The following is a 288,358-nucleotide window of genomic DNA, read 5'->3' as shown; positions in this document are numbered from 1 at the left end:
CTCCTGCTCGAGCATCTTCTCCGAGCAGGTAAGGTGCGAAAGCGAAGCCCCGCTCCCAACAAGCGGAAGTGCTGAAGAGAACCTAGGAGGGACGGGAAGAAGATGTCTGCGCCCGACGGAGCTGTCGGAGGAATGGCGGTCGCAGCCGCCGCCGCACCCGTAGATTGAAACGGGATAGCCCACGCTCCGGCCGCAGGAGAGGGGGAGGCCGCGGACCCAGCGGTCGCCCAGGTGATGCCGTTCTCCCTGCCCTATGTGCCCGGTGCTACCTTGCTACCACAGTACGATGGGAAGCCTGATGCTCTGCAGGTGTTCCGGAAGAAGATTAGCCCAGTCCTCGATTTATATCCCTTGACTGATAAGCAATGGGCAGCGGTGGTGCTAGGGCAGCTAACCGTCGCGGCTGAGCAGGAGACGGAGACCTGGACCAACGCGGACCAGGCCTCAGTGACTACCATTTTCGAGAAGCTACAAATCGCTTTTGAGACTCGCACGGAGGCGGAGCTGCGGATGCAGTTTTACCAGTGTCGACAGCGGCCTGCGGACAATATAAGAAACTATGCCTTGCGTCTGCAAACAGCTCTCGATACGCTGAAGCAGGAGGACACTATTAATGATGCGGATAGCAATAAGATGCTAGTGGAGCAATTCCTGCAAGGGCTGGGGTCTGCGGAGGACCGCAAGCAGCTACAGCTGTGGGCACTCAAACACCCCAATCTGGACTTTGCAGTATTGAAAGAGCGAGCCATCAAGGCCCTGCAGGCCCCAACGCCAGACGCTCCTGAGGCGGCTTCATGGCCGGCTGAGACCGCTCCTATCACGGTGGCACCTCCACCCCCGGCTCTACCGGCCCCTGCAGCGCCCGTCGGGATGATGGAGGAGCTAGCTGCCCAGGTACGCCGCATAGATGGAGACCTAGCCAAGATCCTCACCGCACTCCAGCTGCCATCGAGAGTCAAGCCCCCAGGAGGGATCCAGCTCACCGACAGCCCGGAGGACATCCCCTGGATGCAGCGGAGAAGGACCAATGACTCACGGTATGGGCCTCCTATTTGTTACAGGTGCAGCAAGCCTGGTCATTACTCTAGGCCAGACCTGGGCAAGGGGCGGCCCGCGGGCTACATCCGGCCCGCCTACTCTCTGTGACCGGCCCGCCTGGCTCAGGGCGTCCTTGCTGGCCGGTCACTGATGAGGGCAATCTGACCTGTTGTCTGGAGCTCCAGGCTCTGGGAGGCCCGTGGTCAGATTGCCCTCATCACACGTTGCGTGCCGAGCAGAGAACAGAGAGCAGATCCTGCAGCACCGTGCAGGCAGCGGAACGCAGGAATCTCTCCTCTGTTCCTTGCGGCAGCTTTACTCTGTGACACACGCGTGCCCTGATATCGTCAGTACGGCGCGCATGTGTCATTTGAAAAGTTACCGCCCGGCAGGAGAAGACGCTGCAGCAGCCGGGGCCGCACGGAGAGAAGCAGCGGCTCCAGGAATACAGCATCGGTGCAGCCTGGGCATCTGAAAGAGAAGTCGCTCAGCGGGGGAAACGTACGGAGGAGCCTGAGCAGGGGACAATAAGAAGACAGGTGAGTGGTTACTAGTAACCTGCGGGGGCAATGGGGGGGTGTGTGTGTGTAAAAGTTGACAAATATTTGGGGTGTAGGAGTGCAGTATATGGGAATGTAGTTTTACAGGTGTGGTATATGGGGGGGTGTAGTGGTGTACTATATAGTGGTGTAGTGGTGTAGTATAATACAGGTGTATATAGGGATGTAGTGGTGTAGTATATTACAGGTGTATATAGTGGTGTAGTATATTACAGGTGTATATAGTGGTGTAGTGGTGTAGTATAATACAGGTGTGGTATATGGGGGGGGTGTAGTGGTGTACTATATAGTGGTGTAGTGGTGTAGTATATTACAGGTGTATATAGTGGTGTAGTATATTACAGGTGTATATAGTGGTGTAGTATATTACAGGTGTATATAGGGGTGTAGTGGTGTAGTATAATACAGGTGTATATAGGGGAGTAGTATAAAACAGGTGTATATAGGGGTGTAGGGGTGTAGTATAATACAGGTGTGGTATATGAGGGGGGTGTAGTGGTGTACTATATAGTGGTGTAGTGGTGTAGTAAAATACAGGTGTATATAGGGGTGTAGTGGTGTAGTATATTACAGGTGTATATAGTGGTGTAGTATAATACAGGTGTATAAAGGGGTGTAGTGGTGTAGTATAATGTATAATACAGGTGTATATAGGGGTGTAGTGATGTAGTATATAGTGGTGTAGTATATAGTGGTATAGTATATAGAGGTGTAGTTTATTACAGGTGTAGTGTATAGGGATGTATATTACAGGTGTAGTATGTGGCGGGTGTAGTGATGTAGTATATGGGGATTGTGTGTGTATGTATGTATACATTGTGTGTATGTGTATATATATATTATATACACACAGTATATATGCGTGTGTGTATATATATATATATATATATATATATATATATATATATATATATATATATTAGTAGAACCGAGTTAATTATAATTGTCCGGCCCTCTAAAACCATCCCAACTTCTAATTCGACCCCATGGGAAAATTAATTGCCCACCTCTGCTCTAGGCGATGCCCGTTAAACGAGCAACCCCTGGGGCCAAGGGCCAATTTTCAGGAATAGACACCAACGGCCCCCCGGACTGGCGAGACCGGTATGTCGGAGCTCGCCCCATCATCCCTCTGGCAGTGGATGGCATCCCGCTCATGGCCCTCTTGGACACAGGATCACAGGTAACCACATACCATATACACTGTACCAGTGGTATTGGGGTACTGACGAACTTGCCCACTCTGATGATAGCCTGACCCTGGTCACAGCCAATGGACTCCCTCTAACCCAAGTGGGATACAAACAAGTGACCCTGACCGTGGGACGTGCGGAGTTAAAGGACCAAGGAATGATTGTGGTGATGAATGAACCCAGTGACCATAACCCTAAAGTAATCCTAGGAACCAATGTGATGGAGCATTGTATGAGTGAGGTGCTGAGTCTGTTGCAGCAGTTGGCTGCCACAGCAGGAGGAGGCAGACAGAGGGCTGTGCAGTGTGAGATCCGGGCCCTTCTGTATCGGCAACAAGTGAACTCAACTGGTGGAGAGATTGGTGGAGTAGGGGTGATTGATGTGGCCCCCTTTGTAGTGCCACCCCAAAGTGAGATGATGATTTGGTGCAGGGCAGCAGTAGGCCACCAGGGGCGCGACTAACCGACGATGGTGGAACCCATGCCTTCTGAACACTGGCCCACGGTGATGGCGGCCAGAGGGGTGGTTGATGTTAAAAAGGGGAGAGTGCCTGTAAGAATGCTGAATTGTAGAGATGAGGAAGTCAGGCTTCCCCGTTACGCTACCCTCGCCAAGTTGCTCACCCTAGACCCTCACACCATTCATGAAGCCGCCCCTCCTACCTCAGCATCCCCGGCCAGTAACCATGCACCCCCTGAACAGTTAGAAGAGTGGTGCCAGGAACTACACGTAGGTACTGAAACCACACCCACGCATCACAAAGAGGGGGTATACAGGGTAGTGCAAGAGTATGAACAGGTTTTCAGCAAGCACCCATTAGAATTCGGGAGGATTAAGGGGGTTCAACACCATATCCCTACAGGACTACACCCACCCATCAAAGAGAGGTATAGGCCCATTCCGCCAGCACACTATCAATGCGCCAAAGACATGTTGAGGAACATGAAGGAGGCAGGGGTCATTCGGGATAGTTGTAGTCCCTGGGCAGCCCCACTGGTGCTTGTAAAGAAGAAGGACTGCACCATGAGAATGTGTGTGGATTACCAGAAGATCAACCAGATCACGCATAAAGATGCCGATCCTCTCCCCCATATCGAAGAGTCGCTAGCTGCGCTGAGAACTGCTAACTTCTTCACTACCCTTGACCTTACTAGCAGGTACTGGCAGGTAGCGGTCGCACCAGAGGACCGTGAGAAGACGGCATTCGCCACTCCCATGGGACTCTGCGAGTTTAACAGCATGCCGGGCTGTGCAATGCCCCTGGAACCTTCCAACGGCTCATGGAGTGCTGTCTGGGACATCTCAATTTCGAAACGGTTCTACTGTACCTGGACGATGTGATCGTGTATTCCCAGACGTACGAGGCCCATCTAGAACATCTGGCTAAAGTGTTCGCATCCCTAGCCAAATATGGGATGAAATTGAATCCCTCTAAGTGCCACCTACTGAAACCCAGGGTGCAGTACCTCGGACATGTGGTGGGCGCAGAAGGCGTCGCCCCAGATCCCGAAAAGATCACTGCCATTCAGGACTGGCCGAGGCCGACCACGGTGAGAGAGATGAGACAGTTCCTGGGCCTGGTGGGCTACTATCGCCGCTTCATTAAGGGATACACGAAGATGGCTGCCTCCATGCAAGACCTCCTAGTGGGACAGACCAAGGGTGGCAGGTCCCCTGGAACCCCGTCGGCATGGGAAGAAAAGCATGAAGAGTCCTTCCGCCAGCTGAAGACGGCCTTGACCAGGGAAGAAATCCTGGCGTACCCCGACTACAGTCTCCCATTCATCCTCTACACCGATGCCAGTAATGTAGGCCTGGGAGCAGTCCTGTCCCAGGTCCAGAACGGAAGGGAAAAAGTGATCGCCTACACCAGCAGAAAACTCCGGCCCACGGAAAGGAACCCTGACAATTACAGCTCCTTCAAGCTTGAGTTCCTAGCCCTGGTGTGGGCCATTACCGAGCGATTCCGCCATTACCTCGCAGCAGCTAAGTTCACAGCCTATACGGACAATAATCCGTTAACCCATCTGGACACGGCCAAGCTGGGCACGTTGGAGCAGCGGTAGGTGGCCAGGCTGTCTAATTATGACTTCACGATCAAGTACCGAGCCGGCCGCAAGAACACCAATGCGGACGCGCTATCCCGGATGCCCCACCTACTGGAAGAGGGGTCGGAAGGCAATGATCTCGAAGAAATCGAGTTGCCCGCATTTCACCGGCCCCCCGGTCGAGAAGTTGCATGTCAAACAGCAACAAGCGAACCTGGACCCGCTACCCAGTCAGGGATGGCAAGAAGCCCAAGACCAAGCGCCTGCTGTCCAAGTGGTCAAGACCATGATTGAACAAGGTTCTGGACCCTGCTGCTCCTCCCGAGGCCCAATGGCTGTGGAAGGAACGAGCCCGGCTGCATCTGGACCAGGGGAAACTGTATCGGGAACTGATCAACCCGAAGACTCATGAGAAGGTTCGGCAGCTGGTGGTTCCTCAGGCTAGTGTGCCCACAGTTCTACGGGCTTACCATGACGGTGCCGGGCACTTTGGGTGTAAGAAGCTGGAGATGCTGTTGAGAGAGCGGTTCTATTGGAGTGGGATGCGCGAGTCTGTGGAGGCCTGGTGCCGAAAGTGTGGTCCCTGTGCACTGAGAAGAAGGGACGAGGCCAGCCAGAAGGCCCCTCTACGCCCAATCATCACCCATCAGCCGCTGGAGTTGGTCGCCCTGGACCACGTCAAATTCACCCCTAGCCGAAGTGGGTACACCTACGCCCTGACCATCGTAGACCACTATTTGAGATTTATGGTGGTTGTCCCAGTCAAGGACCTGACCGGCCGTACCGCCGCTAGAGCATTCCAGGCCTATTTTTGCCGACCGCACGGGTACCCGGAGAGGGTGCTTACCGATCGGGGTCCGGCTTTTGAAGCGGAGGTGTTTCAAGAATTCTGCCAGTTATACGGCTGCAAGAAAATTCGTACCACGCCTTACCATGCCCAGACTAATTGCATGTGTGAGAAGATGAACCAACTGGTCCTGGGTCTCCTTAAGACGCTACCGTTAGAAGAGCGGAACCTGTGGCCAGAAAATCTGCCTGACCTGGTCGACATGTACAATAACATTCCCTTTAGCTCTACCAAACATACACCAGCGTATTTGATGAGAGCCCGGCCGGGCCGGTTGCCGGTGGACCTAGAAATGGACTTGGAAGCTCCAGAGGCCCTCCCTTCGACTGCTGGATGGGACACTCGGCGGAGAGCGCAGTACCAACAGGTCCAGGAGTACATAGCAAGGAACCTGTGTCGGAGCCGGGAACAGCAAGAACAGTACTTCAACAAGCGGGCTCCAGCTGGTTCCTTTAAACTTGGGGATGTAGTACTAAAACGGAAAAGAAGAACCCATAAGCTTGATGACCAGTGGGAGAAAACCCCGTATGTTGTACAGCCCACTGAATGGGAGAATGAGAAGGCCTACCAGATCAGTCGTGACCAGGGGAAGACTTTGGCCACAGTTTCCAGGGACCACCTGAAGAGATGCCCATCTCCATTGAAGGTGGCAGCCGAAGTTCCGGCCCCCAGAGCAACTGGGGAGAAAGAAAAAGAGGTGATCCACACACAGTAATGGGTGATTTCCCAGCGGACTGGCCTACGCAGAATGGCGCGGTAATTATTCCGGTAATAATGTTCCCACAACCCGTGGAGGAAAAGGAAACGGGAGTAACCGCCAGTGAACCAGTGCCCAGGGCTGCACCTGTACCTAGCCCCCTTGGGTCACCGCCTGCCGCACACGAAATACGGGAATTGGAACAGGTTGTCTCCTCTGTCCCCTCGCCTGTAACTACTGACATTGGGCCCCGAAGGTCCACCCGCTCCAACCTAGGTAGGCCCCCGCTTAGGTATAGGGAAACCGACATTTAGGGGTGCAACCTGTTGATTGTGTAAATATGTGAGTGAATGACCATAATCATCCGAAAGATCATCGGATTATCTACGTGATTATCCCGGCTGTTGCCGGCAAGTTGTCCCCGGAGGGACTCTGTATGTTTTTTACCACCCACATGAGAAACTGCTCATGAACATGGCCGAGAACTGGCAGGACACCCATGAACTGGTGGGTTTGTAAATAATGTTGTGGGATGGATACCGTTGCCGCCTCCGGAGAGGCAGGTTGGAGGAAGGGCCTGCAGCAGAGCATCCTCCGGGGGTCAGGGGTCCCCCTGGATCTGGGGTCCCCTGAAGTGACAGTCGGGTGCAAGTTACCGTACCCGTTCCCGCTCGAGCAGCCTGAACCTGGACTGGGGTCAAGGGGTGCTGCCCACTTTTTGGGGGCAGCATCAGGGCTAGGTTGCTTGGGTGGGAGAGCGGAAGACATCCATCCGTCCGTTGTTATTAAAAATGTTTTTATGTGTAAAGTTCAAGTGACCTGACAAAAATGCTTATGTTTGATATGTTGACATGTTATTTATATTTTACAGTTTTGAAAAAAAAAAATAACTAAATAAAACCGGTGATGGACGGGCAGCCCGCGGACGGTCTGCATTTCACCAAGGGGGAATGTGACGCCCTGGACTAGCCAGGTCATCACAGGTAACACACACACACCCCCACCCCCACTAGACAGTAACATTAGCCGAACACAAAACCCTTGTTGCCTTCCTCCAGGGTCTGATGTCCACACCAGGTGGGGCGGAGCCAAGCTGTTGGCCCCACCCACCGAGGAGTTCACAGGCCTGGAGGCAGGAAAAGTGACAGTTGAGTGGAGGAGGTTAAAGTGAGAGGAGTCAAGTGGAGAGTGTCTGGGTTTGTGGCCCAGGCACTAACAACAAGGTTGGCAGACGGTGGTGGCCGTCTGCAGGAGTAGTAAATCAACGCGGACCCGTAGGACTGGGGACGAGCGGTGGCCTGCCGGTACCAACCAGGGAGCGAAGTGAAGCCAGCACACACAGGCAGGGCCATCGGACCCCGACTAGGCTTGGAGTCGCCGTCAACAGTCAAATCCGAGTGTGACAGGAACCCCAGGGGTTTCCTAACAGCCAAAGACCCGTTAGAAGGCAACCGTCCACACGGTGAGGGTATACAGCTACCGCCTAAGGCTAGAGACCCAAGGGCCAGCGCCTGCGGGCAAACGGGCTCCCCCGGCATCCCTACACCGGGGAGCGAACTACCGTTGGGGACCCATCGTAGTCAAACAGTACACAAAGGTGGAGGGAAAGACAGCCGCCATCACCTGTCCAGGGAGAGACACTGCAGCCGGCTGCGGGACCCGTCCATCCAGCCGTTTGGTTTACCGAGGACTTTGTGCATCTCTTACTGAGTACACCCGTGTCATCCGGCACCGCGCCGCGCTGTCCCTGCAACCCTGCACCTCACCAACCCTGCCTCCCCGTCACACCACCGGGCCCCGGGACCACCGACCTCTATCCACGGAGGGGGGAAAACAGCATCCCAGCTGCTCCCTACCATCGCTCCCGGGATCCCCGTCACCAGCAGCGGTGGTGCCCATCTTCACCACAACCCGTGGGTGGCGTCACGGACTAAATCCCCAAAGAAACCAACCACCCTTTTCACTCATGGGCGAGGAGCGCCGCTCGCGTCCCCGAATCCGGCCCACCGCTTGAGCCACCGAGCAGTAGCCGCAGCAGCGTCGGACACGAGCGTTAGCGAGTGCAGCGGCGTCCCCTCCGCCTGTGACAGGACACCACCACTGCTGTTATGGGGCACCCGGGGGAGATGTAGTGGCAGCTGGATGTTAACCCCTCCGTGGGTAGGGATGGTTGCCCCGGGACCCAGTGTCTTTGTGCAGGGTATAGCGATGGCAAGGGCCGGCGCGCCCGGACGTGTGGGTGAATGTTTGGTTACTCACAGTAAATGAATCACACGAGTCTTTTGGTAAACCAAGGTGCTGGTGGCCAGCTGCCTCAGCTGGTTGGACTCAGGTCCCCCACCTGGGCTGGTGGTCACTGTCCTTTTCCTCTGCACTTGTTTTGTGTATGGTGGACTGCCTGGTCTGGAACTCAGGAGTCCGCTCCTGGCTGGATGTGGAATAGGAGCCGTGCCCGCAGACGCTGGCCCGTGGAATCTATGGGCCCTGGCGGTGGCCTCCTATCCCTATCGGTGGGCTGTTGTCTTCTCTTAGGGACTTTGTGTGGGGCAGGACCTATAATCCTGGCCTCAATCGGTTAATTAGCTAGGCCGCTGGTTTCGGTCCTGGCTTCAGGGTCCTAGTACCCCCTCTGTGCTACGGTTTCCGGGTTGGTTCCCCGTGTCGGTACCGGCGGGCTACAACCGTGTCCCGGTCCACCTCGGTTCTGCTGAGCTGTCTTTCTGTCTCCTGCTGATGGAGACCACCGTCTGCCTCCTAGCGAAGGCATCAGGGCTCCAACCCTGGCACCGTTCAACTTGAACTTCCTCTGCTGGAGCTACACCTAGCTCCGGCGCACACTCCTCTCCACTTGAACTACAAACTCTTTCTCCTTGTTTTCCCGCCTTGGGCTGTCTAAACCCCTGGGTGGGCGTGTCCAACCACCTGGTCCCACCCACTGGTGTGCCTATCTTTCCCTAAGGGGGGGTGACTAGCGTTTCAGGTTGGCTGTGTGTTACCTAAGTGAGGGATGGTGTTGTGCGGGGGCCTATCTGTGACTACCTGGTTTTGCCAGGGCGTCACACTCATACTCCGACTCACTTTTTTTTTTTTACCTTCTCAAGTAAGTATGGTAAGTCAGGGTGTTTTCATAAATTTCTGAACAACTAGGTTCAGCACGTGAGCCATGCATGGCACATGTACCAGCTTGCCGACCTTTAATACCACCACCAAGTTACACCCATTGTCGCAGACAACCAGACCGGGTTTGAGGTGCAGCGGGGAGAACCACTCATCAGTCTGTTCTTTTATACCTTGCCACAGCTCTGCTGCAATATGTGGTTTCTGACCTAAACAGATCAGCTTCAGCAGAGGGTGTTGCCGATGCACTGCTGCACAGCTCCCTGCTTGACAGTGATGGGGAGGGTAATTCAGCAGAGGATGAGGAGCAGGAGGGGGGATGGGAAGTGGCATATGATGAGGCGGAAATGTAGGATGGGTAGGATGTGTGACATTACAGTTTGCGACTTTGTCCCAGCCTCCACCAAGTTCACCAATTTGCCGTGACAGATATGTATTGTTCCTGTCCACAACATCTTGTCTACGTGTTTGTTGTTAGGTGGACCCTCCCGGTTACCGCATTGGTCAGAGCACAGTTGAGATTCTTTCAAACGTGTTTGTGTAACGAGGGGATAGGAAACCGGGCAAAATAGTGACAGCTGGGGACACTATTGTAGGGCAGCCACTGCCTAGAGATCGCGGAAATACTGTGTTCCCACAAGCCTAAATAGCAACATCTCCATGGCTAGCATTTTGGCAATATGTGAGTTTAGGTTTTGTACCTGTGGTTGCGTGGCTGGGTATTTATGCTTCCTTTCCGAACTCTCAGGCATGGACAATTAGACGCTTCGCTGGGACAAGGAAGTAGATGTGATTGATGTTTGCTGTGTTTGTGCAATCACAACTTGTGAGCAGGATGTATGAGCGCCTGCTTCCTGGACAGCAGATTGTGAAGGATGTAGCACTGGTGACATGGCAGTGGTTTGACCCACAGACACAAATTTGGTACCCTGGTGTTCTGCCTGAATACTGTCTGTCTGCAGTTTCCAATGTCATGTCTGCTCTCTATTTGAAACTTAACTTTCCAAAACTTAACTACTTCTATTCCCTCCATCTTCTAACCTCCCCTTTCTGTGTGTGGTACCACCACGATAATAGCTCCTAGGCAGCAGGCTCGCTGTCTGGGGGTTGTGCTCGACACCGATCTCTGCTTGACCTCCTATATGCAATCTTTTGCCCGGTCCTGTCACTTGCACCTCAAGAACATCTCTAGAAGCCGCCCCTTTTTTACCATGGAAACTACAAAAACTCTCAACGTGGCCCTCATCCACTCCCGTCTTGACTACTGCAATTCTCTATTAATTGGTCTCCCCCAAACTACACTCTCTCCTCTACAATCCATCCTTAATGCTGCAGCCAGGGTCACCTATCTGACTAACTGTTACTTGGATGCTTTTGCCCTGTGACAGTCATTGCACTGGCTGCCCATATATCACAGGATCCAATTCAAATTGCTTGTTGTCATCCACAAAGCTCTCCACACTGCGGCACCCCTCTACATCTCCACCCTCATCTCTTTCTATCACCTACCTTTCTCTATGCTCCGCAAATGACTTTCGACTAACATCCCCACTAATCCAAACCCTCCACTTCTGGATCCAAGACTTCTCCCGAACAGCACAAATCCTCTTGAATGCTCTGACCCAAGAAACCAGGATGAACTACAACTTACTCAGCGTCAGACACTCCCTAAAAACACATCTTTTTGGGGTGACCTATTACACTCCCTATCGAATTAAATTCACATAGTCCCTCCAAGACTTCTCACAACATAACTCTCCATCAAACTCCACCGCACCCAAATGGGTATGGCATGGAAAGAAAAGCATGAAGAGTCCTTCCGCCAGCTGAAGACGGCCTTGACCAGGGAAGAAATCCTGGCGTACCCCGACTACAGTCTCCCATTCATCCTCTACACCGATGCCAGTAATGTAGGCTTGGGAGCAGTCCTGTCCCAGGTCCAGAACGGAAGGGAAAAAGTGATCGCCTACACCAGCAGAAAACTCCGGCCCACGGAAAGGAACCCTGACAATTACAGCTCCTTCAAGCTTGAGTTCCTAGCCCTGGTGTGGGCCATTACCGAGCGATTCCGCCATTACCTCGCAGCAGCTAAGTTCACAGCCTATACGGACAATAATCCGTTAACCCATCTGGACACGGCCAAGCTGGGCACGTTGGAGCAGCGGTAGGTGGCCAGGCTGTCTAATTATGACTTCACGATCAAGTACCGAGCCGGCCGCAAGAACACCAACGCGGACGCGCTATCCCGGATGCCCCACCTACCGGATGAGGGGTCGGAAGGCAATGATCTCGAAGAAATCGAGTTGCCCGCATTTCACCGGCCCCCCGGTCGAGAAGTTGCATGTCAAACAGCAACAAGCGAACCTGGACCCGCTACCCAGTCAGGGATGGCAAGAAGCCCAAGACCAAGCGCCTGCTGTCCAAGTGGTCAAGACCATGATTGAACAAGGTTCTGGACCCTGCTGCTCCTCCCGAGGCCCAATGGCTGTGGAAGGAACGAGCCCGGCTGCATCTGGACCAGGGGAAACTGTATCGGGAACTGATCAACCCGAAGACTCATGAGAAGGTTCGGCAGCTGGTGGTTCCTCAGGCTAGTGTGCCCACAGTTCTACGGGCTTACCATGACGGTGCCGGGCACTTTGGGTGTAAGAAGCTGGAGATGCTGTTGAGAGAGCGGTTCTATTGGAGTGGGATGCGCGAGTCTGTGGAGGCCTGGTGCCGAAAGTGTGGTCCCTGTGCACTGAGAAGAAGGGACGAGGCCAGCCAGAAGGCCCCTCTACGACCAATCATCACCCATCAGCCGCTGGAGTTGGTCGCCCTGGACCACGTCAAATTCACCCCTAGCCGAAGTGGGTACACCTACGCCCTGACCATCGTAGACCACTATTCGAGATTCATGGTGGTTGTCCCAGTCAAGGACCTGACCGGCCGTACCGCCGCTAGAGCATTCCAGGCCTATTTTTGCCGACCGCACGGGTACCCGGAGAGGGTGCTTACCGATCGGGGTCCGGCTTTTGAAGCGGAGGTGTTTCAAGAATTCTGCCAGTTATACGGCTGCAAGAAAATTCGTACCACGCCTTACCATGCCCAGACTAATTGCATGTGTGAGAAGATGAACCAACTGGTCCTGGGTCTCCTTAAGACACTACCGTTAGAAGAGCGGAACCTGTGGCCAGAAAAGCTGCCTGACCTGGTCGACATGTACAATAACATTCTCTCTAGCTCTACCAAATATACACCAGCGTATTTGATGAGAGCCCGGCCGGGCCGGTTGCCGGTGGACCTAGAAATGGACTTGGAAGCTCCAGAGGCCCTCCCTTCGACTGCTGGATGGGACACTCGGCGGAGAGCGCAGTACCAACAGGTCCAGGAGTACATAGCAAGGAACCTGTGTCGGAGCCGGGAACAGAAAGAACAGTACTTCAACAAGCGGGCTCCAGCTGGTTCCTTTAAACCTGGGGATGTAGTACTAAAACGGAAAAGAAGAACCCATAAGCTTGATGACCAGTGGGAGAAAACCCCGTATGTTGTACAGCCCACTGAATGGGAGAATGAGAAGGCCTACCAGATCAGTCGTGACCAGGGGAAGACTTTGGCCACAGTTTCCAGGGACCACCTGAAGAGATGCCCATCTCCATTGAAGGTGGCAGCCGAAGTTCCGGCCCCCAGAGCAACCGGGGAGAAAGAAAAAGAGGTGATCCACACACAGTAATGGGTGATTTCCCAGTGGACTGGCCTACGCAGAATGGCGCGGTAATTATTCCGGTAATAATGTTCCCACAACCCGTGGAGGAAAAGGAAACGGGAGTAACCGCCAGTGAACCAGTGCCCAGGGCTGCACCTGTACCTAGCCCCCTTGGGTCACCGCCTGCCCCACACGAAATACGGGAAGAGGAACAGGTTGTCTCCTCTGTCCCCTCGCCTGTAACTACTGACATTGGGCCCCGAAGGTCCACCCGCTCCAACCTAGGTAGGCCCCCGCTTAGGTATAGGGAAACCGACATTTAGGGGTGCAACCTGCTGATTGTGTAAATATGTGAGTGAATGACCATAATCATCCGAAAGATCATCTGATTATCTACGTGATTATCCCGGCTGTTGCCGGCAAGTTGTCCCCGGAGGGACTCTGTATGTTTTTTACCACCCACATGAGAAACTGCTCATGAACATGGCCGAGAACTGGCAGGCCACCCATGAACTGGTGGGTTTGTAAATAATGTTGTGGGATGGATACCGTTGCCGCCTCCGGAGAGGCAGGTTGGAGGAAGGGCCCGCAGCAGAGCATCCTCCGGGGGTCAGGGGTCCCCCTGGATCTGGGGTCCCCTGAAGTGACAGTCGGGTGCAAGTTACCGTACCCGTTCCCGCTCGAGCAGCCTGAACCTGGACTGGGGTCAAGGGGTGCTGCCCACTTTTTGGGGGCAGCATCAGGGCTAGGTTGCTTGGGTGGGAGAGCGGAAGACATCCATCCGTCCGTTGTTATTAAAAATGTTTTTATGTGTAAAGTTCAAGTGACCTGACAAAAATGCTTATGTTTGATATGTTGACATGTTATTTATATTTTACAGTTTTGAAAAAAAAAAATAACTAAATAAAACCGGTGATGGACGGGCAGCCCGCGGACTGTCTGCATTTCACCAAGGGGGAATGTGGCGCCCTGGACTAGCCAGGTCATCACAGGTAACACACACACCCCCCCACCCCCACTAGACAGTAACATTAGCCGAACACAAAACCCTTGTTGCCTTCCTCCAGGGTCTGATGTCCACACCAGGTGGGGCGGAGCCAAGCTGTTGGCCCCACCCACCGAGGAGTTCACAGGCCTGGAGGCAGGAAAAGTGACAGTTGAGTGGAGGAGGTTGAAGTGAGAGGAGTCAAGTGGAGAGTGTCTGGGTTTGTGGCCCAGGCACTGACAACAAGGTTGGCAGACGGTGGTGGCCGTCTGCAGGAGTGGTAAATCAACGCGGACCCGTTGGACTGGGGACGGGCGGTGGCCTGCCGGTACCAACCAGGGAACAAAGTGAAGCCAGCACACACAGGCAGGGCCATCGGACCCCGACTAGGCTTGGAGTCGCCGTCAACAGTCAAATCCGAGTGTGACAGGAACCCCAGGGGTTTTCTAACAGCCAAAGACCCGTTAGAAGGCAACCGTCCACACCGTGAGGGTATACAGCTACCGCCTAAGGCTAGAGACCCAAGGGCCAGCGCCTGCGGGCAAACGGGCTCCCCCGGCATCCATACACCGGGGAGCGAACTACCGTTGGGGACCCATCGTAGTCAAACAGTACACAAAGGTGGAGGGAAAGACAGCCGCCATCACCTGTCCAGGGAGAGACACTGCAGCCGGCTGCGGGACCCGTCCATCCAGCCGTTTGGTTTACCGAGGACTTTGTGCATCTCTTACTGAGTACACCCGTGTCATCCGGCACCGCGCCGCGCTGTCCCTGCAACCCTGCACCTCACCAACCCTGCCTCCCCGTCACACCACCGGGCCCCGGGACCACCGACCTCTATCCACGGAGGGGGGAAAACAGCATCCCAGCTGCTCCCTACCATCGCTCCCGGGATCCCCGTCACCAGCAGCGGTGGTGCCCATCTTCACCACAACCCGTGGGTGGCGTCACGGACTAAATCCCCAAAGAAACCAACCACCCTTTTCACTCTTTCCGCTCACGTCCCCGGATCCGGCCCACCGCTCGAGCCACCGAGCAGTAGCCGCAGCAGCGCCGGACACGTGCGTTAGCGAGTGCAGCGGCGTCCCCTCCGCCTGTGACAGGACACCACCACTGCTGTTATGGGGCACCCGGGGGAGATGTAGTGGCAGCTGGATGTTAACCCCTCCGTGGGTAGGGATGGTTGCCCCGGGACCCAGTGTCTTTGTGCAGGGTATAGCGATGGCAAGGGCCGGCGCGCCCGGACGTGTGGGTGAATGTTTGGTTACTCACAGTAAATGAATCACACGAGTCTTTTGGTAAACCAAGGTGCTGGTGGCCAGCTGCCTCAGCTGGTTGCATTCAGGTCCCCCACCCGGGCTGGTGGTCACTGTCCTTTTCCTCTGCACTTGTTTTGTGTATGGTGGACTGCCTGGTCTGGAACTCAGGAGTCCGCTCCTGGCTGGATGTGGAATAGGAGCCGTGCCCGCAGACGCTGGCCCGTGGGATCTATGGGCCCTGGCGGTGGCCTCCTATCCCTATCGGTGGGCTGTTGTCTTCTCTTAGGGACTTTGTGTGGGACAGGACCTATAATCCTGGCCTCAATCGGTTAATTAGCTAGGCCGCTGGTTTCGGTCCTGGCTTCAGGGTCCTAGTACCCCCTCTGTGCTACGGTTTCCGGGTTGGTTCCCCGTGTCGCTACCGGCGGGCTACAACCGTGTCCCGGTCCACCTCGGTTCTGCCGAGCTGTCTTTCCATCTCCTGCTGATGGAGACCACCGTCTGCCTCCTAGCGAAGGCATCAGGGCTCCAACCCTGGCACCGTTCAACTTGAACTTCCTCTGCTGGAGCTACACCTAGCTCCGGCGCACACTCCTCTCCGCTTGAACTACAAACTCTTTCTCCTTGTTTTCCCGCCTTGGGCTGTCTAAACCCCTGGGTGGGCGTGTCCAACCGACTGGTCCCACCCACTGGTGTGCCTATCTTTCCTTAAGGGGGGGTGACTAGCGTTTCAGGTTGGCTGTGTGTTACCTAAGTGAGGGATGGTGTTGTGCGGGGGCCTATCTGTGACTACCTGGTTTTGCCAGGGCGTCACACTCATACTCCGACTCACTTTTTTTTTTTTACCTTCTCAAGTAAGTATGGTAAGTCAGGGTGTTTTCATAAATTTCTGAACAACTAGGTTCAGCACGTGAGCCATGCATGGCACATGTACCAGCTTGCCGACCTTTAATACCACCACCAAGTTACACCCATTGTCGCAGACAACCAGACCGGGTTTGAGGTGCAGCGGGGAGAACCACTCATCAGTCTGTTCTTTTATATCTTGCCACAGCTCTGCTGCAATATGTGGTTTCTGACCTAAACAGATCAGCTTCAGCAGAGGGTGTTGCCGATGCACTGCTGCACAGCTCCCTGCTTGACAGTGATGGGGAGGGTAATTCAGCAGAGGATGAGTAGCAGGAGGGGGGATGGGAAGTGGCATATGATGAGGCGGAAATGTAGGATGGGTAGGATGTGTGACATTACAGTTTGCGACTTTGTCCCAGCCTCCACCAAGTTCACCAATTTGCCGTGACAGATATGTATTGTTCCTGTCCACAACATCTTGTCTACGTGTTTGTTGTTAGGTGGACCCTCCCGGTTACGGCATTGGTCAGAGCACGGTTGAGATTCTTCAAACGTGTTTGTGTAACGAGGGGATAGGAAACCGGGCAAAATAGTGGCAGCTGGGGACACTATTGTAGGGCAGCCACTGCCTAGAGATCGCGGAAATACTGTGTTCCCACAAGCCTAAATAGCAACATCTCCATGGCTAGCATTTTGGCAATATGCGAGTTTAGGTTTTGTACCTGTGGTTGCGTGGCTGGGTATTTATGCTTCCTTTCCGAACTCTCAGGCATGGACAATTAGACGCTTCGCTGGGACAAGGAAGTAGATGTGATTGATGTTTGCTGTGTTTGTGCAATCACAACTTGTGAGCAGGATGTATGAGCGCCTGCTTCCTGGACAGCAGATTGTGAAGGATGTAGCACTGGTGACATGGCAGTGGTTTGACCCACAGACACAAATTTGGTACCCTGGTGTTCTGCCTGAATACTGTCTGTCTGCATTTTCCAACGTCATGTCTGCTCTCTATTTGAAACTTAACTTTCCAAAACTTAACTACTTCTATTCCCTCCATCTTCTAACCTCCCCTTTCTGTGTGTGGTACCACCACGATAATAGCTCCTAGGCAGCAGGTTCGCTGTCTGGGGATTGTGCTCGACACCGATCTCTGCTTCACCTCCTATATACAATCTTTTGCCCGGTCCTGTCACTTGCACCTCAAGAACATCTCTAGAAGCCGCCCCTTTTTTACCATGGAAACTACAAAAACTCTCAACGTGGCCCTCATCCACTCCCGTCTTGACTACTGCAATTCTCTATTAATTGGTCTCCCCCAAACTACACTCTCTCCTCTACAATCCATCCTTAATGCTGCAGCCAGGGCCACCTATCTGACTAACTGTTACTTGGATGCTTTTGCCCTGTGACAGTCAATGCACTGGCTGCCCATATATCACAGGATCCAATTCAAATTGCTTGTTGTCATCCACAAAGCTCTCCACACTGCGGCACCCCTCTACATCTCCACCCTCATCTCTTTCTATCACCTACCTTTCTCTATGTTCCGCAAATGACTTTCGACTAACATCCCCACTAATCCAAACTCTCCACTTCTGGATCCAAGACTTCTCCCGAACAGCACAAATCCTCTTGAATGCTCTGACCCAAGAAACCAGGATGAACTACAACTTACTCAGCTTCAGACACTCCCTAAAAACACATCTTTTTGGGGTGACCTATTACACTCCCTATCGAATTAAATTCACATAGTCCCTCCAAGACTTCTCACAACATAACTCTCCATCAAACTCCACCGCACCCAAAAGCATCTCAAATATTGGCTGACTGGTTCAGGGAGCCTTTATCCATCCTCCATTTCTTTGAGATTGCTGGATTGTCATTGGAAATGAGCTGTGCACCTGTACTTTCCTCCCCCACCTCATTGTAGATTTAAGCTCTCATGAGCAGGGTTGTCTTTTTTGCTATAATTATTGTATTTTCTATAACTGTTACATGCTTGTATAAGAGCAGTCCCTCCCAAACATACGTTGCTGGGCCACCTCAGGGTCCTCACCAAACTCAGCTTTCCTGACACCTGTAGGCCATTTGAAAACTTGAATTGAGGACTGCAGAATGACATGGAGGAGGGGGAGGAGGGTAAAGCCCAATGCCACAATGGGCACATTGTAAACTGATATGAATATGTATTCCATCATCTGAGTCTCTATGGGAGAGGAACTTCACAAATGTATAAGTAAGAGCAATCCCTCCCAAACGTATGTTACTGGGCCACCTCAGAGACCTCACCAAACTCAGCTGTCCTGATGCCTGCAGGCCCTCTGAAAACTTGAATTGAGAGCTGCAGAATGACATAGAGGAGGAGGAGAGTAAAGTCCAACGCTAAAATGGGTGCATTGTAAACTGCTATGGAATATGTATTCCGTCATCTGAGTCTCAATGAGGGAGTAAAAAAGCAGCAGAATGGTGGACATTATAATAGGAAGGTGCCCAGGATGTGGGGGTACTTCTTACAGGATGTAGCCCAGGATGTGGACATTATAATAGGATGGGCCAGGATAGGGGACATTTCTTATAGGTTGAGACCCAGGATGGGGACATTATTATAGGATTGGGTCAGGATGGGAGACATTTCTTAAAGGATGTGACCCAGGATAGGGATGTAATAGGGTGCCCTGGATAGGGAACATTTCTTATTGGATGTGTCCCAGGGTAGGGACATTAATGTATGATAGGGCCCAGGTTGCGGTAGGGACATTTCGAACTAGATGCAGCCCAGAATTGAGACATTATTTTTAGGAAGGGGCCCAGGATAGGGGACGTTTCTTATATTATGCAGACCAGAATAAGAAACTTTACTATAAGATGGGCCCAGGACTGAGAACATTATTACAGAAAATGTTTTAAGGAAGTGGATAAGATTGGGGAAATTATTATAGCAAGGGGCCAAGAATGGAGGACATTATTATAGGGAGGGGCCCAGGATGGAGGACATTATCATAGTAAGAGGCCAGGAAGAAAGACATAATGACAGGGCCCATGATAGGGGGCATGTTTCCAGGAAGGGGCCAGGATGTGGGACATGATTACAAGAAGGGGACAGGAAAAAGCACATTATACACATTTATACCAGAATGGGGTCAAAATGGGGAACATGATTACAGTAAGTGTCTAGGACAGAGGACATTATTATAAGAAGGAGCCCATGATGGGAAACATTATTACAGGATGGAGACCAGAATGAAGGACACTATTATAAGAAGGGCTCTATGATGGGGAATATAATTACAGGAAAAAGCACATAATGGGGGGCATAATTACAGGAAGGTACCAGGATGGAAGACATTATTAAATGGGGGTCAAACACATATGTCTTTATAGGATCTAGAATGCTGCATATGACCAACACACAGATGAGGGGCCCAGATCCAAACTTTGTACAGGGACCTTTGTACTGGAGCTCTAGTTACGCCCCTATGCTATGCAAAGAGTAAAGGCCACTTTACACACAGAGATAAATCTTTGGCAGATCTGTGGTTGCAGTGAAATCATGGACATATTGTTCCATTTGTACACAGCCACAAACCTGGCACTGGTAGTCCACAATTTCACTGCAACCACAGATCTGCCAAAGATTTATCTCTGTGTGTAATGTGGCCTTAAGAGTGTGCAAATGCATGTAGGGGATGAAAGAAATTCCATATATTTTGGATTATAAGACACACTTTTCCTCCCAAAAAATTGGAAGGAAAATGAGTAGTGCGTCTTAAAATCCGAATGCCCCTTACCAGGAGGTGGTGGAGACGGGTCGCGGGAGGCAGGTGCTGTGCTGGGGCCTGTGCGACAGCGGGCTGTGCTGGGGCCTGGCCGGTGATGGGCACTGAGGCAATGGCATCTTGAAAATTACAGTGCTGCAGGGTTCAAATAGTGGCGCGCGGAGGTGGCACGTGCACAGATGGAGCTCTTGGCTCAAGATCTCATCTGCACACGTGCCGCCTCTGGTCTATTGATCTCTCAGCAGCGGACTTAAGGAAAATGGCGCCCAGAGGTGGCCTGTGTGCACATGAGATCTCGGCTTGTCATTGAGCCAATGGCTCAATCTGTGCACGTGCCGACTCCAGGTGCCATTTCTTTGAAGCCCTCACCACTGACAGTTTCTAGAAGTTGCCTAACTGACAGCATCTGGGACACCCACCGCCCGCAGCATTGACCTGCTCCACCACCGCCCCTGCCTCCTGTGACCCCACTCCACCACCGCTGCCATTCCCCCAGTAAGAGACCACCAGATTGTAAGACGGACCCCCCTTTTTTTTACCTTTTTTTTCTTTAAGTTTGGGGTGTGTCTTATAATCCGGTGCGCCTTATAAACTGAAAAATACGGTAACTATTAGATGAAAAAGCATCCAGCTGACAACTATCTAATCATATGGCCATCCACATTATAAACTTTTCCATTATACTTTACTAAGCAATGGTTATATATTCTAGCAAGAAAGTATTTTCATTTAGTAGTGTGACTATTAATATATATTGTATTAAAAACAATCATGTCATATTTTCAACAGCTATTTCATTCCTTCTGTTGAAAGAAATTTGAGACTGCTTTATAAATTGTAAATTACAATACAATCCACATTGTATATATGATGAAAACACCACCCAGCCCTGCTGTCAGGGTCTCGTAAGGTTAGCATAGTATGGGCAGGGTAGGGATATAGTCTCCTTTAACTAAGCCGACACCTTCTGTATGCCTGGTGGAGACAAACATGAAATAACTATGCAATTTTTAAGAAGGAAATAATATTATAAACACGAGGCTTAACCATACATGCTCCTCTTATAAATCCCTAAAGCTACTAAAAGCTGGTCTTAGAAAAAGCTAGACACAGTAAGTGCTATCTCCATACAGATGGCGGGTCACAAATCCATCTAAACCTCTAAATCATAGCTTCAACTAACACTTTGTGAACAATTTATTCAAGTTGCTTCAAAATATGCTAGCATAAAGGGTTAGCATTTGCTGCCATTACACTTTACTAAATGCTGCGCATTCTATTTTTAATGCTCGAATTGTGGCTTTATTTATTTATGCATGTCCTGGATGTATTTTTTAATTGCAATAAAATAGCATATTAAAAAAGACTCATGGTATGCAGATTTCTGCTGGTGGCTCCAGGGGGGAACATATGGGTTGTGCAGCTTACTTAGCAGCATGTGGACCCAGAGGGAGAACACACAGGTATTCTGCTTCACTCTCCTCCCTACTCACACTTTTTGGATCTCTCATCGCATCATACCAAGCAGAAAAGTCTATGACTGACTTTGTGATTGACTTGTGGCTGAAGATGCAGAATCTCTGTGTCTGAGCAGTCAACCAACAGATAATGTCATAGACTGGTTGTACATTGGTGATTTTGTTCCTGAGGAAGGACTGATTGTACTCTGAAATGCATAGAACAACCAAGTCACTTATTGATCTTCATTGATCACTTCACTGTCTTCAGTTGGCAGCCCTTTCCTTCTTTGTGGCATACAACAGATAAGAAGCAAGAGGTAGCTTTAGTATAGGTAGTTTAAAAATAACTGTACTTTCCACAAACTTTGCACAAATCAATTGTACATTTTTTCAACAATTTAAAAAATGTAAACTAACATTTTTTTCATTAAAAAGCATCTTTTTTATTGTTACAAAATATGAAAAATTATTAGAACCTAGTGTAATGCTAGCTCACATTATGACTGCAGTAAAAGAGGGCAAGATCAGATCATATGTAAGATGTTTCTCCCCTTCTCGGCATTTGCAAAAGAATAAGGGAGATTGAAGTTTAGGATCACAGCATGGAGCAATTTTATTGGTGACTAAGTTCACATCTCATTATCACTTTGCAGTCACCGAGAATACGCCCCGATTTTGTTAGTTGCATAGACTGTATCCTATGCTGGCATTAGAAACGCAAACTGCATCCTGCGCTTGGTAATTCCGCATGTGCTGTTAGAGGAGGAGACTTTCTACATATGGTTGGCTTTTTGTGTGGGGGAGTTCTTTTTCACGTTGTCATTGGGCCAATCTATTGCATAACCCCACGTCAAACTCCATGGCACCCAAATGCATCTCACGGCTCTGGCCTATTGGTCCAGGAAGCCATTATCTATCCCCCATTTCCTTGAGATGGCTGGATTGTTATTGTAAATAAGCACTTGTACCTTGCCCCTCCCCCATCTCATTGTAGATTGTAAGCTCTCACGAGCAGGGTTGCCTTTTTTCCCTTTAAATATTGTATCTTCTATAATTGTTACTTGTTTGTATATGTTTATGTACAGTGCTGGCCAAAAGTATTGGCACCCCTGCAATTCTGTCAGATAATACTCAGTTTCTTCTTGAAAATGATTGCAATCACAAATTCTTTGGTATTATTAACTTAATTTAATTTGTCTTCAATGAAAAAAAATAAGAAAAAATTGTCATAAAGCCAAATTGTATATAATTTCACACAAAACATAAAAAAGGGGATGGACAAAAGTATTGGCAATGTTTGAAAAATCATGTGATGCTTCTCTAATTTGTGTAATTAACAGCACCTGTAACTTACCTGTGGCACCTAACAGGTGTTGGCAATAACGAAATCACACTTGCAGCCAGTTGACATGGATTAAAGTTGACTCTACCTCTGTCCTGTGTCCTTGTGTGTACCACATTGAGCATGGAGAAAAGAAAGAAGACCAAAGAACTGTCTGAGGACTTGAGAATCCAAATTGTGAGGAAGCATGAGCAATCTCAAGGCTACAAGTCCATCTCCAAAGACCTGAAAGTTCCTGTGTCTACGGTGCGCAGTGTCATCAAGAAGTTTAAAGCCCATGGCACTGTGGCTAATCTCCCTAGATGTGGAAGGAACAGAAAAATTGACGAGAGATTTCAATGCAAGATTGTGCAGATGGTGGATAAAGAACCTCGACTAACATCCAAACAAGTTCAAGCTGCCCTGCAGTCCGAGGGTACAACAGTGTCAACCCGTACTATCCATCGGCGTCTGAATGAAAAGGGACAGTATGGTAGGATACCCAGGAAGACCCCACTTCTTACCCCGAGACATAAAAAAAGCCAGGCTGGAGTTTGCCAAAACTTACCTGAGAAAGCCTAAAACATTTTGGAAGAATGTTCTCTGGTCAGATGAGACAAAAGTAGAGCTTTTTATGGAAAAGCCGTCAACATAGAGTTTACAGGAAAAAAAAGAGGCATTCAAAGAAAAGAACACGGTCCCTACAGTCAAACATGGCGGAGGTTCCCTGATGTTTTGGGGCTGCTTTGCTGCCTCTGGCACTGGACTGCTTGACCGTGTGCATGGCATTATAAAGTCTGGAGACTACCAACAAATTTTGCAGCATAATGTAGGGCCCAGTGTAAGAAAGCTGGGTCTCCCTCAGAGGTCATGGGTCTTCCAGCAGGACAATGACCCAAAACACACTTCAAAAAGCACTAGAAAATGGTTTGAGAGAAAGCACTGGAGACTACTAAAGTGGCCAGCAATGAGTCCAGACCTGAATCCCATAGAACACCTGTGGAGAGATCTCAAAATGGCAGTTTGGAGAAGGCCCCCTTCAAATCTCAGGGACCTGGAGCAGTTTGCCAAAGAAGAATGGTCTAAAATTCCAGCAGAGCATTGTAAAAAACTCATTGATGGTTACCGGAAGCGATTGTTCGCAGTTATTTTGGCTAAAGGTTGTGCAACCAAGAATTAGGCTAAGGGTGCCAATATTTTTGTCTGGCTCATTTTTGGAGTTTTGTGTGAAATGATCAATTATTTGATTTTTGTTTTATTCTCTTTTGTGTTTTTTCATTGCAAGCAAAATAAATGAAGATAATAATACCAAAGAATTTGTGATTGCAATCATTCTCAAGAAAAAACTGAGTATTATCTGGCAGAATTGCAGGGGTGCCAATACTTTTGGCCAGCACTGTATAAGATATGTATATGTATATGAGCCTCCTGAATTGTAAAGCACTGCGGAATATGTTGGCACTATAGAAATAAAGATTATTATTATTATTATTATTATTATATTGCAGGATGTGCTGTTGGAAAATAAGCTGGATGCATCTTGACACACATTGAATATGAAGTACAGTGGAACCCTGGTTTACAAGAACAATCCGTTCTGGGAGTGTGCTTGTAAACCAAGTTACTCGTCTAGCAAAGCAAAATTTCCCATAGGAAATAATGGAAGCTCAGACAATTCGTTCTACAACTTGTGCAATGTCCCCTATTTTGCCATTCCACACACGCACAAACACACACAAACACACATGCACACACACATATTATGCTCCCCTTATGTTCCGTTCCTTCGCCGGCCTCCGGGTTCTTTTAGTCCGTAGGTATGTGTATCCAGTAACCATCGCGACAATGCAGGAGCTTCCGCTGTCAGTGTCGCGGGCGGAGGAAGGGACGCCGCGCTCTCCCACTGCTACTCGGGTCCGGCTGCCGCGGCTTGCTGCTGCCGCTGCTCGGTGGCTCGAGCGATGGGCCGGATCCCGGGGACTCGAGTGGCGCTCCTCGCCCGTGAGTGAAAAGGGGGTTTTTGGGTGTGGGGATTGTTTATTGTCCGTGACGCCACCCACGGTTGTGGTGATTTGTTGGCACCACCGCTGCTCTGTATGGGGATCCCAGGAAGGATGGTATGGAGCAGCCAGTTGTTGTGTTGCCCCTCCGTGGGTAGGGGTTGGTGATCCCGGGGCCCAGTGATGAGGTGGGAGATGCAGGGCTTGGTGGGCGCAGGGACGCGGGGGCAGCGCTGTGCCTTGCGGCACTGTGGTACTCACTCAGCCTGAGACGATGACACAGTTCTCGGTAAAACACACGGCTGGAAAGACGGTTCCCACGGACGGCTGCACTTGCTTTCCCCAGTAGGTGACGGTGACGGGCCCTCTGTCCTGCACCTATGTTGATAATGGTTGCGATGGGTTCCCACCGGTAACCCGCTCCCCGGCTTGGATATGGGCCGGAGGAGCCCTACTTTGCCCGCAGAGGCTGGCCCTGAGAAACTGGTGCCCTGGCGGTGGCGGTGTCTCTCTGTAACGGTCGGACTGTTGCCTTCAATCGAGACTTGGTTGTTTGGAGACAGACGTCCCCTTCACTGACGGATTTGGCAAATTTACGGCGACCCCTAGCCTTGCCGGGGTCCGAGAGGCCCCTGCCCTGGTGCTGACTGTTCTTCGTATACTGCTCCAGACCACCGGGTCACTACCCGTCCGCGGTCCTTCCAGCAACCTCCGAGCAGTCCCCCTCCAGACTATCACCGCCGTCTGCTGACCTTGCTGCCACTGTCCGGGCACACAGCCGAACCAACTTCAGGCTTTACTACTCTTACTTTTTCTGTCACTTCAGCTTTTCTCCTTAGCTCCACTACTACTTCACTTCCCTCACTTAACTTCACTGTTTACTCCTTCACCTCCCTAACTGAACTGCCTGGTTCTCCCGCCTCCAGGGCTGTGAACTCCTCGGTGGGCGGAGCCAACCGCCTGGCCCACCCCCTGGTGTGAACATCAGCCCCTGGAGGAAGGCAACAAGGATTTTGGTAGCCTTGGTGTTCCTAACTGGGGTGTAGGGTGTGGTGGTGTGATGACCTGTGACCCCTGGCTTGCCCAGGGCGTCACATTCCCCCTTAGCAAAATGCAGATCGTCCGCGGGCTGCCCGTCCAACACCGGTTTTATTTTCTGAAAAAAGGTAAAAAGAATAACACACATACAACTGATGACAACATCCCACAACGGGAGGCACATTTCTTAAACGTTACTAACGGTTTACGGTTACGGTCTCCGCTCTCTCCCACCCAAGCAACCTGGCCCTGATGCTGCCCCTAAAACCCAGGCAGCACCCCTTGACCCAAGTCCAGCACAAGTTACCCGAGCGGGATCTGTCCTTCCCTCCAAAGGGTAGCCACCGGTTCCTGTGGTGGCTGGGCCCCAGCCTGCTCTGCTGAGGGCCCTTCCTCCAACCTGCCTCTCCGGAGGCGGCCATGCGGAAACGGTAACGGTAAAACAACTTATTTACAAGCCACTAACGTTTGTGGTTGCCCTGCAAGTTCACGGGCTTGTCCATGGAAAGTCCTCCATGCAAAACTTTTTAAACGGTCCCCACGGGGACAACGGTGCCGGCAACGGCCGGTTTTCTCACAATCACGGTAATCAGGTAAAGCTCCGGTAATCATTTTTGCTTATCATTTTCATTTTTAAACTCTGCAAACAAACACACAGGTGGTCCCAACGGGGACTGGACAACGGTGCTCCGCTGCCTTACTCAGATTCTTCTGCTGAGGCGGACCCATCCTCTGCCACCAGCATATCAAACATGCACTGACATGCCTGCTGTGACAGGGGTACCCGGTACCCATTTTCACCGGTACGCGGGGTATGGAAAACCACGGGGTCTCCTACATAGCGGGAACGCTCACTTGCCTCTTCAAACTCAGCAGCGGAACAGGGGCTGGGGCCGAAGTCATCATCTCTTGTTCCTGCGCCAGGCGGGTTACCGCCAGCTGCCGCAGCCTCCTGGCCTCCAGCATCCAGCACATCAGATCCCTCTGCAGCAGCACGGGGCAGCAGGTCAGGCAAGATTACACTGAGGCGCCCCAGAAGTAACGGCAAGGATGATGCATAGGTCGAGACTAGGCCGGGCCCCTCAGCCGCAGCGGCCGGTCCTGGTAGGACACAGGGACGTGGGTCACCAGTCGATTCTGCTACATCCGTTCCCCCTCCGTACATCGGGGCGGTTGCAATCAGCATCTCCACCTCGTTGGTCCACTGCTCCATCATTCTGAAGATCTGATCCTGCTGACGTTGATGGAATTGAATCACCCAGGCTTTCATCCATGCCACGGTCCCGGGCTCGGGGTCTGGCACAATCACTGCCGGGGCTTCTGGCACATTTTCATTACAGGGCCGCGGTTCCAGCGGTTCCCCCGGGAACGATTCGGGAACGTCCTGAGTGTCTGCAGCCGGTTGGTCCGCCGGGGCGGATTGGCAGGGTATCGCTACCAGTTGGGCAGGTAGCGGGCCTAGTGGTGGGGCGGCAGCAGCTAACGCGGGTAGCGGGGCGAGAGGCAGGGTGAGCGGAGGCAGGCCGGGCTCCTCAGCTTCAATGGCCGATCCCTCGGGAATACAGGGGCGTGGGTCTCTTACCCGCTCCTCCAAATCCTCTTCCACCTCGCGTCTCCGCATAGTTGCCACCACGTCCGCCATGTCGGTCTCCCACTCCTCCAGGAGGAGTTGCATGTGGGCCTGCAGACGGTTACTCAGCGGGACGGTCCGGTCCCTCAACCACGTCGCCGTGCCGAGCGCGGGGGCTTCCTCGTTGGGAGTTGGGTTGTACATCTTGGCAATCGTGCCTTCCAGGAACCCGGTATTGCTGCAGAGTCCTGGCGTCTCTGCTTTTATAGCTGCGTTCACATGCAGCCAGCCGCCATTGTGTCCCTCTTAGCTTCCTTTCGGCCCCTCCTCCCTTGGGGCGGGGTTTTGGCCTTCGCGCCTCTGCTACTCGAGAAGACGCTCGAGCGGGAACTTTTCGCGCTAAAGATGGCGACTTCCGAAATTTTTCAGCCGGATACCTCCGGCGGTCACAAGGCGCACCTCTACCCAACGGCAGAGCGGTAAGATCCTGTTCGTGAAGCCAAGTTGTCGCGGGCGGAGGAGGGGACGCCGCGCTCTCCCACTGCTACTCGGGTCCGGCTGCCGCGGCTTGCTGCTGCCGCTGCTCGGTGGCTCGAGCGATGGGCCGGATCCCGGGGACTCGAGCGGCGCTCCTCGCCCGTGAGTGAAAAGGGGGTTTTTGGGTGTGGGGATTGTTTATTGTCCGTGACGCCACCCACGGTTGTGGTGATTTGTTGGCACCACCGCTGCTCTGTATGGTGATCCCGGGAAGGATGGTATGGAGCAGCCAGTTGTTGTGTTGCCCCTCCGTGGGTAGGGGTTGGTGATCCCGGGGCCCAGTGATGAGTTGGGAGATGCAGGGCTTGGTGGGCGCAGGGACGCGGGGGCAGCGCTGTGCCTTGCGGCACTGTGGTACTCACTCAGCCTGAGACGATGACACAGTTCTCGGTAAAACACACGGCTGGAAAGACGGTTCCCACAGACGGCTGCACTTGCTTTCCCCAGTAGGTGACGGTCCCTCTGTCCTGCACCTATGTTGATAATGGTTGCGATGGGTTCCCACCGGTAACCCGCTCCCCGGCTTGGATATGGGCCGGAGGAGCCCTACTTTGCCCGCAGACGCTGGCCCTGAGAAACTGGTGCCCTGGCGGTGGCGGTGTCTCTCTGTAACGGTCGGACTGTTGCCTTCAATCGGGACTTGATTGTTTGGAGACAGACGTCCCCTTCACTGACGGATTTGGCAAATTCACGGCGACTCCTAGCCTTGCCGGGGTCCGAGAGGCCCCTGCCCTGGTGCTGACTGTTCTTCGTATACTGCTCCAGACCGCCGGGTCACTACCCGTCCGCGGTCCTTCCAGCAACCTCTGAGCAGTCCCCCTCCAGACTATCACCGCCGTCTGCTGACCTTGCTGCCACTGTCCGGGCACACAGCCGAACCAACTTCAGGCTTTACTACTCTTACTTTTTCTGTCACTTCAGCTTTTCTCCTTAGCTCCACTACTACTTCACTTCCCTCACTTAACTTCACTGTTTACACCTTCACCTCCCTAACTGAACTGCCTGGTTCTCCCGCCTCCAGGGCTGTGAACTCCTCGGTGGGCGTAGCTAACCGCCTGGCCCACCCCCTGGTGTGAACATCAGCCCCTGGAGGAAGGCAACAAGGATTTTGGTAGCCTTGGTGTTCCTAACTGGGGTGTAGGGTGTGGTGGTGTGATGACCTGTGACCCCTGGCTTGCCCAGGGCGTCACATCAGCATTAACGTCATACACAGGAGTAGCTTACCTCTGATTGGCTGACCGCTGCCTTTGAGACGCACTGACAGCAGAAATTCCTCCATCGCCGCAATGCTTACCCTATACACATACTGTACCTGCGGACTACAAGAACCAGGAGGCCAGTGAGGGAATGGAAGGTAAGGTGAGCAGAATATGTATGTGTTTGTGTGTGTTTGTGCAGACTGCAAGAGTAGGTCAGAGCGCGGTGAATGTGCTGTATTTGCTCATACAACAAAGATTGCTCGTAAACTGAGTTACAAATTTACAGCAAGCTTTGCTCGTATAACGAAATACTCGCACACCAAGTTACTCATAAACCGAGGTTCCACTGTCTGTACATCACTGTCAGCACACGAAAGCAAATTGACCAGCAAGATGAGAAAGGCTTATGCCTTCCTCTTCTTGGGATCATTCTTCTGGTAACCAGGCTGAACCTACAAATATTGCCTTTTCATTGTCATACACTTCCTCCTGTACCTCTATCGCATCATCAGTTATTTTGTGTGCCCAAGAAACATGGGTTCAGTTGCACAGTTCAGTGGAAATTATACTCCTATATGTCCAAGTTCACCACAATTAATGCCAGACCACCTAGATTGTTTTGCCTTTTGCGAAAGAATTGCATGTGCTTAGGCTCAGTGGAAGATACCTAACCAGTATTTTTTATTGTACCAAAAAGCAGTTCCTGCCATGTTTGGGCAAAAAATGCAACATTTTTTAAACAAAATTTATTGCATTTTGTGCATTAATTTTTTGATACAACCAACTCACCTTTGGATGAGATTAAATATTATTGTGACTGCATCTGGGTTGATTTTCCCCAGTAGACCAATAGACGCCTGATCATGGTTTCTAGAAAGGAAATAATTGCTGAAAATTATCCAACCAAAGTTTAAACTTAATAAGTAAATTTAAAAATAATAAAAAAAAATGTTTCCAATATTGTTCAGAAATTTTGGACAGATAGAATTGGCATATTAGCAGGAAAACCTGTGTTCTCTAATTGGGCAACTGTTGCAGTGACCAGTTGCCAACAGTATAGATGAGTAAGAGAACTATATGCAATCATTGGAAAGTCAACACTTCTTCATATATACGGCACCTTTGCAAAGCAGGGCAATGTGACAAAATACAATCCATTCTGTTCTTATAACTTAGGGCTCAGCTTACACTGATGGGCTGGGAAGTTTCACATTTCTATACACACCCCTGCGACTTTTATTGGTGGGTAGTACTGAGTTATTTCTTTGTTTGGGATACTATAAAAACTGGTCACATGATGTAATATAGTAGAAACTTTCAGTACACCACAAAGTGTGTGTGCTGCAATGATTTCCCAAGAGCTTGTAAAACAAATCTTACTAATTTGGATTTCCAATGACATAAAAGGAGTGTATTTCGCTCATACCAAAAAGGGAAAAATTGTTTTAATAGTTATTAAACCAAAGTTCTTTGAATTTCATATGAAATGAAAATTTCTGTAAAAAAAGATCAATCTTAATGCAGTTATGACAGGTAACCACTATGTGTTATCTGTAGGGTCACCACTTCCCCCGAGTACTTGGCCCCTTTGCAGGGCAGGGCAGAAAATCAAAGTTTATCAGAAATTACCAAATTGTTTAAAATTTTCAAAAACAAATCATTTTAATTCCATAACTGCAATTTTGTTTCACAAAATTAGAAATGTTACAAATATCCAAGCAGGCTTTCAATTACTGTCAACTGATGCTAATGATTCATTTGGCTGTACCATCTGTCTGCCTACCTGTCCATTGACTGTCATTTACATTATTTTGTTGCCACCAGGGCCAATCAACCACACTCTGTGTCGAACATCTTCATCCTATCTATCATGGCCTGTATACTGTTGTACTGTTGCTGCCAAGGCTGCCATTGTTGATGCTAAACTGCCAAGCATTTTATGGTCTGCCCCATCTTATCTGTCTACCATGTGGCTTCTGTCACAGCCACTACACAGTCATGCCACCCACACACCTCCTGGCTATCTACAGTGTTTCATAGTGCACAAACTCTTATGTTTTTATACTCTCAAGAAACAGCTATGAAAATAAGACTGATGTTTGAAAAGGCCTGATTACAAGACAGAACTTCTACCTGTTCAAAACAATGACATTTTTTTTCTCCAGTGATAAAGAGGATAAAGGGATAATTTTTTGATGGCTTGATAAAAAGCCTAATGATTTTGTGAACCACAAAAAAGAATAATCTGTTTCACTTCTGAATGAGAACCATTTACTTCTTCACATTCAAAACAATACAGTACACATGTTTTGTCTCCTTATTGAAGGGATCATTTTTGTGTAGCTTATAAAAACGTGGTTATTATCCAGACCTGGTCTGACATGTTATGATTGCAACCACTAGAGGTAATATGGGTAGCTAGCAAAGTTAGTGGATAGCCAGAGGCCAGTATACAAGAACAACAGTATAACAGCATAGTCAGTAGATAGCCAGAGGTCGTTATGCAGGAACAGCAGTATGGATTTAGGAGCAGCAGGTTTCATAGTCAGAGGTCGTTACACAGGAACAGCAGTAAGATTGGAGCAGCATCAGGCAGTGTAGTCAGTGGATAGGCAGAGATCGGTACACGGGAACAGCAGTATGGTTGAAGAGTAGCAGGTAGCGTGAGGGAGCTAGATTAGAGGCTGGGAGGTCAATAACCTCACAAGGAAGAATTGCAAGGTCAGGTTTAAATTGGTTGTTCAATTAAGAAATCACAGGGTGAAGACAATCAGGAACAACACAGGTGCTGGTATCTGAATTAGCAGGGAGCTGTGTAGTGAGCTGAAGTAAGCTCAAGGGGCAGAACTGTTGCATGGTGTACAGGAATGACTTGGTTCAAGTCCTGACATTATTGCTTCTTCATTTAGCAAAGTGAAAAGCATTTTATACCGCCAAACAGGGATAATTATTACACTCAAACGCTCTACCTAGTTCCTAATTCCTCGAAATGTGCGTTAGGGATGCAACTTTTTGGAGGATATCTGTAGAAAGTCCGATGGGCTCTTCTCCTAAAACGGGTATGTGATCCCATATCGATTGTTTTATTGTGCCTTTACCTCTTTTTCTGTGGCATGTATGCTGCATTTATTATATTCATACCACACTTTAAGCTTTTTTTTACTGTTATCTCAGGGACATTTAATTCTGCAGAATCATATTTGTTTGGGGCCGTACAGACTTTTCCTTGCTACAATACTACTATTTTCCTCAGTCCCTACGGGTACTTTTCCTCTTGTTTGTTTGTCTTTATATATGCACTGTGCACTTTGTATATTTATGTATAATACGATTTTGCTATATCTAAGCTATAACTCTTTGTCCTCCATATATTTTTTGTGTTCATAGAGTTGCTTAGACCAGCTGAGAGCATAACTTCAGCTCTGTTCTGGTATTTCTAATATAGTCCTGATGGACCTGTATAATTTAATGCTATCTGAATTAGCAGGGAGCTGTGGAGTGAGCTGTGTAGAGAAGTGAGCTCAAGTGGAAGAACTGTTGCATGGTGTACAGGAATTGCTAGGTTCATGTCCTGACATTATTGCTTCTTCATTTAGCAAAGTGCAAAGCACTTTATACCCCCATTGCATCACCTGTCTATAAACAACAGCAATATATTCGGTGGAGGATCAGTGATGATCTGGCGATGCTTCAGCAAGGCTGGAATTGGGCACATCAAACTTTGTGAAGGACTTATGAATCAAGCCGCATACAAGGTTATCCTGGAAAAACAGTTGCTTCCTTCTGCTCAGGCAATGTTCCCCAATTCTGAGGACTGTTTTTTTCCAGTAGGACAATGCGCCATGCCACACAACCAGGTTAATCAATGTGTGGATGAAGGACCACCACATCAAAACCCTATTATGGTCAGCCCAATCTCCAGACCTGAACCCCTTTGAAAACCTCTTGAATGTAATCAAGAGGAAGATGGATAGTCACAAGCCATCAAACAAAGAAGAACTGCTTACATTTTTGCACCAGGAGTGGCATAAGGTCACCCTCAAGCATTGTGAAAGACTGGTAGAAAGCATGCCAAGACACCTGAAAGCTGTGATTAAAAATCATGGTTATTCCACAAAATATTGATTTTTGAGTTTAAACATTAGTATCGCTGTTTCTAAATGATTATGAACTTGTTTTCTTTGCATTATTTGAGGTGTCTAAAAGCAATGCATTTTTTTGTTATTTTGACCATTTCTCATTTTCAGAAAATAAATACAAAATGTATTGCTTGGAAATTTGGAGACACGTTGTCAGTAGTTTATAAAATAAAAGAACACTTTACATTTTACTCAAAATATACCTATAAAGAGAAAAATCTGAAAAACTGACAATTTTGCAGTGGTCTCTTAATTTTTGCCAGAGCTGTATATATATATATATATATATATATATATATATATATATATATATAATTATAGCGCCATTTATGCCATGGCGCTTTACAAGTGAAAGAGGGTATACGTACAACAATCATTAACAGTACAAAACAGACTGGTATAGGAGGAGAGAGAACCCTGCTCGCGAGGGCTCACAGTCTACATGGAATGGTTGATGGTACAATAGGTGAGGACAGAGCTGGTTGCCTATTTGCTTCTCCTTCCCTTCTCCTACCCCTTCACTATTTCCTTCTCTTTCCCCCTTCCCTATTTCCTTCTCCTTCCCCTTTCCTTCTCCTTCCCTTTTCCCTATTTTCTTCTCCTTCCCCATTCCCTATTTCCTTTCTCTTCCCCATTCCTTCTCCTTCCCTTTTCCCTATTTTCTTCTCCTTCCCCTCCCCTATTTCCTTCTCCTTCCCTATTTCCTTTCCTTCCCCTTCTCTATTTCCTTTCCTTCCCCTTTCCTATTTCCTTTCCTTCCCCTTACCCTTCTCCTTCCCCTTCTCCTTCCCCCTTCCCTATTTCCTTCTCCTTCAACCTTCCCTATTTCCTTCCCCTTCCCCTTTCCTTCTCCTTCCCCTTCTCTATTTCCTTCTCCTTCCCCCTTCCCTATTTCCTTCTCCTTCCCCTTCCCCATTTCCTTCTCCTTCCCCTTCCCTATTTCCTTTCCTTCTCCTTTCCTCTCCCTCCCCTTCTCTATTTCCTTTCCTTACCCTTCTCTCTTTCCTTCCCTTTCCCTTTTTCCTTCTCCTTCCCCCTTCCCTTCTCCTTCCCCATCCCTATTTCCTTCTCCTTCCCCTTCCCTATTTCCTTCTCCTTCCCCTTCCCTATTTCCTTTCCTTCCCCTTCACTATTTCCTTCTCCTTCCCCCTTCCTTCTTTCCTTTCCTTCCCCTTCCCTCTCCTTCCCCTTCCCTCTCCTTCCCCTTCTCTCTTCCCTTCTCCTTCCCCTTCCCTCTTTTCTTTCCTCACCCTTCTCTCTTCTCTTTCCTTCTCCTTCCCTATTTCCTTCTTTCGTTCCCCTTCCCTATTTCCTTCTTCTTCCCCCTTCCCTATTTCCTTTTCCTTCCCTTTCCCTATTTTCTATCCCTTCCCTATTTCCTTCTCCTTTCTTCCCCCTTCCCTTTTACCTTCTTCCGTTTCCCTATTTTCTTCTTTACCTTCACTATTTCCTTCCCCTTTGCTATTTCCTTCTCCTTCCTTCCTGATTTCCCTCTCCTTCCCCCTTCCCTATTTCTTTCTCCTTCCCCTTTCCCTATTTCCTTCTTCTTCCACCTTCCCTATTTCCTTCTTCCTCCCCCTTCCCTATTTCCTTCTCTTTCCCCCTTACCTTTTTCCGTCTCCTTCCCCCTTCCCTATTTCCTTCTCCTTCCCTATTTCCTTCTCTCTTCCCCTTCCCTATTTCCTTTCCTTCCCCTTCTCTAATTCCTTCTCCTTCCCTTTCCCTATTTTCTTTCCCATCACTATTTCCTTCCCCTTCCCTATTTCCTTCCTTCCTTCCCTCTTCCCTATTTCCATTCCTTCCCCTTCCCTATTTCCTTTCCTTCCCTCTTCCCTATTTGCTTCTCCTTCCCCTTTCCCTATTTTCTTCTCCTTCTCCCTATCCTATTTCCTTTTCCTCCCCCCTTCCCTATTTCCTTCTCCTTCCCCCTTTACTATTTCCTTCTCCTTCCCCCTTTACTATTCTCTTCTCCTTCCCCCTTTACTATTTCCTTCTCCTTCCTCCTTCCCCCTTTACTATTTCCTTCTCCTTCCCCCTTTACTATTTCCTTCTCCTTCCCCCTTTACTATTCTCTTCTCCTTCCCCCTTTACTATTTCCTTCTCCTTCCTCCTTCCCCCTTTACTATTTCCTTCTCCTTCCCCCTTTACTATTTTCTTCTCCCTCCCCCTTCCCTATTTCCTTCTCCTTCCCCTTCCCTCTTTCCTTCTCCTTCCCCTTCCCTCTTTCCTTACCCTTCACTATTTCCTTGGTTTATGATGTTTATCACACATGTATTGTTATCCCCTTTCACCCCCCAAAGAAATCTATAAAATTTATATATTTATATACACATAACCTGTCTAGGTAGCCCTAAAAGTATGATATTGCAATGTGTTGTTAAATATGTTAAATAGGTGTTTTAATACCTAAAAACAAAGGACATATGCTACTGTAATAGTGTGGAAAGGGAAGAAACGCCCTCCTGAAGACATTACCCAGGGATCTTCTTCACTGATGTACAACTACACATCTTCGTCTTGGTAGGTAATCATATTTTTTCATACAAAACAAATAAACATTGTATTTGTGAGTAAAAAAAAGGTGACATGTTTCAACATATGCATGCCATATAACAAAAGTAGTCTCCACTTTGAGAGAATGAGAGGCCTACGGAGGCACCATACAGTAGCAAGTAATACAGCACCATAGGGGCTCCATAAGCAAGCTCACAGGTTTTAATTTGATTTTTCTATTAAATCATAAGATAAAAATTAGAAGCCTGCAGTACAATTGTGACATAATTTTGATAACCTCCTGAAATAAAAGTGCCAACAGCTGCCAGGTAACTAAAGTACAACAAATATTTCTGCTCATCTTGTTTTATCACATAAAACACAATCAATACGAAGAAAGGATAACATAATAGACACTTCAAGGGCCTTATTTCTGAATTAACATAAATATACTTTAGGTAGATTGCATGTCACGATGATGATGAGACGTATACGATGGTAATGAGACGTCACAGTTATATTTTAAATTATATATACAGTTAGGTCCAGAAATATTTGGACAGTGACACAAGTTTTGTTATTTTAGCTGTTTACAAAAACATGTTCAGAAATACAATTATATATATAATATGGGCTGAAAGTGCACACTCCCAGCTGCAATATGAGAGTTTTCACATCCAAATCGGAGAAAGGGTTTAGGAATCATAGCTCTGTAATGCATAGCCTCCTCTTTTTCAAGGGACCAAAAGTAATTGGACAAGGGACTCTAAGGGCTGCAATTAACTCTGAAGCCATCTCCCTTGTTAACCTGTAATCAATGAAGTAGTTAAAAGGTCTGGGGTTGATTACAGGTGTGTGGTTTTGCATTTGGAAGCTGTTGCTGTGACCAGACAACATGCGGTCTAAGGAACTCTCAATTGAGGTGAAGCAGAACATCCTGAGACTGAAAAAAAAGAAAAAATCCATCAGAGAGATAGCAAACATGCTTGGAGTAGCAAAATCAACAGTACATTCTGAGAAAAAAGGAATTGACTGGTGAGCTTGGGAACTCAAAAAGGCCTGGGCGTCCACGGATGACAACAGTGGTGGATGATCGCCGCATACTTTCTTTGGTGAAGAAGAACCCATTCACAACATCAACTGAAGTCCAGAACACTCTCAGTGAAGTAGGTGTATCTGTCTCTAAGTCAACAGTAAAGAGAAGACTCCATGAAAGTAAATACAAAGGGTTCACATCTAGATGCAAACCATTCATCAATTCCAAAAATAGACAGGCCACAGTTAAATTTGCTGAAAAACACCTCATGAAGCCAGCTCAGTTCTGGAAAAGTATTCAATGGACAGATGAGACAAAGATCAACCTGTACCAGAATGATGGGAAGAAAAAAGTTTGGAGAAGAAAGGGAATGGCACATGATCCAAGGCACACCACATCCTCTGTAAAACATGGTGGAGGCAACGTGATGGCATGGGCATGCATGGCTTTCAATGGCACTGGGTCACTTGTGTTTATTGATGACATAACAGCAGACAAGAGTAGCCGGATGAATTCTGAAGTGTACCGGGATATACTTTCAGCCCAGATTCAGCCAAATGCCGCAAAGTTGATCGGACGGCGCTTCATAGTACAGATGGACAATGACCCCAAGCATACAGCCAAAGCTACCCAGGAGTTCATGAGTGCAAAAAAGTGGAACATTCTGCAATGGCCAAGTCAATCACTAGATCTTAACCCAATTGAGCATGCATTTCACTTGCTCAAATCCAAACTTAAGACGGAAAGACCCACAAACAAGCAAGACCTGAAGGCTGCGGCTGTAAAGGCCTGGCAAAGCATTAAGAAGGAGGAAACCCAGCGTTTGGTGATGTCCATGGTTCCAGACTTAAGGCAGTGATTGCCTCCAAAGGATTCACAACAAAATATTGAAAATAAAAATATTTTGTTTGGGTTTGGTTTATTTGTCCAATTACTTTTGACCTCCTAAAATGTGGAGTGTTTGTAAAGAAATGTGTACAATTCCTACAATTTCTATCAGATATTTTTGTTCAAACCTTCAAATTAAACGTTACAATCTGCACTTGAATTCTGTTGTAGAGGTTTCATTTCAAATCCAATGTGGTCGCATGCAGAGCCCAACTCGCGAAAATTGTGTCACTGTCCAAATATTTCTGGACCTAACTGTATATATATATATATATATATATATATATATATATGTAGCGCCCCTGAAGCCATCACGGAGTTACAAGGTGCTGCATCCCCACCAGGATGCAGGGCCTACCCCAGGGACCCGGTAACAACCAAATAGTCCCGTTAATCCCTGTTTTCCCCAAATTCCCCATAGACTGGTACCAGGCTAGGCTTGGACCAATGGATGGCCGTCTAGAGGTGGAGCCAATCCAGTCCACTAGATGACCAGGTGGGGGGGGGCAGACAGTGGACAGTCAGTCAGGGAGTCGGTGACAGAAAGCGGAAGTGAGCAGATGCACTGACAGGAGTATGACAGTGACCTGAGGGCCCAGGCGGTTGGTTGCCAGTGGAGTACTCCCGGGACCACATCACCGACGGGTACAGAATCCTAGGTCAGGCAAACGCTCCAGGCAGACCTGATAAAATCTGCACAGTGAGGGGACCAACAATAACCTCACTGACCTTGAAGTTCGGGACACAGTAGCAACAGGAGAACCACGGAAAAGGATCAAAGACTCCAACCCCACAGGGTTCACGCTACCGTCATACGGACTACCATTAAAAAAAACTACCAGGAGGTGATCCCCAGCCGCTTCAAGCCACGGGGACCCACCAACACCAACCAAAGAGAGGTGCAGAGGAAAGAAGCCACCAGGTCACTAAACCGGCACTGGGACTAAGAAGACCTGCGGTCAGCACCAGCCTTCCTCAGGTGACCAGTTAACCTCTTGCCATGAGTAAAGGAACCAGTTACACTGCAACCCCTTGTGTGGCCTACCTTCTTTCAACCCCCATCTTCCTCACCTATCCTCTGGGGCCTGGCCCTGCTTATGGAGGGCATAACATCCAGGCTGCCACTAACACCAGCCCCAGTAGTCAGAACTGTGCCGCGGCGGCTCCATCCACATAGCCGCAAACCGCAAGTGGCATCATGTGATAAACTTTAATTTAATTCCCCTGTAAATATCCTCCTTATAAAAAGCACCCAGGGCACAGGATCGGGCAATGGCCACCAAGTGACATTCCCCAGTTACACATCGCCCGGGACCGAGTACCCATAACCATGGGCGACATATATATACACTACGGACCAAAAGTTTGGACACACCTTCTCATTCAAAGAGTTTTATCACTACCTGTGGAAGGCTGCAGTCCGATGAGAGTAGTCATCAGGCAGGGTCAAACCAGGAATAGCAGAACAGGGACAAAATCGGCAGGCAAGGACGTAATCAGAAAACGTAGCAGAGGTCAAATCCAGATCAGGCAGCGAGGTACAAAAACAGCAGGCAGAAGGGTAGTCAGAAAACACGCAGAATTCAGCACACAGGAATCACAAAACAGAATAGGGCGGATCAGGAGCCAGGAAATCAGAACTATCTCTGGCAGAGGTCAGCAGACAGGAGGGGAACTAAGAAGGGTGTGGTGTCTTCCCATTGGCTGTAGCTGAACGCTGGCAACTTCATCTGGAAGACACACGCCACCCACAGTCAGCCAGTGGTACTGCAGATCACAAGATAACCCAGCCCAGTGGATGATCGGAGCCTGCGCCCACCGGTGCCACTGGCATCGACTCCTCTCCCATCGCCAGCACCATCCATGGCAGGAACACATTATCGCCTGGCGATCGGAGCAGACGTCGCTGGAGCGGACTCCGGTGGTGACGTAACAGTACCCCCCTCCCCCCTCCATGAGGGGCCTCCGGACCCTCAAAACCCGGCTTGCCAGGAAACTAGAGGTGAAACCGCCGGACCAGACCCTTAGCATGAATATCGCTCGCAGGGACCCATGACCTCTCCTCAGGGCCGTAACCCCTCCTATGCACCAAATACTGTACCGCCCCCTGACAATACGGGAATCAAGTATTCTCTGTACTTCATACTCCAAGTTACCTTCAACCAAAACAGGAGGAGGGGGGTCACTGACTGGGTGAATGGGGACACGATATAACTTGAGGAGCGACTTATGGAACACATTCGAAATCTTAAAGGATGGGGGGAGTTGCAGGCGGAAAGCTGTGGAATTAATTACCTCAATTATCTAATAGGGTCCAATAAATCTCGGACCCAGCTTAGCAGAAGGGACCTTGAGTTTAATATTCCGTGTTGATAACCATATCTTGTCCCCAACTCCAAGGCTAGGGCCCTTAGAATGTCTCTTATTAGCAGAGAAGGCTTGACCAACCTTTACCTTCTTCAAGTTCTCCTTCACTTCAGACTAAATAGCCTTCAGTTTGTCCACAGTTGTTTCAGCCTCAGGAGTATCCACCACAGCGGAAGAAAAAGAACCAAAACGTGGATGCAACCCTAAATTGCAGAAAAAGGGGGTAGTCTTGATGTATTCCTGATACTGATTATTGATGGCGAACTCAGCTAGCGACAGATATTCCACCCAGTCAGACTGATGGTCAGACACATAACAATTGTTCAAGGGTTTGATTGGAACGTTCAGTCTGACCATTGGTCTCTGGGTGGTAGGCAGATGAAAAAGATAGCTCTATATTGATCTTTTTACAAAATGCCCTCCAGAATTTCGAGACGAACTGTGTTCTTCGGTCAGAAACAATATTTTCCGGAACCCCGTGTAACCGCACAATATGCCTAATAAACAACTTGCTAAGAGTTTCAGAATTGGGTAATCCGGACAGAGGAACAAAATGACACTGTTTGCTGAATCTATCCACTACTATCCAGATACAAGTCTTTCCTTCTGAGGGTGGAAGGTCAGTGATGAAGTCCATGGAGAGATGTGTCCAAGGGCTTACTGGAGTAGGTAGGGACTGGAGAAATCCGGCAGGGCGGGTACGGGGTGCCTTGGCTCGAGCACAAGTTTCACAAGCCAGTACATATTCCTTACAATATTTCGCTACAGTTGGCCACCAAAAATTCCTGGTTACTAGTTGGAGTGTATTGCCTATACCAGGGTGGCCTGCAAGCACAGAGTTGTGGTATTCCTGGAGTACCCATAGGCGAAGTGAGGGGGCGACAAACAGTTTATGGAACAGGAGTGGTTTCAGGAGCTTGGTCTTGGGTATTATGGACCTCTTCTATCAAATCTAAGGAAACAGATGACATAATAATGCCTTTAGCTAAAATATGCACTGGTTCAGAATTTTCAAACTGAGAGGGACAGAAGCTACGGGAAAGTGCATCAGCTTTTGTGTTCTTGGTACCGGGCCGAAATGTTACCACAAAATCAAATCTGGAGAAGAACAATGCCCACCTAGCTTGCCTAGGATTGAGTCTCTTAGCAGATTCCAGATAAGTGAGGTTCTTATGGTCTGTGATGACTGTGACCTTATGTTTGGCGCCTTCAAGGAAGTGGCGCCATTCCTCAAAGGCCCATTTAATTGCCAACAGCTCACAATTACCAATGACATAATTTCTCTCTGTGGAAGAAAACTTGCAGGAAAAGAAGGTACAAATATGAAGCTGAGTGAGAGACGGAGTACCTTGTGATAGCATCGCTCCCACTCCAACCTCGGATGCATCGACTTCTACAATAATCGGACGCATAAGGTCAGGCTGAACCAGAATCGGGTCTGAGGAGAAACATTCTTTTAATGTAGAGAAGGCATGGATCGCCTCTGGCTTCCAATTAACCACATCAGCCCCCCTTTTAGTCAAATTGGTGAGGGGTTTGGCAATTTTTGAAAAATCTCTAATAAATTTGTGATAATAATTAGCAAACCCAAGGAAACGCTGCAAGGCTTTCAGAGATTTGGGTTGCACCCACTCCTTAATCTCTTGAAACTTAGAGGGAAGCCTTCTGCAGACAATATATAACCCAGGAAATTAACCTCTGCCTAAAAAAAAACACATTTCTCATATTTAGCAAATAGGGAGTTCTCCCTGAGTCTCTGGAGTACAGTGCGTACATGTTGGACATGTGACGTAGCATCTGGAGAATAAATCAGAATGTCATCCAGATAGACCACCACATATTGACCACAAATATCTCTGAAAATGTCATTGACAAAGTTCTGAAAGACAGCCGGCGCATTACTTAACCCAAAAGGCATTACCAAGTACTCATAGTGTCCCTCTGGAGTGTTAAATGCCGTTTTTCCACTCATCTCCTTCTCTGATGCGGATTAGGTTATATGCTAACCTGAGATCCAGCTTGGTGAACCACCGGGCTCCTATGAGCTGGTTAAACAGATCGGGGATGAGTGGCAGAGGGTACTCATTCTTTACAGTAATGGCATTAAGTTCACGGTAGTCAATACAAGGTCTGTGGCCATCATCTTTTTTATCAACGCAAAAGAATCCAGCGCCGACTGGTAACCTGGATGGTCTGATAAACCCTCTCTGCAGACTGTCTGCTATATAATCTTTCATGGCCTGACGCTCCGGACCAGAAAGATTATACATTTTACCCTTGGGGAGTCGGGAATTGGGGACCAAAACTATGGAGCAGTCATAATCTCTGTGCGGAGGTAATTTTTCAGATTCAGAAAACACATCAGCAAATTGCCTGAATGCATAAGGTATGAAGATAGGTTCAGCTCTAGTCAGGTTAACAGATAAAGACATACACGTCTCCTGACACTCAGGGCTCCAGCGCACAATCTCACCCTAGTGCCAGTCTATGACCGGGTTATTTTTGCGCAGCCATGGCATGCCCAATACCACTGCTGACATCAGATTCTCAAGAACAAAAAATGACACAGATTCAACATGCAGAGCACCAACAAGCATGGAGATCTCTGGAGTTACAAAAGTAACCACACCCTGCGTGAGAGGTGTACTATCAATAGCAGATATTCTAATAGGTGCATTTAACCTTAGCAAAGTCAAACCCAGCTCTTTTGCTAGAATAGTGTCTATGAAATTAGCTGCAGAGCCACAATCAACAAAGGCCTGCAGCCATAAAGATTTTCCCTGGTGAGACAATGAAACAGGTAACATTAACCTCATAGGGTCTGCAGGGAGTACCTGGCCACCTGAGTGGGTATCCTGGGGCCCACTCAGGTGGTGCTGCTGCCTTGGAAGCGATTGCCTCTGAGATCCAGGCACTCCATGTTTGGCTCCACAACATGATCTGCTCCCTTGCAGTCGACGGGACTCTGGACACAATGAGGTAGGTGCTGCAGGGGCTTGAACTTGAGCAGACCTGAGATCCTGCACTTGCTGTGTAAGTCCATGTACAAGGCCAGAAAGGGTGTGCACCTGGTTTAGCACAGCATGGAGAGAAACCATTTTTGTTTTCTCCTTGTTAGATGGGCCAGAGATAATGTAACGCCTGCCTGGATCAACAGAATCAGATGGGATGTAATGGACAGGCTAGAGGGAAGCTACTCACCAAGCAGGACCCCCAGAACCCTGAAACCCTTTAACCCCTATACAGGGACTTGGAATTACACAGGGCCCTGGAGATCACTACCTGTGGAAGGCTGCAGTCCGATGAGAGTAGTCGTCAGGCAGGGTCAAACCAGGAATAGCAGAACAGAGACAGGATCGGCAGGCAAGGACGTAATCAGAAAACATAGTAAAGGTCAAATCCGGATCGGGTAGCGAGGTACAAAAACAGCAGGCAGAAGTGTAGTCAGAAAACACGCAGAAGTAAGCACACAGGAATCACAAAACAGAATAGGGCGGATCAGGAGCCAGGAAATCAGAACTATCTCTGGCAGAGGTCAGCAGACAGGAGGGGAACTAAGAAGGGTGTGGTGTCTTCCCATTGGCTGTAGCTGAACGATGGCAACTTCATCTGGAAGACACACGCCACCCAAAGTCAGCCAGTGGTACTGCAGATCCCAAGATAACCCAGACAAATGGATGATCGGAGCCAGCGCCCACCGGTGCCGCTGGCATCGACTCTTCTCCCATCACCAGCACCATCCACGGCAGGAACACGGCGTCGCCTGGCGATCGGAGCAGAAGTCGCTGGAGCGGACTTCGGTGATGTAATATTACTGCTTTGCACACTCTTGGTATTCTCTTGATGAACTTCAAGAGGTAGTCACCGGAAATGGTTTTCACTTCACAAGTGTGCCCTGTCAGGTTTCATAATTGGGATTTCTTGCTTTATAAATGGGGTTGGGTTCATCAGTGGTGTTGTGCAGAAGTCTGGTGGATATTCAGCTGATAGTCCTACTGAATAGTCTGTTAGAATTTGTATTATGGCAAGAAAAAGCAGCTAAATAAAGAAAAACGAGTGGCCATCATTACTTTAAGAAATGAAGGTCAGTCAGTCCGAAAAATTGTGAAAACTTTGAAAGTGTCCCCAAGTGCAGTGGCAAAAAACATCAAACGCTACAAAGAAACTGGCTCACATGAGGACCGCCCCAGGAAAAGAAGACCAAGAGTCACCTCTGCTGCGGAAGATAAGTTTATCTGAGTCACTAGCCTCAGAAATTGCAGATTAACAGCACCTCAGATTAGAGACCAGGTCAATGCCACACAGAGTTCTAGCAGCAGACACATCTCTAGAACAACTGTTAAGAGGAGACTTTGTGCAGCAGGCCTTCATGGTGAAATAGGAGGTGTGATGGTGTGGGGGTGCTTTGCTGGTGACACTCTTGGGGATTTATTCAAAATTGAAGGTATACTGAACCAGCATGGCTACCACAGTATCTTGCAGCGGCATGCTATTCCATCCGATTTGCGTTTAGTTGGACCATCATTTATTTTTCAACAGGACAATGACCCCAAACACACCTCCAGGCTGTGTAAGGGCTATTTGACTAAGAAGGAGAATGATGGGGTGCTACGCCAGATATCCTGGCCTCCACAGTCACCAGACCTGAACCCAATCAAGATGGTTTGGGGTGAGCTGGACCGCAGAGTGAAGGCAAAAGGGCCAACAAGTGCTAAGCATCTCTGGGAACTCCTTCAAGACAGTTGGAAAACCATTTCCGGTGACTACCTCTTGAAGCTCATCAAGAGAATGCCAAGAGTGTGCAAAGCAGTAATCAAAACAAAAGGTGGCTACTTGAAGAACCTAGAATAAAAGACATATTTTCAGTTGTTTCACACATTTTTGTTAAGTATTTCATTCCACATGTAATGATTCACAGTTTTGATGCCTTCAATGTGAATCTACAATTTTCAGAGTCATGAAAATAAAAGAAAACTCTTTGAATGAGAAGGTGTGTCCAAACTTTTGGTCCGTATTGTGTGTGTGTATATATATATACAAGTAAAATATATCTTTGTACCGTGTTAGCCAGTAGAGATAAAAAAAATTGTTTAAAAGAACAGAGAGTCCTCAGTGGTTGATACCTTTTAATGGCTAACTGAAAAGATGGTAATAATTGCAAGCTTTCGAGACTACTCAGGTCTCTTCATCAGGCATGGTATAACACAAAATCTGAAGAGTCACGTATTTATACACAACAGGACTTAGAATAGTGCAGTAAAAAAAAAAAAAAAAAAGAAGAAAGAACAAGTTATATGAAACAGAACTATCTCTATGGCAGGGGGACAAGCTGTTCTAGCCATAAATACTGATGCAGTTCAGTGTGAAAGTTTTATTGTCCTTTGATAAGGGTCTGGTCCAGGGCTGTGACTACTACCGTTACATTGATGATATTTTAATCATCTGGACAGAGTCTGAGGAGCAGCTGAAGACCTTCCATGAACAATTTAATCAGTTTCATCCCACCATCAACCTAACACTCAACTACTCCTGCACGGAAATCAACTTCTTGGACACCATGCAGGCCTCTGGCCTACTACCGTTACATTGATGATATTTTAATCATCTGGACAGAGTCTGAGGAGCAGCTGAAGACCTTCCATGAACAATTTAATCAGTTTCATCCCACCATCAACCTAACACTCAACTACTCCTGCACGGAAATCAACTTCTTGGACACCATGACAGGCCTCTGGCCTACTACCGTTACATTGATGATATTTTAATCATCTGGACAGAGTCTGAGGAGCAGCTGAAGACCTTCCATGAACAATTTAATCAGTTTCATCCCACCATCAACCTAACACTCAACTACTCCTGCACGGAAATCAACTTCTTGGACACCATGACCAGGCCTCTGGCCTACTACCGTTACATTGATGATATTTTAATCATCTGGACAGAGTCTGAGGAGCAGCTGAAGACCTTCCATGAACAATTTAATCAGTTTCATCCCACCATCAACCTAACACTCAACTACTCCTGCACGGAAATCAACTTCTTGGACACCATGATTAAACTACGGAACAGGCCTCTGGCCTACTACCGTTACATTGATGATATTTTAATCATCTGGACAGAGTCTGAGGAGCAGCTGAAGACCTTCCATGAACAATTTAATCAGTTTCATCCCACCATCAACCTAACACTCAACTACTCCTGCACGGAAATCAACTTCTTGGACACCATGATTAAACTACGGAACAATGAAATACAGACATCCCTGTACAAGAAGCCAATTGACCGTCCAACATACCTGAAATGGGACAGTTTTCATCCAAAACATATAAAAAACTCTATTGTATACAGCCAGGCTATCAGGTACAATCGGATATGTTCCAACAGTACAGATAGAGACAATCACCTTGAGGGCCTCAGAAAAACCTTTTTGAATCAAGGCTACCACCCAAGAACAATTGAAAACCAGATTATAAGAGCCACCAGAATATCAAGAAACCATCTTCTACATTATAAAACCAAAGAAGAGAACAACCGGGTCCCTCTTGTAGTCACCTACAATCCACATCTGGAGGTGTTTAGAGGAGCTGCACGGAAACTACAACCATTACTGCAAAAAGATGCCCGGTTAAAATCTATTTTTCCAGACCCCCCACTTCTGTGTTTTAGACAGCCCCCAAATCTAAGAAGCATCATTGTCAGAAGCTCCCTGTCCTCTCCAACACCAACAGGAACATTTCCCTGCAACCAGAAAAAATGCAAGACCTGTCCATTAATATTGACAACGGACAAGATAAAGATTCCCAGATCACATCAGGACTACAAGATCCCAGGTACGTTCAGCTGCACCACAACCAATGTGGTGTACTTAATTATATGTACCAAATGTCCAACTGGGGGTCTGTATGTAGGGGAGACAGGACAACAGCTCAGGACAAGGATGAATTCTCACCGCCACACAATTAGAGAAAAAAGGATGGATCTACCTGTGGCCAAACATTTTTGTAACCCAGACCACAGCATCATGGACATGAAATTGCTGGTATTGAAAGGAAACTTCAAGTCCCAGAGAGACAGGAGACTATGGGAGTACAAACTTATGATGACCTTTGACACATTCAGAGAAGGAATGAATGTGTCTCATGGATTCATGTCTTTTTACATCAGTTAAAAGATGTGCTCCTCTGACCATCCGAGCATGTCACAGCCCTGGACCAGACCCTTATCAAAGGACAATAAAACTTTCACACTGAACTGCATCAGTATTTATGGCTAGAACAGCTTGTCCCCCTGCCATAGAGATAGTTCTGTTTCATATAACTTGTTCTTTCTTCTTTTTTTTTTTTTTTTACTGCACTATTCTAAGTCCTGTTGTGTATAAATACGTGACTCTTCAGATTTTGTGTTATACCATGCCTGATGAAGAGACCTGAGTAGTCTCGAAAGCTTGCAATTATTACCATCTTTTCAGTTAGCCATTAAAAGGTATCAACCACTGAGGACTCTCTGTTCTTTTAAACAATTTTTTTTATATATATATATATATATGTATATATATATATATATGTATATATATATATATATGTATATATATATGTATATATATATATCTGTATATATATATACAGTTAGGTCCAGAAATATTTGGACAGTGACACAAGTTTTGTTATTTTAGCTGTTTACAAAAACATGTTCAGAAATACAATTCTATATATAATATGGGCTGAAAGTGCACACTCCCAGCTGCAATATGAGAGTTTTCACATCCAAATCGGAGAAAGGGTTTAGGAATCATAGCTCTGTAATGCATAGCCTCCTCTTTTTCAAGGGACCAAAAGTAATTGGACAAGGGACTCTAAGGGCTGTAATTAACTCTGAAGGCGTCTCCCTCGTTAACCTGTAATCAATGAAGTAGTTAAAAGGTCTGGGGTTGATTACAGGTGTGTGGTTTTGCATTTGGAAGCTGTTGCTGTGACCAGACAACATGCGGTCTAAGGAACTCTCAATTGAGGTGAAGCAGAACATCCTGAGGCTGAAAAAAAAGAAAAAATCCATCAGAGAGATAGCAGACATGCTTGGAGTAGCAAAATCAACAGTCGGGTACATTTTGAGAAAAAAGGAATTGACTGGTGAGCTTGGGAACTCAAAAAGGCCTGGGCGTCCACGGATGACAACAGTGGTGGATGATCGCCGCATACTTTCTTTGGTGAAGAAGAACCCATTCACAACATCAACTGAAGTCCAGAACACTCTCAGTGAAGTATGTGTATCTGTCTCTAAGTCAACAGTAAAGAGAAGACTCCATGAAAGTAAATACAAAGGGTTCACATCTAGATGCAAACTATTCATCAATTCCAAAAATAGACAGGCCAGAGTTAAATTTGCTGAAAAACACCTCATGAAGCCAGCTCAGTTCTGGAAAAGTATTCTATGGACAGATGAGACAAAGATCAACCTGTACCAGAATGATGGGAAGAAAAAAGTTTGGAGAAGAAAGGGAACGGCACATGATCCAAGGCACACCACATCCTCTGCAAAACATGGTGGAGGCAACGTGATGGCATGGGCATGCATGGCTTTCAATGGCACTGGGTCACTTGTGTTTATTGATGACATAACAGCAGACAAGAGTAGCCGGATGAATTCTGAAGTGTACCGGGATATACTTTCAGCCCAGATTCAGCCAAATGCCGCAAAGTTGATCGGACGGCGCTTCATAGTACAGATGGACAATGACCCCAAGCATACAGCCAAAGCTACCCAGGAGTTCATGAGTGCAAAAAAGTGGAACATTCTGCATTGGCCAAGTCAATCACCAGATCATAACCCAATTGAGCATGCATTTCACTTGCTCAAATCCAGACTTAAGACGGAAAGACCCACAAACAAGCAAGACCTGAAGGCTGCGGCTGTAAAGGCCTGGCAAAGCATTAAGAAGGAGGAAACCCAGCGTTTGGTGATGTCCATGGGTTCCAGACTTAAGGCAGTGATTGCCTCCAAAGGATTTGCAACAAAATATTGAAAATAAAAATATTTTGATTGGGTTTGGTTTATTTGTCCAATTACTTTTGACCTCCTAAAATGTGGAGTGTTTGTAAAGAAATGTGTACAATTCCTACAATTTCTATCAGATATTTTTGTTCAAACCTTCAAATTAAACGTTACAATCTGCACTTGAATTCTGTTGTAGAGATTTCATTTCAAATCCAATGTGGTGGCATGCAGAGCCCAACTCGCGAAAATTGTGTCACTGTCCAAATATTTCTGGACCTAACTGTATATATATATATATATATATATATATGTATATATACAGTCATATGAAAAAGTTTGGGCACCCCTATTAATGTTAACCTTTTTTCTTTATAACAATTTGGGTTTTTGCAACAGCTATTTCAGTTTCATATATCTAATAAGTGATGGACTGAGTATTTCTGGATTGAAATGAGGTTTATTGTACTAACAGAAAAAGTGCAATCCGCATTTAAACAAAATTTGACCGCTGCAAAATTATGGGCACCTCAACATAAAAGTGACATTAATATTTTGTAGATGCTCCTTTTGCAAAAATAACAGCCTCTAGTCGCTTCCTGTAGCTTTTAATGAGTTCCTGGATCCTGGATGAAGGTATATTTGACCATTCCTGTTTACAAAACAATGCCAGTTCAGTTAAGTTTGATGGTCGCCGAGCATGGACAGCACGCTTCAACTCATCCCACAGATGTTCAATGATATTCAGGTCTGGGAACTGGGATGGCCATTCCAGAACATTGTAATTGTTCCTCTGCATGAATGCCTGAGTAGATTTGGAGCAGTGTTTTGGATCATTGTCTTGCTGAAATATCCATCCCCTGCATAACTTCAACTTCGTCACTGATTCTTGCACATTATTGTCAAGAATCTGCTGATACTGAGTTGAATCCATGTGACCCTCAACTTTAGCAAGATTCCCGGGGCCGGCATTGGCCACACAGCCCCAAAGCATGATGGAACCTCCACCAAATTTTACTGTGGGTAGTAAGTGCTTTTCTTGGAATGCCGTGTTTTTTTCCCTGCATGCATAACACCTTTTTGTATGACCAAACAACTCAATCTTTGTTTCATCAGTCCACAGGACCTTCTTCCAAAATGTAACTGGCTTTTCCAAATGTGCTTTTGCATACCTCAGGTGACTCTGTTTGTGGCGTGCTTGCAGAAACGGCTTCTTTCACATCACTCTCCCATACAGCTTCTCCTTGTGCAACGTGCGCTGTATTGTTGACCGATGCACATTGACACCATCTGCAGCAAGATGAAGCTGCAGGTCTTTGGAGGTGGTCTGTGGATTGTCCTTGACTGTTCTCACCATTCTTCTTCTCTGCCTTTCTGATATTTTTCTTAGCCTGCCACTTCTGGGCTTAACAAGAACTGTACATGTGTTCTTCCATTTCCTTACTATGTTCCTCACAGTGGAAACTGACAGTTTAAATCTCTGAGACAACTTTTTGTATCCTCCCCTGATCAACTATGTTGAATAATCTTTGTTTTCAGATCATTTGAGAGTTGTTTTGAGGAGCCCATGATGCCACTCTTCATAGGAGATTCAAATAGGAGAACAACTTGCAAGTGGCCACCTTAAAGGGAACCAATCATCAGGATTTTCGTGTATAAGCTGCAGCCAGTGCAGTGCTGGCACTATCAGGCACAGTGTGTACATACTATTGGGGTGCAGCTCGGGTGTTTAGTCAGTGAAATTCATCTTTATAAAGTTTGAAATTTCGTGCACTTTTTGATTGATGTGTGCACCTCTGCAGATAATGTCCGGGCGTGTTATGCAGGAGTTCCCCGCCCCCCCTCCAGCCTGTTCCTCCCTCTCTCATGATGCCCGGGCGGGTTATGCACGTGTTCCCCGCCCCCCCGCGCTGCCTGTTCCTCCCTCCCTCCCTCCCTCTGGCTGTATGTAAATATCTAATCTTCAGAAACATGGCGCCGGAGTGGGCCTCTGCGCACAGCGCTTATCTCCGGCGCCGTGTTTCTGAAGCCCGCATCACACAGCTTGGTGTTAGAGGACGGCGCATGCGCCCTCGCTCCTTCAGATCCCGTTGTGACCGCAGGAGCGAGCGCGATCACAACAGGACTGCAGAACAGGTGATCGGAGGACACGATTACCTGCTGCTCTTGTATCGTGCCGCCCCAGGACACCGGGCCAACACACCAGTCGGTGTGACATCGCTGTGGCGCCGCCCTCTCAGACACCAAGTTGTGTAATGCGGGGGCTTCAGAAACATGGCGCCGGAGATAAGCGCTATGCGCCATGTTTCTGAAGATTAGATATTTACATACAGCCAGAGGGAGGGAGGGAGGAACAGGCGGCGCGGGGGGGCGGGGAACACGTGCATAACCCGCCCGGGCATCATGAGAGAGGGAGGAACAGGCTGGTGGGGGGGCGGGGAACTCCTGCATAACACGCCCGGACATTATCTGCAGAGGTGCACACGTCAATCAAAAAGTGCACGAAATTTCAAACTTTATAAAAATGAATTTCACTGCCTAAACACCCGAGCTGCCCCCTGATGGTATGTACACAACGTGCATGATAGTGCCAGTACTGCACTGGCTGCAGCTTATACACGAAAATCCTGATGATTGGTTCCCTTTAAATACCTTTTCTCATGATTGGATACACCTGCCTATGACGTTCAAAGCTCAATGAGGATATAAAACCAATTTAGTGCTTTAGTAAGTCAGTTAAAAAGTAGTTAGGAGTGTTCAAATCAAGAAATTGATAAGGGTGCCCATACTTTTGCAACGGTCAAATTTTGTATAAATGCGGATTGCACTTTTTCTGTTAGTACAATAAACCTCATTTTAATCCGGAAATATTACTCAGTCCATCAGTTATTAGATATATGAAACTGAAATAGCTGTTGCAAAAACCCAAATTGTTATAAAGATAAAAGGTTAACATTAATAGGGGTGCCCAAACTTTTTCATATGACTGTATCTGAGATGGTGAAGACCCAGGTTTACCATGGCAGCGATCGGGTCCCTGTGATCGCAGATCGAGAGAGGAGAGTGATCCTCTCCCTGCCAACTAAGTGCTGCGATCACTATTGATAACAGCATTTAGGGGGTTAAACTGCCTGGAACAGTGCAGCACCGCTGCTGGCAGTGAGAGCCGAGACTTGGTTATAACATAAGTCACAGACCCGGCAGCGATCATGAGGGCACAGCGCCTAAGCCCCCACAATCGCCATGGCATAATGGGTACGTCTTTAGTTGGAAACGCACAGAAAATCATGACGTACCTAGTACATTATGTGTCGCAAAGACATTAAACCACAAAGTTGTACAACACGGAAAAGGTAAACAAATTTTCTACTAATCTATATATATAATTGCCTTATTCTGTCTGTCTGTCTGTCTTGCTCCAAAATTGTGTCACCGTGACAGTGTCACCGTGACAGTGTCATAAAAGTGACAACTGTCGGCTTGGCCGCTGGGCTCGGCCTGGCCCCGCCCCTCCCCACGGATTGGCAGCTCGCCTCGGCCTGGCCCCGCCCCCCGCATGGATTAGCCGCTCTGGGCTCGGCCTGGCTCCGCCACCCCACAGATTGGCCGCTCGCCTCGGCCTGGCCCACCGCATGGATTGGCCGCTCGCCCCGACCCTCCGCACGCATCAACCACTTGGCCACGCCCGTTCCCCCGAATTCAAACGAAGCCCCAACTCCCCCAGCCCAGACATAACCTTGCGATGCTGGGATCATGACGGAGCCGGTGTACGCTGGTAACCATGATAAACATCGGGTAACTATAGGAAGCGCTTCCCTTAGTTACCCGATGTGTATCATGGTTACCAGCGAACACCGGCTCCCGGTACACATGTGCAGGGAGCCGGCATACGCTGCGGTCAATAATGAAGTGTCATGCAGCGGTGAAAGAGTTAAAGACACTGCAAGATACTTCATTATAGAATTGAAGAACCAAAGAAAAGAGTCAGTAACACTACCTTCATGCAAAGAACAATATTTTATTAGACAATTATATAACAAACACGATTAAAAAGGTTCAAGGTGTGCTGGTAAGGATACAAACAGTAGTGGAACATGCACACCATTTGGGGTCTGTGGAACTGCACCTCCCTTGCTGACTTGGCGACTATGGGTATGTGTCATCCTAACTATGTGTAATTTCAAGCCTCCTTTGGTTACCAGTTTGGGCAGGAGTGAAAGTGATGTTTTTTCACTCCTTTCATTTATCTTGTGAGCGATTTGCTCCACTTAATAGCGATCATTTACTGACTGTCTGCCTAATAGTAATTACATCTCTGCACTACGTTGCACTGTATGTATCTTTCTGGTTAACCATTGAGTGCTTCTTTTTTGTAAATTATTACTTATGACACATAGTCCCAGCTATAGGCTACTTTGCCTAATATATTTATAGCCAGCAATGGTGTGCATGTTCCACTACTGTTTGTATCCTTACCAGCACACCTTGAACCTTTTTAATCGTGTTTGTTATATAATTGTCTAATAAAATATTGTTCTTTGCATGAAGGTAGTGTTACTGACTCTTTTCTTTTGTTCTTCAATTGTATATATGGAGTCACTATCAGGGATTTTGTATCCTTTATGTCCTTTATAGGGGTTATGGTGATCATTGGTGACCACCAAAAATCTCCCCCACTTGGTTATGTTCAGATGTTGTTTATACTTCATTATAGGCAGCGGGCACCCCCAGAAGAAAGAAGACAGAAGAAAGAAGACCCCGCAGTCATACTCATCAGACGCCGACCGGGAGCAGGTGAGCGCATCAAGGTCCTGCAGCAGCGGAACACACACACACGCACACACATAAGAACAGACACACACACATCAGATCACACTCACTCACTCTCACACACACCTCACACACACCTCACACACACATCAGATCGCATTCACACACTCACAACATCCAGTGATATTGCTTACTTCTCGGCGGCGATACTGTGCGTGCAGTGACCTTCCAGGACCTGCCGGAGGATCACATGGCCGGAAGCATGTGGTATCTCCGGATGTTGTTAGTGTGTGAGCGTGTATGTGCGATATCGTCAGTGTGTGTGTGTGTGTATGCGATCAGATGTGTGCGTGTATGCGATCGGATGTGTGCGTGTATGCTATCGGATGTGTGAGTGTCGGCAGAAGGCAGAGGAGCACGGCGTGCAGCACAGCTGCTGGGACCATCCACCGGAGGGCACAGGGAGAAGTGGGGTGTGAGTGTATGCGATCAGATGTGTGCAAATATGTCTGATGTGTGACTGTGGAGCACGATGGGGAGTGCAGAGCATGGGGGATGGAGCACGATGGGGGGTGCGCAGCATGGGGGATGGAGCACGATGGGGGATGGAGCACGATGGGGGGTGCGCAGCATGGGGGGTGCACAGCATGGGGGATGGAGCACGATGGGGGGTGCGCAGCATGGGGATGGAGCACGATGGGGGGTGCGCAGCATGGGGGGTGCGCAGCATGAGGGATGGAGCACGATGGGGGGTGCGCAGCATGGGGGATGGAGCACGATGGGGGGTGCGCAGCATGTGGGATGGAGCACGATGGGGGGTGCGCAGCATGGGGGATGGAGCACGATGGGGAGAGTGCAGCATGGGGGATGGAGCACGATGGAGGGTGCGCAGCATGGGGGATGGACCACAATGGGGGGTGCGCAGCATGGGGGGTGTGCAGCATGGGGGATGGAGCACGATGGGGGGTGTGCAGCATTGGGAATGGAGCACGATGGGGAGTGTGAAGCATGGGGGATGGAGCACGATGGGGGTGCGCAGCATGGGGGATGGGGCATGATGGGGGGTGCGCAGCATGGGGGATGGAGCACGATGGGGGGTGCGCAGCATGGGTGATGGAGCACGATGGGGGTGCACAGCTCCCCCCAAAACACACACACACCGCCACACGCGCACCGCACAACACACCACACACACTGGGAACCACAAACACCGCCCTACACAGACACCCACACACAGACAACGCCGCACACACAACACCCAACACACAAACACCGCGGCATACATAAATATACGCACATACCGCGCAACACACACACTGCACAAAACATACCTCCCCCAAAACACACACACGCACTTCACACCCACACAAACCGCGCAACACACACAGCACCACACACACAGAACGCTGCAGACACACAGCGCTCCACAAACAACGCAACACACACAACGCAACACACAAACAACACCGCTCACACACACCCCCACACCCAGACAACACCCAGAACATTTACAGCGCCCTACACAAACACTGGCAACTACACACAAAAACATCGATATATATAACAAAAAACATACATTAACTACACAATACGTAAATTCTAGAATACCCGATGCGTTAGAATCGAGCCACCTTCTAGTGAGTAATATTTGTCTTAAATATCCATCATTTGTACATAACTTTCTGATTGTGCATTGGTGGAGTTCAAATCTTTAAATACCATTTGTAACCTTTTCCATTCTGAAGACCACCAATAACTCTTTGGAGATCTTTTTTGTGGACTTTTCCACAAAAATGAAGATCTGACTTTGAAAGAGCCCTGTTCTTAAATAATATAGGTCACCCACCTACAGCTCATTATCATCCCATTGATTGAAAATTTCAGCTTTAAATTTTCTGATAATCCTAAAAGTTCACATACTTTTGCTACGCTCACATTTGTGTTGAATCATTTTCTTCATTTAAAAAAAATGACAAAATCTAATATTTTTCATTGATTTGTTTGATGTGGTTTTCTTTATCTACTTTCAGGACTTGTATGAAAATACGATTTAGTTTAGGTCAAATTTATGCAAAATTGCAAAATTCTGAAAAGTTCAAAAACTTTCAAGCATCTGTGTATTCCATTTTGAAGTGACTTTGAGGGGGGCTAAATATTGAAAAATCCCTAAAAGTGATACATATCCCCTGTGCCACCGACTCTGTCCTCATCTGTTGAACCCTCACCCATTCCCTGTAGACTGTGAGCCCTCGCGGGCAGGGTCCTCTCTCCTCCTGTACCAGTCTGTTTTGTACTGTTAATGATTGTTGTTTTTATGTATACCCTTTTTCACTTGTAAAGCACCATAGAATTAATGGCGCTATAATAATTATTATTATTAAAAATAATAATAATAATAACAATTTAAAAACTACACCCAAAAATTATTTAAAACTGCTGTAATGAAATGTTTTAACTTACAGGGTTTTAACAGGTATTTAATGCCAAGTAGCATGAAAAAAATTAAAATTACATTTCTCCACTAAAATATTGATTTAGCCCAAAATGTTGAATGGTCACAGGGGTATTAGGAGAAAATGGACAGGTCAATTTGTTATGCAATTTGAACTGAACATAGCAATACTAAATGTGGTGAACATCACTGTTATTGCACTCGGAAAGGCTCTGTAAGGTTACAGGACTATTTGATCTTTGTAGCACAAATTTGGCTAGAATAATTATGGATTATATTTTGCATTTACAGAGCCCTTGAGGTGCCAAAACAGCTGAAACCCCCCAAAAGTGACCCCATTTTGTAAACTAAAACCATCAAGGAAATCATTTAGGGGTGTGTTAAACATCAGAACACCCTACACACAGGTGACTTCATTTTGAAAACTAAAGGTTTTATAGGGTTTTTCCAAATTGATTATGAAAGACTGGAGTCATTTTATGTGACTGCAGACTTGTGTGCAGTGATGGGTAAACCTGGACTGTAAATGTCCAGATCTGCACAGTTTCAAACTTACCCGAGTGCCAGACCCGGGCCCGGGATTCTGGGTGTTGATCCGGATCCGGCAACTCGGGAAATAGAAAAAAAAAGGAAAAATAAAGAAAATAAGAGTAAAGCAAGTGCTTTGTACTTACCGAGGCTCCATTGTGGCTGAACACTGCTCCCGCAGCCGCCTATTCACTTCTGGGGCTGCTTATTATTCTCATGCATATGCACTGCTTTCCCTGGGGTCTATAATTGGTTGCAGTCAGACGCACCCCCCCACCTGTGTCACAGTGAATGCCTGCAACTAATTACAGGCGCTGTCTGCGGGTCTATATCGTACATCAAAAATAAATAAATTTGCGGGTCTATATCATGGTATAAAAATAAATAATAAAAAAAATTGATGTAGGATCCCCCCAAATTATGATACGCAACACAGAAAAAGCATAAGGCCACAGGCTGCAGCCCCCAGCCCTGCACTTATCTTGGCTGTGTATAAAAATAAGACAAACTGCATGCCACTTTTTATTAAAATTATTTAAATAAATAATTTAAAAAAACAGCGTGCGGTCCCCCTAATTTTGATACCCAGCCATGATAAAGCCCGACAGCTGGCGGCTGGTATTCTCAGGCTGGGGAGATCCATGCTTATAGGGCAACCCCCAATCTAAAAATAGCAGCTTGCAACCGCCCAGGATTGTTGTATCCATTAGATGCGACAATCCCAGTACTTTACCCTGCTCTTCCCAATTGCCCTTTTGCGGAAATTAAGGTAATAAGGAGTTAACAACAGCCCACAGCTGCCACCAAGCCCTAGATTAGTAATGGGGAGGCTCTATGAGACCCCTCATTATTAATCTGTAAGTCAAAGTAAATAAACACAAGCACTTTATTTATTTGAAATAAAGTGGAATAAACACTCTCTTTTACCACTTTATTAACCCCCAAAACACCCCTGGAGGTCCGACGCAATCCACACAAGGTCCCATGACAATTTCAGCTCTGCTATATATCTGAAGTCATAGAGCGCAATCATAGAACATGACTACCCACTGTGGACTTCAAGTAGAGACTGAGCCTCCCGATCAGCAGTGACATCACTCAGCTTATTTGTGGTCACAGCTGGAGTTTCCCATGGTCCTTCACCTGTGACCACAGGTAAACTGACCTCAGGTGACTTTAGAAAAGTCAGTGACATCCCCTCAGGTGAGACCTGCATCTCCTGGCAAAAAAAAACGTGTTTGCTTTGCCAAGAGATGTAGATTTGGTAATAAAGAAAAGTCCAGCTCACCACCTGGTTCTGTCCTCAGAATGGAGCAAAGAATCCAGCCTCGTCAATGACCAGCCATCCAGTAAATAAAATAAAATTTCGGTGTCCAGCACCATTCCTCTCCTCCTGTCAGAAACATCATCGTTCTGCAGACTCTCCGGTTCACGCTGCACTATGCGTAACCCGGAAGTGACTTTTATAGTGTAAGTCTATGGAGCCTCAAATAAGGCTTCCAGCTTAGACAGAGAGTGTAAAATGAACTGGCAGGTCTAATATCCGGTGATGTCACTGAGAAGAGCAGAAGAACAGTGCTGGACATCAGAGAAAGGCAGTAGGTGAGTATATGTACACGCTCATACTATATTACATACACACATATTTAATCAGCAAAAATGTTAATGGGAGTCCTTTAACACAAGCCTGCCTGAGCTAGCCTTAAAAGACATTGCGTGGTAACGTCAAAGGTGTCTGAGGGTTTACCACAGTATACAGTAATCCAGCACGGATATGCACAAAAGGAACTAGCTATAAATGAAGGAATGCAGTGCCAGAGTCTTGAGGCAGGACAGGTAGCATTTCTGAGAGATATCATTTACCTATGCAAAACTCATGAATGTCTAAATTTTTCGAAATTAATCATTCAATTTTTACCTACATTTCTGCAAAACACTTAAATATCTACCATTCTTCCTAATCACATTGTAACTGCACAATAATAGGTTATTAGATACAAATACAAAATATTGTTGTACCTAGTAATCTGTTCCACTGTCATCTTCAAATTAGGATTTTTTCTGCTGTATCTCTTGCACACTTGCTTTTAATTTGTACCCATTAACACATAAAAGACAAGTTTCTCTTGTCATTTTTCTGTGCTCGTCCATCCCTGCTGTGCAGCATCAAGCACGTATTCAGCTGACTTAAAAATTGGAGATGTTACAGAGCCTCATTGATGTCTTGTTCACAAGAAGGTGAAGAATTTTATCGTCACTGGAGAAATTCTTGATCTGCTGATTGTCTGGATAGAATCTGCAAATAGCACTGACAGTTTTGAGAAAGGGAGCAACAATGCTGCTAAGGTTTTTCACTTAACTGTAGCCACCATGTGATTTCTAATGATCGACAAATCACAGCGTTTGTCACATGAAATCACCGCACTGTAAACCAGGGTGAGACAAGAGTGAAGTCTGATCTGGGCATGCATGCGCAGACTGCTGTCATTCACAAAGAGGTAGCCCCGCCCCCACCAGTGACGTCACTGTTCAGTGTATCCAATTCCAGTACTTATGCCGGAAGTAGCACAACAAGACCATCAACATAGGTATATAGGTGCCGCAGAGAGATGAGCTTCCAGGAGCAGGGTAGGTAGCAGATGTACATTAGGCAATTGTTACTTCGGAAAAGTTAGGACAAATAAAAGAGGGTGATATCAGTAGTGGAAAAACTCTAAGTAAACTTGTTGATTCACTTTTTCTAGCTTGTCCACCACTGAGCCCTTCTTCCCCTCTTATATAGTTTCCTTAATTCGGACACACTTTATATGATGCTCCCAACTGTGCAGATGGACTTGAAAGGTTTGTCCTGTCTAAAATGACAAGTCTGCAGTCATTCTATGTCACTGCAGACTTGTCAATCCTCACATTACATGCACTGTGCACTGTGAGGATTCTCCAGTGCCAAACCTAAAGAGGGCTTTACACACAGCGACATCGCTAGTGAAAGCACCCACCCCCACCGTTTGTGTGTCATGGGCAGATCGCTGCCCGTGGCGTACAAAATCACTAGTGTCCCGTCATACGTACTTACCTTCCTAGCGACGTCACTGTGGCCGACGAACTACCTCTTTTCTAAGGCGGCGGTTCATGCGGCGTCACAGCGACGTCACACGGCAGGCGTCCAATAGAAGCAGAGGAGCAGAGAGCAGCCGCAGAAAGTCACGCCAACCTTTTTGCAGGAGGATTCAGGTACGGTGTTGTTCGTCGTTGCTGGGGTGTCACACTTAGCGATATGTGCTGCCTCAGGAACGATGAACAACCTGCGTCCTGCACGAGCAACGACATTTGGGAAATGGACGACGTGTCAACAATCAACGATTTGGTGAGTATTTTACATCATTAGCGGTCGCTCGTATGTGTCACACGCAACGAAGTCGCTAACGAGGCCGGATGTGCGTCACGAATTCCGTGACCCCAACGACATCTCGTTAGCGGGCTTTAAGAATGGCTGTCATGTGGCCATAGGTATGCTATTTGCATACTCCCATAGCTAGAATCCGACTAGATGCATGCGTCCTGGATGACTTTGAAACGCATTGATATTAAACTGCACTGCTACGATCCTTGTTTCATTGCATCTTGGAGCCTCAGCAGCAGCCTGGAACACTCATTTTCCTTTATCTGTTTTATAAGATTCAGGCACTTTTGAGCAAAAAAAATGCTCTTTCACCACTATTTAGTTAAACTATAAAGCGATGTGTATGTCCACCTAAACAGCTTAGCTCGTGTAGCTGCTTAGTTCTTGTAGCAGAATGTGTCTGCATCTGCTCTTTACACTGTAGAGCAGCTAACAGAAATAACTTTCTGCCCTTTTTATTAGTGAAATAGCAGCATAACGGAGAAGAGTTTTTCTGCAAGGTAAGAAGGGATTATACTATCAGCTGCCAGCGGGGAAGGTGATTGATTCTTTTCAGTAAAAAATTATGATTTATTTTTTTTTACGCTAGAAGCAGCAAACTTTTAACACGTGAGAATAATCCATGGGGTGACCCTTTTAAGTTTATAACAGCTTCTAGTATAGGGAGACAGCAAACGTTTTGGAATTTAAATGTGCACAAGAATTTTCGCATTCTCGAAAGAAAAAAAATTGGTAAATATTAAATTTAATTTTTTAGAAAACAACTTCAAATGTAGATTTTTATTTTGTCTAGCATATAAACCATTTTGTAACACTAAATGCATCTTCCTACTTAACAGGGTTTTTTTAGTTATCCTAAGGATAGTTGATAAATTCATGATCACTAGGGTCTGATTGTTGGGATTCCCACTAATCATGATAACAGTGTCAAGGAACGGTCACGCCAGGTATGGGGAAATACCAAGCGCATGGCGAAAGGGAAGGTATACCATGTGTCTAGGGAGAGGGAAGATGGTGACCTCTGACCGAACCTACTGCTGGTCCCTGGGGTCCGTCACCACCCTAGATAGGTTCCGCATCTATGTGCCAAGCCGGATACCTGACCCTAGCTATCTCTAGTGCTGAGCCCTAAATAGGTAACGGATGGGATGAGCTCTTCGTCAAGCTCACTAAACATCTATAGAAGATACAAGGGGGAGACAGGGAGAAAAGCATGAACTACTTATTAGATAAGTAGAAGTTCAAAAGAGCTTTCAGCAACAAAAGAACAGAGGAGTACAAACCACCTGCTTGCAAACTCGGCTTGAAGGAATGGAAAATATCACCGACACAGTCCATAGTAAGGAAGGGGTATTTAAACACCAAGAGAATACTGATGATCAACAGCTTGGTGAAAGTCGAGGTGCTGCTGGATCCAAAAGGGAGAGAGATTAATCCATCAGGAAAGCTACCCATACGAATCAATACTGACAGCAAGAACAATGGAAAGTCAGGGAGCATTCTGCACAAACAGACGTTGTGACCTCCTATGGCCAGAAAGCACATGACTGTCTGTCACACGTGACACACCCATGACAGGGACCCTGTGTGAACAGAGCCCCAGAAAGCATTCACAACCACCACTTCACTCACTTGATGATACTGATGAAGATGGTCCAATGGAAGGAATTGGAGGGATGTTCATAAAAGTACACCTACGCACCATTCACACTGGAGAGTTTGGGACCCCAGAGATCATACATTACCATTTATCCTGTGGATAGATATGTATTTAGTGAACGGTCCTATTTAAATAAACTTTACTTTAAATATACTTTTATTTTAAAGCAATTCTGTTTTTTAAAGCCAAATCCCATGAAGCTTAATATCTCGAATACTATCCTGCCCCCACTGTGATTCATCTTCCTGTATATTGTCTGATAACACAATCTCCTTCCATCCATGATTAGTTTTCCTGATTTTATGTCTTTTATGCCCTACTTGAAATTGTCTATGTTTCTATAGATAGAAAGATTTAATGCTGGAAATACTTTAATTCATTGTTGAGGTAAATGCAGATGAATATGGGCTACTTCACAGTACTTCCAATAGTTCTTTTCTTTTATTATCAAATTCTTTGTAGATATTCCTATCATAATAGTCATTATTTTATTATTAGCTTTTGTCACATTTTACTGTTTTAAGAGGACTGTCAAAAAGATAGACTTAGAGTCAGACTCTAGTCAACTGTAAAAAGCCTTTCATTTTCCTGCATTTCATTTTTAATTTGAACTTGTCATCATCTAGGATTGATATAATAGTCTATAAAAGGCTGGCACAGCCGTGGGTCTTCACAGGTTACTGTCATACATTAGTGTACGTGACTGCACATGATTCTGTGACTTCACTATAAGCCTTTTCCTGAAGAGTTTTCTAAGTAACACAAAAAATATTGGGTCGTGACAGCTCCATGCAGCTCAATTATTTTGTAATGAGGAACAACTCACTGCAACTACAAAATTATTCAAACAGTGCTGTCAAGTCACAAATATATGCAAATTTTCTTCCTTCCTGCCCAAACTCCCCATTTTACAAGCTTGATAGAAAAGTAAGTGGTACTGCTGGAACTGCACAAACTCATTCTAAGAGCCCCTAATGGAAAGCAGCTCTGCAAAAGCAGTTTTGTTCTTGAAATCTTGAGTCATCCTTCGATTAGAAGGACTGCCATTTGTAATGCTGCATCCCCCCACTGTCCTGCCCCTTCCCCCGGTAAAGAAGTCGGCACAACAGCCTCCCACTCTGCGATGTCTGTCCCATCCCTGGTCTCTGCTGCCCGCTCCCAGGGTCTCCCAGGGAGAACGGTTAGGGCTTGTGACCTATTTTTAAAGGGCCAGCATGTCCTAACCCGGAAGTGACTCTTAGGGCGGCTTTGCACGTGTCAACAGCGCACGTGCGATGTCGTTGGGGTCAAATTGAAAATGACGTACTTCCGCCGTCGCATTCAACATTGGAGTGTGTAAATGCTTTTACATGCGATGATAGATCAAAAAATCGTCATCATCCCATGATCGCTGCAATCTCCGACTTTTCCATATTTTGTGTGATGCGATCATGCGATCATAGTTTTATCTGTCAAGTCTGTGCCCACATTGATGCGTGTCAAAGTCAATGATTGTTAAACTGTGATCATGTGTTGTAATTGCGCGGTTTAATTGTACGTTGCTTTCCTGACCTTATTTACGAATCAAAATAGGGTTGTGTCTTCTGCGAGGTAATTGGTTCATGCCTCAGCGTATTAGCTTACTTTGTCATGCTTTATAAGGCTGTGCATTTACCATTTAGGTTTTCTCCTGTTTATCGTTTGTCAAAAAGTTGCATATATATTTTGTTTAAAAATTGTTGTGCTCTTTTCGATTTTCAACTTTAAACAGCAAGCCTTTTGCATCGCGTGGAGCATCAAATTTGCTGCAGTGTCCAGTGTTGAGCGTCTCTGTGTCACTCTGCGGTTCGTTGCGACGGGACACACACTGACGGACTTACAATATTTGTCTGCAATATCATTATCTGCATTAAGCAGTATCATCCCAGACACTTGTCAAGCCATGATTGACAATCTAGGTGATTTTATGGCTATCCCTCAAACTCCTAGTGAATGGTTGCAAATAGCCTCTCAGTTTCAACTGCAGTGGCAATTCCCTAACTGTGGTGGCGCACTTGATGGAAAGCACATCAGGATAACCCAACCTCACCATAGTAGTTCATTTTTCCACAATTACAAAGGATTTTTCAGCATTATTTTGATGGCCGTCGCAAACGCAGATTATGATTTTGTGATGATTGATGTTGGTTTGAATGGCTGTATCTCGGATGGTGGCGCATTAGAACATACTGAATTTGGTAAACGACTAACAAGGTCGCAGTTGCGTTTACCCAATAATTCACAGACCACCAATAATCTAAATTTTGTCTTTGTGGGTGACGAGGCATTTCCTCTTAAAAAAAATTTACTAAGACTTTATCCACAAAATTCATTAAATGACCAACGTAGTGTCTTTAATTTCCGCCTTTCACGTGCAAGACGCGTTGTTGAAAGTGCGCTTGGCATTCTAGCAAGCCGGTTTCGTATTTTTCATACAGCTATTAATTTAAAAATTGAAACAATAGATAAAGTTGTACTTGCATGCTGTGTTCTCCACAATTTTTTGCGAAAACGGGAGGGCCGACACTATATTCCGGTTGGTTATGTGGACACAGTAAACGACATAACTGGTGAAGTAATTCCGGAAACATGGCGAGAAAATGATCCTCATTTGCCGTCACTAAATACACCTATAGGAATTGGATGCATTCCTGATGAAAGTATTTTAAATCGTGAAAAAAATTGTGAATTATTTAATCATTCGGGTACATTAGGTTTGCATGCGTTGCATTAATTATTTGAGTTGGCTGTGCTTGTATTTTTTTATTTACATATTATAATGTACATAATTATTGTAAACCTAAATTCATTAAGCTACATTGTTAATTATGACAATTTTTTATTTATCTCACATAATATTTGGTTATGTTAACCAAAATGATGTCAGTTTACATGATATTATCTATTAATGTCATAATAAATGTAATAACATTTTGTTGGACACTAAAAAATCATTCGTATTATTTTGAACAACAATAAATTAATATGTGTATAAAAATTGCGACTTAGGTTAAAAATGCCATTTTGAATATTGTTTTTCTTAAAAAAATGAATCTTGCTTAAACTGTCATTTTACTGTAATACAAACCAAATACATGTTAGCGTTACAAATTTTAAAAATTTTTTTTTTAAAAATATGTCAGATGTACAGACCTACTGACAGATAGCCGATAAAATAGATTTCAATAGCTTATATAAAGCAGAAACTGAAACCACATTCAGACAGTATGTGATGCTCATCCCATTGCAATTTGAAAAAAGGACAACAATGGCGCGTGCTGCTGTCTGGGGAGACAATGAGGTGAAATACCTCATTGAACAAATTGATTTACGTGGTTACGAAGGGACGGCTGATTTGAAGTTAAGTTTTAAGAGCCGCAGAAAAATAATGAAAAAGATACGTCACGGACTGAGACGGCAATTTGCTGTACACAGATCAATTCTGCAAATAAGAAGAAAGTGGTCAGACCTCAAATATCGATGTGTGACTAGAGTCCAGGCCGTGAGAACTGCATTAAGAAACGCAGTTGGTATGTATTTTTTTTTATTTGTTTTTTTTATTTAAAAAAGAAAAAAAAAAATTTTAATCATGTACATTACTTTTACTTTATGTGTAGCATAAACAACATGATATTTGTTGTTAATTCTGTTTTTCTAAATATATTCTTTTCCAATATTTTGTTTGTTTCTAAATTTGCAGATAACAGTTCAATGAATGTGGTCATAGATGAAAACGCAGCTGACACTCTGAGTAACCCTGATATCATGGACAACCAAAATGGCTCTCCCGCAGTGGATAGTCTGGTTTCTGAATCAGACGCAAGTATGATTATTTTTTTTTTAAATTTTTTTTTTGTTTTTAATTTTTTTTTTTTGTTAAAATTTTAAATTTATTTTCACAGATGTTGGATTCGGCTCTGGATGGGCAATAAGTCCTTCGAATTCTGACTATGGCACTTCCGAAATGTGTGAAATTGGTAATTTTTTTTTTAATTTTTATTAAAACAAATTAGTTTTTTAATTTTATTATGTTTATTTTAAAGAATAAAGCCTGATAACAGATGTATAAATATTAATGATTTTTTTTGTTTTTTTTGTTTAACATGTTATTCTTACCACCAATGCAGACAGAAACCATGTTAACGAACTTTATGAATGTGCTCGCCAAATTCATGTTGCTTTGGGGAAAATGTTAGCATTATTGCAGAGTCGTATGGCTAATTAATTTTTTTTTTTTTTCCTAATTGTGATTACCTAATGTTTTTTTGGTTATGTTTGTTCAAAAAATTATGCTAGTCTATTTTTTTTTTAAATTTCTAAAAACAATGTTGTTTTATGTAAAAATTATTAAAAGTTTAAAATTGTATTATATTATATTTAGATAAGCATTTATCAGTATTAAAAAATGTTTTTAAAGGAAATAATGGATATTTTTTCAAAAATTTAAATTTTACAATCATAAAGCAAACATTATTGTTTTTTTTTTCAAAACAATTATTAATTGCCCTTTGATGTTTTTTATTGGTAATTAAAAAAAAAATCATATCTACAAGTCCACATGGTAACTATTAAACACAAACTGAAGAATTTTTTGCAAACTTCAATATGCTTAAAGCAAAAAAAGTAAATTACTTAGGATTGAAAACAACCAAAAAATATATATATTTTTTTTAATTTAAACTTGAAAAACCAAAATTAAATAAAAATTTAATGACCAAAATAAATCAAAAAATTAAGTTTTGCCATAATTTATTAACGAAAAAAGTCATAGTAACAATCACAAATAAAAATAAGAACATTCATGTTATAAATTAAAATTAATACTTTAATTGGTTTAAATTTAATTAATATGTCATTAAATTTAAACAAATTCAGTACACAATAAACTTTATTTATGTAATGAGTTTACAAAAAAAAAATTAAATTCTGGACTATGTATGGGCTTTTTTCCCAGAACCTTTTTTAAAGGGGTGATGTCGAGATGTTTTTTGACGCAAATGACGGACAATGGGTATGTTTTCTGCCACAACAAGCTCATTGTCCGTCATTTCAGCTGTATTATCAAGTAATACATCTTGACTATTTTGGTTGGATGTATGGTCAACTGACACCTCATCAAATATTTTATGGTCTAAATTATGCAAGTTACCAGTTATTGCGGCATTCAAAACCAACAATATCAACTTCTCAGCAAGTAAACCAGAATCACGGTCTAGTTATTTCATTTTTTCATTTACCAAATTAGCAATACCACAAATAGGGGAAGTGTTGTTTCTTTATAATAACGTTTTAGCGATTGATACAAGTTGCGCCACACCACTCATTGGATCTGGTGTTGTAGTGGCCCGGTCCAGATTGTTTCTGTTTCTTTAAGTACATTTACTTATATGTAATATTATGCTATATGTTATAAGTAAAGCATTTTTCATTTGTTGTGTTCTAGCACCATCTACTGGTGAAAACTGTAAGAATCTGAAGTGTTCATTGGGTGTTATCCTATTGGCTAGTTCTTGGTCCCATGGCTCATTAGGTGGAGCTATTCCCCAGCCTCTGTCTAGGAACAATTGGAATGAGCTGGTTCTGGCTGAGTCTCCTCTGAGGGAAGACATTATGTGGAGAATCTCTTCACCACAAGACTCCTCCTAGGCCCGAGGCCTAGAATTTCATCATTTCATGATTTTTACAGCCAATATGCTGAAGGCTTCCTATCCTGACATTGTGCATCTCTTCAGACAGTAGGGCATACTGACTATATACCAGACCCTACTGCACGCAGATTGGGGAAGTTTGAGGGTCTCCCGCCCCACTGCAATATTAGTGGCTTTCATGCCATTGTCCACGCATCAGCCGTCCGCTCCCCGTAGCACGCTGGGCAACTGTCTTCATTTGCTTACAAGTACTGCACGTGTCTGAACTAGCAGTGAAATTAACCCCAGGACTCCAGGTCTGTACATACCCTCTAAACTCAAGAGACTCTGAACCTAAAGCATACCAGTATTAATTCTGAAACAAATCGTGCACTTAAAGCTCCAGTACCCTAATTGCACTTCAGCATTCAACTCCAAGCTATTTGCCATGGCCTACCCACGAGAGACTGTGAAACATATATTCCGTATTGATTTGCTTTGTTCCTGCTATATTAAAGCAACTGTTATCCCCAAGACCGTGTCTGTGGACTGTCCATCAGCTGTGGATACTGTGTGGAGGTGGATAGCAGGGAACATCTGGGCCCTTACAAAGGTCGAATTTGGCGTCACGAACAGGATCATTCCTCTGTGCCTATCTTCTCTTACTGCACTACAAGTCTCAGCATTGCTCATTATCCTCTATCTTGCCAGTGAATACTGCCAAAGACTGTTTCCTGTTTCATGCTGGGGTTAACAGCACCTGCACCAGCTCTTCTACTCTGCTGCCTTTCAAGTTACTCAAATGAGTGCAAATCCTCATGCACCGCAGTGCTATTTTCAAGAGGGGGAGCCTTACATCTCAGAGACTGTGTTGGTGCATAACAGTGCATCCCTTAAAGCTACAGTGTCATCATTATTCTTAAAGAGACAGTACTTGCATCATCACCAAAATGTCTGAACCTCTTCATAATGGCCAGGCCGAGTCTGTTAACTCTGTATCATCATCCTCATCAGCTAGTGCTCCAGTGGAACGGGCTAATGCCGCCAACCCAGTTCCAGCCCCTGTCATGGCTACCGGCATGCCATTCTTCATTGGAACCTCTAGACTCCCAAGCTACAGAGGAGATCCTCATACACTTGCTGGGTTCAAAGAAAAGATGATGCATACTCTTGACCTTTTCTCACTTTCTCCCCATTAGCAGGTACAACTTCTCCTGGGACAGCTTGATGGACCAGCTGCTGAGGAAGTCCGTTCCTGGCCATCTACTGAGAAAACCAATGTAGAACAGATCCTTACCCGCTTGAGAAAAGAATTTGAACGCCAATCACCCACCGAGGTTCGTCTCAAATTTTACTACAGACGTCAGGGACCAGGTGAGACTCTTAGGGACTACGCACTAGCCCTTCAGTCTGCATACAGGGCCTTACAGCAAATAGACACTATAGATCCTGCTTCTGCAGAAAACATAATCACCGACAGATTCATAGAAGGTGTAGACTCCAGGCTAGTACAAAGTCAACTCCACATGCTAGCAGCACAAAATCCAAACATGACTTTCTTAGACTTTAAAGCTCTAGCCCTGCGAGTATGGGGGTACTGACTCACCTTGTACCAGCTATGCTCTTGCGCCTCGTTCCTCAGACCTTGCTGCTGGAACTTCTACTGTATCTCCTCTTTCACCTGTTTCCCCTATGCAGGCCACACAGTCTGTGCAAGCCCCTACTCTCATTCATGCACCTCCTACCATGGATGCACTTGTCCAAGTCCTTGAATCCGTATGCCAAGCCTTAAAGGAGCTAAAAGGCCAACCCCCTGCATCATGTGAATCATCTGTAAATCGGACATTGTCCCAAGAGCCACATTTTAGTAGGTCAAGTCCTGATAGGCCCCCTCCTGGAAGGCCTCCATCTGGTGATTGTGTGTACTGTACTTATTGTGAGCGTCTTGGACACTACAAGTATCAATGTTATAAGTTAAACGGGACACCCCCGAGGCCAAGGGCCATCCCTCGGGAGGTGAATACAAGGGCCCAAAGGGACAATCACAATGGATTTCCCGGTTCATCTCCAAATGCCCGTATATAACCATATGGATCTATGGTGTACCTCTAGAAGCTTTAGTGGACATTGGTTCACAAGTCACCACAATTGAGCGACGAGCCTTTGAAAAGAATTGGGACTTTGATCTCCTGAAACCAGTGGGTAAAGCAAAGTTAGACTTAATTGCAAGTAATGGTCAACCTATTTCCCAGCTAGGCTACTGGGAACCCGCAATCCAAATTGGTGATCGCAAGTTACCAGGTCATGGTGTAATTGTTACTGAGGCTGAGGGAGATACAACAGCAGTAGTGTTAGGCATGAATGTCATTCGCCATGTGTTTACTGAATTGCTCGCTGCCTTGCATGCTTCTCTCCCTTCTGCTTCTTCCCCTTACAGGCAAGCTGTTCAGCGGACTATCAAAGTGCTCTGCGCCCAACAGAAGTTTGCCAACAGTAAAGGTGAGATCTGCCGTGTTCGAATCACCGACGCACGACCAGTTACCCTCTCAGCCAACAGCGAGACTCTAGTCTGATGTCGAGCTCGACCAGGAATTGACAATGAGGACTATGTAGCTCTTCTTGACTTCATCCAGATTGAAGGACAGCCCCTGGTAAAAGCTGCCAGAAGTATTGTCACCGTCTCAAACGGTAGAGTACCAGTACGGCTAGTCAACCTAAGTGATATTCCTATCGAGATATACAAGTTTAATTCAGTTGCTCAACTGTATAGTCTTGATCCAGAAGACATCATAGATGAAGAGACACTTGCTCATCAAAAGTCATTAAAAGCCACTCCCAAAGGCTCTAATACACCCACTACCTTCTGGTGGAATGAACTTAATGTTGGAGATGCTAACACTCCTATCGAATACATCAATGGTGTAACTAAACTTGCTAAGCGACACAGCCAAGCTTTCAGCAAACACCCCCTTGACTTCGGCAAGACTACTCTGATCCAGCACAAGATCAACACAGGTGATCATCCTCCTATCAAAGAAAGACATCGTCCAGTACCTCCTGCTAACTATCAACAAGTAAAGAAGCTGTTAAAAGAGATGAAAAATTCTGAAGTCATCCGAGAAAGTCAAAGCCCATGGGCTGCACCCATCGTCCTGGTGAAAAAAAAGGATGGTAACATCAGATTTTGTGTCGACTACTGAAAGTTGAATAATGTTACACACAAAGATGCCTATCCTCTTCCACGGATTGAAGAATCCATCACCGCTCTTGGCTCAGCTGCATACTTCTCCACTCTTGATTTAACCAGCGGTTACTGGCAAGTACCCATGGCACCTGAGGATAGAGAGAAGACAGCTTTCACCACCCCAATGGGACTCTTTGAGTTTAACGGTATGCCGTTTGGGTTATGCAACGCCCCTGCTACATTTCAGCGACTCATGGAAAGATGTCTTGGTCACCTCAACTTCCAGAGCGTTCTGTTATATCTTGATGATGTTGTCGTATACTCTCGCACTTATGAAGACCACCTATGCCACCTTGCAGAAGTATTCCAGGTACTTATTGAACATGGCCTGAAACTAAAACCGTCAAAGTGTCATCTGCTCAAGCCAAAAGTCAACTACCTGGGTCATGTTGTAAGTGCCGAAGGTATCCAGCCTGACCCTGAAAAGATCTCAGCTGTGAACAACTGGAACACCCCAAGAACCGTCAAAGAAATCAGAAGTTTCCTAGGTTTTGCGGGCTACTACCGCCGCTTCATACCTCATTTTGCGCAAATAGCAGAACCCCTTACAGAGCTCCTACGAGGTTACCCTAGAGAAAACTACGACAGAAGACTTCCAATTAATTGGTCTGAGTGACAAGAAACTGCCTTTCAGATGTTGAAAAGTCTATTGACTTCACCTCCAATTCTGGCGTACCCTGACTACCATCATCCTTTCCGTGTCTACACGGATGCCAGCCACCAAGGCCTCGGAGCGGTACTATCACAAGTCCTTTGCACAAAGAGAGAGTCATTGCATATGCCAGCCGAAGCTTGAGAGGTGCAGAGAAAAACGATAGCGATTACAGTTCGTTCAAGTTAGAGCTGCTAGCTCTTGTGTGGGCAGTCACAGAGAAGTTCAAAGATTACCTCGCTGCTACACCCTTCACCGTTTACACGGACAATAATCCTCTCGCTCATCTCAATACTGCACGGCTAGGTGCTCTTGAACAGAGATGGGCTTCAAGATTAGCGAATTTCTGCTTTGATATTAAGTATCGCAGTGGCAAGATCAACATCAATGCTGATATGTTATCCCCTTTGCCCGAAGGAGAAGAGCCTCCTGAGGAAGATCTGTGGGAAGATGTTGAGAATGATGCCTCCCTTCTATCAAAGGTTTGCTACACAAAATGCTGTTGCTGCTACACAAACTGATGATGTTTCTCCACAGAAACCTGACCTATTCCAAGATCCATCGAGATGGAAAACTCTTCAAAATGAGTCTCGTGTCCTAGGTGAGATCTATGATTACCTGACTACTGGGAGAATACCTTTCAGACGACGCAGAAGATGTCCTGATGTTGAGCTTAATCGTCTCTGGAGACAGCGCTAAAGACTCTTCATTCAAAAGGGCTTGATCCTGCGCAATACCTTAGACCCGGTTTCAGGTGAAAGGCCACATCAGATTCTAATCCCACGGCGAGATGCCAGAAGTGTTCTTGATGCCTACCACGACCAGTCTGGGCACTTTGGCGTGCACAAAACTGAAGCCACCATACGCCAATGCTTCTATTAGATTGGGATGCGGTCAGACATAGAAAATTGGTGTAGTGAATGTCCAGCTTGCAACCTCACCAAAGTCGGTAAGAAAGATGCCAGAGCTCCTCTTCATCCAATCCATTCTCAGAAACCAAACGAGCTAGTCGCTCTTGATCATGTGAAGCTAGCACAAACTCGTTCAGGCTACACGTATGCCTTAACCATGGTGGATCACTATACTAAGTGGGTTGCTGTTGTGCCAGTAAAAGACCTTAAAGCTCGGACTACAGCTACCACCTTCTACCGTGAATATGTGAGACATTACGGTGCCCTGAAGCAGTCCTCACAGATTGTGGATCTGCCTTTGAGTCACAATTATTTCAAGAACTCTGCCAATTCCATGAGTGCAAAAAGCTGAGAACAACCGCCTATCATCCCCAAGGGAATGGCCTCTGTGAGAAAGTCAACCAGACCTTCATCAATATGCTGCGAACAGCATCTGTTACCAAACAAGCTGAATGGCCTCAATTGCTTGACGAGTTAGTGGAAATCTACAACAATACTGTCCACTGTTCTACAGGCTACTCGCCATATTATCTGATTTTGGAAGACAAGGTCAGCTCCCAAAAGATCGTTCTCTTGGAATCCAAGTCCCTGACATGATAAATCCCCTGCCAAATGGGTCTCAGAGCATCAGCGAAGAATACACGAAGCCCAACAGATTGTTGATTACCGCATGGGTGAAGCTCACCGTCAACAAGAAGAGAGCTACAATCAAAGAGCTAATGCTTCCCCACTTCAAGTTGGAGACAAGGTATGGCTAAAGAAGTACCACCGTACAGGAAAACTCGACTCACTCTGGGAAACAGAGCCATACACAGTTATAGCTATCCCATATCCTGAGTCAGATGTCTATGAAGTGAATAAACCCGGAATGGCCCCACAGACAGTGCACAGGAACCGCATGAAGCTATGCACCAAAGAGGATCTACTGGTGATGTCATCACCTCCTCCACAAGTCTTGCCGGTCTCCACACCAATTCCTGCTCCTCTGCCAACTTTACCTGAGCCAGCAAACAATATCTTTCCTGCTCAAGAGGAAGATCAAGTGTTGAGGCGTTCAGAGCAAAGCACAAAAGGAACACTTCCAGCCCGCTACAGAGACTAAAAGGTCATATCCTTTTCCATGAGTATATAATCTTGTGTTTATTTATTTAGCTGGATGGTCAGTTTAGTAATGTTTAAGCCTCTGCACCTGAGTAATACCAAGCACCTTGTTTATTATTTGCACAATTTTCTGTATACAGCCATGGGCTTATAGACTGGACCACTAAAGTGGCTTTCCAGAGCCTTTCATTTGGACGATAGTATATTGCGGAAAGAGACTCTATCTCATATTGGCAAAACCGCATTCATGTTTTGCATTTGTTCATTGCCTTATTGTTACTGTGCCTTAAATATATATTTCCTTCCTTTCTTAGCAGTCTTCCACTCGCACAATCGCCGAGGACGGCTCACCTTCAGAGGGGGAGTATGTAGTGGCCCGGTCCAGATTGTTTCTGTTTCTTTAAGTACATTTACTTATATGTAATATTATGCTATATGTTATAAGTAAAGCATTTTTCATTTGTTGTGTTCTAGCACCATCTACTGATGAAAACTGTAAGAATCTGAAGTGTTCATTGGGTGTTATCCTGTTGGCTAGTTCTTGGTCACATGGCTCAATAGGTGGAGCTATTCTCCAGCCTCTGTCTAGAAACAACTGGAATGAGCTGGTTCTGGCTGAGTCTCCTCTGAGGGAAGACATTATGTGGAGAATCTCTTCACCACAAGACTCCTCCTAGGCTCGAGGCCTAGAATTTCATCATTTCCTGATTTTTACAGCCAACATGCTGAAGGCTTCCTATCCTGACATTGTGCATCTCTTCAGACAGTAGGGCATACTGACTATATACCAGACCCTACTGCACGCAGATTGGGGAAGTTTGAGGGTCTCCCGCCCCACTGCAATATTAGTGGCTTTCATGCCATTGTCCACGCACCAGCCGTCCGCTCCCCGTAGCACGCTGGGCAACTGTCTTCATTTGCTTACAAGTACTGCACGTGTCTGAACTAGCAGTGAAATTAACCCCAGGACTCCAGGTCTGTACAATCTTATCATATCTACCCTCTAAACTCAAGAGACTCTGAACCTAAAGCATACAAGTATTAATTCTGAAACAAATCGTGCACTTAAAGCTCCAGTACCCTAATTGCACTTCAGCATTCAACTCCAAGCTGTATTTGCCGTGGCCTACCCACGAGAGACTGTGAAACATATATTCCGTATTGATTTGCTTTGTTCCTGCTATATTAAAGCAACTGTTATCCCCAAGACCGTGTCTGTGGACTGTCCATCAGCTGTGGATACTGTGTGGGGGTGGATAGCAGGTGAACATCTGGGCCCTTACAGTGTAATTTGTCTTGGAACATATCTTCTGGGCAAAGAAGATGAGGGTCGAGTTTCGGCATCTTCCACAGTGTTGGATGTTGTTGGTGTACTCTGTGTAATCACATCAACGGAAGATTGAGTATCAGCTGAACATTCCTGACTGATTGCATCTTGGCTTTCTTGTGAAATCTGTTGTTTTTTTTTTTTAAAAAAGGGTACATTATATTGTAAATATATATTATTAACATATATTAAGTTTATATACACAATTTTTAATTTTATAAACATTTAAAAAAAAAAAATAGAATTTTTAAAAAAAAAAATTAAAAAAAATTTGGATAATTGCAATCATTATGCGTATTTAAAGAGTCATAAAAACAAAATATATTAAACAACAGACCACTAACATTTGAAAAACTATAACAGATGAAGCCTAAATCAAACCTCCAAAAAACAAGACATGCACTTAATGAATTGTCATGTGGCATTCCATATCGTTAACCAGCAAGAAACAATGATTGTTTAAAAAAAAAAAAAAAAATACCGGGTCAACAGCTGAATCCAGGTTGTACGCTTGCTGATCCTGTTCAAGAGGTGGTATTAGTGATGTTGATGGTCTTGGAAGCTCATGGTCCCTAGTGAAGAGTAGTAGATCATAATACCACAATTTCGGCGTATAAGGGTATGTGCGCACGTTGCTTTTTACCTGCTTTTTTGCTGCTTTTTCTTCTGCGCTGTTTAATGCCAAAATGGATGTGTTCTTCTATTCAAGCAAAGTCTATGGGAATTTGGGTTTCTTGTTCACACTATGTTGTTCAAAATGCTGCCTTTTTGTGGCAGAACTTTGGTCAAAAACTCAGCTTTGCAGTGCAAAACCCAAATGGCAAAAACAATTGACATGTTGCTTCTTTGAAAAGCTGAGTTTTTGACCAAAGTTCTGCCACAAAAAGGCAGCATTTTGAACAACATAGTGTGAACAAGAAACCCAAATTCCCATAGACTTTGCTTGAATAGAAGAACACATCCATTTTGGCATTAAACAGCGCAGAAGAAAAAGCAGCAAAAAAGCCGGTAAAAAGCAGGTAAAAAGCAACGTGCGCACATACCCTAAATATCATCGGAACCACTGCCTGATTTTTTTGGATTCGGCAACTTTATTTAACTCTTTCTTGAAAACAGTTCTAAGGGCTTGCAGTTTTTTTCTCATCAGAAGCTCTGTTGCCTTGTGTGGCTCATGATGGTTATTGTAGACTTCAATGAGTTTTTTATAAGCGGCTTTTTTCATAAATTTATTACTATAATCGTGGGACTTGACTTGCCAGAGACAAGGATGTGCCCTGTACTCCTCAATAAATGCTCTGATGAAGTCTTCATTTGTTGCAGCCATTTTTATTTTAGTTTTTCAATCTGCAAATGAACCAAAAAAACAAAAAATAAATTAATAACTTTGTTTGTGATATAATACTTAAATAAATTATAAAAAAAAAAATTACATTTGAGAAAAAAAAAACTTTGGGATAAAACATTTTTTTTTTTAAAAAAAAAAAAAAGAAATTTTGAAAAAAAGAGACAAATGAAACATATAAACAATTCTAACAATGAACAACTTCACAACAAAAAGAAGAAAAAAAAATTAAATCAGACGAACAACATCAACTTACCACACGTGTTCACGCACAAACAAAGGCAACAGCAAGTGCTGAAGAGACAGACGCAACTTAAATAAAGCTGGGTTCACACTAAGCGACAGCGACAACGACGTCGCTGTTACGTCACCATTTTCTGTGACGTAACAGCGACCTTGTAAGTCGCTGTTATGATCGCTGCTTAGCTGTCAAACACAGCGACGCAGCAGCGATCATAACGTCGCTGTGCTACATGTGCAGAGAGCAGGGAGCCGCGCTTAGCGCTGGCTCCTTGCTCTCCTAGGTACAGTACACATCGGGTTAATTAACCCGATGTGTACTGCAGCTACATGTCACAGTGCAGAGAGCAGGGAGCCGCGCACAATGCTTAGCGCTGGCTCCTTGCTCTCCTTGCTACAGTATACATCGGGTTAATTACCCGATGTGTACTGCAGCCACATGTGCACAGAGCAGGAGCCGGCACTGGCAGCAAGGGCGGAGGCTGGCAACGAAGGTAAATATCGGGTAACCAGGGAAAGGTCTTCCCTTGGTTACCCGATGTTTACGCTGGTTACAGCTTACCGCAGCTGCCAGACGCCGGCTCCTGCTCCCTGCTCGCTTCATTTCGTCGCTCTCTCGCTGTCACACACAGCGATGTGTGTGTCACAGCGGGAGAGTGACGACCAAAAAATGAAGCTGGACATTCAGCAACGACCGGCGACCTCACAGCAGGAGCCAGGTCGTTGCTGGATGTCACACACAGCGACAGCGACGGGACGTCGCTGCAACGTCACAGAAAATGGTGACGTAGCAGCGACGTCGTTGTCATTGTCGCTGTGTGTGACACCAGCTTTAGACACGAAAACCAATCCTAACAAAGGAGCCAAGATGCAGGGCAAGGATTATGGAAAACAAGGACTGAAGTAGGATGCGGCAGGACATCACAGGATGTATGACATACAAGTGACACAGACAAACATTAAGCCACAGCAAAAAAAACATTGAGATTCAACATAGAAGATAGACTTATGACATGTTGATGGACAATTCACAATAGTAATCGCACAACAATCCAAGCAATCTTGTATGGTTGCTTAAATCGTTAATCAAGTTGGAGGGTGTAAATTCAAATGAACAATTACGGAAGGATCGAAGGATATCGTACCTGCGAGGGGGCGTGGCTAATCACATCTGCGTCGCACCGACATTGGTAGCAAGGTCGCAACGTGCAAAGCCCGCCTTAGTCTATGGCAGAGAGCCACTTGATATTTAAGGTATGCTTCCCTTTTGGGAGGCCTGGGCAACGTGGTCTATCCTTTAGAGACGCGTTGCTAGATTTCAGGTCCCTTGTGCCACTGCTGCTGTATTGCTCTGTACTATATCACTAATCCCCATCTGCGCTCCAGTACCTGACGTATCCGCTGCTGCACCAATCCGTACCGCTGTTTCTGATGTACCAACTGCTACACCATTCTGTACCAGCTGTATCTGCCATACCTACTGCTCCACTTATCCATATCGGCTGTGACTGCTGCATCAGCCATCCCAGCTGCATCTGTCACATCAGAGACAGTCAGTATCCATACCCCTGGGGCTAACTATTACAGCACCGTGGCACCCAGTTGCTACTAGCAGCCAAATCGACCCTCACCATCAGAGCCTCTGGTGAATACCCAGTGTGTGCCAAAGTCATGCCCCTCAGGTCTACTGTGTGCTACGGCCCAGTAGGTCCACTCCCCACTTGCACCCATGAGCATTACATCATTCATCTGAACGTCCACCATTTAACATTACTCTTGACTAGTTTTCCATGAGTGGGCGGAATTTGGAAAAGGGGGTACCTCTGAATAGACAATCCTTCTAAACCCTTCATCTCGCTAAAGTATCATCAATATTAAGTTTTACAACACTTTAGGCTGCTAAAATATTTTTTCATGCAACATCCACCACCAGAAGTTTTAAAATGAACCTGTCACAAGCAATAAATATGTTTGTATATTTTTTTAACTGTCTAATTGTGAAGGTTGTCCTGAATCTGATCTTTTTATTTTGTTCCATTCCTGAGATATGGTGTCAGGTTGCCAGCAGGGGGAGCTGGGGACTCCTGCAAGGAAAGACACTACACGGAGCTGAATGATCCACGAGGGAAACTCCCAGTGTGTACTGATGCAGTGTCTGCCAGCATCAGCCGGACAGGTGAAGCTGTGGGGCATGCGGGGGATGGTCAGACGGGATCGGGTAATACACAGTGCGGGCAGCAGGAAGACCGGAGGAATTAACAGACGAGGAGTCGAGATCAGGCCGAGGTCAGTACCAGAGGAAACAACCGAATGGGGAGGTAGGAGAGGGGGGAACAACCGGGGCTATTGTGGGAAGGAAGGAGGTGGGACAGAGGGATGCCAGAATGACTAGGGCAGGGGTGGGGAACCTTTTTACCGCTGAGGGCCATATGGCAATTTCTACCAACATTCTGGGGCCACACCAAATTATCAATGTGAAAATAACCCTTCTATATTTGGTCAAACAATTAACTCACCCCTACTGTGGTAGCTGCAGCTCCTTCTCTTTGATGTGGCTGTGATGTTTGATGATACAAATCATGTTGCTTCTGACAACTGCTTTCCCAGGTTTGTCTCGGTCTGTAGCGCAGTCAACTCTTTGTATATACATCACAGGAGACGCTGGAGGCACAGACATCACAAGAGGGGCTGGGGGCTCAGACATCACAAGAGGGGCTGGGGGTTCAGACATCACAAGAGGGGCTGGGGGCTCAGACATCACAAGAGGGGCTGGGGCAGAGACATCACAAGAGGGGCTGGGGCAGAGACATCACTGGGGGGCAGAGACATCACTGGGGGGCAGAGACATCACTGGAGGGGCAGGGTAGCGCACACATCACAAGAAGGGCAGTGGGCAGAGACATCACTGGGGGGCAGAGACATCACTGGAGGGGCTGGGGGTGCACACATCATAAGAGGGGCTGGGGGCACAGACCTCACAGACCTCACTGGGGGGGAAGAGACCTCACTGGGGGGGCAGAGACCTCACTGGGGGGGGCAGAGACCTCACTCGGGGGGGGCAGAGACCTCACTGGGGGGGGCAGAGACCTCACTGGGGGGGGTCAGAGACCTCACTGTGTTCAATAAAATGTGTCAGACTTCCGGGATTTCCAGTTCTCTTTTGAAAGAGCTTGCCCTCGGTTAACATGGAGTTTGCTGTTCTGTTGCCCTACTTCCTGTCCAGCTGTTTAAAAGGCCACCTCTAAGCTTAGTCCAGTGCCTGAGTATACTGCTTGCTGTGTACTCCTGCTTTGCTGCTCTTGGTTCCTGATTGACATTTTGGATCCTCCCGAAAAACAACCGACACCGACTTTGGACTTCACTCGGACTCATCAAGCTGTGCCCGGACTCCGTCTGCCGTCTTTGGTCAGCACTTCTGCCCTGTTCCTTCCGGTTCGTAACCACTCTGGACTCTCATCTCGTGCGGACATTTTTGGACTTACCTCTGGCCCTTTGTGTCCCGGCTGCTGCGCATTTAGGCCTTCTGGGGTGATTGCCAGACAGTCCCTGTATAGGGGTTCGCTCTTGGTGGTCTCCCTGGGGGAGTCCGGTGCGTGGTCCCGGGAATTCCCTTCGCTCCGATCCTGGAAGGTATTTCCGGTGTCTATTGTTCTACTGTGTTTTGTTCCGTTTATGTACATATCGTTTGTTACCTGTTATAAACATTTCTGCACCAAGAACTCGTCTCTGATTGTCATTGCCCTAACGCAATCGAAGTCCTCAGTACATACAATAGTATTACAAAATGTTTCTTAGCTCATCAACTGCCAGACCTTGATAGAGACAGACTGGGAAAGAGACAGAGAAATAGAGACAGACAAGGAAAGAGACAGACAGAGACAGGCAGACAGGGAAAGAGACAGACAGGAAAAGACACAGACAAAGAGATGGGGAGACAGACGGGGAAAGAGACAGACCTGGGAAAGAGACAGACCTAGAAAGAGACAGATGGAGAAAGAAACAGAGAGATAGAGACAGACAAAAAAGAGACAGGCAGACGGGGAAAGAGACAGACGGGGAAAGAGACAGACCTGGAAAGAGACAGACGGAGCACATTACTTGGCCAATTTAGTTAAATATGTGTGGAATATCTGTGGTGTTGAAATATATGTTGTGAAATGCTTCTATTAGCTTAGTTTTTGCCTTTTAATAATTACATTTCTATCTATTTGTTTTGTGGTTTTTGTGTGCAGAATAAAGTTTTCTTAATACATTCTATTTTGTTCACAACAGTTATTAACCCGGACGAAGCCGGGTAGTACAGCTAGTACATATAGATAGATAGATAGATAGATAGATAGATAGATAGATAGATAGATAGATAGATAGATAGATAGATATTTAACTATTACAGTAAAGAAAAAAGTACAGGTACAATATGTCCATAGGCTACATGAATGAACTCATTAGCAAACTAATTTTATATGTTATCTCAGGGGGGCATCATTAGTAAAATAAATTAGCTCATCTATCCACTGTGTTAATACTTGGTAATTTCTTTAGTCTATATAAATGGTTAAAAAAATCAGTTGGGAGTACATATGGTAATATATATCAGCCACACAGCCTAAATCTACACCTACTGTGTTGTCAGTACTTGTTGGATCATCTGCTTTAATGGAATTCTAAATCTAAAATGCAAATGAACTCACATAAAAAGCTACATTACCAAAGGTAAAGTAAACGTTTAAACAGCTTATTACAGTTAAATATACTCTAATATAGTTGAAAACAAGATGCATTTTGAAGAATTTCTTCTCAGTGCACCAATTTAAGCAAATTCCCAATCAAAGAAGTTATACAATATTGCTTACGCCATCACTTGATGATTGTAGGGGTCTGGCCTGTGCTAATCGCCAGAATCAAAGGGTTTGCGCTACAAAGAATATGACATATTGTTTTGTAAAAGTATGATTAAGGGAACATGCATTAAAAGTGATTGTGTCCCAGTCACATTTTGCCATAATTAGCTGTAGCGATCACATGCACCACTATAGTCATGATATCACTAAAGACCAAAGGCAGCAGCACAGAGCGAAATACCTGAGTTTGTAATTTTTTTACCTCAGCGGGTCTATGGGTTAAAAAATACTAACTGGAAAACCCTCTAGCAATTTAATATTACATATCAAAGAGGGATAACAGAGGAATGGCACAATACAGAGGTCTGAAACAAAATGCATCAAAATTCTTATATAAGTAAAATGTTACAGCTGTTGATAGATACACTTGTCCCGCCCTAGGCTATGGGGTACTCGGTCCCAGGCCGTATATACGGGTAAAAGTTCACTGGGTGGCCGTTGCCCTGTTCCGTGACCCTGGTGGTTGCTTCAAAAGGGGGATTACGTACAGGGGAATATTTATAGCGTTTATATCGTGACGCCACTTGCGGTTATATTGATGAAACTGCTGCTGCACAGTTTCTCATCACTGGGGCTGGTGTTAGTGGCAGCCTGCATGTTGGGCCGGGGCCCCAGGGGGTAGGTGATGGAGTTAGGCGTGGAAAGAAGGTAGGCCACACACGGGATTGCAGTGTAACTGGGTTCTTTACTCACAGCGGTTTGGTGGCTGATACCCGGAGGAAGGCTGGTCTTTACCACTGGTCCCCTTAGTCCCAGTGCTGGTTTGGTGACCTGGTAGTTTTTTTCCCCTGCACCCTCCTCTAGTTGGTGGATCCCCGTGGCTTGGAGTGTCTTGGGCTCCCCTCCTTGTAGTCTCTCAGTCTTTAGTCCGTACGGAGGGCAGTTTGAACCCTGTAGGGTCGGTGTTCTGTTCCGGTCACTCGTTCTCCCGTCACTGCTGAGCTAATGCCCCGGACTTTACGGTCAGTGAGGACCTGCATGGTCCCCTCACTGTGCAGATTTTATCAGGTCTGCCTGGAGCGTTTGCATGATCTAGGGCTCTGCACCCCGTCGGTGCTATGGTTTTGGGAGCACTCCACCTTACTTCACCGGTACTCCACCGTACTTCACCGGCAACCACACGCCTGGGCCCTCAGGTCACCCGTCACATACTCCCATCAGTATGGTTGCATCCGTCTCCTCTCATTTCCACTTACTCACTCCAACTCCCTGTCTTACTGTCTGACTCCACCATCCCTGGTTGTCGTCTAGTGGACTGGATCTGCTCCACCCCTGGGTGGCCATCCATTGAGTCTGTGATGCCCCTGGACTAGTCAGGTCGTCACACGGTACTGCACGCTCTTTATCTCCTAGTGCAGGACTCAAACCCCCATGATTCTGGGTTCCCAACTTGCAGTACTGCCTCCATCAGCATGCACAAATCCTAATTACACCTCGCACCACACCTTGTCAGGCACACCAGTGGGCTGCTAAGCTGGAATAGGGCCGCCCACCTAGGGGTCAGGCAGGGAGGTGGGAGGTGACAAGAGAGTTCTGGGGTAGTCCTCGAGCAGTGAGGAGCTCTAGGAAGCTGGGAATTGGAGCTCCCAGGGGAGAAGTAGATTGGTTTGCAGACAGTGGTCTGGACCCGGAGGAGTCGGAGACCCGGTCGCGGGATATTGGGACTGGGTGCCTGGCTTAGTCTAGGAGGACATCCAGCAACTGCAGTCCAATAGCCAGGCTGGGGCCGAAGCACGTTGGGGTACTGGACCCTAGGCTGGGGAGAGGCTTCAAGCAACCTGGCAATTAACCTGCGGAGGACAGGGCCTTTACGGACTGTTCCCACGAAGCTCAGAGATCAGGGGGAGTAGCGCAATGAGGGGGATAGAGCTTTCCAAGCAAAGCAGCCCACTGAAATCCCAAGTGTGAGCCCCTTAGACCAAGCTCCTTTGCTACCCATAGCAGGGAGTGGGGCCCAGGCAGCAAAAAGCTTACGGGCCACAATGAACACTAAAATTCTGTGCACGGAGGCAGGATCTGGACCATCATGCAGTGCTGCAGGGAACTGAACCCGGACGAGCTCCCTAAGAGGACAGCGGCACCCAGAGACTTGGTTTACTACGTTGTCAGCGTCTGCTTTCTTCTTGAGTGAGTACCTGATCAGCCCCCGTTACCAGCAAGCCTGCGCTCCCCCTGCAATCCATCCCACCATCCAGAGTCCCGGGGCCTTCCCTACCCGTTGGGGGTAACATCATCTGGCTGCCCCACTCCATCACCCGGGTACTCCCAACGGCAGCGGCGGTACTCCCTATTACCGCACACCACGGGTGGCGTCACGAACTATATCTTCCCTGTAAATAACCCCCCTTTTACAATTAAGAGTGACCCCGAGCACCCCCGGGTCCGGAGACCCTCGAGCCACGAGTAGCGACACCCGGATCCGAGTGGTTCGACCGCTGCTGTGGGCGGTACAGGTCCAAGTCTAGTCTGTCACCAGTCTTTGGGAAGGGGAAAACTGGTATTATAATGTGTTTTGCTGTTACCGGCACTGGTCTTTCAGGTTCCTGGGGGTAGGCCCTGCATCTTTGACAGGATGCAGTACCTTGTAGCTCCTGATGGCTTCAGGGGCGCTACACACTAATGCCACGTGCACACGTTGAGTATTCAGTGAGTTTTTTATGTCACTATTTGTAAGCCAAAACCAGGAATAAAATGACCAGAGGAAAAGTATAATAAAAACATGTGCACCACATCTGAATTTTCTACCCACTCGTGATTGTGTGTGTGCACATGGCCTAATAAGTTTTTTCTCCAAAAGTTCTCCATCTTGTTCTACCAAATCTGTCAGTATAATGCCTGTTGATTAAAAACAATGAATGGCGAGTCATTGGGCTGTAATCTGATCTCAGTCTCCTCATATTACAAGCAAGAGTGATTACATGTACACTGGTGTTTGAAAGTTTGTGAACCCTTCAAAATTGTTTTATTCTTATACATAATTTTGACCTAAAAGTACATTAGATTTTCAAACATGGTCTAAATGTAGACAACAAATACAACAGAGTCAAAATATTAAATCTTATCATTTTTTAACCCCTTAACGACATATGAAGCACAGTTTCGTTATATATTGGGGCCCTGAATTTGATGCTGGCTCAAACATCAAGCCCATATCTTTCCCAAAAGATGATGGCTGAATTATTTAACCTGTTAAATGGCTCTGTCAATCTTTGACAGTGGCATTTAATGTATGCTGGCAGGGGAACATGTCATTCTAAGCAGTCATCTGGGATGTGATTGAGCGGCGCCAATGGATTGCAATGACAACTGGGGGTCTGCTGAAGACTCCCATTTTGTCATGATCTTTAGCTGCCATTTAGTGTTTAGCTGCCGTTCATAGAAAACTATGAATTTTGCTATACATAGTAGTGCTAATGCACTGCTGTGTGTAGCACAAGCAATCGGATGACTGCAGGTTTATGTCCCCTACAGAGGACTCACAAATATAATATAAAGTGTAAAAAACTGTTTTTAAAATATATATATATATATATATATATATATATACATATATATACTCGTATATATATATATTCATTTTACCCTATTAAAAATAAGTTAATTAAAAAAATATACATATCTGATATTGCTGTGTTCGTAAGCAATCGATCTATCAAAATATAAAATAAATTAATCCGGTAGGTGTTATAGAAAAAATTATAAATCTATAAGCTATCTCTCTGAAGGGATATACATCCACCCCCTAAAAAGATGGTATCAAATATAAATGGTGAGGTGAGTAAATTTAATTAAGTAGAAAAGGACTCTGTATTAAAGCTAGGATCCCCTAGCATGGACAAATAATTAAAACTGGTAAGAAATATAGCCAGTCAAAGTTTTGTGTATATGAGGGTAGAGAGAATAGCCTTTAGCAGAAACCTACTATCCACTTCAAACCAGTCCTTACCGCTCAGGCACCATCATATAGTTATAAATATTGTGATGTATATAGGTCCTACAGCTATAGGAAAAAATATCTGCACTGTCGGTACAGGATGACAAGAGTAATACATATTTTTTTCATTTCTGTGACATATGCCTATCAGCCCCAAATTGATATCTGTCAATAGATAATACTAGTCACATCATGCTTCCTAGATATAAACAAGTAAATTCCTGATAGGAAAGATGATGTTAATATCTCCCACCTGTGACACGTCAGCTCAAGTTTGTAAAAAAGTACAAAAAGTGGACAGTAGGAAACTGGAAAAGGGTAATTTGATGTAATAAGACGGAATGTCAATAGACTAGGCTCTGATGGCAAATGGGTCTGGAAGAAACAAGGGAAAAAGCTGCTAACATCAAGATTGGCAAAGAAATGATTCAATGACAATAAAGTAGAGGTAAGGGATAGGTCTTCTCAGTCCCCAGACCTCAAATTAATTGAACACTTACATGTAGAGTTTAAAAAAAAAGCTGTTAACATACCGAAGTGAGTCAACCAGTTTGCACCATCGGTAACATGTAGAAAAGACCTGGGATCGGATTTCGGTCAAGACATACTTGAATATGATCAAGTGCATGCCCAGAAGAATTCAGGCAGTGCTGAAAGCCAAAGATAGATTTAGAACATACTAACAAAATAATGAAAATTTTACTTTAGATTTTTAGGAGCAAAACAATTACAATACAGTGACATGAGAAGAATCTGCATAACTAATCATATGCTAAATAGTTGCAAGTCAAACTTATATATGAGCTAGCCAAGATGATTGCCTATAAAATGAAGGTAGTCTCACATTCGAACCTATAATGGATGGTGCGATATGGAGCTTGCAGTCAACTGTTCAAAACATTGTTACCCTTTTGCTTGCAAGTGTATTAAAAAAAATTATAGTCATTTTTAAATACAGTAAAGACCAAAAGTTTGGACACACCTTCTCATTCAAAGAGTTTTCTTTATTTTCATGACTCTGAAAATTGTAGATTCACATTGAAGGCATCAAAACTATGAATTAACACATGTGGAATGAAATACTTAACAAAAAAGTGTGAAACAACTGAAAATATGTCTTATATTCTAGGTTCTTCAAAGTAGCCACCTTTTGCTTTTTTACTGTTTTGCACACTCTTGACATTCTCTTGATGAGCTTCAAGAGGTAGTCACCGGAAATGGTTTTCACTTCACAGGTGTGCCCTGTCAGGTTTAATGTGGGATTTCTTGCCTTATAAATGGGGTTGGAACCATCAATTGTGTTGTATAGAAGTCTGGTGGATACACAGCTGATAATCCTACTGAATAGACTGTTAGAATTTGTATTATGGCAAGAAAAAAGCAGCTAAGTAAAGAAAAACGAGTGGACATCATTACTTTAAGAAAGGAAGGTCAGTAAGTCCGAAAAATTGGGAAAACTTTGAAAGTGTCCCCAAATGCAGTGGCAAAAACCATCAAATGCTACAAAAAAATTGGCTCACATGAGGACCGCCCCAGGAAAGGAAGACCAAAAGTCACCTCTGCTGCGGAGGATAAGTTTATCCGAGTCACCAGCCTCAGAAATTGCAGGTTAACAGCAGCTCAGATTAGAGACCAGGTCAATGCCACACAGAGTTCTAGTAGCAGACACATCTCTAGAACAACTGTTAAGAGGAGACTTTGTGCAGCAGGCCTTCATGGTAAAATAGCTGCTAGGAAACCATTGCTAAGGACAGTCAACAAGCAGAAGAGACTTGTTTGGGCTAAAGAACACAAGGAATGGACATTAGACCAGGGGAAATCTGTGCTTCGGTCTGATGAGTCCAAATTTGAGATCTTTGGATCCAACCACCGTGTCTTTATGTGAAGCAAAAAAGGTGAATGGATGGACTCTACATGCCTGGTTCCCACCGTGAAGCATGGAGGAAGAGGTGTGATGGTGTGGAGGTGCTTTTCTGGTGACACTGTTGGGGATTTTTTCAAAATTGAAGGCATACTGAACCAGCATGGCGACTACAGCATCTTGCAGCGGCATGCTATTCCATCCGGTTTGCGTTTAGTTGGACCATCATTTATTTTTCAACAGGACAATGACCCCAAACACACCTGCAGGAGGTGTAGGGGCTATTTGACTAAGAAGGAGAGTGATGGGGTTCTACGCCAGATGATGTGGTCTCCATAGTCACCAGACCAGGGACGGGCAGTATGGTCCTAACTGGAACTGTTCAACTTGGCAACTGGGTTCCGCTGCCTTTAACTTGCATGTTAATCAGGTGAGAGTCTTGGATAATTGGTGCTCATTCATTCATTCAGCTATTTACACAATCAACATATTGCACCCCTAGATGGCAGTCTCCCTGTATCTAAGCAGGGGCCTACCTAGGTTGGGGCATGTGGACCTCCTGGGCCCAGTGTTGTCAGGGGGAGGCAATGGGACAGAGGGGACAACTGGTCCCTCTTCCCGTATTTCAGGTATAGCTGGTAGAGACCTACGGGGGCGAAGTATAGGTGCTTCCCTGGGCGCTTGTTCAGGTGGCTCGCTGGCAAGCATTGTTACGGGGGAACCGGCAGATTAATACCAGGGGGTATATATCCCACCGCGATTCGGGGCCCACCGTGCTCCAGATGGTAACGGAGCTGCTGGCACCCTGTGGGTTAGGCGGAGACTATAGAGCTGAATGGCTCTGAGATAACCCAGGGAACCGGTCACGTGTGTAGTGACACGTCAGACCGGACAACAACCCAGTTAGCATTGCGGTGGAATTGGTGCAACCCCGACCACATGTGCAGGGAACACGTCAGGCCGGATGGTGACCAGTTAGCGTTGACCGAGAAGACCGCTGCGACAGCGCCCTGTGTGTCAGACACGAAAGGCCGAGCAGTCCTTCGATTAGCGTTTCTGGTCACTACTCGAATGGCCACGTGTGTAGAGGACACGTTAGGCCAAGGGATCACACCAGTAGCATTGACTGGGAAGCCAAGGAGGATAATAGGTGCACACACCCAATCCTGAAACACCCTGTTAACTCCACAGGGGTCCTGAGGTATGCTGTCCGTGTGCGTAGGAGGCACAACCAAACAGGTGGCGCAACAGGTGCGTTGTCCGTGTGCGTAGAGGGCACTCTCGGACAGGTGACGCAGCAGGTATGCTGTCCGTGTGCGTAGGAGGCACAACTGGACAGGTGACGCAGCAGCCGCAGCCCAGTTAATGCCACTGGACTGCTATTGCACAACAGGAACGGTAGCAAGGAAGTACAGCGCCTGACCCTCATGTGCTGAGCCACGAATCTTGGTGTGACAGGCACCGTTCACCCAGCCCTCCCTACCGCTTCCAACAAGGCTTATGCCACCATGAATTCTAAGTGAATATGAGTGAAGACTGCGCACCTCCATGTTGTCTCCAGCTCCTTTTATAACCTAGATCCGCCCCAAACCCAGGTTGGAACCACCAAGGTCCAATGGCAGAGTGCCATATCATCAGCAACGTCACCAGCGGCCTATCCGGAACCGCCACGTCACTGATGACCTCATGGCAGCCACTCCCCAAACACTTCACCAGTCATCGTCTGACGACCAATGGTGAGGTGCCAGATCATAGGGGCGGGCCTCTGCGAGCCAGTCCGGAGTGGCCACGTCATCAGGACATTGACACCCTCTGCCCTGGCCTGCCACCTCATGGACATGCTCAGTGAGGTCCTTACCGGACCTAGCCTCTGATGCACTAAGTGTCTGATAGAAGAAAGAAAAATCCAGCTTCCGGAGTAGTAGTAAAACTGATGCAATTTTATTAGAGGACGTAAAAATTAATGCGATGACAAAAATAGGGAGCCCATATGCGGCGTAAGGCTAAGCGTTTCGAACGCTGCCTGCATTCTTTGTCAAGCCTTGACAAAGAACGCAGGCAGCGTTCGAAACGCGTAGCCTTACGCCGCATATGGGCTCCCTATTTTTGTCATCACATTAATTTTTACGTCCTCTAATAAAATTGCATCAGTTTTACTACTACTCCGGAAGCTGGATTTTTCTTTCTTCTACTAGACCCGTGCACTGCCAGAGTGTTATCCCTGCATGCCGGACTTTGCCCCAGTTGAGCTGGATCATTTGTTTTCCTTCACTAAGTGTCTGAGCATGCTCAGTAGCCTGAACAACAGACTCAGAAATCAGACTATCTGCCTGAGCATGCTCAGTAGGCACATCCCAGAACTTAGACACAGCACGAAGTCCAAGTACCTGTGCAAAGAGGCTGTTAGGATTAATTGTGGGAGCATGCTCAGTAGCCTGAACTGAGGACTTAGTCTCAGAAATGACACAATCAGGCTGAGCATGCTCACTAGGCAAAACACCGGGCTTAGACTCTGGCTGGGGTAAATCGGCGCGCGCATGCGCACTAGCCGCCTCTCCACACTTAGACGTGGTGGAAGGAGCAGCCAACTGGACAACTCGAGGAATGGCCAAGAACAGCAGCCGGCGCCTGGGCACAACAGGAACCGCAGCAGGCTGCTTGCGGCTATGGTGATGCCGGTTCATAACAGTACCCCCCTTCTAGCGGCCCTCCCACTCGAATGGTCTATAGTCGCTAAAGATACCACTGAGCGACAGGCGGAAGATGGAGACATGCAGTGGGAGCTACAAGACTCACTCCACCGCGTAATCACCCCAGACGACCAGTCGATATGTGGGGAATGCTGCTTCAACCAAGGAATACCCAGCAGAATATCATCTGCACCCTTAGGGAGAAGCAGAAATGAAATGGTCTCACCTATGCCCAGATGGCATTGCAAGGGTAATGGGCACTGTCCGCTGGTTAATTACCTTTGGCAACAAGGACCCATCCACCACACGGACTCTCACTGGCCTTGGCATTTGCACCAGCGGGATGAAATTATCCCCCGCACCTGTGTCCACACTTGCCCTTGTGGACCATGTTGACCCCTTAAAGGAAATGGACACAGGAAACGTCACCCTAATGGATGACGCCGAGACCAGTCTACCTCCAGCTATGGTTACCAATCGCAGTCGCTTACCCTGACGCTTTGGGCAACGGTTGGCATAATGACCATACTGCCCACAAGCGAAACAGGAAATGCCCTTGCAACTCGATAACCTAGCAGCACCAACTCTAGAGATGTCCATAGGGACAGAGACGTCCTCTAAGGGAGGTGCAGTAGGAGAGACCACCACAGTTGCTAAACTACCCTCTGACCTGCGCTCCAGCTGACGTTCGGAGGTCCGTAGGTCAATGCGGGTAGCCAGAGTCATGAGGCCCTCAAGGGTAGTTGGTACCTTGCGCGACACTAACGCGTCCTTCACATGCGAGGCTAATCCCCTCCAGAACATTGGAATGAGAGTCCTCTCTGGCCACCCGAGTTCTGCAGCAAGTGTCCTGAAACTCACAGCATATTGACACGAGGAGGTACGCCCCTGCTCCAAAGTCAGTAGCTGTAGGGCCGAGTCGTGAGTGACCTGAGGCCCCAGGAACACTTGCCTCAAAGACTCCAAAAACTCCTCAGAGTCCTGAACTACAGGGTCATTCCTCTCCCACAATGGTGTAGCCAGCAACTGCAGATGGATTGAGCACTGGTTCACGAATCCCCTACATGCCTTGCTGTGCCCTGAAAACTTGTTGGGCAGCGAGAGGTGAGGGAGGGTTGGAGTGGGCTTGGTGGCCGACACCATTGCAGCCGCTTGAGCCACCACATCATCCATATCAGCAGTAAGAGCAGACTGCTCCAGAGACCTCACTCTGGCCTCAAGCTGCAGTATGAACTGACGTAGCTGCTCCATCTCCGCCATGCCAGCCAGACCCTGGCGCAGTCTTACTGTTACGGGGGAACCGGCAGATTCTGACCAGGGGGTATATATCCCAATCGCGATTCGGGGCCCACCGTGCTCCAGATGGTAATGGAGTTGCTGGCACCCTGTGGGTTAGGCAGAGATTATAGAGTTGGATGGCTCTGAGATAACCCAGGGAACCGGTCACGTGTGTAGTGACACGTCAGACCGGACGACAACCCAGTTAGCGTTTCGGTGGAATTGGCGCAACCCCGACCACGTGTGCAGGGAAGACGTCAGGCCGGATGGTGACCAGTTAGCGTTGACCGAGAAGACCACTGCGACAGCGCCTTGTCGACCACGTGTGTTAGACACAACAGACCGAGTGGTCCTTCGATTAGCGTTTCTGGTCACTACTCGAACGGCCACGTGTGTAGAGGACACGTTAGGCCAAGGGATCACACCAGTAGCGTTGACTGGGAAGCCAAGGAGGATAATAGGTTCACAAACGCAATCCTGGAACACCCTGTTAACTCCACAGGGGTCCTGAGGTATGTTGTCCGTGCACGTAAGAGGCACAACCGAACAGGTGGCACAACAGGTGCGTTGTCCATGTGCGTAGAGAGCACTCTTGGACAGGTGACGCAGCAGGTATGCTGTCCGTGTGTGTAGGAGGCACAACTGGACAGGTGACGCAGCAGCTGCAGCCCAGTTAACGCCACTGGACTGCCATTGCACAACAGGAACGGTAGCAAGGAAGCACGGCACCTGACCATCATGTGCTGAGCCACAAATTTTGGCGTGACAGGCACCGTTCGCCTAGCCCTACCTACCGCTTCCAACAAGGCTTATGCCACCATGAATACTAAGTGAATATGAGTGAAGACTGCACATCTCCATGTTGTCTCCAGCCCCTTTTATAACCTAGATCCGCCCCAAACCCAGGTTGGAACCACCAAGGTCCAATGGCAGAGTGCCATATCATCAGCGACGTCACCAGCGGCCTATCCGGAACCGCCATGTCACTGATGACCTCATGGCAGCCACTCCCCAAACACTTCACCAGTCATCGTCTGACGACCAATGGTGAGGTGCCAGATCATAGGGGCGGGCCTCTGCAAGCCAGTCCGGAGTGGCCACGTCATCAGGACATCTGACACCCTCTGCCCTATCAGGGCCTGCCACCTCATGGACATGCTCAGTGAGGTCCTTACCGGACCTAGCCTCTGATGCACTAAGTGCCTGAGCATGCTCAGTAGCCTGAACAACAGACTCAGAAATCAGACTATCTGCCTGAGCATGCTCAGTAGGCACATCCCAGAACTTAGACACAGCACGAAGTCCAAGAACCTGTACAAAGAGGCTGTTAGGATTAATTGTGGGAGCATGCTCAGTAGCCTGAACTGAGGACTAAAGCCTGCTTTACACGCTGCAATATATCTTACAATGTGTCGACGGGGTCACGTCGTAAGTAGAGTTGAGCGCGGTTCGCGGTTCGTGGTTCTCCAGTTCTAAGCTCGAGTGATTTTGGGGGCTGTTCGAGATCGAACTAGAACTCGAGCTTTTTGCAAAAGCTCGATAGTTCTAGATACGTTCGAGAACGGTTCTAGCAGCAAAAAGCAGGGCTTTTTACAGCTACAGTGTGCAGGAGCCATCGCTGGCAGCCTGCCACAAGCTGGTAACCAAGATAAACATCGGGTATCCAAGCAAAGCGCTTTGGTTAGTAACCCGATGTTTATCTTAGTTACGTGCAGGAAGCCCACACTTCCCCGCTCAGCTCACTCCGCCCCCCTCCTGCACGCGGCATGTACACATACATACACACACACACACACACACACACACACACACACACACACACACACACACACACATGGTCCCGCTCGGCTTACCTGCGGTGATGAAGTCCCGCCATCCCGACCTCAGCGCTGTCACTGTCCTCCATGGCCGCCGCTTGTCCCATCACCTCTCGCTTCCGACCCGAGACTGACTAGCGGTGACGTCACGGACCTCTCGCGATACTTGGTGTGAAGGCGCCGGTCATTGAACTCAGGGGCTGTCAGTGTGCTGGAGATCAGCGCAGGTAATGTACCTCGCTGACAGCAGCACTTGTCATCCCCTGCAGTGACCTGGGCTGACCCATTGATGTTAGCTCAGGTCACTGCACTGCTCTCCCAGCCAATGGGGAACATCCTGCTCTTCATTGACTGGGACAGTGTGGATCGTCATGGCAACCCCTTGGATTACACCAGACCTGGATTTGTTTTTCATTCTAATAAATTGGTTAAAGAGGGAATGTTTTGGGGAGTGTTTTTTCAAATAAAAATGTGTTTGTCGTCTATTTTTTTTTATTACTGACTGGGTTGGTGATGTCGGGTATCTGATAGACGCCTGACCTCACCAACCCCAGGGCTTGATGCCAGGTGACATTACACATCTGGTATTAACCCCATATATTACCCCGTTTGCCACCGCACCAGGGCGCGGGATGAGCTGGGGCGAAGCACCAGGATTGGCGCATCTAATGGATGCGCCACTTCTGGGGCGGCTGCGGCCTGCTATTTTTAGGCTGGGGAGAGTCCAATAACCATGGACCTCCCTAGTCTGAGAATATCAGGCCCCAGCTGTCTGCTTTACCTTGGCTGGTGATCCAATTTTGGGGGACCCCTACGTGTTTTTTTTTTTTAAATTATTTATTTAATTTAAAATAACAGCGTGGGGTGCCCTCAGTTTTGGATTACCAGCCAAGGTGAGGTTGCCAGCTGTGGTCTGCAGGCTGCAGCCGTCTGCTTTACCCTAGCTGGCTACAAAACTAGGGGGAACCCTACGTCATTTTTTTTTTCATTTTTTTGGCTAAATACAAAGCTAAGCACCCCTTAGTGCCACATGAAAGGCACCAAAGGGTGCTCCACTTTTTCTCCACTTTTTCTCCACTTTTTCTCCACTTTTTCTCCACTTTCTCTCCACTTTTTCTCCACTTTTTCTCCACTTTTTCTCCACTTTCTCTCCACTTTTTCTCCACTTTTTCTCCATTTTTTTCTCCACTTTTTCTCCACTTTTTCTCCATTTTTTCTCCACTTTTTCTCCACTTTTTCTCCACTTTTTCTCCATTTTTTTCTCCATTTTTTCTCCATTTTTTTCTCCATTTTTTCTCCACTTTTTCTCCACTTTTTCTCTCCACTTTTTCTCCATTTTTTTCTCCATTTTTTCTCCACTTTTTCTCCACTTTTTCTCCATTTTTTTCCTCCACTTTTTCTCCACTTTTTCTCCACTTTTTCTCCATTTTTTCTCCACTTTTTCTCCACTTTTTCTCCACTTTTTCTCCATTTTTTTCTCCATTTTTTCTCCACTTTTTCTCCACTATTTCTCCACTTTTTCTCCACTTTTTCTCCACTTTTTCTCCACTTTTTCTCCACTTTTTCTCCATTTTTTTCTCCATTTTTTCTCCACTTTTTCTCCACTTTTTCTCCACTTTTTTCTCCATTTTTTCTCCATTTTTTTCTCCACTTTTTCTCCACTTTTTCTCCACTTTTTCTCCACTTTTTCTCCATTTTTTTCTCCATTTTTTCTCCACTTTTTCTCCACTTTTTCTCCACTTTTTGCTCCACTTTTTCTCCACTTTTTCTCCACTTTTTCTTCATTTTTTTCTCCATTTTTTCTCCACTTTTTCTCCACTTTTTCTCCACTTTTTTCTCCACTTTTTCTCCATTTTTTTCTCCATTTTTTCTCCACTTTTTTCTCCACTTTTTCTCCACTTTTTCTCCATTTTTTTCTCCATTTTTTCTCCACTTTTTCTCCACTTTTTCTCCACTTTTTCTCCATTTTTTTCTCCACTTTTTCTCCATTTTTTCTCCACTTTTTCTCCCTTTTTTTCTCCACTTTTTCTCCACTTTTTCTCCACTTTTTCTCCACTTTTTCTCCATTTTTTTCTCCATTTTTTCATCACTTTTTCTCCACTTTTTCTCCACTTTTTCTTCACTTTTTCTCCACTTTTTCTCCACTTTTTTCTCCACTTTTTCTCTCCACTTTTTCTCCACTTTTTCTCCACTTTTTCTCCATTTTTTTCTCCATTTTTTCTCCACTTTTTCTACACTTTTTCTCCACTTTTTCTCCACTTTTTTCTCCACTTTTTCTCCATTTTTTTCTCCACTTTTTCTCCACTTTTTCTCCACTTTTTCTCCACTTTTTCTCCATTTTTTTCTCCACTTTTTCTCCATTCTTTTTCTATGGTCGGTCTACCCATTAGCTCTGCCATGCATACTGTAGCTCTACACCTACTGCACATGTTACTTTATGATTGACATCTCTTTCGTACCAGAGCTATCTAAGCCTACTCTGACCCCATATTTGTCATTACTATATTGTCCTTGTACTGTATTATGACATTTGTATCATGTGTTTCATTTCTTGCTGTGTTGCAATTTTTTTGCTGCATCCCAATTGTACCTCTACATTGTTCGAGTTTATGTTATTGTTCTCTCACTCTTATGTCATACTGATTATTGTCATTTTTCATGATTACATGCAGATAAGTCCAATCTGACGAAGGCTCAGGCCGAAACATCATTTGTAACTTGTTTTGGACAAAAACATATATGCTTATGAAACATTTTTTTTTTCTTAATACGGACCAATAAAGAGTGATTTTGCATTACTATCCGTTGTGACTTACTGACTTAGTCTGAGAGATTTAGAGTGCCGAGGTTACTCACTAATTTTATCTATTATTACCTCTGAGCACCTATATACCAGTGAGCAGAGCTTCCTCTACAGTAGTTCTCCTGATTAGGCATGCCCTTACCTCATGAGCAGGGCATTGCAGCTTTGGTAGCAACCATTACGACATGGACTCTGCTGCTGTGGACCCGAGAAGAGTGAGTGCAGATTCATTGCACCCACACTCCTCACATGAAGGGTCCGTACTCCTAGAAAATGGGGGATACGTTCCTTGAGTGTCTCCCCCCCATATTCTAGACGGTCCAGAGTCATTGTGGGACCCCTTTATTTTTTTTCTTACAATAAATTGGTGAAAGAGGAAATGTTTTGGGGACTGTTTTTTCAAATAAATTTCTTTTGTCGATTTTTTTTTTTTTGTTAGTACTGACAGTTTATGATGTTGGGTATCTAATAGACGCCATGACATCACAAACTGCTGGGCTTGATCTCAGGTGACTTTACAGCTAGTATCAACCCGATTTATTACCCCGTTTGCCACTGCACCAGGGCACGGGATGAGCTGGGGTGAAGCGCCAGGATTGGCGCATCTAGTGTATGCGCCACGTCTGGGGTGCCTGCGGCCTACTATTTTTAGGCTGTGAAGGTCCAATAACTATGGACCTTCCCACCCTGAGAATACCAGACCACAGCTGTCCGCTTTACCTTGGCTGGTGATCCAATTTGGGGGGGACTCTACTTTTATTGTGTAATTATTAATATTTATAAAATAATTATAAAAAAGAGCCTGAGGGGACCTCCACATTGGATCCCCAACCACGGTAAAGCTGCCAGCTGTGGTTTTCAGGCTACAGTCGTCTGCTTTACCCTAGCTGGCTATCAAAAATGGGGGGACCCAACGACATTTTTTTTTTTAACTATTTTTTAAATAGAAAAAATTAATGGGCTTCCCTGTATTTTGATTGCCAACCAAGGTAACGGCAGGCAGATGGGGGTGGCAACCCATAGCTGTCTGCTTTATCTGCGCTGAGAATCAAAAATACCGCGGAGCGCTACGTCATTTTTTTAAAGATTTATTTTTACAGCACTGTGATGTCCAGCAATCAAAATACAGGGAAGCCCATTTTATTTTTAGTTATTTAAATAAATAATTAAATAAAATATATATGGGCTCCCGCTGCATTTTTTGTATTGCTAGCTAAGGGTAATCCAAGCAGCTACTGGCTGCTAACCCCCACTGCTTGGTGTTACCTTCACTGGCAATGGAAAATCCAGGGAAGCATTTTTTATTTTTTTTGCCAAAAAACTACAAAAAAAGGACGTGAGCTTCGCCATATTTTTGTATGCTAGCCAGGTATAGCAGGCAGGTGCTGGAAGAGTTGGTTACAGCGCCAGAAGATGGCGCTTCTATGAAAATGCCATTTTCTGAGGCGGCTGCAGACTGCAATTCGCAGCAGTGGGGCCCAGAAAGCTCAGGCCAACCTGTGCTGCGGATTCCAATCCCTAGCTGCCTAGTTGTACCTGGCTGGACACAAAAATGGGGCGAAGCCTACGTCATTTGTTTTCTAATTATTTCATGAAATTCATGAAATAATAAAAAAAGGGCTTCCCTTTATTTTTGGTTCCCAGCCGGGTACAAATAGGCAACTGGGGGTTGGGGGCAGCCGTACCTGCTTGCTGTACCTGGCTAGCATACAAAAATATGGCGAAGCCCACATAATTTTTTCAGGGGGCAAAAAACTTCTGCATACAGTCCTGGATGGAGTATGCTGAGCCTTGTAGTTCTGCAGCTGCTGTCTATCTGTATGGAGAAGAGCAGACAGCAGCTGCAGAACTACAAGGCTCAGCATACTCCATCCAGGACTGTATGCAGAATTTTTTTGCCCACCAAAAAAATGACATGGGCTTCGCCATATTTTTGTATGCTAGCCAGGTACAGCAGGCAGCCACGGGCTGCCTCCAACCCCCAGTTGCCTATTTGTACCCGGCTGGGAACCAAAAATATAGGGAAGCCCGTTTTTTTTAATTATTTCACTTATTTCATGAAATAATTAAAAAACAAATGACGTGGGCTTCGCCCCATTTTTGTGTCAAGCCGAGTACAACTAGGCAGCTGGGGATTGGAATCCGCAGCACAGGTTAGCCCGAGGTTTCTGGGCGCCTCTGCTGTGGATTTCAGTCCGCAGCCGTCCCAGAAAATGGCGCTCTCATAGAAGCGCCATCATCTGGCGCTGTATCCAACTCTTCCAACAGCCCTGGAGCCGGGTGGCTTGTTGGGTAATCATGAGTTAATACTGGCTTTGTTTTACTAGCCAGTATTAAGCCAGAGATTCTTAATGTCAAGCACGTTTGACCCGGCCATTAAGAATCTCCAATAAGGGGTTAAAAAAAACACCACACAGAGAAAAAATACTTTAATAGAAATAAATACCCAGACACATTAGAGACTCCATCTTTATTACCCCCTGTCAGCCCTCCACGATCCTGCTCTTCTGTCTTCTTTCTTTCTAGTGTAGTAGTAATGACGGTTGTAGTGAGGATGAGATGCCCCAGCCCATCATGGGCTGGGGAACCTCATCCTCAGTACAATCCTCACTACAATCGTGAAGCAGCGTGCAGCCTTCACTCCGTGAGTGATCAGTGCTGGCTGTCAGCGGTAACAGCGGTAACGCTGACAGACGCGTTACCATAGCAACGGTGCTCTCGGAGCCGCGGTTAGCGGTGACGTCACCGCTAACTGCGTTGCTATGGCAACGGTGATCTCCGTTAATGACCGGCTGTGTCAGCCGGTCCCTAACGGAACGGGGAGTCGACCGTGTGCTAGAGCATGTCGCCGGTACACAGCGATACACATATGTGCACCGTGTACCGGAGGGATGCACTCGCAGGTCCTACATGACGTGTCATAGTCATGTGACCAGTCTGTAGCCAATGAGATAATAGCCACGTGACTGGTCACATGGCTATTTTGACGTCACGATAGGTCCTGCATCTCTGCTGGCAGTGCAGGTCACCGGGAGGATTCAGCGATCATCGGATGGAATAGCGGCAGGAGACAGAGTGCAGAAGGGATCGCGAGGACCGGTAAGTGTTATGGCAATGTTTATTAACTGTTTGTGTACATTTATAATGCATTTTTATGTGTTTGTGATTGCCTCCCATTATAGCCTATACGTTCGAGTTTGGTTCGTCGAACGTTCGACGAACCGAACTCGAACGGGACCCCCGTTCGGCGAACCGACCTCGAGCCGAACTGGGACCGGTTCGCTCATCTCTAGTCGTAAGTGACGCACATCCGGCATCGTAAGGTACATTGTAGTGTGTGACAGGTACGTGCGATTGCAATTGAACGGTAAAACGTTCATCGCATACACATCGTACCTTTCTCTAGAATTTAAACATCAGATTGTTAATCGTACCCGGGGTAGCACACATTGCAGTGTGTGACACCCCGGGAACGATGAACAGATCTTAGCAGCGTCCTGCAGCTCCCGGCCAGCAATGCGGAAGGAAGGAGGTGGGCGGGATGTTTACTTTCCGCTCAGCTCCGCCCCTCCGCTTCTATTGGCTGGCTGCCGCGTGACGTCGATGTAACGCCGAACGTCCCTCCCAATCCAGGAAGTGGACGTTCGCCGCCCACATCGAGGACGTATGGACGGGTCAGTACGTGTGACGGGGAGTTACTCGTATGTGCGGCACGTTCAACAAATTGAACATGCCACACATACGATGGGGACGTTGCAAATCGCATACGAAATCGTATGCGAAATTGCAACGTGTAAAGCAGGCTTTAGTCTCAGAAATGACACAATCAGGCTGAGCATGCTCACTAGGCAAAACACCGGGCTTAGACTCTGGCTGGGGTAAATCGGCGCGCGCATGCACACTACCGCCTCTCCACACTTAGACGTGGTGGAAGGAGCAGCCAACTGGACGACCCGAGGCACGGCCAAGAACGGCAGCCGACGCCTGGGCGCAACAGGAACCGCAGCAGGCTGCTTGCGGCTATGGCGACGCCGGTTCGTAACAGGCGTCTCCGTCTCGATTTCTTCCACGGGTTGTGGGAACATTATCACGGGAACAATTACCGCGGCATTCTGCATAGGACAGTCTGCTAGGAAGTCACCCATCATGGTATGAATCACCTCTTTCTTCTTTCCCCCGCTCGGCACGGGAACCAGAGCCTCATCCACCAGTCTCAAGGGATCCGGGCATCTCTTCAGGTGGTCCCTGGAAACAGTAGCCGTGGTCTTCCCCTGGTCGTGACTGATCAGATAGGTCTTCTCGTTCTCCCATCCAGTGGGCTGTATGACATATGGGGTCCTCTTCCATTGATCGTCGAGCTTGTGCGTCCTCTTGCGCTTCAGTACCACATCCCCGGGCCCAAAGGGAGCAGCCAGAGCCCGCTTGTTGAAGCGCTGCTCTTGTTTTTCTTTGCTCTGGCGCAGATTCCTCTCCACATACCCCTGGATCCGTCGGTACTGCGTCTGTCACTTGGCATCCCAGTTGTTAGTGAAGGGAAGGGCTTCGGGTGCCTCTATGTCCATTTCTAGGTCCACTGGCATCTGTCCCGGTCGGGCTCTCATCAGGTACGCAGGCGTGCACTTGGTGGAACCGCAGCCGATGTTATTGTACATGTCCACCAAGTCAGGTAGCTTCTCCGGCCACAGATTCCTTTCCTCCAACGGTAGTGTCTTAAGGAGATTCCGGACCAGGTGGTTCATCTTCTCACACGTCCCATTGGTTTGGGCATGGTATGGCGTGGTCCGGATCTTCTTACACCCGTATAAGTGGCAAAACTCCTGGAACACCTCTGCTTCAAAGGCCGAGCCCTGGTCCGTGAGCACCCTTTCCGGGTAGCCATGCGGTCGGCAGAAGTAGGCCCGGAAGGCCCTAGCTGCAGTATGGCTCATCAAATGTTTAACGGGGACAACCACCATGAACCTTGAGTAGTGGTCTACAATGGTCAGGGCATAGGTATACCCGCTTTGGCTGGGCGTGAGCTTGACATGGTCCAGGGCGACCAACTCCAGTGGCTGGTGAGTGATGATCGGCTGCAGGGGGGCCTTCTGGCTGGCTTCGTCCCACCTTCTCAGTGTACAAAGGCCACATTCTCGACACCAGGACTACACAGACTCTCGCATCCCACTCCAGTAAAACCGCTCTCTCAGCAACATTTCCACCTTTTTCCAAGCGAAGTGCCCTGCGTCATCATGGTAGGCCTGCAGGACCCTGGGCACGCTGGCTTGGGGGACCACCAGCTGGCGAACCTTCTTATGAGTTTTTGGATTGATCATCTCCCTATACAGCTTCCCTTGATGTAAGTACAGCCGGTCTCTCTCCTTCCACAACCGCTGAGCTTCTGAGGGGGCAGCGGGGTCCATCCTGGAAGAGCCCTGCGCGATCATGGTTTTAACCAATTGGTTCTTGGTCCTGGGCTTCTTGCCACCCTTGGCTGGGCAGGGGATCAAGGTTCACTTGCTGTTGGTTAACATAGGGCTTCTCTTCCCTTGGCTGGTGGAACGAAGGTAGCTCAATTTCCTCAAGGTCATCGCCTTCCACCTCTTCATCGGGTAGGTGCGGCATCCGAGATAGTGCATCCGCGTTGGTGTTCTTGCGGCCAGCCCTATATTTGATGGTGAAATCGCAGTTGGACAGTCGAGCCACCCACCACTGCTCTAGGGCGCCCAGTTTAGCTGTATCCAGATGTGTCAACGGATTGTTGTCCGTGTAGGCAGTAAACTTCGCCGCCGCGAGGTAGTGCTTGAACCTTTTGGCTATTGGCCACAAAAGGGCTAAGAACTCAAGTTTGAAGGAGCTGTAATTCTCTGGGTTCCTTTCCGTTGGCCGGAGTTTTCTGCTGGCGTATGCAATCAGTTTGTCGTTCCCGTCCTGTACCTGGGACAGGATCGAACCCAGGTCCACATTGCTGGCATCGGTGTAGAGGACGAACGGGAGGCCATAATCGGGGTAGGCCAAGATTTCTTTCCCTGTCTGGGCTGACTTCATCTGGTAAAAAGACTCTTTGTGCTTCTCACCCCAGACAAACGGGGGCCCAGGGGCTCCCCCGTTCTTGGTCTGTCCCACGAGGAGGTCTTGCATAGGCGTGGCCATCTTCGTGTACCCCTTGATGAAACGGCGGTAGTAGCCCACCAGGCCCAGGAACTGCCTCACCTCCCTCACCGTGGTTGGTCGTGGCCAGCTCTGGATAGCAGCAACCTTCTCAGGATCCGGGGCTACACCTTCTGTGCTCACTACGTGTCCGAGGTACTGCACCTTGGGCTTCAGCAGGTGGCACTTGGAGGGCTTCAGCTTCATCCCGTACTTGGAGAGGGCCTCGAACACTTCTGCCAGGTGCTCCAGATGGGCCTCGTACGTCTTGGAATACACGATCACATCATCCAAATATAACAGCACGTTCTCGAAGTTGAGATGCCCCAAGCAGCACTCCAGGAGCCGTTGGAAGGTCCCGGGAGCATTGCACAGCCTGAACGGCATACTGTTAAACTCGCAAAGCCCCATCAAAGGTAGCAAACGCGGTCTTCTCATGATCTTCTGGTGAAACCGCCACCTGTCAGTATCCACTGGTAAGGTCAAGGGTAGAGAAATAATTAGCAGTTTTTAGTGCAGCCAGCGACTCTTCAATGCGGGGAAGAGGGTAGGTATCTCTATGCGTTATCTGATTGATCTTCCGGTAATCCACACACATTCTCATGGTGCCATCCTTCTTAATTACTAGCACCAATGGAGCTGCCCAGGGACTACAACTATCCCGGATGACCCCTGCCTCCTTCATGTTCCTCAACATGTCTTTGGCGCATTGATAGTGTGCTGGTGGGATCGGCCTATACCTTTCTTTAATGGGTGGATTTGTGCCTGTGGGGATATGATGTTGAACCCCCTTAATCCTCCCAAAGTCTAGCGGGTGCTTGCTGAAAACATGCCCATATTCTTGTACCACCCTGTATACCCCGTCTTTGTGGTGTAGTGGGGTAGACTCAGTGCCGACATGTAACTCCCGGCACCACTCCTCTATCTGCATGGATGAGGTGTCACTGCTCATGTTGGGTGCAGGGGTAGTGGGGATGGTTTCATGGATGGTGTGGGCATCTATGGTGAACAGCTTAGCTATGGTGGCGTAGCGGGGGAGCCTAACCTCTTCCTCCCCGCAATTCAGCACTCTCACAGGCACTCTCCCTTTCTTGACGTTAATCACCCCCCTGGTGGCCATTAATGTGGGCCAGTGCTCTGAAGGCGAGGGTTCCACAAACACCGGGTAATCTCATCCCTGGGGGCCTACTGCTGCCCTGCACCAAATCATCATCTCGCTCCTTGGCGGGACCACTAAACGGGCTGCGTCCATCACTCGCACTCCACCAATCTCTCCACCTGTCAGGTTCACTTGCTGCTGTTGCAGGAGGGCTCAGATCTCACGCTGTAGTGCCCTCTGCCGACCCCCCCTGCAGTGGCAGACAGCTGCTGCAGCAGACTCAACACTTCTCCCATACAGTGCTCAATCACGTTGGTCCCTAAGACCACTTTCGGGTTCGGTCACTGGGCTCATTCAGCACCACAATCATCCCTTGGCGTTTCAGCTGGGTCCGTCCCACAGTCAGGGTCACCTCTTTAAATCCCACTTGGGTCATAGGGAGCCCGTTGGCCGCAATAAAGGTTATTCTATCATCGGGAGGGGCAAGTTCACTATCGGCCCAATATCTCTGGTACAATGAATAAGGCATAGTGGTTACCTGTGATCCGGTGTCCAACAGGGCCATGGTCGTGACGCCATCCACTGCCAGAGAGATGATGGGGCGACCTCCAACGTACCGGTCTCATCAATCAGTCGGGCCATGAGGATCTACTCCTGAGGATTGGCCCTAGGCCTCAGGGGTTGCTCGTTTAACGGGCATCGCCTAGAGTAATGGCCAGGCTTGTTGCACTTGTAGCAAACAGGTGGCCCATACCGCGGGTCGTTGTTCTTCGTCCGCTGTATCCAAGGGACATCGTCTGTACTGTCGGCGAGCTGGATCTTCTCCTGGGGCTTGGCTCTCGTCGGTACCTGGAGTGCGGCGAGGATCCGGGTGAGGTCTTCGTTCATGCGTCTGACTTGCAAGGCCAGCGCTTCCATCGTCCTGACGGGTGCGGTAGGGGCTGGTAGAGCCAAGGGAGGGGGCGCTACCAAGATGGGAGCGGTTTCGATCGGCCAAGGGGTCGCATCAGGGGCGCCAACGGTTGGTGCTTGCAGTGCCTTAATGGCCCGCTCCTTTAGTACTGTAAAGTCTAGGTCGGCGTGCTCCAAAGTCCATAACCGCAGCTGTTTGCAATCTTCGGCAAACCCCAGTCCCTGCAAGAACTGCTCCACTAGCATCTTGTTGCTGTCGGCCTCGCTGATGGTGTCCACCCACCTCAGCGTCCGGAGGGCTGTCTGCAGGCGCAAGGCATAGTCTCTTATATTGTCCGTGGACCGTTGCCGACATTGATAGAACTGCATCCGCAACTCAACCTCGGTGCGGGTCTCAAAGGCGGTCTGGAGTTTCTCGAAGATAGTGGTCACCGAGGCCCGGTCCGCGTCTGCCCAGGTCTCAGTCTCCTGCTCGGCCGCCCCGGTCAGCTGCCCTAGCACTACCGTTGCACGCTGTCTGCCAGTCATGGCATACAAGTCAAGGATCGTGTTTATCTTTTTACGGAACACCTGCAGGGCATCAGGCTTCCTATCGTACTGGGGTAGCCAGGTAGCACCGGGCACATAGGACAAGGAGATCAGCATTACCTGGGCGACCGCTGGACCTGTGGCCTCTCCCGCTCTTGCAACCAGAGAGAGGGCCGCCACGTTCCCATCTTCGGGCGCCGCCACTCCCGCAGCGGACGCCCCTTCGCCATCTCCGGTAGGTACGGACATCTTCCCTACATCCCCCCTTGGTCTTTTCAGGGCACTCTCCTTGCTTTCTGCACCGCTCTGCTTTCAGGGGGTGGGGCTTCGCTTTTCGCGCCTTTTCTGCTTGGAGAAGACGGCTTGAGCGGGAAACTTCGCGCCACTGGATAGTGACAAGATGGTGGATCCTGCAATTTTTCAGCGGGGCGACGCTAACGATAACTTCAAGGCGCACTTCCACAGGTAAGTGGACGGATTCAATCCTGTTCGCAGGTGCCAGAAGAGTTGATGTGTACCGCCCCACGGGCTCGGCCAGTTGCCGAGCCGCTCGGATCCGTGCTCGTACGGTGGGTGGCTCGAGCTCCTCCCAGACTCGGGGGTCACGTCGCTCTGCAAGGGGGTTGGCGCTACACGCAGGGAGTTCGGTGGGGAGTTCCACGGCCGAGGCACCCACGGGTTGTGGTGAATGGATTGACACCACCACTGCCGTTGACTAGGCCTCCCTGGGACGGTGTTGCGCAGCTTGGTGTTGACCCCTCCGTGGGTAGGGGAGTGATGGTCCCGGGGGCCCAAGGGAGGTGCTGAGGCGGGGGAGCTGGTGCATGCTGGGGTGTCGGTGCGGTGCAGCGCGATGTGCGGCCCGAAGGCACTGGTGTACTCACTATGACACAACACACTGGAGTCTCTGGTAAACCAAACGGGATGATGAATGGGGCCCGCAGCCGACTGCAGCTTCTCCCTTAACAGGTTGGTGGTTTCCGCCTTTCTCCTGCACCTCCTTAATGTAAATGGTATAACTCCTATGCCTAAGCAACGGTAGTCCGCTCCCCGGCTTGCTGGGTGTCGGGAGAGTCCTGTTTGCCCGCAGACGCTGGCCCCTTGGGTCTCTATGCCTTGGCGGTGGCTTTACTCTAATGGTTGTGCTGTTGTGTTCAGTCGGGTCTTGTGTGGGAAAGGTCCTAAAGTCCAGTCTTCAATCAGTTGATTTGACTCGGCCCGGTAGTTTCTAGGCTTCGTACTGGGTCTGAGTACCCCTCCTGGTGCTCCGGTTTCCAATTGGCTCCCTGGTTCGATACCGGTGGGCCACCGCCCGACCCCGGTCCCTACGGTTCCACCGGCTGTAATCCCAGCTCCTGCAGGCGGCAACCACCGTCTGCCTCCTTGCCAGAGGTGACTGGGCTCCAACTCAGACACCTGGTAGACTATGGCAGGCCTGGTCACAGGTCTGCCCTTGGACTTGACTTCTCTCCTCCACTGACAAGACTAATCATCTACTCTCAACTACTGCTTTTTCCCGTCTCCAGGCCTGTGAACTCCTCGGTGGGTGGGGCCAACCGCCTGGCTCTGCCCCCCTGGTGTGGACATCAAAACTGGAGGGTGGTGACAAGGTTTTGAAGTTTGGCTGCTGTCACCTTTTTAGGGAGGAGGTGTGTGTGCATGGGACTACCTGGGACAACCTGACTAGTCCAGGGCGTCACACTATTACTGTGCAAAATTATTAGGCAACTTAATAAAAACCAAGAAAAAAGAGGAAGAAGGCGAACAGAGTCCAATTTCCATACAAAACCAGTATTTATTGTAACAATTTTTTTATATAAAGATAATACATATAGAGCGGTAGGTGAATACACACAATAAAAATCAGTGATGAACAATAATCATATCCTGTATCCTGCTAAGTATCGCCCATGTACAACAATGTAAAAATGTATATATTCATACATATGTAGAACATAGGGACACTAATACAATTTAGTAGTTGAAAGTAGCAACCACAATTATGTCAAAAGGACAAATCCTTACAAATGCTGGAGGTATACAGTCAAATATATACATGTATATGTAGGTGTCCAAACTAGCATTCTAACCTACAAGCAGGGTAATGTGTGGCCCAGACACCCCTTCCTACCCATCCCTGTGTTGTAATATTAGATAATATGAATTTATAAAAAAAAGTTTTATAACTTACATATTCCCTATGTAAATGAGCAGAGGGTCTAGTCCCCAGGGCATCGCTTCGCCCCGTGGGCGTTTGCATGCTTTCCATGGTATCACGCCCACAGGGGTGTGATACCACGGACTTTCATGAGTGACGTCTCCGTCCACTTCTGGAGATCCTATGCATGTGTGCTTGACATTACCGTAGCCTTCTTATCTGGGTGTATGCTTGTCGGTTTCACAAGCGCACTGCACATGGTCAGAAGACTCTTGTGGGTCCGACAATGCGCAGGGCGTGTCTATAGCTGGCAAGTAAACACCCGGATAAGAAGGCTGCGCGAATGAGAAGGGCACACGCGTGGGATCTCCAGGAGCTGATGGTGATGTGGCTCATGTAAATCCATGGTATTACGCCCAATGGGGAGTGATACCACGGAAAGCATGCAAACGGCAACGGGCGAAGCGACACCCTGGTGACTAGACCCTCTGCTCATTAATATAGGGAACACATAAGTTATAAAACTTTTTTTTTAGAAATTCATATTACACAATATTACAACACAGGGATGGGTAGGAAGGGGTTTCTAAGCCACACATCACCCTGCTTGTAAAATGGTGTAGGGGACTGTCAAAGAAAGAAAATAAAGCAAGACATACTTGCTGAGTCTCCGGCACAGCTGTAACTGCTCCCGCAGCTGTAGCTGCTCCTGCAGCTATAACTGCTCCCCCAGCTGTACTGCTGGGCCGCTAATTATCGCTCATATATATTTACTGCTCACTGCTTTCTCCACCCACTATGCTCTGTTTTCTGCTGTCAGACCCTGCCCCCAGACAGCCTCTGTGATTGGTTGTAACCACAGACTCTGTCTGCGGGTGTATCATGGTATAAAATAAATAAAATTGGCATAGGGTCCTCACATCTATTGATACTAGCACAGATAAAGCCCATGACTACAGGCTGCAGCCCCCATTAATGCACTTATCTTGGCTGTGTACCAAAATAGGAGGAACTGAATGCAGCTTTTTAAAAATAAATAAATCATTTTTAAAAATGGCGTACGATCACCCCAATTTTGATATCCAGCCATGATAAAGCCTAACGGCTGTGGTTTGGAATTCTCAGGCTGGGGAGACCCATGGTTATTGGATCCCCAACCTAAAAATAGCAGCCTGCAGCCACCCAGGATTGCCGCATCCATTAGATGTGACGGTCCTGGGACTTTACCAGGCTCTTCCCAATTGCTCTGGTGCGGTGGCAAACAGGGCATTAAGGGGTTAGTCACAGTCCACAGCTGCCACTAAGCCCTAGATTAGTAATGGGAGGCATCTATGAGACTCTCCCCATTACTAATCTGTAAGTGAACAGAAATAAACACAAACACCCAAAAAATCCTTTATTTGAAATAACATACAAAAACACCCTCTTTCACCACTTTATTAACCCTAAAATACCTAGGTCTGACATAATCCAGATTCTAGCTCTGCTACATCTGAACTGACAGAGAGCAGCCATAAAACATGACCACCTGCTGTGAGCTTCAGGCAAAGACTGAGCCACAGCAATGAGCAGTGACATCACTCAGGTTATTTTTGGCCACAGCTGGAGGTTCCCACGATACCCAGCCTGTGCACGCAGGTAATTTGCCCTCAGGGGACTGCGTTGAACTGAATTCACAGACTTGCATCTTCTGCAAGAAAACTTCATTTTTTTGTGATGCAGATTTGGTGATGAAGTTTCTATATCATATTCCTGCACCCAAACTACACCTCCTGGCAAAAGAATACATCAAAACACTATGTGGTTTTGATGCAATTTTGATGCAATTTTTTGCCAGAATGTGTAGTATGGGTGTAGGAATATGGTGTAAAAATTTCAGCACCAAATCAGCATCTCTTGGCAAAAAATGTGCAAAAAAAAAAGCTTTACACGCCATTTCGGGGCATTCTTCTGCCAGGAGGTACAAATTTGGTATTGAAATCTTTTGCAGACATGTCAGCACCAAATTTCCACCTCCTCAAAGAAAACTGCACTGAAACAGCGTCAAAACTATTTTTGTGCATTTTTGTTTGCTCCAAGAGATGCAGATTTGGTGCTGAAATTTCTACACCATATTCCTGCACTCAATCCACACCTCTTGGCAAAAAATGCATCAAACCACATGCTTTATAATGCGCTTTAGATGCATTTTTTTTGCCAGGACGTGTAGATTGGGTGCAAGAATATGCTGTAGAAATTTTAGCAACAAATCTGCATCTCTTGGCAATAAAATGCATAAAACCAGTTTTCACGTTGTTTTGGTGCGGTTTTCTGCCAGGAGGTGCAAATTTGGTCTTGATGAAACCTGGTGCAGACATTTCAGAACCAAATTTGCACCTCTTTGAAGAAAACTGCACCGAAACGGCATCAAAACTGTTTTTGTGCATTTTTTACCAAGAGATTCAGATTCGGTGATGACATTTTTACACCATACTCCTGGCAAAAAAAACCAAAAAACATCAAAACAGCAATGGAAAATTGCCTGATGGGGCAGGGGTTAATAGATTGGTTGTGTTCAACAATGAACATGTTTTTTCCAGATAGATAATACTTTGTAAATAATTATTTAGTGCATTACTAGTTGCAAAAGTTCTATGTTTATCTTTAGCACCTCAAACACTAGAAAATTAAACTTTCATTTTACATTTTTACAAAGTAAAAGGAAAGAGGAAATAAAAAAACAACTCTGCCTCTCCTCATACTTCTCCTTTACACATTTCCCAATTCCCCCTCAATCTAAAACCAACTGAGGCTCTCGAACTGGATTTCTAGCTATAATGCTAATTCACCCCTTCGCAAACTCCTATAACCATCCTGAAACCACAGAAATACGTCTCAGCTTTGCAGATGTTTAAATCATCTGATTCACCAAAATAGAAATGGAGTTAATTCTCCATAGTATAAACCTGACTGTATAAATATCTAAAGAGTAAGCAAATCAAATGTACTCTCTTCATGCCAACATTGGTCTGTCATTTTCCTTCAAGTCACTTAAAATGACTGCTCATTATATAGGATTTTCAGTTTGGCAGAATACATAGTGCCCTGAAAAATTATTCAGACGCCATAAACTTTTTCACATTTTTTCATATTACACCCGCAAACTTAAATGTATTTTATTGGGATTTTATGTAGCAAGTATTTGTGAAGTTTAAAGGAAATAACGCATAGTTTTCTGAATATCTTAAAAATACAAATCTGAAAATGGTGACGTGCATTTGTAATTAGCCCTATTTAATCAATACTTTGTAGAACTGCCTTTCGCTGGAATTACTGTTGCAAGTCTTTTGGGATATCTTTTTACCAGCTTTGCACATGTAGAGGCTGAAATTTTTTGCAAAATGCAGGGCACTGCGGCTGATGCTGCTGCCCCTGACTGCTGAGCCCCTCGCTATGGCCCCCATGGTGTCACCTCTCCCTCCTCCTCAATGTGCAATGTCCTCCGCTGCCCCCTTTCCTCGCTGGGACCTCCTCCAGGTCATATAAGCAGCCTCCGGAGTCCCTCCTTTCTCTTACCACAATCTGCCCTCAGGGTGAGCATCGCCCACCCTCCCTCCCTCCCTTAAAAAGTTTTGTTACAAGTTCAGAAGTCACAGACAGTGGAAGAGGGATTTGGTGAGAGACAACCTGCCACGGACGGCTGTAGGCATCGGGCCTCCTCCCTCAGGTTTAAGGCGGATTTGGGCCTGTGTTAGAGATGTGGCCAAAATAACAAGCAACCCCCTTTTATCTCAACATTGAATGGTGTTACGTGGATACCTTCAATAAAGTACAAAAGAAAAGATAATCCATGTGTGGTCTCATTCATTGCGCGGTGGGGAGGAGGAACTGGTGGGTGGGTCTTGTCAGTCTAGCTTTAGCTCAGAGCAATTGGATGAGAGTCTGTAAACAGCAAATTTCAAGTCATGCCACAGATTTTCAATGGGATTGAGGACTGGACTTTGACTGGGGTGTTCAAAAACATGAATATGTTTCGCTCTAAACCACTCCATTGTAGCTTTTGCAGTATGCTTAAGGTTGTTGTCCTGCTGGAACATGAACCTGTACCCCAGTATAAGGTCTTTTTCAGCCTCTAACAGGTTTTCCTCCTGGATTGTCCTGTATTTAGCTCCTTCCATCCTCCCATCAACTCTGACCAACTTTCTTGTCCCTGTTGAAGAAAAACATCCCCACAGCATGATGCTGTTACCACCATGTTTGACGGTGGAGATGGTGTTTTTATGGTGATATGCAGTGTTAGTTTTCTGCCATACAAAGTGTTTTCCATTTAGTCCAAAAAGTAATACCTTGGTCCCATCTGACCAGAGCACCTTCTTTCACATGCTAGTGGTGTCCCATACATGGCTTTTTGAAACCTGCAAATAGTACTTCTTATTGTTTGCTTTCAAACATGTTTTTCTTCTTGGCGGTCTTCCATAAAGGCCAGATTTGTGGCGTATACAACTAATAGTTGCCCTGTGGACAGATTCTCCCACCTGAGCTGTGGGTCTCTGAAGCGCCTCTAGAGTGACCATAGCCTCTTAGCTCCTTCTTTAATTAGTGCTCCCATTGCTTGGGATGTCATGTTATTTGGATGGCTATCTCCTGGTAGGTTTGCCCCATATTCCTTCCATTTTTGGATGATGGATTGAACAGTGCTCCGTGAAATGTTCAAAGCGTGTGCTATTTTTTTTTATAACCTAGCCCTGCCTTTCTCGTCTTCAGAACTTTATTCCTTACATGTCTGGTGTGTTCTTTGGTTTTCAAGATCCTTAATCTTCTCAAACAAACCTCTGGCGCTTTCACAGAACAGCTGTAGTTATACTGAGAATATATTACACACAAATGGATTCAATTTACAAACTATTTTACTTCTCTGGGTAATTGGTGATATATTATTTATGTATAAGTATCAGACTACTGGGGGCTGAATACAAATGCAAGTCACAATTTCAGATTTGTGTTTTTCAAATATTTAGAAAACTATGTATTATTTCCTTTACACTTCACAAATACCTGCTTCTTGGTGTTGGTATCGCACATAAAATCCCAATAAAATACAATTTAATTTGTGGGTGTAATGTGAAAAAATATGGAAAAGTTCCAGGAGTATGAATTATTACCATCGTAGGATAATTCCACATTCCTGGCTTTTCTTAAAATAGATTTTGTCACATATTTATGAAAGTGTTTTTGTCAGGTATCTGGCATTAATCACTTTGAAACATTGTTAAATTTTTGCGCAACTACAAATTACGCAAACATTTTGAAACTTTTCAATGTCTTTTCACGCCAGTCCCAGACAGTCTTAATAAATCAGGGCCCTATATCTAGAAAAACTTCAGAACCTATGTCTAGAACCTAAACAATGGTTTGTCGATTAAGGTAAGATTCAATAGACCCTTTAAATAGTACAAAATTTCAATAGGTGCTCTTCTCCAATATGCTCTTTCAACCAATTTCATAAATAATAAACAATTTGGATACTCAGCTCCTTCAGGAAATCCCAAGCACTTAATATTCATTCTCGACAGTGATCTTATAAATCCATAAGATTATGAATTGAAGCTCTTCAAATAGGTAACTTCTTTATTAAGAAATAGTGATGAGCGAGAATGTTCGCGACTGCTCAATACTCGATCGAGCATCGAGGTGCTCAGGTACGCTTGTTACTCGATCGAGTATCGCGTCAGTAATTCGGTAATCGTGAGACATTCTGGGTCTTGACTGCTCTCTGTGTTAACTAGCAAGAGCAGTGATGAGCGGTAATGTTATTGACATCATCCCTGCTCGTCACATTCACTGGGTATCGCAGAGCGCACCCTGAACAGGAGTGACTTATAAAGCGTTGTTCTCAGAACGAGGCTCAATAGGTTGTATTACAGAATCGGTGGACATCGTGGGAATACCGGGTCATCGTGAGACATTCTGGGTCTTGACTGCTCTCTGTGTTACCTAGCAAGAGCAGTGATGAGCGGTAATGTTATTGACATTATTGCACTTAGAGATTCACTCACCTGTGCCCGCTCCCGCTGTCCATGGTGCTGATCGCTCCCGCGACGCAGCATCCGGCCGGCGCTGACCCCCGCAGCAGCTGCTTCTGGGTCGGCTGTGTCGCGCATAATGAATATGCGCGACAGTAATCAGCCGGCACAGAATGAGCAGGGAGAACGGGCTGCAGAGGACATCGCTGGACGCCGGGTGAGTTAAAATGTTTATTATTTTAAATGCACGTTTTTTTCTGGCACGTGTTTCACGGACCACACCACTGCGTGGTCCGTGGAACATCAGTGATGCCAGAAAAAAATGGACATGTCTCCGTGCAGCAATCACGCACACGCGGGTACGCTGCACGGAGACATGTGCAGTGACAAATCACTGACGTGTGAGCAGACCCATTCATTATAATGGGTCTGCGAATGTCAGTGATTCTGGTATGTTTAAAAAAAAGCAAAAACGTACCAGAATCACTGACGTGTGAAAGGGGCCTAATGTGAAGCCCCACTTCTGGGGTGGCTGTGTGTCTTGCTAAATTCTACTAAAAAAGGGGGCTGAAAGCCCATACTTACGAAGCGCTCACTGATATCCTAATCAGGCACGAATACTAATATTCTTTATAGCAAGATACTATTTATTTTAATAGCACATGAATAGTTAATGGTACATAGGCATTTAGAATCTTATACAATAACAGAAATATGCATCAACATTACCGTTTGTTGTAGCAATCCTTTCACATCGGAGGGAACTCGATTTAATGATAAAGGAAACAACATCATGGCATCTTGCATCACAGGAACAGTGCGTACACTTCAATGTCCTGGAAGGTTTCCCCTTAACATTAAGCGAGTCCGGTGTATTTTTATAGGAAAACTTTGTAGGTTGTGTTTAAATGGTCACCAGCATGTGACAGCTGAGTCATGTTCATGTAACTTGACCACAAACTGCTGTGGGCACCAGCAGCTTCCTGCACATTTACTTGTACATCCTGCCAGTTGACAACTGACCGACCACAGTTGACCATAGTGTTAGTGAAATATTGCAATGAGCCGTAAGTTTCATATGCAAGCTTCCTTAAACCTGTCTTTAAGTCAACCACAAGTTTCCGGTAAGTGGAACTGTAAATGTGACTTCCTGATTATCTTGAAACTGCTTCAAAACCTGTTTGACATGTATTCTTTGGTCATCATAGTGAAATTGGTTATCCAGAGGATATCGCTTTGATACTGAATTATTGATAGGTCAAATAATATCTGGGATCACTCCTATCTTTTGATTATGATCCCTATCTAATCACATTCAAACTTCAGTCATATCACATTGGTATCACAATCGGTCCTTGATCCCAGGGATTATTTTCCATCATCAGTATTCCACTAGAAGAAGATCACTCGGAATATACCATACCATGACCAAGAAATATTGTTTGCCACAAATTTTGTTTTCTTGGTTTGTTTAGATAAACGTTGAATCACAAATATAATAACTTTCACTACTTTGTACAGTATATTAAAACTAAAAGCAATATTATCTGAAAAGCTCCCTTGAATATCATGTGTTTTGGCATTTGCTCGATATTCAAAGGAATCATTACACATTACATTTCCCGATATGTTACTACAAGTTTCACTAGTCCCATTTATGAACATATTGGCATAAGGCCATAACATATCATGAATTGTCCTTTCCACTAAGCTGGGTTTAAAAGCATCTACAGTATTTATAGCTGTCCCAAAACTTATTTTTATATTCTCTATAGGGATGAATTCCAGGTTAGTCAGTCCAGTCTTATATCTTAGTACCCAAATTCCTCCCTTAAAAGCCAGATATTGCAAATTGGTGACTGTTGCATTCAAATTGCCTTGCCACCATGGAAGATTGATCCATCCCACTATGGAAATGGGTACTGTAGTATTCTATAGACGAACACTTCGAGTGTCTTTATCAGCAAGATGATCAGAACAACTTTTCTACTTTAAGATTTCCTCCATCGATACCGGGACATCCAGATAAGGGATACTGGTGGCTGTAACCGAAGAATGTGTACAGATCCAGCAATCTGTGTGTTGAAAATGTGATGGTGCATCAGAAATTTATTCGCCATAGGTTCCTCCTGATGTAGACTTGTCCATCCAACGACCAAAGAGGCAAACATCAAACACAGGAATTTCTCCATCTCATCACTATCGAGCTCTTCCCAGTAACCGATACCATGGATTCTGCTTATTTACAACACCATCTGCAAATAAAGATACACTATTATTCTCATAAATAACATTTTTCTTGTGGGACATATTCCCACTTCTCCACTCCTGGTCTCATTATCAGGAGAGTACGATCTTTTCTGACCGCTATTACCTCTGTCTCTGAGGGCGGTCCTTGGAGGTTTTGAATCCATATTTTTGCTCCTATATTTGTAATATTAGAGGATCCAAAACCTTTAATACCCCGTATTGTTAATTCTGCCGGGGCAGTTCCTTCTCTTATCTCAGAAAAGTTTATTGGAATTATCAACATCTGAGCTACCTTCTGGTGCTTCATCAATATCAAAGGTTCATTTCCCAAATTTAGCATCAGTACCTTGATTTCTCCCTGATAATCTGCATCTATTATCCCTCCCACCACTATGGCTCCTTTTAACACTAAACTAGAACGAGTGGCTATTTGACCATAATGATCCTTTGGTATCTGGCAACCCAATCCTGTTGAAATTGGTTTTACCTTACCTGGGGGTACCACGACAGTTTCCAATGTACTGAGGTCTAAACCTGCTGAATAAGGTGTCGCTCTTTCTGGTGTGCCCAAACAGCTGTACCTTGTCTTGTCAACTGTTGGACTGACTTGTCTGATGGTTGCTGCTTTATCTGCTTTTGAATTAAACAAACGTTCAAGTGAGTTAGTAGGGACATGAGCATCGAAATGAAATACAGTGGTCTTGGTAGATTGAATAATCCCTTCAATGTCTTGCCACACTTCCCTGACCATCTCAGACACATTTTGCTGTTCCTCTCCCCAGTGGAACTCATATTTTTTCCTCGTTACTTTGTACAAATGAGCCAACATTTGTCCCAAATGAGGGATATGTTGTCTCCAAAAATCAAACAATCCAATATAAGACTGAGTCTCCTGTATGGATTTAGGGACCGGAAAATTAATAATTTTCTGTCTGGTATTGGGCAAGATCTCTCTGTGCCCCTTGTTCCACTGAATTCCTAGAAATGTTACCACCTGGGACGGTCCTTGAACCTTGGCATCACTGATTTCCCATCCTTTACTCCACATATGAGCAACCAGTTTTGTCAATTGATCTTTCACACTTTGCTCATCTTGTCCTTGTATCATTATATCATTGATATAATGTGAAATCTGCATTTCCTTATGACAAGATATAACCCCAAAGGAGAATTTTTCTTCGGTTAGATTAAGAGTCATCCATTTTAGGATATCAATTCCCAAATTATATTCTGGTATAGGAACTACCAGCACCGTGTACTTCTTGATAGGTAAATTACCTATCTTCAAAGCTACCTGTGTCTGAACCCCGGTGATCAATTGACCACCTAGTCCAGCAATTTTTACTCGAGGTCCTTTTATTTTTTCTGGGTTTCCATGAATTAAAGTAGCCTCCGCCCCCGTGTCAATCAAAGCTGGGACTCTTTGAACATTTCCCCCTTTCCAATGTATGCTAAGATTGACGTAGGGACGTTCGTCCCTTTTTATCAATAGGGGGCTTGGCTGGCTACCTATGGTAAATCACTTCCTTCTGAACTTTCATTTACACAGACTTCAGTCTGTATATTAGCCCTTCCTTCCATGACCTTTGTGGCCACGGCTGCAGCCAGTTCTTCCCATGGATAAACTGACTGAATATCTTCCCAAGACACTTTCTTTGGGGGTTTTTCCCCTTTTCCTTCTGATTTCTCTACCTTGGGGGTTTTTGAGCCCCCTTCCACATTTGTAGTGGACACTTTCTTTGCAGATATAACTTTCTGTTTGTACAACTTCCATAATTCTCCTGTCTCCTTTCCATCAATCCTTTCCTTATTGATCCCGGCTTTAAGCAAAGCCTGGAACGCGACACACCCGTGGGGCCTCCCCTACTGATTTCTCTTTCCAATCAGGATTGTTTGGCTTACTGTTACCAACATGGCCTCCAGGGGACGGTTTATCCCACTGTCCCATATCCTGTAACTCCCTCATCCTCCCTAGAACTACACCGATTGATTCTCCAGTCAGCGCTACAGTTAAGGTTAAAATAACTGTTTTGTATGCTGGAGGAGCATGTTTAACCAGCCTATTTCTTATGCTGGCTTTCAATGGGTACTGGAGATAATCATCATCCATTCCCAAAAGAGGAAGAGCATTCCTCATAGCTTCTTCCTTCAGCCTTTCCATACTATCTTTTAAGGTATACCAAGGTTTATCATTGATAGGAAAGTCTGCTTCTGATGGGTATTTGTCCAGAAAAGCATGGGCTAAGATCATGATTAAGTTTTGAGTACCATGCTCATTATGATCAACAAAATAATTTTTTATTGATCTCTGAATTACTGGGTCACGAGATATGGTGACAAATTTTGCCCTCCACCTCCTCCGAGATCGTGCACCCTGACCAACCAGGGAATTTCTCCTTCTCCTGGTTTTTGTCTAAACTGTGTTAAAATGCTATCAACTTCTCCCTGATAGTAATCTTCAATGGTTACTCGATTTTTTACATGAGGAATTGTTCTCTCATTTGTGATGGCATTACCATCTTCGTCATATTGCAGATTCCCCTGACCATCCCGGACATGTTCCCGGATGATCTCATTTTCTGTCCTCTCTAGGCGCCTCCTTACTGGGTTAGCCTGAATCTTCCCTTTATGGTAATACTCCTCATCAGATGATGAAGATGAATCCCACACATCCCCATCCCAAGTATCGGGATCCCAGTTTATAGAAGCTGAGACGATACTTTTATGTACTTTGGTTTTATTTACTTTTCCCCTTCTTTTCTTGTACTTATTTTGAGCAATTTTGATTTTATTTACATTTCCTCTTCTTTTCTTGTACTTATTTTGAGCAATTTTTATGGCAGCTTTTTGTGCCACATTCTGATAATGTTCCAATTTATCCTTCAACAGTCTGGTATTACATTCCATAACTGTTTTCTGGCCACCTAATTCTATCATCTTTTGTTCCATCTGGGAACTTTTCTTCTGCATCTTTAGATTACGCTCATGCATTACACTATATGCACTTGCCAAAATCCAGATGTGCCGTGCTAAAGACACTACATCACCTGCTTTCACAGGGACACTACTGAATACATTCACAACATCAGTAGGTTCACAACCCTTAAGCTTGTCCTGCCATTGTTCTGCCAATCCACAAGACACTACATCACCTGCTTTCACAGGGACACTACCGAATACATTCACATCAGTAGCTTCACTACCCTTAAGCTTATTCTGCCATTGTTTGCGCCGTGCTAAAGACACTACATCACCTGCTTTCACAGGGACACTACCGAATACATTCACAACATCAGTAGCTTCACTACCCTTAAGCTTATCCTGCCATTGTTTGTGCCGTGCTAAAGACACTACATCACCTGCTTTCACAGGGACACTACCGAATACATTCACAACATCAGTAGCTTCACTACCCTTAAGCTTATCCTGCCATTGTTTGTGCCGTGCTAAAGACACTACATCACCTGTTTTCACAGGGGCACTACTGAGTACATTCACAACATCAGTAGCTTCACTACCCTTAAGCTTATTCTGCCATTGTTCTGCCAATCCACAAGACACTACATCACCTGTTTTCACAGAGGCACCACTGAGTACATTCACAACATCAGTAGGTACACAACCCTTAAGCTTATTCTGCCATTGTTCTGCCAATCCACAATTGACCAATTCATGTGCTATAAGATTGTAGGGAGCCTCAATCCAGCTCGGGATCTCCACAACAACCTCCTTAACATTATCCTTACGTTTTCTGAACATTTTGACACTATGCAAAAAGATTGAAAAAATATATCTGGCATTTTGCCAAATATATGTTTTTAATTTCTAAATTACAAAAATTAGTTTAATTACTTCTTATAGAAGTAATCCTGCCGACTACGCCAATTTATGTCTTGCTAAATTCTACTAAAAAATGGGGCTGAAAGCCCGTACTTACGAAGCGCTCACTGATATCCTAATCAGGCACGAATACTAATATTCTTTATAGCAAGATACTATTTATTTTAATAGCACATGAATAGTTAATGGTACATAGGCATTTAGAATCTTATACAATAACAGAAATATGCATCAACATTACCGTTTGTTGTAGCAATCCTTTCACATCGGAGGGAACTCGATTTAATGATAAAGGAAACAACATCATGGCATCTTGCATCACAGGAACAGTGCGTACACTTCAATGTCCTGGAAGGTTTCCCCTTAACATTAAGTGAGTCCGGTGTATTTTTATAGGAAAACTTTGTAGGTTGTGTTTAAATGGTCACCAGCATGTGACAGCTGAGTCATGTTCATGTAACTTGACCACAAACTGCTGTGGGCACCAGCAGCTTCCTGCACATTTACTTGTACATCCTGCCAGTTGACAACTGACCGACCACAGTTGACCATAGTGTTAGTGAAATATTGCAATGAGCCGTAAGTTTCATATGCAAGCTTCCTTAAACCTGTCTTTAAGCCAACCACAAGTTTCCGGTAAGTGGAACTGTAAATGTGACTTCCTGATTATCTTGAAACTGCTTCAAAACCTGTTTGACATGTATTCTTTGGTCATCATAGTGAAATTGGTTATCCAGAGGATATCGCTTTGATACTGAATTATTGATAGGTCAAATAATATCTGGGATCACTCCTATCTTTTGATTATGATCCCTATCTAATCACATTCAAACTTCAGTCATATCACATTGGTATCACACTGTGGGCTGCTATTTTTAGGCTGGGAAGAGCTCAATAACCATGTACCTTCCCAGCCTGATATCAGCCCGCAGCTAGCCGCTTCACCTTAACTGGTTGTCAAAAATAGGGGTAACTTCACTTAAATGCTAAACACCCTTTAGAGCCATATAAAAGGTACTACGAGTGCAAGTGTATAATATATAAGGGGTGGGACATTACTTTGCATTGGTAAACTTCATGTTTGTTCTGCTTTATATCTTTCAGCTAACTTTATTGAGACGAAACGCATGCATCAAAAAAGTGGAAAAAACGCATGTGGCAAAAGCACTTGCAAAAATGCATAAAAAACACAAGGAAATGTAAACATGAGGGGAGGTGCATGATTCACATGGAAATTCAGCTGTGTGAAAGCCTGAACAAACACTGATTGTGTGCACATAGCCTAAAGGTGGTGTCACACATAGCGACGCAGCAGCGATCACGACCAGCGATCTGACCTTATCAGGATCGCTGCTGCATCGTTACATGGTCACTGGTGAGCTGTCAAACAGGCAGATCTCACCAGTGACCAGCCCCCAGCCAGCAGCGACACGTGGAAGCATAACTAAGGTAAATATCGGGTAACCAAGGAAAGCACTTCTCTTGGTTACCCGATATTTACCTTAGTTACTAGCGTCCGCCGCTCTCACACTGCCAGTGCCGGCTCCCTGTTCCCTGCACTCCTAGCCAGAGTACACATCGGGTTAATTACCCGATGTGTACTCCAGCTACATGTGCAGGGAGCAGGGAGCCGGCACTGGCAGTGTGAGAGCACACCGCTTAGCGCTGGCTCCCTGCACTCCTAGCCAGAGTACACATCGGGTTAACTACCCGATGTGTACTCCAGCTACGTATGCAGGGAGCAGAGAGCCGGCACTGGCAGCGTGAGAGCGGTGGATGCTAGTAACTAAGGTAAATATCAGGTAACCAAGGAAAGGGCTTCTTGGTTACCCGATGTTTACCGTGGTTACAGCTTACCGCAGGCTGCCTGCTCCCTGCTCGCTTCAGTTCGTCGCTCTCTTGCTGTCACACACAGCGATGTGTGCTTCACAGTGGGTGAGTGATGAGCAAAAAATGAAGCAGGACATTCAGCAACGACCGGTGACCTCACAGCAGGGGCCAGGTCGTTGCTGGATGTCACATACAGTGACAGCAATGGGACGTCGCTGCTACGTCACAGAAAATGGTGACTTAGCAGCGACGTCGTTGTCGTCGTCGCTATGTGTGACACCACCTTAAGGGCTCATATGCACGTAACTGCTGAATATTCTGCAGCGATTTGACAGCACATGTGTGCTTCAAATCGCTTCAGAATCACTGCATAATGGATGCAGTTTTTTTGTAGAAAAAAGCTGATTTCATGCGCTATGGCTGCTGCCCCCACCATAGACAGAGTGGGAGCTGCATCCAAAGCGCACAAATTAATTGACATGCTCCTTTTATGAACGCACAGATTTGGGTCAAAATTTAAGCACCCAAATCGCTGCGTTCATAAAAGCAACATGCGCACGTATCAGGCACAATCTTCATAGATTGTGCTGGGGACGCAGGACGCATGCATTTACGCTGCAGTGCAATACGCAACGTAAATGCATGCAATTATGCAACGTGCGCACACAGCCTAAGTGGTGGAGGTGGATTTTTTTTTCTCTTTTTAATTTTGACTTATATACAAGACATTATACAGGAAAAAATATTTCCTAACATTCTATCTGTAAAATCCATGTTATTTTTGGTTTTGTATGTTTTATTGTCACTCCATAAAACTGGCGAAATACTCTGACAACATTGTTCCCAGCAGCGATCTGGGAGTCAGAGATGTGTCTGGGCGTCTTCCCCATGCTGTTCCCATTTCATCTGAGCAAAGTTTTCATTCATGTCAGTGATTTTTCTGCCCGCCAGCCCTCCTGTTAGGGTCTTCTGGAAAAGTGCTCGAGTTTCCCATTGACTTACATTATACTCAGAATTAAGCCTGTCTGAGCATCAAACCTGCTCGATTCGAGTACCAAGCACTCAAGCATTTTAGTGCTCGCTCATCATTATTTAGAAAAGATAATTGATCTTCTACCTCTGATAGCCTCTTTGCTGTTACAGATATTCTCTCTCTGATTTTTTATATATAATCTCTGATGATGGAGACATTTATCTCTAACCCTGAATTGTGCATCGACACATCTTTAACTAATTCCCGACAAGGTCAATTTTCTATATTTTTTTTTTCGTTTTCGAAACCATTCATTTTACCACATAGATTTAAAATAGGGAAAACGTGCAAATGGGGAGAAATTGTAGAAAAAAAAAAATTCTTACATAGTTTTTTGGGAATTGTTTTAGCGATGTACATTTTGTTGTAAAAATGACCTTGCAATAAGATTCTCCTCATCAGAATGACTATGGCAATATCAAACATGTCCACTTTTTTTTTTATTGTTTTAGTGGTGAAAAAAAATCAGAAGTTTGCAAAAAAAAAAAAATTAGGGGGTTGTGTTGGCATTTTCCAAGATCCGTAACACTTTCATTTTTTAGTCAATGGATCCATGTGCTGGCTTATTTTTCCCAGGGTGAGACAATGCTTATACTCATACTATTTTGGTGATTAATTTGATGTTCTGATTGCTTGTTCCAGCATTTTTTGTGGTATGACAGAGACCAAAAAAACGCAACTTTGACGTTCTTGAAATTTTTGTGGTTTACAGTGTTTACTGATCTAGCTAATTACTTTTATATTTTCATAGATCAGACTTTGGATTTTTTTTCATATTTTTTTAAAACTTTTTGCTATTGTTCGTAATAGTCCCCTTGGGGACTTGAACGTGCGATTATCTGATCATTTGTCTTTTATACAGCAATGCCATAGTATTGCTGCTGCATATAGTGAAAATCACAGTCTCCCTAGACACCTGGCCACAGCAGAGTTTAGAAGAAGCAATGCTATGACAAGCACAGAGGTCTTCAGCAGAATCCCTGCTGTCATACAAAACCATTAACAAGCCGCAATCATGTGGGCGTACTGATGGAAGCTTAAAATGGCATGTCCCCATGCTGACGTGTTAAATCCCACTGTCAGAGCTTGACAGCGAGACTTTACAGGTTAATAATCGCAAACAGAGCTCTGCTCCACCTGCAATTGTTAGAGGCAGGTGTGGCTGTAATACACAGATATTACCAGCAAAGTATGGGGCGGGCTCACCACATGAGCCTGTTCCATACACCTGATTCCAACTCAACGAATATCGTGAAGAAGATAATGGCCACATTACATCTATTTACAGCTGAACGACTGTCACTAACTTTGCCTTTCCTACTGATTCTTCTTCTGAATTTCGTATTCTGACATTATTAAGGGTATTTCCTCCCCAAAATTATAATATTTATCCACTGTGTCCTTAGATCTAGATATAAATTCCTTAACTCCCTTTTCACATTCAAAAATTATATTTAACAAATATAGGGTAAGGCCCTGTGCGCACTTACCGGTTTTTCCCTCGGATTTCCTGCGGTTTTGCTGCATGTTTCGCTGCAGAAAATGTTCATAACATCTCTGCAGTGAATCACCAGCAAAACCTATGGAAAAAAAATGCTGTGTGCACTAGGCGGAATTTGACAGCTGCATGTTTTGCTGCGGGATTCCCGCAGCAAAAACAATTGCATGTCACTTCTTTTCCGCACGTCGCTGCGGGATTTCACTACATTGACTGCAATGTAATCGTGAAATCCCGCAGGGAATAACGCAGGCAGCAAATTCTGTGCGGTTCATTGCGTTTTCCTGCGTTATTGCCTGCGGTATTTCGCGGTTTACCTGCGGTAATGTACATCGCTGCCTGCGGTTTGCAGGGAAGTGATGCCATTATGACAGGAAGAGGAAGCGGAGCAGAGAGTAAACACACAGAGATCACACACAGACATAGAACACACACAGATCGCACTCACACACAGACATATAGAATACATATAGAAATCAAACGGAAATATAGAAAAAAAACACGTGGGCTCCGCTGTATTTTTACCTTCCAGCCGAGGTAAGCACACAGCAGCGGCCCGGTATTCTCAGGCTGGGGAGGGTGAGGGGCAGGGTTAATGTCCCCCGCCTCCCTCCCACCTCCTGCAGCCGAGAACATCAGCCGCAGCTGCCCCGGGACTGTCGCATCCATTATGTGGCAGTACTGGAGTGTCCCCAGCTCTTCTAGATGCCGTGATTCGGTGGCGATCCAGGTAATAAGGAGTTAATGGCGGCGGATCGCCGCCACTAAGTCCAGGCTTGATCATGGCAGCGTCTATGAAATAGCTGACATGATCAACCCGTAAGTAAAGTGAAAAAACACACACACCGAAAAATCCTTTATTCTAAATAAAACACAAAAAAGCTCTTGGTTCACCTATTTATTAACCCCCCCCCCCCCGAAACACACTGCTCCGGCGTAATCCACAGCTCCGGCGTAATCAATGTCCTGAGATGCTAGCATCCAGCCACGACTGACACTGACACAGCGCTGAATGCAGCCTCGCAACGAGACAGACTGCAGAGAGGTAACCACAGGGCATTTCCCACGGCCGGTAATGTGAACTCACTACCGACCGTGAGAAATGCAGCGTGTGCTCACAGGGACTCTGTCTATCTATCCCTCTATCTAACTATCTGGCTATCTCTCTATCTATCCCTCTATCTGTCTATCTATCTATCCCTCTATCTATTCTTCTGTCTATTTATCTATCTGCTATCTAAGGAAATGACTTTTTTTTTTTCAATGTGCTTTATTGCATTGAATGCATAAAGCACATGTACCAACCCGCACACGGCAAAACCGCGAACAATACCGCGGTAAAACCGCAGCAAACCGCATGTGGTTTTCGGGTGCGGTTTGCCGCAGTTTTTTTACCACGGGTGCTGTAATCTTTCAGACCCTGCGAAATTTTCTTAAGAAAATTCCGTTTTCCAGTGCGCACAGGGCGTTAATCTGCAAATAAATAGTTTATAAAAGGAATCTATCAGTAGGTTTTTGCTATTTAATCTGAGAGCAGCATAATGTAGGACATGATTCCAGTAATGTGTCACTTATTAGACTGTGTGCTGTAGTTTCAATACAATCAGTGATTTATCAACAGGAAATTATCACTAATCCCTTCCCAACCCTTGACATAACTGTACATTATGGAAATTGATGCGTTCCCAACCTATGACTTACAGTTATGTCATGGTGATCGCAGGAGGTTCCTGCTTTGTACCCCTGCGATCGCTGCCGTATCACCAGCTGATGTTACAGTCGGGACCCGGCTCTCACTGCCAGGAGTGGTCCCTGCGCCACTCCAGGCAGATTAACCCCCTAAATGCTACAATCAATGCGATCACAGCATTCAGGGGGCTGGGAGAGGAATCTCTTACCTTTCCCTGGCAATCCCAGGTGGGTGCCTGTAAGGCCTTGTGCGCACTAGGCGTTTTTGCCGCGTTTTTAGCGGCGCTTTTTACCGCGTTTTTGTGCTGAAAACGCAGTGACATTGCTTCCCCAGCAATGTCAATGGGTTTTCATAAGTGCTGTCCGCACACAGCGTTTTTTTTTAGCTGCGTTTTTGTGGTGACCACAAAAACGCAGCATGTCAATTATTTCTGCGTTTTCCACTGCGTTTTTCACTCATTGAATTCAATGAGATGTTAAAAACGCAATGAAAAACGCATATAGCCGCGTTTCTATGACTAAAAACGCAGCTATAAACGCAAGGGGTGGGCACTACAGTGACGTGTACAGGAAGAGGATTCCTTCTGTTGGAAACACAGAAGCATGAATCCTCCCGGTACCGTCACTGCTGCTTCCACCTCCCGTCCTGTGCATGTCAGCTCCGTGCGGCGCCATGTCTGGGCGGGAGGTGGAGGCAGCGGCGAAAACCAAAGTGAACAGTAGAAAAAAAAAAAATGTCATATATACTCACCTGTCTGCAGGGTCCCGGTGCCATGCCCGCTCCCATCTCCTCCCGGTACCGCCGCTCTGGCTGTGTGCAGTCTCCCCGGGGCAGGACCTTGCTTGCAGGACCTGACGGTGAAACATCATTTTGTTTTGCAAAAAAACAAGCTGCCATAGAGCTCCATCAGCTGAAAAGTAAAAAAACTATAGCTCTCAGGATGCAGCAATACAAAAACTGTTTAAAATAGTTTTTATGATGTAAAAGCAGTGAAACAAAAAAAACTACATAAATGGGTTAACCAAGTGAACACAGAAAAAATATAAAGAAAAAAACATTGCAAAAACTTTGTCTTTTCATCATACAGCTGACAAAAAAGTGGAATAAAATGCGATCAAAACGTCAGATATAGATAAAAATGATATTGCTGAAAATGTCATCTTGTTCCACAAAAAACAAACTGCCACACAACTCCATTAGCATAAAAATAAAAAAGTTATAGCTCTTAGAATACAGCAATGCAAAAACTGTTTTTTTTTCTATAAAATTATCTTTCTGGTATAAAAGCAGCAAAACATAAAAAAATATAGAAATGTGAAATCAATATAATCATACCAAGCTGAAAAATAACACTGTCTTATCACTTTTACAGCCCAGTGCACGACGTTAAAAAAAATAAACAAACTATTCCTGAATTGCTATTTCTTCATGACTTTACCTCACAAAAACTGGAATAGAAAGCGATCAAAAATTTTATGTGGCACAAAATGGTACCAATAAAAACTCCAACTAATCCCACAAATGACAAGCCCTCACATGACTCAAGAGTAAAATAAAGATATAAATCTGGTATCACTTTAATCATACTGACCTGAGGAATAAAGTCACTGAAACACTTATAACACATGGTGAACAGCATAAAAAAATAAATGAATAAGCCAATTCTTCAATCGCTATTCATTTGTTCATTCTGCCTCTAAAAGATCGCAGTATGGCATCTCTCATATTTATGCTGCACTCCTCTCTGAGCGCTTACACTGGGGATTATGTGTAAAGGTACATGCCAACAATCAGGAATAGCATCATTTTGGATGAAGCGTGTTTTTGCTGCGTCCAACATACTGCATTGTACAGTACAAGCATAGTGGATGGATTTATAGAAATCCCATACCCACTGTGCTTCTTTTCTCCGTAGCGTAAACTGACATATGGAGCAGCTTCTAATCCTGTCAATTTATGCTTGTGGAGACGCGAATGTCCTCAGCTGGGAAAATAGAGTGAAAGTCCACAGCGCCCCAAACCCTGATTGTGGGTATTAGCAGCTGCGGTTTCCTGCACAGAAAACTTGTGTCTCCACAGGAGAAGACATACTGCGTCCAGGACGTACCGTGTGTGAATCAAGGGCACATACCCTAAATCTCTGAAAAAATGTGATTCAAACAAAATTTCCAATAGAAAACTCATTGTAATGAGGCAGAGGGAGTCATTTTGACCTCAACTCGGGCCTGTGGTCCGGCAGTGAACATCTTTTTAAACCTCTTTTTTAGGTGTGTACAAAAGTGCGGTCATCAATAGTTGACACCGCTGAACAGAGGCCAAACCGAGTCTGGAGTAATTCTGCTGCCTGATTAGTGAATAGATGCATTGCGGGTTTCCCCCGAATCACATATTTCAGAGATGTAGAAGGAAACCCCGATGTAAGTTTCAGCATTGACTACAGGATAAATGGGAACTGATCCAAAATGTTCTGTACCAAAATCGCCACCAAATATCATTCAACTCAACCCACAAAAACATAAATCCCTTCTGAGATCCATAATCAGTTAACAGAAATATAGGGGGCTTCCATATTACTGGTAGCATAAAGACTCTGGAAAAACGCTATGGCTCCCCACCTCAAAAAAGAAATCCAGCAATATCTGCACTCCACCGTCTCTTCTGAGCCCCACAATGTGCCTTAACCACAGTTAGTGTCCACATGTTTGGCATTATTGTAGTTAGGGGAGCCTGCCTAAATATATGGGGTGCAGGTTTCAAGAAGCACAAGCTGGGGACAATGTATGAGCACTACAATGTCCAGGGCACAACAAGGACATATTCACAATTTTTAATTCTGCAACATTAACTGCATTGGATACCATGGATGTTTTCAAGAGACTCAGGGGTACTTTGCACGCTGCGACCCGCCTCCTTATTAAGGGGGCGGGTTGTGCGGCGTCACAGCGACGTCACACGGCAGGCGGCCAATAGGAGCGGAGGGGCGGAGATGAGCGGGATGTAAACATCCAGCCCACCTCCTTCCTTCCGCATATCCTACGGAAGCCGTGGTGACGCCGGTAGGAGATGTTCCTCGCTCCTGCGACTTCACACACAGCGATGTGTGCTGCCGCAGTAGCGAGGAACAACATCGGACCGTCGCGTCAGTGTAATTATGGATTACGCCGACGCTGCACCGATGATACGATTACGACGCTTTTGCGCTCGTTAATCGTATCATCGAACCTTTACACACTACGATGTCGCATGCGATGCCAGAAGTACGTCATTTTCAATTTGAAACCCACCGACATCGCACCTGTGATGTCGTAGTGTGCAAAGCCCGCCTAAGTTATCACTACACCCATAGATGAATTTCCAGAGGGTGTAATTTTCAAAATTTGGTCACTTGGTGGGGATTTCTTTTGTTCTGGCACTTAGGGGCTCTGCATATGAAGTCAACAAACTATTCTAGAAAAATCTGTGCTCCGAAAATCAAATGGCGCTCCTTCCCTCCAAAGACATACAGTTAGGGACTCTAGATTGTGAGCCCCAATGGGGACAGTGCTGCCAATGTATGTAAAGCGCTGTGGAATTAATAGCGCTATATAAATGAATACATATTATTATTATTATTATTATTATTATTATTCCCTCCTGAGCCCTGTGGTGCAGCCAAACAGTAGAGTACAGTCACATGTGGGGTTTTGCCACGATCCAGAGAAATTGTGTACAATATTATGGGGCTTTTTTTACCTCTTTCCCTTGTAAAATTTGAAAATTTGAGATTATCATAACATTTTAGTGGTAAAAATGTAATTATTTTTTATTCACTGCCCAATATTATAACATTTTGTGACACACCTGTCATGTCAATATGCTCATTGTACCCCTGGATGAATTCATTGAGGGGTCAATTGTGTAAAATGGGGTCAATTGTGGGGGGGTTTTTGCTGTTCAGGTATTTCAGGGGCTCTGCCACTGTGACATGGCACCCGCAAGCCATTCCAACTAAATCTGCACTCTAATATGGCACTCCTTCTCTTCTTCACTTTGTACTGTGCCTCAAAAGTAGTTTTTCACCACTGGTGTACTCAGGAGAAATTTCAAATGGCTCCATTATATCCTGTTATCCATGTGAATTTGACAAGTTTGAGGTTAACGCAACAATTTGGAGGTTACAAATGTATTTTTTTTTTTCATTTTCATGGCTCAACGTTATAAAATTCTGTGAAGCCCCTGGCGTTCCAGGTGCTCACCAACCATCTAGATAATTTCCTTGAGGGGTTTAGTTTCTAAAATGAGGTCCCTTGTGGGGGACCTCTGCTGTTTAGGCACATCAAGGGCTCTCCAAGTCCGACATGGCATCCGCTAATGATTCAAGTTAATTTTGCTTTCAAAAATTCAAATGGCGCTCCTTCCCTTCCAAGCCACGCCATGAACCCAAACAGTTGATATCCACAACATATGAGGTATCAGTGTACACAAGAGAAATTGTACAGTAAATTTGATGGTGCATTTTTTTCTTGATACCCTTGTGAAAAGATAGCTATTTGGATGAAGTAACAATTTTGTGGTAAAAAACATTTTTTTTTATTTTCACGGCTCAATGTTATAAACGTCTGTGAAACCCCTGCGGGTTCAAGATGCTCTCCACACATCTAGATAAATTCCTTGAGGAGTCTAGTTTCCAAAATGAGGTCACTTGTGGGGGAGCTCCACTGTTTAGACATCTCAGGGGGTCTTCGAACATGACATGGTGTCCACTAATGATTCCAGCTAATTTTGCTTTCAAAAATTCAAATGGCACTCATTCCCTTCTGAGCCCTGCCATATGCCCTAACAGTAGATTTCCATGGAGAAATTGAAGTCTTATTCTCCCTGCAATGGTAATCATTCTTTGGCACTATAATTGACAGCCTGCTCTCTTATCACTATAGAAAATATACTCCGGCACACTAAGGAATTTTATGAAAAGGAGTCCAATATGGTGCTCAAAAACGTCTTTATTAGAAATGTGTATTTTTGTCCGACGTTTCAACCCGTTAAGGGTTTTCTTCAAGGACTAATATGGGATAACAGGAAAAGAAAAAAGGGGGGGTACAATGTCACAACAGTATAATATACATAATTGTTACACAATGAGAGCATGTATTACATACACATGAAAGAAAAAAGGGGAACAAAATCATTTAGAAAATAAATAAGCATTCCATATAGAATATACATGAGAATCACCCATGAAAAATGAAATAAACTAAAAAATGAAATAATCATCCCATCAGGGATATAATGCAATGTTTATTCAAAGTCTGGGGACTGAAGGTAAAAACATACCTATGAAGGATGAGACTAAAGTTCTTAAATGAGCACCAAGTCACGTCAGGTGAATCAGATTTTTGGTGTCCAAAATGGTACTGGAAGGTGAGACATGAAATGTTAATATTGAAAACCATTTATTCTAACAGAAGGGGACAACAGAGGATTGTGTTGAAGGTATACCTAAGAGGATCAGTATAGGGTATCAGGACATCAGTTCGTGTGAATAGAGAAATGAAAGAAAAGTCACAGCCGTTCTGGGGAATCAAAAGAAGATACATAGATTCACTAAAGGAGTCATGTATAGAGGCTAGTGGCATGTCAGCTCCCCTGAAGGGCGTACCTTGCTAGTGAGGCTAGTGTGTTGGTTACATAAAACTCATGGGAAGACTAGTCCTAGAAATAAAGGATCATATTTATGTTAACGGTAGGAAACATGTGATAGGACTGATGACATGTAACCCCCTTGAGAGGACGTACCTTATGAGTAAAGCCAATAGTGTCAAGGGTCCAACACCACGTTCAGGTCAGGTTAAACCAATGTGGATAAATAGTTCATGCTGTGATGTACATAGAAGCATATCTGAGTTATATGTCAATAAGTAAAACATCGTACAAATGTCACTGAATGCTAGTACCTAGGGTGAAGTAAAGTTATAATTATCATGAATCTGGGAATGGGTCTTAAATGGTTCCACAGGAGTTAGGAAAATTAGAATGGACATAAGACATACCTGACCACTGGATGTGAATCTCACAAGTGTTATGCTGTGTCAGCTTCAAGTCAAAGGTGGTGAGTGTACGCTGTGGTGACACTAAGGTAGATCATACATAGAACATGTAAGGTTATAGTCAAGTCATAATGACACTACCTCAAAAGGAAAATGTTTGAAAATTCATCATACCTTATACAGTGGTAACTATGTAATACTGGTGAGGCTACATCAGTTGTGTGGTAAGTCTACAGGGTTCATCTATGTTCAACATATGTAGAGTGAGTTACTAAAATGGTGACAAAAGAACATATAAATGAGATCACTAATGTGTGAATGTCATGCAGGGTGTAAGGTAGTGAGGGAAACATACCTTTCCTGTTGTTGTCTGTATATAACGCTCTAACCATGGGCTGGCCAAAGGCTCTATAGAGGAGTAGAGGGAAGGGTTAGGTGGAAAAGTTGACAGTAGGGGCCGGAGGTTCCATTACATACCTGTATGGAGGTTAATAACCGCTTGTGGGACGCCAGACGCCATGGGGAGGAAACACGTGGTATTTATATTGTGCTAGGAAGCGTCAGTTTCCTGTGGGTAATGGAACGCATATGGCCCGCACGTGGCCGCAGGCATGATGACGTGATGCCCCGCGCATGCGCGATAGGCCAAACGCCGCTGTTGCAGCACCAGCCCCGCGCATGCGCGGAAGGCAAGGTCCACACGCCCGCGTGTGAGTTTGGTGAATGAGGGCGCGTGTCATAATGCCCCACGCACGCGCGGTAAGGTAAGACACCAGAGGACTGGCGCAATACCCCGCGCGTGCGCGGAAGGCAGAACACACACGCACCTATGTCATATTATACATCGAAAGAGAAATGCCTAAATGATTACATCATATTCTCGATTCAATCCATGAGGTTCTAAGGTTCTCAGGGTATGGATCCAATAAGCTTCACGTTGTTTAAGAATCCTTGTCCTATTACCACCCCTTCTTATAGGTGGTATGTGTTCAATGATCTGAAATTTAAGTTGGGCCACCGTATGTCTGTGTGTGACAAAATGGTGTGGAATGGGTAATAGAATTTGTTGACAACGGATAGTAGACTTGTGTTTATTAATACGGTCTCGGATATGTTGGGTGGTCTCCCCAACATATCCGAGACCGCACGGACACTTAATGAGGTATACTACAAACGAGGAGTCACATGTCAAATAATCCCGGATGTGAAACACCCTGCCTGTATGTGGATGGGTAAAAGTGTCTCCCCGTGTTAAGTTATTGCATTGTAAACAATGTAGACAGGGGTAATTGCCGACCTTAGTAGTCCCTAAAAAGGTTTGTCGTGTTGTTTTGGTGGAGGACCCTATATCGGCCCGTACCAAATTGTCTCTAAGATTCTTGGGTCTCTTATAGCAGAACAATGGAGGTTGAGAAAACTCGGAAACAGTGGGATATGCGGTTTGTAATAATGGCCAATGTTTCGCAATGATACCCTTAATCAGCGGTGAAAACGGGTGGTATGTATTCACACATGCTATACGAGACATGTTGGATCGGGTTGTGTTGGATCGTGATACACGATTATTTGCTATATGGGTGGGATAGCCCCTGGACATGAATTTTGAACCCATTTCCTGTAGTCTAAGTTCTCGTTTTTCTGGATCCGATACAGTTCTCTCCACTCGTTTGTGTTGTGATATAGGAAGGGCTTTTTTGGTGTGGGCTGGATGGCAGCTTGTAAAGTGGAGAAGACTATTCCTATCGGTTGGTTTTACATAGAGGTCCGTATCAATGTGGCCCCTAGGGGAAAGTTGTACCAGAGTATCAAGAAAGCTGATTGAGTGAGGGTCGTGGTGTATGGTGAAAGTGAGGCCCGGTCTATATGTATTGATCTGTTGGAAGAACTTATCCAGAGTGGAAAGATCGCCATGCCAAATCATAAAGATATCATCAATGAATCTTTTCCATATCACTGAATGTTTCTTCCAAAGGGGATTCTCATAAACGTAGAGGGCCTCAAAATGCGCCATATAAATGTTCGCATAGGGGGGTGCCATGTTAGATCCCATCGCTGTGCCCCTGCATTGTAGAAAGAATGAGTCTTCGAAGATGAAGAAATTATTCTCCAATATTGTGTGGATGAGGTCCATGCAAAAGGAGTGCTGGGCTATGGTGAGAGTGCCTTGTAGTTCAAGGAACCAATCCACCGCCTGTATCCCATCAGCGTGTGCTATACTAGTGTATAGACTGTTAACGTCTAGTGTGACTAATAAACAGTTAGATGGAGTATCTCTGAGTGAGCGCAGATGACCAAGAAAATCAGAGGTGTCTCTGAGGTAAGAGAGTATGGTAGGAATCAGAGGTGTCAAAATTCTGTCTATGGTAATGGCTAGTGGGGACAGTATAGAATCCATAGAAGCTACGATTGGGCGGCCGGGGTGGCGACTGTAGGTTCTTATGGATTTTTGGCAAAGTGTAAAATACTGGTGTAACTGGATCTGTTTTGATCAAAAATTCTGCCAGTTTGTTGTCTATACTTTTTTGTGACAAATGGTAGTCCACTATGTCTTTTATCTTAGCTTGAATGTCTCTGGTGGGATCCCTAGGGATGGGAAGATATGCATTTTGAGGCCCTCTACGTTTATGAGAATCCCCTTTGGAAGAAACATTCAGTGATATGGAAAAGATTCATTGATGATATCTTTATGATTTGGCATGGCGATCTTTCCACTCTGGATAAGTTCTTCCAACAGATCAATACATATAGACCGGGCCTCACTTTCACCATACACCACGACCCTCACTCAATCAGCTTTCTTGATACTCTGGTACAACTTTCCCCTAGGGGCCACATTGATACGGACCTCTATGTAAAACCAACCGATAGGAATAGTCTTCTCCACTTTACAAGCTGCCATCCAGCCCACACCAAAAAAGCCCTTCCTATATCACAACACAAACGAGTGGAGAGAACTGTATCGGATCCAGAAAAACGAGAACTTAGACTACAGGAAATGGGTTCAAAATTCATGTCCAGGGGCTATCCCACCCATATAGCAAATAATCGTGTATCACGATCCGACACAACCCGATCCAACATGTCTCGTATAGCATATGTGAATACATACCACCCGTTTTCACCGCTGATTAAGGGTATCATTGCGAAACATTGGCCATTATTACAAACCGCATATCCCACTGTTTCCGAGTTTTCTCAACCTCCATTGTTCTGCTATAAGAGACCCAAGAATCTTAGAGACAATTTGGTACGGGCCGATATAGGGTCCTCCACCAAAACAACACGACAAACCTTTTTAGGGACTACTAAGGTCGGCAATTACCCCTGTCTACATTGTTTACAATGCAACAACTTAACACGAGGAGACACTTTTACCCATCCACATACAGGCAGGGTGTTTCACATCCGGGATTATTTGACATGTGACTCCTCGTTTGTAGTATACCTCATTAAGTGTCCGTGCGGTCTCGGATATGTTGGGGAGACCACCCAACATATCCGAGACCGTATTAATAAACACAAGTCTACTATCCGTTGTCAACAAATCCTATTACCCATTCCACACCATTTTGTCACACACAGACATACGGTGGCCCAACTTAAATTTCAGATCATTGAACACATACCACCTATAAGAAGGGGTGGTAATAGGACAAGGATTCTTAAACAACGTGAAGCTTATTGGATCCATACCCTGAGAACCTTAGAACCTCATGGATTGAATCGAGAATATGATGTAATCATTTAGGCATTTCTCTTTCGATGTATAATATGACAGATTTATTGGTAGTGATCTGCACTATAGTTCCTTGATCTCTTTTCCACAGGAGTATAATAAGGGCCAGTACTATAATATCTCTAACTCTTTTTTCTTTTTTTCCCTTAGGTCACTCACACCACCTGAATGCACTTTCACCCAGCACGCCACTTGCAATTTGTATCCAGCACTCTCACTTGGTTTGTATATTCCTCAATGCGAATAACCATCTCACTGCGCGTGCGCGGGGTCCCCTGTCCTCCGCGTGCTCGCGATGCACGGCGTCACATGTGGCGCCCTGCCCCGTTGGGCGCGCTCCGGCCACAGGTCCCTACGCGCACGCGCATGACACGTTACACCATAGGTGCGTGTGTGTTCTGCCTTCCGCGCACGCGCGGGGTATTGCGCCAGTCTTACCTTACCGCGCGTGCGCGGGGCATTATGACACGCGCCCTCATTCACCAAACTCACACGCGGGCGTGTGGACCATGCCTTCCGCGCATGCGCGGGGCTGGCGCTGCAACAGCGGCGTTTGGCCTATCGCGCATGCGCGGGGCATCACGTCATCATGCCTGCGGCCACGTGCGGGCCATATGCGTTCCATTACCCACAGGAAGCTGACGCTTCCTAGCACAATATAAATACCACGTGTTTCCTCCCCATGGCGTCTGGCGTCCCACACGCGGTAATTAACCTCCATACAGGTATGTAACGGAACCTCCGGGCCCTACTGTCAACTTTTCCACCTAACCCTTCCCTCTACTCCTCTATAGAGCCTTTGGCCAGCCCATGGTTAGAGCGTTATATACAGACAACAACAGGAAAGGTATGTTTCCCTCACTACCTTACACACTGCATGACTTTCACACATTAGTGATCTCATTTATATGTTCTTTTGTCACCATTTTAGTAACTCACTCTACATATGTTGAACATAGATGAACCCTGTAGACTTACCACACAACTGATGTAGCCTCACCAGTATTACATAGTTACCACTGTATAAGGTATGATGAATTTTCAAACATTTTCCTTTTGAAGTAGTGTCATTATGACTTGACTATCACCTTACATGTTCTATGTATGATCTACCTTAGTGTCACCACAGCGTACACTCACCACCTTTGACTTGAAGCTGACACAGCATAACACTTGTGAGATTCACATCCAGTGGTCAGGTATGTCTTATGTCCATTCTAATTTTCCTAACTCCTGTGGAACCATTTAAGACCCATTCCCAGATTCATGATAATTATAACTTTACTTCACCCTAGGTACTAGCATTCAGTGACATTTGTACGATGTTTTACTTATTGACATATAACTCAGATATGCTTCTATGTACATCACAGCATGAACTATTTATCCACATTGGTTTAACCTGACCTGAACGTGGTGTTGGACCCTTGACACTATTGGCTTTACTCATAAGGTACGTCCTCTCAAGGGGGTTACATGTCATCAGTCCTATCACATGTTTCCTACCGTTAACATAAATATGATCCTTTATTTCTAGGACTAGTCTTCCCATGAGTTTTATGTAACCAACACACTAGCCTCACTAGCAAGGTACGCCCTTCAGGGGAGCTGACATGCCACTAGCCTCTATACATGACTCCTTTAGTGAATCTATGTATCTTCTTTTGATTCCCCAGAACGGCTGTGACTTTTCTTTCATTTCTCTATTCACACGAACTGATGTCCTGATACCCTATACTGATCCTCTTAGGTATACCTTCAACACAATCCTCTGTTGTCCCCTTCTGTTAGAATAAATGGTTTTCAATATTAACATTTCATGTCTCACCTTCCAGTACCATTTTGGACACCAAAAATCTGATTCACCTGACGTGACTTGGTGCTCATTTAAGAACTTTAGTCTCATCCTTCATAGGTATGTTTTTACCTTCAGTCCCCAGACTTTGAATAAACATTGCATTATATCCCTGATGGGATGATTATTTCATTTTTTAGTTTATTTCATTTTTCATGGGTGATTCTCATGTATATTCTATATGGAAAACTTATTTATTTTCTAAATGATTTTGTTCCCCTTTTTTCTTTCATGTGTATGTAATACATGCTCTCATTGTGTAACAATTATGTATATTATACTGTTGTGACATTGTACCCCCCCTTTTTTCTTTTCCTGTTATCCCATATTAGTCCTTGAAGAAAACCCTTAACGGGTTGAAACGTCGGACAAAAATACACATTTCTAATAAAGACGTTTTTGAGCACCATATTGGACTCCTTTTCACAAAATTCCTTAGTGTGCCGGAGTATATTTTCTTTACTGCTTGTTTTTTTTCCAGAGCACCTACACTATATTGAGTGGTTGAGCCAGGTTTTACTCTCCATATGCTCTCTTATCACTGGCTGTTCGACTTCCATCAATTGGCCAATTTTTCACTAAGTATCTAATTTTTTAAACATAGTTTCAATAGTAATGCAGCTCCACATTCATATAATCAATGTTTCATGTTTTAGCACTTCAGAGTGCTGCTATATTTTTTTTATTATATTGATTTCTCAGCTTGCACCTTTTCACACTTGTCATGTTCTCTTTGGAGTTGCTAGTCAATCTTTTATATTTGTAGTACACTCCTATCTGACTGACCACTAATCCCTTCAGTCTAAGGGTACCTTCACACTTAGCGATGCAGCAGCGATCCGACCAGCGATCTGACCTGGTCAGGATCGCTGCTGCATCGCTACATGGTCGCTGGTGAGCTGTCAAACAGGCAGATCTCACCAGCGACCAGTGAACAGCCCCCAGCCAGCAGCGACGTGCAAGCGACGCTGCGCTTGCACGGAGCCGCCGTCTGGAAGCTGCGGACACTGGTAACTAAGGTAAACATCGGGTATGGTTACCCGATGTTTACATTAGTTACCAGCGCACACCGCTTAGCTGTGTGTGCAGGGAGCAGGGAGCCGCGCACACTGAGCGCTGGCTCCTTGCTCTCCTAGCTGCTGTACACATCGGGTTAATTAACCCGATGTGTAATGCAGCTACATGTACAGAGAGCAGGGAGCCGCGCACACTGAGCGCTGGCTCCTTGCTCTCCTAGCTGCTGTACACATCGGGTTAATTAACCCTATGTGTACAGCAGCTACATGTGCAGAGAGCCGGAGCCGGCAGCACAGGCAGCGTGAGAGCTGCAGAGGCTGGTAACTAAGGTAAATATCGGGTAACCACCTTGGTTACCCGATGTTTATCTTGGTTACAAGCTTACCTCAGCTGTCAGACGCCGGCTCCTGCTCCCTGCTCGCTTCATTTGTCGCTCTCTCGCTGTCACACACAGCGATCTGTGTGTCACAGCGGGAGAGCGCCTTTGAAGAAAACGAACCAGGGCTGTGTGTAACGAGCAGCGATCTCGCAGCAGGGGCCAGATCGCTGCTCATTGTCATACACAGCGAGATCGCTAATGAGGTCACTGCTGCGTCACAAAAAGCGTGACTCAGCAGCGATCTCGGCAGTGAGCTCGCTGTGTGTGAAGCACCCCTAAGGCCACTTTCAAACATCCGGCTTTTCTTCACTTTGTCAGATCTGGGGCGCTCCCGTACAGCGTATACAATACAATGGCCGCACTGCAAATTCCTGGTCACATGCTCCGGTCATATGACAGCACATGACCGGAGCTTGTTGCGCGGCCATTGTACTGTATACACTGTATTGGAGCGCGCCGGATCCGACAAAGTGAAGAAAAGCCGGATGTGTGAAAGCGGCCTAAGGCATTTTCAAATAAGCTGGATCCTACCTGCTCATAAAAATGTATGCTTTTAGCCTGTATAGAAGTACAGTATATTAGGTTAGGGTCCCAATAAAGAGATACACCTTGTAACTCAGCTGTTGGGCTCTCATGAATTGGCCAATTTGTGCGCTAGGTATGTCACGGATTCCTCTGTGCAGAGCATCTTGCACTGAAGATGCTCTGCTGTGTTTTCTGGACTGCTGAGCAGGCAGGTTGATTGACTGTACAGGAGTCCATTCTGGTTCTGGGAGGTGTGTGCTCAGGTGTTTCATCTTTCTCATAATTGCCCTGTTTCTTTACTGAACATGCTACCCCAGAACCTTGCCAGTCATATATTCTGGTTTGGTAGTTGTGCTGTTAACCTGCATCTTTTGCTTTGTTATGATCTCTGTTTTCTGACCCCAGACTATTGCTTGACTTCTCCTTGCCTGCTCCCTGTTTCTTTTGTGACTGTTATCTGATTATGACTCCGTTTTCTCCTTGAGGTTTTTATGTGTTTTCCTGGAATACTGACACCGAATCTTGACCTGACTATGCCTGAATTCTCCCAGTGTCCATACGTGTCCTCCTGTTACCAGACCCCGGCTTTCCAGACTACTCTTCCATCTGTACTACCCATAAGAAGTGGCTTGCATCACTTGGTAGCTAATTTTTTTTAAACATAGTTTCAATAGCAGTAATACAGTTCCAGATTCCTATATTCAATGTTTGCATGTTATAGCATTTCAGAGTGCTGCTGTATTTTCTTTGGTTATATTGCATTCTCAGCTGACACCGAGGCATTGTCAAAGATTTAACACTGGACCCAAGGAGGGCGAGTAAAGAACAGTTGTTTTGGGGGTTTTTTTAATACAAACTGCAGATGTGGAAGGGGGGGTTCTGAAAAATGGGGAAAACCCATATAATATATGATTTTCAAGAAAAATTCATGTTTGAAATGTATTGAATTTCTCAATGCACTTTTTAGTTATCCCCCTCCCCCACCTCACCTCCCTCTCTCTCTCTCTCTCTCTCTCTCTGTCTCTCTCTATCGTGTCTCCAGGCTTCCAGAAAAATGAAAAAGAATATACTGTGCAGTAAATGGAGCATATGCACGATACTCTATTGAGTACCAAGCGTCATCACTAGTATTAGCATGTAGGGAATGTGCTGTTTATTTATGGCGTGAGAGCACAATTCGATGTTTAACCAAAAGTGAAAAGTATACAATATGTGTATGTGTTTATGCCTATTCAAAATTAGTTTTGTTGCATATGTATATGTATATGTATATATAGCCACACATCCAAGCCCTCTTCAACTCATGCCGATTACAACTCAAAAATATCTCCTAGATCCGTGCTTTCCTTAACCAAGAATCTGCAAAAACATTAGTGCATGCCCTCATCATCTCCCGCCTCGACTACTGCAACCTCCTGCTCTCTGGCCTCCCTTCCAACACTCTTGCACCCCTCCAATCTATCCTAAACTCTGCGGCCCGCTTAATCCACCTCTCCCCTCGCTACTCCCTAGCCTCGCCACTCTGCCAATCCCTTCACTGGCTTCCCATCGCCCAACGACTCCAGTTCAAAACATTAACCATGACATACAAAGCCATGCACAACCTGTCTCCTCCCTACATCTGTGACCTAGTCTCCCGGTACCTACAGGTACCTACCTGCACGCAACCTCAGATCCTCACAAGATCTCCTTCTCTGCTCCTCTCTTATCTCCTCTTCCCACAATCGCGTACAAGATTTCTCCCGTGCATCCCCCATACTCTGGAATGCTCTACCTCAGCACATCAGACTCTCCACTACCGTGGAAAGCTTCAAGAGGAACCTCAAGACCCACCTCTTCCAACAAGCTTACAACCTACAATAGCCCCCAGTCCAGTAGACCACTGCGCAACCAGCTCTGTCCTCACCTATTGTACCATCACCCATTCCCTGTAGACTGTGAGCCCTCGTGGGCAGGGTCCTCTCTCCTCCTATACCAGTCTGTCTTGTACTGTTAATGATTGTTGTACGTATACCCTCTCTCACTTGTAAAGCGCCATGGAATAAATGGCGCTATAATAATAAATAATAATAATAATATGTGTGAAAACTATGGCCACGATTCATCAGTTTGCACCAGTATTGCCACATTTTCTGCAAATGTCATACATTTTTGCACAACACATATTTCTTCAAAAATGTTGTGACTTTTGGCATTTCTGTGCCAACACCATCAACTTTTCGAAAAGTGCGTTTAGCTTAGAAGGATTGGCATGGCCCACACACCCCGAAAACCCCCCGAAGAAGTACACCACCATCTGAGTAAATTAAACAATGACAAATCCCCTGGGCCAGATGGCATTCATCCACGAATATTGAGGGAATTGAGCTAAGAAATTGACAAACCGCTTTATCTTATTTCTTAGACTCACATGTAACAGGGTTGGTACCGATATTTAAGAAAGGTAAGAGGGTGGATTCACACAACTTCCATCCAGTAAGTCTGAAATCAGTGGTGTGCAAGGTTTTTGAGGGCATTTTAAGAGAAGACATGCAACGATATATTAGAGAGAATAATATCTGATAACCAACATGGATTCATGAAAGATAAGTCGTGTCTAACCAACATGTTGGGTTTCTATAAGGGGGTAAATTCAAATCTGGATACTGGTAACTATAAGCAGATGGGTAAGTAATTGGCTAAAAAAATAGGAAAAAAGAGTAGTCATAAATGGCACATTCTCTAATTGGGCTGTAGTCAGCAGTGGGGTACCGCAGGGATCTGTGCTAGGACCAATTATTTTTAATCACTTTATTAATTCCCTTACGGATGGGATGAGAGTAAAGTGTCAGTCTTTGCTGATGACACCAAACTATGTAGGATATTAAAAACGAACCTTGAAATTACAATATTACAAAATGATCTGGATAAGATGTCGGAATGGGCAAACACTTTGCAATGAAATTTAAAGGGAACCAATCATCAGGATTTTCGTATATAACCTAAAGCCAGTGCTATACTATGAGGCTGATTCTCTACATACCTTTAGTGGTTAGCTCTGATATATAGGTTTTGAAATCCAAGAAAGTAAAGTTTATAAAATTGGCAGCTTCTTGAGTGACAGCAGCTGAGGATCAGATAATATCTGGGGGGGGGGTATTCAGAGTTATCCCCTCACCCTGTTAGAATTAGTATAAGTATTATACAAAAGATTCACTTTTTCACTTCCAGGACCTGTGTGAGGTCCTAACGATGTGACCAGAAGGGGCGGTGCCTCAGCCAACAAAGCTGATACAATGAAGCAATATTTTTCTGTTGTCTGAGGCCCTGTCCCTTCTGGTCACATGGGCATGACCTCACACAGGTCCTGCAAGGGAAAAAGTGAATTGTTTGTATAATTCTTATGCTAATTCTAACAGGGGGAGGGGATAACTCTGAATACCCCCCCAGATATTATCTGATCCTCAGCTGCTGTCACTCAAGAAGCTGACACTTTTATAAACTTTACTTTCTTGGGTTCCAAACCTATACATCCGAGCTGACCACTACAGGTATGTAGAGAATTAGAAAATAAATCCAATAATGGAAATAGAGATCCATATTTTATAAATGCATATCTACCAAACCAAATATATTAAACCTACATTAGACCTGCATTTTGATACAAATATAACAAAGAGACACCAAAATAAATCCAAAAAATTACAAGTTTATTAGCATAATACAAAAAGACATCATAAGTTCATCACATGATTAGAGATGGGTATCAAAAAACACACAGTCTCCTCTCACTCTGCTCTCTCTCTCTCTTCTCTCTCTCTCTTCTATCTCTCTTTTCTCTCCTCTCTTCTCTCTCTCTCCTATCTCTTCTCTCTCTCCTCTCTTCTCTCTCTCTTCTCTCCTCTCTTCTCTCTCTTCTCTCTCTCCTCTCTCTCTCTTATCTCTCCTCTCTCTTCTTCTCTCTCTCTCTTCTCTCTCCTCTCTCTCTTTCTTCTCTCTCTCTTCTCTCTCTTTCTCTTCTCTCTCTTCTCTCTCTCTCCTATCTCTTCTCTCTCTCCTCTCTTCTCTCTCTCTTCTCTCCTCTCCTCTCTCTCTTCTCTCTCTCCTCTCTCTTATCTCTCCTCTCTCTCCTCTCTCTTCTTCTCTCTCTCTCTTCTCTCTCCTCTCTCTCTTTCCTCTCTCTCTTCTCTCTCCTCTCTTCTCTCTCTTCTCTCCGCTCTTCTCTCTCTCCTCTCTCTCTTCTCTCTCTCTCCTCTCTCTCTCCTCTCTCTTCTCTCTCTCTCTTCTCTCTCTCTCTCCCTTCTCTCTCTCTTCTCTCGTTCTCTCCTCTCTCTCCTCTCTCCCTTCTCTCTCTCTCTTTTCTCTTTCTCCTCTCTCCTCTCTTCTCTCCTCTCTTCTCTCTCTTCTCTCTCTCCTCTCTCTCTCTCTTCTCTCTTCTATCTCTTTCCTCTCTTCAGTGGTCAAGAAGAAGATAATGCATTCAATTGGATATACCAAGCATAATACTACAAACTGACAGTCCGGCAGTCATAAGGCAAACTTAATCAACCATAATGGGGTTTCTAATTTTAAGATGACAGAGCCTTAAAGATACATAATATACGAGAAAATCACTGTAAGCCTTACATATATAAACACAGAATTGTATGGCACAATGTTAATATAGGATTCCCCATATGTGAAATACCCACATTCAAGTCAATGTAACCCTATATTTCATTATACAATCCTGCAAAGCAGGAGAAAGAAGGGGAAAGTCAGGAGCAACAGACTACCAGAAGACACTTTGAAAATATGGAGACCACTACCTTGAGAACCACACTGCCCAGCACCTCTACGTGCGTTTCACACTCGCTTCATCAGGAGGTGCTGTGACAGGGGAATGGTCACCATTATATAATGCTAGACTCACCTAAGGCCTATTAGACACCAGCACATAGAGCGCACACAGGCATCAGCGCGTCCAGCGCCATCTTAGGTGAGGGCAGCAGTACTGGCAACCCACCATAAATAGGAGAAACATATTAAAGATGTACAATACCAATGATCTAATATAATGCCATTATTTTACATATAAGAAAGCACACGGATTGGGTACAAATCCATCCATCATTATTTCAATTCAATTAAATCCATACAGGAAAATGGAAAGGATGTGGCAATACAGCACACAAAGGGTTCCAAAGGACATTCATTCACTCATATGAGTTATAAAAAGCCATTAGTTATTCCAAGGTAAGATTGCGTGCTATATAGACATAACCAGATAATAAATATGACCCAAGTCCATGTATATTATCATGAAAAAAACGGATTACAAAACAACCACAGTTTAATTAGTGGATCATTCATGTGTAGTACAATTCCGTCATAGATGTAGATCATTCAGGTACAATTCCATCAGAGATGTAGATCATTCAGGTACAATTCCATCATAGATGTAGACTATATGTATTCACATATGGCAGATTTTCTTAAACAGCTGCTCTCACCAAACCCTGTACAAAAGGACAACATAACAAAAAATAAAAATTTATAATAATAGCCACAAAAATCAAACAGAGAGCGAGGAATTTGTGGAGGCCACTCAGGCCAAGGTTCAAGTAACAGATATCATGCAGAACATGAATTAGCCAAGAAAACGTACAACAAACGCATGAAGACACAGATCAAGAGTCACATAAAATCTTGAGGGAAGACGATCACAGGAAAAGCTTAAAGGACACCAGATCATTCAAACCCTGTAGTTTCACAGTTTGCAGCATGGTAATCCACTTTACCTCCTTCCAGAAACTCTATTGAGCTAGGGCTGTAATGATAAGTTAGTTTTATATTTGAATCATTAAAGGTAAGGTATCGCAATTTTTTTATTTTTGTATTAAAAATAGTGATTATGAAATCAAGTATTTTTAATACAAAATGAAAATCGCAGCTTATTTAGTTTTTATTTAATTCTAATTTTACTGGAGGTACTGGGGGCTGCCATGGATTTGCTGTGTGTGTAACGACAGTTGACCACCCTTTTGCAATAGTTCATTAACCACACTGCTCCAGGATTTTTTTTTCTGTGTTTTTAAGGGGTTAATTTTTAACTGTGTGTTTTTTTGATACCCATCTCTACTCATGTGATGAACTTATGATGTCTTTTTTTATTATGCTAATAAACTTGTAATTTTTGGGATTTATTTTGGTGTCTCTTTGATATATTTGTATCAAAATGCAGGTCTAATGTAGGTTTTATATGTAGAGAATCAGCCTGATAGTGCCAGTATAGTACTGGCTTTAGGTTATATACGAACATTCTGGTGATTGGCTCCCTTTAATGTTGATAAATGTAAAGTATTGCACCTAAGATGGAGTAATCCTATTGCTGCGTATACATTAAATGGAAGTATACTCTGGACTACAGAACAGGAGAAGGATGGTTGACCTCGGGGAGATCAACATCCAACACCGCGGAGACACCATCACGTGTTTCTCAACGCAGTGACACTAGAACAAGGCCCCCTTGGAAAATATGCAAAAAAAAAATGCCGCAGAGACACCATCACATGTTTCTCAATGCTGGCAGGTTGTTCCTTCCCAGTGAAGACCTGGCTAGTTTCCTGCCAGCGTTGAGAAACATGTGATGGTGTCTCTGCGGCATTCTTGTTTTGCATATTTTCCCAGGGGGCTTTGTTCTAGTGTCACTGGGTTGAGAAACATGTGATGGTGTCTCCGCGATGTTGGATGTTGATCTCCCCGAGGTCAACCATCTTTACCTATGTAGTCTTCTACTAGGCATTGCTCCCACTAGCCAGTTTCCTATTCCACACTGATGAGGGGCAAATACCCCGAAACAGCTGTCTTTGGATGGATACCATGTTTGGCATAGGTGGTCTCCTTGACTGGAGACTGCCCTTCCCGTGGTTGTTCCTTCCCGGTGAAAAACCTGGCTAGTTTCCTGCCAGCATTGAGAAACATGTGATGGTGTCTCCGCGGCATTCTTGTTTTACAGAACAAGAGAATGACTTGGGTATTCTGGTTACAAGTAAGCTGAGCAGGACTACTCAATGTCAAGCAGCAGCTGCAAAAGCAAACAAGATTTTAGGGTGTGTAAAAAGAGAGATTAGATCCCGTGATCCCAATGTATTGTTACCCCTCAATAAGTAACTTGTAAAGTCACATTTTCAATATCGAATCCATTTTTGGGCTCCACATTTTAGAAAGGATATTCAGAGGCAGTTCCATGGCGGGTAACTAGATTATTGTAAGGAATGGAAGGCCTCCCATATGATGAGAGGTTGAAAAAGTAGGATTTGTTTGGCTTACAAAAAAGATATCTCAGTGGAGATCTCATTTATATGTATAAAGAAAAGTGTGGTCAATATAAAGGACTGGCACATGACTTATTCCTTCCAAAGACAATACTAAGGACCAGGGGCACTCACTGCGAGTGGAAGAAAAGCGATTCCGGCAGCTAAATAAGAAAGCTGTCTTTACAGTTAAAGCAGTCAGACTGTGGAATGCCCTACCACAAGAGGTAGTAATGACTGACACTATAACAGCTTTTAAAAAAGGGCTGGAGGATTTCTTCAGTACACACAATATTGTTGGTTATAAATGGCTTAGTGACAAAATATATAATTGGTGGAGGAAGGTTGAACTAGATGGACCTAGGTCTTTCTTCAACCTATGTAATTATGTAATTATAATTTACACCCCAAGAGTTATATCTATTAAAGCAGAAATGTACTTTATTCAGTGACTCGAGCACGTTTGTCTCTGTGGTGCACATCTGCTGAAAGATGCATAAGCCTCTTAATAAATTTGCTGCATCTTACTCCAGGATCAAGAATAGAGTATAAGATGTCAGGTCAACTATACAGATATATTGATAGACTATGGAAGCTTCACCACGCTGCACCCAAACCCTCCATGTCTAATCATTCAGATGGGTGCCAAGAAAGATGCAAAATGGATACAAAAATAGAAAAAACTCCAGCACTACTCCAGAGGTAGGTATAAAATCAGCTTTAATAGAAATCCATATAAAAACACTGTCCCTATGACTAAGGGCGTCTTTTGTATGTCGGAAACATGTCAACTGCAGCCGACCCTCCGGGGTTTCTGTTTTTATATGGATTTCTAGTAAAGCTGATGTTATACCTACTTCTGAACTGGCAGTGCTGGAAGTTTTCCTATTTTTGTATACCGATATATGTCCCCTACTGAAAACAATAATGAAAAATAGTGAAAAATGAAAGCGGCTACACTTCCAAAAGCATATGATTGCAAATATGTATCTTCAATATTAACAAAATTTACCCAGGAGGACTTATATGTGACTTCTGTGGCTGTCATTACTATCTAAACCATTCTAGCATCTATAGGGCATTGCACAATGTTAACTTATGATCAAGAATTTGACAATGTGGATCTCACAGACTGATTTTCTTTATTTCCCCAGTGATCAGAGATTACACTTATCTCCCTTTGCTCTTTTCAACTAACATGTTCCGTATATAGAGGTAATTTTTCAATATAGAAATGTACTGGTAAAGCAGCCACTAAAAGGCTAAATGTATTGGCATTTCTTTAAAGCTGACTTTTTTACTGCTGTGCTTTAACATACTGTCCTAACGCCTGCTAAATCATTGAATATTATTTGTGAAAGTCGTACATTCTTCCACTGTCCAAAAAAAAAAAAAAAGGACTGGGCTTTTTTTCAATTTCTTTGTACCAAACATCCTCTTTGGCGTCAATAGCTTCGATGAGAATTGTAGCAATCACAGTAATATACTATTACTATACAACAAATGAGCAGATTGTGGAGGACAGACACAATAAATCCCAAAACATGCCTGGAGAGGATAGACTGTTCCCAGATCTCTTACGTATATCGTTATTCTTGGAGGAGAACCTGCATAAATATCCGACTGTCACAATTAGAATCTTCTACACCCAGAAATATGAAGAACGAAAATATCCTACGTAGCTGATCTCCAACGTGACTGATGCGTGCTCACTGGGAGATTCCGAATTAACCTTTCTTAAGTGTCATTACACTGTTCCTGGTTATTTTTAGATATTTTCACTTCCAGATACTCTAGAAGCCATTCTTAAATCGTGCTGTGTAAAAGGATGAGGCAAGAGCACAGATTGGGGAGGAACGCAGACCACTATTGTCAGTTTACTGTATTCAGTTGCTACCTAGCAGTTTATGACATGGTTTGTAGTGGGAGGTCTGAAAGACTGAACCCAGGCACTCGGGAAGAAATGCTATTCCTGGTGAAATCACTATGTAATCTCATTGTGGAGACTGCTCTTTCTGGTGACAGGGAGCTGCTGCCATGTGAGTTTTAATTAAAAACAAAACTGTATATTTTTTCAGCTTTTCTGGATTCTCATCTGTTAGCTTTCTCCTACAATGTGGTGTTGGAAAGTCAACAAGCTGAGCAGATCTGTAATAGGGAAAGAAGATTCCTATGGCACGGACTGCCTTCAATCCAACAGGAACATGCAAGAGCCATAAAATCCTGCTGGAAATGATCATACAGGACATTTAAAGAGTACGGAAAAGACAAGGATAGCACAAGCTGAAATGGAATTCATATTGGACAACTCTTGTAAGTGACTTTCCGAAATGTTGTTATTGTATGTTTCTTGAGCAGTCGTAATGCATTTTATAATCTGCATTGTTAGCACTAATAAACATTTTCATCATATATATATATATATATATATATATATATATATATATATATACACACACATATACATTCTTAGTCCCAATTAATTAAAAAAAAGTCAATGCAAGTATTTTACGAACCTTTAAAGTGAGTTACTGGTTGGGGGGTGAAGACGGTGGTAATACACCAAGCTACCGTAATGGCTACGGTTATTATTGATCAGACATCAGATATAGAGATTCACCTTAGGATAGTTATATTGAAAGGGAGATTATATCAGTTTCTGGGACTTGTATGTTCTCTGGGTGGCACATACAGATGTATTACCATTGTAATTGTTTTCTTCAGATTCCTCAGGAGGTGAAGGACTTAAACACTGGGAGAAAGATTACAGTTTAGGATGATTGCCACTTACTGAAAACTTCCTAAAGCAACATCCATTCAGACTGGATTAAATGCATTTATCTGATGCCTGAGTATAAAAGGAACCGCAGAAAATTGCTCTCCTGACCTGCAATTATGCTAACGAACCTATGGATCTAATATGGTGGACACCCAAGTGAGCTTCTCAGTAGGATGCTGGACCAACTCTTATAACCCTCTCCATTGTGGATTAAAAGAAGACCAATGCTTGAGAAAAGTTACTCCCTTCTGTTCTTTCACATCATTTCTCTGCAAAACTCAGGATTAAATATGGATATTCTTGAAAAGGAGAACTTTCTGAATATATCCAAGAGCTCTCTCTTCCATCTAAACTCAGATAAGGGATCCTACAGCAGTGAACCCACCGCTGAAGTGGATAATACAACTGATATTTTCAATTGGACCTTGAATTCGGAAAATGACACACATCTGGATCCAGAAGGAAGTTCTTTTTCTCTAGAAAAGAATTGGCCAGCTCTTCTAACAGTCACAGTCATTGTGCTGACCATTGCTGGGAATATACTAGTGATTATGGCTGTGTCTCTGGAGAAAAAGCTTCAGAACGCCACAAATTATTTCCTTATGTCCCTTGCCATAGCAGACATGCTCATTGGATTCCTTGTTATGCCCATCTCTATGCTAAATATACTGTATGGTAAGTACAATATTGGAAACATTTGCAAATTATGGTATGGGAATGTTCTAGGTTCTACATGGAAAATAGGGCATATAAATTGTCAGAAATTCAGATATAGGAATTTAATATGACACGAATGGGGAATTCCTCGCAAAGTGGTTTTATACTACTCAAAATGAAACTTGTTGCTGATAAATTAGAGGCAATGTGTTTTCTACTGAGTTTATGAAACCAGTGTCCATTTGGTCTCCATGGCATATTAAATACAGTAGTAGATGAAGCATTGCCCTATAATATACATACTGTATGACTATATATATATATATATATATATATATATATGTATAATTTTTTTTTTTCTTTTTAATTTCAATGGGAGCCTGCTGTAAGGTACATATCAGTGTATGCCTATACACCCTGGCACCTACAGTGCATACCGAAAGAGTTTAAGAGTTTAATAACTGTCATGTGAATAAAGCTATATTTCAAAAAGTAAAATAATTATTGCAAAGTTCCTGAATTATACATAGAACATCAAGAAGACTGCACAGATTAAGCGTGCGTGGTGCTCCATTCACGAGTTTCAGTTAGATACCATCGATGTGAATACTAATCGCTAATTAAAACAGGAAGTTGCATCGCAAACACAATAATATAGAGCGTATTTTATTATGCAAAGTTAAAACAATCTAGTGTCAATGGCAATATAATAGTAAAGCATTGTATTGGACTGGTTTTCCCTATGAAGCTAATTATTAGGAAGATCAGTAATAAATTTAGCTTAGATACACATAGCATAGTAAATCCATATATCCAATAGATAATTTATGACCATTTCAGGCAGGCAGTTGTTTGTGTAGTGAATTTTTATAGGGCCACAGCTCCCCCTGCTGGTGACAAGTAAATTACATGACTATAGGCAGCGGAGATGAGTTATTGACGTATGATACATTCTATTTGACAAGGGAATGAGTAAAACAGAGACACGTACTGACATATTGTACCTTTAAATCACTTGCAGTGCCATGAAAAGATGAAAGTTTTCAAAAAAAAACCTTACACCTCATAGTATAAAATCCTTACTTCAGTTATTAGCAATGAATATGATGTTTGCAAATCCTTGACTTCAGACAATTTAATTTGTTATATCTCAATATAATAGGATCTTAGATTTATATAGAAGGCACATCCAGTACAGCGGACAGAGGTGAAGATCTGAACCCCACAGGGTTATTAGTCTCTATTGGACACAAGTGTAATATAAGAATGAATCTTTAGCCCATATTGGAATTTATTGGAGCAGAGACAGTGAGGCTACATTCCCACGATCAGTGTTGAGTTTTTGACACTTGAATTTCTGCACCTTAGTTTACTTGCGTTTTTGAATTGCGTTTTAGTGTGCCTTTTTTACTCTTCTTTTTTCTTTCATTTTTTACGCTGCTTTTTGTCTCTGTTCGGTGTGTCACAATTTAAATAAAGCTGATTTGTTTTTGAAACTTCCTGGTATTGTCATTCTTAGCTGCAGAAGCGCACTAAAAACTGTGCGTTTTTTACCTGCGGATTTTCCGCATCTAATGCGAGTCTATGGGGTCTTTCCACATAGAAAACTCAGTGCATTCGTAAGACAAATTAACATGCTACGGATTGCAAAAACGAACCGCAGGTCGATTTCAGAGTAAAAAAGAAGCAGAATGAGAATGAGATTTCTATAAATCCCATCCACTGTGCTTGCACTATAAAACGTTGCACTTTTGATGCATCAAAAATATGTAGCAACAAAAAGACGAGTAAAATTGATCGTGGGCGTATATACTAACAGGTCTAGATTCCATTAACATTAGTTATAGTATTATCCTGCACAACAAGAAAGGACAAGAAAATACACAACATTCCAAGGAACTTGTAAGACAGGGGTCTCAAACACGCAGCCCACGGGCCGCATGCAGCCCCTCAGGTTTCTACTTACGGCCCAGAGGCTCGTGGACCCTGTGACGATCGTGGTCAATGCCCATAGTAGTCAGTGCTTCATTTCATTTAAGTGAGCTGGTGGCATCGCGCAGAGCTCTCGGAAGAACTATACCTAAGACAGTCATCAGCCAATCAAAGGAGGCCAGCAGCTGCCATTAGTTTAGGACTGCAGAGAACTCTGACTGGCACCAGCAGTTCATTCAAATGAAATGAAGCGCTGCTTACTGCGGGCACCAGCTGCAATCAGCACGAGGTCCATGGGCCTGCAGGCTGCAAGAAGCCATGAAGAGTACACCAAGGGAATGGAGGACAGGTGAGAAGAATCTTTATTTTTTTATGTGCATATGAAGAACGGCATATAAGGGGAGATTACAACAGAATGGGGCATTGCTATAAGATGTGAACAAGGATGAGCACATTACCACAAGGAAACCAGGATGGGCACACAGCGGCGTAGCAAAGAGGGGGCGGAGGGGGTGGTCTACCCCGGGCAACACGTGTCAGGGGGGAGGCATTTTGGGGGTAAAAAATGCCATCCCCATCATCACCGCACACACGCAGGCACCACAGTCCCCATCATCACCGCACACACCCAGGCACAACCGCCCCCATCATCACCGCACACACCCAGGCACTACTTCCCCCATCATCACCGCACATACCCAGGCACTACCGCCCCCATCATCACCGCACACACGCAGGCACTACCGCCCCCATCATCACCGCACACACCCAGGCATTACCGCCCCCATCATCACCGCTCACACACAGGCACAGCCACCTCCATCACCGCACACATCGGCACTGCCTCAGTGATGTCCCCGCTGACAGCATGATTCACTTCAGTTTCTGCTTGGAGCTCATAGGAGCAGCGGTGTTCAATTGCTGCTCCTGTCAGTTTCCGATGTAGCAGAGCTGAAAGCGTCGTGGGACCTCGTGTGGATTATGCTGGACCTGGAGGGGAATTTGCGGGTTAATAAAGTGGGGAAAGAGGTTTTTTTTGTCTTTTATTTCAAATAAAGGATTTTTCATTGTTTGTGTTTATTTACTTTCACTACAGATTAATCATAGGGGGTGTCTCATAGACGCCTGCCATGATCAACCTAGGACTTAGTGGCAGCTATGAGCTGCCATTAACTCTTTATTACCTCGATTGCCACCGCACCAGGGGAATTCGGGATGAGCCGGGTAGAGTCCCGGGACTGTCGCATCTAATGGATACGGCAATTCCGGGCGGCTGCTGGCTGATATTTTTAGGCTGGGGGGCTTCCCATAACATGGGGCTCCCCATCTTGGGAATACCAGCCTTCAGCCGTGTGGCTTTTTCTTGGCTGGTATCAAAATTGGGGGGAACCGCACGCTGTTTTTTTAAATTATTTATTTATTTATTGTACTGCACGATATAGACCCTCCCACCGGCGGCTGTGATTGGTTGCAGTGAGACAGCTGTCACTCAGCATGGGGGCATGTCTGACTGCAACCAGTCATAGGCACCGGTGGGCGGGGGAAGCAGGGAATACGAGATGGAATAATGAGCGGCCGGCATTTTCAAAAGAGGAAAAGCAGCCGGAGCTTTGTGACAGCCGTGCAGCGCGACGTCGATGATCGGTGAGTATGAGAGAGGGAGTGAGAGGGAGAGACCGACCGACAGAGAGACCCACCGACAGATAGAGAGAGAGATGGACTGACCGACAGAGAGAGAGACTGACAGACAGAGAGAGATAGAGAGACCAATAAAGAAATAACGTTTGGAACACCATTCTAAGTCTGAACTGGGTGCAAAAACCTAAAAAAAATGACTATATGGAGAGAAGGTATGCACACCAGTGACTATGCAAGGGGAATACATGTAATAGCAGAAACTGCTGTGTGAATACTAGCCTGAAAAATACAATAGCTACATGCAAAAATGAAAAAATAAGAGTGGAATCTGCATTACTGCCATGAAATATGAATATAGAGAAATTTTAGCTATTGAATTGATCAATGGAACAGAGCCCCAAAATCTCTTCACGGTATTCTCTTATTTTTGGGGTCCCTAGCTAATGTGTGTCCTCTCATGCAGTTAAAAAACTTACCATGTATGGGAAGCTGAGACCCAGGCTATATATCTATAATGTGGATCGGCAAAGTATGGGTGGGGTCGGGTTCACAAACGAAAGACTACTAACAAATAAAGAAATAACGTTTGGAACACCATTCTAAGTCTGAACCAGTTGCAACAGGCCAATATTCCCACAGCAGCTTCTGCTATTACATGTATTCCCCTTGCATAGTCACTGGTGTGCATACCTTCTATCCATATAGTGATGTTTTTTTAGGTTTTTGCACCCAGTTCAGACTTAGAATGGTGTTCCAAACGTTATTTCTTTATTTGTTAGTAGTCTTTCGTTTGTGAACCCGACCCCACCCATACCTTGCCGGTCCACATTATACATATATAGCCTGGGTCTCAGCTTCCCATACATGGTAAGTTTTTTAACTGCATGAGAGGACACACATTAGCTAGGGACCCCAAAAATAAGAGAATACCGTGAAGAGGTTTTGGGGCTCTGTTGCATTGATCAATTCAACAGCTAAATTTCTCTTTATTCATATTTCATGGCAGTAATGCAGATTCCACTCTCAGTTTTTCATTTTTGCATGTAGCTGTTGGATTTTTCAGGCCAGTATTCACACAGCAGTTTCTGCTATTACATGTATTCCCCTTACATAGTCACTGGTGTGCATACCTTCTCTCCATATAGAGATAGAGAGACCGACCGACTGCAAAAATGCTTCAAAACAACGATCCATTTGTATATTTTTTTACTATTTTACCGGCGGCAGGCTATTGGGAATGATCAGCTGATCACCCGGTGGCCGGCTGCCGGGCAATCAGCTGATTGCTCTCAAAAGTCGGGCGATCAGGTGATCGCCCTCAAAAGCCGGCCGCCGGGCGATCAGCTGATCGTTCACAAAATCCGGCCAATCAGCTGATCGCTCTCAAAAGCCGGCTACCGGGTGATCAGCTGATCATTCACAAAAGCTGGCCAATCAGCTGATCATTCAAAAAAGCCGGCCGATCAGCTGATCGCACTCAAAAGCCGGCAGCCGAGCGATCAGCTGATTGTTCGGCCGCATGCACAGTGGAAAAAAAGGGATTCCACCGCTCAGAAAATGCTACATGCTGCGTTCCTGCCGCCCGATGGTTTGTCGTTCCACGACTGATCCGTCATGCGGCGGATGCAACACAGACACATTAGTCACAATCCATCGTCCATACAAGTCTATGGGAAACAGCGTAAGCCGTTAACGGATTGCTCTGTTTTCCAAAGCAGCGGATTGCGACTACCGCAAGTGTGGAAGTAGCCTTATCAATGACCAACGGACGAGGGCGACAAATTTGACGACTACTCCGGGCGGCAAAAGCAGTTGCTATGCCACTGTGGGCACATAACCACAAGTAGACAATGATGGGCATATTACCACAAGGAGTCCAGGATGGTCAGATTACTACAGGATGTTGATCAGGATGGGAACATTACTACAAGGGGACAAGGATGGGCACATTACTACAGGATGGGCACATTACTACAGGATGGGGACAAGGATGGACACATTACTACAGGAAGGGGATCAGGATGGGCACATTACCACAAGGAGACCAGGATAGCCACATTACTACAGAATGGGGATCAAAATGTAAACATTGCTACCAGGGGACAAGGATAGGCACATTGCTACAGGATGGGTACAAGGATGGGCACATTAATACAGAATGGGGAAAAGGATGGGCACGTTACTACAGGATGGGAATCAGGATGGGAACATTACTACAAGGGGACCAGGATAGGCACCCCGGCACCTTTAAAATTGCTCAGATCCTGACTTTTGCAGCCCGGGTCCGCCCATCTCTAGTCTTTTTTAAGTAGTGTATGTAATGCTGTCATTCAAGGAAAAGGGGGTGGTACATGATAAAGAACTAGCTAGGAAAGTGTATCACGCAGCTCATTAGCAAATTTGAAAAAACTCCAATTCCTGGCAAATAAAGCAACACAACTGGACACTAAATTTACGATTTATATTTGGGCAATGTCTCCCTCCTGTGCTTTGCTTTATATAAGCAGTCATTTCATGTCTGCCCATGGGCAGTGATGTCCATGTGATGTCCGTGTGAAATCTGTTTGACATCCGTGTGACATGCGTTTTTAACATGGAGTTTTTAGATGAATGGATAGAAAGATAGATAGATAGATGTGCAACACATATATAATGTCCCACCCCCTGCATATTGTAAGCTTGCACTCTTTAGTGCCTTTCATGTGGCACTATAGGGTGTTTAGCAGACAGCAGCTAGCAGCTTTACCTTGGTTAGTATTACAAAACAGAGGGCGCCCCACCCTATTATTTTAAATTATTTATTTAAAATAAAATAAATAATTTAAGACAAAAAATGTGGGGTCCCCTCCAAATTGGATCATGAGCCAAGGTAATGTAGGCAGCTGTGATCTAGTATTCTCAGGCTCGGGAGGCCCATGATTATTGAGCCCTCCCCAGCCTTAGTAATGGGCAGGCTTCTAGAAGACGCCCCCATTACTAAGCCAGCAGCTGAAAAAAAGAAAAATAAATTATATTTGGACAAACAACCCCCTACTACAGCCCTAGGTCACAAATTTATAAAAAAAAATGTAAAAGAAATGTCCGACATAATTCATAGCGACATACCACGACGTTCCCAAAAGTGAACCTGGCAGACATAAAAAGAGAATATTAGTAAAGAAATAAAGGCAAAAAACACCTTCATGCACCAATTTATTTTCCTAGCAAATCCTTTCAGGCCTTTCAGTCAATATTGATACAGTACTCGTTTCACTGTGGATAATGACATAATCTTACCAACTTCTGCCAGCATCTTCACAAGCTCTTTTGCCTTTGTTCTTGGGTTGATATGCATATGTCTGACCAAAGCATGTTCATCTCTGGTACACAAAACCTGTCTCTTTCCTGAGGGTTATGATAGTTGGACATGCCCATCTTGTTTGTACTTGCGTATAATTATTTGTACAGATTAATGAGGCACCTACAGGTGTCTGGAAATTGCAACTAAGGTTGAACCAGACTTGTGGAAGTCCCCAATTCTCTTCCTGAGATCTTGGCTGATTTATTTTGACTTACCCATGATGCTACACAGAGAAGCAGTGTGTTTCAGGTGTGCATTAAAATACATCCACAAGTGTGTTTCTAATTAACTTAGATGTTGCCAATAGACCTATCAGAAGCTTCCAAAGGTAGGTATGACATCATCATATGAGCCGTCCCATATTGTTTAAAGTCATAGTACACTTAGTGTATGTAAACGTTTGACTTTGCAGAAAGTAATAAAAATGCCTTAAAACTCACTTGTTACGCTCACCGAGGAGCGGCGAGCGGCCGGAAGTGGACCCACTGCACCGTGCACTGGACTCCCCTGAGAAGACGAACAGCAGCGAACCCCTATACAGGGACTGTGCGGTGCCTCCTCAAAGGGCCTAGATGCACGGCAGCCAGGAACCGGTAGTAGGAGTCTCTGTACGGCCAGGTGTAGCACAGGTGTGGCGTCCGCAGCAGGCAGAACACGGTTGTGGCACCGGAGATGTTCACAGCAAGTGGCACGGAGACGTTCACTGTAGGTATGGCACGGTGACGTCCACTGCAGGTATGGCCGGTGACGTCCACAGTAGGTATGGCACGGTGACGTCCATTGTAGGTATGGCCGGTGACGTCCACAGCCAGAAAGGTACAGATGGCACTACGGCGAGACAGAAGATTAGCAACAGGTAGATGATGCACAGATACAAACGGTAGTACACAGGGGCCTGGACACTAGCAATGCACTAGTATGAGCATTGCTCGGGCGCCTGCTGTCGCACTAGTAGGAGCGTTGCTCGGGCGTCTGCTACCAGGGGAGGTGAACCTAAATACCCATATGGTAACAGGTGACCTCTGAGGTCACTTCCAGATAATGGGGCGCTACCGCTTTAAGAAAGGGGGCGTGGCCTCGTGCGCAGCCTAGAATCACTTACTGCAGATCTGTGTGTGGAGAGGAGACAGGAAGAGGCTGCAGCAGCTCCTGGAGCAGGGCGCCCGACCCGGAAGTGAGCCGGACGCACAGCAGGACCCGAACCAGGAGCAGAGCCTGCAGAGCCATGGGACCGGTAAGACAAAGGACGTCGCTGCCGGGGCCTGGGACCGGGAGTGCACGTGGGGGCCATGCTGGGGCTGGGAAGATGTGAGGGAGAGTGCCCCCCTCGGGATCTGGCGGGACCAGGCGCTACATCACTCTCTCTCTCTCTCTCTCTCTCCTGGCATTTGGCAAATCTAAATAATTTTGGTAATCCTAACTGCACTAAAACGGGAAAGGTTTATGCTGATTTCATGTATTTCTGATTTTGGTATTTCCCATGTCATATCTTTAAACTTGTCAAAGAGTTGGGTATTGCCTAAAAGTGCCACTTAATATGGTGGTTATGGTAGTTTCCTAAAAAGAGCCACTCCTTGGCTAGGTCCTTCCCGGAGGGATATCTGGCTAGTTTCTGTGTCAAGACTCCTAACAGAGGCTCCACGGACTTTTTTGATTTGCATATTTCCCAGGGGGCAATGCACCTAGGATTTCACTGTGTTGAGCGCCCTCGTTGGCTGCCGGCAGTGTTTTCTCTGGCTGGTCTCCCAATCAGTGATTGTTTTGTCTTGTTGGTCTACTATTGCTCCCACCTGGCCAGAATCCTACTCCACACTGATGAGGGGCAATACCCCGAAACAGCTGTCTGTGGATTGATACCTGGCCTTGGTTTTTCCCTTGTCATATCTTTAAACTTGTCAAAGAGTTGGATATTGACTAAAAGGGCCACTTAATATGGTGGTTATGGTGGTTTCCTAAAAAGAGTCACCCCTTGGCTGGGCCCTTCCCGGAGGGATATCTGGCTGGTTTCTGTGTTGAGACTCCTAACAGAGGCTCCACAGACTTTTTTGATTTGCATATTTCCCAGGGGGCAATGCACCTAGGATTTCACTGTGTTAAGCGCCCTCGTTGGCTGCCGGCAGTGTTTTCTCTGGCTGGTCTCCCCGAGATCAGTGATTGTTTTGTCTTGTTGGTCTACTATTGCTCCCACCTGGCCTGAATCCTACTCCACACTGATGAGGGGCAATACCCCGAAACAGCTGTCTGTGGATTGATACCTGGCCTTGGTTTTTCCCTTGTCATATCTTTAAACTTGTCAAAGAGTTGGATATTGACTAAAAGGGCCACTTAATATGGTGGTTATGGTGGTTTCCTAAAAAGAGCCACTCCTTGGCTAGGTCCTTCCCGGAGATCTATCTGGCTAGTTTCTGTGTCAAGACTCCTAACAGAGGCTCCATGGACTTTTTTGATTTGCATATTCTGATTTCATGTAAGAAAGTGAGAAAAACATGCATGTGTCTTTTTTTAGAGATGGGTGGACTTGCAGAAAACTGGGACCGGCGGGTCCCTGGTAATTTTTTTTAAAATCTGGTTCCAGTCCGGAATCCGGTACCAATATAAGCCTATTGGAACCAGAATCTGGCAATTAAAAATATTGGTGGAAGGGAGATAGGAGCGCAAGCGGTGTACTACTGAAGCTCCGTGTCATGGCGGGTCGCTGCTTCCTGGGCACGCATTCACTTCCACAGCTGCATATGTCTAGATCATGCACTAAAAATAAAGGTACAGGCTAGAATGTATGGGCTCCTTCCAGGGACGACGTAATTTGACACATGATGGGGGGGTATGTTCAAAATGCAGCCCGATGTCCAGAGTAAAGTTTTTTTTTCTAAGTTCATGTGGAAATGAAGTTGTTTATAATAGAAGGAGGGTCTGGGGGAAAGACCCCTAGATGGGGGGAGAGGGATGGCAGATCTCTGCACCCGCGATGTTTCCTCCTCTGCTCGTGTTGAGCCTTCTGCTTCATGATTCATGTAGCAGGAGGCTCAGGATGAGCTTTGCCCACGAAGTGTCCTCCTCTGCTCATCCTGAGTCTCTTGCTTCATGAAGCAGGAGACTCAGAATGAGCTGCATCTGCGATGTTTATTCATCTGCTCATCCTGAACCTCCTGCGTCATGAATCATGATTCTGACCCGCAGACAGCACCTGTCATTGGTTGTATGCAGACGCTGTCATACAGGCTGGGCACACGTCAGACTGCAATCAATCAAAGACGCCAGGATGGCCAGTGAGCAGGGAAAGCAGTGTATATGTATGAGCAATGATGAGCGGCTCAGGGAGGCCACAGGAGCAGAGTACAGCCGCACGGGAGCAGTTTACAGCTGTGACGGAGCCCCTAAGTATGAAGTTCTCGCTTCATTCTTATTTTCTTTATTTTTTCTTTAATTTTTTTAAATTTTTCAAGTGCCGGATCCGGATCAAACACACAGAATCCCGGGCTCGGGTGCGGCACCCAGGCACCTTTGAAACCGTGCGGATCTGGACTTTTACAGTCTGGGTCTGCTCATCACTAGTCTTTTTAGATTGTTTATGTAATGCTGTCAATTTAGGAAAAGGGGGTGATACATGATAAAGAAGTAGCTGGAAAAGTGTATCAAGCAGCTCATTAGCATTTTTGAATAAACTACAACTCCTGGCAAATAAAGCAACACGATTGGATACTAAATTTACTATTTTTATTAGGGCAATGTCCCCCTATTGTGCTGTGCTTTGTATAAGCAGTCATTTCATGCTGACAGACTCCTTTTAAATGTATTGTGTGTTAGTGAGGGTCTGGGTCCAGATATACCACTAATGGCTGAAAAGACTGCAGAGGCGCTCAGCTCTGAAATGAGCCTGCACACATCAGAGCACAGTCTAAATTTATCTTCCAAAAGGTAGAGGAGAAAACAAGGGGATCTGCTACCTTGGATCTAATCCTTACAAACAGGGAGGAAATGATTGAGGAGGTAAGGGTGGCTGGGACCCTGGGAAGCAGTGACCAAGCTATCATAGAGTTTTTGATAACTAGAGGAGGAAGACCGGCAAAAACTCAGACTTCAAGGCTGGATTTCAGAAAGGCAGATTTTAAGGAACTCAGAAAGAGGATAGCAGGGATTCAATGGCCTTATGTCCTTAAGGACAGAAATGTCAAGGAAGGATGGGACATCTTGAAAAATGAGATTCTCAAAGCGCAATCGTTAACAATCCCTAAAAGAGGGAAGAATAGAAACATTTAAGGAAATCAGGATAGATGAAGACAGAACTTAAACATATGCTAAAAAGGAAGAAAGAAATGTTTATTAAATGGAAAGAGGGAGGCATATCTAAACAAGAAGAATATAACACCGTCTACAAAACCTGCAGGGCACACATCAGATTAGCCAAAGCTGATAATGAAATAAGGCTTGCAAGAGATGGCAAAAGCAATAAAAAAGGATTTTGGAGTTATGTAAAAAATAAAATAAAACTCAAAGATGTTATAGGAATTTTACAGGATGAAAATGGTGAAGTTGTAAAAAATGATGTTGAGAAGGCTGAACTTTTAAATTATTATTTTGTATCTGTTTCCTCTGAAAAAGTAAATGTAAGATCAACTGATCTTCATCGTTCTATTGTAGGATTAAAAGCATCCAAGCCATCAATAAACAAAGAGATAGTGAGAAAATACTTAGCTAACATTAATGAATTCAAGTCCCCAGGTCCAGATGAATTACACCCCAGAGTACTGAAGGAGATAGCAGAGGTAATATTAGAACCACTCTTCATACTTTTTGGAAATTTTTGGAGAACAGGAGAAGTTCCAGAAGACTGGAGAAGAGCAAATGTTGTCCCTATCTTCGAAAAGGGGAAGAAGGTGGACCCAGGGAACTACAGGCCTGTGAGCCTGATGTCCATACCAGGAAAGATCTTTGAACAAATTATTAAACACATTTATGCAAGTACCTGGATGAGAATGCAGTTATTAACCAGAGCCAGTATGGGTTTGTAACTAATAAGTCATGTCAGACTAAAGCCGGCGATACACGCTACGATTTATCTGATGATATGTCGGCGGGATCACGGTTTCCGTGACGCACATCCGGCATCGTTAGCGACGTCGTTGGGTGTGACACCTACGTGCGACTCCGAACGATCGCAAATAAGTTGAAAATCGCTGATCGCTAATACGTTGTTCATTTTCATAATATTGTTCGTTGTTTGGATCGCAGCAGACATATTGGTACGTTTGACACCCTGCAAACGAAGAACAACATCCACACGACCGACTTGGTCAAACAATATATCACTGAACGATTTTGCATCGCTTGTGTGATCGTTACGTGTGACCGCTAATAAACTACCTATGTGCGATCTCGGCAAATCGTAACTACGATCTGGGTGTGTCACGTCGCTCATGAGATCGTTAGATAAATCGTAGCGTGTAAAGCGGCATTAACTTAATTTCCTTCTATGACAAAATCACTGACTGGGTGGATCAGGGAAATGCAGTAGATATAGTATATCTTGACTTCAGCAAAGCATTTGACAAAATATCTCATACAATCCTTTTTGAAAAAATGACCAAGTGTGGAATGGACAAGGCAACTGTTAGATGGATTCGTAACTGGCTTAGTGATTGGAGTCAAAGAGTGGTCATAAATGGCTGCACATCCAGTTGAAAGACTGTCTCAAGTGGGGTACCACAGGGTTCTGTCCTGGGCCCCGTATTATTATTATTATTCAACATCTTTATCAATGATTTAGATGAAGGAATTAAGGGTAAGCTTATTAAATTTGCTGATGACACAAAGCTAGGAGGAATAGCTAATACTAGAGAAGAGAGAGAGGATTCAATAAAATCTAAACATGCTGGAACAGTGGGCAGCAACTAATAGAATGGTTTTTAACAGGGAGAAATGCAAAGTCATACATCTTGGCAAGAATAATGAAAAGAGCATATACATCATGGGAGAAATAGAGGTATCCAACAGCATGTGTGAAAAAAACTTAGGTATACTAATAGATCACAGACTGAACATGAGTCAACTGTGTGATGCACCAGCAAAAACAGGCAAACACCATTCTAGGATGTATTAACAGAAGCATACAGTCTAGATCATGTGAAGTCATTATTCCCCTTTACTCCTCTTTGGTCAGACCTCATCTGAAATATAGTGTCCAGTTCTGGGCACCACTGTTATGATCCAGAACCATGGAAGACCACCACAAATCATTGGGAAAAGGTGACAAGAGCATTGGCAACTAATCTGGCCGCCATCCCCTTACTAACCATCAACACTAGAAGTAGCCGAGGGGTGAACTAACATCCTGTGCACCGCGAACCCAGCCGGAGAACTAACTATCCTAAAGGAAGGAAAGATGAATAACTCTGTGCCTCAGAAAATAGACAAGAATAGCAAGCACCCCCACGTTCAAAGACTGCGGTGATATAGGAAAAACACAATACACAGATAGATGACAGGATTTAGCAAAATGTGAGGCCCCCACTGACTAAAATAGGAAAGGACAGGAAAGGGACTGATGGTGGCCAGAGTAAAACCCTGCAAAATTCCAAATTCCTGATAGTACAAAAAGGCCCTCAGATCGCACGATCTGAACTCCGTCCTATACCAGGTGCTTTTGTCATACCAATGAACAGAAAACAAGAATCATAACAAATTCAACAAGCCACAAACACATGGACCCAAAGGAGCTATACTCCAAACAGAACTGTAGGGAGTTCCCCAGCCAAGCAACTGAGGGGGAAAATCCCTGCATGCAAATAAACTGAAAACAACCACAGCAAATGACAACCCCAGATAAGAGCAAAAGAACCAAACAATAAATAAAGAGCAAGCACTTATCTTGGGTAGATGTGGTGTGGAGCAGAATGAAGCAGGCTGGTGATACAAAGAACAACTGGCATCCGGCATAGCCTGCTATCAGACCAGGATTTAAACAAGCAGAGAGTTAGCAAAGGAAACGCCCATTGAACAACACACCTGGTCCAAGTCCAAACCATTCCTGGCCACCAGAGGGAGCCTCCCAGCAGCCAAAACATAACTAACATTAACAACACACCACATTTTAAAAAAGACATCAACAAACTGGAGCAAGTTCAGAGAAGAGTGACCAGAATGGTGACTGGTCTGCAAACAATGTCCTATGAGGAACGGTTACAGGATTTAGGATTGTTTAGCTTGCAAAAGAGAAGACTGAGAGGAGACCTAATAGCTGTCTACAAATATCTTAAAGGCTGTCACATTGTAGAGGGAACAATTGTATTCTCATTTTCACAAGGAAAGACTAGAAGCAATGGGATGAAACTGATGGGCAGGAGACACAGATTAGATATTAGAAAAAACTTTTTGACAGTGAGGGTGATCAATGAGTGGAACAGGCTGCCACGAGAGGTTGTGAGTTCTCCTTCAATGGAAGTCTTTAAAAAGAGGTTGGACAGACATCTGTCTGGGATGATTTAGCGAACCTTGCTTTGACAAGGGGGTTGGACTAGATGACCCAGGTGGTCCATTCCAACTATTCTATGATTCTAAATATAATTTTTTTTTTACCTTTACACTGTCTCTCCCTTTTGAAGTGAGCGCTTCTACAGTCTTTCAGAAACAGTGGTTCTCTCAAAACCCAGAACCCACCATTTTACAACATAAAGAACTCTGAAGAGTTTCCTCAGCATAATAATCTTCATCATAGGTAAAATTGTAAATTAAAAAAAAACACAAGCAACTTACAATATACTTTGTTATTAAAAGTCTTTGTTCTCAACAGCGGAGGGATTTCTTACTTTTTTTTTCCTGCTCATGGTTAAGTTGCAGTCCACCGCTGCAGTTTACCAGTGATCTCTTAGACAAGGACTGTAGTGCTTCATTACGGAGTTCTTTCTATTTAAATTAGGTTTTGAACAGGGGCGTAACTACCGCGTTCGCGATTGCGACCGGGCCCGGGAGGTTAGGGGTCCGCGGCCGTCCGGCAGATCAGCAGCCAGCTCCTTTCTGTGAGAGGAGCTGCGCTGTTCTGCCGCAGACCGCGCGGCGGCCGCTATATGACCCGGTCACCACCGCTGACACCAGGCCCCCCTGGCTGGTATCAGCAGTGGCGTCACCGCGCTCCCGTCACTCAACGCGCTCCCGTCACTCACCGCGCTCCCGTCACCGCGCTCCCGTCACTCACCGCGCTCCCGTCACTGCGCTCCCGTCACTCACCGCGCTCCCGTCACCCCGATCCCGTCACCACGCTCCCATCACTGCGCTCCCAGCACTCACCGCGTTCCCGTCACCGCACTCCCGTCACTCACCGCGCTCCCATCACTGCGCTCCTATCACTCACCACGCTCCCGTCACCGCGCACTGCTTTGATATTGCATAGAGTGGCCGGCGCCGTTCTATGCATCATCAGTCTTCCCCCGTGCCTGCGCGGTGACGTCACTCCTGTGCGACTGCTGTGTGTGGTGAGAGTACAGAGCACAGGAGGACGCCGACCGGAGCCACGGGGGAATGAGGATAGAAGTGAAGACGGGCAAGTAGAGGTGAGGAAAGAACTGCGGTGGAAGGAGAAGAGAGGTGAGTCCTTTTTTTTTTGTTTTGTTATAAATCAGTGAGTACACGGGGAGGCTGGCTGCAGGACATATGGAGTCCTTGGGGGGGCCCTGGCTTCAGGACACATGGAGTCCTTGGGGGGCCCATGGCTGCAGGACACATGGAGTCCTTGGGGGGGCCTAGCTGCAGGACACATGGAGGCCCTGGGGGGGGCTGGCTGCAGGACACATGGAGGCCCTGGGAGGGCTGGCTACAGGACACATGGAGGCCCTGGGGGGGCTGGCTACAGGACACATGGAGGCCCTGGGGGGGCTGGCTGCAGGACACATGGAGTCCTCGGGGGGGCCCTGGCTGCAGGACACATGGAGTCCTTGGGGGGGGCCTGGCTGCAGGACGCATGGAGGCCCTGGGGGGGCTGGCTGCAGGACACATGGAGTCCTTGGGGGGCCCCTGGCTGCAGGACATATAGAGTCCCTGGGGGGCTGGCTGCAGGACACATGGAGTCCTTGGGGGGAGGCTGGCTACATGACTCATGGAGGCCTGGGAAGGGGCTGGCTGCATGACACATAGAGACCCTGGAGGGCTTGCTGCATGACACATGGAGGTCCTGGGGGGGCAGGCTGCATGACACATGGAGGCCCTGGGGGGGGGCTGGCTGCACGAAACATGGAGGTCTATGGGGCTGCATTATACATGGAGGTCTATAGGGCTGCATAATAAACATGAAGGACACCTTATACATGGACTATATGGGTGCATTATACAAGGAGGAGTATGGGGCTGCATAATACAATATGAAGGTTTATGGGGCTGCATTGTAATACATATAGGACTATGGAGGCTACATTATAATATATGGAGGCTACTTTATACATTGAGGACTATGGGGGTGCGTTATAAAACAATGAGGACTGTGGTGCAGTATAATATATGGAGAACTATGGGTGAATTATAATACATGGAGGACTATGGGAAATTAATTATAATACATGGAGGACTATGGAGGTGCATTCTAATATATGAAGGGTTATGTGGGACCCTTTATACTATATGGAAGACTATGTGGGGGCCATATAGTATTTGGAGAACTATATACGAGGGGGGACAAAGATACAAGCATGAGATGGGAATGTTTTGTGCTAAGGAAAAAAGGCTCTTTCCCTCAGCACCCGGCTTTCCCATGCTCTGCTGTGCATCTCTCAGCATCCAGCTTTCCCATGCTCTGATATGGGAAAGCTGGGTGCCGAGGGAATGATGTATAGCAGAGCATGGGAAAGCTAGGTGCCAAGGACAAGATGGATATCAGAACATGGGAAAGCTGTGTTCTGATAGAGGGATTTCAGATCATGGGAAACCTGGGTGCTGAGGATAAGAGCCAAGTGTCAGCATCATTATCCTGTACCCCGAGTGTCAGTGTCATTATCCGTACCCTAAGTGTCGGTGTACGTGGAGGGGGGGCCCCGGTCCAAATTTTGCACCAGGGCCCATCAAACTCTAGTTACACCACTGGTTTTGAATGTTATCTTTGATTATAATTGGATGCTAACAATTAGGCGGGCTTTGCACATTGCGACATCGCAAGCCGATGCTGCGATGTCGCATGCGATAGTCTCCGCCCCCGTCGCAGGTACGATATCTTGTGATAGCTGGCGTAGCGAAAATTATCGCTATGCCAGCTTCACATGCACTCACCTGCCCTGCGACCGTCGCTCTGGCCGGCGACCCGCCTCCTTCCTAAGGGGGTGGGTCGTGCAGCATCATAGCGACGTCACATGGCAGGCGGCCAATAGCGGCGGAGGGGCGGAGATGAGCAGGATGTAAACATCCCGCCCACCTCCTTCCTTCCGTAGAGCCGCCGGCGGCAGGTAAGGTGATGTTCCTCGCTCCTGCGGCGTAACACACAGCGATGTGTGCTGCCGCAGGAACGAGGAACAGCATCGTACCTGTCGCGGCAGCGTAATTATGGAAAAGTTGGAGCCTGCACCGATGATACGATAACGACGCTTTTGCACTCGTTAATCGTATCATCTAGAATTTACACACGATGTCGAAAGTGACGCCGGATGTGCGTCACTTTCGATTTGACCCCACCGACATCGCACGTGCGATGTTGCAACATGCAAAGCCGCCCTTAGTTGAAGTATTTTTTTGGTATTAGATATTTGTGATTTCAAACAACAATGTTCCAGTGACCATGGTAGTAATAAGTTTTTTGATACAAAACAGGTCCTAAAGTTATAAATCAATGATGTTGTTGAACCTTTAGATCAATTTGACAGTAATGTTCTGCAGTGGTCATTGGCAATTAGTGTTTCCTCTTTCACATATAATGAAAAACCTTAGAAGTAAAAGAAGAAAACACAGGCAATTATAAATTGTAAGTGGAGCATGACAATTTCTTAAAAATATATGAAGCTGTGACGTTCGGGTTGGGAGAACTGCGGTCAGACCATTGCTATCTGATATCAGTGATTTGCACGGACGTGGAAAAGAGCTCTTCATGTGAGCATATTAAGAATTGGTATCATTGGCTGTATCATGTGTAGTGAACCCTTCTACCATCCCCTTTTGTAGGTTCACAAATGAATAACTTTTGGAATCACAGTGTAGAACGACTTAATTGGTGACTGTATTGTGATACTCACGAATGCAATCTCCCTTTCATCGGTGAACGCCACTAACTGAAGCAATAAGCTGTAGAGGATCAGCTGGTTGAACACTTAAGGCCCCTTTACACACTGAAACTTTCTAGCGATCCCACCAGCGATCCCAACCTGGCCGGGATCGCTACAAAGTCTCTGGTGAGCTGTCAAACAGGCAAACCTGGCCAACAACGCAACAGCGATCCGGACCTGCAGAGCGACCTAGCTAGTCATTGGGGACGTAGTAAAGCAGCTTTTTGAAAGGGGAGTCGCTAACGAAGTCGCTGTAAAGTCCCCTTTACACACTAAAACTTTGCTGCACAGCGGGAAACAAAGGACCAAAGAATGGTCCTGAACGATTTGTAGCGATCACAACTTCACAGCAGGGGCCAGGTCGCTGATGTGTTTCACACACTGCAATGTCGCTGGGGAGGTCGCTATAACGTCACAAAACCGGTGACGTTACAGCGATGTCGTTTGCGATGTTGCAGTGTGTAAAGCCACCTTTACCGGGACTGTGGCTATAGATTTTGGAACAGCAGTTTTGAACACATATTAGAGTGGCCCCTGAGGATATTTTTAGAGTTACTGCACCAAAATCCATAACCAAAGCCCCTGTAAATGAGCTTAGAGCTGTTTATGTTCCTATCTACCAATGCATTTACACTGAAAGATAATCGTTCTTAAGAATGCTTGTTTCACGATAATCTTCACTGTAAACAAGCTGCAGACCACCCAATAAAGGAGCAAATTGCAAGCGCAGTGCAAAAGATCATCGTTCTAGGCAATGCATTGTCATGTAAGACTCAAGCTGCCGGGAACTATGGCAGCCAATCCCCATTGTCTATGTAAACAAGCTACCAGATAAATAAAGGTTTACAAAAAAAAGTGTTCAGTGTTCGAATTTGGAGATCGGGTGCTTTACATATGATGACCCATTTGAGCGAACCGTGCTGTGCTCGGGTACGCACGGCCCAGTGTGAGCCGCGTGCAGTGCTTATTTGGCTTGAACTGAGGGTAAAAACATTGTTATTGGATATAGTGTGTACAAAAAACCTGCCTTCCTTCCCGTGGAAGTGCTCTGTTTATAGCTTCCTGTATGTAGGTGAAGAAATTAAATGCTCAATCAGTGATTTCCAATGAAGTTCAGGTTAAGTCGAGGTCCAGAACAGGTCTTTATCTAAGGTCCACCTGAACCCACTGAACCCAAACTTCCACGAGTCCACTGATCTCGACATCGGCAGTCATTTTGAGTTGCTGCTGAGTCCGTGTAAATAGACCCTAACTGAAGCTCAGGAAATCATGCTTAGTCTCAAAAACATTGTGGAAAGCTCCCCCTCCAGCTGTGAACTGTACATGACAGGAAGATGGGGTCAGAGACCGTTCCTACTCTTTTTATTTTTTTTTGTCTTGCGTGTGCCATATTTGCTATGTGTAACTGTCATCTACTGACACATAACACAAAAGCAAAAACAAATGGCAGTACCCTGTGGCAGGAAAAAAATATAAATAATTCATAACTATTAGTACATATAATTGCCTTATTCTGTCTGTCTGTCTGTCTTGCTCCAAAATGAGTCATTACAGTGACAACTATCGCATTGGCCGCTCGGCTTGGGCCAGCCCCACCCCCCCGCATGCATTGGCCGCTTGGCCCGGCCACGCCCCCCGCACACTGTGCCCGCTCGGCCACGGCCCCCACACACTGTGCCCGCTCGGCCACGCCCCTCACACACTGTGCCCGCTCGGCCATGCCCCCCACACTGTGCCCTCTCGGCCACGCCCCCCACACACACTATGCCCGCTCGACCCCACCCCCCATACACTGTGCCCGCTCGGCCATGCCCACCACACACTCTGCCCGCTCGGCCACGCCCCCCACACACTGTGCCTGCTCGGCCCCACCCTTCACACACTGTGCCCGCTCGGCCATGCCCCTCACACTGTGCCCGCTCGGCCATGCCCCCACACACACTATGCCCGCTTGGCCACACCCCCCACACACTGTGCCTGCTCGGCCATGTCCACCACACACTCTGCCCGCTCGGCCATGCCCCCACACACTGTGCCCGCTCGACCACGCCCCCCACACACTTTGCCCGCTCGGCCATGCCCTACACACACTTTGCTCGCTAGGCCATGCCCCCACACACTTTGCCCGCTAGGCCAAGCCCCCCACACTTTGCCCACTCGGCCACGCCCCCCCCACTTTGCCCACTCGGCCACACCCCACACACACATTGGGCACCTATACACCTCCCTCCCAGGACTACTCCACCTATTAGACACCTCCCCCCAGGACTACTCCACCTATTAGACACCTCCCCCCAGGACTACTTCACCTATTAGACACCTCCCCCCAGGACTACTTCACCTATTAGACACCTCCCCCAGGACTACTCCACCTATTATATTCCTCTCCCCCCAGAACTACTCCTTCTATTATCCTCCTCTCCCCCCAGGACTACTCCTCCTATTATCCTCCTCTCTCCCCTGGACTACTCCTATTATACTCCTCTCACTCCTCTCCCCCAGGACTGCTCCTCCTATTATCCTCCTCTTTCCCCAGGACTACTCCTCCTATTATACTCCTCCTCCCCAGGACTACTCCTCCTATTATACTCCTCTCCCCCCAAGACTACTCCTCCTATTATCCCCCTCTCCCCCCAGGACTACTCCTCCTATTATCCTCCTCTCCCCCCAGGACTACTCCTCCTATTATACTCCTCTACCTCCAGGACTACTTCTCCTATTATACTCCTCTACCCCCAAGACTACTCCTCCTATTATACTCCTCACCTCCAGGACTACCCCTCCTATTATACTCCTCTCCCCCCAGGACTACTCCTCCTATTATCCTCCTCTCTCCCCAGGATCACTCCTCCTATTATACTCCTCTCCCCAGGACTACTCCTATTATACTCCTCTCTCCCCAGGACTACTCCTCCAACACACACACACTGCACAAAACATACCTCCCCAAAACACACACACACACACAAACCGCGCAACACACACAGCACCACACACACAATGCTGCAGACACACAGCGCTCCACAAACAATGCAACACACAACGAAACACACAAACAACACCGCTCTCACACACCGCCACACCCAGGCAACACCCAGAATATTTACAGTGCCCTACACAAACACTTGGTAACTACACACAATAACCTCTCTATATATAACAAAAATCATACATTAACTACACAATAAATTCTAGAATACCTGATGCGTTCGAATCGGGCCACCTTCTAGTTAAAAATATTAACCCTGAATGACCTAGGATGCATATATACTTCATAGGTCGCTTTCCTTCCTTTGATGTGGGTCACGTGGAAAGCCCACATCTGATCAGCCGATATGCAGCTAACAGGCGCAGGTGGATCAGAGATCCACCCGTGCCTGTTAATCCATTAGATCACACTGTCAAGCTCTGACAGTGTTATCTAACACACTACAGCGGGGATCGCGCTGCCCGCCGCCATCGGCATCCCCTTGATGTGATTGCGGGATGCCAATGGGTTGTCATGACAGTGCAGGGTCAGCTAATGAACATTATTGCTGTTATGACTCATTTCCTGTGACTGCCAGCAGAGCGCCGCAATTCACTGGAGATCAGCAGAAGGGATTGGAGAGTGCAGGCATAAAGTCCCTTAAGGGGACACATACAAGGTATCACTGCATTCAGAAATGCCAGAGCTATCGAAATATAAAACCAATTAATCTGATTGGTACATGGTGTAGCAAGAAAAAAAATCAAAACGCCAGAATTAATTTTTTTTTTTGGTCGCCGCAACAAAATGCATTAACAGGCAATCAAAATATCGTATCTACCCAATAATTATTAAAAATGACAGCTCAAGATGCAAAAAATAAGCCGTCATTGAGCCCCAGATCCTGAAAAAAGACAACACTATATAACTTGGAAAATGACAAACTTCTGAATTTTTTTCACCATTTAGTTAAAAGTAAAACTATACATGTTTGGGATCCACACAGTTGTGCTGACCTGGGGAATCATAATGTCAGATCACTTTTGCCATGTAGTTAACAAGGTAAATAAAAGATCTGCAAAACAATTGTGCAACAGCACTTGGAATTTTTTCACGTTTTTCCAGTACAATATGTGGCAAAATGAATGCTGTCATTCAAAAGTACAACTCGTCCCGCAATAAAAAGCTCTTATATGGCTATATTATCGGAAAAAGTAAAAAAAGTTATGACTCTTGGAAGAAAGGGAGGAAAAAACTAAAATGAAAAATTGGAAAATCGCACAGGGCTGGGGAGGGTAAAAGTTCAAATTATAAATACTTTTTATCATTAAAGTTTACAATTTAAAAAAAAGACTTATATTAACATCGCCATATTCATAATAACTCAAGCTATAAAAGTATTTTATTTGCATCCCACTCGGTGAATGTCACCACAAAAACTAAAATAAATACCAATATCAATCTAAGACTAAGCTCACATGTCCAGTAATCATCCATTACTGGATCCAGTAGCAATTTGTTGGCAATAAAGTTGTGCAGACAGAACTTTTTTGTCTGTTTTTAAATAACTGGTTTCAGCTTGATCTGTTTTTTTCAACACTGAAGTCTATGGAAAATGGATCCATTCATGAGCCTTCTGTTTTTTTGTTTGTTTTTTTAATTTATAAAGGATTTGTTTTTTCTTACTAGATCAGTATCAAATGGAAGATAAATAGCAATCCGTTAAGAAACTCATTTTCCATAGACTCCAACGTTAAAAACGTGGATAGCAGGTGAAATAAAAAAAAGTCAAAATAACAAAAGTCAAAATTGATCAAAAATGCGTATGCATATCCAAAATAATAACAAATAATAACTAGAGCTTGTTATGTAAAAAAACAAGTTCCCACGCTGCTCAAAAAAAGGAAAAAGTCCTGGCTCTTAGATACAAAACAAGATATATTTTTGGCAAACGAATGTGCTCAGCTATTTTTAACTATACAATTGACATTAGATAGGGCAGAGGCTGAATGTGTGCACCCAGATCCCAGGATCCCAGTCTTGGGAACACTGGGAGCCCCAGTTGTCAGACACTCAGAAATCAGCAATTTATTCCTTATTTTATATATGGGGTAACCTTTTTTTAGGAATAGCCATTTAAACTGAATAGTGAATGATAGTTGAAAAAAATGAATTGCTGTTTTTTTATTTATTTCACTTCCCAAAAAGTATAATAAAAAGTGATCAAAAAGTTGTATGTACCAGAAAATGATACTAGTAAAAAAATATACTGTCAGTATATTCCACTGATGTTAAAATGTAAAATGTTTGGCTTACATAATATGGCTCCGCAAAAGCAAGTGATTTTTTTTTTCAGTGTACTAATTTTACAAAAGTAATAAATATTAAAAAATTATATAAATGTGGTATCTCCATAATTATACTGAACCATTGCACAAGAATAACATAACAATTAAGAATTAAAAAAGAACTGCAGAATTTTCTATTTTTCCCTATAAGTTTTATCAGGAGATAGTAAGTTATCAAAATGGTGCCATGGACAAGCAAAACTTAATAAATCCCATGTTATTAAATTGCTTTAGTTAGTTCAACAACATGAAAATAAGCACGTTTGCAACTGATTTGCTTTTTTTTTCTGCTGCCAATCTTCTGCTGAGAACTTTTACCATACATAGTGTATAGCTTGTTTCCATGGATTTTTTCCACTAGAGCATGAATGAGTTTGCACAGTAACTACATTCCAGGAGATAAAAAAAAGTTTGTTAAAAAGAACTGATAGTCCTCAGTAGTTAATACCTTTTTAACTCCTACCATCCCGCTCAGCTCTCTCCAGCCCACTGATTTCTATACAGCAGTCAGCTGTTCACCTCCCTTCTTCTCCTTCTCAGCTCCTGAGCTGTATCATTCCTGGAAAATTACAATCTCATGCCCCCCCCCCCACCCCCACCATTGACAGCTTCCAGAGCAGTTCTCACTTTCCTGAGCTGTGTGCTTGTTCCACTGCTCTGTTTTCTACATATGTAAATATAGTGATGCCATTGTAGACTTAGAACTAACATATAGCTATTATGATACAGCAGGATAAAGCTTCTGGATCAAAACTTTAATTCAAGAAGATGTAATCGCCCCCCAAACATCCAAAAACTAAGGGAGACTACAGAGCTATATGCTGCTCAAAGCACAACTTGAAAATACCCCGTTAATAAATTAGGAGTTAGTTCTGTAGTGAAAGTTCGTAATTCCCTTTTTTTACCTTTTATAAAAATATCAATATATTGAATAAATATATTTAGTAATAAGTGAGAACAACCATATTGGCTGTCACTGCTTATTGTTGATATTTTCGGTTCTTGGAAAGAGTATAATCTCTTTTGCATGTTAGGATTGTATTAATGGAAATGTCCATCAGATATTTAGCAAAAAACATGGTCTATAACCTGTTAGTAAAGAGCGAGGCTCATTAGCTGCAATATATTCTACATTACAAGTTGTAATCAGGATCTTACCTAATTTATGTAGTCATGTACTAAAATATTAAGTGTATAGTTATACATTATTTATTGCATACTATTTAAATAGCCAAAATAGTAAAATGTTTAGCATATATGATATATTATTCATTACATTTTATTTTTACAGTCAATATAATAAAATATTTATTACATATTTATATATTATTTAGTATATTTTATTTAGCTAATAGAGTAACATGTACATGACTTATTGTACACTGGAAATCAAAATTAGAGAGCAATGTATCATCACTTGCTTTTTTCAGAAATAATATAACTTACATTGATCAACATTTGAAGGTTTTTTTGTAAGGGGTACACTATGCCACTAGAACAGTGTTTTCCAAAAGATCCAAAGTTTATCAACATAAAACCTTTATTTTGCACAAAACGTGATGATCATAATTAGAGAACAGCAATAACTGTAGCACAGAGAATGATTATACCTAACATTTCTGAAGGTAACAACAGTCACCAATCAGTAGGAAGTGTACAGGCCTTTGCCTTGAATGACTTCAGCACATGTGCAGCCACAGAACATCACTAGTCTCTCACACTGCTCTGGTGTGATTTTGGTCCACTCTTCTTACAGTCTCTTCCACAGTTCTTTGATTGTTGTGGGTTTTTTGGCCATAATTTTGTCACCAAAGATTTTCCAGAGGTTTTCTATTGGGTTTAGATCAGGTCTTTGGGCTTGCCATTTCATTGTTTCAATGTTTTCTGTTTGAAGGAACTGCTTTATCTATTTTGCTGTGTGACAAAATCTATTTTGTCCTGCATGAAAATTGCTGGCTGAGTGATAGACACAAGTAAGGAACCACGTGTTGTTGAAGAAGGCTCTGATACACACTTGCATTCACTCTGCCATTTTGCTGTATGAGAGGACCAACTCCTGCTGCAGAAAAATTTCCCAAACCATGGCACTTCCTCCACCACCTATCACTGACTTCTTAATACACTTTTTGGATTCAGTCTTTCCTCCGTTTGTTGACAAGCATGTTTCCCATCAGATCCAAATCAAATAAATGTAACTTGCTTTCATCATTAAAATGAACTGTGGACCACTTCTCCTCTGTCCAAACAACATAGCCTTTTGATTCTTTCTGCTAATGAGAGGTTTGGTCTCTGCAGAGTGTGCTTTCAGTCCAAATGCTCTTAAACATTGTGACACTGTATGATGAGACAGATCATTACCTTGTTCAGTGCTGCATTGGTGAGCAATTCCAGCTGCAGTGTTGAAACGATTACCCATGGAGATTCTCCACATTATCCTGTCCTCTCTTGCATTGGTCTTTCGAGGTTGACCAGCCTTCTTTGGGACTTGAGAGAGTTTGTGATGTGAAGATTCCATATTCTCGAAATCACAGACTTTGAAAGACCAACTTCTCTTGCTATAGCTGATAGGGTCACCCCTTTGGCCTTCATCTGGACAACCCGGTGCCGGAGGGTTTTAGTCACTTTGGAACAGGACACCATTTTTGCAAAGTCAGCGCAAACTGTAAAGTTAGGCTGCCAGGTAAATAAGGTTGTCAGATAATTAAAAAAATTAGCACCAGGTGCCAAATTAACACCAATAACTTGCAGGTATCTGAAAGTGTTCTCTAATTTTGATCCGTGTTCTTTTACATATATCTCATTTACATTTTTATTATGTGCTTTAGAAAAAATTTAATTTATGAAATAAGTTTAAAATACTGCTTGTTTACTCATGTTAGGGTATAATCACATAGGACTACACAATGACCTTAACATTTAGGAAATTGTGTGTTGTTCTCTAATTTTGATCTAATTTTAATAAATTGAATTAATTGTAGAACTAGTATTACATTCTATTGTATAAAAGTTTGACTCTAATAAATGTTTATTTTTAATGTTTTTTTAATATAACTTGCATAAAATAAATAAAGCTGGTTGCAAATGTTGAAAAATTTTCATAATGTTATTCTAAAAATATTACTTTTTCTTATCTCATAGATTATGAATGGCCATTACATAGAAAGCTTTGTCCTGTCTGGATATATTTGGATGTACTTTTCTCCACTGCTTCTATTATGCACCTCTGTGCAATTTCACTGGATCGGTATATTGCAATACGAAATCCTATCCATCACAGCCGCTTCAACTCAAGAACCAAGGCTTTCACTAAAATAATTGCTGTATGGACTATATCTGTGGGTAAGTGTGATAATATTTCAGGCATAGGAAGCTAATTATGAAGACAAACTATGACAGAATAACAGCCACTGTACAGATACCAGAGACGTGAGAAATAGCGCATTGTAGAGCGCTACGTTTTAACATCCTTAATATTCAGCTTTATTATGCCAATAGAAAATGCAGAAAAGAGTCACCGTGTCCTAGTTGTAGTAGTAAAGTGATAATTCAGTAGTAACTGCGTTCAGTTAATCAAAGGACACAAAAAATGATAGCAAAAAATATAAACTTATCTTTATAGATGGCAATGGCCTAGATTAACTAACAAGAAAAAGTTTTAAGCAAACAGTAGTGTAATAAAAGGGCTCTGTGGGACTAATGAAAAGGTTAACGATTGTGCAGCCCCCTAAAGTACAGTTTGGAGGTTGTGTACCACTTCTACAGCTTTTCAGTGATGCTTCAGAAAGGAGTTTTTTAATCCATTGCGATCTTTGAAATATAGTATATATAGAGAGTAGAGTTGAGCAGAGCCGTGTATGTTCGGGTTAGTTAAAAGTTTGCTTTAGGAACCAAATTTCACCTGAACCTGTTCCTGTACCCTGAACTAAAGGGCTTGACTCAAGTATTGAGTATAATGGAAGTCAATGATTGAGCAGTTAAGTTGTCTGCCCACATACAGCCAGCCATAAACAGAGCACTTCTGGCGGACGGATGGTGGGGATGTGTTTTTGGGGGGTTTTTTTACACATGCCTTTTCAAAATGTTTTTTTACCCCCCCCCAATGAGAGCCATTTAGAGACTACAAGCGGCTCTTACTGGGCCGAGCACCAAGTGCACACAGGTACCCCAATGCTTGATTGAGTGGTTTGCATACGAACAGCACCCGAACTTGGACACAGACTATTTTTTTTAAATGTCCATGTTCAGGTTCAAGCCTCAATCACCAAGTGTTCGGGATGAACCCTGAATTTTTCGGTTCGGGTTCACTCATCCCTAGTAGACAGTCAATCCATGAGAGAGGATCTTGAAGACCATGGCTACATGCAATCTGTTACTGACATAAAGAACGTCATATACAAAGAAGACAAGAATTTCATGTACGCATTATTATTCAGATGATACACTCTTTACAGAATGGCTACATTATAGCACATTTTAGTACATTAGTTAACCCATTTAAATTGAGTACAATAAAAAATGGTTGCACAAAGAACAGGATTCTAAGGGTTAAAATTGCAAAATCTGCCATGGAAGAGAAGAAGCTAAACGTACATTATGCCATGTGCTGTCTTGACCGAATATTGAAAAATAGAACAATCTTTAGCAGGAGGAAGAAAGAATTGTGGAAATATTTAGCGAAAGATAATAATATAAAGAGCAATTTTACCCTCTACAGAAGGCTCAAATATTCTGGGAGCCTTGACATGGTAACAAATTGTACGATCATAAGAAGGAAAATATTTAAAGAGGATTGTCTTTCAAATAGTCCACGTTAGTGATTGTGCTGGTGGCTGAATTTGGAGGCTAGAATAAGATTTCTGGCATAAGGCACGAATGAGTCATGAATTAGACAAGCGGGCATCGCCATGCCTTGTCCTGCCACAACTTCAGCTTTGTCCATGTCGGCAGAGCTGGCTGAAACTCACATAAGAACAACAAAAGTGGCAAAATCCTCATGCAGCCTTGCAATCCGTCAACATGTTCCACTTTTCAAAGGGTTTTATACCATTTTTTTGTGTAAACACTTTGAAGAATTGGAGCTTTAGTGTTTTCAGATAACTTGACATACAATTGAAAGATTTTAGTATACTGGTAAAATACATTTATTTGTTCCTTGCTAGAAAAATCTGCTGTGTATTTATGGGTATAGTACAGAAACAAATTTTTGTAAATGTCCTCCCTTGAGGACCCATTTTGAATGGGCAGATAATAAGGGAGGGAGTGATGAGCAGCAATCAACAGTATAGCAAAGCGATCAGTGATCATATGTTCCCATGGAGCAATCATTGGCAACATGTGCGGAAAACAATCACTTGTACCTTTGTTTGTAATCAACAGGTTTCATAAATGTTGTTTATTCAAGGATGTGCTGCTGACAAAGATGATTTTTCTATCCGAATAAAACATGCAATCAAATTACAAATGCCAGTTGCTCAGAAGACATTTTATCATGGCACAACGTTTGGGAACAAACATCCCTACAATCAATCATTGCTTTAGTCTTTGTTTTATATATAAATGGACCTCAAAATGGTTTCCCATAAATAAGTTTCTTCAGCCATTTGGCTTGTGCTAGGATAAAAAGACATTTTAGCCACATATAAGCTTTAAAGGGATTGTCCACTACTCGGACAATCCCTTCTCAATCCCTATGTTTCCCCTCTGTAAAATAACAACAACTTTATTGCAGAGTTCTTGGAACAAAGGCCCAATTTTTTTTCCCCAATATCTACTATCAGGGAAGAGATGAAAAAATAGGTTAGTCTGGGTGAATTTTCATAAATGTAGGCGGCCACTTAGAAATCATTTTTTTTGCCCATGAATTATCACTAGAATATGAAGATCCACAACCAGCTCAGAAACTCCACAAATACACACTTTATCTGCAGGTGCAAAAAGCTTTATAGACGCTTGCTTACTGATCCTCTTAGGCTCCGTTCACATGTCCAGTAGTTATTATTATTTTTTGATACATTTTGAAATCATAAAAACGGAAATAAAACATTCCTGTACAGGGGGCATTCATTAGGATGGAAACAGAAGTGTCAAAAAATGTCCAGTTGGTACCTGTTTTTCAACTTGAACAAAAACCATAATCTGCACAAACATTTTTGTGAAGTCCTCTCTCTCCCTACTTTAGAGTGAAAGCTCTTATGGTCAGTGAAGTCCTCTCTTTCCATAATTTAGAGTATAAGCTCTTATAGTCAGTTGGGTGCTCTCTCTCCATAATTTAAAGTATAAGCTCCTTTGATTAGTGGGGTAACTCTCTCTCCCTAATTTAGAGTATAAGCTCTTATGGTCAGTGGGGTGCTCTCTCTTCCTAATTTAGAGTATAAGCTCTTATGGTCAGTGGGGTGCTCTCTCTTCCTAATTTAGAGTATAAGCTCTTATGATCAGTGGAGTCCTCTCGCTCTCCCTAATTTAGAGTAAAAGCTCTTATGGTCAGTGGAACCCTCTCTCTCCCTAATTTAGAGTATAAGCTCTTATGGTCAGTGGAGTCCTCTCTCTCCCTAATTTAGAGTATACGCTCTTATGGTCAGTGGAGTCCTCTCTCTCTCCATAATTTAGAGTATACGCTCTTATGGTCAGTGGAGTCCTCTCTCTCCCTAATTTAGAGTATAAGCTCTTATGGTCAGTGGAGTCCTCTCTCTCTCCATAATTTAGAGTAAAAGCTCTTATGGTCAGTATAGTCCTCTCTCTCCCTAATTTAGTGTATAAGCTCTTATGGTCAGTGGAGTCCTCTCTCTCTCTCCATAATTTAGAGTATAAGCTCTTATGGTCAGTATAGTCCTCTCTCTCCCTAATTTAGATTATAGGCTCTTACGGTCAGTGGAGTCCTCTCTCTCCCTAATTTAGAGTATAAGCTCTTATGATCAGTGGAGTGCTCTCTCTCCCTAATTTAGAGTATAAGCTCTTATGGTCAGTGGAACCCTCTCTCTCCCTAATTTAGAGAATAAGCTCTTATGGTCAGTGGAACTCTCTCTCTCCCTAATTTAGAGTATAAGCTCTTATGGTCAGTGGAGTCCTCTCTCTCCCTAATTTAGAGAATAAGCTCTTATGATCAGTGGAACCCTCTCTCTCCCTAATTTAGAGTATAAGCTCTTATGGTCAGTGGAGTCCTCTCTCTCTCCATAATGTAGAGTAAAAGCTCTTATGGTCAGTATAGTCCTCTCTCTCCCTAATTTAGAGTATAAGCTCTTATGGTCAGTGGAGTCCTCTCTCTGTCCATAATTTAGAGTATACGCTCTTATGGTCAGTGGAGTCCTCTCTCTCACTAATTTAGAGTATAAGCTCTTATGGTCAGTGGAGTCCTCTCTCTCTCCATAATTTAGAGTATAAGCTCTTATGGTCAGTATAGTCCTCTCTCTCCCTAATTAAGATTATAGGCTCTTACGGTCAGTGGAGTCCTCTCTCTCCCTAATTTAGAGTATAAGCTCTTATGATCAGTGGAGTGCTCTCTCTCCCTAATTTAGAGTATAAGCTCTTATGGTCAGTGGAACCCTCTCTCTCCCTAATTTAGAGAATAAGCTCTTATGGTCAGTGGAACCCTCTCTCTCCCTAATTTAGAGTATAAGCTCTTATGGTCAGTGGAGGACTCTCTCTCTCCATAATTTAGAGTATAAGCTCTTATGGTCAGTGGAGTCCTCTCTCTCCATAATTTAGAGTATAAGCTCTTATGGTCAGTGGAGTCCTCTCTCTCTCCATAATTTAGAGTATAAGCTCTTATGGTCAGTATAGTCCTCTCTCTCCATAATTTAGAGTATAAGCTCTTATGGTCAGTATAGTCCTCTCTCGCCCTAATTTAGAGTATAAGCTCTTATGGTCAGTGGAGTCCTCTCTCTCTCCATAATTTAGAGTATAAGCTCTTATGGTCAGTATAGTCCTCTCTCTCCCTAATTTAGATTATAGGCTCTTACGGTCAGTGGAGTCCTCTCTCTCCCTAATTTACAGTATAAGCTCTTATGATCAGTGGAGTGCTCTCTCTCCCTAATTTAGAGTATAAGCTCTTATGGTCAGTGGAGTCCTCTCTCTCTCCATAATGTAGAGTAAAAGCTCTTATGGTCAGTATAGTCCTCTCTCTCCCTAATTTAGAGTATAAGCTCTTATGGTCAGTGGAGTCCTCTCTCTGTCCATAATTTAGAGTATACGCTCTTATGGTCAGTGGAGTCCTCTCTCTCACTAATTTAGAGTATAAGCTCTTATGGTCAGTGGAGGCCTCTCTCTCTCCATAATTTAGAGTATAAGCTCTTATGGTCAGTATAGTCCTCTCTCTCCCTAATTAAGATTATAGGCTCTTACGGTCAGTGGAGTCCTCTCTCTCCCTAATTTAGAGTATAAGCTCTTATGATCAGTGGAGTGCTCTCTCTCCCTAATTTAGAGTATAAGCTCTTATGGTCAGTGGAACCCTCTCTCTCCCTAATTTAGAGAATAAGCTCTTATGGTCAGTGGAACCCTCTCTCTCCCTAATTTAGAGTATAAGCTCTTATGGTCAGTGGAGGACTCTCTCTCTCCATAATTTAGAGTATAAGCTCTTATGGTCAGTGGAGTCCTCTCTCTCCATAATTTAGAGTATAAGCTCTTATGGTCAGTGGAGTCCTCTCTCTCTCCATAATTTAGAGTATAAGCTCTTATGGTCAGTATAGTCCTCTCTCTCCATAATTTAGAGTATAAGCTCTTATGGTCAGTATAGTCCTCTCTCGCCCTAATTTAGAGTATAAGCTCTTATGGTCAGTGGAGTCCTCTCTCTCTCCATAATTTAGAGTATAAGCTCTTATGGTCAGTATAGTCCTCTCTCTCCCTAATTTAGATTATAGGCTCTTACGGTCAGTGGAGTCCTCTCTCTCCCTAATTTACAGTATAAGCTCTTATGATCAGTGGAGTGCTCTCTCTCCCTAATTTAGAGTATAAGCTCTTATGGTCAGTGGAGTCCTCTCTCTCTCCATAATGTAGAGTAAAAGCTCTTATGGTCAGTATAGTCCTCTCTCTCCCTAATTTAGAGTATAAGCTCTTATGGTCAGTGGAGTCCTCTCTCTGTCCATAATTTAGAGTATACGCTCTTATGGTCAGTGGAGTCCTCTCTCTCACTAATTTAGAGTATAAGCTCTTATGGTCAGTGGAGTCCTCTCTCTCTCCATAATTTAGAGTATAAGCTCTTATGGTCAGTATAGTCCTCTCTCTCCCTAATTTAGATTATAGGCTCTTACGGTCAGTGGAGTCCTCTCTCTCCCTAATTTAGAGTATAAGCTCTTATGATCAGTGGAGTGCTCTCTCTCCCTAATTTAGAGTATAAGCTCTTATGATCAGTGGAGCCCTCTCTCTCCCTAATTTAGAGTATAAGCTCTTATGGTCAGTGGAACCCTCTCTCTCCCTAATTTAGAGTATAAGCTCTTATGGTCAGTGGAGGACTCTCTCTCTCCATAATTTAGAGTATAAGCTCTTATGGTCAGTGGCGTCCTCTCTCTCCATAATTTAGAGTATAAGCTCTTATGGTCAGTGGAGTCCTCTCTCTCTCTCCATAATTTAGAGTATAAGCTCTTATGGTCAGTATAGTCCTCTCTCTCCATAATTTAGAGTATAAGCTCTTATGGTCAGTATAGTCCTCTCTCTCCCTAATTTAGAGTATAAGCTCTTATGGTCAGTGGAGTCCTCTCTCTCTCCATAATTTAGAGTATAAGCTCTTATGGTCAGTGGAGTCCTCTCTCTCCCCATAATTTAGAGTATAAGCTCTTATGGTCAGTATAGTCCTCTCTCTCCCTAATTTAGATTATAGTCTCTTACGGTCAGTGGAGTGCTCTCTCTCCCTAATTTAGAGTATAAGCTCTTATGGTCAGTGGAGTCCTCTCTCTCTCTCCATAATGTAGAGTAAAAGCTCTTATGGTCAGTATAGTCCTCTCTCTCTCCCTAATTTAAAGTATAAGCTCTTATGGTCAGTGGAGTCCTCTCTCTGTCCATAATTTAGAGTATACGCTCTTATGGTCAGTAGAGTCCTCTCTCTCACTAATTTAGAGTATAAGCTCTTATGGTCAGTGGAGTCCTCTCTCTCTCCATAATTTAAAGTATAAGCTCTTATGGTCAGTATAGTCCTCTCTCTCCCTAATTTAGATTATAGGCTCTTACGGTCAGTGGAGTCTTCTCTCTCCCTAATTTACAGTATAAGCTCTTATGGTCAGTGGAACCCTCTCTCTCCCTAATTTAGAGTATAAGCTCTTATGGTCAGTGGAGTCCTCTCTCTCCCTAATTTAGAGTATACGCTCTTATGGTCAGTGGAGTCCTCTCTCTCCCTAATTTAGTGTATAAGCTCTTATGGTCAGTGGAGTCCTCGCTCTCTCCATAATTTAGAGTATAAGCTCTTATGGTCAGTATAGTCCTCTCTCTCCCTAATTTAGATTATAGGCTCTTACGGTCAGTGGAGTCCTCTCTCTCCCTAATTTAGAGTATAAGCTCTTATGATCAGTGGAGTGCTCTCTCCCCCTAATTTAGAGTATAAGCTCTTATGGTCAATGGAACCCTCTCTCTCCCTAATTTAGAGTATAAGCTCTTATGGTCAGTGGAGTCCTCTCTCTCCCTATTTTAGAGTATACGCTCTTATGGTCAGTGGAGTCCTCTCTCTCCCTAATTTAGTGTATACGCTCTTATGGTCAGTGGAGTCCTCTCTCTCTCCATAATTTAGAGTATAAGCTCTTATGGTCAGTATAGTCCTCTCTCTCCCTAATTTAGAGTATAAGCTCTTATGATCAGTGGAGTGCTCTCTCTCCCTAATTTAGAGTATAAGCTCTTATGGTCAGTATAGTCCTCTCTCTCCCTAATTTAGAGTATAAGCTCTTATGGTCAGTGGAGTCCTCTCTCTCCCTAATTTAGAGTATAAGCTCTTATGGTCAGTGGAGTCCTCTCTCTCCCTAATTTAGTGTATACGCTCTTATGGTCAGTGGAGTCCTCTCTCTCCCTAATTTAGAGTATAGGCTCTTATGGTCAGTGGAGTCCTCTCTCTCTCCATAATTTAGAGTATAAGCTCTTATGGTCAGTGGAGTGCTCTCTCTCCCTAATTTAGAGTATAAGCTCTTATGATCAGTGGAGTGTTCTCTCTCTCCATAATTTAGAGTAAAAGCTCTTATGGTCAGTGGAGTCCTTTCTCTCTCCATAATTTAGAGTAAAAGCTCTTATGGTCAGTATAGTCCTCTCTCTCCCTAATTTAGAGTATAAGCTCTTATGGTCAGTGGAGTCCTCTCTCTCTCCATAATGTAGAGTATAAGCTCTTATGGTCAGTGGAGTCCTCTCTCTCCCTAATTTAGAGTATAAGCTCTTATGGTCAGTGGAGTCCTCTCTCTCTCCATAATTTAGAGTATAAGCTCTTATGGTCAGTATAGTCCTCTCTCTCCATAATTTAGAGTATAAGCTCTTATGGTCAGTGGAGTTCTCTCTCTCCCTATTTTAGAGTATACGCTCTTATGGTCAGTGGAGTCCTCTCTCTCCCTAATTTAGTGTATACGCTCTTATGGTCAGTGGAGTCCTCTCTCTCCCTAATTTAGAGTATAAGCTCTTATGGTCAGTGGAGTCCTCTCTCTCTCCATAATTTAGAGTATAAGCTCTTATGGTCAGTATAGTCCTCTCTCTCCCTAATTTAGATTATAGGCTCTTACGGTCAGTGGAGTCCTCTCTCTCCCTAATTTAGAGTATAAGCTCTTATGATCAGTGGAGTGCTCTCTCCCCCTAATTTAGAGTATAAGCTCTTATGGTCAATGGAACCCTCTCTCTCCCTAATTTAGAGTATAAGCTCTTATGGTCAGTGGAGTCCTCTCTCTCCCTATTTTAGAGTATACGCTCTTATGGTCAGTGGAGTCCTCTCTCTCCCTAATTTAGTGTATACGCTCTTATGGTCAGTGGAGTCCTCTCTCTCTCCATAATTTAGAGTATAAGCTCTTATGGTCAGTATAGTCCTCTCTCTCCCTAGTTTAGAGTATAAGCTCTTATGATCAGTGGAGTGCTCTCTCTCCCTAATTTAGAGTATAAGCTCTTATGGTCAGTATAGTCCTCTCTCTCCCTAATTTAGAGTATAAGCTCTTATGGTCAGTGGAGTCCTCTCTCTCCCTAATTTAGAGTATAAGCTCTTATGGTCAGTGGAGTCCTCTCTCTCCCTAATTTAGTGTATACGCTCTTATGGTCAGTGGAGTCCTCTCTCTCCCTAATTTAGAGTATAGGCTCTTATGGTCAGTGGAGTCCTCTCTCTCTCCATAATTTAGAGTATAAGCTCTTATGGTCAGTATAGTCCTCTCTCTCCCTAATTTAGATTATAGGCTCTTACGGTCAGTGGAGTCCTCTCGCTCCCTAATTTAGAGTATAAGCTCTTATGGTCAGTGGAGTGCTCTCTCTCCCTAATTTAGAGTATAAGCTCTTATGGTCAGTGGAGTCCTCTCTCTGTCCATAATTTAGAGTATACGCTCTTATGGTCAGTGGAGTCCTCTCTCTCCCTAATTTAGAGTATAGGCTCTTATGGTCAGTGGAGTCCTCTCTCTCTCCATAATTTAGAGTGTAAGCTCTTACGGTCAGTGGAGTCCTCTCTCTCCCTAATTTAGAGTATAAGCTCTTATGATCAGTGGAGTGCTCTCTCTCCCTAATTTAGAGTATAAGCTCTTATGGTCAGTGGAGTCCTCTCTCTCCCTAATTTAGAGTATAAGCTCTTATGGTCAGTGGAGTCCTCTCTCTCTCCATAATTTAGAGTATAAGCTCTTATGGTCAGTATAGTCCTCTCTCTCCCTAATTTAGAGTATAAGCTCTTATGGTCAGTGGAGTCCTCTCTCTCTCCATAATTTAGAGTATAAGCTCTTATGGTCAGTATAGTCCTCTCTCTCCCTAATTTAGAGTATAAGCTCTTATGGTCAGTGGAGTCCTCTCTCTCTCCACAATGTAGAGTAAAAGCTCTTATGGTCAGTATAGTCCTCTCTCTCCCTAATTTAGATTATAGGCTCTTACGGTCAGTGGAGTCCTCTCGCTCCCTAATTTAGAGTATAAGCTCTTATGGTCAGTGGAGTGCTCTCTCTCCCTAATTTAGAGTATAAGCTCTTATGGTCAGTGGAGTCCTCTCTCTGTCCATAATTTAGAGTATACGCTCTTATGGTCAGTGGAGTCCTCTCGCTCCCTAATTTAGAGTATAGGCTCTTATGGTCAGTGGAGTCCTCTCTCTCTCCATAATTTAAAGTATAAGATCTTATGGTCAGTGGAGTCCTCTCTCTCCCTAATTTAGAGTATAAGCTCTTATGGTCAGTGGAGTCCTCTCTCTCTCCATAATTTAGAGTGTAAGCTCTTATGGTCAGTATAGTCCTCTCTCTCCCTAATTTAGAGTATAGGCTCTTATGGTCAGTGGAGTCCTCTCTCTCTCCATAATTTAGAGTATAGGCTCTTATGGTCAGTGGAGTCCTCTCTCTCCCTAATTTAGAGTATAAGCTCTTATGATCAGTGGAGTGCTCTCTCTCCCTAATTTAGAGTATAAGCTCTTATGGTCAGTGGAGTCCTCTCTCTCCCTAATTTAGAGTATAAGCTCTTATGGTCAGTGGAGCCCTCTCTCTGTCCATAATTTAGAGTTTACGCTCTTATGGTCAGTGGAGTCCTCTCTCTCCCTAATTTAGAGTATAAGCTCTTATGGTCAGTGGAGTCCTCTCTCTCCATAATTTAGAGTATAAGCTCTTATGGTCAGTATAGTCCTCTCTCTCCCTAATTTAGATTATAGGCTCTTACGGTCAGTGGTGTCCTCTCTCTCCCTAATTTACAGTATAAGCTCTTATGATCAGTGGAGTCCTCTCTCTCTCTCTCCACAATGTAGAGTAAAAGCTCTTATGGTCAGTATAGTCCTCTCTCTCCCTAATTTAGAGTATAAGCTCTTATGATCAGTGGAGTGCTCTCTCTCCCTAATTTAGAGTATAAGCTCTTATGGTCAGTATAGTCCTCTCTCTCCCTAATTTAGATTATAGGCTCTTACGGTCAGTGGAGTCCTCTCTCTCCCTAATTTAGAGTATAAGCTCTTATGATCAGTGGAGTGCTCTCTCCCCCTAATTTAGAGTATAAGCTCTTATGGTCAATGGAACCCTCTCTCCCCCTAATTTAGAGTATAAGCTCTTATGGTCAGTGGAGTCCTCTCTCTCCCTATTTTAGAGTATACGCTCTTATGGTCAGTGGAGTCCTCTCTCTCCCTAATTTAGTGTATACGCTCTTATGGTCAGTGGAGTCCTCTCTCTCTCCATAATTTAGAGTATAAGCTCTTATGGTCAGTATAGTCCTCTCTCTCCCTAATTTAGAGTATAAGCTCTTATGATCAGTGGAGTGCTCTCTCTCCCTAATTTAGAGTATAAGCTCTTATGGTCAGTATAGTCCTCTCTCTCCCTAATTTAGAGTATAAGCTCTTATGGTCAGTGGAGTCCTCTCTCTCCCTAATTTAGAGTATAAGCTCTTATGGTCAGTGGAGTCCTCTCTCTCCCTAATTTAGTGTATACGCTCTTATGGTCAGTGGAGTCCTCTCTCTCCCTAATTTAGAGTATAGGCTCTTATGGTCAGTGGAGTCCTCTCTCTCTCCATAATTTAGAGTATAAGCTCTTATGGTCAGTATAGTCCTCTCTCTCCCTAATTTAGATTATAGGCTCTTACGGTCAGTGGAGTCCTCTCGCTCCCTAATTTAGAGTATAAGCTCTTATGGTCAGTGGAGTGCTCTCTCTCCCTAATTTAGAGTATAAGCTCTTATGATCAGTGGAGTGCTCTCTCTCTCCATAATTTAGAGTAAAAGCTCTTATGGTCAGTGGAGTCCTTTCTCTCTCCATAATTTAGAGTAAAAGCTCTTATGGTCAGTATAGTCCTCTCTCTCCCTAATTTAGAGTATAAGCTCTTATGGTCAGTGGAGTCCTCTCTCTCTCCATAATGTAGAGTATAAGCTCTTATGGTCAGTGGAGTCCTCTCTCTCCCTAATTTAGAGTATAAGCGCTTATGGTCAGTGGAGTCCTCTCTCTCTCCATAATTTAGAGTATAAGCTCTTATGGTCAGTATAGTCCTCTCTCTCCATAATTTAGAGTATAAGCTCTTATGGTCAGTATAGTCCTCTCTCTCCCTAATTTAGATTATAGGCTCTTACGGTCAGTGGAGTCCTCTCTCTCCCTAATTTAGAGTATAAGCTCTTATGGTCAGTGGAGTTCTCTCTCTCCCTATTTTAGAGTATACGCTCTTATGGTCAGTGGAGTCCTCTCTCTCCCTAATTTAGTGTATACGCTCTTATGGTCAGTGGAGTCCTCTCTCTCCCTAATTTAGAGTATAAGCTCTTATGGTCAGTGGAGTCCTCTCTCTCTCCATAATTTAGAGTATAAGCTCTTATGGTCAGTATAGTCCTCTCTCTCCCTAATTTAGATTATAGGCTCTTACGGTCAGTGGAGTCCTCTCTCTCCCTAATTTAGAGTATAAGCTCTTATGATCAGTGGAGTGCTCTCTCCCCCTAATTTAGAGTATAAGCTCTTATGGTCAATGGAACCCTCTCTCTCCCTAATTTAGAGTATAAGCTCTTATGGTCAGTGGAGTCCTCTCTCTCCCTATTTTAGAGTATACGCTCTTATGGTCAGTGGAGTCCTCTCTCTCCCTAATTTAGTGTATACGCTCTTATGGTCAGTGGAGTCCTCTCTCTCTCCATAATTTAGAGTATAATCTCTTATGGTCAGTATAGTCCTCTCTCTCCCTAATTTAGAGTATAAGCTCTTATGGTCAGTGGAGTCCTCTCGCTCTCCCTAATTTAGAGTATAAGCTCTTATGGTCAGTATAGTCCTCTCTCTCCCTAATTTAGAGTATAAGCTCTTATGGTCAGTGGAGTCCTCTCTCTCCCTAATTTAGAGTATAAGCTCTTATGGTCAGTGGAGTCCTCTCTCTCCCTAATTTAGTGTATACGCTCTTATGGTCAGTGGAGTCCTCTCTCTCCCTAATTTAGAGTATAGGCTCTTATGGTCAGTGGAGTCCTCTCTCTCTCCATAATTTAGAGTATAAGCTCTTATGGTCAGTATAGTCCTCTCTCTCCCTAATTTAGATTATAGGCTCTTACGGTCAGTGGAGTCCTCTCGCTCCCTAATTTAGAGTATAAGCTCTTATGATCAGTGGAGTGCTCTCTCTCCCTAATTTAGAGTATAAGCTCTTATGGTCAGTGGAGTCCTCTCTCTGTCCATAATTTAGAGTATACGCTCTTATGGTCAGTGGAGTCCTCTCTCTCCCTAATTTAGTGTATACGCTCTTATGGTCAGTGGAGTCCTCTCTCTCCCTAATTTAGAGTATAGGCTCTTATGGTCAGTGGAGTCCTCTCTCTCTCCATAATTTAGAGTATAAGCTCTTATGGTCAGTATAGTCCTCTCTCTCCCTAATTTAGATTATAGGCTCTTACGGTCAGTGGAGTCCTCTCGCTCCCTAATTTAGAGTATAAGCTCTTATGGTCAGTGGAGTGCTCTCTCTCCCTAATTTAGAGTATACGCTCTTATGATCAGTGGAGTGTTCTCTCTCTCCATAATTTAGAGTAAAAGCTCTTATGGTCAGTGGAGTCCTTTCTCTCTCCATAATTTAGAGTAAAAGCTCTTATGGTCAGTATAGTCCTCTCTCTCCCTAATTTAGAGTATAAGCTCTTATGGTCAGTGGAGTCCTCTCTCTCTCCATAATGTAGAGTATAAGCTCTTATGGTCAGTGGAGTCCTCTCTCTCCCTAATTTAGAGTATAAGCTCTTATGGTCAGTGGAGTCCTCTCTCTCTCCATAATTTAGAGTATAAGCTCTTATGGTCAGTGGAGTTCTCTCTCTCCCTATTTTAGAGTATACGCTCTTATGGTCAGTGGAGTCCTCTCTCTCCCTAATTTAGTGTATACGCTCTTATGGTCAGTGGAGTCCTCTCTCTCCCTAATTTAGAGTATAAGCTCTTATGGTCAGTGGAGTCCTCTCTCTCTCCATAATTTAGAGTATAAGCTCTTATGGTCAGTATAGTCCTCTCTCTCCCTAATTTAGATTATAGGCTCTTACGGTCAGTGGAGTCCTCTCTCTCCCTAATTTAGAGTATAAGCTCTTATGATCAGTGGAGTGCTCTCTCCCCCTAATTTAGAGTATAAGCTCTTATGGTCAATGGAACCCTCTCTCTCCCTAATTTAGAGTATAAGCTCTTATGGTCAGTGGAGTCCTCTCTCTCCCTATTTTAGAGTATACGCTCTTATGGTCAGTGGAGTCCTCTCTCTCCCTAATTTAGTGTATACGCTCTTATGGTCAGTGGAGTCCTCTCTCTCTCCATAATTTAGAGTATAAGCTCTTATGGTCAGTATAGTCCTCTCTCTCCCTAATTTAGAGTATAAGCTCTTATGATCAGTGGAGTGCTCTCTCTCCCTAATTTAGAGTATAAGCTCTTATGGTCAGTATAGTCCTCTCTCTCCCTAATTTAGAGTATAAGCTCTTATGGTCAGTGGAGTCCTCTCTCTCCCTAATTTAGAGTATAAGCTCTTATGGTCAGTGGAGTCCTCTCTCTCCCTAATTTAGTGTATACGCTCTTATGGTCAGTGGAGTCCTCTCTCTCCCTAATTTAGAGTATAGGCTCTTATGGTCAGTGGAGTCCTCTCTCTCTCCATAATTTAGAGTATAAGCTCTTATGGTCAGTATAGTCCTCTCTCTCCCTAATTTAGATTATAGGCTCTTACGGTCAGTGGAGTCCTCTCACTCCCTAATTTAGAGTATAAGCTCTTATGGTCAGTGGAGTGCTCTCTCTCCCTAATTTAGAGTATAAGCTCTTATGGTCAGTGGAGTCCTCTCTCTGTCCATAATTTAGAGTATACGCTCTTATGGTCAGTGGAGTCCTCTCTCTCCCTAATTTAGAGTATAGGCTCTTATGGTCAGTGGAGTCCTCTCTCTCTCCATAATTTAGAGTGTAAGCTCTTACGGTCAGTGGAGTCCTCTCTCTCCCTAATTTAGAGTATAAGCTCTTATGATCAGTGGAGTGCTCTCTCTCCCTAATTTAGAGTATAAGCTCTTATGGTCAGTGGAGTCCTCTCTCTCCCTAATTTAGAGTATAAGCTCTTATGGTCAGTGGAGTCCTCTCTCTCTCCATAATTTAGAGTATAAGCTCTTATGGTCAGTATAGTCCTCTCTCTCCCTAATTTAGAGTATAAGCTCTTATGGTCAGTGGAGTCCTCTCTCTCTCCATAATTTAGAGTATAAGCTCTTATGGTCAGTATAGTCCTCTCTCTCCCTAATTTAGAGTATAAGCTCTTATGGTCAGTGGAGTCCTCTCTCTCTCCACAATGTAGAGTAAAAGCTCTTATGGTCAGTATAGTCCTCTCTCTCCCTAATTTAGATTATAGGCTCTTACGGTCAGTGGAGTCCTCTCGCTCCCTAATTTAGAGTATAAGCTCTTATGGTCAGTGGAGTGCTCTCTCTCCCTAATTTAGAGTATAAGCTCATATGGTCAGTGGAGTCCTCTCTCTGTCCATAATTTAGAGTATACGCTTTTATGGTCAGTGGAGTCCTCTCTCTCCCTAATTTAGAGTATAGGCTCTTATGGTCAGTGGAGTCCTCTCTCTCTCCATAATTTAAAGTATAAGATCTTATGGTCAGTGGAGTCCTCTCTCTCCCTAATTTAGAGTATAAGCTCTTATGGTCAGTGGAGTCCTCTCTCTCTCCATAATTTAGAGTGTAAGCTCTTACGGTCAGTGGAGTCCTCTCTCTCCCTAATTTAGAGTATAAGCTCTTATGATCAGTGGAGTGCTCTCTCTCCCTAATTTAGAGTATAAGCTCTTATGGTCAGTGGAGTCCTCTCTCTCCCTAATTTAGAGTATAAGCTCTTATGGTCAGTGGAGCCCTCTCTCTGTCCATAATTTAGAGTTTACGCTCTTATGGTCAGTGGAGTCCTCTCTCTCCCTAATTTAGAGTATAAGCTCTTATGGTCAGTGGAGTCCTCTCTCTCCATAATTTAGAGTATAAGCTCTTATGGTCAGTATAGTCCTCTCTCTCCCTAATTTAGATTATAGGCTCTTACGGTCAGTGGTGTCCTCTCTCTCCCTAATTTACAGTATAAGCTCTTATGATCAGTGGAGTCCTCTCTCTCTCTCTCCACAATGTAGAGTAAAAGCTCTTATGGTCAGTATAGTCCTCTCTCTCCCTAATTTAGAGTATAAGCTCTTATGATCAGTGGAGTGCTCTCTCTCCCTAATTTAGAGTATAAGCTCTTATGGTCAGTATAGTCCTCTCTCTCCCTAATTTAGATTATAGGCTCTTACGGTCAGTGGAGTCCTCTCTCTCCCTAATTTAGAGTATAAGCTCTTATGATCAGTGGAGTGCTCTCTCTCCCTAATTTAGAGTATAAGCTCTTATGGTCAGTGGAGTCCTCTCTCTCCCTAATTTAGAGTATAAGCTCTTATGGTCAGTGGAGTCCTCTCTCTCCCTAATTTAGTGTATACGCTCTTATGGTCAGTGGAGTCCTCTCTCTTTCCATAATTTAGAGTATAAGCTCTTATGGTCAGTGGAGTCCTCTCTCTCTCCCTAATTTAGATTATAGGCTTTTACGGTCAGTGGAGTCCTCTCGCTCCCTAATTTAGAGTATAAGCTCTTATGGTCAGTGGAGTGCTCTCTCTCCCTAATTTAGAGTATAAGCTCTTATGGTCAGTGGAGTCCTCTCTCTGTCCATAATTTAGAGTATACGCTCTTATGGTCAGTGGAGCCCTCTCTCTCCCTAATTTAGAGTATAAGCTCTTATGGTCAGTGGAGTCCTCTCTCTCCCTAATTTAGAGTATAAGCTCTTATGGTCAGTGGAGTCCTCTCTCTCTCCTTAATTTAGAGTATAAGCTCTTATGGTCAGTATAGTCCTCTCTCTCCCTAATTTAGATTATAGGCTCTTACGGTCAGTGGAGTCCTCTCTCTCCCTAATTTAGAGTATAAGCTCTTATGATCAGTGGAGTGCTCTCTCTCCCTAATTTAGAGTATAAGCTCTTATGGTCAGTGGAGTCCTCTCTCTCCCTAATTTAGAGTATAAGCTCTTATGGTCAGTGGAGTCCTCTCTCTCTCTCTCCATAATTTAGAGTATAAGCTCTTATGGTCAGTATAGTCCTCTCTCGCCCTAATTTAGATTATAGGCTCTTACGGTCAGTGGAGTCCTCTCTCTCCCTAATTTAGAGTATAAGCTCTTATGGTCAGTGGAGTCCTCTCTCTCTCCATAATTTAGAGTATAAGCTCTTATGGTCAGTATAGTCCTCTCTCTCCCTAATTTAGATTATAGGCTCTTACGGTCAGTGGAGTCCTCTCTCTCTCTAATTTACAGTATAAGCTCTTATGATCAGTGGAGTGCTCTCTCTCCCTAATTTAGAGTATAAGCTCTTATGGTCAGTGGAGTCCTCTCTCTCTCCATAATGTAGAGTAAAAGCTCTTATGGTCAGTATAGTCCTCTCTCTCCCTAATTTAGAGTATAAGCTCTTATGGTCAGTGGAGTCCTCTCTCTGTCCATAATTTAGAGTATACGCTCTTATGGTCAGTGGAGTCCTCTCTCTCCCTAATTTAGAGTATAACCTCTTATGGTCAGTGGAGTCCTCTCTCTCTCCATAATGTAGAGTAAAAGCTCTTATGGTCAGTATAGTCCTCTCTCTCCCTAATTTAGAGTATAAGCTCTTATGGTCAGTGGAGTGTTCTCTCTCCCTAATTTAGAGTATAAGCTCTTATGGTCAGTGGAGTCCTCTCTCTCCATAATTTAGAGTATACGCTCTTATGGTCAGTGGAGTCCTCTCTCTCCCTAATTTAGTGTATAAGCTCTTATGGTCAGTGGAGTGCTCTCTCTCCCTAATTTAGAGTATAAGCTCTTATGGTCAGTGGAACCCTCTCTCTCCCTAATTTAGAGTGTAAGCTCTTATGGTCAGTGGAGTCCTCTCTCTCTCTCTCCATAATTTAGAGTATAAGCTCTTATGGTCAGTATAGTCCTCTCTCTCCCTAATTTAGATTATAGGCTCTTACGGTCAGTGGAGTCCTCTCTCTCCCTAATTTAGAGTATAAGCTCTTATGATCAGTGGAGTGCTCTCTCTCCCTAATTTAGAGTATAAGCTCTTATGGTCAGTGGAACCCTCTCTCTCCCTAATTTAGAGTATAAGCTCTTATGGTCAGTGGAGTCCTCTCTCTCTCCATAATTTAGAGTAAAAGCTCTTATGGTCAGTATAGTCGTCTCTCTCCATAATTTAGAGTATAAGCTCTTATGGTCAGTGGAGTCCTCTCTCTCCCTAATTTAGAGTATAAGCTCTTATGGTCAGTGGAACCCTCTCTTTCCCTAATTTAGAGTATAAGCTCTTATGGTCAGTGGAGTCCTCTCTCTTCCTAATTTACAGTATAAGCTCTTATGGTCAGTGGAGTCCTCTCTCTCTCCATAATTTAGAGTAAAAGCTCTTATGGTCAGTATAGTCCTCTTTCTCCCTAATTTAGAGTATACGCTCTTATGGTCAGTGGAGTCCTCTCTCTCCCTAATTTAGAGTATAAGCTCTTATGGTCAGTGGAGTTCTCTCTCTCTCCATAATTTAGAGTATAAGCTCTTATGGTCAGTATAGTCCTCTCTCTCCCTAATTATGTTATAGGCTCTTACGGTCAGTGGAGTCCTCTCTCTCCCTAATTTAGAGTATAAGCTCTTATGTTCAGTGGAGTGCTCTCTCTCCCTAATTTAGAGTATAAGCTCTTATGGTTAGTAGAGTCCTCTCTCTCCCTAATTTAGAGTATAAGCTCTTATGGTCAGTGGAGTCTTCTCTCTCCCTAATTTAGAGTCTAAGCTCTTATGATCAGCAGGGTTCTCTCTCTTGGTCTATCTCCTCTCCCCCACATGTAAATTCCAAGAAATTACAATCTCTCCAGTATTTAGATTTGCGTGAATTTTTTTCTATGCAAATCTTATTTTGAGGGAAAATTTAACAAGTTGGCGAATTCAAATTTCAAAAGATCCACTCAATTAAACTAAATAACCAATAAATCAGATGTACAATGCTAGGCAGGCATACATTCAGAAATATGCCTTTCCCTATAGGAGACCATCGGAAAAGGGGACTTTCTGATGTGCAAGTGTTGACATGAATACATCAAGTGAGGTATATTGATATGTACATTATGTTTATGTTATGTATGTGCTCACAATATTTTAGGGGACATTGGGCTATAAGAGTTATGTAACATCAGAGATCCAGATTAAGTCTATAAAGTGATCAACATAAGTTTTACTGCATAAATTGACTAAAAAAGTTAAAAAACAAAACTACTCATTCAATGTTGTTATGCCTTCATTCATGCAGTAAGTACATAACGATCTTTGGAACACTTATGGTAGATTTTCATCTTGGAAACATCATTACTGCCAATTTCCTTTGATCATCAAAATTAATCCTTAGCATTAAAATTTCATTCATCACACTTAACGAGTTTTCAAAAAGATCTAAGCGAAATGTTTCTTTTCCAGGCAGTTAGGGGCACCATTTTAGCAATGTGTTTTAAAGGATAATCTGGTTTAGTGTGCACATCGACACATGCTGTGCCACAATACCCATTAAATACTTTGTATGTGGACAAAGGCCCACAATTGTATTAATAGTCATCATTATATTTCATTGCCCTATAGATAAAAGAATGGAACAAATTTATATATTCTTTGTACTCTTTTGACAAAGAAACTGTTATCCACACAACTTTTGTAGCAATTTGTAACTATAGAGACTTGGAAGTTACCTTCATGTTTACAGAATTGCAACCTGTTCCTGACCGAGCGATTTTCCATTTTTTGTTTTCGTTATTTCCTCCCCTTCTTCCAAGAGCCATAACCTTTTTATTCTTCTGTGCAAATAACCGGAAGAGTGATTGTTTCTTTTATCGCACAAATTGTAGTTTTGAATTACTGCAATTCATTCTACCTTTCAATTCACTGGAAAATTGAGACAAAAAAAAAATCCAAGTGCAGTTAACTTACACAAAAAAATGCAATTTTGCCGATTTCTTTTTTGTTTTTTTGGTGACAAAACTAAGATGACAATAAATTCTCCAGGTTCAGTATGATTATGGCCTTAATAAACAGTAGTTTTTTTAATTATTATTTAATGATTTTAAAAATTAATAAAATAAAAAAAGGGGTTTTTTTCACAATGTTCTGAGACTTCTAACATTTCTATTCTTTGATCAGTGGAGCTGTACAAAGGCTTGTGCTTTGCGTGGCATGATGTTATTTCTATTATTTTCTATTATTTTTCTCCTTACAGCATTTACTGATCCAGTAAATTAATTTAATATTTTGATAGATCAACTTTTGTAGGAATATAGCGATACCAAATATGTAAATTTAAAAAATATATATATTTCTTTATTTTTAAAGTGGAAATAAAAGGTAATTCACTTTGTTATATTGTTTTAATATTTTTCAAACCACTTTTTTGTTCTATTTTTTTTATTTCTCTTTTTGGACTTGAACCTGCAATCATCTGATCTTTTATACAATTGCAACATATAGCAAAAATCAAGGCCTCTATGAACGTCAGCCACGGGCTGGCCTTCATGGAAATACCACGATTGCAGACCACTAGTCGCTATTGCAATCCATTGGCACCCCCCAATCACATTGCGATATTGGAAAGGATATGTGGCAAGAAAAACTTTGGGCACCGCTGATCAAAATTACTGTTATTGTGAACAGTTCAGTATGTTGAAGATGAAATGATCTCTTAAAGGAATACAGTTATAAAATTACAAATTTGCTTTGTATTTTAGGCAAAAAATGTTTTTACATTTTCAAATTAAGAAAAAAGGTTTTGGCACCCTGCATGGTTAGTACCTAGTAGCATCCTCTATGGCAAGTATCACAGCTTGTAATCACTTTTTGGAGCAAGACAAAAGTGTTCAATTTTTGTTTGAGGGATTTACATCCATTCTTCCTTGGAAAAGTTTTCCAGTTCTGTGAAATTCCTGGCTCATCTTGCATTCACTGCTCTTTTGAGGCCTAGCCACAGATTTTCAATGATGTTTAAGTCAGGGGACTGTGAGGACCACTGCAAAACCTTCAGCTTGCACCTCTGAGGTAGTGTATTGTGATTTTTAACATATGTTTAGGATCATTATCCATTTGTAGAAGCTATCCTGTTTTCAACTTCAGCATATATAAAGATATATATACTGTATATATATATATATATATATATATATATATATATATATATATATATATATATATATATACTAGCTGTTCACAGCCAGCTAACCCTTGGCACACCCATTCCCATGTTTGTTGACTGGCAACAAAAACGTGACGTGAAAAATGCTGGGAATTGCAATTTAGCATTATGCGGCCTTTGTCTGTCATTGGCTGAATCAGCTCAGCTTGAGGTGTGTGGGTGTGCAACTCCCAGTATTTTTCAATCTTCTAATCGAGAATTATCAACTTTCTTTGCACGTAATTAAACCACTCCAGCGCTACTGAATGTTGTCATTATTAACTTTAGTTTAATTAATCACCAGCAGTGTTAATTACATAGGAATGGGCATACCGAGCGTTAGCTGGCTGGGAACAGCTAGTATATATATATATATATATATATATATATATATGTGTGTGTGTGTGTGTGTGCTTACTGATCACAGCTGGACTTGGCTGCACGACATCTGGGAGTTGCAATCTAGCATTACGCGGCCTTTGTCTGTCATTGGCTCAATCAGCTCAGCTTGAGATGTGTGAGTGTGCAATGTACACAACAGGATTTGTGTCTGTGTTTATAGGACACATGATCAGCTCCTCAGTGTATGCAGGACTCTGCTGTGCTGGTTACAGGATTTCTCTCTGTGCTTACAGGACCTGTGATGATGTCACATGGAGGGGAGGAGTCATGGGTCACATGATCAGCTCCTCAGTGTATGTAGGATTCTGCTGTGCTGGTTGTGAGGCTGCTGGATGAGGTGAAGTTTATGTGTGGGATGATCGGCTGTAATGATGTCACATGGAGGGGAGGGATTAGTGGGTAAACACGAGTAATCACAATGGCTTGTACAGATAAAGATATTTTTATATATATATATATATATAGATATATATATATATATATATATATATATATAGATAGATAGATATAGATATATATCCTCATACAGTAAAACCATTGTGAGACAACCAGCCAACATTCCATTCAAGTAGCTGATGGGTAGCCTTCTCAAAAAAGGTGGTCAGTATAGAAAAGAACTAAAAATCTTTCACTGCTAATCTGGCCTGGCAAAGGGTGTGGTTTTCTAAAAGAGGTGATCTTTTGGAGAAGTTTCACTATATTTGTTAACAACTGCTTTTTACTCTTGTCACTCCAGCTACATAAACCATGTAAGATGCAGCGTGCCTGAGATGCCTGTTACAGAACACACAGGTTCAACATTCTTCTTTGTCCAGAGAAAAGTTATTTACTCACTAGAGAAATAAAAAATTTTTAAACCTCATAGCTTGTATCAAAGAAAGTGCACTGCAATGCGTTGTAATTGAAGAGGTCCTGTTCACACTAACAATACAGCTTGACAGGGTTAGATATAGGAAGAGAAGAAGTAGCCTTGTCACAATCTGAGAAAATGGATAAACTGTAAACAGCCTTGAAAAGTTCTGTAGAGGTAAGAAATAATAACTTTTACATTAACAGAAATGCGTGAAAAGGTTGTCTTAGAATTTTAGATATGTCATCACTATTAAATCAGCAGTGCCTCAACATCCAGCACCCCTACTAGTCATCCTTTACCAGCTCTTGCGGCAGCTGGAAGTGTCTGGAGCTACAACAGCACTGCTTCATGTAATGTGTAGTAGTCCTTCATCCTATAGCTCAGATCCTACTGAAATGAATAGGAACTAAACTGCAGTACCTATAATCTCAATAATAAATTGAAAATGGCTTATAATTTTGCAATTTGGAGGGAAAAAGGAATCTTAAACCAGATTTTTGCTGAATTCAACATGATTAAGGGGTAGAGATCCTGATTGCAGATTATTATCATAGAGAAATTATAAAATTCATAAGACATCTCTCTGGTGTCTAGAGAGGACATATCCATCCATTGACCCTCACACTAAACATATATGGGATTAATTATAGCTAAGAAGTGAGAAACTAATTAAAACTGGAGGAAGAAAGGGAGAGTTAACACTATATCTGAACCCTTTACAGCTATGACCTCCAGGGGTAGACAGGTAATTATAGCAGGAAAATGTGATGTTAATGAGACAGCACGGCTGAGATTCGTTTATGCACAGGAGAAGAACTGTTTTCCCAGGCATAAGCTTACTTTCATCAAATCATCTTTCCTCAATACTTGGGCACCAGTGGTTAGTGAATAATATTGTTGTTTCTATTGATATTGTATATTTATGAGAGGTATATTTTCAGCATCATGATCACAAGAGGAAGAATATGTATATTTTTTTCACATTTGCGAGGTCTGCTTATGAGCTCCAAATTAATATCATGCAGATGGATGACAATACATAAATCATATTTCCTATCTATGGAATGGTAAAATTGTGATAGGAAATATGGCAGGTATATCTTCCACCTGGGGCCTCCAGTAGTGCAGGTATCCTGTAAGTTGAGGATCTCCTAAAATTCTGAAGGGTTGAGTACATTCTACAAACAGCCCCTATATGAATAGGAACAGCCCATCATCAATAGGAGGTATGTGAGCGTAACTTTGATTTAAAAAAAATTAGAAATTTTGTTTGGTTCTTTATCATTCCTTGACAGGTAAATCTTGCTGTGGGTTCTGTCCATTTTCTTAAGGAGTAGAAAACTTCTGAAGCCATTGCAGTGACATCAGGTTTAGTCATTTCCTTTTTTTATCATTTTTAATTTACATAACTTTATTGTTTATATTATTTTGTTCCCCTTCGTAAAATATTTTGTATACTTTTATAAACACTGCCCACTTTTCTGGATTAAATATATAAAATGTAATAGGTTCATAGCTCTTGCTCTATAAACCGCATCCCCAAAGCCATATGCTACCTTTAACAGATGCCCAATCAGTTGGTAAAGCGATTGGTAGTGGCAGCTTTTTCCTGGGTTATTGTGGATCGTAACGGCAAATGAACTGAGGTATATGTATATATTCAATGCATTTTATATATACTAGACCCTCTCCATGTGCTTCTTAATAATCGGTCTGGTAGCTAAAGCAGCAATCTCTTCATTCATTAATTGTCAGTCAATTGCGTATTATCCTGATAATTGGAGGGAACAGAATGCTGTTTGTGACAATTATGGCAGTAAATAAATAGGGATTTAGACTGAAAATTACTTTGGCCTTTAATTCAACAGAGTAGGCAATAAATGTCTTGTCTATTTTATTCAACAGGTTTTAATGCATCATACCAATTTGTTGTATACATGTAGATTGAAAAATAATAATTAAATGTGAATTCAAATTAACAGCAAATTGACTATAGATTATAAATCTCTAAAAATAAATACAGCATAGGACTGTATTCACAGGTTTTTAATGCATCCAAAGCTTCTGTGTTATTTTGAAGGTGGCTGCTTAAAAATGACATTTATGGTATATATTTGGACTATATTCATGGAGTTCATTCAAGTCCTGTTGAAATACAGCTATTAAGAGTGATTATAGCTGTTTGTGTAACGAGTATTTGAAATAACATTGTATCCTATGGAGAAGCTTTGCACATGAGTGCTTTTTCCATCATCCCCAGACACTGTAACCAGCATTTACGGCAATGTAATATTGTTGTTCTGCTCCACAGAGGCTCTACATAAAAAGTATCTCCAACCAAAGGACATAGTTCCACAATTACTTGTTACTTTATCCTCAGTTTACCTGTGCTGCTGTTTTAAAATTTCATCAGATGAAATCTATAACAGACAGACAATTGTTGTTGTTTTGTGGGCTAAAATATGGTTTATATTCAAAGTGAAGCAGACTTAAATAAAAAAAAATACAATTTTCACAATTCACAATAAAAAAATCCAAAGTACACACAGACAATATAAAAACAAATTGATCTCTGGTTTGTTGGGGGGCATAGGCTTCAATGGGTGGAATGAATGATGAAAGTCATATATCAAATGCAAAACCCAAATTGAGAAGATAACTTTTCATAAGATGATAGCTGATAAAATATACAATTATATCAGGGGTATATAAGACATTGTACTATCGATATGTGGCGCCCTGTGAGACCTCTTTCACACGTCAGTGAAAAACACACACATTCACACATTTTTCACTGACGTGATACAAGTGCGTATGTCCTTCCGTGACCCGTGATTGTGGCTTATGTGTGATCTCCGTGTGCTATCCGTGATAATACACGTAGATCAGGCACTTATACTCACCCTTATGACTAAGGACACTCTTGCTTTTAGAATTTAAGTCCGAAACGCGTAAAGTTTCACCTGCGTACCTTTCTGTACGGTGTGTTTCCAGGAATGACTATTTTAAAAAGACATTAATAAAGGGTTTTTTATGTTTTATTCGACTGGTGCTGAGCCCACTCTTTTTTCCACCAAACCTTCTGCTCGTATACCGGCATGGACTGACCGGCAGGCTTCGTGCACTCTGGAGGATTAACAGGACTCGGATGACAGGTGAGCTGGACAACCATTTTTTTCTCGTACACTTATACTCACCTGTCCACCCTCCTGCTGTCCGTGGTGCTGAAGTCTCCCATGATGCTGTGTCTGGCAGCCACTCTCTCCCCTCTGCAGCTACTTCCGGGTCAGCTGTGCACTGAATATGTATGAGCATTATTAGCTGGCCTGGAAGCAGAGACAGCAGCCGAAGATAGGTGAGTTTAAAAAGCTTTTTATTTTAAATGCACGTGATTTTTCTGGTACGTCTTTCATGGACTACACCATTGTCTGGTCCGTGGGACATCAGTGATGCCAGAAAAAAACGGTCTTGTCCCTGTGCGGAACACATGAACACGCGTGTACGCCGCATGGAAACACATCAGTGAGAAATCACTGATCTGTGCAAAGACCCATTGATTTTAATGGGTCTGCATATGTCTGTGATTCTGGTACGTATAAAACTGCAATATACGTACCAGAATCACTGATGTGTGAAGGAGGCCTAAAATGGTGTCTTTTTCATTAGTCACAGCTGTTGAAACAGGTATTTACATACGCACAATAGCCCCTCCACCTCACTCTTTGACAAAGCAGAAAGCAAATCAATTGTTGGAGTGGTGTGCGAAGATGGCTATTTCTCTGGGTATGGTATATGTGCATTGGTCACTATTTAAATTATGGCTCTGTGATTATTGTTTGAAAAAGTCATCTTACAATGCACATTACCAGTTTAATATACTTGTGATGCATTACAACCTATTATTTCTTAATGAATATGGATTTGACATTTTTTATATTAGGATGGTAGTTACATCATATATATGAAAAATCTGATCCAACCCTTTTCTATCTATAATGATTATACTTAAAAACTCTTTGTGTTGGCTCTATTTTTTTTTTTTTTCATTTTTAATAGTATACTTTACATATTTATCATGACAATCCTCTATTGCAATGATATCTCTTATATACCCCTGATATATTTGTCTGTTTTATCAGCTATCATCTTATGAAATGTTATCTTCTCAATTTGGGTTTTGCATCTAATATATGACTTTCATCATTCATTCCACCCATTGAAGCCTATGCCCCCCCCCTCCTTACACACCAGAGATAAATTTGTTTTTATATTGTCTGCATGTATTTTGTGTGGGGGGGGGGGGGGGGTTATTGTGTATTAATAAAATTGTAATTTGTTATTTAAATCTGCCTCACTTTGAATACATTTTTGGGGGTATTTATGGATTTTAGTATTCTGAGGCTATTCTCCTTAGTATAATAGGTGTTATGCCATTCTGCTTAGAGCTGTTTTTTAAAATATGGTTTGTATGTGTAGTCTTTCATACTGGATTTTAAACTATTACGCACAGAATAAGTGGTGGGCCTACTTAACAAGAACTGCAAAAGCAGCAAAAGATCATCTTTCAGTAAAGGGCTTAGGCTACTTTCACACATCCGGATTTTTGCTCTGCGGCACAATACGGCGTTCTGCAGAAAAACCGCAACCGGCTTTTGTAACGCCGGTTGCGTTTTTTTTTGCATAGACTTACATTAGTGCCGTATTGTGCCGCAGGGGCTTGCGTTCGGTCCGGTTTTTGCCGCATGCGGCAGATTTAGCCGATGCGGCGGCCGGATCGAACGTTCCCTGCAACCTTTTTTGCTCCGGCAAAAAACACTGCATCGCGCCGCATCCGGCCGCTGCGGCGCATTTTTCAATGCATACCTATGGAGGCCGGATGCGGCGCGATGCGGAAAAAAACGCATCCGCTCGCCGCATGCGTTTTTTTCCACTGCGCATGCTCAGTAGCATGCCGCAACCGGAAAAAAACGGACGGGCCGCATGTAAAAACTTATGCAAAGGATGCGGTGTTTTCGCCGCATCCGTTGCATAGTTTTCACAGCCGGATTGAGCCGCAGTGCTCAAACCGGATGTGTGAAAGTAGCCTTAGTGTGAAACTCTCTAAGGCCACGTTCACACGTTGAGTATTTGGTGTGTATTTTACCTTAGTATTTGTAGCCCAAACCATTAGTGGAACAGTCAGAGGAAAGGTATAATAGAAACACGTGCACCACTTCTGCATTTTTCACACACGCCTGGTTTTGGCTTACAAATACTGATGTAAAATACTGACCAGATACTGAACATGTGAACGTGGCCTAACGGTATGTGCATATATTGTTTTTTTTCAGGAGGATTATGCCCCATAAACTACCTGATAAAAACCTATTATAAATCACCAAAAAGAATGAGCATATCCATTTCTATTTTAAAAGGAGTTGATATGCATATGTTCAGACTTTTGTGCATCTTCAAGCTTCTAAAAATGCCAAGCGGTTTAAAGAAGTGAACTAACCATTCTTAGGCCTCTTTCACATATCTGTGCAAAACACACACGTTTTGCACGGTCCGTAGTGTAGGTGCGTATGTGTGTGTCTGTGCCTGTGTGCTATCCGTGTGACATCCACATAGCACACTGACAGCATGAACTTCGATACTTACCTGTCCATGGTGCTGCGGTGTCCAACGCTGCTGCTGCTTCCGGTCTTCGGTGCAGCTCATATGCAATAAGCATTGTGAGCGGGGGTTGGAAGCAAATGACAGCAGGGCTGTAGCCAGCAGCAATGGAGACAGGCGAGAATAGAAAAGCAGTTTGTTTCACAGACATATGTTTTTCTCCGGTACGTGTCACATGGATCACATCAGTGTGTGCTCCGTGCTGTCCGTGTAACACCCGTGCTGCCGGAGTAAAACGGACATGCCTATGTGTTGAGCACATGGACACACGTAAGCTCCACACACAGTCTATGTGAAAATCCATTGATTTTAATGGGTCTATGTGTGTCCGTGTCTCCGGTACGTGTGAAAACGGATGTCACATGTACTGGACACATAAACGTGTGAAGGTGGCCTTAAGGCATTTTTCACTCAGAAGATGCTCTATACTTTACATATCAATGGAAAAACTCAAAAGAAACACAGAAGATGCCGGACATCTTTTGGAGAGTCATCAGTTTTGCTTCTAAAACTGCTAGCAGTTTCTTCGTTATTCAATAGAGTAAAAAAAAACAACCTAAAAATGATAATAAGACATTACAGGAAGCATAGGAACTCCTTAAAAAAACTCAGACAGCCAGAACCAGAGGAAAAATATCCAGGAAACATCCAAAAAAAACAACACAAAAGATGTTTCAGAACAAATACACCAGTTTCTTGAAATGTCTTCAGCTAAAAAGTTGATGGGTTCACTTAAGTTTTTAAGATATTCTGTGCACATATCCTCCTTACATCAAAGAGGATGCACGGAAAAAAAGTTTGGTATTTCTTTCCAAATTCAGCCCCCCCTCATCTGTGTATATTTTTCATTCTGCAATGTAACTCAATGGAAACTAAATTACAATATCAATTGTAGCCCATGGACAAACATAGCGGTGTTTCTACATACAGTTAGGTCCAGAAATATTTGGACAGTGACACAAGTTTTGTTATTTTAGCTGTTTACAAAAACATGTTCAGAAATACAATTATATATAAAAATATGGGCTGAAAGTGCACACTCCCAGCTGCAATATGAGAGTTTTCACATCCAAATCGGAGGAAGGGTTTAGGAATCATAGCTCTGTAATGCATAGCCTCCTCTTTTTCAAGGGACCAAAAGTAATTGGACAAGGGACTCTAAGGGCTGCAATTAACTCTGAAGGCGTCTCCCTCGTTAACCTGTAATCAATGAAGTAGTTATAAGGTCTGGGGTTGATTACAGGTGTGTGGTTTTGCATTTGGAAGCTGTTGCTGTGACCAGACAACATGCGGTCTAAGGAACTCTCAATTGAGGTGAAACAGAACATCCTGAGGCTGAAAAAAAAGAAAAAATCCATCAGAGAGATAGCAGACATGCTTGGAGTAGCAAAATCAACAGTCGGGTACATTCTGAGAAAAAAGGAATTGACTGGTGAGCTTGGGAACTCAAAAAGGCCTGGGCGTCCACGGATGACAACAGTGGTGGATGATCGCCGCATACTTTCTTTGGTGAAGAAGAACCCGTTCACAACATCAACTGAAGTCCAGAACACTCTCAGTGAAGTAGGTGTATCTGTCTCTAAGTCAACAGTAAAGAGAAGACTCCATGAAAGTAAATGCAAAGGGTTCACATCTAGATGCAAACCATTCATCAATTCCAAAAATAGACAGGCCAGAGTTAAATTTGCTGAAAAACACCTCATGAAGCCAGCTCAGTTCTGGAAAAGTATTCTATGGACAGATGAGACAAAGATCAACCTGTACCAGAATGATGGGAAGAAAAAAGTTTGGAGAAGAAAGGGAACGGCACATGATCCAAGGCACACCACATCCTCTGTAAAACATGGTGGAGGCAATGTGATGGCATGGGCATGCATGGCTTTCAATGGCACTGGGTCACTTGTGTTTATTGATGACATAACAGCAGACAAGAGTAGCCGGATGAATTCTGAAGTGTACCGGGATATACTTTCAGCCCAGATTCAGCCAAATGCCGCAAAGTTGATCGGACGGCGCTTCATAGTACAGATGGACAATGACCCCAAGCATACAGCCAAAGCTACCCAGGAGTTCATGAGTGCAAACAAGTGGAACATTCTGCAATGGCCAAGTCAATCACCAGATCTTAACCCAATTGAGCATGCATTTCACTTGCTCAAATCCAGACTTAAGACGGAAAGACCCACAAACAAGCAAGACCTGAAGGCTGTGGCTGTAAAGGCCTGGCAAAGCATTAAGAAGGAGGAAACCCAGCGTTCGGTGATGTCCATGGGTTCCAGACTTAAGGCAGTGATTGCCTCCAAAGGATTCGCAACAAAATATTGAAAATAAAAATATTTTGTTTGGGTTTGGTTTATTTGTCCAATTACTTTTGACCTCCTAAAATGTGGAGTGTTTGTAAAGAAATGTGTACAATTCCTACAATTTCTATCAGATATTTTTGTTCAAACCTTCAAATTAAACGTTACAATCTGCACTTGAATTCTGTTGTAGAGATTTCATTCCAAATCCAATGTGGTGGCATGCAGAGCCCAACTCGCGAAAATTGTGTCACTGTCCAAATATTTCTGGACCTAACTGTAACAATCAGACTTTTTTTCTACTCTTAAGGGTGCTTTACACACTACGACGTCGTGCGACATTTGGTGATCACTGCCATAGTGAACATTATCGCTGCAGCAGCGTCACACGCACATACCTTTACAGCGACGCCGCTGTGACGGCCGAACAATCCCTCCTTCAAGGGGGAGAGCATTCGGCGTCATAGCAACGTCACTGCGATGTCACTAAGCGGCCACCTAATAGCAGAGGAGGGGTAGAGATGAGCGGCCGGAACATGCTGCCCACCTCCTTCCTTCCTCATTGCCGGTGGACGCAGGTAAGGAGATGTTCGTCGTTCCTGCGGTGTCACATATAGCGATGTGTGCTGCCGCAGGAACGGTGAACAACATCGTACCTGCAGCAGCAACGATATTATAAAAAGGAGCGACGTGTCAACGATCAGCGATTTCTGACGCTTTTGCGATCGTTGATCGTCGCTCCATGGTGTCACACGCTGCGATGTCGCTAACGGCGCCGGATGTGCGTGACTAACGACGTGACCCCGACAATATATCGTTAGCAATGTCACAGCGTGTAAAGCACCCTTTAGATAGAGATAAGTGAACTTGAGTTTAAAATGAGTTAAAAAATGTTCGCAAATCTCAAAGTTGGCAAGAGCCTTACCCATTTAGATTCAGATTCGGATTCTTGAACACTTTTTCAAAATCGACAAAATTTATTCGGTAACTGTTCGTGTTTGCACTAAAGTTTTTCTTCTACCTTATTATGACTCTGGCTAGGATAGTAGTGTTGTATGTTGATTGGGGGGAAGTGTATAATGAGGTGATTATTTACCAGTCTGCATGCGTGTTGCTATCACACTCTTTCCAGGTCCGCTCATTACATCTCACTTTTTCCCCCACCCACCATTTGTGACAGCGTTTGTGACTGGTTGCAGTCAGACTGCCAGCGTCTGTGATTGGTTGCCCTCACAGAGGCTGTCTGGGTCCCCTAATAGAGTGTAAAAATAAATAAACAAAATGATGTAGGGTCCCCTGTATATTGATACCTAGTGCAGATAAAGCAGGCTGCAGCCCCCAGCCGTGCGTGTTATTTTTTCTGGGTATCAAAATATGATGGACCACATGCGGCTTTTTAATTATTTAAATAAATAATTTTTAAAAAAACGACATGCAGGTCCCACTAATTTTGATACTCAGCCAAGATGAAGCCAACAGCTAGGGGCTGGTATTCTCAGGCTGGGAAGCCCAAGGTTATTGGACGCCCCCAGCCTAAAAATAGCAGCCTGCAGCAGCCGAGAATTGTTGCATCCATTAGATGCGACAATACCGGCACTTTACCTGGCTTTTCCTAATTGCCCTGGTGCGGTGGCAATTAGAGTAATACAATGGGTTGTGACAGCAGTGATTTATTTAAAAAAAACCCTCTTTCTCTAATATATTAACCCCTTCATGACCTGCCGATTTTGCGCCTTTTGTGTTTTTTTTCAACACCCTTCTTCCGAGAGCTGTAACGTTTTTATTATTCCATCAATATAGGTATATGAGGGCTTGTTTTTTGCGGAACGAGCTGTACTTTTAAATTAAATCATGAGTTTTACTATATATTGTACTGGAAAATGGCAAAAAAATTCCAATGGCAGAAAAACTGCAAAAAAATGCAATTGCATGATTGTTTTTGAGATATTTTATTCATTGTCTTTACTATATGGTAAAACTGATTAGTGGGTATGATGCCTCAGGTCAGTGTGAGTTCACAGACAGACACCAAACATGAATAGGTTTACTTTTCTCTAAGAGGTTAAAAAAAATCAGAAGTTTATCCAAAAAAGTGGCGTATATTATGCACCATTTTTCTTGACCCATAGCATCCTCATTTTTTGGGATCTATGGCTCAGTAATGGCTTATTTTTTGCGTCTCGAGCTGTGTTTTTTAACTGTACCATTTTTGCATAGATGCTATGTTTTGATCATCTGTTATTGCATTTTACGCAAAATTTGTTGTGACCAAAATCGTAATTTTGGTGTTTGGAATTTTTTTTGCTGCTCTGCCGTTTACTGATCAGATTAATTGATTTTATATTTTGATAGATCGGACATTTCTGAACGTGACAATACCATATGTGTGTATATTTTTTATTTTCTTAACCCTTTAATTTTCAATGGGGCGAAAGGGGGTGATTTTAACTTTTAGGGGTTTTTTTATTTTTTTAAATTTTTCCAAACTTTTTTTTTACTTTTTTTTATTATTTTATTAGTCCCCCTGGAGGACTATAACAATCAGCAGTCTGATCGCTCTTCCATATCTGCTGATCATAGCTACACAGCTGTAAACACCAGTGTGAGATGGGGTATGTGACAGAGCAGGCAGGGACACCAGGCCGATGAACAATCCAATAAGTTTTATTGAGGCCGGGAGCATAGAACAGCCAATATCAATATTGTTCTTTAGAGTCCACAATGAGTCCTCAAAGTTCCGGGGGTGCCACCTTGCAGGCCGACGCAGAAAACACGTAGAAGTAATCCTTGGAAGAAGTCAATGGATCCAACAGATGAGGGACGCAACCCAATCCCACGTGACAGCTTCTATAAATCAACACACGGGTTCCAAGGTCTTGCCTCAGCGAAGATCCCAGCTGCTCGAACCTCAGCCCACACCAAACTGACTGATCCACCATCAGTCTGTTCTCCAGTACCTGTAAATTCACCCCTAGAGGGAGAAGGGTTCACACCCACTTTTGAGTAGTGGCTATATAGAGAAGTCTCTAGAAGCTCATGGCTCCATTGTCTCCCACAGGCCTGTCTATTGGAGTCACCCCCAGCTTAGAAGAACAAAGACAGCGAAGCAACCTACATGACCCTATATGGCATAGAGTACATGAATACAGGCCGGGGGTTGGGGAGGGACAAATCGCCACAACCCCTTCCCCCCTCAATTTGTGTACGGACTAGTGACCTCAACAGGTCGCTTGTCAAGTACATGTAAACATGGCTGACATGACTCAGGGCTCCTCCTGTCTGGACAATGCATCTGCATTTTGGTGTTGGCTGCCTTTTCTATATTGTATGGTAAAGTTATAGGGTTGAAGAGCCAGCATCCATCGTAGTAAGCGTCCATTGTCCCCAGAGACTCTGTTCAGCCAAGTGAGTGGATTGTGATCAGTAACCACAGTGAATTCTCCTCCAAACATATACGGCCTTAGTTTCCTAAAGGCATTCCTTCTCAACAGTTGCATAGGCCACTTCTCGGTCCAGCAGCTTCCTGCTGAGGTAGGCAATGGACAGGCAAAGGGGGTCTGTAACTGTTCTGCCTCCGAACACCTGGACAGTGAACTTGCAGATGACCAGGCTACCCACATCCATAACATCTGCGTTCTATGATTTTTTTCTCCACGTCGTACTCCCAAAGAGGAGGCAGGACTAATGGGAGGCACATTCACAAGGGGTCCGCCATGCGTTGGTAGTTTTGTGGGATGGTGGACATTTGAGGCCGAAGGAGAAGGGGTCGTAAGTGTTGGGGAGCTGGTAGCTTTTTTCTCACCAACTATTAGTTTTTTCCACTGGGTTTTGATGGTGAGAACCTCATCAGCTAGACTAGCAGCTTGTTCCACTGTCTCTGGTCTCCTCTCACGCACCTATTCCCAATCTCAGTAGGGCACTTGGCATAGAACTGTTCTTTTAGGATTACCTGGAAGAAGGTCTCCCAAGTTAAGGCCCCTTCTCCCTCCAGCCAGCAATTGCATACTTGTTTGAGTATGTGGGCATACATTTTGAAAGACCCTTCCCCATTACAGGCTTAAGTACGGAACTGAGCCCTGTATGTATCTGGGGTCACGGCATAATGTTCCAATATGGTTTCTTTAATGTTTCCATAATCGCAGTTCCACCGAGGGTCTATAGTTCTATAAGCTTCAGCAGCTCCACGCTCTAAGAGCCCCGCCAGAAGTTGGACTCTCTCCCTTTCTGGGACTTCCATCAACCGGCACTAATGCTTGAAGTCCTGGAAGAAGCCTTGAATGTTGTCTGCAGCCTCATTAAATGGTTTAAAGTCCTTGCGGGACAGTCTGGGGAATTCCGTCATGGTAGGTGCTGTGGGTACAGTCTGTCTGGAGGTTCTAGCTGCTTCCACAGCAAGCCTCCTCTCCAGCAATGCCCTCTCTTGAGCTCTGCGAATGGCATCCATCTTATATTCAATGGTGACCTCATCTCCAAGCAGTGTCATCTCCTCCTCATACCACACAACCCACTGACTTTTTGGGGTATTTACCTCCATATCTCCCATCTTTCCTCCCCTTGCTGTGGAAATCCTTCCTTGGGGCCATCTTGCAGGCAACCGTCTTCCAAACCTCAATTAGTTTCTCCTTGGAGAGTCCTTTGTAGCCAACTCCTAATTCAGGGGCTTTTGTTCGTAGGCTCAACAAAGTCCAGTTCTTGTACTCTGAGGTTCTGGTTCCAGATGTTGATGGGCCGTTGTCCTCCATTCCTTCTGCCCTGATACCTCCACTGCCAACCAGTCTGTGTAGGGGTATTCAACAGAGCAGGCAGGGACACCAGGCCGATGAACAATCCAACAAGTTTTATTGAGGCCGGGAGCATAGAACAGCCAATATCAATATTGTTCTTTAGAGTCCACAATGAGTCCTCAAAGTTCCGGGGGCGCCACCCAGCAATCTGATGCCAGAAAACACATAGAAGTAATCCTAGTGATCATAGCTACACAGCTGTAAACACCAGTGTGAGATGGGGTATGTGACAGAGCAGGCAAGGACACCAGGCCGATGAACAATCCAATAAGTTTTATTGAGGCCGAGAGGATAGAACAGCCAATATCAATATTGTTCTTTAGAGTCCACAATGAGTCCTCAAAGTTCCGGGGGTGCCACCTTGCAGGCCGACGCAGAAAACACGTAGAAGTAATCCTTGGAAGAAGTCAATGGATCCAACAGATGAGGGACACAACCCAATCCAGTCTTGCCTCAGCAAAGATCCCAGCTGCTCGCACCTAAGCCCACACCCAAGTGCCTGTATATCCACCCCTGGAGAAGGAAGGGTTCACACCCACTTTTGAGTAGTGGCTATATATGGAGAAGTCTCCAGAAGCTCATGGCTCCATTGTCTCCCAAAGTCCTGTCTATTGGAGTCACCCCCAGCTTAGAAGAACAAAGACAGCCAAGCAACCTACATGACTCTATATGGCATAGAGTACATGAATGCAGGCCGAGGGTTGGGGAGGGACACATTGCCTGTGCTACCATAACAACCATCGGATCCACGTGATCACGTCAAGTGACTTCCGGTGTCAGGCGGTGAGTAAACAGAACACCGCGACCGCTATTATAATGCTGCTGTGACAGTGGATCTGCTTGTACTTGGTAGGCACACATGTCAATTGTATAAATCAGCTGATATGTGCGCGGATCCCGACGACTGCCAGCGGCAAACGGGAGGGATTAACACTATGACCACTAGGATGTAATTTTATAGCCCACGGTCGTTAAGGGGTTAACACTCAAAACACCCAGATCCAACATAATCTACGCTATGACATCCAAATACGATTCCGACTCAGCAACATACTTAAATTGCAGCGCACAAGCACATTAGAAAGCATGACCATTGACTGTGGTTCAGACAGACACTGACTGAACCGTTCAGATTAGATAAGACACAGCATCACACAGCATCGACACAGCAGAATATACAGAGACACCTCAGCTCCTATGACAAGTGACTTTCCACATTATAAGATACTTCTCTCATTGACATACAGCATACATTAGTCTCTTTAGATTTCATTCCTCATCTGGTATATCACCAGATTGCTGTATTTATATTGGACTAAAATAATCCACATTACAGACTTGTTCAACTACTGACAGGGACAGAGATCTTCTTGTCCTCACTTTTCAATTACGCCCTTCCTCCATTCACGTCAGCTCTTTCAGGCTCTTGCACAATACATGTAGACGTATCCCCTTGAATTGTAACGATAGAACTTACTGTGACAATCCATCTAATGGTCCGTTTTGATAAAGGCCATCTGGCCGAAACGTTGCATTTGTGTTATACGGACTATATATATTATTGTGCTCCTTTTTCAATAAAGCAAAAGAATGAATCAATATTTTAGTTTTTTTCTCTTTTATGGGGTATATTGAGTGCCGGAGTTCTCACTCCTTATACTGACTGAGCCGTAGCTGTGGGCAGTGACATCAGTGAGTTCACCTGCAGTCACGTCTGCAGGTTCCCGCGGTATCCCACCTGTGGCCACAGGTAAACTCACCCCAGGTGAACTCACTGAACTCAGTGACCTCACCTCAGGAGAACTCATTGAGTTTAATGAGACCTGAATCTCCTTTCAGAAAACAATTGGGTTTTCCTAACAGGAAATATAGATTTGGTTCTGGAATTTATACACTACATACCCACACCGAATCTGCATCTCCTGGCAAAAATACGCATCAAAACTGTGTCACGTATTGATACGATTTTTTTTGCCAGGAGATGCAGATTTGGTGCTGGAATTTATACACCAAATCTGTATCTCCTGGCAAAAAAACTGCTTCAAAACCGCATTGTATTTCTTTTGCCAGAAAATGCATATTTGGGGCAGGAATTTAGAGTATAAATTTCAGTACCAAATCTGTACCAACTGGGGGAAAAAAAATGCAGTTTAGGGTCAGTCTTCTGCCAGGAGAAGCAGATTTTATGCAGAAATGCCTGCATCAGATTTCTGCACCAAATTTGCATCACCTGGCAGAAAACCCCTCCGAAATGGCATAAAAACCAAATTTTTTTTGTTTGTTTTTTTCTGCCTGGAGATGCATATTTGATGCTGTAATATATACACCAAGTTCCTGCATCAAACTTGCATTTCCTGGCAAAAAAATGTGTCAAAACCGCGGTGCCTTCAGTATGTATGTAGCAGAACTGGAATCATTGTGAGACCTCATAAGGATTACGTCAGATCTGCGTGTTTGGGATTAATAAAAGGATGAAAGAGGATGGTGTTTTGGTATTTTATTCCATTTCAATTAAAGGATTTTTTCTGTGTTTTGTGTTTTATTTCTTTTCCCTTACAGATTAGTAATGCGGGTCTCATAGACGCCTTCCATTACTAATCTAGGAACTTAGTAATGATTAAATAATTTAAACTAAATTAAAAAAAAAATGCCGCATAGGGTTCCTCTTATTTTGATACACAGCCAAGATGCAGACTGTAGCTGTATGTTTTATCTGTGCTGGGTATCTTAATATGGGGAGGACAACAATTTTTTATCAGCATATGTGATTCCAAGCAGTCAAACACACTGTCACACAGAGTGGGGGCGCGGTCTGACTGCAACCAGCGACAGACACAGGGACTGTCGATGGGCGGGGAAGCAGTGCATATGCATAAGGTTAATGAGCGGCCCCGGAAGTAGTGTCACAGCCACGCGGAGCCTTGCAGGTATAATGCGTCTGCTTATCCCTATTTTCTTTGTTTTTTCTTTATTTTTTTTAATTATCCAAGTTGCCGGATCTGGATAGGTACCTGGAGTTCCCTGAGAACTTCGGGCCTGGGGTCAGTGCACGGGTACTTGTGAACCCTAGTGCATCTGGACTTTTACAGTCCAGGTACGCCCATGACTTCTTACCAGTGTAAAACTGGTTAAAAATCAAAAGTTAGATGGTGAAAATCCTAGATGACTAAATGTCATAAATGTTTTCCCTATAGATTCTTTTGTAGTCTGCAGTTCCAGCATCATGTCACACGTACCGATATTCAGTGATTGAAATAATTTGTTTTACTACTAAGAGAGCCTATAGGAAAAAACTTATTTGAAAGGGGACAATCACTTTAAATTGGATGTTAATTTAAACACTCTTTGCCATATCATCCTGTAGACTGGAAATTACTCTGCCTTGTTTTACTTTTGCACTGAGACCTCTACAGAGGTAATTGTGCATGAGAAGAAGGAAGAAGATATGCAAATTATTGCAGATTACAATTTTCAACAGAATCATCAGCTTTAGACATTGTGGGATTATGTTTTATTTAGGATATACAGCAACCATTATCTAAATCTTCACTTAGGGTACCTTCACACTTTAGCGATGCAGCAGCGATCCGACCAGCGATCTGACCTGGTCAGGATCGCTGCTGCATCGCTACATGGTCGCTGGTGAGCTGTCAAACAGGCAGATCTCACCAGCGACCAGTGACCAGCCCCCAGCCAGCAGCGACGTGCAAGCGACGCTGCGCTTGCACGGAGCCGGCGTCTGGAAGCTGCGGACACTGGTAACTAAGGTAAACATCGGGTATGGTTACCCGATGTTTACATTAGTTACCAGCGCACACCGCTTCCTTGCTCTCCTAGCTACAGTACACATCGGGTTAATTAACCTGATGTGTAATGCAGCTACATGTGCAGAGAGCAGGGAGCCGCGCACACTGCTTAGCGCTGGCTCCTTGCTTTCCTAGCTACAGTACACATCGGGTTAATTAACCCGATGTGTACAGCAGCTACATGTGCAGAGAGCCGGAGCCGGCAGCACAGGCAGCGTGAGAGCTACGGAGGCTGGTAACTAAGGTAAATATCGGGTAACCACCTTGGTTACCCGATATTTATCTTGGTTACAGCTTACCTCAGCTGTCAGACGCCGGCTCCTGCTCCCTGCTCGCTTCATTTGTCGCTCTCTTGCTGTCACACACAGCGATCTGTGTGTCACAGTGGGAGAGCGCCTTTGAAGAAAACGAACCAGGGCTGTGTGTAACGAGCAGCGATCTCGCAGCAGGGGCCAGATCGCTGCTCAGTGTCACACACAGCAAGATCGCTAATGAGGTCACTGCTGCGTCACAAAAAGCGTGACTCAGCAGCGATCTCGGCAGCGAGCTCGCTGTGTGTGAAGCACCCCTTTAACATGTAGGATTGAAGGAAGAAAAAGAGAGGTCATACAATACACTCTAGAAAGGAACTACCTGCGGCTACAGAAAGTAAGACAGTTAAATACTGCACCATCTGATGCCAACTTGAAGGAAACCTGTCATATGAAAAATGCTATTAACCTGCAGATATGGGGTTAATCTGCAGGTTAATAGTATTTTGAACATGCCCTGCATCAACACTTAGAGCCCTGCTGCCTAGAGGAAATTTCAGTTCAGCTTATAGTTAAAGGAGTATTACCGTCATGGTTTCAGTCACCATGCAGTGCAAAGTGAGTGGTAGCTGTAACCACCCCCCCCCACATTGACTGACAGTCAGCTCACCATTAGACCCGGCTTCCTTCTTCAGACGTGAATATATTTGAGCACTATGGCGCCTGGACTAGGGAAGAGCAGAAGAGAGCTCATCATCCCTAGCTCCGACATGCAGCAAGCAGTGTGATGGTGAGCACTTTTTCAGAGGGGAAATGTCGGGGATATTTTGAAAAGGGGATGTGTGTGGGAGAAGAATGTTAAAGAGGGGCAGTGCTGAGGGTATTATTCAGAGGGCCAGTGTGGGGGGTGATATTTTAGAGAAGGGCAATTGAGGGGAAAGGCATTATGGAGAGGGACAGTGAGGGGCTATTTTGTGTAGGAAGCACAGAGAGGAGCTATTATTTATTCAGAGGTGCAGCATGGGAGATATATTTATTTATAGGGCAGTATAATGATACTTTTATTTTTAAGGGCACTATGTCAGGAAGTGCTGATGAAGCCGGAAAAGAGTGAAGTCTGCAGAGATGAGCTGTGGGCATGAATTCTCATCATTGCTACTTTATTATATGGAGACAAAAGGATTGGGAATGACTTAAATCAGAGAAGATGTCATTTATGAAGTACTTGGATGAAAATGTTTATTTGTGATCCTAACTGTGTCTCATCAGTACTGCGGTTCCTGAATGGTCTGCAGTCTCATAATTACTGATAACAACAACTCCCTGTATCTCCATACCATTGTTAAAGGCATACTAAGAGTTGTAGGTTCATGCAATACAATGGTATATGGGACTGACTTGAAATTGCAATTGATCGCTATACTAAGCTTAGTGATTTATTACTGTACCTCAAGTGTTTCTGGCACTGCATTCATGTACAGATGGTGGTTCTTTCCCCGCATTCATGTACTGACTGTGGTTCTGGTGCTGCATTCATGTGCTGACAGTTTTTCTGATGCAGCATTCATGTACTGACTGTGGTTATGATACTGCATACATGTTGTAACAGTGGATCGGGCTCTACTTTAATGTACTGATGGTGGTTTTGGCATTGCATTCATGAGCCAATAGTGGTTCTGGCACTGCATTTATGTACTGATGTTGATTTTCTACTGCATTTATGTACTGAAGTTGGTTCTGGTGCTGCATTCATCTGCTAACATGATTCTGATTATGTACACATGTAGCAATACAAAATGTGTTTCATAGCTAAGTTAAAACGTAAACATCCTCAAAACTGATATTATGTAGCGCATTTGGTGAGATTCAGCTCCAAAAACTCAGTGTAACTTAGTGTTTGTTCACACTTATTTTTTGGGAGCAGAAACTGAGCAAAATCTCTCCAAATCCTCCTGAAATACTGAAAACTTGGTTCTAGTGATGGATCTGGTGATGTATCCGTAAGTATCCCTTTACATTTTTTTGCAGCTCTTGGGATTGGTTCAGTACTGTAATGCGACCCTTGGAACAAAAGACATTCTGCACCCCTGTATTAGAAACACATTTATTGTTTAGTTAAACAGTGATCAATGATGATGTTACTCTGAATAATTATTTAGTTTCTTATGATTCTTGTAATCCAAAATTAATTTTCCAATTTTAAAAAAATCTTTCAGCTGCACAGTTTCATATGGGTTAAATAATAAATGGCCTGTTTGTACTTTTTATATGTTATTACCTGATGAAGGCTCTAGGTCAGAGCTTATCCTGTTCACAACCGCCGATACGCCTCTTAACGTCATTCAGGGGCCATATTCTTCAGCACCCCTTTTTAAGGTTGCTGAACAATAAGTAAATAATACCGCCCCATGGGTGAAATTTCTGTAGGTGACAAGTGAACATGACAGCTAATACCTGCAGGTTTTGGATCCAATTGGGGCAGATTAACTCCTTAAATACTGGATGTCAATCACAAAAGTGATATCTAACTGGTTAAACAGGGCTAAAAAAAAAACCTTTGATAATTGCGGGTGCTGCTCATTGCCATGGTACTATGGCGTCATCTCATGACCCCAAGGTATGGTGGCCTGTGAGATCCAGCTATAGGCTGGGTCTTAAATGCACAATCTGTGAATCAATGACAGGTCTCATGTACATGAGTGAAAAACAAGATAGGATACATGTGATCACCCTCATCATCAATATTAGAGGTCACTCTCAATGCTACAAATTATTGAAACCCAAGAGAATTGGAGAGAACCAATATATAATGTTTGAACCGAACACGACTCCAAACAATCCATTTTTGGTAAATTATCAAAAATCTTTATTATACAAAAAGCTTTAAAATGAACACCAAAAATACAGGAAATACATAGATATTCATATCATCAAAGGTGAGGAGTGAAAAATCCAGATAAAATTATCTGTTTGGGGGCCAACATCGGGTATTCCCACAGTCAAGTATGGAATGTGGCAAAGGTGTGTGCCAGAAATATCACACAATGCAACACAGAGTGTGAAATTAATTCATACAAAAGAGGGAAGTTTAAATAAAAATCCCCCTAATATATGAATATAGAGTGCAAGGTGCAACTGTTATAGCAATGGATATATCTCCGGTACCACACATCATGTGAGACAATATAATAGCTAGTGCTTACCCATATTGGCTACCTCAAGCAGATAACAACGTGCCCCAACGCGTTTCGTAGTCTTCCTCGGGGGGCTACTATTAACCTGCAGATTACCCCCATATCGCAGCACCTCGAGGAAGACCACGAAACGCGTTGGAACGCGTTGTTATCTGCTTGAGGTAGCCAATATGGGTAAGCACTAGCTATTATATTGTCTTACATGATGTGTGGTACCGGAGATATCTCCATTGCTATAACTGTTGCACCTTGCACTCTATATTAGTACAGTATATTAGGGGGATTTTTATTTAAACGTCCCTCTTTTATATGAATTACCGTAATTTCACACTCTGAGTTGCATTGTGTGATACCTCTGGCACATACCTTTGCCACATTCCATACTGGACTCTGGGAATACCCGATGTTGGGCCCCAAACAGATAATTTTATCTGGATTTTTCACTCCTCTCCTTTGATGATATGAATATCTATGTATTTCCTGTATTTTTGGTGTTAATTTTAAAGCTTTTTGTATAATAAAGATTTTTGATAATTTCTCATGTACGATGAGTGCAGCAGTGCATGAGACAAATGATCAAAGTGAAAAATATTCATGTTGCACACTGGGACAAAGTGAAAAGGTAAAAAAAAGTTAAATAAAATGTGTTCAACAAAAATAAGCAAAGAAATATACGCATAATTGGTATCACCGCATCCGAAATGAAGCAATCTGTAAATATGTCACGTTACATATTTCATATGGTGAATACCATAAAAAAACACTTGCCAAAAATTGTATTTTTTCATCATACTGTCAAAGAACATAAAAATGAAAAGTGAAAAAAAAATCATATGTTTAAAACATGGCAGAAATTAAATCTATAAACTGTCCCGCAAAAAACAAGCACTAATATGACTCATTCAGAAAAAAAATAAAAAAATTTACAGCTCTCAGAATATGGTGATGCAAAAACAAATTAATGTTTGTAAAATATACATTTTGGGGTGTAAAAGTGGCAAAGCAAAAATAAGCTATGCCTGGTGTTGCTGTAACCGTACTGACCTGAAGAATAAATCGGTCTTATCTCTTTTACTACATGGTAAACTGTGCAAAAAGTATATAAAAAACAATAAGTAAATAGCTTTTTTGTTCATTCTTCATCTGAAAAATCTGAATAAAAACCAATAAAAAATGTTATGTTTCCCAAAACGATAGCAAAATAATCTCCAACTCGTTAAGCAAAAAATAAGCCCTTATACAACCCCTGGCAAAAATTATGGAATCACCTGGCTTTGAGGATCTTCATTCAGTTGTTTACTTTTGTTTAAAAATAGCAAATCACAGACATGGCACAAAACTAAAGCCATTTCAAATGGCAACTTTCTGGCTTTAAGAAACACTAAAAAAAATCATGAAAACATAATGTGATAGCCAGTAACGGTTACTTTTCAAGACCAAACAGAGGGAAAAAATTATGGAATCACTCAATTATGAGGAAAAAATTATGAAATCACCCTGTAAATTTTCATTCCCAAAACTAACACCTGTATCAAATAAGATCTGCTCATTAGTCTGCATCTAAAAAGAAGTGATCACACCTTGGAGAGCTGTTGCACCAAGTGGATTGACATGAATCATGGCTCCAACATGAGAGATGTCAATTGAAACAAGAGAGAGGATTATCAAACTCTTAAAAGTGGGTAAATCTTCACGCAATGTTACAAAAAATGTTGGTTGTTCACAGTCAGCTGTGTCTAAAATATGGACCAAATACCAACAACATGGGAAGGTTGTTAAAGGCAAACATACTGGTAGACCAAGGAAAACATCAAAGCCTCAAGACAGGCAACTTAAAGCAATATGTCTCCAAAACAGGAAATACACAACAAAACAAATGAGGAACAAATGGAAGGAAACTGGAGTCAATGTCTGTGACCGAACTGTAAGAAATTGCCTAATGGAAATGGGATTTACATACAGAAAAGCTAAACAAAAGCCATCATTAACACCTAAACAGAAAAAAAACAAGGTTACAATGGGCTAAGGAAAAGCAATCGGGGACTGTGGATGACTGGATGAAAGTCATATTCAGTGATGAATCGCGAATCTGCATTGGGCAAGTTGATGATGCTGGAACTTTTGTTTGGTGTCATTCCAATGAGGTTTATAAATATGACTGTCTGAAGAGAACATGTAAATTTCCACAGTCATTGATGATATAGGGCTGCATGTCAGGTAAAGGCACTGGGGAGATGGCTGTCATTACATCTTAAATAAATGCCCAAGTTTACATTGAAATTTTGGGCAGTTTTCTTATCCCATCAATTGAAAGGATGTTTGGGGATCATGAAATGATTTATCAAGATTATAATGCATCCTGCCATAGAGCAAAAACTGTGAAAACATTCCTTGAAAGAAGACACATAAGGTCAATGACATGGCCTGCAAATAGTCCCGATCTCAATCCAATTGAAAATATTTGGTGGAAGTTGAAGTAAATGGTCCATGACAAGGCTCCAACCTGCAAAGCTGATCTGGCAACAGCAATCGGAGAAAGTTGGAGCCAGATTGATGAAGAGTACTGTTTGTCACTCATTCTGTCTATGCCTCAGACTGCAAGCTGTTATAAAAGACAGATGTGGTGCAACAAAATACTAGTGATGTATTGGAGTGTTCTTTTGTTTCTTTTTATTTCATGATTCCATAATTTTTTCCTCATAATTGAGTGATTCCATAATTTTTCCCCCTGTTTGGTCTTGAAAAGTAACCGTTACTGGCTAGCACATTATGTTTTCATGATTTTTTTTTAGTGTTTCTTATAGCCAGAAAGTGGACATTTGAAATGACTTTAGGTTTGTGCCATGTTTATGAACAGCTTTATTTAAACAAAAGTAAACAACTGAATGAACATCCTCAGAGCCAGGTGATTCCATAATTTTTGCCAGGGGTTATATAAGGGCTTATTTTTTGCTTAACGAGTTGGAGATTATTTTGCTATCGTTTTGGGAAACATAACATTTTTGAGGGTCTTATAAGGTACCTCAACGTAAGTGCTCAGCGCAGAACACAAGAATGTGATCCCAGCCTTATATTGAAATTGATCCAAAAATGTTCTGTACCCCAAAATGTTACCAATAGAACTCACTTAACCCACACAAACCCAGTCCCCACTATGGTCCATCATGTGTCACTGAAAATATAGTGGGTTCCACAATACTGGTAGAACAAAGACTCTGGAAAAGCATTATGGCTACCACCCCCAAATAAAATCTAGTGAAATAAGCGCTCCTAAATCTAAATGACCCCCTCCTTCTCAGCCCACTGTGCCTAAACTGCAATAAGCAACGACATACAGTATGTGGCATTATTGTAGTTGGGAGAGCGCACTTAAAAATTTACAAGATGCATGTCTCCAAAAGCGCAAGCTGGGCACAATGTATGGGGGTGTTACAATATATGGGGACACAATGTATTTTCTTTCTTTTAACAGCCTTCAGCTCAATCTCGAGCTATTGCGACTTAATAGATGAACACTCTGTAGGAATATCGATCTTGTGCAAGCCTAGATAGGTCCACCAGGGTCTTCTCCGCCGTTATCTTGATCATATCAAGCTATTGTGTTCCTGGTTTCCCTCTTTGCCTTGTTCCTTCTATTTTTCAGACCATGAGGTCCTTCTCTAGTGATTGCTTTCTTCGCATTATGCATTATGTGTCCAAAGTAGGCAAGTCATAGCTTGGTGATCCTTGCTTCAAGTGACACATCTAGCTTGATTTATTCCAAAATTGATTTATTTGTTATTTGTGAAATCCATGGCATTGATAATATCTTTCTCCAGCACCACATTTCAAAGGCATTGATTCTTCTTCTGTCTTTTTTTTGTTAACACCCATGTTTCTCATCCATTTGTGACTAAAGACTATGTACAGTAAGAGCTATCACTTAGTCATAAGTGAAATGTTCCTCGTTTAGAGGACTGTGTCCACTGACTTCATTATTGATTAGCCCATAGTGGTTCTAATATCGACTTCCGGTGTCGTCACTGCATCTTGAGTGATCATTGATCCGAGTATGTTGAAGTCCTTTACAACTTCCAGTTTGTCGCTATCCATCTCAAATGTGTCCCGGCAGTGACGTACATAGAGTTTGATGGGACCCGGCGCAAAATTAGGACCGGGGGGGGGGCCCCCTCGGGGTACAGGATGATTACGCTGACATTTGGCTCTTTACCTCAGTACCCAGCTTTGCCATGCTCAGATATCCCTTTTTCCCTCAGTACCCAGCTTTCCATATTCTGATATCCATCTTGTCCTCAGCACCCAGGTTTCCAATACTTTGCTATAGAACTTTTCCCTCAGCACCCAGCTTGCCCTTGATATCAGAGCATGGGAAAGCTGGGTGGTGAGGGAAAGATGTATAACAAAACATGGGAAAGTTGAGTGCTAAAAGAAAGATGTATAGAAGACCATAGGTGGGTGACCCAGCACACAGCATCAGCTGGGCGCTGAGGACAACATGGATATCAGAATATATGAAATCTGGGTTCTGAGGGATATCAGGCCATGGGGAAAGCTGGGTGCTGAGTTAAAGATGTATAGGAGAGCATGGGAAAGCTGGGTGCTGAGGGAAAATGTAAAGGAGAGCATGGGAAAGCTGGGTGCTGAGGGAAAGAGCCTCTTTCCCTCAGCACCCAGCTTTCCCATCCCATGCTTGTATCTTTGTCCTCCATCCTGGTATATAGACCTATCTATCTTTTTTTTGCTGTACATTATATTTGTGCTATACATAAATTATAGATTTATTCAAGTTGCACCTAAAAATGATAGTTGTTTTTTTAATGGTACACGATGGTATGGTACATGGTTTTGGTATTTTTAAGAGGTCTTTTTGGCCCTTTTAGTATTAATTCTGCTTTTTTAGTACCTGAATTTTAAAAATACCCTACATGTACACATTCACACAAATGCAGACATATACACTAGATTTTTATATACTGTGAGCATTTTGTACACACTGTATATACAAAGAAATAAGAAAGTTGGATGTCTGACAGCAAACCATGAAGATGCGGAGACCCAGACACCATCACAGAACTGCGGAGAGACATTTCATCAGTTACAGGGCAGTGGGGGAGGGGCAGGAGAGTGCAGCTGTGGGGGAGGGGGCAGGACAGTGTAGCTGTGAGAGGCGAATAGGAGGATAGAAGAGAATAGTGGTGGAGGGGGGAAGAAGAGTGCAGCTGTCGGGGAGGGGGCAGGAGAGTGCAGCTGTGGGGGAGGGGGGCAGGAGAGTGCAGCTGTGAGAGGCAAATATGAGAATAGAAGAGGGTAGTGGTGAAGTGGGTCAGCAAAGTGCAGCTGTGGGGGAGTGTGGCAGGAGAGTGCAGCTGTGGGGGAGGGTGGTAGGAGAGTGCAGCTGTGAGAGGCAAATAGAAGGATAGAAGAGGGTAGTGATGGAGGGGTGCAGGTAAGTGCAGCTGTGGGGGAGGAGGGGCAGGAGAGTGCAGCTGTGGGGGGGAAGGCAGGAAAGTGCAGCTGTGAGAGGCAACTAGGAGGATAGAAGAGGGTAGTGGGGCTAGAGTCATCATTCAGGGAGCTCCAGTACTCACTTCAGGTCCCATTGTGTTTATCTGGAGCCTCCCACTCCTGCTACTGCCGACTGCAAAGCAATGGCAGTGCAGGAGAGAGGGATACAATCTCCTCAGAAGTCTCCCATATTTCTGCAGCACTCCCTGCACAGGCTTGAGACTCAACAGCAGCTCCGTGCCGGTGGGCGGGGCTTACTCCTGTGAGGCTCCGGATCAGTGAGTGCAGGTGATGGCTGTGCTATGGAGGGGCAATGCTCAGCATTTCTCCCCTCTTCTGATGAATGGAACATGCATCATATGTGCTGTATGCTGGAGGAGAGACTGTCAGGGGCCCAGTGAGGGATCCATCGCCCAGCAGATGCACAAAGCCAGCGGCCAGGTGATCACTGTGTTGCTATTACTGCTCTCCACGCCCATAAGCCCGCCCACCTTTTAGCAGCGGCTTCAGTGGAAAGAGGTGGGCAGGATTATGGGCGTGGAGAGCAGTGAGTATACAATTGCTTAATAGCCGGGACATGTGTTAGCCCCAGAGCCAGCTGCTACCTCTTATGACACCACAATTTGCAGCGCAGGGTCCAGATGGTTAGTGCTGCAATATAGTTCAGCTGGATCTGCGCACCTGGGCGCACATCCAGCTGAAACAAGTATTGAGTTCCCAGGCCCCATGAACCCTCCGCCGTCGCAGTGGCGACCCCTGAGACCGCGATTGTTCTGCCGGTGTCCCGATCATACCTGACAATAGTCAATATCTTTGTCTTTTCTGTCTTGAGTTGGAGTCCCATGTTTGAGCTTTTTAATTTGACACTCCGTAATAAGTCCTTCATTCCATCTATGCTTATTGCTATCAATGTTGTATCATCTGTGTATTTGAGATTGTTGATTCGACTAATAATTTTGATTCCTTCTTTTTTTTGACAAGTCCAGCCTCCCTGAAAATAGCTTCTGCATTTAAAGTGAAGAGAAATGGTGACAGGATGCAGCCTTGTCTGATGCCTCACTCTACTTTGAACCATGTCATGTCACCATTTGCTGTTCGACCTGTTGCTTCTAGGTCGATATAAAGGTTTGCTGATCAGGCTGATTAGATGGTTTGGGGTACCCATATTCTTCATGGTATTCCAAAGTTTCTGGTAAAAAACATAGTCAAAGGCTTTGCAGTAGTTGATGAAGCAAAAATAGAGCTCCTTGTTATATTCTTTGGCGCTTTCCATCATCCATCTAATGTTAGCAATTACATCTCTTCTTCCTCTGCCTTTTCTGAATCCTGCTTGTTTCTCCAGCAGCTCTTTGTCAAAGTAATTGGAGGTTAACTCCGGCACACTACCAATTTCCCATAAGCCAAAAAGTAGAACACAGTGGTTGGATGTCAAAATCCTTTTCTTTTATTTTATTTGTGAGTGCAAGAACGTGAAAAAAAGGTGCTGTACAATTGTCCGCCAGGTGTCGACGTTTCGGCTAACAAGCCTTCATCAGGTCAGACAGGCTGAATACATTATTTACAAGTGAGAAAACAAAACAAAAGAAAGGAAATTAATCAATTGCAATAAATAGCTGCATTTGTCAAGGTACAGAAGGCAAAATTGGAAAATCAGAGACCATAGGTAATGGCAAACCATAGAGACAAGGGTACAATGCATGCAATTGGGACATTGGGGATACCACATATACAAGTACATATTAATTATAGTAGTGATGCAACATGGTAGATGTGGGATACAGGTGCTGTGGAGTGACCGCGCAGCGAACATGGTAAGGACGCTCACCTTGACTTACAATGGGATGGCAACCTGGTAAATATGTAGGGTAGCTGCAAGAATATAATGCCCTCCGTGCGGAGATAGCTAAAGGAAAAAGAAAAAGAAAGTGAAAGGGAGAAATAAAATGTAGAAGAAGAGAAGGCAAGATCAGAAGGTAGTGCTTGCTCAGACATACCCTGTATCAAATCTGTAAGATCCCTGGGTAATGTCAGCATATGGGATCCTAAGAAAAATGTATGGATCGTGTTGGGGAAGTCTGTAACAGAGAACATGAAACATATCCATAAAGGTGAGAAAATGGGGAGTGACCCATTAGATTGGGTAATATAATGTTACTCATTGACAGGCATTTTCCCTAAGGAGAGGTGGAATATTGGTTACCTCAGTGGTGTATTGGTTACCTCAGTGGTCGTATATACCTCTTACTGGGGTATCCAGATACTAAGCAAGGGTGGCGACCATGTGTGTCCCAGGGAGATGGCAGCTCCTGCAGTGTAATATCAATATCCAAGGTTCAAACTGGAGACCAGGTTAATGTAACTAATAGCTATTGTTGCTATGTAAAGAATAGTGGGTAGAAGAAGTAAGGTGGGGTAAAAAGCGAAAACAATGTTACCTATTAGCTCTGGTGGTATAGCTTGGGGAAGGATCCGTACGGCTCAAAATGTATCCGTCATAAGAATGTACGAAAAAGGGGCAGTTCCCGTGGTATGGAGTAAGGGTCCCGGGCTCACGCTAGGAATCAGGATGCTGTGCCTGATTGGAATTCTGCTATACCAGAGGAGATAACATGGAAGGTGATACTGTGGTTACTGTGGGGTAAAAAGCAAGCAAAGGGGGAATAGAGAAGAGTAAAGGGGAAAGGAGGAAAAAACAAGTTACCTAGTGATTTTGATGATATGGCCTGGAGGGAGGTCCGTTGGACTTGAAGAATATAGTACTCTTGAGAGGGTCACACAGGGAGGACCTCTCCTGTAGTGCGGAGTCAGAGTCCAGAGTTCACACTAGTAGTCAAGGTGACATGCCTGATTGTAGCCTTCAGCTACGTGGAATGAAATCAGGAGTGATTAGGTAGTAGCTATGGAGTGTGGAATAAGGAGAGAATGGAGGGAAGAGATTAAGGTTACCTAATGACTTTAGTGGTATGGCCTGGAGGGAGGTCCGTTGGGCCTGGAGAGAGTCAAAGGTAGCTGGCTAGGAAAGAGAGGGAAATGGTAAAAGAACGAAATAGTAAATGTACATCATACATTGGTGGTACGGGTATAGTAATGCCCTGGTGAGTCACCTTACCATGAGCCTGTGGTGCCGCAGAGTTAGATCGCGCGTCCTCTGGAGTGTAAAGATGGTGGGGAAGCGTCTATTTAACTTAAGAAGAGCCGCGACGTCACTTCTGGTTTTCGTGCAAAGTGGTGCATGATGGAACACGATGTCCTGCGCATGCGCGAGTGATTTCCAATGTTAAAGGTAGGGAGCGCGTCACTGCAGCTAGGTGGAACGCGGTAGTAGAGCCTTGGAGCGCACATGTGACAAGGAGGGCGTGTTAGTGAGTCACATGACAGTGATGGTAGTGGATCCAGATACGGAGATCGCATTTCAGTGCAGGAGTGAGTGACAGGCTGGTTTGTGGTTGTCACGAAGTGGTGCTAGTTCTGTAAGGCAGAAAAGGAGGATTAGATTACCATATAGCAGGATAATCACGTATACAAATAGGGTATATACAGTGAGGTTATATAATGGAATAGCCATGAGAACGTAGTTAGTCATTTAACCCTTAACATTAAGAGGGGAGCAATAAACAAATGGTTCATGAGAGGACAGCACTATAAATCACCGATATGGGATAAATGGGAGAAGGAGAATTGGAATGCCATGTAGCAGGGTAATCATGTGTACAAATAGGGTATATATACAGTGAGGATATATGGTGGAATAGCCATATATGTGAGGATGTATAGTGGAATAGCCATATGAACAAAGTTAGTCATTAAACCTTTAATGTTAAGGGAGGGGAACAATAAAAAATATAAAAAATATATATTTCATAAGGGGGCCGCACTGCAATTCACAGAAATGGGTAATCCTGGTCCTCTATAGGTACTCCCATAAAATCAATATAAACTTGTATTTACATATACATTGTCAAATTATGAGGTAATCAGACTTGGGAAAGGGACCAATGATGGAGAACACTCTAGGGAGAAGCCCATCAGACAACCTGTTCATATCTCCGGTTCAGACCATGGGGCTCAAGGGTGCCTAGAGTGTGAATCCATCGGGCTTCCCTCTCTCGGAGGAGTTTAACCCTGTCACCACCTCTGCGGTTGGTGCCAACCTGATCAATGACCTGAAACCTAAGCTGTGAGATCCTATGCCCCGCTGTTATGAAGTGGAGGGGAACGGGTAGCAAAGTGCGACCACACCTGATGTCCGACTTATGTTTATTAATGCGGTCTCGGATATGTTGGGTTGTCTCTCCAACATATCCGAGACCGCAGGGGCATTTGATATAGTAGACCACGAAAGAACTATCACAAGTGAAGAAATCTCTAATGGGAAAAGCTTTACCAGTTCTGGGGTGTGTGAAGGAGCATCCTTTGGTGATATTGGAGCATTGGGCACACCTAAGACATGGGAAGGTGCCAAACTGTGGATTACTGAGGAATTTTTGTTTGGGAGCGTGATGACAAGAGCCTATGTCTGCCCGAACCAGCTTATCCCTGATGTTCGGTGATTTTTTGTAACAAAATAGTGGAGGTGTCCTGAATTCACTAATTTGTGGATAAGAAAAGCCAAGAAGTGGCCAATGCTTTAAGATGATTTTCTTAACCAATGGAGAGAAGGGATGGAATGTGTTGACCAGGGGCATGCGTTCTGATTGTGTTTGTGGCTTACGGGATGAGGATCCCATATTGGTAGCTATGCTAGTAGGATAGCCCCTCTGCCTGAACTTGCTGGTCATCTCATTATGGCTCGCCTTGCGATTGTCCTTGTCACTTACAATCCGGTCTACTCTCGTGTGCTGACTAATCGGCAAGGAATTTTTCGTGTGTTTTGGATGATTGCTGGTGTAGTGGAGAAGGCTGTTCTTATCCGTGGGCTTGGTATAGATGTCGGTTGTGATAGTACCATCCCTATTTTTGATAACCCAGCAGTCCAAAAAATTGATCCTGTCAGTACTGTGGTTAATGGAAAAGGTTAAACCTGATTGGAACGTGTTCACCTCATCATAGAATGTGAGTAAGGAATCTAAGTCACCATCCCAAATCAAAAAAATATCATCTATGTATCGACGCCAAAATAAGGCGTGGCGTAAGATCTGGGGATGAGAATGTATATGTCTATCCTCAAATGCGGCCATAAAGATGTTGGCGTAGGGGGGCGCGACGTTAGAACCCATCGCGGTCCCCCTCCGCTGCACATAAAATTGATCCTGGAACAAGAAGAAGTTCCTTTCCAGGATAATCCTGAGTAGATCCATACAGAATTCTCTATTTTCAATTGGTAAGGTGGTAAACTGTTCGAAAAACCATTGTACTGATGCCAAACCCTCCTCATGGTCAATACTTGTGTACAGTGAATTGACATCAAGTGTCACTAATAAGGATGTATCTGGAATATGATGAAGATCCATTAACACCTCTAAGAAATGGGACGTGTCCTTGAGATACGAGGGAGTCAGGGGGATGAATGGTGAGAGGATTTTCTCTACTGTGCGGGCCAACGGAGAGAGGACCGAGTCCGTCGAAGCCACTATGGGTCTACCAGAGGGTCGAGTGAGATGTTTGTGGACCTTTGGGAGTGTATAAAAAACTGGGGTAATCGGATGTGGGTTGCTGAGAAAGTCCCTTAATTTCTGATAAATGACACCTCGTTCAAAGTGAAATTGGGCCGTGGTTTTGATTAGAGAGGCGATATCAGATGTTGGATTATGGGAGACTGGTTCATAGGTAGACTCATCTGATAGTTGTCCTAGGATTTCTGAAATGTAATATTGTCGGTCAAGGACAACAATTGCTCCACCCTTGTCCGCTGGCTTAATGATAACTGTCTGATTGTCCCTCAGGTTGTTTAGAGCCCTGGATTCGTCTATGGACAAATTGTTTCTAATATGAAATGTGCCAGAATGAATCTGTTTGTTCAAATCCTCAATGTCATGGGAAACCAATGAGACAAAGGTTTCGACCGGATGGTATGACCTAGGGGGCATGAAGGAACTCTGTGTTTTAAGTTGTAAGGACTTAAGTGAAAAGCAAGGGGGAGTAGCAGATGAGACCATATCAGCATTGTTAACATAATCAGCAGTATTCACATTATCAAAGTGCACTTTCAATCGTACAGATCGGAAAAACTGGTCAAGTTCCTTTTGCACAGAAAAGGTATCATATATAGGAATAGGGCTAAATGAAAGCCCTTTCTGTAGGACCAAGTGCTCAGCAGGAGACAGGTTATACGAAGAAATGTTATAAACTAGGTTTGTATTACCTGTGACCTGGTCCATACACGGTCCACCCGGTAGTTGCGGTTGCCGCCTGTGCCCCCTCCTCGTCTTCTTATGGGGGGCCGTCGCTGGCCTAAAAAACCGGGCTGTTGACGTTGGGGACGGGTGTCGAAATCCGAACTCCCGGATGATGAATAGCCTGTGTAACGAGAAGGGCGTCGTGAGAAGGTGGAGGACTCCCCTGAGCGCCATCTGTAGACGGTCCCCTGGGAGTAGTCCTCCTGATCCCTGAGAAATTTGTTACGCTTTTTTACCTCTAAAGTCCTCCTGAAATTGGAAATGTAGTCGTCGGTTTCTTTTTTAAGTTGTTCGAGGTCTGTAACTGATAGAACTTGTTTCAATTGGGTTTCAGTTGCTGAGATACTGGCGGAAAGTTGGTCGACTTCTTTCTGCAGGAAGTCGATCGTTAGGGTGATGATGTCCATTGAACATTTATTTAAAATTGCTTCGAACTTGTCACAATATTCATTGTTGTCTGCAAAAATTGTTGGTCTTAATGTGACCCGTAGGCCCCTTGGGATGCGTTTGGTCCGATGATACTCGGCAAGAGTGGTCAGGTGGAGATCCAAGGAGGCGTGTTTCTGCAACACCTTCTCAAGGTCCCTTTTCTTGGTTTCTTCAGCTGGTATGTTGAGAAAAGAGCTCGGCTTCGTGACCCTTGATACTATGCTGTTTGTCTCATCTTCATTATACGAAAATGTGGTGAAACTGGATTGCGACATTGGCAAATCCCAAAAAAAAAAAAACGCCTTGTTGGGGAAATGAGGGAGCTAGGTCAAAAATGGTTAAGTAGTGAAGAAATGAAGACCTCGCATCACCTATTGTAGGTGCTCAGGAGAAAAATAAACAGTCATTGGAGGTTAACTCTGGCACACTACCGATTTCCCATAAGCCAAAAAGTAGAACACAGTGGTTGGATGTCAAAATCCAGTTTCACCACATTTTCGTATAATGAAGATGAGACAAACAGCATAGTATCAAGGGTCACGAAGCCGAGCTCTTTTCTCAACATACCAGCTGAAGAAACCAAGAAAAGGGACTTTGAGAAGGTGTTGCAGAAACACGCCTCCTTGGATCTCCACCTGACCACTCTTGCCGAGTATCATCGGACCAAACGCATCCCAAGGGGCCTACGGGTCACATTAAGACCAACAATTTTTGCAGACAACAATGAATATTGTGACAAGTTCAAAGCAATTTTAAATAAATGTTCAATGGACATCATCACCCTAACGATCGACTTCCTGCAGAAAGAAGTCGACCAACTTTCCGCCAGTATCTCAGCAACTGAAACCCAATTGAAACAAGTTCTATCAGTTACAGACCTCGAACAACTTAAAAAAGAAACCGACGACTACATTTCCAATTTCAGGAGGACTTTAGAGGCAAAAAAGCGTAACAAATTTCTCAGGGATCAGGAGGACTACTCCCAGGGGACCGTCTACAGATGGCGCTCAGGGGAGTCCTCCACCTTCTCACGACGCCCTTCTCGTTACACAGGCTATTCATCATCTGGGAGTTCGGATTTCGACACCCGTCCCCAACGTCAACAGCCCGGTTTTTTAGGCCAGCGACGGCCCCCCATAAGAAGACGAGGAGGGGGCACAGGCGGCAACCGCAACTACCGGGTGGACCGTGTATGGACCAGGTCACAGGTAATACAAACCTAGTTTATAACATTTCTTCGTATAACCTGTCTCCTGCTGAGCACTTGGTCCTACAGAAAGGGCTTTCATTTAGCCCTATTCCTATATATGATACCTTTTCTGTGCAAAAGGAACTTGACCAGTTTTTCCGATCTGTACGATTGAAAGTGCACTTTGATAATGTGAATACTGCTGATTATGTTAACAATGCTGATATGGTCTCATCTGCTACTCCCCCTTGCTTTTCACTTAAGTCCTTACAACTTAAAACACAGAGTTCCTTCATGCCCCCTAGGTCATACCATCCGGTCGAAACCTTTGTCTCATTGGTTTCCCATGACATTGAGGATTTGAACAAACAGATTCATTCTGGCACATTTCATATTAGAAACAATTTGTCCATAGACGAATCCAGGGCTCTAAACAACCTGAGGGACAATCAGACAGTTATCATTAAGCCAGCGGACAAGGGTGGAGCAATTGTTGTCCTTGACCGACAATATTACATTTCAGAAATCCTAGGACAACTATCAGATGAGTCTACCTATGAACCAGTCTCCCATAATCCAACATCTGATATCGCCTCTCTAACCAAAACCACAGCCCAATTTCACTTTGAACGAGGTGTCATTTATCAGAAATTAAGGGACTTTCTCAGCAACCCACATCCGATTACCCCAGTTTTTTATACACTCCCAAAGGTCCACAAACATCTCACTCGACCCCCTGGTAGACCCATAGTGGCTTCGACGGACTCGGTCCTCCCTCCGTTGGCCCGCACAGTAGAGAAAATCCTCTCACCATTCATCCCCCTGACTCCCTCGTATCTCAAGGACACGTCCCATTTCTTAGAGGTGTTAATGGATCTTCATCATATTCCAGATACATCCTTATTAGTGACACTTGATGTCAATTCACTGTACACAAGTATTGACCATGAGGAGGGTTTGGCATCAGTACAATGGTTTTTCGAACAGTTTACCACCTTACCAATTGAAAATAGAGAATTCTGTATGGATCTACTCAGGATTATCCTGGAAAGGAACTTCTTCTTGTTCCAGGATCAATTTTATGTGCAGCGGAGGGGGACCGCGATGGGTTCTAACGTCGCGCCCCCCTACGCCAACATCTTTATGGCCGCATTTGAGGATAGACATATACATTCTCATCCCCAGATCTTACGCCACGCCTTATTTTGGCGTCGATACATAGATGATATTTTTTTGATTTGGGATGGTGACTTAGATTCCTTACTCACATTCTATGATGAGGTGAACACGTTCCAACCAGGTTTAACCTTTTCCATTAACCACAGTACTGACAGGATCAATTTTTTGGACTGCTGGGTTATCAAAAATAGGGATGGTACTATCACAACCGACATCTATACCAAGCCCACGGATAAGAACAGCCTTCTCCACTACACCAGCAATCATCCAAAACACACGAAAAATTCCTTGCCGATTAGTCAGCACACGAGAGTAGACCGGATTGTAAGTGACAAGGACAATCGCAAGGCGAGCCATAATGAGATGACCAGCAAGTTCAGGCAGAGGGGCTATCCTACTAGCATAGCTACCAATATGGGATCCTCATCCCGTAAGCCACAAACACAATCAGAACGCATGCCCCTGGTCAACACATTCCATCCCTTCTCTCCATTGGTTAAGAAAATCATCTTAAAGCATTGGCCACTTCTTGGCCTTTCTTATCCACAAATTAGTGAATTCAGGACACCTCCACTATTTTGTTACAAAAAATCACCGAACATCAGGGATAAGCTGGTTCGGGCAGACATAGGCTCTTGTCATCACGCTCCCAAACAAAAATTCCTCAGTAATCCACAGTTTGGCACCTTCCCATGTCTTAGGTGTGCCCAATGCTCCAATATCACCAAAGGATGCTCCTTCACACACCCCAGAACTGGTAAAGCTTTTCCCATTAGAGATTTCTTCACTTGTGATAGTTCTTTCGTGGTCTACTATATCAAATGCCCCTGCGGTCTCGGATATGTTGGAGAGACAACCCAACATATCCGAGACCACATTAATAAACATAAGTCGGACATCAGGTGTGGTCGCACTTTGCTACCCGTTCCCCTCCACTTCATAACAGCGGGGCATAGGATCTCACAGCTTAGGTTTCAGGTCATTGATCAGGTTGGCACCAACCGCAGAGGTGGCGACAGGGTTAAACTCCTCTGAGAGAGGGAAGCCTGATGGATTCACACTCTAGGCACCCTTGAGCCCCATGGTCTGAACCGGAGATATGAACAGGTTGTCTGATGGGCTTCTCCCTAGAGTGTTCTCCATCATTGGTCCCTTTCCCAAGTCTGATTACCTCATAATTTGACAATGTATATGTAAATACAAGTTTATATTGATTTTATGGGAGTACCTATAGAGGACCAGGATTACCCATTTCTGTGAATTGCAGTGCGGCCCCCTTATGAAATATATATTTTTTATATTTTTTATTTTTTATTGTTCCCCTCCCTTAACATTAAAGGTTTAATGACTAACTTTGTTCATATGGCTATTCCACTATACATCCTCACATATATGGCTATTCCACCATATATCCTCACTGTATATATACCCTATTTGTACACATGATTACCCTGCTACATGGCATTCCAATTCTCCTTCTCCCATTTATCCCATATCGGTGATTTATAGTGCTGTCCTCTCATGAACCATTTGTTTATTGCTCCCCTCTTAATGTTAAGGGTTAAATGACTAACTACGTTCTCATGGCTATTCCATTATATAACCTCACTGTATATACCCTATTTGTATACGTGATTATCCTGCTATATGGTAATCTAATCCTCCTTTTCTGCCTTACAGAACTAGCACCACTTCGTGACAACCACAAACCAGCCTGTCACTCACTCCTGCACTAAAATGCGATCTCCGTATCTGGATCCACTACCATCACTGTCATGTGACTCACTAACACGCCCTCCTTGTCACATGTGCGCTCCAAGGCTCTACTACCGCGTTCCACCTAGCTGCAGTGACGCGCTCCCTACCTTTAACATTGGAAATCACTCGCGCATGCGCAGGACATCGTGTTCCATCATGCACCACTTTGCACGAAAACCGGAAGTGACGTCGCGGCTCTTCTTAAGTTAAATAGACGCTTCCCCACCATCTTTACACTCCACAGGATGCGCGATCTAACTCTGCGGCACCACAGGCTCATGGTAAGGTGACTCACCAGGGCATTACTATACCCGTACCACCAATGTATGATGTACATTTACTATTTCGTTCTTTTACCATTTCCCTCTCTTTCCTAGCCAGCTACCTTTGACTCTCTCCAGGCCCAACGGACCTCCCTCCAGGCCATACCACTAAAGTCATTAGGTAACCTTAATCTCTTCCCTCCATTCTCTCCTTATTCCACACTCCATAGCTACTACCTAATCACTCCTGATTTCATTCCACGTAGCTGAAGGCTACAATCAGGCATGTCACCTTGACTACTAGTGTGAACTCTGGACTCTGACTCCGCACTACAGGAGAGGTCCTCCCTGTGTGACCCTCTCAAGAGTACTATATTCTTCAAGTCCAACGGACCTCCCTCCAGGCCATATCATCAAAATCACTAGGTAACTTGTTTTTTCCTCCTTTCCCCTTTACTCTTCTCTATTCCCCCTTTGCTTGCTTTTTACCCCATAGTAACCACAGTATCACCTTCCATGTTATCTCCTCTGGTATAGCAGAATTCCAATCAGGTACAGCATCCTGATTCCTAGCGTGAGCCCGGGACCCTTACTCCATACCACGGGAACTGCCCCTTTTCCGTACATTCTTATGACGGATACATTTTGAGCCGTACGGATCCTTCCCCAAGCTATACCACCAGAGCTAATAGGTAACATTGTTTTCACTTTTTACCCCACCTTACTTCTTCTACCCACTATTCTTTACATAGCAACAATAGCTATTAGTTACATTAACCTGGTCTCCAGTTTGAACCTTGGATATTGATATTACACTGCAGGAGCTGCCATCTCCCTGGGACACACATGGTCGCCACCCTTGCTTAGTATCTGGATACCCCAGTAAGAGGTATATACGACCACTGAGGTAACCAATACACCACTGAGGTAACCAATATTCCACCTCTCCTTAGGGAAAATGCCTGTCAATGAGTAACATTATATTACCCAATCTAATGGGTCACTCCCCATTTTCTCACCTTTATGGATATGTTTCATGTTCTCTGTTACAGACTTCCCCAACACGATCCATACATTTTTCTTAGGATCCCATATGCTGACATTACCCAGGGATCTTACAGATTTGATACAGGGTATGTCTGAGCAAGCACTACCTTCTGATCTTGCCTTCTCTTCTTCTACATTTTATTTCTCCCTTTCACTTTCTTTTTCTTTTTCCTTTAGCTATCTCCGCACGGAGGGCATTATATTCTTGCAGCTACCCTACATATTTACAAGGTTGCCATCCCATTGTAAGTCAAGGTGAGCGTCCTTACCATGTTCGCTGCACGGTCACTCCACAGCACCTGTATCCCACATCTACCATGTTGCATCACTACTATAATTAATATGTACTTGTATATGTGGTATCCCCAATGTCCCAATTGCATGCATTGTACCCTTGTCTCTATGGTTTGCCATTACCTATGGTCTCTGATTTTCCAATTTTGCCTTCTGTACCTTGACAAATGCAGCTATTTATTGCAATTGATTAATTTCCTTTCTTTTGTTTTGTTTTCTCACTTGTAAATAATGTATTCAGCCTGTCCGACCTGATGAAGGCTTGTTAGCCGAAACGTCGACACCTGGCGGACAATTGTACAGCACCTTTTTTTCACGTTCTTGCACTCAAAAATAAAATAAAAGAAAAGGATTTTGACATCCAACCACTGTGTTCTACTTTTTGGCTTATGGGAAATTGGTAGTGTGCCGGAGTTAACCTCCAATGACTGTTTATTTTTCTCCTGAGCACCTACAAGAGGTGATGCGAGGTCTTCATTTCTTCACTACTTTGTCAAAGTAAGGCTGTAGCCATCTTTGTAGTATCTTCAGTAATATTTTGCTCGCATGAGGTCTGATCGCAATAGTCCAAAAGTTTGCACAGTCGGTAGCATGTCCCTTATTCGGAAGAGAAATAAACACTGATTGTGTCCAGTCCTTGAGCCATTTACCATTTGTCCATATCTGTTGACACAGGCGTGGGATTACATCAAATGCTGCTTCATAAGACTTTATTTGTCACATCTAGGTGCTTTGTTTTTTGAAGGAAGTTTTATTGCAGCAACGACTTTTTCTTTTAAGATTTTTCTCCAGTGCCTATGTGTTTTTTAACTCTAGTAATGAAGGTGTCTGATTGACGCCTATCCATTACTAATCCCTGGGCTTGATGCCAGCTGTCAATTCACAGCTGACATCAACCCAAGAATTGGTGCATCTAATGGATGTGACACTACTGAGGTGGCTGCGGGCTGCTAATTGTAGACTGCAAAGGCCCCAATAACCATGGGCCTTTCCAGCCTGATAATACCAGCCCTCAGCTGTCTGCTTTACCTTGGCTGGTAATCAAAAATAGACAGGACCCCACGCCGTTTTTTTAAGTTACTTAAATAATAATTTTAAAAGTTGGAATGAGATACCCTCTAGTTTTGATAGCCAGCCAAGTTAAAGCAGACAGCTGACGGTTGCAACCCACAGCTGTCTGCTTTACCTGTGTTAGTAATTAAAAATAGGCGTAAGCCGATGCCAATTTTTTAATTTATTTATTCCATATACACGCTTGCAGGGCAATTGCCCCCTTTTTGCTTACTTTTGCAGCCCTTAGCCCTTACTAAGATAATTTTAAAGCCATTAAACAGAAGTAACCTTTAGGTCCCCATTGATTTATATGGGGTTTGAAGTCCGAGATCAAGTTCGAGTCAAGTCTGGCTCCTGAACCAAATGTTTAACTAAAGTCTAGTCGAACCCGGTAAACCCGATCTTCCATCACAGACAGGATAATCGCATTGTTACCACACCAGACAGAAAAAGGCGCAAAATAACTGCCCATGAATTGAGGAAAATCAAGGGTGAAGCTGCCAAGATGCAATTTGCCAACAATTTGGCCATATTTCAAAGCTGCAATGTTACTGGAGTATCAAAAAGCACAAGGTAGGCCATACTCAGGGACATGGCCAAGGTAAGGAAGGTTGAAAAATGACTACCTTTGAACAAGAAACATAAGATAAAACGTTAAGACTGGGCCAAGAAATATCTTAAGACTGATTTTTCAAAGGTTTTATGGACTGATGAAATGAAAGTCTTGATGGGCCAGATGGATGGGCCAGAGGCTGGATCAGTAAAGTGCAGAGAGCTCCACTCCAACTCAGACACCAGCAAGGTAGAGGTTGGGTAATGGCATGGGCTGGTAACATCAAAGATGAACTTGTGGGACCTTTTCGTGTTGAGGATGGAGTGAAGCTCAACTCCCAGACCTACTGCCAGTATCTGGAAGACAACTTCTTCAAGCAGTGGTACGGGAAGAAGTCAGTATCGTTCAAGAAAAACATGATTTTCATGCAGGACAATGCTCCATCACATATATCCAACTACTCCACTGCGTGGCTGGCCAGTGAAGGTCTAAAAGATGAAAAATTAATGACATGGCCCCCTTGTTCACCTGATCTGAACCCCATAGAGAACCTGTGGACCCTCATAAAATGTAAGATCTACAGGGAGGTAAAACAGTACACCTCTCGGAACAGTGTCTGGGAGGCTGTGGTGGCTGCTGCATGCAATGTTGATCGTAAACAGATCAAGCAACTGACAGAATCTATGGATGGTAGGCTGTTGAGTGTCATCATAAAGAAAGGTGGCTATAATAGTCACAAATTTTTTTGGGTTTTATTTTTGCATGTCAGAAATGCTTATTTTTAAATTTTGTGCAGTTATATTAGTTTACCTGGTGAAAATAAACAAGTGAGATGGGAATATATTTGGTTTTTATTAAGTTGCCTAATAATTCTGCACAGTAATAGTTACCTGCACAAACAGATATCCTCCTAAGATAGCCAAATCTACAAAAAAAAACACTCCAACTTCCAAAAATATTAAGCTTTGATATTTATGAGTCTTTTGGGTTGATTGGGAACATAGTTGATCAATAATAAAAAAAATCCTCTAAAATACAACTTGCCTAATAATTCTGCACACAGTGTAATAACAATCATTATCCAGATGTATTAACATTCCACATGGAAAAGAGTACACATGGTACAGCATAGAAACAAAGTCACTCAGCAACAGCTGTTTCACATATGGTTATGCTTCCTTTAGGCCATGATGCCTGATGTCATATTAGGTCCTTACATACAAAGAGATAAATATATCTTTATACCGTGGTATACTGTATTAGCTAGTAGATAGAAAAAAATTATTTAAAAAAACTGAGAGAACTCTGTTTTTTTAAACATTTTTTTTCCTACATACAAATAGTACTTTTTTATGTAATCCTTACAAAACTCACAAAGTACACATTGTTCTCACTTAAAAACTATATGTAAATGTACTATTTAGTATCCAATAAAAGAATCAATGGCAAATTATTGTGATGGGCACTAAATATAGTTATAGATAATGACTTAAATCATTTTGGTCATGAACCTGTCCGCAGCATTTCACTGAGTAAAGAACCGACTGGGCCATATTGGCACTGTCATAATGATTAGAATACCTGAGTTGAAGAAATCTGTTTTGTGTATTTTCTTTAATCTATTTGAAGTTTTCTCCTATTCACATCTTCCATCAGGTCAGGCCTCTGGGGAGGGATTGTGGCCTGCAGCTCTGTCTTTGGGTCTTTTCTTTATCCATATTTACATTTTGCACTGGCACAGTCCTAGCCATGGGAGCACTTGTGTAGATTGATTTTATGGTGGACTTCGGTAAAATTGTGACGGTGGCACTCAGCAATCCGCACTTGAGGAGCCATGGCAATATTTCTATGAAGACTACCAAGAGATCAATGTACACAAGCGCCGCCTGCAGCTAAGACAGTGCCAACATGAAATTTAAATAGTATGAGCGGCACGGTTTAAAGGGAACCTGTCACCAGATTTGGGGCCTATAAGCCGCGGCCACCACCAGTGGGCTCGTCTATACAGCATTCTAACATGTTGTATATAAAAGCCCAGGCCGCTGTGTAGAACGTAAAAATCACTTTATAATATTTACCTAAACAATCGCTGGGGTGGAGTTGGGTCATATGGGCGTCTCTGTTCTCCGGTGCCGGCGCCTCCTCTTTCGACCATCCTCATCCTTCTTCTGAAGCCTGTGTGCATGACGCATCCTACGTCATACACACTCGCCGGTCCCGCGCAGGCACTATAATACTTTGATCTGCCCTGCTTAGGGCAGATCAAAGTGTGCCTGCGCAGGGCCTCAATGCCAGCCTGTGTGGATGACGTAGAATGTGTCATGCACCCCGGCTTCAGAAGAAGAACGACAAAGATGGCCGAGAGAGGAGGCGACAGCACCGGAGAATGGAGACGCCCATATGACCCAATTCCACGTGCGACCGTTTAGGTGAGTATTATAAAGTGATTTTTGTGTTCTACACAGTGGCCTGGGCTCTTATATACAGCATGTTAGAATGCTGTATGCCAATGTATGTAAAGCGATGGGGAATTAATAGCGCTATATAAATGAATAAATACTATATAAGAGCCCACTGGTGGTGGTTGCAGCTTATAAACCCAAATCTGCTGACAGTTTCCCTTTAATCAGCATCTTGATATGTCACACCTGTCAGGTGGATGGATTATCTCGGCAAAGGAGAAGTGCTCAATGACAAAGATTTAGATAAATTTGTGAAAAATATTTGAGCGAAGAGGGCCTTCTGTGTACATAGAAAAATGACCTAAATCATTGAGTTCAGCTCATGAAAGGACCATCACCATTGTACCATCACCCATTCCCTGTAGACTGTGAGCCCTCGCGGGCAGGGTCCTCTCTCCTTCTATACCAGTCTGTTTTGTACTGTTAATGATTGTTGTACGTATACCCTCTTTCCCTTGTAAAGCGCCATTGAATAAATAGCGATATAATAATAAATAATAATAATATTAATAATGAAAACTGGGAGCAAAAACAAAAGTGATGCATTTATATTTTTGTTCAGTGTATATATATTGTGAATCTTTCAATGCCCTATTCTGTCCCACATCACCCTTCAAATATATAATCTATATACTGCAATAGTAACATTATGTAATGTACAATTAGATTGACTATACAATGGAACCTTGGTTAACGAGAACAATCCGTTCTGGGAGTGTGCTTGTTAACCAAGTTACTCGTTCAGCAAAGCAAGATTTCCCATAGGAAATCATTGCAATGCAGACAATTCATTCCACAACTTGTTAAATGTCCCCTCCTTTTCCCCTATTGTGCCATTCCACACATGCACAAACACACACAAACACGTACAAACACGCACAAGCACACACAAGCACACACAAGTACACACGCACACACACATATTATGCTCACCTTACCTTCCGTTCCATCACCGGTCTCCTGGAACTTGCTGTTTGCTAGTACGGGCTGTGTATCGGGTAACCATCACGACGAGGGAGGAACTTCGGCACCCAGAGCGCTGACGTGAAAGGCAGGAGCCGCTTGCCTCTGATTGGTCAGCGCGCTGCCTTTGAGTAGCGTCTGAAAGCTGAAGTTCCTGCTTCGTCGCGATGCTTGCCAATACACATCCTGGAGCGGCGAACTACAGGACCCAGGAGGCCGTCGATGGAATGGAAGGTACACATAGTATGCTCACCTTACCTTCCTTTCCATCGCCGGTCTCCTGGGTCTTGTAGTTCGCCGCGAGGATTCCTCCCTCGTCGTGATGTACCGGCAAACTACAAGAACCATGAGACCGGCGATGGAACGGAAGGTAAGGAGAGCATAATACTGTATGTGTGTGCGTGCGTGTGTGTTTGGGTATGTTTGTGCTTGCTTGTGTGTGTTTGTGTGGACTGCAAGAGCGGGTCAGAGCGCGGTGGATGTACGGAACCGGAAGTGTGTGCGGTGAGTATTTTGCTCGTACAGCAAAGCTTTCTCGTAAACCGAGTTACAAATTTACAGAAAGCTTTGCTCGTTAAGCGAAATTCTCATTAACTGGGTTACTCGTTAAGCGAGGTTCCACTGTATTGTATGCCATTTCTGTTAGACCAATAAAATCCCCACAAAAATGTGAAAGTTGGAGCCACCAGCATGCCCATGGTAGTTCCTGCTTACTGGGTATATCAGTAATTAAATTGAATAGAGTTATGACTTAATACAAAATAAAATGAATTACAAATTAATTCTTTACAGATGGAATCAGTCCCAGTACTTATCAATTAATGTCTGACCACCTCTAACCTAAGGGATGTGAATGTACAAACTTTCAAAATCAATAGTAGCCAATATGTTTGCCCATCTGGCCATCCAAAATAAAAAAAATATTTAGAGAAACTGTCCTGTATCCTGCAAATAAAAGGGAGCATTGCTAACTAAAGTGGGCTTTACACGCTACGAGATCGCTACAGCGATCTCGTTGGGGTCACGGAATTTGTGACGCACATCCAGCTGCTGTAGTGATCTCGTTGTGTGGGACTCCAAGGAGCGATTTTGGATCGTTACAAAAACGTCCAAAATCGCTCCTCGTTGACATGGGGGTCACTTCTCAAATATCGCTGCTGCAGCGTGTACGATGTAGTTCGTCGCTCCTGCGGCAGCACACATCGCTCCATGTGACACCGCAGGAGCGAGGAATCTCACCTTACCTGCCGCCGCTTGCAATACGGAAGGAATGAGGTGGGCGGGATGTTACGTCCCGCTCATCTCTGCCCCTCCGCTTTGACTGGGCGGCCGCTTAGTGATGTCGCTGTGACGCCGCACGGACCGCCCCCTTCGCCGGTCACAGCGACGTTGCTAGGCAGGTAAGTATGTGTGACGGGTCCGGCCGATGTTGTGCGCCACGGGCAGCGATTTGCCCGTGTCGCACAACCGATGGGGGCGGGTACCCATGCTAGCGATATTGGTACCGATATCGCAGCGTGTAAAGTGGCCTTAAGTCATGCAAAAACCAATCCATGGAGGGTCTACTGAACCCAACCCTTTTGGTGTATAACAGCAGTAAGTTTTGAGGGTTTTTTTCAAAAATTCCAACATTTTTTCTTCCTAACTTACTGTATATGAAAATATTCCTCTTCCTACTCCCCTTTATAACAATGATTGAATAGGCCTAAAGGTGTTTTCTCCACCTCAGTCACCTGAGTATTAGGAGTGTGTATCATATATTGTTGTGTTGCATCTTCTCCAAAAGTGAAATACTGAGTCTGTTGTCTAACATTCTGTATTCTTTTGATCCTTAAAATCTGTTTCTTCTTCTTGTTCCATTATCTTCCATTATCGAAATGTTGCCCATCACTTAGGAATTTATTTTTCCTTCTTTCTATTATCTATGCCTGAAAAGGAATTACTTTTTTTTCTCAAACGTTTTCAATACACCTTAGAATTGATTTTCTAGTATTTCGCTCTATTTTAGCTCTTAATAGTTCTTCTGTTACAATTGAATATTCCTTCTTCAATAAGTTTTAATACTGAACAAGTCAAATTCAAAAAATGTTTTACATGAAGTGGCTTTATTCAGCACAGAATTGTTCGCCTTCTTGAAATTGCAATATGTCTTTGTGGACCCTCAGTCTTTGTAGTGAATGATTGCATTCGCTGTGTGATTGGAATGAGTTTACAGTCCAAAGCTATTAAACTTCTTTCTCTGTTAAAAAAAATTATAATTTTACTTTAAAGTGTCTTTGTTCAGATCAAGTGCTGCTTCGTCCTTGAGGTTGCACCGTGAGAAAAATGTCGCTACATCCTTTTGACCTGCAATAAGGACCTCTGAGTCCATATTTACAACAGACCATTAGACTATTTCCACTTCCATAAGTCCATGTGCGCATGTGGCATTTTTTTTGCTTTTTTTCATGTGTTTTTTCCTTGCCTATTTTAAGCATCCCAGCAAAGTCTATGAGAATTGTGACTTGCTGTGCACACGCTGCTTCTTTTTTCCTTGCAGATTTTGTTGCTGAAAAAGGAAGCAGAATGTCAATTGTTTCTGCTTTTTCTTCTGTGTTTCTATAATCCCCCACAATGTTTTATCACTACAGGGGATTACAGCGCAGCACTTCACTTCACACACCATGCATGCAGTTTAGTGTGTGAAGCTCTCCGTAGCTCAGTAACCCGGGGTCGTCATGGTGATGGCCCAGGGTTACCATGGCAGCGATCAGGTCCATGTGATCGTAATACAGGGACCAGATTGCCAGGGAGTGGTAAGCGATACCTCTCCCTGCCTAGATTTGATTTTGGTGTAGATACGATATTTGGATTACTTTATTTTTTGTGTGAACTTGCAAACACCTAAAGACCAGAATTCTATTAATTTGATATTTTTTCCTTTTTATAATTTTTACCAATTAAGTTACTAAATTTTATATTTGATAGATTGGACTTTTGCTGGTGCAGCAATACTGTGATGGTAGTCACTACTTATGAGTAGTACAAACAGTAGAGTAGTCAGGAAAGCCGGGGTCTGGTAACAGGGGGAAACAGGGGTAATCAGGTCACAATCTGAGGGTTAGAATTCCGGGAAGGCACGTAATGGATTCAGGGAGAAAACCAAGACGCGGTCAGGTAACGGTCTGAGGTCAAAAGCTGGGAGGTCACAACAGGGAGAAGGCAGAGAACAGTCAAATAACAGTCCGGGGTCAGGAAACCAAGATCAGAACACAGGCAGGAACTCAGGCCAACAGCAGAACCAGAATGTATAACTGGCAAGGTTCTGGGAGAGCATGCTCTCTAAAGAAGCAGAGCAATTACCCAGAAGAGGGAACACCTGAGCAATCACCACCTCCCAGAACCAGCATGGAAGCCAGCACTGTCAATCAACCTGCCAGCCTGAAGTCCATGAAAACACAGCAGAGCATCTTCTAATGTGCAAGATGATCTGCACAGAGGAATCGTGACAAATACTACTATGTATGTTTATGGTATTTTTATATATATATATATATATATATATATATATACGGTATTGTTTGTTTGTTTTTTTGGTTTTGTTTTAGTTCTCTTAGGGGATTTGAACTTGTGATCATCTCATCCCCTATAATATATACAACACGTTCGAAATTATAATGCACATTGTATTTAAAGGTTTTCCACTACTAATTTGTCCTCCTTTCTTTTATCCTAACTCTTCTTAACTAACAATTCTCTAATATACTTCTGCTATCTTTTCCACTCCTGTAAGCTCATCTCTAACAGGCTCGTAAATACCTTTATTGTTGTAGCTTTGATCCTTCTGGCTGGAATCGGATGCACTGAATAATGCATGTCACTGGTGGAGGCGGGGCTGCCTCAATGTAAGGGGTGCTTCACACATAGCGAGATCGCTACCGAAATCGCTGCTACGTCACGGTTTTTGTAATGCAGCAGTGACCTCATTAGCGATCTCGCTGTGTGTGACACTGAGCAGCGATCTTGCCCCTGCTGTGAGATCGCTGCTCGTTACACACAGCCCTGGTTCATTTTTTTTATTGTTGCTCTCCCGCTGTGACGCACAGATCGCTGTGTGTGACAGCGAGAGAGCAACAAAATGAAGCGAGCAGAGAGCAGGAGCCGGCATCTGGCAGCTGCGGTAAGCTGTAACCAGGGTAAACATCGGGTAACCAAGGTGGTTACCCGATATTTACCTTCGTTACCAGCCTCCGCCGATTAACCTGAATTAACCTGATGTGTACTGTAGCTAGGAGAGCAGGGAGCCAGCGCTAAGCAGTGTGCGCGTCTCCATGCTCTCTGCACATGTAGCTGCAGTACACATCGTGTAATTAACCCGATGTGTACTGTAGCTAGGAGTGCAGGGAGCCAGCGCTAAGCAGTGTGCGCGGCTCCCTGCTCTCTGTACATGTAGCGACGTTATGATCGCTGCTGCTTCTGCTGTGTTTGACAGCTAAGCAGCGATCATAACAGCGACTTACAAGGTCGCTGCTACGTCACAGAAAATGGTGACGTAACAGCGACGTTGTTGTCGCTGTCGCTATGTGTGAACCCAGCCTAAGTGACAGCAGCCTTGGCACGCGTGCTCAGATTACATATCACTCTCCTCTCAACCTGCAATACAGTGAGGGTCTTTCATCTGGCAAGCGCTGCTATGTGCTGATTGTGTGATGTGATATACTATCTAATCATCAGCACATCACAGTTCAGACTTCACTCTCCTCTAAGCCTGCTCCACAGTGCTGTGTTTTCATGTGACAAGTGCTGTGATGTGCCTATCATTTCCATAGTAATGCCAGGTGAGCCAAATTAAAGGAAAACTACTTAAAGGGAATGTGTCAGCAGGTTTTTGCTACCTTATCTGACAGCAACATAATGTAGGCAAGGAGGTTCAGAATCCAAAGGTGGATCACATAGATTACTGGGTGAAGCTATTCTCACATAATCAAAGAATTGAGTTTCAAGCATGTAGCTGAGCTGGGAGAGCTGTCCTGCTCACACCAGGTGTCATGTGGTGTCCTGCTCTATACTCACCAGGTGTCATGGCGACTTCTGCCCCTGTTCACACTGCAAAGTCTGACTCGTCACCGGGTGCTTTTAATTTGCTCAGTCAGAGCCAAGCATCGGCCGGTGTTGTGCTCACTGGTGATCGGTCTAGCAGGAGTTAATTCTTGCTGGCCTGTGAATTGCTGCTATTGTCACAGGTTTCTGAAGACCTATCACAGCCGCCTCTGCCCTTTAAAAGATGGTGAGATCCCGCTTTTGGTGAAGTGCTGAGTGTTATTTGGTGTGCTGTGGAAATATCTTCATTGTTGATTTCATCCCTTTACTTTAGTTCTCCCTTAGAATGCATTGTCTTTACCCCTATGAGTGCTTGCAGTGAGTTTGTGCTCTGGTTTTCCCCTGTCTGTCTGTTTCTGTGGGATTCATCACTCCTGTCCTGGCCCTCCCCAAGGGTGGGGTGAGGGGTTATTAGACCAGGTCCTGTGAAGGAGTCAAAGCTACACTGGCAGTCCAACCTCGCCACCATCAGGCGCACCTCTGGAATAAGGGTGTCACGACCTCACCGCCAGCGGATCCAAGAAGGTGGCGAGCATCCAGGGTGTAGGAGTGGACCCACTGGACCACAGGGGGAAACCAGGACCAACCCTTTAGCAGAGGGAGGGGCTTGACTAAGCTCCCGCCACAAGGCGGGACACCAGATGCCACTCCCAGGGCAAGCAACTGGGACTGTGGCAGATGAGCGGGCCAGGGTGACAGCCGAACTGGGGAAGCAGAAACACAGAGCAGGGACCTGAACGGGAACTGAAAGGGTAAGCACCAGCAGACATCAGGCATGAAACACCAGGAGTAGGACCTCAGGCATAGGTCCTCAGTTATAGGTCATGGATCTCGGGTCAGGCTCCAGACATCGGGCAGAAGTCATCAGACACAGGACATCAGGTAAGGCTACAGACATTTGTAGCACCCCACGGGGCAGGTGGTTAACCTACTCCCCACCGGGTCATTTTGGGTTGGGTCAGGCGATGTCACGGGGTGGCCTTGCCCAGTTCCATTGCCCCGAGGCGTACAATAAATGGTGGGGGAAGCGGGTTATTTGGGAGAGTTTATTGTGATGCCACCTGTGGATTGCGGCCAGTAGTAGCAGCCGCTGCAGAATTCCTCACCGGTGTTAAGGCAGCCGGTATGATGTCGCTCCCCACAGGTGAAGCGAGCCCTGCATGGATGAAGAGGGATTTAACGGCCGTTGGCGCCTAAGCGCTGGGTAGCGGCGCCAGTAAGGACAAGCCAACACAGTCTCTGTGGGTTCAGGGTGTAGCTTACTCACAACTTCAGCTGCCAGCCCGGTCACACTGGTCACTGCCATGATGAGCTCAGATCGATCCTGGTTCCGTGGGAGGTGAGAACCAGTGCAGTAGTCTGTGGGCCCTTCCTCACTGCACTTTCTAGTGTGGGTCCCTGTGGCTTGAAGCACTTCGAGTCCCTTCCGTACTAGGTAGGGTACCGTTCCCTATGCAGGTAGCGTGGATCCCCTTTAATCTGATCGTGATCTAGGCCACGGAATCCTAGGTGCCACTTGGCTGTGGAAACTTGTGTGGTCAAAGAAGCATGGAACCTCTCCGTACGGCAGAATCTGGTGATGCAACGTGGAATTGCACCACCCTAGGGGGCTGCACCCTGAACAGTGCTGGTCCCGGGGGAACTGACATGGTATCCTCCTCAGCGACCGTTAAACTCCTATGTCCCACAAGAGCTACCGGGAAAGACATCTGCTCGTTGTCACTCCTGCTGGAGAACTTTCATAAAACTGTCTGTGTGTGACTCCTAACTCCCCCTGGTGGCCGCTCCTCCCCCTACCCAGGTCCTAAGCTAGTGGATTGGGGCCCCTGTGGTGATGGCATCCTATAAATGCCACACTGTTGGCAACCCCTTTTGAGCCCGACCCTAGCCCAGTCCCCAGTGGGGAAGGGGCAACCCATGCGTGTATGTGGTTGTGTATGATGAAACCGGCACGACCTCCCTTAGTTCCATGATCTGCAATACACCCTAAGTGGAGTGCAGTACCCTATGGTGACCTGAGCCTCAGGGTCGCCACACATTCAGCAGAGGTCATCAGACACCGGACATTGGGTACAGTAGGCATGGACTGCAACAGAGTAGTGCAGGCACAGGCATGGACCACAGCAGAGTGATGTCAGCACAGCAAGTACATCCAGATTTCAGGTTACATAAAACACAACTTTATTCACAGGACACGGAAGGACATCGTTTACATCACACAACAGGATAACAGGAGACACAGCAGGCAGGATATCAGAAAAATCATACGGCAGGATATCAGTACATCACACGGCAGGATATCAGGGTACATCACATAGCAGGAACACAAATACAGGACACAAGACCAGGCTGGAGTCCATCCAATATACTGGACTCAGGAACAGAAGACACCCACAATTCAGGAAACACAAACAAAGACACAAAATGTTCTGCACCTCCTATCAGGGGGAGGAGCCATAAATAGCTGGTGCCTCCCAGCAATATGCTGGAGACAACTTAGCAAAGTGTACACATCTCCCAATAAAAGAGATAGGAGAGCAGGAAACCCCACACAACATGTGCAGAGCCTGCAGCCTAGGTGGGAGCAGAGGCGACCATCACATGAGCATCCACCGGGAACAACAGCCAGGGACTGCACTTATACGCGGACAGTAGAGAAGATGGAAGCGGGTACACTGCACAAGGTACAGATGGACTAGTATGCTGGCATGACAAAGAGATAGCTTATTGTCCCTAGTCTGAGGGCCAGTCTAGGTGCTCAGTAAGCCTGCTTTACATGTTGCAATTTCGCATACGATATCGTATGCGATTTGCAACGCCCCCATCGTATGTGTGGCATGTTCAATTTGTTGAATGTGCCACACAAACGATTAACCCCCGTCACACGTACTTACCCTTCCATACAACCTCGATGTGGGCGGTGAACGTCCACTTCCTGGAGTGGGAGGGACGTTCGGCGTCACATCGACGTCATGCGGCAGCCGGCCAATAGAAGCGGAGGGGCGGAGCTGAGCGGGACGTAAACATCCCGCCCACCTCCTTCCTTCCGCATTGTGGGCCGTGAGCCGCAGGACGCTGGTAAGATCTGTTCATCGTTCCAGGGGTGTCACACACTGCAATGTGCGCTACCCCGGGTACGATGAACAATCTGACGTGCAATTCTAGACAAAGGTACGATGTGTATGCGATGAACGTTTTACCGTTCAATCGCAATCGCACGTACCTGTCACACACTGCAATGTACCTTACAATGCCAGATGTGCGTCACTTACGACGTGACCCCGCCGACATATTGTAAGATATATTGCAGCCTTTAAAGCAGGCTTTAGACTTTGACACTTCACACTCAATGCACAATCACAGCAGGGACCTTGTAGGACTCCCATGCATGGGCAATTCTAGTCCTGCAATGTTAATCACATGGTAATAAAGCCATTAGTTTAATTAAATAATAGTTCACACACAGATAAGAGAGGAATAGTTGCTTTCTGTTTTTAACCCCTGCATTAGGCTAGGTTCGCACACTGCATCTTTTTGACGCTGCGTTTTTGTGCGTTTTTGGCAGCTAAAAATGCACAAAAACGCACCTGCGTCGAAAAACGCGATTTGGTGCGTTTTTGGCTGCGTTTTGCTGCGTTTTTGATCTCTGCGTTTTGCTGCGTTTTTCCAATGCATTGCATGGGGGAAAACGCAGAAAAACGCAGGAAAGAACTGACATGTCCATTTTTTTTTTTAAACTCAAAAACGCAGGTAAAAAAAACAGATGTGTGCGGACAGCAAAAATGAAAACTCATAGACTTTGTTGGGGAAGCAAAGTCCTGCAGTTTTGAGGCCAAAAACGCACCCGAAAATCGCGCAAAAACGCCGCGAAAAACGCACTGTGCGCACATAGCCTTATGCTGTCCTCAGCTTTTATATGAAAAACCTATTAACTGATTTCCTGTAAGGATGTTCCACATTATTACACAAGCCACGATTTCAAGCAATGTGGGAAAGAAAAAGGATTGCTCTGCTGTTGAAAAATGTCAAATACATTAGACGTTTCACAAAAATTTAAAATGTATCCTTTCTTTTAATTTTTATTTCATAAATCAATAGTACACATGAAAATAAGTAACTTTGTAATATATTTTTTGAGACAAATGTTCTTTCTCTGCCAGAATTGATCAGTCATTATCAAAACTGCCATCTCCTATCTCAGTAATGTGAAATCTTCATTAAATACAGATTTTGCCTCAGAATTAAGAATTTTCATAATGACTGATCAATTTTGGCAGACAAAGTAGCAGATTTCTGTACAAAGATATATTACAAAGTTACTTATTTTCATGTGTACTATTTATTTATGAAATAAAAATTAAAAAATGATGGTTAAACTTTAATTAAGCATAATCATCGTAATGTGAAGACATTTGTGGCTAATACACAGCACAGATTGGTTTCTGGAGATAAAAGGTATAATGAGGAAGGTTCCTTACAGACAAATTTATGAGATTTAGGGTATGTTCACGTGTTGCTTTTTGCTATTTTTTTGGTGTGTATTGGCAGTAAAAGTATTAGGTGTTTCCAAAAAGCATTTTTGTTGCATTTTTGCAGTGTTTTTATAGCTTTGCTTTTGGTGTCATTTGTCTATAGTAGAGTTTACAGGGATAGGGGGATTATAGTAGGCATGTTATATTCAGCAGTCTCCCGCATGGTGGTAACACTACTTCCAGGGCCGCTTATTAACCTCATGCGTATGCACTGCTTACTCCACACACCGGCATTCCCTGCGTCTATGACTGGTTGTAGTCGCGTCTATGACTGGTTCTAGTCAGATACGCCCCCACCCTGTGTGACAGCATGCCTGACTGCTTTCAATTTCACACACTGTCTGTGTATGTATAGTGGTGTAAAAATAAATAAATTAAAAAAACATTGTGTAGGGTACCCCATATTAAGAAACACAGCAAAGATAAAGCATACAATTACAGGCTGCAGCCCCCATCTGTGTGCTTATTTTGTCTGTTTATCAAAATCAGAGAAACCCCATGTGTCTTTTTTTTTTTTTTTTTAAATTATTTAAATAAATAATTTAAAAAAACATGCTTCCCCCCCCCTTCAATTTTGATACCCAGCCATGATAAAGCCGACAGCTGGGGGCTGGTATTCTCAGGCAGGAAAGGCCCCCCCAGCCTAAGAAATTGCAGCCTGCAACCTCCCAAAATTGTTGCATCCAATCCCAGTACTTTACTCTGCTCAACCCGATTGCCCTGGTGCGTTGACAATCGGGGCAATAAGTGGTTAATGACTGTTAACAGCTGTGACTAAGACCTAGATTAGTAGTGAGAGATGTTTATGAGGCCCCCATTACTAATCTGTAAGTGACAGGAAATAAACACAAACACCAAAAAATAGTTTATTTAAAATAAAATTTAAAAAACACCCTCTTTCAACCCTTTATTAACCCCAAACATCCACTTCCAACTTAAATCACAAGAGGTACCATGACAATTCCAGCACTGCTACATACCTACTGACGTTATAGTATGCGGGCCAGAACATATGCGCATTCTGTAGCTTCAGGCAGAAACTGACTGAGCCACAGCTATGAACGGTGACATCACTCAGTTTATTTGCAGTCACAGCTGAAGGTTCCCATGGCACCCCACCTGTGACCAAAGTAAAATGTTGCATCCCGCTATCAATCTCTGACAGTGGGATTTAACATGTGCCAGTGGGAGCACGCCATTCCACACTGCAAGTAACACTCCCATGATGTGATTATGGGGCATTGATGGGGTGTCATGACAGCCAGCTGTCAGATGCGAGTAGGCATTCATGGGAGATGACGATTTCTCCGGCACAGAGCTGTGTATAGCACAAGTGATTGGACAATTGTAGCTTTGCCCCATTGAAAATAAAATAATTTAAAAAACCACATATTGATATTACTGAGTTCAGAAATGTTCGATCTATCAAAATCTAAAATAAATTAATCTGATCAGTAAACAGCATAATGGGAAAAAAATTAAAAATACCAGAATTACCCTTTTATGACATCTGCAACATTAGAACATAATGCAATAAGAAGCAATCAAAACATTGCATCTACCCAAACATATCAGTAAAAACATCAGCTGAAGGTACAAAAAATTACTCAGTCCCAGATCCTGAAAAATGAAAATGTTGCGGGTTTTGGAAAATGGCGACAAAAGCAATTATACATTTTTGGTATGTACTGGTCAGTTTTACCATATATTTAACATAGTAAATAAAAAAAAAATTCAAAACATTTGGATTTTTTTCTAGTTTTCTAGTACACTATACAGTAAAAATAATGATTTAATTCAAAAATACAACTCATCCCACAAAAAAAGCTCTCATATGCCTTTGTTGATGGAAAAATAAAAAAGTTATGGCTCTTCGAAGAAGGGGAGGATAAAACAAAAACAAAAAATGGAGAATCACCGGGTGGTGAAGGGATTAATGCTGAGTTAAGAGCGGCCAGGTTTACAAACAGTCAGTGAGATGGGTGGGAATGTCTGCTCACATATCTCATCCCTAGAGCACGGTGGCAGACGTAAATTGGAGACCATTAGTCTTATTCATATGCGCCCTGAGCTGAAATCCAGTGTCGGACGCGATGGCGGCGGGGAGGTGATTGAGATCATCCTGTGACGCTGCACATTCATTAGCATGTTAGCACACCCACAGAGTTGTGCTTACATGCTAATGGGGCTGACTATCCAGGGAAACAACGCCCTCGGGACTAGTCCCCGCGCTCATTAACATACGATATAAGATTTTTAGAAATACTTTTTCTAAAGATCTCTTTATCTATGCTAGTGTATACAGGGACGGTTAGGCGGGGATTAGCAATGTGCACCCAGAACTGCTCGTGGTTCTGGGTGTATATTGGACCTGACAGGTTCCCTGTAACAGAAGCGAGCAGAGCTTGGCTCCATTTTCTACTGTTAGAGGCTCCAAACAATTACTGTACATATACAGCACTGATCATTAAGGGGTTAGTAAGTACAGAAGGATGTTAGGCCTCATTCGCACTTGGGTATTTGGGTTAAATTTTGCATCAGTATTTGTAAGCCAAAACCAGGATTGGTTCCTACACAGAGAAAGAGTTGGAAAAATTGCATCACTGCTGAGTTGTACAAATACTGATGGAAAATACTAATAAAATTTTAATCTGCAAATGAGAGTAACCGACCTCTGTTGTGTTAACTCTTCTGCTCGCCTCTCCACACAAATCTAATAGTTAACACGAGATCAAAAATTGCATCAAGAATCTTTACGTGACATTTTTTTTTAGAAATTGTTTATTCCCATGAATTTTTTACAGATGAATTATTTGGATTCTGATTGTCAAAATGTTCTTTGATCAATAACTTGTGGAGCTGTTTATTTTCTTTCCTAATATATAAAAGCATTATGTTACCAATACATCATACATGCAGACTGCAATAATAAACACAAGCTTCATGAAAGGCACAGGAATTGTTGTAGGATTTGCTCATACTAAAAAAACTGACAAAAAAAGGAAGATGCGATAAACACTGATGTTTGCTTTATATAATTGTCTTTGAAATATGAAATTTTGTGGAAAGAAGTCTCAGATATATGCCATGTATAAACACATACATTTCCTAGTAAGAAGAAACTTGGCTTATCACCTTAAAGCAAAATTTGTTATATAGATTCTTGCTGTGAAGAAAAACACAAATGAAAGCCACAATGTGTCAATGATAAAAGGTACTAGGTCCACAAATCTCATATGACTATTTCTTCTATATTTACAGTGGTAGGATTTAAATACAGCAATAGGAGGAATAGTAGAGTTTTATTATATCTCACTGGATATTATCTGTAAAATATTCCTCAGATTGAAAATTCTAGACATAAGCAAATCTGTTTGAGGCAAGTTGACTTTGTCTTGCCTTCTGAATGTGAATTTTCCGGGATATACATTTTTTTGTGATTCATGGGAATCAAATTCAGCAAGATGGTAGACGGACGTCATTTTGCTGATTCTTACAGGGCAAGTAACCTGACTAGGCTGGGTTATCTTGCCCACCCATCCTCACACCTTATGTTGCTGTGAGTAAGATAAGCTGTAAATAAGACATCTTTTACGCAACTGTCTCTCTAAGGTTATGTGCCCACGGGACTATCTACCCGCATATATATCCGCAGGTTTGTCCACAGGTTTCCCGCTGCTGATCCCCGGAATCCGCAGCTATACAGTCCCGGCCTCCATCTCCATTGTGGAGGGCAGGGATTTCCGCAGGAATAATTTACATGCGGTTATGTGTGGCTGCCGGACATCCGCAGCATATTCCGCAGCCGCACATACCGCAGCATGGACACAGACATTCCCCATATCCCATATTATAACATGGGGAGTGTCTGTACTTGCTAAAACCTGCGGATTTATCTAGAAAATCCAGATAAATCCGCAGGTTTTCCACGGCAAAATACGCGGGTACTGAGTCCCGTGGGCACATAGCCTAAGGCTATGTCCTCACAATGCTTTTTTCAGCTTTTTTTCTGCAACAAAACCTGCTCTCTTGGCAGTAAAAAAAACTGCTGCAAAAATGCAGGTTTTCGTGCCTTTTCTGTGCTTTTTTTTCTGCTGCGTTTTTGCTACATTTGTTAGCTGTGTTATTGTGTGTCATTTGTCTATCATACGTTTAAGTAAAGTTTGCTTCATTCACTACAAAAGCAGCACCACAAATGCACAGCAAAAAAGGTAGAAAAAATGCAGCAGTTGTGTTTTTGCACTTTCTCATTGCTTTCAGTGTTGAAAAAAGCTGCAAAAAAACACTGAAAGAATTGACAATGCTGCTTCTTTCAAAAACACAGGAGATATGGAAATAATAATGTTAGAAAGACAACAGACATAGATAGGGTCTTATGCTGGTATGATGGATAAGAGAAAATCTGGGAATTGCTCACCTGGATGGGTAGTGAGACAGTCACAACCACTTAAAACAGAATGCTTCCTTAATGAGTCATACAAACAACATTCAATGGTAAATTTTTCCTAGTTTTGTGCATTGCAGCAAAAACATCAAGCTACCAAATGCAAACAACTGTTTGGTATCTGTTCCAAAAGCCAGAAGAATCACCAGCTTAGATTTAAAGTCACATTGTTTCCAACAAATAATAATGTTTCAACATTAACAGATTTAAAGGCTATGTATTTTTTCATTCCTTATTTGCTTCTTAAATGCAAAGTTAAGAAACTTTGGAAATAGTCTTTATTAAAACATGCTAGTATTTTGTTGAGGTGTGCCTCCCAGGTGCCAGCAGCCGAGGCACTGCTCGGATCCGGATCCGCGGTGGCTCGAGGGGTCTCCGGACCCGGGGATCGCGCGGCCACTCGATTAAGGGGGTAGTATGTACAGGGGGGTTAGAAGTTTGTGACGCCATCCACGGTGCGTGGTAAGGTAGGGTACCACCATTGCTGTTAAGGAGTGCCCGGTGGCGGTGGTAAGGCAGTAAGATGTTTAACCCCTCTGTGGGTAGGGGGTTTTTGCTCCGGGAGTCCAGTGATGGTGGTGAAGGGGTGCCGTTGAGGAGGAAAGGATTTGTGCGTACTCACTCAGTCCAAGAATACTGACACCGACAGCTTGTAAACCAGAATTCTGAGCAACTCTGCAGCAGGGAGGGAGTACGCATGGATATGTGCCCCTTGGTGTTGCTTGTTAGCCTGTGACCTTTTCGGTGGCCCCTTCTTCACTATTTGGACCATGTAGTGTGGAACTATTCGGGTCCTGCTCACCCGTATGGCTAACGGAGTGAGCTTGCTCTCAGGGTTCACGCTCGGGATTTTCTGAACTGTATTTGGGAAAGTCCTATTCCATCGGTGCGCTAGTACCCTGATTTTGGAGCGGGTGAGGGATGAATCCTGAAGACTTCACCCCATCAGGTAAATTACCGGGCTGTGTGAAGGTACTTCCTGGCCTAGGGTCCACGTACCCTGCCCGGAGATGGCTCAAGGCCGCCGGCTGCCCTCCTCGGCAGATCCATGCCCCTTGACACGATCCCCTGTGACTGGGGTTCCAGCTCCCACCAGGCCCAGACCAACGTCTGCCACCTAGGATTCTACAAGGAGCCCAGCTCCTGACCTCCTCACTCCTCTCCTTTCTCTCCACACTCTCTTTTTGACACTTCTCACATTCCCTCACCAACTCCCCAAGTAGGTGGCCCTATTCCCTTCAGGCCCCCCCATGGCGTGTCTGGTGGGTGTGGTGCAAAGTGTTCCTAGGATTTTGACTGGCTTGGCTCTTAGCAACACCAACAGACAGGGATCCGTAACCAAGAAGGATGCGGATACTGTGTAGAAGGGCAGATTGCACAATACCCTGTGACGACCTGATAGGCCAGAGCGTCACATTCCCCCTTGGTTAAACGTAGCTCGTCCCCGAGCTACAGGACACCAGAGGTTTATTTTGTTTCAACTGCAGAAAAAGGGAAAAAGTAGAAATTGTAACATTTATTAACAGGTTTATCCCACATTAGAGAGGCATTTTACTTAAACGTTGCTTTAACTTTAGAGTTCATCGTCCAACTGTGGGATGCTACCGGTTTTAGTAGTAATAGAGGCTAAACCTACTCCGTTGCAGCCCCTTCCTGCGACAGTCCAGTCCCAAAGTCCCGGATCCCTGTAACCCGCCACCCAAACAACCTGTTTCCACTGCAAACCTATGGTGGGTCCGTGACCGGGTTAAGGTCCCGGGGGTTGTATTTAGACGACTCTAGTTGGCACAGGAGGTGCAACTATTCATAATACACAAGTTTGTGTTGGTCACTCCAGTCCTGTGACCGTTGTCCATATTTACTCAGATATACCTATAAAATATAACGGAGTCCATGTACCGGTGTACACACTGAAGAGGAATTTGGTTGTTAATCAGGTAACTTCTTCATTCATTTTCATTTATTTACTCAAACTTCCATTTGCTGGTATCTATATGAAAAATAACAAACTGTGGAAAACAATAAATAAAAACACCGATACCTAACAGTTCTATGGCATCGTAAAACTACTGGCATTATAACATTTTTCAACATTCCTCCCTGTACCTCCGTGGAGGTTGACCAAAGTTTACACGAGTTGATCTCCTCAATGTTGGGTCCTCATCCCCTACTGATGAAGTGGCTACACTCCCTACAGGTCCCTCGCCCTCTGTGCTGGGTGTAACTGGCAAAACCCTACGTGTATGTGGCAAGGGGACTGGTGCTATTCTAGGTGCTGGAGTGGGTGCAGTGTCAGTAAGCCTTTCCTGCTCTAGTTCTTCCACGGGTTGTGGGAATGTTAACACAGGGACTATTACTGCTCTATTCTGCATCGTCCAATCTTCCGGAAAATCACCTAAAACGGTATGGATCACCTTCTTTCTTCTTTCCACCACTGGAGGCTGGGCCTGAGGTTCTTCTGCTCTTCTTAAAGGTTCTGGGCACTTCTTCAGATGGTCCCTAGATACCGCAGCCGTCATTCTCCAATTATCCGTGCTGATCAAACAGGTCTTCTGGTTATCAAAGTTGGATGGCTGTATCACATACGGCTCTTTCTCCCACTGATCATGGAACTTGTGTTGCCTCCTTTTATTTTTTAGCATGATTTCACCAGGGGCAAAGGGGCTTGCTTGAGCTCGTTTGTTAAAGTTTCTTTCTTGATGCTCCCGGGTTTGATCCAAGCTCTCCTCTACACACTTCTGAATCTGTTTGTACTGGGCTTGGTGACGTGAGTCCCAATCTTCTCCGGGTGCATAGGTTTCAGGCAACTCACCCTCCATCTCCAAGTCCACTGGGAGTCTTCCCGGGTGGGCTCTCATCAGGTATGCTGGGGTACATCCCACTGAGATGTTGTTGTAGATGTCTACCAGGTCTGGCAGCTTTTCGGGCCCCTGGTTCCGCTCTTCTAGAGGAAGGATCTTCAGCAGATTGATCATCGGGTGGTTCATCTTCTCTCACATCCCATATGTCTGTGCATGATAAGGTGTAGTGCGGATCTTCTTGCACCCGTACAGACTGCAGAATTCCTGGAATATCTCAGCCTCGAACGCAGGGCCCTGGTCAGTCAGGACTCGGTCAGGATACCCATGTGGCCTACAGAAGTGGGCCTGGAACACCCTTGCTGCAGTGCTGGCAGTCAAATCCTTAACAGGTACCACCACCAGGAACCGAGAGTAGTGGTCCCCCATCGTGAGCGCATACATGTACCCACTTCTGCTGGGGGTCAACTTGACATGGTCCAGAGCCACAATTTCCAGAGGCTGCTTGGTGACAATCGGCTGGAATGGTGCGCGCTGACTGGTGCCATCTTGCTTCCTCAAGGCACAGGGGCCACAATTCCTACACCAGGCTTCTATGGAGTCTCTCATTCTTATCTAGCAGAAGTGGCTTCTCAGCAACATCTCCAGCTTCTTCCACCCAAAGTGCCCGGCTCCGTTATGGCATGCCTCCAGCAACACTGGGACGTACGACTTGGCGACCACGATCTGGCAGATCCTTTAGTGGGTCTTGGGGTTGGTCAAGCTGCGGCACAGTTTAACTTGGTGTAGATAAAGCCGACTTCGGTCTTGCCACAATTTCCTGGCCTCTTCTGGAGCACCTGGTCCAAGGCGGGCATCAGCTCTGGCCAGCAGTACTTTGACTAACTTGATCGCAGGGTCCCGATCCTAGGCTTCTTGCCAGCCATAGTGTGGTAAACGGTGGCAGGTCATCTCCTGCTGGTGGGCACTGGATTTGGATCGTCCCTCAGGCGGATGGAACGCAGGTAGCGCGACTTCTTCCAGGTCATCTTCGTCTCTTCTATAATCGAACAATTCTGGATAGGGCATCTGCATTGGTATTCTTACGGCCAGCCCTGTATTTGATAACGAAATCATAATTGGCTAACCGTGCAACCCATCGTTGCTCCAAGGCTCCCAGCTTTGCTGTATCCAAGTGAGTCAATGGATTATTGTCTGTATACATCGTGAACTTGGCAGCAGCAAGGTAGTGTTTGAACCGTTCGGTTACAGCCCAGACAAGTGCCAGGAACTCTAACTTGAAGGAGCTATAATTTTCTAGATTTCTCTCTGTCGGTCTTAAGTTCCGGCTGGCATAAGCAATAACCTTTTCCTTGCCCTTCTACACCTGGGATAAAACAGCTCCTAATCCCACATTACTGGCATCTGTGTACAACACGAAGGGGAGGCTGTAATCGGGATAAGGAAAGATTTCGTCCCCGGTTAGGACAGACTTAATCCGCTTGAAAGATTCTTATTGTTCCGCGACCCACTTGAATGGAGGCCCCGCAGATTTACCGTGTACGGTCTGACCCATCAGAAGGTCCTGTAAGGGGGCTGCCATCTGGGTGTACCCCTTGATGAACCTCCGGTAGTATCCCATCAGGCCCAGGAACTGCTGCACCTCTCTGACAGTAGTGGGCCGTGGCCAGTTCTGGATGGCTGTGATCTTTTCGGGGTCCGGTGCCACACCTTCGGCACTCACTACATGCCCTAAGTATTGTACCTTTGGTTTCAACAAGTGGCACTTGGACGGCTTGAGCTTCGTTCCATACTTGGACAGAGCGCCGAACACCTCGGCCAGATGCTCCAAGTGTGCGTCGTAGGTTTTGGATTAAACAATGACATTGTCCAGATACAGCAAGATGGTTTCAAAGTTACAGTGGCCCAAGCAGCACTCCATCAACCTCTGAAACGTCCCCGGTGCATTGCACAGCCCGAATGTCATACTATTGAAATCACACAGGCCCATCGGGGTAGCGAACGCAGTCTTCTCCCGGTCCTCTTCGGCAACTGCCACCTGCCAGTACCCGCTGGTAAGATAAAGGGTAGAAAACTAAGTAGCAGACTTCAGGGCAGCTAATGATTCTTCAATGCGGGGCAGAGGGTAGGCCTCCTTATGGGTAATCTTGTTAATCTGGCGGTAATCTACGCACATCCTCATGGTCCCATCTTTCTTTTTCACCAATACCAATGGGGCGGCCCAGGGACTGCAGCTATCACGGATCATTCCTGCTTCTGAGCATATCTTTGGCACACTGGTAATGGGCAGGTGGTATGGGCCTATACCTCTCCTTGATAGATGGGTGAGTGCCAGTGGGTATGTGATGTTGTACCCCTTTAATCCGCCCAAAATCCAGTGGGTCCTTGCTAAAGACCTGCTCATACTCCCTGACCACCCTGTAGACCCCCTGTTTATGATGTGCAGGTGTAGAGTCGGTGCCCACATGTAGCTCCTGACACCACTTCTCTACCGGGCCCTGGGGATTAGCACTGGGGAGCTGATTCGGCTTGTCGTGAGACCCTGTTGCATGGATGTCGTCTGTATTTACCGCAAACAGCTTGGCTATGGTGGCATATCGGAGTAACGTAACTTCCTCCTCCCCACAGTTTAGCACTCGCACGGGCACTCTCCCCTTCTGGACATCGACTACCCCTCTGGCCGTGAACACAGTGGGCCAATGCTCTGAGTGTAGGGGCTCTACTACTGCCTGGTAATCCTGTCCCTGGGAGCCTATAGCTGCCCTGCACCATATCAACATTTTGCTTCATGGGAGCACTACCAGAGGGGCCATATCCATTACCCGTAAACCACCGCCTCCGGAGAGATTTACCTGTTGCCGCTGCAGGAGGGCTCGGATCTTGCGTTGAAGGACTCTCTCCCGCCCTGCTCCTGCAGTCTCAGACAGCTGTTGAAGCAAAAACAACACTTCTCCCATGCAATTCTCAATTACATTTGTTCCTAAAATGATCTTTGGGTTCCGATCACTAGGGTCATTTTGTACTACTATTAGGCCTTGTCTGACTAATTCTATGTGGCCCACCTTTATGGTCACCTCCTTCAACCCAATTTGAGTCACAGGTAACCTGTTGACAGCATAGATAGTCAAACTGTCGTCCGGTGGCATCAAATCCTCATCAAGCCAGAAATTCTTATATAGTACATAGAAGATAGTCGTTATCTGGGAGCCGGTATCGAGAAGTGCAGAGGTTGGAATCCCATCCAAGGTGATGGAAATGATGGGCCATCCCCCAACATACTGCTCTCTCCAGTCTGCTGGGACTTAGCAATTTATTTCTGGGGATTGGCCCTTGGCCCCAGGGGTGGCCCATTTAAAGGACAGCTTCTTGCGTAGTGGCCGGTCTTGTTGCATTTATAACAAACTGGTGGGCCATACCGGTCACTGCTCCATCCTCGGTACGCTGAGGTCCGCTTTCTCACCCAGGGGACGTCCTCTGGGAGGTCGGCCAATTGAATCTCCCTTGACAAGGTGGTCTTTGACTTTAACTGCATGGCTTCCAGAATCCGGGCGACATCTTTAGTTAGCTGCTGCACTTGGGTGCTCTGCTCCCGGTCGTTGTTGAAGGAGCTGGCTCAGGCAGGGCCAGGGCAGAGGGTTTCACTTGCGCCAGAGAGGCATCAGCTTGCCAAGCCGGGAGTGGGGAGTCAGGAGCCTCTGGGGGCTGCAGGGCTTTGATTGCCTGCTCCTTCAGAGTAGCAAAGTCCAAAGCAGGATGTTCCAGGGCCCACAGCAGGAGCTGCTTGCGGTCCTCTACTGACCCGAGGCCTTGCAGAAACTGCTCCACCAGTATCTTGTTCCCCTCCGGCTCTCCGATGTAGTTGGTCAGTCTCAAGGTCCGCAGCGCCATTTGTAATTTTAAGGCGTAATCTCGGATGCTGTCCTGGGGCCATTGCTTGCAGTTGTAAAACCTCATTCTCAGTTCCGCTTCCGTGCAGGTTTCAAATGCAGCTCCCAGTCTCCTGAAAATAGTGGCTACTGATGTCCAATCTGCCTCAGTCCACATCTCCACTTCCAGTTCGGCAGCACCAGTCAGCTGCCCGAGTACTACCGATGCCCTCTACCGCCCGTTCAAGGCATACATGTCAAGAACGTTACAGATTTTCCTCTTGAATCCTTGCAGCGCATCTGGTCGACCATCATACTGTGGGAGCCAGGCAGCGCCTTGTACATACAGCAATGTGATCGGCATTATGGGAACAATCGCCTCAGGTCCCAGGGCCACCGCCCCTGCGGCCGGAGCGGCGTCCGCTGCGCCATCGTTACTCTGGTCGGGAGGAGGCAGCGCCGCCACTCTTCCATCGTCTGGAGCCGACATCTCTGCGCGCCCCCTCGGTCTTTTCGCAGCACTCTTTCGCACGCTGTGGCCCTCTGGGAACTTCTGGTTCCGGCGTCACACGCAAGACGAAGGGTGGGGCTTAGGCTTTGCGCGCTTTCTCGGAGAAGACAGCGTTTTGGCGCAAAAAGATGGTGGACAATGGCGGAATTGGTGGGAAAAGGACTCTTGACTCTCGTTTTTTGGCTTTCAAGGTGCACGTCACCCAGGTAAGTGGGTACTTCTTGCAATCCTGTTTGTGACGCAAGGAAATCGAGGTGTGCCACCCCCGTGCCAGTAGCCGAGCCGCTGCTCGGATCCGGATCCGCAGTGGCCCGAGGGGTCTCCGGATCCGGGGGTAGCGCGGCCACTAGATTAAGGGGGGTAGTATGTACAGGGGGGTTAGAAGTTCATGACGCCACCCACGGTGCGTGGTAAGGTAGGGTACCACCGCTGCTGTTAAGGAGCGCCCGGTGGCAGTGGTAAGGCAGCAAGATGTTTAACCCCTCCGTGGGTAGGGGGTCTTTGCTCCGGGAGCCCGCTGATGGTGGTGAAGGGGTGCCATTGTGGAGGAAAGGGTTTCTGCGTACTCACTCAGTCCAAGAATACTGACACCGACAGCTTGTAAACCAGAATTCTGAGCACCTCTGCAGTAGGGAGGGAGTACGCATGGATCCATGCCTCTTGGTGTTGCTTGTAGACTGTGACCTTTTCCGTTGCACATTCTTCACTATTTGGACCCTGTAGTGTGGAACGTTTTTGGGTCCCACTCACCCGTATGGCTGACAGAGTGAGCTTGCTCTCAGGGTTCACGCTCTGGATTTTCTGGACTGTATTTGGGAAAGTCCTATCCCATCGGTGCGCTAGTACCCCGATTTTGGAGCAGGTGAGGGATGAATCCTGAAACTTCACCCCCGTCGGGTAAATTACCGTACCCTGTTGTGCCCTGGCCCCTGCCCGGAGATGGCTCAAGGCCGCTGGCAGCCCTTTTCGGCAGATTCGTGCCCCTTGACACCATTCCCTGCGACCGGGTTTCCAGCTCCCACCAGTCTCAGACCAACGTCTGCCACCTAGGATTCTACAAGGAACCCAGCTCCTGACCTCCTCACTCCTCTCCTTTCTCTCCACACTCTCTTTTTGACACGTCTCACTTACCCTCACCAACCCTCCAAGTGGGTGGCCCTATTCCCTTCTGGCCCCCCCATGGCGTGTCTGGTGGGTGTGGTGCAAAGTGTTCCTAGGATTTTGACTGGCTTGGCTCTTAGCAACACCAACAGACAGGGATCCGTAACCAAGGAGGATGTGGATACTGTGCAAAAGGGCAGATTGCACAATACCATATGACGACCTGATAGGCCAGGGAGTCACAGCAGCAGTGTCTGCAAGATTTTTATCTGAGTACATCTATAAAAAGGCTGCAAATCCCTCATCCCTTCTGTGTGTGTTAGGCCCCCTTTATACGTCAGTGATTCTGAAACGTATGTTGCTGTTTTTACATGTACCAGAATCATGGACATACGCAGACCCATTGAAATCAATAGGTCTGTGCACACATCAGTGATTTCTCACTGATTGTGTTTCCGTATGGCGTACACGCGTGTCCATGTGCTCCTCACGGAGACAAGTCTGTTTTTCTCTGACATCACTAATGTCACACGGGCCACACCGTAGTGTGATCTGTATAATACGTACCATAAAAAACATGTATCTTTGAAATAAAATTATTTTCTATACTCACCTATCTTGAGAGATGCTATCTCCAGCTGCTGCTGTCTCCTGCTTCCAGGCCGGCTAATTATGATGATGAATATTCACTGCACCGTGACCCGGAAGTAACAACAGCAGTGAGACAGCAGCAGCCGGACACATCAGCACCACGGACAGCAGAAGCGTGGACAGGTGAGTATAAGTGTCTGATCTCAGTGTGCTATCACAGTAGGCACACGGAGAACACAAATTGTGCCACAATCATGGCTCACGTGGAGGGCCATATGCATCTTTAACACGTCAGTGAAAAACGTGTGTGTTTTTCACTGACGAGTGAAATAGCCTTAGAGATAGCAGCAGAGAAGGGCAAGGGATGTGCACAGATCTCCACAGTATTGACAGGGAGGAAAGGATCTGTAGGAGAGCAAGAGGAAAAAAAGTCCATAAAAGAAGAAGAAATCACATGAAGACGAAATCAGAAGACAGAAGCAAGATAGAAGCTGTGATGATATTCTAGCTACTGAAAATCTCACCAGTACACATCTTACATTCAGCTTATATTACAGGTAAAAATATTCCAAGAAGACATCTAAAATTTGGATCGGTTTGCAAACTGCATCAGAAAATAAATGTGAGAATGAAGATTGTAAAAAGAAACTTACAGTAGTTTTATTAATTGTTAGTAAGCACTAGTATGTAAAAAGCAGTAGTATTGTAACTACATCGCGCAAATGGAGGAACTACACCGTGAAATGGAAATGTCTAAAGCTTGTACAGAGACACTGATATCTCTTCACAACCGGGCTTTGACTAGCAGACACAGATGTCACACTTTCAGCATTGATTGGATCTCACCTTCCACTGATCTAATGGTATAGTAAAGCCATAGGAGACTACAATACTGAAGCATCTTTATGCCAATGAGGCATCCTGCCCTAAAGCATTTATTGAACTCACAAGGTTACGATAAATAGATGCAGTAAAAAGCAGTTTCTAAATCTCAAGCCAGAGAATATGCATGTAGCACATTTGCCAAACTTGTGTTTTGCCTATTTAGCTTCATCCGGGGTTTGTCTACCAATGAGGCAGAGTAGGCAAAACCTGAGAGGCAAGTGTGCAACACACATACTCTCTAGATTGAACTTTAGACATGGATTTGTACTGCACTTATTCATTGGAATCTTGTGAGCTTAATAAATTCTTTGGGGCATTATGTTTTATTGGAATAGCGGTGCTTCACTATTGTAGTCTTTTTTTGTCTTTTCCCTGATCAGAGGAAGTTTAAATCCGACCACAGTTGAAGATCTGATGTCTGTGTCCACTACTCAAAGCCTGGTTATTGGAGATAGAATATCTGTCTCTCTATAAGCTTTTGACATCTCCAGCTAAGTTACTCCATCTATGCGGTGAATTGATAATATGACTGTTTCATTTTAGATGATGACTTATGACATTTTACACCTGCTTCATTATTCTAGTACCTTGTGACTGTTTGATTTTTACCGTTAAGGTATTTTATTTATTGAATTTTATATGTAAAATATTTTTTTTCACAGCAAAAGTACCCACAGCTCTTAAGGAGGACCTGTCACCCGGTAAAATATGGCTAGTTTTTGCTCTTCCTTTTTTTTTCGATGCCGCTCCCCGTATAGTGGATTTTTAAAATCTACCATACAGTTCCAGAGATGAAGCGATGCCTTTTTATTTAGTGCTAATTTTGTGTTATTTACAAGCGGGCATTGCTCCCAGAATCCTCTGGGGAGTGTCTTAATGCTTCTCTAACCTCTGAGCAATGCCCGCTTGATTAAGACTATAACAATTTGCACCAAATAAACATACCCATATCTTGTGAACCATATTTTAGATTTAAATAAAAAACATAACAAAACTGAGACAGCACAATGGGAATAAAATAAGACCAAACACTGGCCATGTTTTACCGGGTAATAGGTTCTCTTTAAGCTGCCTTTCTCTTTTGCAGGTTAGAAATTATCAGTGATTATGTAATAAATAAATGACGTGTTCTTGCATTGCATTGGGTGTAAGCCATTGAAACAATTTCTTTGTAGAACTTTTCTCTCTGGAAGATATTTTATTCTTCCATGGGAATCTGTGTGCAAGGAAAGCTACAGCATCTATCCTCATTATAATAAGGCCTTGTTCAGACATCTGTATTGCACATATGTGAAAAACACGGCTTGAAAAGGTACCCATTATAGTTTATGGGGCTGTTTTTCATGGACACTGTGGCCAGGCAAAAATCAGAGACCTTTTCATTTTTTTCACAGCAGCATGGAGGAAATGTACCAATACAAGTCTATGGGTCCATGAAAAACATGGACAGCACACGGATGACATCCAAGTTCCATCTGTGTACTATCCGTGTTTAATATTACAAAGGATAGAAGAGGCATTGCAATTTATTTTATTTTATCCATATATGAAAAACAAATCTTGCATGTATTCTATATTTGGTCAATTGCAAAAGTTAAAGTTTGTAATAATGATACCACCACTCTGTGGGTTGCAAATAAAGCTAGAAGAAATGGTTATATTTATTTATATACAGCATGTGAAGTAAATGTTTCCAATTTTCTAACTGAATTTATTTCTAAAACTACTATTGGCATGAATTTCTCACCAGATGTCAGTAACAACCCATCCAATCCATACTGGCAAATAAATCAAGCAATAGATGGGAAAGCTATTCTCTTTGCGGAGACTGAACACCATTCCAGCATGCCAGTGGTGATGAGACTGCTGAAATGGTGTGTCAGTCTCCTCAAGGAGAATAGCTTCCCCTTTAGACCCTGTCTTAGCCTCTCCTACAGCCAGATCAGATCTCATATTTTGCACTGATGAGAGACAACCATCCCAAAACACTGTCTTTAAATTGAGGTTCTGATCTGGCATATATCCTAAGTCATGTGACAAGGCTTGTTAAAGATTCACTTTTCACTTTTAAGATTGCTACCTCCAATAGGTGGCACTAGAAGAGTTCATCTACTTTCTCACTGAAGAGACAATTTGTATAATGAGAAATGACACAGGGAAAAAGTAATAATCATGCTATCTGAAATTAAACCTTGTGAGGTTAGAGATAAAAAGGGACAAACGCGGCGCCACTCTAAATGTAGTTATTCAAATCCATGTATATTGGTTATAACGTGCATTAAACGCACTCACCTTATTGCAAGTGGGATCAAACTCATAGATCCCTTTGGATCAACTTCCACAATCTCCGTCCTGATCTGCTGATCACCAGCATTTGATACACTGTGAACCACCTCCACCCAAGGATCACAGGAAACCAGTAAATTAAAGTGCTTGAAAATCCTTCAAATCCAAAAAGATGGCGCTGATCTCCAGATGTATTATAATAGAAGAAGATTTATTTGGCTATTAAAAAATATTACAATGCGTTTCGGCTAAAAAGCCTAAAAAAGATAGCCTTCTTCAGGTAAAATAACATGACAGATGCTCCTTCAGAGCTCGACTCTGAAACATTTTTCTAGGATGTTTCTTGTGTGGCACCTTGCTAATGAGTCACCTTTCTATAGGCCATCAGTTGGACCAGCAGATATTATTTTTCAGTGGCAGGATTGCTTTCTAATTGCTGATAGATTTTAGCTGGTGTCATGACTTTTCATGGCTTTTTGCACTTCTCTTTCTTCGTGTGTTCAATACTTTTTCCCTGTTTCATTTCTGATTACTATACATCACTAAATGTATGGTCATCTATGTTTTATTTCTTTTCCTGTGTGGATTGGATGGGTTGTTACTGACATCTGGTGAGACATTCATGTCAATAGCACCTTTAGAAATATATTTACTTAGAAAATTGCAAAAATAGGCAGGCAGCACTCCACAGATTTTTAAATCACAAGACCTTTATTGGTCACACAGGTGCATAGTGATGTTTCAGTTCACACTTGAATCTTGAAAGTGTGACAAGTTCAAGTGTGAACCGAAATGTCAATATGCACCTATGTGACCAATAAAGGTCAGGTAAATTAAAAATCTGTAGAGTGCTGCCTGCCTATTTTTGTCTTTTTTCATGGATGGTTATCTGAAGAAACCGTAAGGTGGGAATATTGCACCCCAACATTTTTTTTGTTTTTGTGCTGCGCCAAACTTTTTGTCTTTACATAGAAAATTGGTGATGTGTCTAATACTTCTATATGTATGTATTACATGTATAAAACAGTACACATAAAATACAATATATGTGCTTTTATTTGTACAAAATCAATCACTATTAACAGCTGTATGTGACATATTAACAATAAGCACATTATCATAGAAATATGACATTTACAAGAGAGGCTTAATATAGTGCATCCGAAATGTATACATTTTATTTTACATCCGTTCTTTTTAGGAAACTCCTGTTACATAATATTATGCCATGGAAGATGATAGTTCTTAAACAGGTTCTGTTATTCCCTGTTGCATTTTACAACATTTTGAAGGAGAAAATATTGCCATTCTAAGTATAACTCATGAAGCACTAATGCTGTACACTGCATGGGGCTTTCACATTGCGACTCACTTTGGATGACCTAAATCTTTTGCTTTCCGCAGCCCCGCTTCCCCACTTCGTGACTCATGCCTTAGCTTACTGTATTGCCGCATGAAAGAAAAACTGATAAAGATAGCAAAGAAGAAAAGATTGATTTGATAGAGATAAACAGAGTGAGAAATTTCTTTTGTGGATTATTTCGTGATGTTGAGCATGAAGATAACACTAAGGAATTCACATCTGACTGTAGAAAATTAAAGTTTAGCACATCCGATGTTGGCCAATAGACCATAAAGATCTAATAATAGAAGTTATAGTACCGGTTTAGTCTTGGTAACTATAAATTTATAGAAAGTGTATGTACAGAATTCCCCAATATCTACTTATTATCGGCAGGACTCTTTAAAGTGGTAGTCTGAAAGCAAATTTCATTTAAAGCCATATTTGATGTTTGCTGTTTTTTAATATACAGTTAGGTCCAGAAATATTTGGACAGTGACACAAGTTTTGTTATTTTAGCTGTTTACAAAAACATGTTCAGAAGTACAATTATATATATAATATGGGCTGAAAGTGCACACTCCCAGCTGCAATATGAGAGTTTTCACATCCAAATCGGAGAAAGGGTTTAGGAATCATAGCTCTGTAATGCATAGCCTCCTCTTTTTAAAGGGACCAAAAGTAATTGGACAAGGGACTCTAAGGGCTGCAATTAACTCTGAAGGCGTCTCCCTCGTTAACCTGTAATCAATGAAGTAGTTAAAAGGTCTGGGGTTGATTACAGGTGTGTGGTTTTGCATTTGGAAGCTGTTGCTGTGACCAGACAACATGCGGTCTAAGGAACTCTCAATTGAGGTGAAGCAGAACATCCTGAGGCTGAAAAAAAGAAAAAATCCATCAGAGAGATAGCAGACATGCTTGGAGTAGCAAAATCAACAGTCGGGTACATTCTGAGAAAAAAGGAATTGACTGGTGAGCTTGGGAACTCAAAAAGGCCTGGGCGTCCACGGATGACAACAGTGGTGGATGATCGCCGCATACTTTCTTTGGTGAAGAAGAACCCATTCACAACATCAACTGAAGTCCAGAACACTCTCAGTGAAGTAGGTGTATCTGTCTCTAAGTCAACAGTAAAGAGAAGACTCCATGAAAGTAAATACAAAGGGTTCACATCTAGATGCAAACCATTCATCAATTCCAAAAATAGACAGGCCATAGTTAAATTTGTTGAAAAACACCTCATGAAGCCAGCTCAGTTCTGGAAAAGTATTCTATGGACAGATGAGACAAAGATCAACCTGTACCAGAATGATGGGAAGAAAAAAGTTTGGAGAAGAAAGGGAACGGCACATGATCCAAGGCACACCACATCCTCTGTAAAACATGGTGGAGGCAACGTGATGGCATGGGCATGCATGGCTTTCAATGGCACTGGGTCACTTGTGTTTATTGATGACATAACAGCAGACAAGAGTAGCCGGATGAATTCTGAAGTGTACCGGGATATACTTTCAGCCCAGATTCAGCCAAATGCCGCAAAGTTGATCGGACGGCGCTTCATAGTACAGTTGGATAATGACCCCAAGCATACAGCCAAAGCTACCCAGGAGTTCATGAGTGCAAAAAAGTGGAACATTCTGCAATGGCCAAGTCAATCACCAGATCTTAACCCAATTGAGCATGCATTTCACTTGCTCAAATCCAGACTTAAGACGGAAAGACCCACAAACAAGCAAGACCTGAAGGCTGCGGCTGTAAAGGCCTGGCAAAGCATTAAGAAGGAGGAAACCCAGCGTTTGGTGATGTCCATGGGTTCCAGACTTAAGGCAGTGATTGCCTCCAAAGGATTCGCAACAAAATATTGAAAATAAAAACATTTTGTTTGGGTTTGGTTTATTTGTCCAATTACTTTTGAGCTCCTAAAATGTGGAGTGTTTGTAAAGAAATGTGTACAATTCCTACAATTTCTATCAGATATTTTTGTTCAAACCTTCAAATTAAACGTTACAATCTGCACTTGAATTCTGTTGTAGAGGTTTCATTTCAAATCCAATGTGGTGGCATGCAGAGCCCAACTCGCGAAATTTGTGTCACTGTCCAAATATTTCTGGACCTAACTGTACTTGTATTAAAAATTCCCTACCAATCCCTAACTACACCATCTAATTACTGTGAGCAAAATACTCTACTTCTATGACCTTGGAATTCCAAATTAATAAGATTTGCTTTACAAGCGCTTAGAGAAATCAATGCAGCACAGCCAAATCTGGCGTACTGAAGGTTTCTGTTTTATTACATGTGACCAGCTTATATAGTCCATCACACAAAGAAATTATCATGCACCAATTAGAGCCGCAGGGGTGTTAGCAGAAATGTGAAACTTCCCTGCCCATCAGTGTAAGCTGAACGCTATGACATTATTCAGTTATAAGACAAGACGGTTTCTATAGAATACAAAATGGATTGTATTCTGTCAAAATCCCCCCTTTTGTGACTAATTATGGCCATATCAGGAGGTATATAGGAGCGCGCTACTCATGTCCTCGGGACTTTCCTACCTGCTTCTCCACAGTTCCCTACCTAGATACCCATAATTATATCACAACACTAAAGGATCTCTTCTTGTCTTCTTTCTGTATCCTACGACCAGAAGTTCTTTGACAGGATTTCCCTTACATGTGGACCTGATTACATTTTTTTATTACACAGATTAGCACTTTTACAGCTACATGTACCAACACAAGACAATACCAGTTACATATAGTTGTGTGTTATCCATGAAAATCGCCCACTTAAACCCTTAAACTAATTGTTTAGTTAGGGACGGAGTATATTTCTCCCACCATGAGTCCTTGTTTGCATCGTGTTTCTGTAACCATTGTTCACTTATTTTGGCTATTTCCCATATATCAGCCCCAATCTGAAGATATCTCATAATGTCCTATGTGAGATAGTCCAGCCCTATAGTGTGTTGAGACAATCATTCTGCTGGCACGTTGACTATTCACAATGACTGCTGTATATTCAGATTCCCTCAAGCTTCATCAAAGTTTCTGTGGTTGGGAGAAGTTGGATCGGCCCATCTAGTTTTGACTCATGGCTCTTTCTCGCTTGTCTTTTTAGGATCAATGAGTCTCCTGGCTTGAGACCATGTGCCAGTGGCTCTGATTTAGGATCTAGAATTGGAGAATACACCTGTTTATCACACTATTTAGTCAATCATATAAAAATTGTACATCCCTGGTCACTATATCCTGCTGAATCTGAAGTATCTGTGGGAAATATAATCATGTTCTAGGTGCTAAACCAAAAAATATCTTATATAGACACCTGTTTATTAAGAAAAGAAAACAAAACATGCATTTGGTCCACGACTTGCTAGCTTTTCACCTTTACCTCCTGTATTTTTGACTTGACTGTCTCATTCAACCTTTCCACCTTCTCACTGCTCTGTGGAGTTTGAGGAGTGTGGAAAGCTGCTACTTCCCAGTTACTGCAAGATCTCTCTAATCACCTTCCTATAAAATCTGCATTTTTTCCACTTCTGGAAACCCATTTTCTACTTACCACCTCTGTCGAGTGCTTTTCAGCAATAACATCCTTTTCTGCCCTGGATGTGCCTCAGACCAAACCTGGAAAGAAATTTACACAACACACACAAACTTGCATAGATCTACTCATGATATACATCTATAATCCATCTGCAGCCTCTGAAACGGGTAGAGAGGATGCGGGGTGTGTTTTTACAGACTCTTTACAGTTTTTCTTACATTGTTTTAGGCACACGTCTTACAAGTCTGGGTGAGTCTGCCATACCTTGTCTACCAAAGCACACACTCATAACTGTCTTTCACAGATGTGTTAGTCCATGGGTTACCTGGGCCATCAATGAGAAGAGAACTCACGCAGAGAAAGCTTACCGCCCTTTATCCACAGACCTTCCTCAGTCAGCTGGCTCCCTTTGTCTCACACACCATTCCCTGTTGAATTGCTTGTTCCTGTAGGGATTTAATAACATGAGGAGTGGCAGGTGTCACAGACGTGACAGTTGCCACTGAGGTGTCAGTCCGTATTGGTGAAAGACTCTCAACTCCAGGCCCGTTCACTGCTTCTTTGTCGGCTGCACCTGTGTGAGCATCTCCTCTGGCTCTATCACTGTTAGCTCAGGTCTAAACTTTATCTTCCTATATATACTATACCTGGATCATTTGATAACAGGAGAGCCTCCATCCAGACTCACACGCACTCTACAGTCTTTATAGGTTTCTCATTTGACATTTGGAAAGATCTACAACCTACATACATATTTGACCATCTTACCCATTTCCGCTCTACCCATCCAGAGAGGGAATCGTCATTACTGCCTCCTGTACCAATAGGAGGGGAGGGAGTGGTTCAGCTTTTTAATATCTCACGTGGTGTAAAGCGTAGCATATCCAGTATAAAATCGACCAACATTTTGTTCCATTTATGAAAACAAAAACTAAAACTATGCATTAGATCATGCTTATTACTTTAGCTTTGACCATGATACAGTTAGTAGTCATCGATACTTTACATGGAAATACTCAATAAATAATTAACATATAGGACACGATTTTCCGGTTTCAGTTAGCAGACATATTTCATAGTAATCCAGTACCTGTTGTGTGGGAAAGACCAGTTTCAGGGTCTCTCTAGTATGTGTGTTTGCTACTCCCTCTACTGCTGGAGAATATAATAGGTGACCTTCTTCCCCCTTTTGAATTCAGTATCCTCTTGATAACTGAATTCAAAACTGTGTATCTGTTAAGTCCCACAATTATGACATGAGAAAAGGCACATTGCATCTAAATTAACATTTAGACAATCTACATATATATATCCATCCCCGACAACCCCCTGTTATGAAAAGCAATGAGATGGCATAGTTTATTTTGTCTTACTACATTGTTGGCTGGTTTTTGCAAACCAGTTCTCTCCCCCCTTTTTTGTGTACAAATCTAGCACAGTTCACAATTTATCACTGCTTCATTTTATGACAAAATTCTCAGACACTTTTAATCCATGTTCAAACTTCTTCAAGCAGGGACCATGGACTTTGTATTTTGAAGATAGACAAGACTGATGCACTCCCCAAATAACACCTACAACTATATGCAAAACACAAAATCACCAAAAGTATATAAACTGTCCAAATGACAATCAATATAAAATCTAAAGTATTAACCATAACAATTTAACAAATTCTACGCTGTGTGGCCTCTGTAGGCTGCTATTCTGTAAAAGCTGAATAGGACAGCAGGCAATAAATTACATACTATAAAACTAAATACCAACTTCTGGATATAACGAAGTCCATTTATATATATAAATTCTTTTTCAGAAATTATATCTCTGCAACAATTTCATTGCCAGGGAATTTTGGGACCTTGTGATAGATAACACATTCTGTATATACTGTACACTAATATCCGTGAAAGGAAAACCAAAACAAAATATTAATAAGATACTGGCAGTCTGTATGCAGAGGCACAAAATAAAAATATATTGTCCAAGTACATCACCATAAAAATAGAACAACAACAAAAAAAAAGCCAACTATAATTCGCATATCTCAAGGAATCTAATTTTCCCTGCAAAGTTAGTTTAATCATTTAGTTATGAGCAGGAAAATAAACAAACTATTACTAATTTCATTTCTCAAGTCCTTTATTCTAAAAGCTAAACAAAGTGCTCACTTCACCAGTTGGGAGATGCCACATTCCACTCCTTATCTTAGTGCAGAAGCGGGATGCTAACTAGAAGTTAGAATGAAGGGAAAAAAAATCATTTTCCTTTGTTTTAAAGTTTGGAGAGAAATGAAAAAAAAAAAAAATACTCCTTGTCCCTCCTCCCTTTATGAGCAGAGCAAAAAAAATAAAAAACAAAACTTATCTGTTTTAAGTTTGAAGTAGATTCTGCTACTCCAGCCAAGTAACAAAGGCTATCTTTTTTATGCTTTGCACAACACATCTCTTTGGATCTATTTACTTATTTTACTAATGGATATCATACCTTCTAACATCATTGGGTTAAGTCTTTTAAGATTTTTGGATTGGCTAACACGGTACAAAGATATATATTTACCCGCCTCTATTCTTTTTAAGATATAATGCTGATAGACTTTTAAAATACCAATTGTTTTATATGGGCAGCTACATCTTTTTATTTTGTATTTACCAATTTTTCAAGGTTTTCACTTATTTATATCTGGTTTGCATTTATATTATGGCTGATTAAGCAAATATACTATTTTATACTATTTAAATGTTTAAGCTGTTTATGCAAGAAAACGCCTCCCCCCCTCCCCCTCAAAAAAAAGAAAAAAAGTTCCCTTCAGGGATTCAAAATAACAAAGAAATGTTGTACTTGCAAACTTTCTATATTCTCACCAGGCTAAAAGAATACCAAAAAGCTCCCAATTATCAAAAAGTCCTTTAAGATAGGAAACCCAGCATAATTACATGTTCATTCAATACTCAACTCAGTCAGGTTTATTTTTTTGGGGGGTTTGTTGTGTGTTTTTTTCTGCAGCTACTCAGCGACTGCCTAGCCCTCCCCCTTTCCAGATGTGGGGGCAGTGCTGCCTGCCTGTACCTGCTCCAGCTTTTCTCTTTGTTAGAATGATCCCTGTTAAGAGCATTATTGAAACTGAACTGAGGATTGATCATTCCACAATCTCATCAGAGATTCTATATGATACACTCTGCACACGTTCATTGTACTGGTCCATTTATCAAAACAATTATGCAATATATACTTTCTTCAATTCTTTTAGGATGTTTTTGCCAACAAACCTTTTTAAACAGCAGTCCAACCTATAGCCAATCTGTAACTCCCTGTACAGATCACCCATCTTCTGTCTATTTTAACAGGTACACCAAAAAGATTCAGAGAAACCAGTGGGGATGCGTACCTTTCGCTATGACCCTTCTCCCTCTGTTCTTTTTCCATGCCTGACCATTTTGTCAGATGAAATCCATCAAATTTCACGTCCGAAATTTGGAACCACATATGGGTTTCCTTTCCGCTATAGCATGCTGCTCTCGGCATTCATCAACATCAATACAATCCACCAATGTTACAATCCAACCCCACAGACCAATGACCACCAGTACAATGCTAAATCCACACTTACACACTGATCACATCCCATGCACACAGTTCACAAAGGCATAGGTATCCGCCTGTGTTCTTGGACCAGACTATTTAATACAAAATAACTCACCCGGAAATGAAAAATTGATCAAACTCTCTGGAAAGTAAGGCAAGCGTAAGAATTACATTTTTCTTACCTTATGCTACAGCTTTTAGCATTACTTTCCTCAGAGGATCAATTGTCACTCAAGATCCGAATAATGTGGTCTGGGTCCCTGTTCGTGACGCCATGTTGTGAGCGAAATACTCTACTTCTATGCCCTTGGCACTCCAAATAAGTAAGATTTGTTTTACAAGCGCTTGGAGAGATCAACGCAGCACAGCCAAGTGTGCTGTACTGAAGGTTTCCTGTTTTATTACATCATGTGACTAGCTTATATAGTGTGTCCACCCATATCCTGTCCACCGCCATTAACCTGAGAACGGCAGCAGCTATAGGCATAGAAGTGGTGTCTAGGTATAGTAAAGTAGCCATGCGCTATGCAATGAAATCACCTATTGCCCCACCTGGTGGAAAACAACGGAGTTAGCATGTTTATCTTGAAAACAAAACTAGATAGAGAAAAAAAATGAATTAAAAAATTGTAGGGCATCATCAATTCAATGCGAATCGACACCTTGCATACAGAAATGCTATGATATGAAACCCATGATCCCCCCCCAAAACATTGAATGCTGGTCACGCAAATGGCGCTCATTTAACTTTGATGCTCAAAATGGCCACCGTCAACTGCAATGCAAATCTGGATTCTGGATAGCATACTGTATCTTGCTGCACGTTGTGCAATATGGTGGGCGACACGTTTGCAAAAGCATCTGTGATACATCATCGTAGGTCCTGCAATGTTGGTGGAGGGGGTCGCATACACCTGCTGTTTGATGTGACCTCTCAGAAAGAAGTCCAATGGGGTCAGGTCAGGTGAGTGTGGAGACCACTCCACGCAGCCACCATACCCAATGACTTAGAGGAAGGTCTCCATGAGGTATCGCTTCACTTCAGCCTTGTGAGTTTTACATGTTCTAATCATAGCATTTCTGTATGCAAGGTGTCAATTCGTATTGAATTGATTATGCCCTTCAACTTTGTAATTCACTTTTTTCTCTATCTCGTTCCGTTTTCAAAACAAAAATGCTAACTCCGTTGTTTTCCACCAGGTGGCGCAATAGCACTAGGTGGTTTAATTGCATAGCGCATGGCTTCTATACTATACCTAGACACCACTTCTATGCCTATAGCTGCCACTGTTCTCAAGTTAATGGCAGTGGACAGGATATGGGTGGACACACTGTATAGTCCATCACGCAAAGAAATTACCATGCACCAATAAGAGCCGCAGGGGTGTGTGCAAAAATGTGAAACTTCCCTGCCCATCAGTGTAAGCTGAACCCTGATAAGTGGGACCAACGGAGCTTTTAAGATATGTTTTAGACATGACATTGCTCCCTATGCTACTGGGGTGGCCATTTCGGACACAGGAGGAAAGGAATGCCAGTCTCAGCGGTGGAGTAACCTGGAGGAATCTACAAAAGAGAATGAGGGCTTAAAACATAGAATTAATTTTAGAATTCATACTTGTATATAATTTAATAAAAATTCTATACATGTATGCATTCTAAAAATAATAATTATATTATAATATAAATTATATACAGTACAGACCAAAAGTTTGGACACACCTTCTCATTCAAAGAGTTTTCTTTATTTTCAGGACTCTGAAAATTGTAGATTCACATTGAAGGCATCAAATCTGTGAATTAAAACATGTGAAATGAAATACTTAAAAAAAAGTGTGAAACAACTAAAAATATGTCTTATATTCTAGATTCTTCAAAGTAGCCACCTTTTGCTTTCATTACTACTTTGTACACTCTTGGCATTCTGTTGATGAGCTTCAAGAGGTAGTCACCGGAAATGGTTTTCCAACAGTCTTGAAGGAGTTCCCAGAGATGCTTAGCACTTGTTGGCCGTTTTGCCTTCACTCTGTGGATCAGATCACCCCAAACCATCTCGATTGGGTTCAGGTCTGATGACTATGGAGACCAGGTCATCTGGCGTAGCACCTCATCACTCTCCTTCTTAGTCAAATAGCCCTTACATAGCCTGGAGGTGTGTTTGGGGTCATTGTCCTGTTGAAAAATAAATGATGGTCCAACTAAACGCAAACCGGATGGAATAGCATGCCGCTGCAAGATGCTGTGGTAGCCATGCTGGTTCTGTATGCCTTCTATTTTTAATAAATCCCCAACAGTGTCACCAGCAAAGCACCCCCACACCATCACACCTCCTCTTCCATGCTTCACGGTGTGAACAAGCCATGTAGAGTCCATCAGTTCACCTTTTCTACAAAGACAGTGGTGGTTGGATCCAAAGATCTCAAATTTGGACTCATCAGACCAAAGCACAGATTTCCACTGGTCTAATGTCCATTCCTTGTGTCCTTTAGCCCAAACAAGTCTCTTCTGCTTGTTGCCTGTCCTTAGCAGTGGTTTCCTAGCAGCTATTTTACCATGAAGGCCTGCTGCACAAAGTCTCCTCTTAACACTTGTTCTAAAGATTAGAAGGTGTGTCCTAACTTTTGGTCTGTACTGTACATGTATGAATTTTAAAAATAATGCTATATTTTAAGCCCTCATTCTCTTTTGTAGATTTTTATTTTGATGATAACTTTGTGTGATCATGATTTCTGTATTATGAAGTAAATAAGATTGGATATATTCATATGATAATTAATTATATGTTCTTTTGTTACAATTTAGCTCGGAAGGTCACACCTATATGTTTATGTATGTTCTTTTTTTGTATTTCTTCTATTTTAGTGTCTGATAAAAACCCCAATATAGAGGTAAAAACGTTATAATTGTTCTGGACTGCCTGTATAATAAATTCCTTACATTAAGTTCTGAGTGCCAAGTTCCTCAATTACACTCATGACTAGTCACTGTTGCCTCTCTGCCTAGATAATAATTAGAGGGAAGCAGTGACCCTCTACCCTAGCATTGAAATTGACTATGCATTTGTCATGTCTGATCATCATAGCTGGTGCTGTCCATTTGCCTCCAGGCTACTACACCGGTGAGATGGGCATTCCTTGTCTCCTGTGTCGAAATGGCCAACCGAGTGGCATAGGGAGCAATGTCATGTCTAAAGCATGTCTTAACAGCGCAGTGGTTGCCACTTACCGCTGCCAGTCTCGGAGATGGCAGCAATGTATAGGGGACCAGGTAGTGTGACTATACCTCCATTGTGCTATTTTGGAGGGTTTATTTTACCCTTATACAGTTAGGTCCAGAAATATTTGGACAGTGACACAATTTTCGCGAGTTGGGCTCTGCATGCCACCACATTGGATTTGAAATTAAACCTCTACAACAGAATTCAAGTGCAGATTGTAACGTTTAATTTGAAGGTTTGAACAAAAATATCTGATAGAAATTGTAGGAATTGTACACATTTCTTTACAAACACTCCACATTTTAGGAGGTCAAAAGTAATTGGACAAATAAACCAAACCCAAACAAAATATTTTTATTTTCAATATTTTGTTGCGAATCCTTTGGAGGCAATCACTGCCTTAAGTCTGGAACCCATGGACATCACCAAACGCTGGGTTTCCTCCTTCTTAATGCTTTGCCAGGCCTTTACAGCTGCAGCCTTCAGGTCTTGCTTGTTTGTGGGTCTTTCCGTCTTAAGTCTGGATTTGAGCAAGTGAAATGCATGCTCAATTGGGTTAAGATCTGGTGATTGACTTGGCCATTGCAGAATGTTCCACTTTTTTGCACTCATGAACTCCTGGGTAGCTTTGGCTGTATGCTTGGGGTCATTGTCCATCTGTACTATGAAGCGCCATCCGATCAACTTTGCGGCATTTGGCTGAATCTGGGCTGAAAGTATATCCCGGTACACTTCAGAATTCATCCGGCTACTCTTGTCTGCTGTTATGTCATCAATAAACACAAGTGACCCAGTGCCATTGAAAGCCATGCCCATGCCATCACGTTGCCTCCACCATGTTTTACAGAGGATGTGGTGTGCCTTGGATCATGTGCCGTTCCCTTTCTTCTCCAAACCTTTTTATTCCCATCATTCTGGTACAGGTTGATCTTTGTCTCATCTGTCCATAGAATACTTTTCCAGAACTGAGCTGGCTTCATGAGGTGTTTTTCAGCAAATTTAACTCTGGCCTGTCTATTTTTGGAATTGATGAATGGTTTGCATCTAGATGTGAACCCTTTGTATTTACTTTCATGGAGTCTTCTCTTTACTGTTGACTTAGAGACAGATACACCTACTTCACTGAGAGTGTTCTGGACTTCAGTTGATGTTGTGAACGGGTTCTTCTTCACCAAAGAAAGTATGCGGCGATCATCCACCACTGTTGTCATCCGTGGATGCCCAGGCCTTTTTGAGTTCCCAAGCTCACCAGTCAATTCCTTTTTTCTCAGAATGTACCCGACTGTTGATTTTGCTACTCCAAGCATGTCTGCTATCTCTCTGATGGATTTTTTTCAGCCTCAGGATGTTCTGCTTCACCTCAATTGAGAGTTCCTTAGACCGCATGTTGTCTGGTCACAGCAACAGCTTCCAAATGCAAAACCACACACCTGTAATCAACCCCAGACCTTTTAACTACTTCATTGATTACAGGTTAACGAGGGAGACGCCTTCAGAGTTAATTGTAGCCCTTAGAGTCCCTTGTCCAATTACTTTTGGTCCCTTGAAAAAGAGGAGGCTATGCATTACAGAGCTATGATTCCTAAACCCTTTCTCCGATTTGGATGTGAAAACTCTCATATTGCAGCTGGGAGTGTGCAATTTCAGCCCATATTATATATATAATTGTATTTCTGAACATGTTTTTGTAAACAGCTAAAATAACAAAACTTGTGTCACTGTCCAAATATTTCTGGACCTAACTGTATGCAGCCTCCAGCCCTTTCAGTATTTAATACTTTTCTTGTGTTTTCTTCAGGTATCTCCATGCCAGTGCCTGTGTTCGGACTCCAGGACGACAGCAAAGTATTCAACCAAGAAAACTGTTCATTATCAGACGAGCATTTCATCATTGTTGGTTCCTTTGTCGCTTTTTTCATTCCTCTAATCATAATGGTGGTCACATATTTTTTAACCATAAAATCACTCCAGAAAGAAGCTGACCTGTGTTTTAATAACCTGGGGGCAAAGAGCAAGCTCGCTTTATTCAGTTTCCTCCCGCAAACATCTATTTCATCTGAAAAACTATTCCAGCGTTCATTGCAAAAAGAATTTGCTCCATATGGAAGAAAAACTATGCAGTCCATCAGCAATGAGCAGAAAGCCTCCAAGGTCTTGGGGATTGTGTTTTTCCTCTTTGTGATTATGTGGTGTCCATTTTTCATCACAAATGTGATGGCTGTGTTCTGCAAAGAATTATGCAACGAGCATATTATGGGAGAATTGCTGAAAGTATTTGTATGGATTGGTTACCTATCATCAGCAGTAAATCCTCTGGTATATACACTATTCAACCAAACCTACCGCTCTGCATTCTCGCGCTATATTCAGTGTCGGTACAGGGAAGAAAAGAAGCCTTTACAATTAATATTAGTCAATACCATTCCAGCGCTGGCATACAACTCAAGCCAACTGCAGCTGGCACAAATGAAAAACCTGAAGAAGGAAAGCAAAACCAAAACAAACGACTATTCTTTGGTGACTATAGGATTGCCCCCATTAGATAAATCGTCTGTTAATGAAAATGTTAGCTGTCTGTGAATGTGGTCATGTTCTAAAAGTCAACGTGTTGTATAACTGACTGATAGCGATAAAAGAGTCAACTATGGAAATCAAAAACCTACGTCAAGATGTCGTAATGGAAACCAGGGTGGGATTTTCTATCCGGACGATATAGAAATATCCCTTAAACAAATATTTATTTTTCAATGTCTGTAAAAAAAAATGGAAATAAAAGAATAATAGGTAATGATTTTACATGAGGCATTCTTCATCCATCTTACTGTACCTCAAGCCATTTCAGATGTAACTGTTCCCAATTCTAACAACGGTTATTGTCTCTACAGGATTCTAACAATTTAATCCACATAACTTTATTTGCTTTTACTTTATTGTACCTATTTTGAGCTATTCCTTGTCTTTTATACATATAATTTTGAAACACCTCCTGTTTAGTGAGCGCTCTAATAACAGACATGTGAGTTAAAGGGGTCGTCCACCATTGCGGACAGGTTATTTTAAATTTAAATACATTTATTTGGGGTTTAATCATTTTTGCAAATGGGTTTCACTAAAAATTTTGCTCCATTTGGCTTTTATAGGATATTTGTGTCCCTGCCCATTCTACTTTGATGTGGTCTCTCGTTATAAATCAGTTGAGAGGAGCTCAGAAAAAGAAACATAAGAGTTACAAACTCCCTCTAAAAACATCATAGCTGCCTGATTGACTCAGTTAATTCATTCTGCCAACAGCAATAGTAAGGCGGGCTTTGTACACTACGACATCGCAGGTGCGATGTCGGTGGGGTCAAATCGAAAGTGACGCACATCCGGCGTCGCAGTCGATATCGTAGTGTGCAAATCCTTTTTGATACGATTAACGAGCGCAAAAGCGTCGTTATCGTATCATCGGTGTAGGGTCCGACATTTCCATAATGCCGGTGCAGCGACAGGTGCGATGTTGTTCCTCGTTCCTGCGGCAGCACACATCGCTGTGTATGAAGCCGCAGGAGCGAGGAACATCAGCTTACCTGCGTCCCGGCTGCAATGCGGAAGGACGGAGGTGGGTGGGATGTTTATGTCCTGCTCATCTCCGCCCCTCCGCTGCTATTGGCCGCCTGCCGTGTGATGTCACTGTGACGCCGCACGACCCGCCCCCTTAGGAAGGAGGCGGGTCGCCGGCCAGAACGACGTCGCAGGGCAGGTGAGTGCATGTGAAGCTGCCGTAGCGACAATGTTCGCTACGGCAGCGATCACAAGATATCGCACCTGCGACGGGGGCGGGGACTATCACTGCAGCATCAGTAACACATTGTTACCGATGTCGCAGCATGCAAAGTGCCCCTAAGTGCAACACAGAGGTTATAGAAGGAGAACAATGCAAAATTGCTACCAATAAGCTTTTAAGTAAGGAAATTAAAGAGATCCATCCATCAGGATTTTCATATATAAAGTAAAGCCAGTGCTATACGGGCACTATGATACTGAATCTAAGCATACCTTTTGTTCAGCGATTGGATGTTTTATTTCAGAAATATATGTATGTAAAGTTACAGAAATATGTGGGTTGGGTTTTGGTATCTATTCCTGCTCCTGTCTGCCTCCCTGGCCTTGGTAGATGCTAGACTGTATGGGCTGCATTTCGACAACGCCCCTATCACATGACAGAAATGACTCATACCTGGAAGAAGCCCATATAGTTACGAATAATCCAAATACGAATAGTTACTTTACGCCCATCACTATTCATGACCCCTTTTACAAGGAAATATCTAACTGGCACATTATCATCTGATCTCCAACAATGTGCTTTCTGTTAGTAGGAATTTATATAAATTTTGATGTGATCGGAGAAGAATATATAATGCAAGTCAAAATTGGTACACGGTAAATAGAGAGACAGTTACTGTATGTTATGTAATGTATACATCACAACCATCTAAAACTATCAAAATTCCAATCAAAACCTAAAAATAAATGCAGTAAAGCCTAATATTGAATATTCCACCTTTCTGGCATTACTGTGTTGAGTGTGTTTCATAGGGTCACCTCAACCCCCACATGTAATAGCCACCAGCAGTTGCCACTGGTCATTAGTGATGTTAAAGAGGTTTCCCAGATTAAAAGGATTCTCTACTTTGGACAATCACTACTTGCGAGAAGGATCCTTTGACAATAAATTGCTCACACAGTTTCCCCATGTTGTAGGGAAATCTGGCAGAAAATGTCCATATTCTCTGCAGCACCTCCACAGGAGAAATAAAGAATTGCACAAATTCAATTCAAATTAATGAGCTGTCTACATAAATTAGGACAGGACATGTCCTCCAGACCAAGAAATGGTATTTGTAACTGTGGTCTCCTCTGGCCCAGAGACAAGGAACCCCCCAGGACTTTTACATGAAAACATCTGTAAGGGTTACCCAAAAATGAATCCAACCCTTCAGTCATGTCATGTCACTCATAAATCCGCCATGGCTTTTCAGTAAGACTGAGATTACATTTTGTCTCTGTAGAGATTCTCAGAGAAAACGATGTTCACTTCTTCTAAACTCGTGCTCAGCACTTTGGCAGGCTATTTAATTGATGCAATTATTTCCACCAATTTATCTTGAAGGCTGAGATCTTCAAAGGGTTCTGATCTTCAAGTAACATTCATATATTTCCAACAGGGATTAGTTTATTTAAAGTCATATCTCCCCTTTGGATTCAATTTTACAGTTTATATATGAATAGAAAGTTTATTGCTCTACAAGTCCTACACCTTAACGCGCAGAGCAGCATTCACAATTCTGTTGGTTGCCATTGACAGACAAATTTCTTACATCTTATCCGAGTTGCTATAATCTAGTACGTACAGTTAGGTCCAGAAATATTTGGACAGTGACACAATTTTCGCGAGTTGGGCTCTGCATGCCACCACATTGGATTTGAAATGAAACCTCTACAACAGAATTCAAGTGCAGATTGTAACGTTTAATTTGAAGGTTTGAACAAAAATATCTGATAGAAATTGTAGGAATTGTACACATTTCTTTACAAACACTCCACATTTTAGGAGCTCAAAAGTAATTGGACAAATAAACCAAACCCAAACAAAATATTTTTATTTTCAATATTTTGTTGCGAATCCTTTGGAGGCAATCACTGCCTTAAGTCTGGAACCCATGGACATCACCAAACGCTGGGTTTCCTCCGTCTTAATGCTTTGCCAGGCCTTTACAGCCGCAGCCTTCAGGTCTTGCTTGTTTGTGGGTCTTTCCGTCTTAAGTCTGGATTTGAGCAAGTGAAATGCATGCTCAATTGGGTTAAGATCTGGTGATTGACTTGGCCATTGCAGAATGTTCCACTTTTTTGCACTCATGAACTCCTGGGTAGCTTTGGCTGTATGCTTGGGGTCATTGTCCATCTGTACTATGAAGCGCCGTCCGATCAACTTTGCGGCATTTGGCTGAATCTGGGCTGAAAGTATATCCCGGTACACTTCAGAATTCATCCGGCTACTCATGTCTGCTGTTATGTCATCAATAAACACAAGTGACCCAGTGCCATTGAAAGCCATGCATGCCCATGCCCTCACGTTGCCTCCACCATGTTTTACAGAGGATGTGGTGTGCCTTGGATCATATGCCGTTCCCTTTCTTCTCCAAACTTTTTTCTTCCCATCATTCTGGTACAGGTTGATCTTTGTCTCACCTGTCCATAGAATACTTTTCCAGAACTGAGCTGGCTTCATGAGGTGTTTTTCAGCAAATTTAACTCTGGCCTGTCTATTTTTGGAATTGATGAATGGTTTGCATCTAGATGTGAACCCTTTGTATTTACTTTCATGGAGTCTTCTCTTTACTGTTGACTTAGAGACAGATACACCTACTTCACTGAGAGTGTTCTGGACTTCAGTTGATGTTGTGAACGGGTTCTTCTTCACCAAAGAAAGTATGCGGCGATCCTCCACCACTGTTGTCATCCATGGACGCCCAGGCCTTTTTGAGTTCCCAAGCTCACCAGTCAATTCCTTTTTTCTCAGAATGTACCCGACTGTTGATTTTGCTACTCCAAGCATGTCTGCTATCTCTCTGATGGATTTTTTCTTTTTTTTCAGCCTCAGGATGTTCTGCTTCACCTCAATTGAGAGTTCCTTAGACCGCATGTTGTCTGGTCACAGCAACAGCTTCCAAATGCAAAACCACACACCTGTAATCAACCCCAGACCTTTTAACTACTTCATTGATTACAGGTTAACGAGGGAGACGCCTTCAGAGTTAATTGCAGCCCTTAGAGTCCCTTGTCCAATTACTTTTGGTCCCTTGAAAAAGAGGAGGCTATGCATTACAGAGCTATGATTCCTAAACCCTTTCTCCGATTTGGATGTGAAAACTCTCATATTGCAGCTGGGAGTGTGCACTTTCAGCCCATATTATATATATAATTGTATTTCTGAAAATGTTTTTGTAAACAGCTAAAATAACAAAACTTGTGTCACTGTCCAAATATTTCTGGACCTAACTGTATTTCCTGCAATGATCTACATAACAGAATTCAGATCACTAGGGCAAACTCTGATCAGACCTTTAGCATGCAAGCAACACACAGGGATATCATATTTATAGATGCAGAATTGTACATATACATGTACACTGTGAGATCAATACAAAGTGTGAAACACAATGACCCCAATTCATCACTTGGCTGGCTGTATTCGTTGTTGTTTTTGTCCACTAAATTTTTCAAAATGGTGCACTTGCGTCAGGTTTTTGGAAAAAATGTTCTTTTTTCCCTTTTCCCGTTTTGCAATTTTTTTAGCGTACAAATTAACATTTTGCAAAATAGAACTAAAAAAAATGGCATACATAAAATCACTGCTGGATGGAAATTAAAGGGAATCTGTCTGCAGGTTTTTGCGATATCATCTGAGAGCAGCATGATGGAGCAGCAAGGAAATTCTGAATCCAATGATGTATCACTTAGATTACTGCATGCAGCTAATCTGACACAATCAGAATTTTTAGATTTAGCCATGTAGCAGAGCTGAGAGAGCTGTCCTGCCTAAATCAGGCTTTCTATAGAGATTGTACATTGACAGTAAGGTGTCAATCAAAGGAGGAGGTGTGCCGGACTATCATGCGCTTTACTTTGTAGTCCGAACAATGATAAGGATTCTGCTGCTTAAATAAACATAGCAAATAAACAACACATCAGACCTTGACAAGACAGGCATCCCTGAATTCTATGATCAGCTTACATAGCAAAAACCCGCTGACAGATTCCCTTTAAAGTACATTTTTACCAAATTTAGCAACATTTTTAAAAAGTTTAATTTGATAAACCAGTCTAAAGAGCCCGTTACACGCTACGATATATCTAACGATATGTCGTCGGGGTCACGTCGTTAGTGACGCACATCCGGCATCGTTTGACATATCGTAGCATGTGACAGCTACAAGCAATTGTGAATGAGCAAAAATACTCACCTTATCGTTGCTTGTTGACACGTCGCTCATTTTCAAAAAATCGAGCGTCCTTCTGCGCGCCGGTTGTTCATCGTTCCCGAGGCAGCACACATCGCTCCGTGTGACACCCCGGGAACGACGAACACAGCTTACCTGCGTCCCGCTGGCAATGCGTAAGGAAGAAGGTGGGCGGGATGTTACATCCCGCTCATCTCCGCCCCTCCACTTCTATTGGCCGGCCGCTGTGTGACGTCGCTGTGACGCCGAACGTCCCTCCCCCTTCAGGAAGAGGATGTTCACCGCCCACAGCGAGGTCATCCGGGAGGTAAGTACGTGTGATGGGGGTTACCGACTTTGTGCGCCACGAGCAACAAATTGCCCGTAACGCACAAACGATGGGGGCAGGTGCGATCGCACGATAAATCGCCGCGTGTAAAGCGACCTTAAGTCATCTAGAAAAGCCACGTTTACATAAAGATCTTAAAACTAAACAAAAAAAACTTTAAAAGGGTGTAAATTATTTGATGAATTTATCTTTTCGAGAAAACTAACAAACTGAGAGGTATTCTCGCCAAAAAACTGTCAAAAATGCAATGATGAGCTGGGCCCAGTGTATTTGTGAAGTCCACTTTTAAATGAAAATTTTGTACTAGGTTTACTAGATCAACGAAGACTGATTTTTTTTATAACTAGAAGTTGAAGTTTACATTTATTCTTGGTCTGTTGGGTTTTCCCTGTTTCTAACTGTCCTCTTAAACCTTAGTGACCCGTGTTCTTCTCCGATGTGCAAAATGGAATAATGTTCAAGATCAAGATTACATAATAAAATTAAACTAACCTAAAATAATAAAGGCTTAGGAATATAAGCTCAAACTAATTACAGAAGAAACCATCAACCCAGCAAACCGTTTTACTTGGCTTGCTCTTACCTCTTGGATGTACCAGTGCTGGAAATGTGGTTCTAGAGAAAGTTCTTGAAGTGGGTGAATTTTGGACATAAATGCCACCTTAATTTTTACACTCATGAGCTACTATGGTATTTGTATTGTTACAAATATTTCTATGGGTTTCTGAATACTCTTTTGCTACATCTCTTAGCCGTACTTTGGAAATTCTACATGAAGACGTCACTGGATTGTGATTTTTTTTTTTGTATATTTTTAGCTTACGCTAATAATCATAAAAATGAAAATAAATTGAATGTACCTGTGATATTTGTACCCATTATCTGCATATCTTACAGTGTTTACCATGTGTTATTTAATATATTAATGTTTTTAATGCAAATGGTTAATTTTTGTGAAGATGCATTGTATATTTTTGAGCAATATTATAAATTAAATCAATGCAGTTATTTTTAATACTGTGTTCTGTTTAGGTCACTTAGACACATTTAAGAAACAAATATTTTAAACAACATTCCAAAATTAAAATTAATGTACTGTAAATATGTAGTGATACTTTGTATCGCAAAGTTTACATTAAAGAGGCTGTCCACTAATAGCACAACCCCTTCTGAGTCCACGTTTCCCCCATGCAAAATAAAAAATCCTATACTCGCCTCCCATACCAGCGCCGTTTTAGCGGTGGTGATGTCACGTGATCCCCAAGTCCAATCAGCACTGACTTCTGTGTCCCTACCTGCGAACCAAACAAGCAATCAACAGGAAGTTAGTGCAGCGCTCAATTCAGGGGCGGACATATCATTGGTGCAACCTGGTCAAACAAGTTGAGGGCCTATTTTTACCCCAAAAGCAAGTGAAATTCTGCATTTTGATAAG

General features: G+C 44.1%; 1 protein-coding gene across 1 annotated transcript; it reads left to right on the top strand.

Annotated features, from left to right (window-relative positions):
* Window positions 1-146,978: 146,978 nt before the first annotated feature.
* HTR2A (5-hydroxytryptamine receptor 2A) lies at window positions 146,979-284,063 on the top strand. The gene is made up of 4 exons (XM_075336892.1): window positions 146,979-147,735; window positions 148,147-148,876; window positions 175,451-175,651; window positions 280,388-284,063. The coding sequence occupies exons 2-4, from the start codon at window positions 148,426-148,428 to the stop codon at window positions 281,167-281,169; spliced, it is 1,434 nt and encodes a 477-aa protein (XP_075193007.1). The 5' UTR covers window positions 146,979-147,735; window positions 148,147-148,425; the 3' UTR covers window positions 281,170-284,063.
* Window positions 284,064-288,358: the final 4,295 nt, after the last annotated feature.

Source organism: Anomaloglossus baeobatrachus, chromosome 2 (genome assembly GCF_048569485.1).
Source record: "Anomaloglossus baeobatrachus isolate aAnoBae1 chromosome 2, aAnoBae1.hap1, whole genome shotgun sequence".
In the NCBI taxonomy this organism is placed as follows: Eukaryota; Metazoa; Chordata; class Amphibia; order Anura; family Aromobatidae; genus Anomaloglossus; species Anomaloglossus baeobatrachus.
This window is presented reverse-complemented; position numbering and strand designations above follow the sequence as displayed.

Excerpts from the sequence above, each read along its gene's own strand:
- HTR2A (XM_075336892.1), top strand. The coding sequence starts at position 148,426 with ATGCTTGAGAAAAGTTACTCCCTTCTGTTCTTTCACATCATTTCTCTG. Across the intron at positions 148,877-175,450 it reads TATGCTAAATATACTGTATG|ATTATGAATGGCCATTACAT; the intron begins GTAAGTACAATA and ends CTTATCTCATAG. Across the intron at positions 175,652-280,387 it reads TGTATGGACTATATCTGTGG|GTATCTCCATGCCAGTGCCT; the intron begins GTAAGTGTGATA and ends TGTTTTCTTCAG.